We start from the raw sequence: 228142 nt of genomic DNA on the forward strand, positions 1-228142 counted from the left end.
TATCCGGTCTCGAATACAACACCGCCCATTGGGCGGTACTTATGCTGGGAGTAGGTCAAGTTGTACCCAAACGTGAACTGTCTGGTCTGGGTTAACAAGATGTCGTCTTTATATTGACTTAATTACCATCAATGTCAAACCGTCAAAAGTCCATAAGGATGCAACCTTGCAAATAAATTCCCATAGACGCTAGTGCTAAATGCCCATACTTCAAAATTCTTTTGAAAATACTCAGAACTATCACAGGTATTCAAGCTGCACAGAAAAATGATGATCAACATGTCATCTTTCGTTTTCTTTTCATTTTTTGGTGGGTTGACCATTGACTTTTCAAAATATTCTCAACGAAAGAAGACGACCCCCTATTTTCCCCAAAGCTGAAAAGTAGCCAACTTGAAAAACGATCCCTCCACAACATGGCAAAATAGCGCCACTTTCGAGCCCAATAGCATCGAAAATGCTCAGAATTGGAAGCCCCAAATCTGGGCCAGAGGTTCAATACCATATCTCTTCAATTTCCCAATTTTACGGCGCTCAGAACTCTCTAATATAGAATATTTTGAGGGTATAACTTTTATTCATGAGTTTGGCGGATGGATTTAGGCCTATTTACCGGTGTGCACCCATAAGCAATGGCACGGTACTGAACAAAAGCTTCATTATCCCAACGTATTATAAGCACATGGACACCAGAATCAAAAGGCTCTTTTAATGCAAGGGGGCGCCCTTTTTACAGTCTGTATCGATTTTTTTTATACTTGGGGTCGTTTTGTAATATTCTTTTTTGTTGCTATAAATGCCGTTTTTAGTCTGTACACCAATATTTTTTTTTTTTTTGTCGAACTAAAAAACTACTGGGCACCTCTCGCTCAAGTAACGACTATTCAGAAATTCCTCATAAGTCCAGCCATACTCTTTATACTCTCCATACAGTGATAATGTGTACGGAATTATGAAATTTATGACAAATGATATTGAAAACAGGTGCATTTTGTATACGTGCAAGTTGAGTGTAAACATTTCGTCTCTAACGTAATCGTTCCAACAAAAATGTCTTAAAATTGTTTTCTTAATTGTTTTCACCCTTCATTTACTTCATAATTTTCATGTTTTTCGAGGTTAAAGTGTTTTCTTGATGTAAGGAATAAATTTAAGTTCAGGAGATAGTCGTCACCACTCTCATTTTTTATTGCATATTTTGAATGTTCGTCCACTTTAACTAGAGGAGCGTTCCTCCTTCCTTCCCCCTTTGACTAGGGTCATTGTCCATTATAAATGAACATTTATTCCAGCAATTCTAAAACGGTGAGTGGGTTGTGCCCGGTCACCTAAAAGGTCGATCGGCCGATCACTGAATAAAGAAGAGTAATAAATATTAATTAAGACTGGAAAATGAAAAGACAAGAAATAATTTAAAAGAAGATATATTCCAATAACTAACTAAAATGGTGATCAGGTTTTGCCCGATAACATCACTTAATAACAAGTCTTTAGATAATTCATTGAAATAAGAAACGAAATGGATTTAGTATTGATTTGAAATGGGTAATTCACCTGTTTCGTTCTTTAAATCTGCAGACCAAATAATATCTACTCTTCGCAAAATCAAATCAACCAAGAAGTTGTAATTGAATATAGAATTTAATTTTATTTTGTTTTCATTCCCCCTGTTTAAGACTTGTTCAGTTCATAAAACACATGTGCCTAATCTTCCATACGTTAGTTTCAAAAAATTTCAAATCGATTAAAAGCGAAACCGTCATGAAACAGTTTCATTATCCCAGTTCATGTTCATTTCTTTGTTTGGTCTAATATCAAATAACGCAGTGATATCAATTATGAATCATAAACTACAATCATAAATTGGGTACTCGCAATATTGGTACTATTTGAAAATACACCAGTTGACTAATCCTAAGTATTGTGATGTATTCACTGAAGATGCATTATGTTCGGCTTTGTTCTCAAAAATGTTTTCGACATAAATTTAAAGTCTGACGTTGTATTGTGCTGTACAGTAAAATAGAATATGTTAAAGAAAGAGGAGCATGTCTACAACAAGAGATGACATTTCCCGCATCAACAAGGTGACAAGTCATTCATTTTTTTACACAAAAAAATCACAGTCAAATAAACGACATAATCCTTACTCGCGTTTTCAAATCCAGGGCGTTAAGTCATCGTTTTTCAGCCGTCGATGGGCACAGATACTCGCGAATATCTGGAGAGGGTTCATGAAGCAGTCACTGTTTGGTGGATGTTAGCCAATGAGCGAAAATTATATCGTTGGTTTTGGCCGAGGTGATGAACAAGGCACTTGCCAACACCATGACATTGACGAAGTTGCTGTTTTGTGGAAATTAGCCGATGAGAAAAAAACACCGATATGGATGTTGGGCTATACAGGTGTAATCCGATGGGCACAGACATGAGCAATTACAAAGCTTCCAAAGCTTCCAAAGTAAGGACATTGATATATGATAAACAGTGGATGTTTTGTGAACGTTAGCCGATGAGTGAAAAGTGATGTGGATGTCAGCAGATGGACAGTTAGCCGATGAGCAAGATACGTACGGTACACGCAAACACATCAGGAGGTATATATGGACGTTTGCCGATTAGCGAAAAAGTGCTGTAGATGTTAGCCGATTGGAAAAGGTAAGATACTTGCGAACATTGGGAGGTACATGAAACAGTCGTTGTTTAGTGTACGTTTGCCGACGAGCACATGTAATGAACAACCAGGTACTTGCCAACATCTTTACAAGGGTCTCCTCCAAAGAAGTCGTTGTCGGCAAGGAAGGCGCATTGAGGTCTTCCCTGACACGCTTGCTGCACCTTCGTCAGTGACGTGGTCGGATTGCCGCATGGTACAACATTTTCGCGTGGACAATCAATGGTGCCACTTACGCGTCCGTAGAGGGCCCACTTCACGTCGATGGTTTCCACGTCACAACTGATGTTAAACGGGGAATACTCACAGACGAGTTTCTTCAGTAATGCTTCAAAGAAAAAAAATCATGAAATACGAGAAAAATAGAAATCAGGAACCAAGACAAAAACATACAAAAGGATCATACTAGACAAACGGAACATTGTTGTTCAAGGCACTGGTAACGGATACGCATTATGAATGGTGGGGGCGAGCAAATATTGAAATGAATCTTTGTAATTTTACTGGATGAAAGATCGGCCCGTAGCTGATGGGTTTTTTTTGCTGGGGGGGGGGGGGGGGGAGTCAAGCTGCTACTTTGGCAATTCTGCTCAACCCACCCTTATTATTATTGATTGAAATGCAGTTTAGGCCGAATAAGAAAAACATGTTTCTCGTCCGGGTTTTTGAAAAAAAAGGAGGAAGCGGGGCTTTTTATTTTTTATTTTTTTAAAATTTCCTGCAACTGTTGGTGTTTCCACTGTTCAAAGACACTTTTAAAAATGAAAGACAAGTTGACAAGAGAACTGAACATATTTACAGTGTCATATAGAGTTATATTGGTCTCTAATTAACAGTTTTAGATGCATTTGACTTTTTCGATTTTACTGCATTTTTCAAAAATAAAAAACAATAACAAATCCAGGCTGCCTCCAAAAAGGAAGCGGGCGGGGACGAGAAACATGTTTTGTTTTCCTTACTTCGCCTTAGGTCAAATTTTTTTTGTTCAAGTAGAGAACGAAATACAATCATGACATTTTTATAAAGCTAAGTTTGGTTGGCTGACTCAGCAACTGCTGAGACTTTAAAATCCATTTATTTATTTGTTACCATCAAACCAAACCGTACTTAAGTTACCGATGATTGATGCAATCCACTTATTCTAAAAGGATGAATAGTTATGCCAACGATGATGATGAATGATGATTGTTATCTCCTCGTGCATGGTAGCCCAGACAAATGGTGCTCAATATTTGCACACAACAATGCCATCGGGTCGTTTGTTTTTAATTAAAAATAAAAGGCTTCCTATGAGTTTGATTAATTTTGTGGACGAAAACAAATTATATTTTAATGGAATTTGAATGATGCAAATGTTAAGCCTAAACTTACTGGAAAACCTGTAATAAAATGCTTCCGTTTTCTAGTTTATCTCTGCACTTTTGATATAGCCCCAGACTAGGTCAAGTGGCTGGTTCCCAGGAATCATACTGTTCCCTGAGGATTTCATCCCTTGCAGAGATTTAAAGAAGTTATGTTTGTCTTGATTTTTAGGCTTCCGTTGATATTTTGATTTCACCTAACATTGATCTCAAGTGCGGATCCGGGGGGCCAAGGGGGCCAGGATCCCCCCGGAACCCATTTTTTTATAAGTTTTTTTTTAGTGACGGAGTCGCTATAAAGGCAGGCACTGCGTACACCACCATCTTTTCCTCGAGAAACTTGGTCAAAGTGGTCAGAAATTGCCTCAGATCACACAACACAGCATTTAGGATCAAACAAATGTTCGCGACCCTTTTTTTTTGGGGGGGGGGGACAAATGTTTACTTTGTCCCCCAAAATTGTGTTCTGAATCCGTCGTTGATTGATCTTCGTTACCCCAGAAGTACACTACCTAACATAATGATCACGGTTATTAATGACAGTTGTCGTTTGATTATAAGCACATTCCGGCGTTACTTTGAACCATTGATTTTATACCTTCTGGGGTAGGTTGCCTCCTTCCCGGGCAACGCTTCCGTATCTCTTGCATGACTTGCTTCATCCAGTGCTCCGGGTTATCAGGATCAGGTTCCGGTGGGGGGCCGGAGTAACACACCCTCTGCTGGCTCTCCACACCAACCAACAGCACTTTGGAATCAAAACAAACCAACGATAATTGCTCTGTGAACGTGGATTTTTTTTCAACAGCTAAATGAAGTGATTTTTCTACCCATGATGTTGTAAACTATGGATTTTCCCGGCCAATTTCGCCAAAAAATAGCATTCACATCATTATGATCATCATGATAATGACCCATTTGAAGCAAACCTGTTGTCGTTCCCGTGGCTCGTATTAGGTTTCAGACGTTCAAATTCGTTTTCAGACCTGTCATTTTCACGTTTAACACATCGTAAGATGAAGTTTTGTCAGTGATCATTCAATTTAGCAGTCGGTTTGGTTGAGGGTTATTTGCATGAGCTCATGTTTCCATTTTCATTCCCGCGCATTCTAGTTAGTACTTGGTGCATTCAAAAGTATAGAAAAACGAAGGAAGGTTTGAGATGAATGATCTGTTTAGTTAATTGAATGTTGCTCTGAACGCGCATTCAAATTCGTGCGAAAATTGGCGATTCGTCATTAAAACTGCTGCCAAATCTATTAAATCTATTGACCGGTAAAATCTATAACAAAAATGTATTTTCCCCTTAAGAAGCAAATATTTAATGAAGAATTATTGAACGTATCCATGCTATGTATGTTTATTAAAAGAACCCTTTTTTACAGCTGTCCACAGAATGCCATTTGGAAGCAATTCAGCTCAGTGAGAACCATGATATTTTAATAATTTATTATTTTTTACCGCTAGATTTTGTTTGGTACTTGACAAGAAAAATTAAGTCTTTTTTTTCTAAAATGGTGACGGTGATTTTTGTCTGTTTTCCTTGGCATTGTTCGTTCATTCGTGGAGGTATGAAATAGTTTATTGATTTTAAAGAGTATTTATTAATGCGTATAGCACGGTGAATGATCAGCTGAATATGTGATGTTTGTATTAAAATTAAAATGACGTGCGAATAGAGTATGAAAATTACGTGAGATTTTCACAGTTACTAGTCAGTACATGTCCTTTAGTCCTAAGTTCTTTTTTATTACTAACACGCGCTTTTGACGAACCCTGCAGCCCATAATTAAACGGGCTTTGAGAACTAGCATATATGATGCATGCTCCAGCGGCTTTCTTCAGACTAATATGAGTCCTCTATACAATTACTTTCAGACATGCCGTGTCAAGTACAATTCAATTTAGCGCGATATACTACGGCGTGAGCAAGGCGGTGGTTTCAAACGTCGAACTCAATTACAAACGCCTAGTCGAATGCGAATACATCCAACATGGCAGACCAACAGTCACAGCAAAGAGAAACGTGATTGTATGCTTAAAATTAGCATAAAGAAAACGAATTTGCTTCAGCATGTACTCCCTAATCATTAATATATTCCCGGAGGAAAGCTATAATGGTGTGCCTTATTGTAGTCCTTTCGCTGTCAAGGCCAAAGCAATACCGGTGTGCTTTATTGTAGTCATTCCGTTGTCAAGACCGTCACGCGTCTTCCTCATCTGCGTATGGATTAACCCTTGCGGATACATTCCCACCAGTGCTAAATCCCAATGCTTCATAATTCTTTTTAAAATACTCAGAACTCTCACAGGTGTTCAGGCTGCACAGTAAAATGGTGATCAACATGTCATCTTTCATTTTCTTTTCCATTATTGGTGGGTTGAACATTGACTTTTCTAGCAGTACTCACCCAAAGAAGGCCACCCCTAAACGAATGATGTTTCTCAAAGTGGAAAAACAGCCATCTTGAAAAAAATACCTCCACAATATGGCTAAATAGCGCCACTTTCGGGCTCAATTGTATCCAAAATGCTAAGAATTGGAAGCCCCAACAGTCATGTGGTTGCTAGGGCGAAGCTTCTAGCGTTGTTAAGCAAAGCTAATCCGATTACGTGCTTAAGAGCAGTGAAATCCTTGCACCCCAAAAAACATGGCTTTTGAACATGTGTTTCTCAGAAAATATGCTCAGTATGATTGAATTGTTAAATTACAACGGCAGACATTCTAAACTTCATGTCAGTGAAAAAAAATCTCGGTCATCGATGCCGAAACGTCAATACTGGTTACTGGTAAAGCTGACCTTCAAGTCTGGAAGAAATTGTTCGAAAACTTCCCCAAATGCATGTATTAATCTCTATTTCTAGGAATCTCTCCAAGTTGTTATTTCACGAGTAGTTCACCACTTAGGCCTAAATCATCTAAGAATGTTCCGAATTTCAGCTTAATCGGTTGTTACAAACGCTGGTATACCAATTAGAATATTGTTGATGTACCCTAACGTGGCGCGGCCCCTAACGTGGCGCACTTTGATTTTTCGCCTGTAGCGCCTAGCTAGAGCAAAAGTTTTAACTGAAATTTCACAGAAAGTGAAATTTCATCAAGTTCTAAACACTCCCGCTTATAAATCGCGAGTTTATTTACTCATTACAAAGTTGGAAGAAAAATTTATTTTGGCGTGATTTTCCGATTTTATTTTCAAGTGCAAAATGAACCCTTTGTAAATACCCCGAAAAATAAGAAAATAATTTTTTTAACAAACATCTGGATGGGTATGTAAGTAGAGATAATAATTATTTATCAGAATTTATCAAGTTTACAGAATTTCTTAAATGTTAATTTGGAATTTTCCGAGATTTATTTAAGTGCGCCACGTTAGGGAACACTCCGCCAATTTGTGCCCAATTTCCGGACGCCACCGTTTTGGAATTTCGGATTAAATTGTATGAAACCAAAATTGTTCACAGAGGTTAAATAGCAAGCATTAATAAGGTAAAAGTACCAGTATTTCACTGCATGAATTTGAGGTTTGTCAACAAAGAGGTTTGGCAACACTACACGAGGAAAGTTGGGTAAGCTTCGAAGTGCGCCACGTTAGGGAACACGACTATATATACATATTTAAAAAAAAAAAAATTTATACGTTAACTTTAATGACTGGATGTTGTTTAAAATTGTCCTATGTCAATTTTTCGGTATACTTATGTATACTATGTGAGTACATTTGTTTACTGTTTGTATTTTACCTGTTAGGCCTATCTAGAGATCCCTTTAAAAAGTGATTTGTTTCGCTTTTGGGAAATCCTCGGGTCTGTTTGTTTTTAATGTTTACATCTTGTTTGCCCGATAACAAATAAATTAATAAATAAATGAATAGAACCATCTCCATGAAAAATTTCGACGAGGATTTTTCAGCAAAGCGCCGTAGGCGCTACTGGTGACCGAGTATAGTAGATTAGCATATTCATTAGCGTCATTCGGCGTGTTTTGGCGTTGGTCTCGCTATCGACCAATGGAAGCCGGCAAAGGAGGCTTTTCTCCAAATTTATACTGTATACCACAATGAAAAGGAACCTTATTAATATTTGTGAGTCTTGAAAAGATTGACAATATAATATTAGTATTCTAATATATATTAGTATTTAATGTCATATCTTGTTTTTTAACTCGGTAGGCCTTTAACTTTTTTTAAATGTATTTTTTTAAATGTAAATCACGTGCAATTCAGCTGTGGCTGCTATTCGTGATTTGTTAATAAACCATGTTGAATGAATGAATGAATGAATGACAGATATTGCAAACGCTAGTCTACCAACTTTCAAAAGTGCACGTAGCCAGGCCTATATTTCCAATTTCAACGAAAAGTAATGAACACATCACGACGATTTTTAGCACATACTTGGATCATTAGGAGGGAAGTAAACCCTGAAAGTTGCATGAAAATACGGTCTTCCAAACTGGAGAAATTAATTTTTAGAGATTTCGCCCGCCAACGTGAACATGTAGTTTCATTCAAAATGAAGTGTTACGTAACCTTTAGAAATCGCCCTTAGCAACCACATGACTGCCAAGTCCGGGCCTGAGGTGTATTGCCATATCTCTTCAATTCCTCAATTCCATGCATGGCTCTCAAACTCTTTTAAATTGAACAAAACATTTAGTGAATATCTTTTATTCATGAGCTCAGCAACGGACGGAGTTTTGGCCTGTTACAGGGTTGCATACATTATGAGTCACTGATCTCTATTGTACTAGACTGATAGAGGTCAGTGGTATGAGTCTTGAAACGTTTAAACGTAGGCTAAGTCACCATATTGGTTGATGCGTTGTTTGCTGATTATTTAAGTACTCGATCGCACACACGTTGGCGAGCATGCCGCATTTCTAATTATGAACGATGTTCACGGCAGTAGCACGGCGCGGTTTCAAACGTCGTGCTACTGCCGTGTCGAATAAAATTTTAAGTTGGCCGGCCATACAACTTTGAATTGAAATTATATTCGACACGGCAGTAGCACGACGTTTGAAACAGCACCGTGCTACCGCCGTGCTAAATGCAAAAGCACGGCGGACCCTGTCGAGCTAAAGTCTTCTGCCGAGCCGAAATCAACTGCCGAGTCAAATTGGTTTCAAACGTCGTGCTTGTGCCATGTCGAATAAGATAATTCAGGTTTATTTCTATTCGACACGGCATAAGCTCGACGTCTGAAACAGGCCTTAGAATATAAAAGTCAAGCTTACCTGCCATTGCTGATAGCATCAGAACCACAGCTGCGGCTCCGCCCATCCTCCCGGCCAGATGCAGTGAATTCTGAGCAAAATCAGTTTGGTTGGTGGTACTTATCAGCGTCTCACAAAAGCCTTTTTCTGTAATCAAACCCTAGCTCTATGATCAAACCAAACCAACCCGCATTAGCAGCTACACACGTAAATCACTAAACAGCATGACGTTATTAACAGCCAATCAGGAAAGAGCCAGCAATGAATAAACGAGAACCCTCGAAAGTGATCCTATGTTTATACGTTGTATGCAAACCACACACGGTCGCGTCACAGACTACGCAGCCGCAAACCATTCAACAGATTGACGACATCCCATCCAATCAGATGTAAACCTGAACTTGAAATGAGGATCGAAAAGTTTAGGATTGGTTAACGTTCACAGCATGAGCGATATAGTTATGCTGGAAGTAAGTCAAGTTGTAGCCAATGTCAACTATCTGGTCTGGGTTTGCATGATGTCGTCTTTATATTGAATTAATTACTGCGTGCGAACGAAAACTTCAGCTTGTAGTGAGCAGATCTATATGGGGGGGGGGGGGGGAAAGCGTTGTATCTAGGGGAAGAAGACGCTATGACTGATGATACTGTTATCCCTTGTTGTTTGACCATCGATTCCACTTAAAGGGAATATACATCATTGGCTTTTGCTGTAATGTTCAGAAATGAACTATTTGAGGGGTTAGTATAATAGACCAAATATTGTTACACTCACATGTTTGAAGTTTTGTGTTCGAAAATGCTGGAAAAACCAAGAAAAACAAAACTGTTCAAGTAGTCTGGTTCCCTGACTCCACTAAATATAAAATGGATCAATTTACAGATGCCGGAAAATCGTAAGGTAAGGGTACTAGCTGGCCTGCACCCGTTCATGAGCATGTAACCAATAGCAAACAAAATTTGGACTGAATTAATGGTAAATTTGGAGCAGTAATTGAAAAATAGTTAGGCCGACCACCGCTGGAAATTTTTACAAAAATACCATTTCGTTGAAAATGACTTCACACCAGGTGCCATAATTTTACAGGATGCTTTAGACTGTCATTTACCAACATCCTATTAAGGTATTTTGCAAAAACTTGGTAGTTTTATTTTTTGATGTTTGCAAATGTTGTATTTTCCCTTTAATGAATCAATCTGTTCTCACATACTATTCCAGAGTCCGTGCAACCACATTAGATGTAAGTTTTTGAAAGGTCTATTTTGTCACCAGAGGATTGTGTAGCACCAGATGTGAGTACAAAGATTACAGCAAAGTGAAACACAATTATTTATGAGGAAATGTATTTCTTTGAAAGGTCCCCACCAGTATAAGTATGAAAGTATTTTTTTCATTGATTCTTGGTGATAGAATGATTCATCTACTGGTTTTCTTTTGGGGATTGGGTTTCAGTTTTATTCTCTGAATCGGTAGCGTGCAATTTTGTTTTGATATTGTGATTGTGCAATTTCTGCGTGTATTGCAATTTAAAAAATAATTACATAGAGAGAAGACATCATGTAATTTCCAATTGTTTGATTTAATGAAGTTTATCTATCCATCTAAATAGTATCAATCTAGGTAAGCAGTTATTCTTGTTGATATTTATCATACCTAATTCAGCCTGCGGGCTGCTTTTATCTGTGTTTTAATAAACCACAGATAATATTAATACATTTGCAATAGTAATTATATGAAATTACAGATAATTGGTTATTAGGAGACATTCCCATAGACTTGTGCACACATTTTTTTCCAACTTTGATGTCCTTTAACCCCAATTTGACCTTGTCCTAACCCCACGACTGTTTGTAGTTTTTATATATTGGACCAAGAGCAATCGATGTAGTATGTGCGACATTAAGACTTTCCCTCAAAATAGAAGCTAAGGCATGAGAGAGATAATGAAATGTCTCCCTAAATCCACGTCTCCCAAAGGTATACCTTGTGGTCCTTTTGTGTTTAATTATTGGATTTGGCATTGTCGAACTAGTATAGCTATCTGAAATTGCCAAAAAGAACGAAAAAAATATTCCTCTCTTTTAAGTGACAAAGTAGTTTGTATACAAGATGACTTTAGTTTCAGTACTTCATCTAGATATTTGACCTGAGGTTTTTTGGCTTTCGCATCACCCTCTCTATATATTTTTAGGAGGGTTGTCGAATGATTACCCAATATGTTTTAATCAAAGTGATTACTTTTTAGTACACTTTCCTCCATATTTTAATTCTTATTTCACGCTCTCTATCCTAGAATCTTGACAAGAGAAAACTTATAGTTTCATAGTATTCCGACACTGTACACAAGAAGTTTGATTGGTCACAAGGACGGATCCGGGGGAGGGGGCCAACGGGGGCCACCCCCCCCCCAACGAACCCCTACTTATTTTTAAGTGACGTCGCAATAAAGGCAGGCACTGCGTATACACACACCATCTATTCCTCAAAAAAATTGTCAAAGTGGTCAGGAATTGCAACAGATCGCACCACAAAGCATCTAGAATCCTTTTTTTTCGGGCACCTTAAGCGGGCCCCGAACTCCACGCCGTCTTTTTTTTTTACCCATTTTTTGGGGGACCCAAATTTGTTTGGCCTCCCAAAATCGTGTTCTGGATCCGCCCTTGATTGGGCATGCCCAAAATTCATATCAAAACTGTCATGGCACTCATTTTAAGGGTTCAACACATATAAGTGAGCACGCACATTAGTGTTTAAAACAAACAATTTACAGTGAACCATGAAGAAACGGTGTCAGTCTGGGTATATCTCTTTCATCAGTAAATACTTTGCTGCATAGTTTTTGAGACGCGGAATATATCCGTGGTAACCACGGTATACTTGTTGGATCACACCACCAACAAAACAGTACACATGCCCATTACACACTTTAAATTTGTAACTTTGGAATCTTATCTGATTCCTGATAATTTCACATAATTATCTAGGCCTACAACCAGTTTAAAAGCGGACATTAATAATCAAGAAAAATATGATAAGACAATTAGAATTATCATACAGCTGCAATGAATTATTTCAATGCTAGTCAAAGTTTTAACGGACACGATGTTTTCATGCAATGCCAAAATGGCCGGGTTAAAAAAAAGCCCGGAAATTCTCCCTAAATAGCCAATAAACTGAAAACAAATTGGTAAGTAAAATATTATGTACATAGACCATGCATGAGCGCTGATTAAGGCTCGCGTAATTCTACATATAGGTTCACTTTTAAGAACCGAGCAATCAAGGTGTGGTTCCAGCGATGGGGGCCACGTAATAAGTATGCCCAGAATTTCCCAAGTTACAATTTCACCTTACAATAAATGAAGGTGTACGGTATAATCGAGATCACCGGCCCTCTCTGACGTGTGCTCCGTCACCAGCACTGAATGTCTTCTTGGCCAAAGACCTGCCGGCATTTGGATACGATCCCTGGTCGTGCCGTGATGATGGATCCCCGCCGACGCCCGGCCTCCCATGCACGGGCTTTGTTGTCTCGCTTCCCAAATTGGTCGGCACGAAATGGACCCTCGACGACTTGTCTTTGCTAGCATCAGTGTCAATCTTACCAGCCGCATCTCGGGATGACTTTTGTGACTTTCTGCTTCTGCCGGCATCGCCTTTGAGATGACCCCCACTGCTCTGGTCGACAGCAGAGGCAGCAAACGCCTCCTTCACCTCGTTGGGTTGCCTTTGCTGTCGTCTCCTACCATCTTCCTTCCCGCCATGCTGAGTGTCACCCACAACGACAAATACATTATTGGGCGAATTGACACCAAATCGCCTGCCTCTTGAAGTGGGACCCGCTTCTGATCCTCCGATTTTACTCTGCCTCTGCGGGTTTCTCGAAGGTTTCCCTCCGTGGGGAGGTCCTACAGCCCCCGGGCAGCACGTGCACGCACACCCCATACAACCACGGCAGGAACAGGGGCGACTGGCTCGCCAGCAGAGATGCTTACTCGGAGTCGTGCAGCACCGGCCCATCTCGCAGCATCGCGCCCGTCTAGTCGCACCGCAGAGCCACGGGATGTAACCCGGCCGCCAACAACACCAGTACAGAAGGAACGGGATCGTCAGTGCTGCCGTGCAGGCCAGGGAGATGAGAAGTGGCGTCCAGTCAATGTCGTACGTCACTATATGAGAAACAATTAAGAAAATGAAGAACTTGAAGTTCGAAATAAAGGACTGCAAATTCGGAACAGTCAACCAGGCCCGGATTACCTAATAGGCACAGTAGGCACTGGGCCTACGAAAAATTTGGAGGCCTTCGAAAACTTGGGGGAGGGCCTACGAAAAGACCGCAGTGTGCCATAAAACACATAGGCCTACCCACACGCACACAACCTTACACAGGCATAGAAGTGGGGTACTTCCTTTGTTCTCGTGTACTAAAATTTTGCAATGTCGCACACTAATTTCAAAATGCCCTTATATTAACCAGAATTAATTTCCTGGGCTGAAATTAGGACTTAATTTCCCTTTTCTAAAACTCTTCCATTTGCGACAGATCGACCCACCTTGGAAATTCCTAGTTTTTTTAGTAAAATCCATATATCTATTTCGTGAAAAAAAACTTGTGGGGTACCAAAACGGTACCCCTGAAGTCGGTGGGCATTCCTTGTGGGGTACCTCCCATTGTTCCGGTACCCCATAAGGCAGTGTTTATACGTTCACCCACACGCGCAGAGAAAAGTTTCACCAACTGACGCTGTACAGCATGTATGCATTGGCCCTACGTATAAAATGTACGTGTAAAGTCTGTCGTTCTGAAGCACGGTGCCAACCATGGGCGTCGATCGGTGGGGAACGGACTGATGTCGTTCCCCAACGATTTTCGTCCCTGAATAAAAACCTACATTTGATTCTATAGCTCAGAACAGCTGATTTAATGGCTCCTAACTCGAAACAGATGTTTAAATGATGATATATGATGATATTTTCAGGGTCCCTTAAGCGAGCCCCGAACCCCGCGCCGTTTAGGCTTCGCACTCGCACAATCAGTACTGATCAAGATACACACCCTCGAGAATTGGTGCCAACAGGCTGTTAGAGCTGGGACCTATACCAGTTTGTCCTGGATTGATTTGTACAGCCCCCCCCCCCAAACAAAAGTGTGTTCTGGATCCGTCCTTATACCCCCACTCCCAATAGGCCTAATCTATTTTCCGGTTCTTATTACATGATTTTCCTAGTGTATCCAACTGTAGGCGTTGATTACTCATAACATGGTTTTGGGGGACATTCCTCATTTTGCCACATTAGGTCACAAATATGCCCCCTCGAGATGAAAATAAAACAGCCCTCAAACGGACATGAAAGCATTATGATCGCGTAAAAAAAAAAAAAATCTCCTCTCTTGGAATGTAAAAGTGCCCCTCAAAAACACAAATACCCCTCGCGCATTAACAAGATTGTGAACCTTCTCGAGATGGAAAACTATCCCTCGAAAACACGAATGACCCCTCTCGCAATAAAAAAAAGTTGTGCCCCTCTCAAAATGGAAAACTGGCCTGTAAAGAAATAATAGTGCTCCTCACGCTTTTAAAATGTAATGCAAACATAAAGTGTATATCAATGTTGGTAGTAAATTTTGCTCTGGGTAACATGTATTCCTTGCAATGTGAACGAAAATAGTTACACAATTTCAAAAAAAAGTGCCTTTTTTTCTGAGCAAATGCCTTTTTTTGGTGATGCCCCCAGTTTTAAAAACGTTCCGCCGCCGATTTGCGTATTACATGTGCAGGTGTTAGTAAAATGTATACTCGCTTGTTATAAGTACACAATATGACCCAAATTTAGATCGTTCAGTCGCCAAAGGTTCATGGATTTGCTTTGTTTCATCTCAAAGGCCTTTTCATGCCGTAGACTTGAGTCAAGGCGTATGCCAACCCGGACACGAAAAAAGACCATGCGAGTGGCAGGCTCGTTGGCTCCGTGCGCCGTCATCAGGGTCGTAATTCCCGGGGTGGGGTGTGTTGGGGGTATATACCCCCATACATTTTGACCGGGGATGGGCTATTGAATCACCCCCGACTTTTTTGCGATGAGAAAAAAATGAGGATTTTGAGGTATTTTCCGAACGTTCCAGCAACTAAATGTATTCAATAGCACTGGAAAGTGGAGAAACAAAGTACAAAAGCTTTTAAAAATGTAAGCGCGGGTATACATAATTGATAAAGAGCGTCCCAGCATAATGTGGTGTCCAGCCCCCCCCCCCCTTCGAATGTCCACGGCCGGGCAATTCGGGCGTTTCATGTGCCACCAAGAGTTTGCCACGGAGAGTTCATTTTTCTAGTGCATTGTGGGAGATGGTCGACAAATTCGCAGCGCGGGACATTTGAAATTGTTAGTTTTTTCCTGTCAGTAGTTTCGTAAGCGTATGATTCGAGTTTAAATTTGCCTTTTTCTTTTCTTTGTATCACAATGGTGTTTTTAGTAAGGCGGCAGAACGCTATACCCAAATTTAAAGCCAATTAGCTAAAGTTGTTTAATGACACTCATTCAAATGGGCCTTGTTTTGTCGACCGTAATTTGAAAAATTGACTCTCCATGGCTAACTCTTGGTGGCGCACTGCATTGTGAATCGCCCGAATTTTATGATTTTGGTCATCCCCCATCCCCCCCCCCCCCCCCACTCGCTGGCACATATTTACGCCACTGGACGTCATTGCACTCGCGTGGTCACGATTCTAATCATGCCACTGGCTGACGTTAATGTGACATTGTATTATAATGGCATCATTCCCTAGACTTAGCGTAAGTACAAGGAAGGATGAATTTTCCCAAGGATGAATTTTAGCCAAGCGATTTGAATTAGACTCAGACAAACAAAATTCCCTCGTTAATATTTGTAAACGGGTCAGTAGTTTGATATAAATATAATGAGGTAGGGGAAACTTGCTAGAATTTCTCTCAATCAGCGCGACATGTCAGTGCCGGCCGCAAGACGCGCGACGCGAAACAATTGATGCGACAGAATAAGGACGAGCTTGGTAAGGTTAATTGCTCGTAGTGACTCTGAATAGTCATCTGCTCGGTACATAAGAAGATTGGAGAAAAGAGTTACGTAACAGCATTCATGTGTATAGCGCGATGCTGATGCATCTTTCGTGCAGCTATGAAACACAAAGTAACTCTCCTACGGCAGAAATAAAGATTACGTTTTAAACGCAAAGAGAAAAGCACTTACTGAAACAGCTTGCTCGTTAAGCTGTCTGACAGTGGACCCAGGGCTAGGGGTTCGAAACCCGCTTGGTGTCGTTTTTTGGTTTTCGATGCCCACGGTTCAGTCATTTAAGAGTATTAATTTCCCGTCGTCATTTACCAACAGCAGTTAGCTCGGTCGGTCGGTAAGCTGACTCACAAGTTGGGACTGTCTGCGAAGTCCAGGTTGGCATCTGCGTATAGGTACGGGGTTCTTTTGCTGACTCGGCAGCAAGGCTTAGGGTGCCACCTCGTTTCCTCCCTTTATGGTGCCTGACTTTCGAGTTACATGGATGGACAGGGAAGGAGGTGTGGTGGGCCGGGTACCGAGACCCAGAAGAGTTCTATATGGAAGTCGGTAAGGGGCTCATTGAGTTAGGGTCATAAGTCCGACTCCTGAAGACTTGGCCATCGCCACATAACTTTTTGTTTTATTTTCTTTCTTTTCTATCGGAGGACAACTGCAAGAATGATAACTTTGTTATATAAGAGCTTGTACTGCAATCGTTCGAAATTAATCTTTAAAATTGCTCGAAAATACAAAATTCAATCCAGCTATAATTTTTTTACTTCATTGTCGCAAAACTGCATGTACATGCTCAGTACCTTTGCGCATACCTTGTTCAAGGCCTGTTCCCTGATCCCAGACAGCGAGCGCTAAGCCCTGAAGGCGTGGGGTCCGGGGATGCTTAAGAGCCCTGGGAAATTTTTGGATTGCAGATGCTCTGTAGCGCAAATATCAAAATTGTAGCTTGACTCTTTTAAAATTGCTCGAAAATACAAAATTCCATCCAGCTATGATTTTTTTATTTCATTGTCGCAAAACTGCATGTACATGCTCAGTACCTTTGTGCGTACCTTGTTTAGGCCTGTGTACCTTTGTGCGTACCTTGTTTAGGCCTGTTCCCTGATCCCAGACAGCAGGGAAGGGGGTCTTTAAATCCTATAGTAGAATGTTTTGTATGCGAGCGCGAAGCCCTGAAGGCGTGGGGTCCGGGGATGCCTAAGAGCCCTGGGAAAGTTTTGGATTGCAGATGCTCTGTGGCGCAAATATCAAAACTGTAGCTTGACTCTCTATCGAAATATGCCCTCGTTATTTTGAGTCGTCACTAATAAGAATCAGCTCAATTCGTAACTGTGCGAGCGAGCACGTGCTTGTGTTTTGCACAGCTGTAGCTGTCAACCTCCGTATGTGAAGCGAATTCGCGCGGCAGCTTGTGCCGACATGACAGAATGTACAATCTTTTGCCATGGGTTTCAGAACCTGATTTTAGCTTCGCGGAGTTTTAAGCAGCAGTGTTTATTATTTACATTCTCCACTTTGTTCTTATTCCCTCTTCCTTTCCTCTTGCTTCTCCATTCTTCGGAACACTGGTTCCTAGGGCCTACGAAACACTTAATCCGGGCCCACAGTCAACCTAAGAGAGGCATTACAAAAAGAGACGGGGACACGCCCAAATTTTGTCCTGTGCCCGCCCGCTCCCTTTGTTCCCTAGCTCAGATTTTGGAAGACAAAAAAAAGGTGGTTTTTTTTTTTATATATTCGAGTTATCTAGATATAAAAGACACACAATATATACGAAGAAAACTCTTTTTCTTACCTGGGCAGGAAGAGGGCGCTATTTCGTTGACTTGATCGCTGTAGTCCTCGTCACCGCAGTTGGACACGCCCTGTCGGTCACATGACAGAGCCTTCGAGATACACCTATTGGTCAACTGGCAAAGAAGGCGTGGCTCTGATTCTTCAGTGCTTCTGCAAAATGAATCTGCAAACAAAATTAAAACATTGAAAATTACCATGCGTAGAAGCAGATCGGTTATTTGCTATTTTTTTTGGAGGGAACAGAAAAACTTGGAAATTATTTTAAATTGATTTAAAAAAAACCCTTTTTTACCGTTACTGAATGAAGAGTATACCGCCTTGAAGTCGACCACACTCAGGTTACCGCTTGCGTATATTTGCATAGTCAGCGCTGATTGGCTGGAAGTAAGCAACGGGAGGCGTTGGCTTCCACACGTTGTGTCACGAAGTACGGGTGACGTCATATCAGGGCCGTCGTAGAATGTCACACTGGCGTGTTCGCACGACGGGTCATCAAAATATCTGGCGATACGAATGGAGTTCAGCTTAGAAACTTGTAATGGCGATACATTAACAACAATACAAAAACATTGCATACGGGTTTATGGCTTCTGACTGTCGACTTGTGAACAATACATGAACAAAATAGGAAACGTGATTAATTGGGCATTATTTTTGATAATTCAGAGCACATCTTCCGATTTCAGCAATTATTGATCTGGTTGTTAAGGTAAATCTGATTCCGTTTTGCTAGCGGAGCAGACAACATGATTGGTGTGTTAGTCCCGCCACTTTACAACGTTTGGCCTGAATTTTTTCCAGAATGCCAGGCGAAGACACCGCAGCGTTTGAGTAACCTCATTTCGTGGCTTCCTCGCGCGTAAACTCCGTTATACGGGGAAGCTACTCGAACGCACCGCAGTGCTATATGTAAGAAAATGTGGAACGCTTGGCAGAGCATAAGAATGCAATCGTTTTAAAGTCGACAGGGGGCTACAATCCTCTGTATAAAAAGTTATTGAAACACCATAAGGTACATGTTTATAGGATTAGAGTCCCAGTCAGTGACAAGCGACTCCACTTTCACCATTTTGGTGAAAATGTGAAAGTCTTAGTTTGAACATCAACATTGTTAAGAAAGGCCTGTGGTGTACAATCCATTCTGCAAAGGATTGTAGCTCATGTTTGAGCTTCTTTTTTTTTACAGTGGTATCGATTTTATTCTGAGACCAAAACTGCATTTCTTTTACCTGCGGGACACATCGAACCACCTGAAGTCAAGCATCACCCTCTGAAATGGTTGCTTGGCCTCGATGACGTATACGCACATAATGCTGACGTTGAAGATGTCCTGTGACTTGCTTGCGTCATGAGATGATAGGATCTTGCCATATTGATCCGTGCCGCTCCCAAGGGTCATGCAAGAGCCGTCGGTTGGTTCAATCACGGTCTCTGTTATATCAAATGGTTGACAAAACAAGATTAGAACAGATAGGCCTACGCGAATCAAACAATGATTAGATAAATGAAATTCGTGTTTTCATTAGTAGTCGACTTATGACTTACTTTGGCGTAACTTCATCATCGTAAAAGATCAAATAAAAAAGCACCTGCTACGATCATAATTGATCGTAATGCACAATCCTCAATACATCCATAATCAGCTTGATTTATGTCTGATAAAACATTTGTAATCGACCCACCTTCTTCCAGCGACGTTCTGCTGCTGCGATCAGCTTTCGGATTGACGCGTCGACACCCTAAAGTCTTCCCCAGACACACTAGAAATACTATCAAATGTACCGTGAAAGATGTCCTGTTGAGAATCATGATGAGCTTTAGCTAGTCAGCTATCGTTCGTGGATTTCCACTGCTTGATCAGGCTTATCTCGATTGAATTGATCACTTTGCATACAATTACGTTCTCCCGTAATAATTTTGCTTCATACAACCCAATCCTCCGCTGAACAACTGATAAAATAGTCCCCCATGCAGACCTTAGTACAATGTATATATACCAGCCTTTTGAGTCCGGTGAACATTTTTTCCGCTTAGGTCTCTGTTACCCTGGCAACGCACAGAAGCAGCCAAATCATGTTTGCATGGGTCCTATATTTGACGACAGGTATATAAAGCTTTTTGACATGGACATTGCATAGACCGCTTGCATCTGACGTCAGACCTGAGAGCAGCGGGTCTTTGTTCCTCTGTGATATGCATGCGTAGACGCATTGTACTTTCATTGTCACTGTATTTAAATGACAAAACCTGCGCTCAATGAGGGCGCACCATGCAAGGAGTCTTTTCTCCTTGATAGCATGGTATATGGATGACAAACAATCGCACAATTTATGCACAAACCCATCGGGCAGTGCCAAAAAAAACCTGTTTTTCTTAATAATAGATATCAAAATGAATTGAGTATTTCAAATATGGATGCACAGGTCTGTCACTGATACAAAAATGCTACAGAAGCAGGAATGTAATTGGTTGTGCGAGCCTGTGATAATTGTGATCTTGATTCTGATTGGTCAATAAGAATGACACTCTATTTCTTCCAGTTCCAAGCAGACGGTTTAATCTTTAATTGTTTGTCCAATGAGGGATATCTCCGAATTTCTCCGTTGCCATGCATTACTGTCAAGTTCAAATTTATATCTAGTATTAATTCACTAAGGAAACAATACCCAACGAGATTTGAAATAGTTTGAAATTTGTAAAGTAATTACTCCATAGCACGAACATTACATCCGATTAAAGACAAACATTGTGTTCCTGCATTACTCAGTGTGTGGAGGGATGGTCGTTCCCTAAAAGTTTCAGCAACTCAACAAGTGAATAAATAAGAGGCAGTTGCCAAAGTTCGTCTCCATGACGATAACCTGTAGCTAGCCCTAGAGGCGAGCAGCCCCACCGGGCACAATAATTCAATCATTTCAGACATGTCATATTTCCTGGGCTGACGAAATGTGAGCGGTTGCCATAACAACCCAAGCATGGTTGGGTTTTGGGTATTTTTTACGCAACGTCTTTTATGACCATGGTGGTTCAGTTAGATCAAGTCGCGTTATCACGTTATTGTTCACGTTATCTATGTTGATATATTAAAACTCAAAGTTCATTCCGGGTCGGGAGCTTTGATTTGCTGTGTACCTCCCAGTCGTGTACCCTCAGACGGAATACAAATACTAGATTTTGCCCATGGAGCATTTTCGGCTGCGGATTTTAGTATTTCAAGATGGAGATTTTCACAGTGTGTCTCGTTCTCGTGGTAGTGTTGGCGTTGGCGTACGTGGCAGCGAACCTGGCCGCGCCGGACGGGCTACCCCTGCACGGCGTGTACGCTGTGCCTAGCCGGTGGTACACGCTCAAGTACCTGGTCGCAAAATGCATGCTGAGGTGGAGCAAAGGCAGGAAACGCACCATCAAAAAGAGGACGATGGACTACCACATGTTGCAGGACAAGATGAGGGATATCGGCGAGATGGAGTTTTACAATGGAATTGAGAAGGTAAGCTCAAGTTTCATACAGTATATTTTTCATGGAAAAATAAGTTACCACTCATGTACAAAAACATTGTGGTCCTAATTTTATGCAATATTAAGTAATTTTTAAGTTCGTTTTTGAGACATTTGGTTATAAATAGGAGCGGGATAATGTCTTTTTACCAGATCATTCGATCTGAACCCAAAATAAGTCATTCTTATTTACTTTTGCATTTTTATACTTGATGGTGCTTTCGTACGCTGCCTAAACATGTCACATACATCCACAAATCTAAACATGCATGCCATTGATTCAAACATGTGAAAAAGTGGGTATTATTCAAGTGTTAGAAATGTATTCAAATCTAAACACAATGCTATAGTGTAGTATACCAATGAGCCTACATGACATGTTTCTGCATACACAGGGTCAGAATTGCCTGTACTTCAACGGCAGCGATCGGGGCGGTGCAACTCGCCTAGCCGTCCGGGTCTCTGTGCTGCCCAACGACCGCCGAGAGGTCTGCTTCCTTCTCCGGATACCGGGAGTAGGCGACCTGGTGCTCCCAAGCCATCCCGACTGCATCACAGACAATGTACGCCCTGGGGAAGGGTTCAGCGGGGCGGGGGTGACCTGTACGCCCATCGAACCTTCACGGACTTGGAGGATCGTGTTCAACGGTCTTTGCAGGTACACACTCTAAAAAAAATCCCTGGTCAGATTTGAACCGGAATCGTGGTTATTTTTTGGTCTAATACATTTCAGGGTCAAAAAGACAGTTTTCCGGATCAAAACGACACTTTGCTGGTTCATTTTCCGTGCATTTGACGTTAAAGACGGGGCAGATTTCAGTTTTAGATTATGCCCTTGCAGTGCCTTTTTTGTATTGAATAGGATTATTTAATAATAAAAATCAAACCCAGTAATGCAACAATCACTAAACACAGTTGTAAAACCTGTTGGTAAATTTGTAGTATGTAGCTTTCCATTTGACCGTATTTCAATACCAGACCACATCAAATTCGATATACACCCGATCTTTGGATCTGATGCAATTAATTAATGCAGCGTCATTCATGGTTCACCTGTGATATATAACCCACATGTGGAGACATATAATATAGGGGTCCTGCTTCCAAGACAATTCTATGAACAAAATCGTGGTCTCTGATGGGAGTACATTTTAGCTACAATGTCACTTTCATTGCTGTCTTTTGTTTTGATTGACCTTTCGTACATCTTTTCATTTTGTAAATGAAATGTTTTTATTAAACACAAAACAATTCATGAATTCAATACTAGGCGATCTGATTATTATCTTGATGCGGCCAAATGGTAAAATATTTTATGAAGTTCAACAACCCGAGTTTGAAGTTTGAACCCTCGTCAACTGTTGATATATCAACCAATTCTAGTCGAGATAAATGATAATTATTTATATAGCATTCACATCGTTTATTGACACTGCTGGGTTGAAATTCGAGGTGAGTGTTTAAAAGCTTCGAGTGGAAATGCGTTTATTTTTCACCGAGCAAACTTGATATCTGGATAACCTTTGACAAGGAATATTTTGGGTGGATGCCTCTGATAATTTAGTCGTGTTCTATACTATTTCTTCCTTCTGGGCTGTATTTTATCCACAAGACGGGAATTTCTCAAAGTTGAACATTTTTGGTTTGATTTTGTTTGTTTTTGTTTGGTTTGGGATGGGATGGGATGGGTTGGGTTGGGTTTGGTTGGGTTGGGTCGGGTCGAATTTGGATTGGGTTTGGGTTGGGTTAGGTTAGTTGGGATGGGTTGGGTTGGGTTGGTTTTTTTTCTTTGGGGGGTGGATGTACAACAGGAAAAGGTTTGAGATTGAGTTGAGTTGATATCGATGATCTTTTTCCCCTCATGCCAGGGTTGGTATTAGGAATGAATGGAGTGCAGACGACCAAAGACCAGTAGTCCATCTCCGCTGTAGTCTGTTGTAAGTAGATGTGCACCCAGAAATCACTAGCATGGACGTAGATATTCTTTCTTCTCCTCCACAGTCCAACGAAGCATAAAAAAAAGAAGCATGAACTTGGTTTGAGCCTGGTCACCCTACACCTCCCCACCCAACCCCCTCCCCCGCTTAATTCAATAGTCTGGTTCCCTTAACAAACGATCACCTTATCGTTCTAGACGACCGTTGATCAGTAACCGTCACATTCAAAAATAGACTTGGAAAAGCCCTATCCTCATCCGAGTGCATACTCGAGGCGCATACAGTTACTGTGCACAATGCCATGCTTTTGATTCATTTTTTAAATGCGAACCTTGTTTTCGATAAACTAAAATTTTCCATGACCGATAACAAGCATGAGAAGTGCTGTGTTGATAAATACACCACTTGCAACTTGATAAAGTAGTTGTTGCTACGAAAGCTTTGCAAACTGTAATTTTATATAGTCATTCAAAGTGCTACCTTACTTTTCCATTTGATTCTGCCTGACTAACACGACTGCCCATCACTGTTACTCCTGATACAACCGAGCTATCGCTAAAGTACCCGAGGTCAACAATAATAAACATTTGTTACACATTCTGTCTATTCATACAGGTGGAGTGCGTTTTCAACATTCTACGACTTTGCATCTGACACCAATCTCGGCCTAGCTGCAGATGCCATCGCCAGAGAACAATGGACGCCGCAGTTTGTCACCAAAATACAACAGTAAAATATAATTTCCTCAACAATTATTAATGGACATGCATATAAGTTCATAAAGTAATGTATTGTTTCTGTATCACTGCCATTTGTGCTTTCATCATTTAGGTACAAAATGGCAATGATCAATAAATGTATTATAATTAATATTTATCCATTTCAGAACGCAACGGGTCCACTATGCCCAGTTTGGCATGATACACGGGGTGGTCCAAGTCGGTGACCAGGAAGAAAGGTCACTGCTCATGCGCGGTGTTAAGGAGCGTCTGATTGGTAAATAAGTCTATACTTTTCCTAATTTGCATACATAAATCATTTTCATGGTATTTGAAAGTTAGAATTCGGGATTTGTGAATATCAAGGGAAAAGGTTTAGTTAACAGGGTATCAGTACTGGATGACTGAAGTACCACAATGGATCGTAAAAAAATATAAACAAAAGCCCACTTTTTAAACATTAATTTCTTTCGTTTCAGGTGGCAAGCAGTTGAGTGATATCCATACTCAAATTTCCAACTACATCGTGTTGGAGGTAGGCCTTGTTGCTTCAAGAATGTGAATTCATTTTCCTCTTTATCCGGGTTTCCTTCTCATTTTTTCCTCTCAAGTAATAATCAATACTATTTTTTTGAAGAAGGAAAACAAATAAACGAGATCTTTATGATTACTGTTGACGTCTTTACTTTATTTATCTTATTTGATTTTCCCCCTTTTATTTTGTTTCACAGAATGGGAAATGTCTATATGCCAACGCTTCCTGCATCCCTGGATATCTGTCCAAGTAAGTCCTTTTTGTGTTTACTCCCCGGTGTCATATGAAATCTGGACTCCTATGAAATCTGGTCTCTTTTACTTTATATGGACTCAAACTCTAACCCATGACTTTTCTTGTTTTCATTTTGCATACCGACGCATGCGCAATTCAACCAGTGAGTCTTTATTTCATAGAGTCTAAATTTCACATTACACTATAGTCTTTAGCAGAATGTTAAATTCCGTTTATAGCTTGGAACGATTTATTAACAGACCTAACAATTGACGTTTGCGCATTGAGCATTTTCAGCGCCATTTTATGAATGAATGTGTTTTTTTTATTTTGATTAAAGTGCCACCTGTGGGTTTATGATGAAGGCGGTTGGTGACGTCATCTCAGCATCGTCCGTGGACCTCCCATTAGCTGTTCTCTTGGAAAATGCAAATGATATACCAAAGAAGTTTGCATTCAGCTTACAACCCGAAAGTAAGTTGGTTGTGCAGACTGCACGCAGGTGTCACAGTTATTGGCTAATTGTACGTTATCGATACTTTTCTTCTAATCCACACTTTGCTTTGTCTCAGATTAGGCCTATGTCTTAGTCGATGAAAGCTGTTCCATAAATGTCGGCTAACGAGGACATGAGATTGTTTTCAACAATGTGTAAACCTTTTCATTTTGTGAACAGCTGGAGAGAGGCTAGACGTTCAGGTGAACATCGAAGATACGTTGGACTTCAACATGGGGAACGACTGGAGCGTGCGTCTAGCTGAAGGAATGAGCCAATTTACTGTCAATGGAGTGAAGGGGTGGGGCGTTTGCCAGACCCTCACAAGGTGTGTTTTCTGTGAAAGAATACGAAACCAAACTATGCCACAAGTAGCATAACAAATCACCTGTCTACGGAACCTCAAAGAAAACGAATGCCACGATGTGAAACGATTGGCGGCTGATATCAATGCACAACACCTGAAAGATATATGAAGAATCAGTTGTTTGATTTCTAAAAGGAATCTCTATAGCTAACCTTGTTGCACCACAAAAGTCATTGGATCCAACTAACGAGGCACAGCATCATAAGCGGGATCTTAAAATTTTCCAAAAAGGTTGGGGAGGGAGAGGAATGGGCTGTCTTCCTTGAAGTTTCAATATAGTATATAGGCGGTTTTTTGCGGCCCTATTGGTAGGGGGGGGGCGGACAGCCCACTGCCCTCTCTAAATCCGCCACTGCTCGAGACAATATAGTTTCAATAAAGTTTAATCAATTTACGCTTATCTTCCTGTTGGCAGGTTCCAAACGGGTAGGCTGGTTCCCGCAACAACACCCGTTCCTAAGCTATACAGGGAGCCAGGTAAGAACATTATACCGACGCAGGTAAAGGTCTAGATTCGATTTCGTTTAACCGGTTTTTTTTTCAGGTATAGTTACAGCACTACGTATTTTACGTTACGAGTTGATGTTACCTGCAACAAAATGAGTCGAAAGTTTCAAGATATTCTTTTGAGAAACATGCCTTTTTTAAGTAGCTTGGTCTAAAAAAAGTAATAGGAATACCCAACTTTTCCATCCATAAAATAAAAGCAGACGTTAGGTTGACAAACTGAATAGGACCGGATCACGGTTGTGGGAGGCCTTGGGCACAAGGAATGTGAGAGGTCCCACGCAAAACAAAAGGCTTTCCCCAGATGATCCTCACGTATTGTTGCGCGAATCTCTGTGTTGATGAGCCTCAAATTCATCCAGTTAAATATTGGTACAGTTACTTCTATGACTTGTTGTGGCGGGTAATTCAAGGTCCGAAATTATTCAGCAAAAGATCGGGAATGGGATTGCCTATTAACGTGGTGCAATGCATTACGGCAGCTTTTGCTCAGATAATGGGGCAAATAATCTGTACAATGGCTAGCACAATTATGTCGCCATTAAAGGGGGCCTCCATTAATAGTGTACCGTGACAGCGTCTTCGGATAGGCCTAGTCTCAAGAACAGTATTTGGTATTCTCCAAATCTTACGTTTCCAGTCTCACAATACATTGTCCTTAAAAGCTACCGTTTAATACTTTCCCTGGAAGCAAAAGCATTTTCATTGTGTTATGGCAGATATCGCAAGCATGGTAGACTCCAAGCCACTGGCTGTGCCGCTGACTGCGAGTTCCTGCCAGGCGTCTTCCCTGACCGGCGGCAAGGGCTCCCAGCTTGCAAAGCTGGTGGCTCTGCAGAACCAGCTATCGGTAGAGGTGAGCAAAATAAATAGGAAACTTAGTAATAATAGGTATAAATGCTACAGTCGATTGCTTGTTTGATTATGCACTGTTCGTTTTTGGGTGAATTTTGGGAATAATATTCTGCCTTAGTAAAACAATGCGGGAAATAGATTCGTTGTTAGTTTTTTCAATAGAAGTACAACAGTTTTTCACTTTTGACTACACACCGAACGAAATAAAAATGCATGAGAGGGCGAATCTATTTATGCACAAAAGAATCCCAAAATACAACTTTTTTGAAAGAGTCGCAGACGCCCGAAGTGGCAAAACAACTAGCACACTTCGTTGAAATAATACTTACACTTAATGGTTATGAGAAATAAAAGTTGACTTTGTTGAGGGGCGCGGAGTGTAAATCTTTATAAACATCAAGTATTTCATCTGTGTTTTCATTATCCATTGCAGTATGAAGTTCCGTCAGGTTTCTGCATCACAACGGCTGCCTTTGAGGCGCATCTACAGGTAATTGAATTGATAATTGATTGATAGACTTGAAATATGTCGCTGAACGAAGAATGGATCTTATTCATTGTGTTATACCTACTATTGCATTACACACAAGTGAGTTTCAGGACGACGCTTACACGTTTCTGACATCAGTTGTATTCCCAATAGTGTTCATATTATGCAAGGTTTTCGATAAGCTCTGACAGCTAATTTTACTCATGTACATTGTTTTTATTCCCACCAATAACTAAATTCTTGACATTCTGATTTGGAAACGCGTGGGTGTGTTATAACTAAACTTGTACTTAAAAGGAAATTGAAAAAAAATGAGTAGGAAAAAGTCCAAAATAAAACTAATTTCAAAAGCAGGAGAAGGTTAATTAGGGTTGGTGCAAGAAACTTTCCTTTCCTGGCGATTATTACCAATGGCGGCGCTGGGTGAACGGATGTTTACAGGAATAATCAGTCCTTGGCATGCCTACACTCACCTCGTCTCAGCGTACGAGCTTCAACAAAATTCGCATTGTTTTATCTCCCATTGCTTTATTTGTTCCCCTTGTTGCCAGGACAACAAGGACTTACGGAAAGCTCTGCAGGAATTGCATGATGTTTCTTGCACCGTTAGAGAGGGCGACCTCGTGACAATATGCGACAGGTAATTGCAGATCATGAGCACCGTCGCTGCCAACTGGCGCCGTTCAACATTGCTCTTCTATTTAACGGAAGCAATTCCTCAATAGTAGGAGGTGCTCTTTAAAATCACCCAGATTATGAGGATATTATGATTATTTTGATTTTCAGGAAAATTATTGAAAGAAAATGTTAGATCAAGTTTAATAGAATGCTAAAGAAAATACTTCACTCGATATCGGAAAGTCTTGATAAAATGACTCCCACATAATGGGTACGTTCTTAATATTCCCTTCCAAAATAGAACCGCCCTTGACAGTGGTCATTTTTTTCGGGGACTGAGCGCGATCTGGTTAGGACTTGCACATTACTTTCCCAAGTCGACCTTTTGATTGATTAATCGTAAGCACGTATATTGAGGATGTAGAGTAAAATGAATCATAATTATAGATTGGACACTGTTGAAGTCTACGGGAATTACTACAGTGATGAAAATACGAATGCAGCCCTCATGGCCTATTATCATGCATGAATTCATAAAGGAATTTCGTGGCTTTTTTTTACATCCGAAAGTACTGCTGCCCAGATTGCCAACACGCCTATCTCAGATGACTTAAAGGGTGAAGTCGCTGGAAAGGTTGCCGATGTATTTGGCGATGCAGAAGGCTCCAAGATGTACGCCGTTCGCTCATCAGCTGTCGGTAAGACTAAGCAAATTCATCACACGCATATGAATAAATCTGGGGTGCGTTCCACTCACGCGGTCGGTGCTAATGTTTTCCAACGTTGACATTTTTTGCGTACCGACTATTTGTCACCAACGTTGGCGAACGCTCGCAACAAAGATGACTGGTCTTCCTGAGTCGTTCACTATGTTTTCCAAAATGGCTGAAACACTTAAAAACGAATTAATCCTGTCTGAGATGAAATGTACCGCGCTTTGCAGTAAGTTATATAAATACTGAATATATATTTACTTCCAGAAAAAAATCATTTATTGAGAATTAAACCTGCCATCCTTGCTTGCGACCGGCTCGGGACTTGGTCGCCGCCCTCCACTCTTCCCTATCCAGCATTAGGGTCGTCAGCTGCCCTATGCCACTGAGACCAACATCCCGCCGTAGCGTGTTGATGTACGTGGCTATCCAAACAGTGAAAAATATAGCATTAAGGGCACCACAATTTTGACAACAGATTGTCGAGGTTGGCATGTGTGTCCAAACAGAGACATAAGCCTCATTAACATTAGCTGTTGGAGCAGTTGTAGAATGAGCTACATAGAAACAACTATTTTGAAAGAGTAGAATCTCCTACAGATCCCTTCAGTAGAAGGTTCAAATCCAGTTGTTGGTCTATGTTGACTGTTGTGTCCTTGGGCAAGCCAAATCACCCCCACTTACCTTTCTCCACCCAGGAGAATGAATGGGTACCGGCATTAGCTGGGGAGTAACCTGCAATGGACCGGTATCCCATCCAGGGGAAATAGAAATATTCTCAGTCGTTTCATGCCAAGGAAACTGGAGATAAGAGCCAGCCTGATGGGCCATATTGGCTTGTGACACTGAGACTTTTTTCTTATCTGTGGATATATATTTTTAAACTCTCTCCCATCGTTGATTTACAGGTGAAGACACTTCACTGACGTCAGCTGCTGGACAGATGGAGACATTCCTTGGAATAAACGGCATGGAACGGGTGAGAGGTCATTTGGGCAACTTAATAATACAGGGTATAACTGGTGCTCTGATTTCGCATCAACAAGATGCCGCATTTGGCTGGACCAAATTTTCGGAAACTGGAAGCTTTGTCTTAACAATGAATTCACTTTTTTGAGTTTTTGAAAAATCTGATGAAGCAAAAGAACTTGATATGTCAATACGGATCTCTGGAATAGAAATTGGTTTATGGTCACGGTGTCTGACTCATATGCAATGGTACATGGTTCAAACCCTGACGGTTATATGGTGCTTGTGTTCTTAGGCAAGCCAGGAATATAGATGGGTAGAGACCAGATTGGGCTGATCTCGATGACATGAGCACAACATTGAGGCCAACAACTCAATATGACACGAAAAATATTCATGATTAAACTTTATTTGTCTACAGATATTTGAGGCGGTACAGAAATGCTGGGCGTCTAATTTCTCATTCCAAGCGGTCCAGTATAGAAGGTAATATATATTGCTTGCTTCCGTTCAAGCATAAAAATGATCTCAATCATTACTATCATAATTCAATGATATAGTCATGGCAACATTCACTGCTCTTTGTAAACTTCATAGAAGCTGATTAGCAAGAAGTACTTCCCAAGTAAACATTTTGTGTTGTAAAAGCAACCAACAATCTACATCTTGGGGTCTAATTCTGTCTGGAAATGAAACAGGGGATCCGGGATTCTGGGTCGGGTCTGATCCAGGACTTTCAATAGTGCATGTTCCTTTCTCTGTAATGTGTCGCTATCACGCTTTTGCAGGCAATACGGTCAATCAGTGGACTCGGCCATGGCAGTCGTTATCCAAGAAATCGTCCCCGCAGAAAGCGCAGGTAATTAAAGATGGTATGACTTAAAAGTGTTTAACTATTGAGCGAGCGGAAAGGGTTATCCTCTCGACAGTAGGTTTTCTTCTGAATTTCAAGTTTGCGGAAAAGATGCTTTAAGAAAAAAAAACATTTTTGAAAACATGCAACCTTGTGGTATTTGAGTAAATGTTCATCACTAAAGTTTTAAAAATAAGTAGCTAATTATGCAAGTTCAATTGCAAAAAGGATGTTTGTCATACCAGATTGTAAGTACATGTAATCACTTCTCCCTCTTTGTGAACATTCCGGTAATTTGGGTTTTCGCACGCGCGAAATTTATTGAGAAAAATATTTCTATACGTCTTTTTGTTCAGGTGTTGCCTTCAGCCGTGATCCGATGACCGGTGACCCAACCAGGATCGTCATAAATGCAAACTATGGGCTTGGAGAGGTAAAGTGCGCCCTCGTTTGTGGCACTTTGTCTTAATCATAGAGGAGTCCGTTCGGTGCAAAGCTCACAAGAAAATGCCACCTTTTCATTATTTTTTTTTAGAATGAAGAGGACATTTGAAATATCTGCAAATTGGGCAGTGGTTAACGCTTTCGGCTGAAAATCTGTATTTGGTTCCCGGAACCGAATTTTCTTTGTCAGATATTTTCCAGAAACACTCCAGCGAACCATGCTTATTGTGGAGTAGCCTTTAAGAAACATTGGCAGCCCTCATCAAAGGGACAAGTCATTCATTTTTAAGACTTGTCTTAACAGACCATACAAGGAGAAAGCTTAAAAATGTTGAGACCAAAGTTACGTTCCAAAATGACCATTGAAATCGTTGGCAATGTTTGTTAACTTTTTCAAATTGGTTATAGTCGGTAGTGTCGGGCATGGCCGAAGCAGACACGATTACTCTACACGTTGACGGCAAGAGGAACCTGACTATAGTGGAGAAGAAGATAGGACGCAAGGAGGAAGCAATATCGGTAGCAGGTAGGGAACCAGATTATAGTAAATTCATGGAAGAATACAATGTAGTAAACTGTATATACTTTACATTTCACGTGGAACTCTGCCTCAGTGAATGCAAAGTAGGACTACGCTTAATCTTATACAAGACTAAGTATTTTCAGCATTTTGATGAATTTTGACAGATGGAGGCGGAACCCAGACAACCAACCAGACTGAGACCAAGGCAGCAAGTTGTTCCGTGTCGGACGAACTGTGCCTCAAATTGGGAAGGATTGCACTCATGGTAAGCAATAGTAGATTCCATTTTCCCCGTCATTCCATTTCAGGCGTCATAGACAACCTTTACACAAATCACGTTGTTATTTATGTGAAAATTACGGACCTGGATTAGAATTGGTGTTTTTTCCTATTACCCGATACTCAGTTCTAAAGTATTCCAAATATTTGAAGATTTGTTCTATTTCTTTACAAATCTTTTTCCTACAGTTGGACGAGTGTTTCTCCGACGCTCGGGACATCGAATGGGCTGCAGTTGGTGATGCGATATATTTACTGCAGGTGCCTATTACATCTTTTTTCTGGCTTTTGCCATCATTTTATAGACCTTTCGTTTGTTTACAAACAGCGCCATTGTGTATGGGCGGCCAAAGTTTGCAGAAAGTTTACACTTTGTTGGCATTAAAGGTAGATTATAGACCATTATCCAAAAAGTAACCGACAAAATTATTGTTAAAAAGCTTACTTGGTTTAACCCTAAAAGGGCCGGGTTATTTTTACCATCTCTCAGCCGGGGGGGGGGGAATTCCGCCCCCCCCCCCTAAGATCTCGGCCATCGAGTGATGAAAAATTTTGAAACTCAGTACATGCATAGAGCAACTCTTCCTAAACATACCCAAGAAATTTCATGACTATAGGTCAAAGGATTTTGGAATTATGGCTAATTAATTATTCATGTGTACGAATGGCAATTCTGCTCTACATGACGTATATGGGAAAATTCAGTTTTCACGGCGCGTAGCTCCGGAAATTTTTTCGCTACGCGGCAACCCGTGGTCCGATTTTTATGTTTTTGGTATCAAAAGATGCTATCTTTGAGGCTATCGCGGAAAATGTTGGGGGGGGGGGATTCCACCCCCCCCCCCCCCTCCCGGCCCTTTAGGGTTAAGATAGAAATGACACTAAACTCCCTGTGAAATTATTCCTTCTGGCATGCTGTCATTTGGAAGAAAATAATAAAAAGAAGGTCATTCCCAAAGATACGTCAAGGGACACATTTTTGGTAATTTCTTCACGTAGCAACAATCAGCTGAATGAGAATCATGTCCCGAATGCTGATTTTAGGATTGTGCCATGACTCAGCAACTTTTGAATAATGAAATCGAGATCCGCCATATTGTGTTTTCTCTGAATATACAACATTCACAACAGAGATGAAACTGCGTCAGGTTAGTTGTTGAACACCCGTCTTTAGATTTTGAGCACTTTTGTTTCTTCAAACGAAAACAAAGTGCACCAATGACAAATGGCCTACTCTACCTACTCTAATCGGAAATGGGTTAGCGAAGTTGTGAATTGCTCAACCATAAAATCCCCCACTAAAAAAATGGGTCTTATTGTGGTCATCCTTTTTTTTTTTAAGGCCCGAGCTATAACAACCCTGGACGTGCCAACTCGGTACGAGTTGCTCCATGAGTTTGACACTGGTCTCCCGGTGGACAATATATGGATGAGTACTGCGAATATACAGTAAGTTGCCGAGCACCAGCTGCCGAAGAAAAAAAAAAACTTCCATATTTAAAGGGCAGACAGTCTGTTTCATTGTTCACATTAATAAATCCCAGCATGCATGCAGTTAATCGATTACAAGAACAACAACGTCCAATATTTAAAGCGAAATATTGAACTGGAACACCAAGATGTACGCGATGAGTGCTAGAATTCGGCGTCATTGGTTGACAGCTAATCTGTCGTTAAGCCATGTGTTTGTCCATACTGCCATATGGACTTGGTCTCAAGCCCCAGACAACAGCAGTAACGTTTATTGTGAATAATAATGTCGAATATGCCTATTTCTAAAAAAACGATCCTCCCTTTTTCCATATTACTTAATAACAAATAGGATGCTGTGTTAATTAGCGTGATGCATCCGTGTGCAGGAGAAGTAGGTCGATCAAACTATAGGGGAGGTGGCACAGCTAAGACGCATAGCAAGCAATGAGATCAAGGAGCATGAGGCAGTTGCTTGTCCTCATGGTGACTGCTCTATGTTCCGACACCCCTATGTTCCGACAACCTAGATTGTGTTACTCCCGGTTAGGGTTAGGGTTAGGGTTAGGGTTAGGAATAGGATATGTGTGCAGTCGGAACATAGGGGTGTCGGAAACATACAGGTGTAACCGTCCTCATGTACATGTGTGCTTTTAAATTTGCAGTATTGTCACGCAGTATTGTCACGTAGCTTGATTACTGTGTGTCTTTATGAAATGCGGACGCATGTTAATTCCCTGTATCGTTTTGGTTTGTCTCTCTATACAGGGAGATGTGTCCCGGTGCAGTATCGCCGCTCACTCTCAACAACTTCTTTGTCGACTGTGATGTCTTAGACCAGGTCAGATATGTCTTGAGATCTTTGTTTTAATTTTAAGATGTACAGTAGAAATTGGAAAAAAAACATGTTTGGATTAACTTTGTGAACTGTACAAAATATATAAGGTTCTCAGAAAAGACCTGATAATTCGATGTGTGGTAAGTATGCTCTGACCGTCACATACATCAAATCAACACTTTTTCTTCTCAGATCTGTTTCTTTTTCCACTTTACCTTCCGAGACAACAATATCTCCCTCAACCCCAGCCAGATGCGACTCGTGAACTAATGTCTTAAGCTGTCATTTTCATATACACTCTAAAAAAAAAAAATAAGAAAATCCATGGTCAGATTGACCAGCAATGCGGTTATAGTTTTGCCTGACCCTATTCCGGGTCAAAGTAACACTTTTGCGGGTCAAAATGAAATTATCGATCAAAGAGTCCTCATAAAATGACCCAGTAAAGTGACATTTTTGACCCGGGAAAGGGTTAGGGCAAATGAAACCCGGATTCTGGGTCAATCTGATTAGAGACTTTCTATTTAGAGTGTAATTACTGTGTTTTCTTTTGCTGTAATAAAGGTTTCAAGTATGACACTCCAACGACCCATATCACTGCCAGCAATGCGCAGTGTGTTAGTGGGCTACAACCACGCATTCATCAGCTTGACCGTAAGTTGTTGATATACTCCTTGTACGAACTCCCCATGATGCGCCTCAGAAAGGGAAGCTGCGTCTCACAAATCAAAGACTCTTTTGCGATCTTATCAATTTATGGGTGCGGTCGTTTAGCTCACCCGGGTCGACACGGGTAAAGGCAGATGGGTCAGCCACGACAGCCGGGTTAATTGGACGCTCAACCGCGGGCCATCACGATCCTCACGTGACGCCCTTAGCCGTGGCCGTAGCCACTGACAACGCCCGTTTCGGACTGGGTGTTACTTTGAGATTTACTGCTGTTTAGTCAATTGTAAAACTCAAAAAGTAGGGCTGAAATTATAGCCTCAAAAGCAGGCGCGGTTCTACGGGGGGGGGGGGGGGGGGGGGGAGGGCTAGGGGGGGGGGGAGGCTGTAGCCCCCCCCCCAAAAAAAGTTGTCTAGCCCCCCAAAATAAATTCCGTTAAAAAAAAATGCATTAGCAAAAAGAATGATTGTGATGTACATGCGAACGGTCTCCCCCTAAAGAAGAAATAGCCGTGACAAGGGTGCATTAGTTAATATAGTGTGAATGATTTTAGGATTTTATTGGCGCTCCCCATTGAAAATATGGCATGAGCCCCCCCCCCCCCCCCCCCCCACCACTTATTGATTTTCGGAGGCGTAAGTGTCTGGAAAAAATAACCGGTCTACATTTCAGCACGCCTCCCTGAAAAATTCTCGATCCACCGTGCTAGCCCCCCCCCCCCCCCCCCAAAAATATTGGTTCTAGAACCGCGCCTGCTCAAAAGTCGCAATGAACTCAATAAATGATTACCTTTAGACTTCAATAAGGTCAACTTTTAAGTCCACTTGAGATTTCCGCTGTCTGGCCGCCATATTTGTCCGTTTCTAGGAATGAACAACGCATGCGTGACATACTTCCACCACTGACTCTGCTCCACAAGCAGGGTCTGTGGTGGCTGACCCGGGTGAGCCCCGAGAATGACGTCAGAGCTAATCGATCATGCAACCGTCAACTTACTCTTGTTAAAAAAAAAATGCTTGCAGCCGAATTTCATTTTACCAAATATTGATATGTTATTTTGTCTTCATTTTAGAATCTGGTGTCGATGTTTGTGAGGATGTCGCCAATGGCGGATAACAAGCTAGGCGGAATGCTATTTGGAAAGGTTAGAGAGAATCATCGGAAAACATTCATCCAAATTATCTGATGCATACATGTACATGCTACAAACAAAATACGGGTTTTTCTTAAATGCAAGTTACGGCAAGAGTGCCATTCAACCTTATTATTGATTGTTGATCATTGAATTTCCGGTAGATCCTACAGGAATTTACTTCAGAAAGTGATAACTGGTGATGTCGTTTCATTCCTGATCGATATGAGCAAAACATTCGTCGTTCTGGTATCTCTTCTTAGTTTTAAATGAGCTGTTATAGGTGTAAAGTTAATTAAAGTAACAAAATACACAGGTATTCAATTCAATTCCATGCTGGTTTATTTAAAAGATACCATCAAATAAAATTTGGTTAACATTAGCTGAAAAATTAATAAAATTTAAAAAGGTCACAAAATATTACAAAGTTGTTCAAGTTATTTTTTCCGATTCCGATCGCTACAAACCAGTCTAAAATAAAACAGTCAAAATACTCAATGGTTACTCAAGTTAATATACATGTAGAAAAGTACTGGAAGGATCATTTTTGTTTATATTGTGTTGTCCTCCAACGTAGGCTTTTGACGTAGACTGTGTACGTGAAGCCAAGGAGCTGAATGAGCCTCTACTGCCGTTGTGGCGTATGCATCTAAATAGACTCCTGTTTCTACAGGTAAGGTGGCAGTTTGCATTGTGGCATAATACGTTTCTCGACTTGTGATTTTGGGCCCCGAAGTCGGGAGAACTTGGCTTAATTTGGAGCGGGTTAATTGGTAGAGAACAATGAATCGTGTTATAATGTGAGGCGGGACACCAGGAGTATCCTAATTTATATTTGAAAATGAGAGATTTCTAAATTATTCTGGAGGCTCGGAAAGCCGAAGCACCTTACATAAATCATTAAAATCATGGAAAAAAGAGTTAAAGACAGTCACCTGGATCGTCGACGTCCACAATGAAAAAAAATATACCGTCCTATTATTAATTAATTCTTAATTCCCACAAAGGCAAATAGTTGGATGCATGTAGGAAAATTATTTAAGAACAAGTCCAAATCACATGACAGTTATGCAGTAACTCGTGTTTCGAATTTTTCCGTGTTGTAGATTTTTCATGCTTATAGTAACTCCATTAAATTGGCCCTCTTGCTGTCACTCTTTGAAAACTTGCAATATGTAGCAAGGTTAGCCTTAATCATCGCCATATTTTCCGTCTTTTCGCCGCAGAATGTTTTGTTCAATCGGCCGAAACTGGAGCGGGAATTTGCCAAGGCAGTGACCCATCTGACGAAGCGATGGGAAACCGCACAAGAGCAGTACGATGACATCTGCAGATACCCGAACGATCGGAGCGAGGTAAGAGCGAAAAAAAAAAAACATATCGAAATCCAATGGTGGAACGGGTTATGATAGGACTACCCCAGTTCAGAAGTGACAGTCGGTCAATTAGTGAGACTGGTAATAAGGACTTTAGGCTGGTCTTCTGAAGCAACTTGGCAAAAGATCAGTGGGGAAATATGAAGCTATTCGCACTACGACGGTGTTTTAAGCAGCACGTCATTTCTTTAGACCTATAATATGATTCTCAATCAAAATCCACAACAAAACAAAACAAGAGAGGGTCTCCCGTGACTCGTGGCCATTTGCTTTAACGATAGTGGCCAAATTACCGCGCATTTCGATTTCTTTTTTCCAATACAAGAAATACTTAATGCGTATAGAATTTTATTTTGAAAGGAAAAAAAGGTATACCTTGAATATAGATTTGTAATGGGGGGGGGGGGGGTCAGGTTGGCGTAGCGGTACTTTCCTCGCCTTCCACCGCTGTGACCCGGGTTCGAATCGCGCCTGGGTCAATATGTGGATTGGGTTTTCAGTCCCTACCTGATTCCGTGGGTTTTCCCCTGGGTCAATATGTGGATTGGGTTTTCAGTCCCTACCTTATTCCGTGGGTTTTCCCCAAAATATTCTTCTGGGGTTTTCCTCTCACTGTCTTCTCTCCACAGGTTTCTTCAGGCTTGCGAGCTACAGTGCCTAAGGCACTTTTGAGGAATCCTTGGTTTCATTACCAGAAATGATTATTAATATATAATAATAATATAACGTGACACGGTCCGACACACACATTTAGAATGTTAGTGTATATAAATCGTTCTCCTGCTTTCTCCATAGAGCAAGGAAGATTGAACACAATGTATTTCAAATAACTTAGTAAGTACCTTTGGTATCGATAATCTTTTGAAAATGTGTCATTGACTGTGAATATTCCCTGTGTCCTGCTTGCAGATCCTCGAGTACCACGGGATGGAGACGCACAAGTCGGCCATTATGCAGCAAGTCGTGGGCTCGTTGATTTCCAGCTATACGGACAGTAAGCGTGGACCATCATGGTCCAGCTTTTTAATTTCGTATAGAACCCTTGCAGTGTGCGCCCTCAATGCGGGCAGTCGTTATTTAGATTCGGTACCAAGGAAAGTACAAACTGTATACTATTACAGAGGAACAAAAGAACTGCCTTAATGACGTCAGATTACAAGGGGTCAATTTGTTATCGGATCTAGAAATCGGGCGAACGGCGCTCTTAGTGTTTAACATAGGCCTAGTTCAAGACGTCCGGCCCAACTAAGTCATGTTATTCTAGACAACAATTTCTACTAAGGGGCTGATTAAACAAATTGGGATGGGACCCCTACCCCCCCCCCTTAACCCCCCCCTTACAACCCCCCCCCCCCCTTACAAACCCCCCCCCCCCCCTTCACCAGATCCGTCATCGGCAAGTACGTCCAAGCTTTACCAAATAAAGTATAGGGGCCTAGTCTTTAAATGTTTCATTTGGTGTTAATAAACCAATTGTTGTTGTTTTTTCAGAGAAACTTCTTCCAAACCACCTTGCACTGTTGCTGTCCTCGTGCCCGGATGTTGAAAGTGCCAAGGTTCCGTTGGCCATGGAGGTGCGTACACAAAGGGATCGATCAAGAAAACAACCGAAAAAGATTGAGATGTTATCAAGATTCTTATGAATTGAATTACAGTTGAAAGCAGCCAGCACACATTGACAGGAAAACTTACCTCTTTGCAACTATCTCGAGCTGTTTTAAAATTGCATTCTTTTGTAGAAAGTTGCCAGGGCCATCTTGAAGGAAGGCAAGAGCGAATCCTTTCAGACAATGACTCCAGTTGATGCTCTGGAATGGCTACAGTCGCCCTCTAGCGGCGAAGCAGGGAGAGACTTCGCTGACTTTCTTCAGCGTCACGGTCACAGATGTGTGAGAGAGGTAATGTGGTAAAATCCAATAATAAACTTTTCCCCATTCCTTCAACCAACCATTCTGTCCTTAAACAGCTTACTGCCAAACTGAAAGTTTAATAATTCCTTTTTAAATTTTCCCATTGAAACACGCAACTTTTAGAATTCCTAGTAACTTATTTGACGTCTACGTTTGTGAATACAATTCCAAATAAAAACGAGATAACTAATGCTGTTCCTGACAAAAACGAATCAGCTAACCCAGCCAAATGACTGTAGTTCCCTCTTTCATTTCTTTAGGTGGAGTTGCGAGACAAATCCTGGAGTATGGAACCACTCCAAGTCATACCATCATTGCAGGTATATCGATAATCGGGTTTGACTACTTAATAATCGGTAACCATAATTCCTTGAATGAAAAAAAGAAACGATGCGCTAGGCCAAAAAAAAAAAAATTGGTCTCTGGTCACACCAAAGTTCCGGAATTAACGCGGGGACGCGGCTTTTTTTTTTTTTTGCTTTTTTTTCTTTTTTTTTCTTCAAGCTTGGATTGTACAGAAGGTGGGGTACTATTTTGCTTTTTTTGGTGTCCTCATGTACATTGGTGTCCTCCATAATTTGCCTTGGTGATCTCGATCATTTGCCTTGGTGCAATTTCCCATTCCTTGGTGCTCTTTGGTAAAAAAATTTGAGGAGGTGCGGCAATAAAGGGCGATGTTGGAGCTACCGCGGAACATTTTGGAAAAAAAAAAAAGATTGACGCGCATGATTAAAATCGACGCGCGCGCTGACCAGAGACCGACTAATTTTTTTTTTTGGCCTGACATTGACTTTGTTTGTTGAATCAATGTTGTTTATTAGTAATTGGCTGACTACAAGACGATGCACGAATGGTTATATCAAAATGTACCCGGTTTTGTAGCACTCGTTCTGGTACTCGTACTCGAGTTATTTCGTACTCGAGTTTTTTTTCGTACTCGTATTATTGGTGCATATGCTCGCAAAAAAAAAACAACCTATACTCGTATTCGTAAAATTACTCGTACTCAATGCAAAACACTCTTTCTCGTGCTCATGAAAATGTTCTGCTGCAAAATATTTTTTTTTAGGTTTATGCAGGAAAACAATTTTCTTCTGTTTGGCAGGCGGTCGCATAGTTTTGTATGCCGAGTCTGACAGCCAAATGTCCCTGAGAACAATAGTATGTACCTTGATACTGCTTGTAGTCATGGACAAGTACTCGTATGGCTGGTATTGTTTTTGTTGTACATTTCCACAGGCAATTCTGGCGTCTGATTCCCACTCGTCGTCTGAGAAGAAACAGGTGCTGAGCGCGGCCGAAGCGATGGACGGTCTAGGACTAGCAATTCCTGCGCTTCGCAGGTAGGCCTGAAAGGTGCAAACTAAGGTTAAACCGGTATCGGATTATGTCTGAATAATCTGTACAAACACCTGTAATCCGGTGTTTCGAGTTACCGTCACCAGCAGAAGAAGTTAAGCCAAGGAGCTCTAACAATCTTATTATAACCAGGCCCGGATTAAGTGTTTCGTAGGCCCTGGGCACCAGTGTTCCGAAGAATGGAGAAGCAAAAGGAAAGGAAGAGGGAATAAGAACAAAGTGGAGAATGTAAATAATAAACTACTGCTGCTTAAAACTCCGCGAAGCTAACCCCCATGGCAAAAGATTGTACATTCTGTCATGTCGGCACAACTTAATGCTGCCGCGCGATGTCGCTTCATGGGGGTTGACAGCTACTGCTGTGCAAAACACAAGCACGTGCTCGCTCGCACAGCTACGAATTGAGCTGATTCTTACTAGTGACGACTCAAAATAACGAGGGCATATTTCGATAGAGAGTCAAGCTACAATTTTGATATTTGCGCCACAGAGCATCTGCAATCCAAAAATGTCCCAGGGCTCTTAGGCATCCCCGGACCCCACGCCTGCAGGGCTTAGCGCTCGCTGTCTAGGATCAGGGAACAGGCCTTGAACAAGGTATGCGCAAAGGTACTGAGCATGTACATGCAGTTTTGCGACAATGAAATAAAAAAATTATAGCTGGATGGAATTTTGTATTTTCGAGCAATTTTAAAGATTAATTTCGAACGATTGCAGTATACAAGCTCTTATATAACAAATGTATCATTCTTGCAGTTGTCCTCCGATAGAAAAGAAAGAAAATAAAACAAAAAGTTATGTGGCGATGGCCAAGTCTTCAGGAGTCGGACTTATGACCCTAACTCAATGAGCCCCTTACCGACTTCCATATAGAACTCTTCTGGGTCTCGGTACCCGGCCCACCACACCTCCTTCCCTGTCCATCCATGTAACTCGAAAGTCAGGCACCATAAAGGGAGGAAACGAGGTGGCACCCTAAGCCTTGCTGCCGAGTCAGCAAAAGAACCCCGTACCTATACGCAGATGCCAACCTGGACTTCGCAGACAGTCCCAACTTGTGAGTCAGCTTACCGACCGACCGAGCTAACTGCTGTTGGTAAATGACGACGGCAAATTAATACTCTTAAATGACAGAACCGCGGGCATAGAAAACCAAAAAATGACCAAGCGGGTTCGAACCCCTAACCCTGGATCCGCTGTCAGACAGCTTAACGAGTAAGCTGTTTCAGTAAGTGCTTTTCTCTTTGCATTTAAAACATAATCATTATTTCCGCAGTGGTAGAGTTACTTTGTGTTTCATAGCTGCACAAAAGATGCATCAGCATCGCGCTATACACATGAATGCTGTTACGTAACTCTTTTCTACAATCATTCTTATGTACCGAGCAGATGACTATTCAGAGTCACTACGAGCAATTAACCTTACCAAGCTCGTCCTTATTCTGTCTCATCAATTGTTTTGCGTCGCGCGTCTTTCGGCCGGCACTGACATGTCGGACTGATTGAGAGAAATTCTAGGAAGTTTCCCCTACCTCATTATATTTATATCAAACTACTGACCCGTTTACAAATATTTACCAGGGAATTTTGAATTTGTTTGTCTGATTCTAATTCAGATCCCTTAGCTAAAATTCATCCTTGGGAAAATACTTACGCCAAGTCTAGTGAATGATGACATTATAATACAATGTCGCATTAACGTCAGCCGGTGCATGATCAGAATCGTGACCACGCGAGTGCAATGACGTCCAGTGGTGTAAATCTGTGCCGGCGAGTGGGGGGGGGGGGGGAGGATGGGGGATGACCATGCTTCAGAACAACAGACTTTACACGTACATTTTATACGTAGGGCCAATGCGTACATGCAGCACAGCGTCAGTTGGTGAAATCGAGAATTCTGAGAGAGACCCTAAAACATTTTTAAAAACTTTTCTCTGCGCGTGTGGGTGTGTGTGGGTAGGCCTATAGGCCTATGTGTTTTATGGCACACTGCGGTATTTTCGTAGGTCCTCCGCCAAGTTTTCGTAGCCCCCAAATTTTTCGTAGGCCCCCATTTTTTCGTAGGCCCTAGGCACAGTGCCTACTGTGCCTATTGGGTAATCCAGGCCTGATTATAACTGGAAACGCCATAGCTAAGAGGACGCCATTAACTGCAAACGTTCTGTGATGGACATAAGTCTACATTGGATTTCCTCACCAGTGTTAAACAGATATGATACTAAAAGTATATTTCTTTTTTCAATTATTTGATATTTTTTCAACTTAAAGATGGTTTTAGCCCTTGGTATTAGACTTAGCTCTGTCCTAGTTTTTTTTTTCTTATGAAGCTCGTACCATCCTTTGCTGATTATAGTCCAAATAATTCGGCAGTACCGGCTACCGTTTCAGGTTCAACCGGCCAGCCGACCACGCAGGCACGGTAAGACGTTACATGTATACTGGAAAAAGTCACGCACGAATCTCATTATTTTAAATCAGTGTTTTTCCGACTTCGATTGACAGGAAAGTTCTTGTTTCTTACCTCTTGCCGAAAGCCAGGGAGGGCGTGGCTGCTCGGGAAGCCAGTAAGGTAAGGGGAAACATTCATGTATCTGACCAGGAATCAGGGTCAGATTTGACCTGACACTCCTCTGGGTCCAAATGACAAATTGTCGTTTAAAACGACAAGTTTCTTTACAAAATATAGAGCACGAAAATGACAAATTGTTGTGTCAAAATTTTGACCAAAAAAAAGTGTCAGGTCAAATCCGACCGGGATCGTGTCTGATTCGGGACTTCTAATTCACTAGACTATCGAGGATCACGGACTTCGAGTTTTGTAACAAAAACTACATGACAATTATAGAATCGAGAAAAGCAGGACCTTTTTGAGATGAACATACTGTTTTGACAAACTAACAACATTTCGTTGTTGGCGTTTACAGTCGATGTTCATCAAGATCAACCACCGCTTGAAAGAAGCCTGTTGGAGACTTGCAACCTGATGGTCAGAGAGGTATGGTTTTATCTTTAGATCTTATTGTCAAAAAATGTACATTATCAATTTAAAAGAAATAAAAAGGCACACGCATCAATAAAGCCAGCAAATTCCTTTTAATATTTGACTCAAATAGCCTGTTCGTATTAGACCTTTACATAGGGTTAAACGCATCATGCATTTATTATTTTTCACGAAAAAATACCAAAAAAGGCGTTGTAGTCTCAAAATTTCATGAAGCCACGCAGAGAAAGTGAAATTGACAATGATTTTAGATTCAAATTTTTCAAACACAACATACTGATTTTTTTTGTACTGTGTTCGGCTTCTTGTGCAGGGCCGACTTCCTGACGAGGATCTGCTGTTTTTCTTCACTCTCGACGAAATCGGCAGGTTCCTGCGAGACCGCTCACCAGCGCTGATTTCACGGTAAGGGAGACCAACAAGGCACCATAAGAAGAGTAAACAAAAGTCAGAAGAAGAGTAATGAAGACTATTTTTAAATCGCTGTTACGCATTCCCTTTTCCCTCTACGGATATGTGATATCTGAAAACAGAGAGGGACAAAGAGGAAAAAAGCGCACCCCATATAGCGGCAAATGAGGTCCCCGCTTCTCGAATTGGCCTTTGTAAAGTTTTGGTTCTAGACCCGCCCTTGCAATCTCCGATTTGATTGACCATTGTTTTACATATATTTGATTTCATAAATTGCAGATGGCAGATAGGTTTATTGCTTCTGTAGACCCTTTTATTTTACATTTGTTTTATACTGTTTTCCCTGCCAATTTTGATGTGGCCTGCGTAGCTGAATACCGAAATGCCTGCTTGAAATGTAGCTTAATGTCACGTGCTCATAGTCTCATGCATATCTTTTAACTGCAGGAAGAATTTCAAAGTGATATTCGTTGCAATTTGTTTCTATAGAAACGTCTAATGTTTTAGGCACAAATGTGGTTTTTTTTTCATTGGCATGGTCGGGTTCAAAGGGCACAGCGAAGGCGCCGTTTGTTGCCAGAGATGAATGAAATGAGGTTCGAGCTGGTGTTTGCTGGTCGACCAACGCCGGTGAGTGTCGAGGGCAAACAAAATATACAGGGTGGATAAAAAAGGAAACCGAGATATTATTGCTAATTGGAACAGAATAGGGCACATGTGAATCAAAGGGAGATATCCTCTGTTAGGGTTGAATCTCCTCTTTAAAATGACACTCTGATCATGTCATTACATTCACGGTTGACTGAGCAGTGACCAATTTTATAAACGGGTCTATTTAGAGAGTTGCGCGACTTTTCATGGCGAAATCTCTTTTTTCCCCACCTGCCTTGATTGGCAACCATACAGCCTTTCACTCTGTGACAAAATTAATGACACATAAACCACAATGAACAGTGGCGCAAGTCTCGAAATAGACCCTTTCATCCAACTGGTCACTGCTCAGTCAACCGTGAATGGTAATGACATGATCAGGGTGTCATTTTCAAGAGGAGATTCAACCCTAACAGAGGATATCTCCTTTGATTCACATTTTTTTTATCCACCCTGTATATTATTTTGCTCGTGTCAACTCAAACATTTTCAACTTTCTCCTACATCAGATTTCCCATATATGATACGTAAACCCGTGTTTCCATCTACAGCAACGATAACATTCCCTTATATCATTCATGAAGTTTTGATACATTTACAATGAGACTCTTCACTAAGGGCGTAAACGCAACACTTTCAAGTTAAACTATGCAATTTACAAAAAAAAACCACACACACACACAAAAACATGCCCCCAATATCCAACAAAAGCCTTAGAAACGGCAGTCGGATATCACCATGAAATATTAAGTCTGTCGTTTCCACCAACTTAAATATGATGACATGCAGTTGTTGAAAATTGTCGTCCAAATTTGATTAAAGATGATTCTGTCCAGCGTTCTTTATATTATTTGAAAATAAAGCCGTTTCAGCTCTGTGACAAGTAGTGATCATGGAGACGCAAGTTCAGAACAAACTAGTTAGATATACTTTTTTTAAACTAAATTTGATTGAAATTAAAACTAGTCAATTCCATTTTGATTTTCTGATGTAAAAAAAGTTAGCATAGGCCCAACTGTTCATGGCCCTCACGGGTCATATTGTATACTGGTTCCCGGTCCCATAAAATATACATTCGAAGTCGGAATGATGATGGAGGGACTGGGAACCAGCCTAGAGTCATTGTCATGGCGCCCTCTTCAGACCATGCATAAGAGCATGGTTTGTTTGAATGGTACCCGCGCTCTCGCGTCACTCGCAGCTTGCTAGATATTCTGCCGCAAAGTTCACTGACCGGTACACCTGATAGCAAATGATGACGTTATCACGCAAGGATGACAAAACTCCCGTGCCTATTCCGAAAGTCAATCCGTCGTTATAGCAGAAAATAATTTTCATAATTGCCACTTCTCCACGAATCTTCCAGCTGCTTCGTGTCGCCTGTCTTTCCGAAAAAATTAATTGAAATTATCATTTTGTGATTGGCAACGCAAGGGCGGAATTGAGTGGAGAAGTACGCTGATGCTGGACTTCTGCTGAAGATAAGATTGGTAATTTCCCTCTGGAGCAGATAATTGACAGTTATTATGACACCACCTCCGGAATAAAAATCCTTCGTGGCTTCTTGATATTCATCAGCGGAATAAAAGAAATTGAACGATGATATCAGTGGTACTGTGGTTATCATGATTCCAAAGGACTGCTTACACAAGACAATTCGGAGCTTACTTAAGCAAAGTGAAACGGCTGATTCATAAGAATTCGGCCCATACTGATGATGTCCCCTACGCTTGGCATAAACGTGGCTTTGATGTGTTAGGGACAGGAAAAATGACACTAATTCTCCAACGCTCTCTGCAGAGAATAGAACTTTGGGACAAAACACCGAAACGTCTTCAATCGGTAAAACTGCTTAATCTTCCCGGAGTGTCTGCTGGCAAATAATCTACCTGATGAGTTACCATCTTGGTTCCTTTGTTTCAGCATGATAATGAAGTTTTTAAAAAACAGCTACTTTGTGCAAGAAATGTAGCATGTCTGCCAACACGTTGATGGTAACATCCATTGGTGGACGAGCAGTCCTGCAAGCTATTACCAAGTCAGCAGCTGACAAACTCATCTTAATGATGCAAATTGCTGGTGGAATTCACTGCATCATGTGACAAACTTGGAATTTTGTGACAGTTTGAAATTGTGACTTTTGTTTACTTTAATTGCCCAGTCGCGAGGTTCACAGTTTGTTTTCAAAAAAAAATATTGCCAGCATCATCAACATAATTACACCAAGTCTTTGTGCGGTACTATACATTGTTTTACCACACGCATTCTTTGTAGGCCTAAACGTCGAGGGGAGCTACATAATTCAGAACAATCTAACTTGGATGGAAGTTTGAGATTTGAACAACTTTGAGTATAGACAAGGAACATGGATCGGTCTTCTCTGGGCGGTACAACAGCCGCTCCGGCGAGTATTGTGAGTTCGAGTGACGGAGTTCTGCTGGTGATCTACGCGTTCATCGGCGGCATAGGCATGGTGGGTAACGGTCTGGTCTGCTTGATCTTCACCGTCAGACGCCAAGCCTTCGGCTCCGTCACCAATCTCCTTATATTAAACCAATCCATGATAGACCTGGTCGACTCGGTGCTGTTTCTTATTCTACGATTTGGTCCCCAGTTTTCTAGTCTTTCGGGCGCCAACGGCAGCGTCTGGAGCGAACTGGTCTGCCGGCTGTGGTTCTCCGAGTACATCATGTGGTCGCTCTTTATCGCATCGACTGTTAACCTACTCTTCGTGACGCTGGAGCGATACTTCGCCATCTGCCATGCCGTGCGTCACCGGTCTCTCTTCACCGTTCGGCGCGCAAACATCGGCCGCGGCTTGGTGTGGTTGATAGGCTTCAGCTACCAGTCCTACTGGGCGGTGTTACATCGTGTGACTGCTGACGGTGAGTGCTACGCGGTCTGGCCCAGCCTTACCGTCCAAGCCTTCCTTGGCACTGTGTTCTTCTGCTGTGAGTACCTCATCCCCCTCAGCATCATGACGTTCAGTTACATCAGCATCATCGTCATGCTTCGCAACAGATCAAGACGCACCAACGCCAACACATTCCAGAGGACCAAACGTAACGTTACCCTAACCCTGTGCTTCGTGTCGGTGTCATACACTGTGTGCTGGACGCCGACCGAATTCTCCTACCTCATGTACAACATGGGCCACGAGTACGACTTCAGCAGCTCCACGCACTACATCTTCACCGTGTTAGTCCTGCTCAATATGTGCATCAATCCTCTCATCTATCTAATCAAGTACAAGCGTTTCCAAGTGGAACTGAAAAAGATCTTTTTCCGTCGATGTTGCGGGTATAATCGGGTGGACTCCCTCCCTGGCCCGACCGGCACTGCACTGTCCGTTGTGGCCGTAGCATCCGGGGGACCGTGGGGCGTGGCGCCACTGTAATAACAAACGCATATGTGACACTATCTTCCCAATTATGTGATGTCTTTGAACCAAAATTGACATCAAAGACTTGCCCTTAGAGATATCACTGAAGTAGTTACATCAGAAAAACAAACTATACCAATTATATATAACAATAGAAGAAGGATTTGACAACACAATGACGTAATATGACTTAAGGGTGCTGGCAAATGTCGCTTTTTTCAATCGGATTGACTATGGAGAGACCATCCGTAGACATCATCATGTACCGAACATTAAGGTTACGAGAAGGAATGTTGGAGGCCCAACGCAACATACAAGACTAACGCTTACTTCCCTCTCATACTGTCGCCAAGCGTCTTATATATGAGCCTCAAATTAATCCAGTTATTTAATGTTATTACTGTATATACAATTTGGAAACCTTGCAATGAAGAATTTTAGTGTCATGAAGTTTAGTCCGATATTCAAAAAAGGTGGTATCAGAAAATTGGCCACACATTCGGGCAGTGGCGCAACTGAACAAAAAAATCCTACAATTTCTAGCAAGTGACCTACCGTGAGCTGCACTTCGTTCACAAGACTTTGTGAAACGGATTAGCCCCGAACCCCGCCAGCAACCTTGGATAGAGTGCGATGGGGGACGAGCGAAGGTAGGCCCGTGCCTTAATCCGCTACTGTACATTAATTTGGTACCGTTGTTAATGAACAAACTTTAGTTTAGCCCCTGAGGAATGGGTTAAATTAAGACTTACATGATATAATAAAACCGAGAGATTGAAGGTACAAACGTTCTTGGCGAACTCGACCATTCATCGCGTGTAACAACGATAGTCTGCTCACGTTATCCTCTGAAATTTGAAGATATTTCTATCCTTCCTTACCCCCCTAAACTGTCGCAAATCGTGATAAGATAACAATAGATGAGAACATTACTGAGTCGGCATGAACAACATAGCTAATAATCACGTGTCACATCACGTGCGAAGCGAGATAAACTGCAAGTATTGAGAAATCTTCGGCCCCGAGAAAAGTCTGATCGCCGCCCCACCTACCTTTCCACCACCATCATCATATTGAAAACAAAAAAGGAACACGTCTTTTGCTCTGAATGAAAGTGGTATTTTTCCCCTCATATATCCGCTTCTTGGTGTTTTTGTTGGGTAGATGTCGGAGGAAGAGGACGTTAGAGCAGAATTCAAACTGGAAGGTGAGTCACGCCATGACCATCGATTTCGTGAAAATATGCAATAGATGTTGTCAAATCATTGAGGCAAAATTATAACAAAGGTCTGAAAAATCTAACTACGTTTATTGTCAGAAAACTTTGGAATTAAAATTAAAGCTCCTTTAATGTTATTTATGTCCTTTCGGGAAATGTCTATCGTTTGTCGTGCTTCAAACTTTAAGAAAAACATTTATTATCATAATTATTTAAAATAAGCTACATAAATATGATGGATAACGGTTGATCACAGACATTTTGCGGGTGAAATGATTCCCTTGTGCATGTAGTTACTGGATATAATGATTTCTCTTTGGTGGCAGGAACACCCATCAGCCAAGGAATTGTGAAGAGCACAGCGAGGGTTGTGACTTGCCTCCGAGATGCCAATAGCATCAAGGTAATAATACTGATGATAAGGGTGTGGCCCAAGAACAGTGGAGTAACTTGGGTTCAGTTTGCGAGGGCGGGCACACTTAGGGGCGTCATTTCTAGAGGGGAACTGAATGCATTTTTTAACAATAAAACGCTTATTTTTGCATTCCCAAAATTCTTGGGAAAGGCATCAACCAGGGGAGGCGCGTCCCCATTGTAGCTACGCCACTGCCTAAGATGGTACAACAAAGTTATGACGTTATGTATGGGTGTTACAGGTGTTAGAATGCTTGAGATGGGTCCACATCAGTGTTATAGACATGTTCCTAATTTACCATCACAGGCTTCATTAGATTTTCGAGTTGGACTGAAGTGCTAAAGGCAGTATAACCTGGTAATTCCGTATCAGATATAACATTTAAAACACGATTCAATTATAAAGATAGTTGTTAGTGGCGTAAACTAAGGTTGGTGGGGGGCAGCTCAAGGCCTGCGCCCCCTTTCAGAACTCGAAGAAGGCAAAAGATAGCTTTGTATTGCTTGAGACTATGACCGAACACATTGTGTTCCCCCCTCCAGAAAATAAATCCCCCTTCTTAACCTCTCCGTTGCAACTGGGATCCCAGTCTACGCTACTGGTTGTAGGAATAGTATTATCTGGCTTAAGTTATCTCGAAAAATTTCCCACATCATCCAGCATGAGGGCCATATAAATACCAATGCTTTATCTAAGAATTCTTGTCGACGTGGCCTGATCTGATCCTGTGCTTTCTCATATAGAAAGGAGACATCCTGATCACCCGTATCACGGATATCGGCTGGAGCCCATACTTCCCCCTCATCGGAGGACTGGTCACCGAGATAGGGGGCGTCCTCTCCCATGGTATGTAGCGAGAATGGGCGCGATCGCGCAAGAAACATTTTAAATGCATTTGATGGATGGGGTTTACTTGGGAACGCAACAACGCCTGTAGGGTTTCGGTTGACGTAGTTGTGTCATTAATATAATAATAAAAACATCCAGGACCTCCATCCACTAGGACATTTTTAGTTCGATGGATACCAGAAGGCGTCCCATTTCAATTCAAACTGTATTGATATAGTTAATTCACTTTTGATACAAAGGTGCATGTGAAAAAGGCACGGAAGGAAATTAGGAGGAATCGTTTGATTGAACTTTATTGGTGCGCCTAAATAAAGTAAAGGGCGTTCCTTCAGCTGTGGCGCGCCTTGCATTGTTGGTTCATTTGTGCCCCTCATACAGAACTATCGCTGATCATTCACGGCGACCCCTTCAATGGCGAAGGCATTGTGCTTGCTGTTGGACAGAGCAGCAGCCCCATGCCGGATTATCCGAACAATAGCTAGCACAACGTGCTTTCGCCATTGAAGGGGGCCTCCTTGCTCGGAATGGTTTGTAGTCATGAACATAACAACGCTTCCTTTACCTAAACTAGGGCCGATGATCACTAATACGTGTATTTCGTTTTAAACATATCACTGATTAATTGTCCTTGACAGGTGCCGTGGTGGCCCGGGAGTATGGTATCCCGTGTGTCGTGAATGTGCAGCGGGCAACAAGTGTTTTCAAGTCAGGTATCAATATAATGAAATATCAAACCATTATGATCATGAAGGGCTAGGGCCACGCGTGCTATTCCGTATTAGACTTTGACCATTTAGTATGAAAAACGGGAGACCTTCCTGAATTTATATCGATCAGTTTGGCATCAGTTTTGACAGATGTCCACGGTTGGTTACAATGGCATCTGAAATAACTACATTTACATTTTACATGTATTTGCTCCACGTATCCTTTTTTTTTAATAGGGCGGCATTGCGTCAGCCCGTGAAAACATCTTTTCATAGCACATGCGTTTTCATCGGTCTGGGAACAAGATAAGGAGATATCACAAGTTCCTGGATGTCTGCGCTAACCTGCACAACCAAAAAACCTTATGTTATAAACTCATAATTAAAAAAAAATAATTTGGTAAACATTTCAAGTTTGATATCTCAGGCGGTTTTCGATGGTAGAAGCCAGACTTCGTTTCATTTTACTTCTATTTTCTGCAATCTCACTGCTTTATGAATTAGATCCAAATGTATGATGATTGCTGGTTTGTTTGTTTTTTATTTCAGACGATATAGTCGTCATGAACGGCGGGCAGGGAACAGTGGAGAAAATAGGAACGCCGAATGCTGCATCTTGAGAAACGCCTCCAATGTCAGCTAAGAGTAGCTTGGACCACATCAGCACTCCTACTTGAAAATTCACGCATAACTAAGACAATTATGGAACTTTTACAAAAACGTGTTTATTTTACCGTGACACAGTGATTTAAAACAAAGGCAAAGTAATGACAAGTTTAGGTAATAGGAAATTAAATTAAAAGCAATACGAAAATGTGCAAGTTTGTCTGTGAAATGCGACATTCCATTCATATTATAAACTTTATAAAATGAACCAAAAATTATATTACAAGTATTTATAGTTGTCTCAGCTTTTTCCATTTTCTGATAATGAAACAACTATAATCTGGTTAGCTGAAGTAACAAAGGGTTATTCAGTTTCAACCTTGAGAGTAAGCATATAATGTCATTGAGGTTTATACTGAGTTTGATTTAAGTCAAACAATGTTACACCGCCTAGTTGTGTCGTCTGATAAACGTTTTTCATTGGAGGTAGCAGTAGCACCAGTCCTTCTGATTTAAGGCGTGTGATCGCACCCCCACACCATCGCACACCTAAAAGCTTCCCGTGAAGTGTGAATAATTGCACTCCTGAATTTCCCTGGACCACAGATCACACACCTAGAAAACCACACGCCTAGAAAAAAACACACACCTAGAAAAATCCTGGTGTGCCTTTTCCACACGCCTGTGATTTTCAAATCAGAAGGACTGTAGCACACGCTAAGTGCATAACTATGGTTTATGATTGATTACCAATTACAATAAGCGAGATCCAGTCTGATCTTGGTTTTGGAAACTTATCAAATGGGATAATGTGTTTAAAAATTGACAAAGACCATCTTAAAAATCATATTATATTCCTTTCCATCTTTTTAAGCCTTCTGATTCAAAAACAAATCATAAAGTGGCAGGGTTATGTTCTCAGTTATGAAGGCTAACTATTCTTTTAGCATCACATGTAAGTTGGGGTTGCTCATAATAATAAAACTTTTTCATAAACTGGCTGATGATTTAGATTAACCAAGAAAAACAAAATTCTGCAATACCTTGACTGCATAATTTGAATTTAAAACCATGTATGCACTTCAATTTTGGTGGTTGTAATTGGATCTGAATCAGCCATTTTTCGGTTATAAAGTTAATAAATAATTTGACATCCAGATGTTTTCTGTGGTATCTTGGTTTTGTTACTGGATAGTACTGGCTAAAACTGCACAGGGGCATTATTTAAAAAAAGAAAAGAATACAGAACAAAGAAAGGGAATATCTCCAAAATCTAGAAGGACAGAAAACTTCTCTAAACTTGTCATAACTTTACGACATGACTGACTACATAATGTGCTAATACAACTCACTGTTAAAAGTATTAAAAAAGTCAAGCTCATCTCCTCCCACGGCCACGCCCTCTTGCTCGACCACGCCCTCCTCTGCCACGCCCACCTCTACCTCGACCAACAGCTGAAACGTGGAGGAAAAGTTGGAATATTAGCAAGAAGTTCAATTGAAAAAACAGCAATATATGTCACTTGAAAAAACTTGTTTGTTAGAAGGATAAGAATGGAGTCACTCGTTCATTTTGCAAAATCCTCACTCTTCAGTGATTTCACTAAAACTGGAAACACACAAAAACACGGAAGGCATAACACAGTGATAACTGCCCTTCTTTGCACCACCAATGAACTTCTTTATGGGTGAACTTGACATCTTATACCCTTAACGACTATGGCACCTTATAAGGCAAACAAGATCATGTTTTTCTTAATGTTACTGTAAAGTTCCCTTTTTTGTGCCAACAAACAAGTTTCATGCTCATATTTCACAAGAAAAACATAATTTAATATCTCAAAGTCTTCAGTTCATAGCATTTTTAATTGCATTTTATTTACCAAAGGCAAAACTTTGTAGATGTTGTCATTCAATAGAAAAGTGACAAATTGGACAAACCACTTTGAAACTGGCATTCTATTTGAAAAACGGAGTTAATATTTCTTACAAATTGTGTCATTTCCAAGTTCAATTTCTAGCTAATGAAAATTCTGATGGAACTGCTTGACAGAAAAATGAAGTCAACCCATTTTTAACTTGCATCATCTACAGAACATTACAAAACGCATGCAAAACACAATTTCACACCAAAATGGCTAGAAATGGCATGAAGCGTGTATCTCCAGCAGAGACATATTTGAACTGGAATATCCTTGGCTCTGGATTTTGTAGAGTCACTAATTGACCAACTTCCCACAAACATACCTGCTTCCTTCTTCTTAGCTTTGGCCTTGGGTGTGTTGTCAATCAGCAGCGTGTCTAGCGGAAGACTCTCTGGGAGGATGAAGTAGCGGATGTTGTTGCCTCGTATGCTCAAGGAGTCCAGTTGAACAGGGTCCCTGTTCTTAATCGTCATCTTCACTGACTTCAGATGTGTGTTCATGCTGACGTCAACCCCTGAAAGTGGTCATAAAATTTACAGTAATTTTTTTTTATCACAAAGCTTCTTGTTAAGATTCGATTCATCTAACAAGTAACATGCTTGATTTCTTGCTTTAGATATTGGTTAGGCATCAAGGTATGGATTTCTCTGATGCCAACAGACCTGCATCATGTTTATGTCACGCTTTCGTTACGTGTGCATTTTCTTATGGGAGCTTGTAGCTCTTGTCCCCCTGGCTCTCATAGGAAAGTGCACATGTAAACAAAGTGTGATGTCATGATGATCCCGGTCTGTGAGTTGCAATGCCAAATTTTTGAATTTACTTTTATTCAACATTACTCAACAAAATATAGGCTATGCAACCAAACACCAAGAAGTGTTGATAAAGATGTATATTTGTGGAAACCAGTTCTAGCTTCATAACACAACCGGACCAAACGTTTCTGCCTTGTTATTTGAAGCAAAGGGATTGCCGTTGTCTTTGCAGAATTTGACGCTAGTTAAAGAAATGTGTAAAATATTCAAACTACCTGTGACTGTTCCGTGTACTTGTGTACCATTCTTCAATTCGATGGTTACCGTCTCATGACTAAGTTTCATCAAAAACCTGTGAATTTGGTAGGGTATGGAAGGAAAGTTACAAATTGATTATTCAATTGGCAATGTATCAAAGGAAATTTATGTAATAAAACAGATAGGCCCTAATTCAACAAAGACCATTTTTTTTTATTGATTTAACAAGCAGACAAGTAGGCTAAACAACATTTATTTGGGAGATTTGCTGCAACCTGACGCCCCTTTTTTCTTCATATATCATCTCAATGAAAGTCGACTACTGCAAAAATGTTGATAAGACATGAATCTGGGACTGAAAAACATTTCCATTATTCCAATTTTGATGGAAATAGGGCCTACTGTCTAAATTTTCTCGACTCTCCACTGCTCGAAGTCCAACTACTGAACTAGACTTTGTAGCCTACACAATTTTGTAAGTGGCGCCATCATGGTCATGTCAAGTTGCAACTTTCTTCCTTTATTTGAATTAAAACTTATATAACAAGACACAACATTAAAAGCATGCATGATATTTCAATTCCAACATTGTCCAGATTAAAGCAACAACATTGTAATTATTTTGATTTTTTTCACGTAATTGGTTAAGTAACGTTAACGAACAAATATGTAACTCACCTCACTAGCTTCATCTTCACTGAGCAGCGATGCTGGTATGCCTTGCTTTCAGACTTTTACGAATAGTATCCGCTAAACGGCAGTAATATCACACAATTCTTTCAACAAGATTTAGGTTTACGATTGATCATATTAAACGAAAGTTTGAGTTATTTGCTTCTCAAACAAAACGTCCAACTTACGCGGCGGCGTGTTTTGATCACTGGTACTATCAGTCACCGATCCAGCGATCCTGTTCAAATGTAGTGCATTTACTGCTCAGGCTGTCGGCGATCAGTGAATGAATTTCACAACCTCGTTCTCTAAACTCGGTTCGTACTGCACCAAACCATGGGAGATGTATAAACTGAGCTGAACAATTAAATTATTCATGATTTCGGTTTCGTTGAAAGGTTTACATAATAGTTTGCCTTTGTTTATTCATTTTTTAAAAACAATAATTCACTTTTTTAAACTTCATACGCCAAATATGCGAATAACTGTAATTAGTATTCTTTCTCAGCCCTTAAAAAAGCGCGACTCTGCAAAATACATGCACATGTATTATGATTTTTTTATACTATTTAAAACTGAGAATTTTCAAACCCTTAGAAAAAAAATGCGGTTCTTTGGGGTTTTTTTTTTTTTTTGGGGGGGGGGGGGGCATATGGCCCCCATGCAGTAGCGTAGCCAGGAATTTTTCAGTGGGGGGGGGGGGGGGGCCGCTGGGGGGGGGCTGGAACATTTCATGGGGGGCGTCATGTAGATCAATGAAAATTTTTTTAGAAACTCAAAATCTCAGTGGGGGGGGGGGGACTGGGGGGGGGCGACCCCCCCCCCCCCCCCCCGAGGCTACGCCACTGATGTCCCCCCCCCCCCCTTTTGATCCCAGAATTAAAGTTCGTGCTCTTGAAAAAAATGGATCTTTTTTGTCCAAATGAACACTCAATTTGTGTGTTTTAACGAGAGAAAAAAAAACTTTATTCCGATTTTGGGCGCCTGCAACCCTTTGAAAGGGCTTTATGTGCACAAAATGAACCCGCCCTGCTGGGGTCAAATTATTGTCTGGCAGCCAATCATTCGATTTTTGGGAAGAAACAATTCGATAACTGAACGAAGGCAGATCAAATAATTCACATTTTGCAAAGAAATAATTTAACAACTAAACATAGGCGGATTTGTCCGTTCGAATGTCTTATTCAAAGGTAAATAAATTTGTATTGCTAGGAAACACATATTATGTAGCATGATATGCGACAGAGGAATCCCCCCTCTTTTGTATTGGTCATTGGGTTACCAGAACCTCAAGAATTCTTTTGAGATATGTAGGGGGAATGTGTTAGGTAACAATAGTCTAGGTGTGCATAGGGTATAGGGAGATGGGGGGGGGGGTACCCCTGTCACAAATCGTGCTGGGTATAAGGAAAGTAGCAATTGAAATATATTTATTTTTTAATTTGAAACTCGAAAATAGCATGGGAAATGAATCCCGGGGGTTTCAGGCTGTTTGAGATTGCCACAAACACTAACACGATTATTTTTTTTTATCCCAGATGGAAATTTTGCAATTGTCTATTTTAGAACTTTTTTTCTGCTTGGAGTATTAAAACAAGAGGCAGTAAAGAGTAAGGCCAAATAAAAAAACAAACATGTTTAGCGTCCCCGCCCGCTTCCTTTTTGGAGGCCCCCTCCTTTTTTTTCTTAAACCGAAAAAAATGATAAATTTTTAACAGTGACATCATTTTGGCATCTCTGTCTATTGTATTTAGCCCACATAAAGCTAGTATGTCATTTCCTGAGTTCAACGGCGGCCATTTAAAAATAAACTGTCGGCAATCATAAAAATCAGCCCGGTTGGACGGCCCATTTTTGAGGAAAAATAAAAAGGGCCTCCCGCTTCCTTTTTTTCAAAAAGGCAGGACGCTCAACATGTTTTTTTTATTTGTCCTAACTGCTTTAGAAAATAAACTACACAACAATAAAACATGATTTCAAATAGGTGCCATCTATTTCACTGAGTAATACATTAGTAACAATGGTTATCGTTGCATTACCCAATGTAACAATAAAGAATACATTCGTAATTTTGCTCTAATAGTATGGTGGATTGTTGTAATTCGAATAGTTTGATTGACAACTGGTAAATCCAGTGTTTCTGACATCTTCTACTTTTAAAATGCAAAAAAAAATGTGAGACTAATTTTTTAATTTTTTTTTATTGTATTAATATAATATACATATTACTTTTCGTATAAACAGAATGGACATCTTTTTTCCAACATAAGAATTTTTTTCACATCCTTTTAAACACTTGTTGGAACAATATGTAGCAGTCTATAGGCTAATGTTTAAGTTACAGTTGAATTTTTGTTCAAAGATCACCAACATTAAGGGTTTCATATTGCTCACAGGCATTATGTCAAAGGTCGCGATCACAGAAAATCAACATGATTTACGGATAAAATGTTGAACAACTAGTGGTGGGACAAATCAGAGATTTCAAAATCCGGTGATCCTAATTTTTTTTCAAACCACATAATGCTTTCTGATTTCATCAGAACTTCCCATCCAATTCACAGTCATGCAACCCAAAAGTGAGGAGTGAGGTGCCACATGTAATGCCCTCCCAATGATTGGGTATAGTTTGCAGGTTCAATGACCACTGGGCTATTATACAGAAACACTACAGAGCTTAATGTTGAAAAATGGGTGGAAACTCTGATACGTCAAATTGGCAGGCTATTCACATACCAAGTAGCAAGTGAATGTAATAACAATCAGAGACCATGAAGCAAAAGTGGGGATGTTCCAGTTGTTGTCTTTAGCCTGTGGTAAAATCAAAGGTAGGCTTGATGTTTTTTTATGGTAAAGGTTTCCAAAATCAAAACGAAATAGTGGAATTTAAAATTTAAAAAAATCCAGATTTAAATCCCATCACTATGAAAACCCCTTTCGGATGTGTAAAGCTTGAGTAAAGCTCCTTTGTAGAGTGCATCTGCTTAAATGCATATCACAATTTGCTGTTTGATATCAGGTCAGAAAAAAACATGTGTGACTGCAATCAAGACTTCTGAGGACCCAAATTCTGTGACCCAAATTCTTCAAAGAAAGGCCTACAATTATTAAGGTACAGTTGTGTAAATGCTCATAGTGTACTTTTCAAAGATCTTTCCAATTATGATCATTTTCTTAGAAGCGCATTTTTGAGCCAAAAGGGTGCATCCTTGACAAAACTGTTCCCTTTAATGGGTTAAGCTAAGATGAATAATCGAAGGCCAGAGAAAGTTCAGCCAATTGAAGGTCATAGGTCAGTTCATCAGGGGTAAGGTCATCAGAGGTCAGGTCACCAGAGGTCGGGTCACCAGAGGTCAGGTCATCAGAGGTCAGGGTTGAGCTGTCGGTCACTGAGCGTGATCTTCTCTCCAGGTTTGAAAGCAGGCATGCCGAGATACGGGCAGCTGGAACAACGGAAGGCATCACCGAGATAGCACTGTGAGAAAATAGGAAAATAGCACACCGCACTGAAATGCCTAGTCTTTAGCCAAGGCTGGAATTCCCTAATACAGTCCCTGACAAGTGTGGTACAAGGCTGCCATGATGAAAGAGGTCGCTATCAACAAGATGAATCAAATTGGGAATTTTGGCAGCGCTAACTGGAAAAATTCCATGCACACCTCACACACCCTTATTCTAGCTAATGCAGCCGCATGAGACATGCTCGGAATTTCCTGGGTAGCACTGTCAAAGTTCCCAATACTGAATAGGAATCATTTTGTGGATAGGGACCTCTACTAGAGCACGTCTTTACTGCACTGGTCAAGGACATGCCCATCTGTATTAGGGAAATTTAAAAACAAATATAGTCTGGGACCAAGACTATGAAATACAATTCAATGGACTTGGAAGGTTAAATGTGGAGATTTGCAGACTGTCAAAGGAACCTTGACAGGGTTTTTACCTCGGACCTCAGAAGCTGTTTGAACTGACAGTCTGCATTTTTTTAAACCTTTCTTTTGATGTAAGTATTTTAAAAAGTTGAGATTTGGTCTGCCACTTGGTACATGTCCATATAATTTAGTGCAAATTTGAAACAAGTCTCAAACTGTCAAAATGCTCATAAAGTGCAATTTTTACACTGAAAGACAAAAGGCAGTCTGGAAACAATAGTATATAGTAAAAAAGTAAATAACTGATTTGCCTCTAAGGCATGAGAAACAGATACGTGGATTCCTACCATCAAAGTAACTTGTCTTTTAAAAAAATCCAGTTAAACCTGTTTGTCCCTATACTGCCCCAATTCGCCCTGCTTATCACTCCTTGCACTGACTGAAACCGCCCAAGCACTTTATAGTTTTATCAATTCTTCAGGGAATTAATACAGTGTAATACAATGCCATCCGAATGCTAACTGAATGGGCAGATGGGGAAATATTTGGGGGAATTGTGCCTTTGATGATACAAACATGGCAACTGACGACCAGAGTATCCCATGAGGAAGATATTTGGCTATCGGGTCATCGCAGATATGTCATTTGAAAAAATATCGGTAAAATAACAAGCAATTTCCAAATTGTTCAAAATGGCTGCCATCCCTTGTTAATTTCTAATTATACTTTTTCAAAGGACAAATCTATGATGGTCCTATAGCCAAATATCTTTCTCATGACATACTCTGACTGTGTGCAAAATACCATGCTTGTATCATCAAAGGCACAACCTCATCACCTATCTGCCATACTAAATAGGTTAATGTGGCTTACACTTCCACAGGACGAGGTGACCGACTTTGTAGCAACCTTTGCTGTCCCTTCTTCCAACTCCTCTGCAAACCCGCATGTACTACACAGACATAATAAATGCATGGACATTAGCATAAATAGAGGACTGAATAATCAGAAACAAGACTGGCAAACCTAATAAAGCTGGTCCATCAACACACAACATTCAACGCCACTGATTAACGATGGCTATTCACTGGAAGTCTTTTCATGCATGTGATCTACAAGATGGGCCAGATTTATTCACTGGTATTACAGGGTAATCCTATATGATAGCACTGCCCGGCTCTCTCCAGTCCACCAGCCTACAACCAAAGTCACAAATAACAGTCAGTCAATCAGTAAGTCAGTCAGTGAGACAGGAAGTACAATGACGACACAAAGCTTGCTCTCCCGGACCAGCAAAAATATAACTTAACAACTAAAAAAAAAACTATAAAAAACCCTCCCCTTCAAACAAAGGGATAATGTAGGGCTGTCCCGAATATGCCGAATATTGGATCATCAACCAAATATTCAAATAGCTTTCTGCCAGTTTGAAAATTTGAAAACACAAAAATCATTATTGTCAGGTGCCACTTTTTTGTCAACACCGGTTCATTGTTCACATCCTTTTAGAAGGTTAAAACCCTTTTACAGTTATAAATACTGGTACTTACTGCGAAGTACCCCAGCACCCAATATAGATCACCACATGCAATATTTACTTGCGCACTCCTTGCGCAAGTTTTTACTGGTGCAGCAAGCAGTCACAAGTGTTCAAGAAGCTTTGCTTGGATTGGGTTAAATTGCTCTACAACAAAAGCCCACATTTTTGATAAGGATAACTCGGGGTAACGTCAGAACACTTACCAGTTTTTGCATGCCTTCTTCTTTTCAGAGTTTGGACCACATTCAGCTGGTTTAAAACACAAATTTGAATCGGGTTGTTTGGAAAATCTTTTACAAATAATTTAAGAGCAATAATAAGCAAACAGGCTTAATTACAAATGTACTTTTGTGTGTGGAAATTGTTTAAAAATGTAGAACGTTAAAAAACACTGCGGGGTAGATAATTTTTTTAAAAGGCAGCCCCAGAATTATGGCATAAGTTGCCTGCCGACATTCAACATTCTCAGTCCAGCGACATTTTTAAGCCTAAATATCTTTTTAAACTGACTTTTAACTAATTTCATTGCTCATTACCAGTGTATTTTTATTTTATTGACTTGATAGACAATTTACATGTTCTTACTTTTTTTTAATCCCTTTTTTAACATTGAATTTTAATTTGTTTTAATTCTTGGTATTCAAATGTTAATTTCTGTGGTACATTATGTTATTTGATTATTGTTATGAAGACCAAGCAATACAAAATTTACTCTTTTTTTTTTTATCTATTACGTACTTCCAAGGGATCTGTTTCAAAGTTTAAAGTAGATTCTGAAAAACAAATCCTGCATGTTAATACCCACATGTAGCAAGGATGTTTAGTTCATTTTTACCAACACACAGTAAACAAATAAATCAATCCATTAGATTTTTGACGATTTGAAAAACGCTGAATAATTAACGGCACTTACCTTTCAGTGAGCTGGGGTCAGGTTTGGTGAAATCTTCCTCTTCAAGTAATTTATCAGAGTCAATTAATTCCTGTTCAAAGAATAGATTACAAGTCTTGAGTGAAGTCTAGACAGCTAGGGGATGTGTTCATCTGCATGAGGCAATATCAAAGTCTATGGTGCAATTTGAGAAAGTTTTATCTAAAATTATTTATCCTTCTCTGGATTTTGCTCCAACTTTCTCCTGGTGCCAAGTTATTTTAACATTTACATGTAAATCTGGCCAGTCTTTCTGACACTAGTCTCAAGCTCAAGGCTCATCAGCTACAGTACACCCACTCTATTCTTGAATCTCTTGAAGCAAGTTCGTAACAACTTGTGCAGTGCATTGCGAAAGCGTATGTCCAAGAAATAGCAAGAACAGAAGCAGAGCAGCACACAGAGTACTGGTGTGATAAGAGCCAGATCCAATACAACTTGTACATTTGTAGAGCGATCAAAAATATCAAAGTCCCATGCACCAATCAATATGAACACGACTGAATAAAGCAAGGCGTATATCACGAACATGACAAACATATTCACAGTAACATTGATTTTAGCCCGTCTATAAAATGCTCCATGGACTGCCCCTTTGTCTTTGGCTGTGGTGTGAAGTTTCCAGAAGATTTGTGTGTAAAAGAAACCGACTGCGACTACTGACAGAAACATGAATAATGCAGTTATGACAAGTCGCAAAACATGAAATGAAGTTCCTGTCTGGCAGCTACCACTGACTGGTTCGTAACTGGTCATTATCACATTGTAGGACATGGTTACAACTGTGTCAATCCATACAAAAGTGATCCCTATTCGGGCATGACGGTTGCTGAAGCGCGCTCGATGCCAGACAGGATGCAGGGTTGCTAGGTAACGGTCAATGGAGGACAACACCAGACTCAGCAAGGCGATGTTGTAAGCACTCTCCATGAGGAAACGAGAAAGCCAGACTCGGCAGAAGATCTTGGAGGCTAGAGTTGGCGGGAGGTGGCTTGGACTTGGCACCAGGAGATTCAGAGCATGGAGGATAACCACCACCAGCTGGGCAAAGTTCTGATTGAACATGATCAGTGTGGTGGGATTGCTGAGGCCGGTGCCCTGCGATACGTATACCAAGCACCCAAGCCCTTGCCCAATAGCGGTGATCAAGTCAAGAAGAAGGCAGATCACAAATAGGACCGGCCTTTGCTGGACCCTGAACATGACCAGGGCTAGATCTAAGTGACCATCATCATCACTTAGGTCAGTCACGGGCTCAAGGATCAGTGTGGTATTCTCTGATGGCTCCATCTAAATTGTCAAGAAGGTCAAACTTCAGTTGAACATAAGATAATTTACATGTATGACCTTTGCCGTATTTATCCCAACAACACAGATGTGCCCAATCAAATTTCCTGTACATCAAACAGCTCCAAATATGTTTTTCTGGGGGGCAGTTTTTGAGTATTCAACACCATTACATTCCACTTGGTGTTGATCGTTCTGTTTTCTGCAGCGGACTGAGCAGTTCTCTACCGATGAAGGCAAATATAAATGATGATGGCTCACAATTATAATCATGGAGAATAACCACCGCCAGATTGACAGTGACATACAATAAAACCAAACAAACACAGCGTCAAATCTGATCATTCCCAAACAGAGGACTCAGTCGACTCGATCATAATTAACTACCTGTAAGATGTACATGTATCTTCTGTTAATGGTAAATGCAAACAGCACACCAATTACCATATAGCTATTAGTTCATTGTTCAAACATATTTTAAAAAAACCTAGAGAGGGGGTGGACAAGTAAGAATTATTAACTTGCAAAATTACAAAATTATAACCTTCCTTCACCATATATGGATGTTTGTTTTAACTTGACTTTCACTACACAAACATTTTTTTCTGAAATATACATGTAAAATATACTATTTTATTCATGTACAGCATTCTTAGGGAAAAAAAAACAACCTTTTTTTATCATGTACTATTCAGGTAGAGTGTGCCTTTCTTATATTCCGATGTGCAAATCTTAACTCATTTTTTTTTAAATGTACTGTATTCTGATATGTATGATGGTAAATGTTTTTGTAAGTTTGGATTTCTGATTTTGTGTTTTTAATTTGTACGCATTGTGACAATTTAGCCTCTGGCTACAAACACAAGGATTAATAAACCAGAATAATAATAATAATAATAATAATATGACAATCCAAAAAAATAGCTGGCATAACGTTTCAGTCCTAGGTCCTAGGACTCCTGTTAGGCCTGTTAAAGTTTTGGATGTATATATCAGGTCAATCTAGTCAGTAAGCAGTTTGCAACAGTTTGATTCATTTTCATGGAATATATCTACATACAGCGATATCTGTTGATTGAAGGTTGAACACGACTCATTGGTTGGAAGTCTATACAGGCTTACATACATGTACGTATACATACATCCATGCCTTGTTTACTTCTTTTTTTTTTCATTTGCGGATGAGTTTGTGCGCACTTGCCGCCACCCGTTCACGACTTTGTTGCAACATCAAGATTGACAATCAAGAATAACAAATGAGTAGAGTAATGAACGTCAAGGTAATTGGCTACTTATTGCATCTCATCTCTTGACAACGAGGCGTCGCCAGTTAATCTTTTTGCAATATGGGTTGGTGAGCTGCACACTGCCAGTCACAATATCATACAATTTACAGTCATGACAGTGGCGTACATACACATGACTCGTGTCCTAATAATGCCATGGTTAAATTCTCTTAATGCCTTACAGGAAACTGGTCTGAGTGGTCCATCTCTCTCCAACACTACGCTTGACAGGGACAGTTGGGCCCAACTCATCAAGTCATCATGAAAATGAATGAATGAAGAAGAAGAAGACGGGAAACCGGTACCCGATTTAAAGAAACCCAACCCCAAAATTCAAATCTCGGAAGTTGCTGTTCAAATTATTTAAAAAGGTTTGCATGTTAATACAACCACATCAGTGCATCATTATAGCACGATAGAAGTGTGTACTGTGAGTATACATGTAGCTGTACGGTGTAAACTGCAACTTTCGTGAGCTTTATAAATGTGAAATATGCTGTGTTTCACATGTTGCCTGGTTTTCATTTTGAAAATTCCGCACAAATGACATTCAAAAGCTTTCTTTTTCATTGTCTGAGAAGTTACCAAGTAATTTATAAAGTTAGTTACGGGTAGCCGAACCCATAATCTGGAACCAGTTCCTGACATCAACGGTCAGGTACTCATTTCAAACGTCTAGGTCACATCGATCAACATGATGTCTTACATTTACGGAGAAAAAGTTTTTAAAACCCTGTTTGTGGCTCATGTGGCAGCGGTTTTTGGCCTTGTCTATATGTACCGGAGGATGTATTTCAAGCATCAAATTTTGAGCCAAATTGGCAAAACAACACTTGCGCCACACAAAATGTATTCAATTCAATGAGAGATATCACTTATCAAGCCCCACATACACTACATGTAGCTTCAGGATTATCATGACTATAAACATAGTGATCCTAGCACATACGCGCATTTGAAGAATGTTTTATGCAAGACTGGAATGACAACTAGCGCTCCAAACGGCTCGACTTTTTGAGGACCCAAATTTTTTTGCGGAGTAGTTTCATGAAAATGGCAAACTTCAAAGGTACAGTTGTACCAATGCTCGTACATGTACTCTACTGTTTAATGAGCTTTCCAATCCTATTCTACTTTTTAAGGATATTTTCAAGTGTGATCATTTCATGGTAAATGCGTTTTCAAACCCAAATGGGTGCATTCTCTCAAAGTGCTCCTTCAATTTTGTCAATTAATAACGGAATAATAAATGTGCTGGGCTGGTCTTTAAAACAACCACGTTTAAAACCAGCAAGAGGCCTGGACGCGATAATGGCCCAGAATAGGAATTCAGAACTACCTGAGACAGTTTACAATGTACCCATTCCTATTAGTCAAGAGCCCATCATGTGGGTTGTTTTAAACTGCCATTAAAACACCGCTGTATGAGGCATGGACGCCAATTATGACCCTCTCATTTACATTTACATTAACATTTATTTCATTTTTCGGGATACATTTGTTGCAACAAACAACAACATTAAATACTCAGAAATACACATGAACATTTTAGACAAAACATACACAGTATACTATTTAACCAGCTCCCGCTGGATTACCCAAAAGAAACATGGTTTCTAGATCTGTCGAGGGGCTCTCCTTCAGCTCCAGCCATTATGCGCATTAGACTCGGGCCATTATCCACGTCCACTGCCGTCCAGGCCTCTAGCCAGTTTTATAGGTACTTGTTTAAGACTAGCCAAGCACATCTTTATTCCCTTAGTAGCACTCACATCTGTTAATCAGCTAAGTCTTTCTGGGACTAGTCTCCAGCTCAAGGCTCATCAGCTACACCCACTCTAGTCTTGAATCTCTTGAAGCAAGTTCGCAACAACTTTAGCAATGCATTGCGAAAGCGTACATTCACATAGTAGCTCGTAAAAAAGTTGATCAACACACAGAGTATGGGTAGAATAAGAACTACCCCCGATAAAACCTGTGCATTGGTAGAACCATCAGTATCAGAGTTCCAGATAGCCATCAATACAAACAAGAGAGAATATAACAAGACATGAGCAACGAACATGACAAACATGTTCACGGTAAGATTGGTTTTAGCCCGTCTATAAACTGCTCCATGGACTGCTCCTTTGTCTTTGGCTGTGGTGTGCAGTTTCCTGAAGATGTTTGCGTAACAGTAACCGACTACAACTAAAGGCACAAACAGTGATGGTACAGATAAGACAAGTAGCAGAACCTGTTGTGAAGTTGCTGTCTGGCAGCTACCACTGACTGGATCGTAACTGGTCATTATCACAGTGTGGGACGTGGTAACAAATGCTGCAATCCAGAAGATAGCGATCCCTATTCGGGCATGATGGTTGCTGAAGCGCGCTCGATGCCAGACAGGATGCAGGGTTGCTAGGTAACGGTCAAAGCAGGACAACACCAGACTCAGCAAGGTGACCTTGTAAGCACTCTCCAAGAGGAAACGAGAAAGCCAGACCCGGCAGAAGATCTTGGAGGCTAGAGTTGGCGGGAGGTGGCTTGGACTTGGCACCAGGAGATTCAGAGCATGGAGGATAACCACCACCAGCTGGGCAAAGTTCTGATTGAACATGATCAGTGTGGTGGGATTGCTGAGGCCGGTGCCCTGAGACACGTATACCAAGCACCCAAGGCCTTGCCCAATAGCGGTGATCACGTCAAGAAGAAGGCAGATCACAAATAGGACCGGCCTTTGATGGACCCTGAATATGAACAGGGCTAGATCCAAATGACCCTCCTCATCATTTGGGTCAGTCACGGGCTTCAGGATCAGTGTTTCATTCTCTGATGGCTCCATCGCAATTAGGGTCAAATTACAGTCAAACATCAAACTCTTTGCAATTATTCACCATATTTATCCTAACAAAAATGGATGTGCTCAATCAAACTTCTTATTGTAACTTCAGTCTATGACACAGAAGGATAGAAACCTCTGCATGGGCCAGCTCCAAATTCCTTTTGTTCACACAGGTTTTGTCTTAAATCCTTTGCCATCATTCTGGTGCTGATCATTCTGTTTTCTGCATCACAATGAGTAGTTTTACATCTTGACAGTCCAATATAAATGATGGCACCCAATTATAATCACGCACGATTGACAGTGACGTACAGTATAAACACACAAACGCAGCGTCGAGTCTGTTTATTCCTAAACAGAGGACTCAGTCATAATTACGGCTGTGACTACACGGATCTCCTCAAACTAGACTGCCCGTATGTCTTCTTTAATGCTCAACTATTAACACAAACAACACACCTACATTCAGTTTCTCATCAAGTCATTGTTCAAACATAATAAAAAAAAAATTAAAAAAAAACCTGAAAACATTTCATAAAACCTGAAAAGGACTCATATTGGTTGGAAATTTACTAATTGGGGACTTGAGTCAGTGTGCACTTGCCATCCACGGCCATTCAGCGCTTTGCTGCAACATCGAGACTGATAATCAAAAATAAAATTTGAGTAGAGTAATGGACATTGAGGTAATTGGCTATTTATTGCATCTCATCTCTTGACAACGAGGCGTCGCCAGTTAATCTTTTTGCAATATAGGTTGGTGAGCTGCACACTGCCAGTCACAATATCATGCAATTTACACGTACAGTGGCGTACATACACATGACACTCGCCCTAATAGTGCCATGGTTGAAGGTATAGGCTAACAGCTCGGTCCAAAATTGGGCCGCCAGTATCAAATAATTGAAAGGAGCAATTCTTACTTTGGCAAGATATGCACAGCTAGAGTTGGAAAATGTGTGATAGGTTTGCAGTATGAGCGGCGGCTGTTTTTGGGTGTTATCACTTTTAATTTTTGTTTTCAAAATGGCCGCCAATATGCTTGTTATACCGGATTAATAATATGTGGTAACCAGCATGTTTTGGCCGCCATTTTTTTTAAAAAGTGATAGCACCCAAAAAGCTGCCACCGCTGCAATGCTATCACATATTCTCCAACTACAGGGGTGCATACCTTGCCAAAAATCACAATGAGCATTATTCCCCTCATTTGATACCAACCAAACCCCCAGGCTAATGGCCTAGTAGTAAACGTTTGCATTTGTTGCAATTCTGTGAAGTGAACTGAATTGGGGGCTAGTGTTTTTAGAATCGCTCCACTGACTTGTTTAAACATTTCTAGTCCACATGTGCTAGAAAAATGAGAGAACAAAAGTGTTTCTTTTTCAACCACCAAGTGCAGCTTGCTGAATTTGTTTTGCATAAAAACTATAGGTCACAGGCTGAGCCTATAGGTGCCAGCAGAGTCATCGCAAAAAATTGACGTAAATGTGCTGTGAAGCCGAGCTGGCTGGCACCTGTTAATGGATGTAGTATTTGAAAAAAAGGTCATTTTTCTGAAGATAGCTTAGCAAAATTCAAATTCCTCTTTTCTTGAAAATGACAGCACACCAGGTGCTAGGTTTCACAGGATGTTTGGTACCATCATTTACTTACAACCAAGTGCATGTAATTTGATAATTTCATTTTTGGAGTTTTAAAAATGTCGTCTACTGCCTTAAAATACTGTTCATGCCCTTAATTTTGTTATAAATATCAATCTTACCACGTCATCATCGGCCATGTCAAACGCAGACAGCGTCCACACCTTCTTGGCTTCTGCTTTTGGCTTCTCTGAAGAAAAAAAGATGGTTGAATTTCATTATTCATTCAAAACAATAATTCATAATGAAAATGTACACATTAATTCAGTTTATATTAAAGGTTTATATGTGTACGTAACTAGGCACAGACTCTGTAAAAAAGACGATTTGTTAGCTGGTGGGCAATTCCACGGTAACGGAAGGACGTTTTCACTCATTAAACAAAATTTCAAATGTGTGTATCACAGACACTGTTCATAGTTACAGCAAACAAATGTCACAATTGTATTGCTATAATGCTACTTTCATTTTCCACACTTTTGGGGGGCATGAATGCCTCCCGTTTATGAATTATGAATATTAATGAGGTCGGTAACGGAAGGACGGTAAAACGGACAAGGGTTTTCTAACTTACTCGCGTTTTGCGTAAACTCTGTGAATTTTATGGGGCAATTATATTTCAAAGGTAAGAAATGGAATCCCTGAAGCTTTATCTATACTATGCCGCCTTTCATTTGACTTTAAGTTTTTCGGTAATATAATTACGACGTTTTAAGCAGATTATGATTTGGTAACGGAAGGACGGTAACGGAAGGACAAAAGGTTTACTCAATTATAGCATGAACAAAATGTGAATTTACACTAATTATACAAATGAAACAAATTGCTGAAATGTGTAACTGAATGTGAAATCAACAATATGCAGACCTGGCATAAATAATTATACCCAAGAAACTATTGAGATAAAGATAGAAGCCTGCTAATTAATGATAACAAAAGAAAAACGAAAACCACCCAAAACACATAATTCACGAACACAAGACAACTACAGAAATGGACTTCAAACCCATCACCTCAATCCTTAAAAGTTTAAATACACAGTTTTTGAGCACTTGAGTATATTGGTTACATGTTCACCAACAACTTTTAATAATAATACCGGTAGGTTCAGTGGTTTACCTAAAGGGTGGGGGGGGGGGGGGGCGACCAGCCTACATGTACATTTAAGGTAAAAACATCTACCGGTAGAACTGATTGCTTCAGTTAGGTGTTGCTTTTAATTGAACTCTAAAATCAATGTTTGAAATCAAATTACAATGATTTAGAGTAGTAACAATTAATTTATAAGCATCCAAACTGAAATTGTTAACTTGGGCATAATTTGTCAAAGATTGCACCTCACATGTCTTACACATGTAAATTGAATGAAAGTGCCTCAAAGTACCGGTACTTTCTGCCATCTCATTTTTGACTTAACTTGCTTCTGGAATGGCTTCACAGAATTCGTATCTTTCTCTATTGTCCATGAATGCTCATGGCAGCAACTTTATGATTTGATTTTCTGCAACAACTCCATACATGTACAAGTACTGGTACATCAGCATATATGTACATGTACATTGTACATGTTGTACATGCCTGTGCCTTCCTTTGTAATAAACACCTTGCCCTGCTTATCCCGCTTTTGTGAAGGTGGTCACATGAATGTCCTTTCAATGCTCATTATACATGCATGTATTTGCAGTGGTTTTCATTTTTCAAACATGAGCGCAAATGTCGTAACATTTGATAAAAATACGATTTGTCCTTCCGTTACCGTCCTTCCGTTACCAATTTGGTAACGGAAGGACGTGATTTAATTAATTGTAATTAAAAAACGAGAAGTACAGCAGTGTCAGTTTTAATGTCATATTGAAGGCCTACCTAAACTTGCTTTGCACAATAACTTTCAATGCATTCATACTGCAAGTTTTAAAAATAAATTAAAAATATGTATTTTTTCGGTAACGGAAGGACATTTTCGAAGGCTGAAATATTAGAAGTCACTGAAGCGAAGCAAATTACGCAAAAAGTTCAAAACAAGTTTTAGTCGGTTTTTCAAGACCAATACTTTCTCATGACAGAAACTGATGGCATTAGTACATATTTTTGGGTGTGTTTTGGTAGAATACTTTCATATCACTATTAATCACATTTTTAGGATTAAAACAGGATTATTACATAATCCTATTTTTTGGTACCGAAATGTATAAAAAATAAAATTCCGACTTCAAATCTTGAAAATATAGACTTTTAGCTTTCATTTGATGCCAAATATGTTTAAGTCACATGTATTTGAATTTTTTGGTGTCATGTCCACTTTGGTGTGGAATTGCCCTCGTGTTAATTCAACAAGTGTGGCTTTAGCATGAATACATTTTTCTTCAAAGATATAGAGATAAATGTAAGGCACACAAAAGAGAAGTGTGTTTATGGTAACCCGACCTTCTTGGACTTTTCAGGCCAAATAGCCGGCGTCAAACTTTTCATTGCCACATTTGGCCAAACATTTCAAATGAAATATATTTTCAAATTAAAAAAACTTTGCAAGTTTTTTTGTGTGATATTGGTCATTTAAACAATAAAACAGGTTAGTAAACAAAGTAAGTATAAACGATCGACAGACAAACATCAACAAAATTACAAAATAAAATTATTTTCCTACCTACCTACCTGGATAACTTTTAGGGTGTTACCATAAAACGCACAATTTTTCTGGGCCTACGTGTTGATGGAACAAGTACTGTATCCATTTACTTCCTTTAAGGATATTTTTTCAATTTGGTATGGAGGAGGTATGTGTAGGGAAAATAAAAACTTACAACAGTCTAAAAATTGTTCTGGGACAACTACAGTTAGAACTCTACTGTTATATTTGCACAGATCCAAAATATAATACGGTAATGTGATACGGCAGTGGAAAATGTCAATCTGTTTTTCAGGCTGTAACAAAATTCAAGAAACACACCTGTGGTTGCCATCTTCTTTGCAAACAGAGGTAACGCAACTGTTGATCCGACTTCAAATGCTGGATTGCTGCAACACAGCTCAATCACGCTGTCCGTACCATTGTCCGTGCTTTGTGAGGTAGGATTTAACAGGGGTGTTTTAGGCTGTGGGTGTTAAGGTAGAAATTATTAAATAAAGAAGTCTAACATATTATTATTGATAAATGGAAATACTTTAACCCCCAACCTACTACGGATGCCCCTTGCGTATTATCTTGCAAACAAACATGAACCATAATTTCATATTAACCTCCTTGATGTCCACAAACCCAGCCACCTTGAGAACAGACACGAGTTTCTCCCTCGTCCTGCCTGGTCCATTCTCTGTCAAATTAAAAAAATGTTTATAGTGAACACATGTTATGACTAATATTTTCAAATCTCTCACAATCAGGTTTAGTTGTTAATTAGAATTAGGGCCTTTATATTAATTTATGGTGTAAAATTGGCACAATGTAATAGTATACAAATATTGTGTGGCTCAGAGTGGAATGGGAGGAATATTATCGCAAGGTAAAATCTGCAGATTTTATTTCATGAGGTGAAGCCGAGTGAAAGGAAAAGTCCAGATTTTACCGAGCAATAATATTCCTCCCATTTCATAATTTAAAGCCACTCAATATTTGTTTTTATAACTGACATATAGATTTTTGTCATTTGATTTACAGTTAAAATGAACTTCTATTTCAATTCAAAATTGGTGGGAAATGTATTTCTCTCTTCCAAACCACCCCTTCACAAAATGTTTGAACCCAACTCTGGCTCTTGGGAACAATAATAATAATGCACCTGTATGGATGGTCTGCTCTCTGATGTACAGCCTCCCACTGGGCTTTAGTATTCTAGCCACCTCAGCAAAGTGGTCCATGGTGTGTATGACAGAGGGAGGGTTGACAGCTCCTAGCAAAGCCACATCAAATGTTGACTTTTTATGCGCAGCTGGAGTGAAATAGAAAAACATCTCTTACAAAATATAAATAAAATCATGAATACGAAATGGCAGCTACTGTTTGAAAGCATTCATGAGACTATACTCTCCTGGGTTTTTTTAAATTATTTTTTATGTTGCAACCCAAAAAATAGATTGTATTTTTATATACAAAAGATATTAAATTGTGAATGAGACATCAAACCAAAAAATGAAAGCACATTTAGGTTTTGGATATTTACTTTACAAACTTCGAATTATTTGCATTCCATTCGAATTACTTGAATTATTTATAGGGCACAAATGCAAACCAAAATGAAACCGTAGTTTCAGGATGTTGAAAATGTCCCCAATAGAAAAAACTATCAAGTATCTTTTTTCCATTTAAACAAAACGTTCATACTGAAAATTTGTAAGGAGAAAAAAATCAAACATGCTGAAGAACACGTGAGTGTTTTAAAGGGGAAAAAGCTACTTTCTTCTATGTTGGACCTTTTCAACACTCTGAAATTGGGTTGCATTTTGGCTTGCATTTTGGCCAATAATGCACAAAAAGTTGCTCGACAATGTTGCCTCAAACTATGCGATTTTAGAATAAGCAGCTCTTTATCTCACCAAGGACTAGTCTATCAATGTTCTCCACTTGCATTTTGCCACTCTGCCCAAGCCCAGCGCCCAACCCCTCCACCGCTGCCTTGATGCCTTCAGGGGCCTGTCCTTCGCCCCATGTCAGGAGAATTCGTTGCCCACTACTGAGGATAGACTCCATGACGAATTTGACGGCTACCAATATTAGCTGTTGAAAAACATGATATTTGAATTAAAGACAATATAAAGAGTAATATCACAACAAATTGAAATACTGACTGTTATTCAACTAAGATCACAATGAATTTGTTTTAATTGCTTTTTGCTTAAGTTGAATAGGGACCTAGGCCTAATGAGGTGTTTCACAGTAATATGTGCCATCTTGCCGACGTGTACGCATCGTCAATGGAAAACTTTGGTGCTTCCATTCATCATGCGGTCATTCCACAATGCGCCTGCGTCTAGCAATGCATGTTCTTTTTGCTCTGTTAGTGTTAACAAGATGACGCGATGGTAGTCCGAGTAACTTTGACGCAACTTATCGCCTTTTTAACATTCTGACCAAGTTACTCGGACTAGCGCGATGGCGGGTAGTACCGTGAAACACCTTGTTGAGTTTGACCAGAAACAGAGATTTTTACAGCGAAATAATAAAGTTTGGCGGTGGATATTATTATTTGGCCAGCATTTATTTCATGGAGGCTTCCTCAGACTGATTGATTGGCTGATTGGCTGATATGTAATTATGTCAAACACCTATTGGCTGCGTCAGCTTTCTTTTATAGTAAGTCGACCTCCAGCATGCAAACATATTATTAAAATTTTATCTAGGCCTAGTAGTTTTTCAGTAGTACATGTAGTTGTACTAGGCCTACTCAAGTCTCAATAGTATTTAGGTCTAAGTAGGCCTAGCACTTTTTTTGTTAAGAAAGCTAGCCTAAAATAATATGATGATATATAAGCAAAACAGAGAAAGCCTTCTTGAAAATAAACGCAAACATGGTAAAACTTGTAAGTTGTAACTAAAAGAAAACCGGTGTCGGCCAAATAACCACTAGGGCTTATTATAATCGCAGTGGCTATCGTTACGGCAGCCATAACGCATTTCCCATTTTCTATTGTTACGGCCTACTGCAACTTTTAAAAACATGAGAAGAAAATATAAAATTAGAAGGAAAAAAGTGAATTTGAACGTTATGATAATATGAAATTCTGACTTTATTTCCCTTTTAAAAAAAATCCTCCAAAGCCTTAGGTTAGAAAAGGAAAAAAATTCGAGTGCAAAACTGAGATGCGAACCCGCAACATACAACCATGACAACATTGCCATGTACCCAAAATCCTACCCTTTTTCGACTGAGCTGTCGCACTGCTCGCTAAAACGTGGGAAAACAAATAATTCGTCGGTCGCACCACGAACCGGCGTATCTCGATTTTTGGCCAAATTGAGTTTTTGTCATTAACGTTATTATTTTATCAAAGTGCTCATTCTCAGAAAGTTTTGTTCCGATCGGAGTTCTAATTAACTAAGAACGCTAATTAGATTGTGCGGCGTTTCTCTAAAAAATGAAAAATGCTGCACCACGAAGTGGCGTATCCCGATACGCCGCTTTACACGCTAATTCACATAGTGCTATGACGTCACAAAGCAGCGTCGACATGAAAAATTGGAATTAAGCGTTTCACGAACCGACGTATCTCTGTATCTGGCACACGGCCACTATTACGCGCGTTGTATAACATAGGAAAAACATGATAAAAATCTGTTTCACGAAGTGACGAATAACTTTGGAGCAGAATTTCTCAAAAACTTAGCAACTCAGATGCACACGGATTGCATACAATAAAGTTCAATCTATAATTTACTAGCAAAAACGAAACAGCTTGAATTCTTACACAGAGAGTATATGGAATGAACCTACAAAATAATGACCAACTTTAAATCGGTTTTTCTCGAAACACAAAAAAATGCGATACGTCGGTTCGTGGTGCAACCGACGAATTATATACCTGCGTGCGTATCAAAAAAGTATCGTAGAGGGCGCAAAACAACGGCTGCCGTAACGATAGCCACTTCGTATTATAATTCACTAAAATGAGTGACAAAAATTGTCACAAACATGACAAACAAAAGTCATGTCATGACACATTGACAGTCGTAAGAGTATCACGCACCAGTACAGTGACAGGAGAATATTTAGAACAAATTTCTTTCCGGTGTGTTTGGTTTGATGATTAAAATGCTACGTACTTCAAAGACCACGAAATTACTTTATTGTTTTTGTGCGTACGTGACTGAACACATTTTCCGCAACCTCATCGTACGCGTACGTACACTGGTGTACTCTGCGTACGATAAGAATTCCCCTGCGTACATGTACATATGTACATGATGTACATGTCGGTGATGGTTGATTAGACACCAGACCAATTGCCGGGGGTATCAGACTATGAGCCAACAGCCAATCAGCGCACAGGATTGCCTTAAGAAAGCGCAAAGATGATTGGCCAACGTACAGTACACGAAATTGAAACAGTGCTTGTGAAGTTGTGTAGCTGAAAATCTCTACAGAAAGTCTAGTATTTTTCACAGTGTAAAATTCTTTTTTTGCAGTTTTTTTTGGACGAGTACATGCCAGAATGGCTGATGTAGAGATGATGGAGTATGTCGACGATGTGTATGAAATGGATTGCCCGAAATTTGTCGATTTTAGCGTGCCTCAAGTCGTGGACGACAACGCCGATGAGTGGTTCAGTAAGTAAAGTGCATGCAAAAATTTATGCACTGCTGAAAACGAAACATACAATTTTTACAATACTGAATACAGCCTTACAGTTACAGGTTACTCCGGCTTTCATTAAAAGGCCCTTAATATACATGATATATGTAGTGTAATATGTGGAGTAATTGCAGAATACCCCGCCACTCGGAAATACACCCCTAAAATCACTGGCTACGAGGTTGGAATCACTCATTTCACTGCAAAAGAAACAATTCAAGTCCATTGCCAGCTACGCGGATACTGAGTGGGGGTCCATTATTTGAGAACGAAGCAACACAAAATGAATGGGAGTTGCTGAAAAAAATTCTAAGTCCAAACCAACAACCCTGTTGGCGGCTACTAGTACGAGGCTACGGAGTGGGAGTCCCCTTGAATATGCTTGAGAACGAAGCAACACAAAAGGAATGGGAGTTGCTGAAAAAATTCTAAGTCCAAACCAACTACCCTGTTGGCGGCTACGCGGTCACGAAGTGGGAGTGCAATGGAGCATGACGCATAGTACATACAAGTTAATCTGAGAATGTTTATTGAGGTCAATCAGCCGTGACCTCGTAGCCGGCTACGAGGTGGATAGATCGAGTGGCGGGGTATTCTGCAATTGTGCCTAATATGTTGGCACAATTGCACTCAAGTTGCAGCAATTTAGCCCAGGCCTAATCTACTGGCATGCTGCTGCTGGCCTGGGGTAGCCCCATAAATGTGGCCTATTTACTGGACTGCCTCCATAAACATAGGCCACACATCCACATGTACAATAATCGTGTCGACGGAGCCAAATTTTGATTTTCACATTTAGGCTTAGTTTGTAGGTTTTTTTTGCTTTAGAAGCATACTCACCCTCTTTATAGGCTAATCAGAAAGTGCTGCCTTTTTCAGATGTATATTTTTCGTGAAATTTCCAGATTCATTTTTACACGTTTGCGTATCAAAATTTCAACATGAAATTTCACAAAAATTAGACATCTGAAAAAGGCAGCACTTTCTGATTAGCCTGTAAAGAGGGTGAGTATGCTTCTAAAGCAAAAAAACCCTACAAACTAAGCCTAAATGTGAAAATCAAAATTTGGCTCCGTCGACACGATTTTTGTACATGTGGATGTGTGGCCTATGTTTACGGAGGCAGTCCAGTAAATAGGCCACATTTATGGGGCTACTGCTGGGGCAAATGGGCATATGATGGGGGAGGTTGTTCAGGAATTTAGATCTCATTATTTATTTTCATTTTATTTCTTTACTATTTTTTTTAATTATTAAAGCCTTGCACTCATATGTGCATTGCAAAATGTTTATTGAAGGTAAGTGTGCAGAAATAGGATTGCGTAGCTAGTTAGTTTGGGGGTCTGACGATAAATGGTTTTTTAATTTCTATTTTACTGGAAATAAGTGGAAAATAATAATTATAAATGCTGAATGAAAATCATGAAAATAGCAGACTAAACTTGCTAAGACTTAGGTTACACTTACAATGTGACTTAAATTGCTGTACATTTTTACGCAGGATAAACTGATAGAACATGTAGGATAGGAATAATTGCAGAATACCCAGCATTGCCCAGCCACTCGGAAATACACCCCTAAAATCTCTGGCTACGCAGTTGGAATCACTGGAAAAGAAACAATTCAAGTCCATTGTCAGCTACGCGGATACTGAGTGGGGGTCCATTATTTGAGAACTAAGCAACACAAAAAGGAATGGGAGTCGCTGAATTTTTTTTAAGTCCAAACCAACAACCCTGTTGCCGGCTACGCGGATACGGAGTGGGAGTCCCCTTGAATATGCTTGAGAACGAAGCAACACAAAAGGAATGGGAGTTGCTGAACACATTTTAAGTCCAAACCAACTACCCTTTTGGCGGCTACACGGATACTTGAACTTGACTTTATTTCATCTCATAATTTACATGAGTACAAGGTGATAGGCAGATAATAAATACAATTAATAGAGATGCGGAATCCATAAGAAGCTTAGCTTGTGGGTATGGACCCCACAAGATACGGAGTGGGAGTGCAGTGGAGCATGACGCATAGTACATACAAGTAGCGCTGAGAAGGTTTATTGAGGGCAATCAACCGTGACTCCATAGCCGGCTACGAGGTGCATAGATTGAGTGGCGGGGTATTCTGCAAATGTGCCAACTGATAGTGTGTGTTTTGAATGCCGAAGCCCAAAGGTGCTACAATATATTTGGAGCTTCGCGTCATGAAATGGATATTTCAACTGTGACCTCATAAAATTATTCTAACCATTGCACTCATAAACATTCATTATGATTATTTGTATAATATTGATAGTGGATATATTGCCGGAGGTAATGCTGGCATGCTAACATTTACTAAAGGTTTGCCGTCTCCGGCAAAATATCCACTGCCTATAATATTAATATAATAATATAGTCTTATAGATTTGCAATGTTTTTTTTTTTTGTAATGCCGTAATGATAGCAGTTGAAAAATTAAAATCGTATTACAGCTGTTAAGTGTTTAAAACGATAGCCACTACGTTAAATATAATCCTACTGCTACATGTACTTTTGTAATGTTAGAATAGAACTAATTTTCTTTTTGATTTGTGCTTGTTAAGGATTTTTTGTAAAGGGAAGAAAAGTCTGAGAATCATTTGGTTTCAATCTGAGGCATGCCCCCTGTCTGCACAGTGGTAGACAAGATGAAAACAATTTAATTATGCATTTTATGTTGTCAGAACATTTGGGACTTACTGTGAACAGTGTATGAGAGTCCCAAAATTAATGTCTTGAAAACATGCAATGCAAGAAAATAAACTGGCACCTGAAACAACCATTTCAACACCACAAGTACTGCATCAATCAACTGTGCCAAAAGAAACACCTGGCATGCCAGATACTAGTCTCTATTTGTACACATTTCTCCATAGTCAGCCACCAGACTAATGACAATGAATGAATAGATCAGGCTTAATCTCAAACAGTTGGGATATGGTTGGATCAATCAAGTCTTTAGTGTTATTTTGAAATCACTTGCCTTCCCTCTCATGTGCAAAATATTGAAGAAAAATCTCCTATAGACTTAAAAATTGAATTGAGTCTTCAAACTTGGTTGGTGAAATACTGAGGACCTTTTCTCTACCCATTGAAAATTTTGGACATTTTTGCTGGCTAAAGAGAGAGTAAAGTTGACCTGATTTCATTTTGCATGTTTTTGAGCACTTAGCCTTGGGCCCCAGTCTGCATTTTATGGTGGGGAGCAGCGGGAGCAGCGGGAGCAGGTTTCTTATTAGTTTCTGATACAAAATGTGACAGCACCCAACTGCTAATTTCCCTTTGTCATGTTTGTAACATTAAAAAACAAAATGTTTACATATTTAATTTTAAACTTCCTTTCTTTGCATGGTGCAGACTTTGACCACGAGAATGGAGTCCCTCTCACTTTTGATGATAAAGCCGTCAGCCCCACAGCCCAAGAAACTCCAACGTCGCCTCTCCCTCAAGTCCCCCAAGAATCACACAGTGTTGTCGGACATTCAGAAACAGATACTACACTGCAGGAGTCATCAGCTCCTGAGATTACAACCTCAGAAAAGCAGAAATATGCTTCACCAAGCGACGATGTTTCATCTGCTGAATCTGAGACTTGTGAGATGTCAACTGATAGCATGGAAGACAAGCCAGCAGGTAGTTTGACAAATACAAAATCCTCAAGATTTTAGTAATTGTGAAAGTTTATTACAACTCAAAATCTTAAAACATGTACATGAACAATTACATATATACCTGTAGTAAATTGTATTTGTTGATTCAGAAAAAACACACCTGAACTTCCTGCATTTTCTGACAGCTTACAACAGTTTACTTAGGTTGTTGCACTTGGGTAGAACTGCTCTACTGTCACAACTATATGAACTAGAGATTAATTTTCTAATTCTTTTCTGTATGTTCATTTCCACATGACGTTTGGATAATTTGATAACCAGACCTTGGTCTTGTATTTAGACATATTTACATGTATTACTAAGCTGCGAGTTACAAGTTACAAATTAAGACAAAAATCTGTTTCCATTTTTCTCAATTCAAAAGTCCTTCATTGAGGTAAATAATATTTACTTGCCAAATTTTGTTGGGCTTTTCAAAATCTTTTTTTTTACATAACTTTTTTTGCCATTTTCAACTACATGTACTTTCCCACTTCTTACCCTCCATGACAGTTCCTGAGAGTGCTGTCTGCAACGTAACAGACGATGAAGCAACAGTGCAGGAATCCTCAGATGCAGAGCAAACACAAGCCCTGCCCTCATCTTGCGTAGATTCATCTACAGCTGAGATGTCAACCGACAGCCTAGAAGACAAGCCACAGAAACCCCAGATGCAAGAATCACCGAAACCTCGCAAGCGGTACGGCAACCTTGTCACCAGCTTTGCCAGGAGAGATGAAGACACAACCACTGCAAGCAGCGATCACAGCAAACTGGAACAGAAAAAGTATGTGCCATCCCTGGATTGGCTTTCATATAGTTCTCCTTCTCTTAGGCAAAAAAAAAAAAAGTCGGTCTCTGGTCAGCGCGCGCGTCAATTTTAATCAACCTTTTTTTTTTCCAAAATGTTCCGCGGTAGCTCCAACAGCACCTCCTCAATTTTTTTTACCAAAGAGCACCAAGGAATGGGAAATTGCACCAAGGCAAATGATCGAAAGCACCAAGGCAAATTATGGAGGACAATGTACATGAGAACACAAAAAAAAGCAAAATAGTACCCCACTTTGTACAATCCAAGCTTTAAAAAAAAAAAGAAATAAGCCGCGTCGCCGCATCAATTCCGGAACTTTGGCCTGACCAGAGACCGAGTATTTTTTTTTTTGGCCTTACTGCTGATTTTTTTATTTTTTTTCAGGCATGTAGCTTTTCCTTGGAACAGCTGATTTCCTTCTTAATGTCCAATGTTTGCCTCTGCAAATTGAAATGCTGGATTGTTTTATGCATCTCAGAAAGTCTTTGTTTATTGGGATGCCTAAGTTACATATTCTGTTTTTGGTGTTGAGATCAAAAGTTGACACATGACTTGGATCAAATTACCGAATCAGATGAAGTTTGACTTTAACTTTCAAGTCTTATTCATATTTTAAAAGTAACAGGGAACACTTTCAGGAGTCCAAAATATTGAAGATTTTTTTTAAATCTTTTTTTCCTCTAAAATGGTTTAATTTAGGCCTCGTTCCCGACAACGATCTGTTGAAGTTGTCTCAAGACCAACACGCAAATCACCGAGGCTGCACAGCCGACGCTCCGCTGAACCGACGAGACTAAAGCGCCCCAGTATCGCCTCCCAAGCCATCAAGAGGCGCTCTGCCAACTCGGCACTGGGCCATCCGCGCAGCAGGGTGTTGTCCACAGACCAGCCAATTAGCAAGCGGCGTAAGATTGGCAGTGAGGTTACCCCGGCCGGCCGGCCAGATGCAAAGAAATCCTGCCCCAAGTTGAAAGCAAAGATCAACCTGACGATGCCGACCACTCCCACATTACTAAAGTAAGTATATCATTACATCTTTGCTTTGCTCTTTCTTGTCTTTTGTTTGGGGAATGTCTTTCAAGAGTGGATCGGGGTGTGGACAAAGCCAGCCTTGGTAGGGCCAATGATTTTCCGCGATCGCGGAAAACGGACGGAATTCGCGGAATCTGCTCCTCGAAACGGAAAACGGAATTTGAATCTGAACAAAATAACTTCTGCAATTTCATTGATAAAAAACACAATTTCATAAAATGTATCAAATACAAAACGAATTGGTGTTGATTGATTGAACAGACGAGCCATATAACAAATGAGCGATGTTTATATCACGATGTTGGTGGGACAAAAACGTTGAAGATCAGAGCAATAAATGTTACGAGATCATTACCGTAGTACGCGTAGTCATGGGAGTGACAGTCCTGACGCACGCCGTAGCTGTCGGCCAGCGCACGGCCACGGGTGAAAATCATCACACTCGCGGCATGCTCTCGCGGCTCTCTTTTGCTCCATCAGCAGTTTTATTTTCCTCTGTGCAATCAATCAACCATTCGTATAACATCTAACTTTGGCTCTATTGAAATGCATGTCGTGCTTAGGTCCAAAAATCTACTGTAAACTATCCTATTTTTGTCGCTAACGTTAGCCCGAAAACAAAATGGCAGACATGAATTTCGCTTCGGCCAGCTGATGTGTGTGATGTCATGGGATTGGCCTGTACGGCTATTGCATGTTTCTCACGTGTGTGGCAGTGGCAGTGCAGTATACGACTTGACTGTGGCGAAGTTAAATACTACGTCTGTACATTGATCGGCCGTTGATAAAATAGCAATCTTTTTGGGGGCAATTTTCCCGCGCTCCAACCAAACGACTATTTCATTATCGTCTTGGAATTATTTTCTGTGTACATGGTATAGGCCTAATGTATATAAACTGCCAATTTTTGTATTGAATAAATGTGAAACGGAATTTTTCAGCCTGAAACGGAATTTAGGATTTTTGCAAACGGAATTTGCACTTTTCTGAAACGGAAAATCATTGGCCCTACCTTGGCCTCTCCTCAAAATATGTGTAAATTTTTGCAGACGCAATTTCGCCAAGCCCAACACCCAGCTGAAGACCACCGAGCAGATGGAGCTGGACAGGATTGCCCAGTTCCAACACAAGCTGGCCGCCATCCGCAAGAAGTCGGCCCTGTCCTACAAGGCTGTCAAGGAGTCTGTGCCGGTCGCACCGGTCCATGCTGCCGTCCAGCCGACCAGACCCGAGGAGTTCAAATTTGAGACGGACGCTAGGCTCAAGAGCCACACAATGGAGACTAGGAAAGACACCAAGAACAAGGACTTTGTGGGCAATCTGCGGAAATATGTGCCATCTCCAGTAAGTAATGGAAATTACAAGATACATGTAGATTGTTCATTCAATTCATTATAAGCAGGTGTCAATAGTATTTCACTGCTAAAAGTGGTTTTCCCAAAATTAGGGGGGAAGCCGTATTTCAAGAAAATAAAATTCTAGGGACTAAGACAAGAAAGCATTTCTTGAAACAAGAATTGTTTCCTTGAATATACCTGAAAATCAGTGGGGTAAAATATGTTGCGTTGTTTTCTAATGGGTGCTTTCTATTTGTGTGGATGATATCCCAGCCTGTCCCCACCTTTGTCCCATAAAATGCACTATGGTAAACTAAGCATGGCACTGTTATGGCTTGGGAATACGGGATATTGTATAAATTTAGGGTCCAAAGTGTGACATTTTTCCTGTCCCTGTTACCTTGGTACTTTGTAATTTGCCATTCAAGTACCGGTATCATTAAGAGTGACTTCAAACCATAATTATTTGTTGGTTAATTTGCTATTCATAATCACTCTTGGAGGATGACTGCATAAAGGAGTGCATCAGAATGATAAAATCACAGATGTCAGATGTGACAGGGACAGGAAAAAAGTGGACCGCAAATTTAAGGAATGACCCATATTTTATTACCCGGGTGACAAGGAAATATTGAAGAGACTTGGGCTGATAAGAATGACTTCATTTCAATACACTAACTATTTCCCTCCTCAGTCCAAACCACATGGCATCACCAAGCCCAGGCCGTTCAACTTTTCAGACAACCGGAAGCGAACCCATGAGGAATCCTTCTCTGGAGAGAAGAAGGGCTACGAGTTCAAACCGACTGCACTAGCTGTCAGCCAGTTCCATACCAAGACCCCAGACCGATTCCGATCCAAGCCCCTCTCTGAGCAAAACAAAGGTAACAAGAAGGTTTTCGAAATGTTGACTTTGTTTCCAGGTTCAGCTGCATCTCTTGCTATTGACAAGCCTTCAATTGCAAAAGCAAACGGAAATACTCTAATGAGGACTCTGTGCACAAGTACCCCCTCAACGGTTACAAAGGGAGAGTTGGGGGAGACCACTGGGAGGGACAGTCGAACGCATTGCTGCTGACTGACGCTCACGCAAAGACGCTGTGGTTTACCGACAATCAAAATATGAATTAGGTGGGTGTACTTAGCGCCATATGCCCACAAACCAGAATGCTGTTACAAATTGGACTTATCGGGTACCGGGAACAAAGGGCAACAGTAGGGACAATGGTACCCCGCAAGTCTGTCTTTAGAAATTGAAGTAATACCTAACGCTATGTGTTTTGAGATTTTTAAGGGGACAGAGGAGAACAAAAGAAGGGGATTAGGGTCGAACAATAGTGGTACCCCATAAACCCCATATGCTAAGTGTGCGTGCGCATGTAGTGTGTCCCTCCCACTGGGGCTGTTGAAAGTGGTCACACAGCGCCCTCTACCGCTCGTGCACGGAGTCCAATAAGAAAAGTTCCGGATATGTGATTGGCATGAATTGATTCTGAATTGTCCCTGTTTTGCAGGACCTGAGCCTGCTCATGATCGGCCCAAGAAGGCCAAACTAACCCAGCCCATGACTCCTGCCTTGGAGTCACGGAATCGACACAGACCAGTCACAGCCATCAGCCAGGCACAGCGGGAAGAACAGGAGCTGGCTGACATGAAAAAGTACGTTGGTAGATACTGAATTGAAATTGAAACCAAAAGTGATTTCAAATTATGTGTTGTACTTGTTAATGTTATACATTTGATTAAAACGTTAAAGGGTTCATGAAATTTACACTGAAGGATATTTGTAGCAAATATCCATTCCTCTGAAATGGATAAAAACTAAAAGACATCCCTTTTTGCTAAAAATGCTTGCAAAGTTCTGGTGACTTTATACTGAAGCAGATGTGAAACTGACTTTTCTGCCTTGAGTGACATCACAGTTTTGCTGTAAATATTCCATGATTTCAAATTTGCTTATTGCGTTTTCACAAAAGCTTTTGATTCTCAATGGCAACTTTGTTCCTCCATAGTTACAAGTTCAAGGCCAGGCCCGTGGATCCCCGCGTTATGAGTAACATCGCCGTCGGTGTGAAGACGGTCCATCACAAGGAGCCTACCAAACCCATCGGCTTTGACTTGGAGATTGAGAAACGACTGCTGGAGAGAGAGGCTAACAAGGTGCAGACTGAGGAGCGTTATGAGTTCAGAGCAAGACCCCTGCCGGCTAAGATCCTAGCTGGCCCTGTGGTGAGTACGATCATAATGTGAAGTCGGCTCATAAACTGTAGCAACAATTAACCCTTACCCTGCCAGACGCAACACAGTGCATCACGTCTGAACGTCTGTGGCACCTTGATGTATTGGGCCATTGACATCAATGCGTTAACAGCCAATTCTGAGACAATGAGAGCTAGTCCCATTAAAAAGTGCCACAGTTGCATTCTGCTACACTCGGTGACCACAGACTCTGAGGCAGTTTGGTCTTGAGATATTTGACAAGTGTTGACAAGATCACTTTGACAAGTGTTGCATGTCGTTTAACAGGTTTCTAGTCAAAACACCCAATTCTTTGATTGACTCAGAACTTTATGGGAAAGCCAAATATATTTGACTTGGGGTTTGATGTCACAATTTTTATGTTGGTGTAAAATTGTGTCTCTGGGGGCTATTTCTCAGAATCAATTTTTGACATTTTGTGAGGTGTAAAAATCCTTTTATATTGACTAGTTGTGACATTCTATTGCAGGGTATTGCCGAGGCTAAAGCTGCAGCCGTCACTATTCCCAAGTCGCCGGCGTTTGCTCTCAAGGAACGAGTCAAGGTCTACAAAGAGAAAGAACGGGAGAAGGAAAAAGACTCGGAGGTAGGTGGATGTCAGACGAGGTATTAGATGACTTGTATAGTAACATTTGATGATAATGCTTTAGTCTGGTTCTTTTAGGTCGGGTAGCCGTCAAATTAAAAAAGAACGTGCCGCAGCAAAGCTCAGCCCTCATAGAGTGCCTACTTTTGGCACAGTGTCCGTGCTAGACATGTAATACAGATACTGAGTAATACGTCTGTTTTGTGTTTTTGTATTATTTGTTATGGACTGATACTCACAAAGGCTATTTTGATGTCCTGAGCGGCCTCCCCCAGTATTCTTGAATGGGTGAAGTAGCACCTTTGGCACTTGCAGTCATGGCTGTGCCCGCTATACTGCTGTGCTTTAAGCCACTTGAGATCATTTACAATAACCTAGTTGAGTACCTACAGATTTAATGACAGAATCCTTACTCAAAGTGAAGATAAGGCCGGTATCAAATACCCTGTGAAATTAGTCTGTCTGAAACGGTATCGTTTGGAAGAAAACTAACACTGAATGCGGTTTCAAAATTGGGTGCCCAGACAATCAGTTTTTTTTACATGCATGAGTAAAGGAATCCAGTTACAAGACCAAAACAATTGGGCATGTGTTATCTCTGATTTCCCAAAATGTATAGTTAGTAGCCACTTAGTTGAAACATCTGCTTAAGATTGTGAGCAATTCTGTTGAAAAAAATTCAAACGGAAAAATGCACAAAAAAATCAAATGATTCTATGTTCCTTTAATTCTTTAATACCCCATGCAGGAGTTTCTTACTTCTCACAACCATTTTCATTTTCAATTTGTTCCCTTCCACTCAGCATGATAGCTCACACATCATCAAGGCCAGGCCCATCCTCCATGCCGGGGTGCCCTTCATGCCCAACATCCAGCACAAGAAGACCGAGCCAGAACCCTTCTCCTTTGATGAGAAGATCCAGGAGTCCAAGGCTCGCAAGGAGGCCAAGATACAGGAGACATTACGAGAGGAAGAAAGAGTAAGCACACAATTAAAAAACCCAAGGTGTAAATGAGAAACTCACTCTGTATTAATTACTAAAGCACAGAGTAGAAATTTTGTATGGCTTTTGTACGGCTATTTGCATATCTGCGTTTGTATTCTATACAGGTGCGTTATCGAAGCTGATACGCCCAAAACCAAAATGCTCAATCAGTTAATGAGCGTTTCATTTTGCTCTGCGCAAACAACACAAACCCCTGTGCGTATCCCCTGCAGATAATTTTTGCCGTGATGTTTTTTAAATGTCATGACTCGCTGAAGTTGTTTGTGTATGTTGTACTTGCGCATTGCATATAGAGCAGGGGTGTGAAATCTCAGCCTTAAAGCTGATTTCAGCTTTTTTTGTTTTGGATGTCGGCTTTTTTCCCTCACTTGGTGTGTACAAAAGTATAGGAGATTTCCAAAGTTCAGGTTTTTTACACCTTTTTCAGCTGTTTTCAGCTATTTTTATCAGTAGTCACTCACACCCCTGATAGAGTACACTTTCAAAATTCACTCCATCTAATTTCATTATCGTTATGTTCTACAAACACGCACATGATTCCCAAATGTCTGCACACAGGACGACTTCAAAGTATCCCCGTGCGTATGAATGAGGAGTTAGCGCTCTAATAATTTAATAAAGCTCTATGCTCTGTACACATCTTTTTATAGAATCTCAAAAGAAACGAAAAATGACTTCTCAAAAGTGCCGAAAATATGTACAAACTACTGAGCCATTTAAGTAATTGAAAAACTGCACATGCGCATTGAGATGTGACTTTTTCAGTTTGTGATAAATATAAATGTTCACAAGTCTGTTGGTCAATTTCAACTGAATCTGCAATGTGCAGTTGTTCATGTAATCCAAAACAAGATGGATTTGTGAAATCATGTCATTCGATTGTAACAGGTTTTGAACTTGCTTGCCATTTCAGAAACTGAAGTCAGTGTTTTGTTTTGCTTTTGTAAAAACAGTTCTATGTATTTTGAAAAGTGATCTCAACTTATACATCAATCTGATTTTGAAAGTATAGTTGTGGTTTTGTTTGCTATTACTGGGACGCTCCCAGTCTGTGTTATCTGTAAATCTCTAAACACATCACTTAAGGTGAGTGAATTGTGAGAAATACCAAAGCAAGCTTCAGAGTGTCCCAGTAATGTGTGGAAGCTGCCACAGTAATCACAGATCACAATAAGTGGGCAACTTGGAACAATCTATACTATTCTTAATTGTTCTTGTATTATGCAGGCTCGTCAGTTCCGTGCCCAGCCGTTACCAGATCTGACCTGGTGCAGTGGTGTCCCTGATAAGAAGGTGAAACCTCCCACCCAGATGGCCCCCTTTAGCGTGGCCGAGAAGGGTGCCAAGCAGGCTGAAGAGTGGAGCAAGAAGGTACAGTAGCTCTCCATATTAAAGGTGTATGACCCAAAACCCAGGACTCAGACTCAAGTCCATTTTTTGGTCTCAAATTCTGTCGCTCGTACTCGACTTGAGTCATGTCCCCAAAAGAGTTGGACTTGGACCCAACAATTATATCTTGGACTTGAAACACTGGAGTCACGTTCTCCTTACCAACAAACCTTTTCCTTGAAAATAGTGAAATGAAAATTCAACGTGTAAAAATATGAAGTACACATATTCCTTTACTGTGTCTTTGCTGGAAAAAACAACAATTTGAAGCACAATGTTCAGTTGTATATTGGCTTCAAAATGGATGTATGCTTGTATAAAAAAATAATAAAGAGAGACCAGGTTAAATCTTTTCTTCACATAGAGAGTTTATTATTTAGTTTGCTTGCTGGCCTTTGAGCAAAATCTATTGGCTTCAAAGTCAGGCCCTCACAATTAATTTTTTTCTTGATCTTAGCAATTATTTAACTGTATTTTTAATTCCTTTTTCAACTCAGATGGAGGAAGAAATCCGAGATTGCAAGCGTATGGCCAATGCCTTCAAAGCTAAGCCAGCCAACATCCTGTATGAGGAACCGTTTGTGCCGGAGAAGTCTACCAAGCCAATGACAGGTAGGTGGATGGAGAGTTTCATGTCACCAAGTCACAATATTGTTTGATATTTAAATTGTCTTCAACATGCAGCAGTCGTCAAAGTGAGAAGCCTGCTCAGTGTAAATAGATGCAGCGGGTCAAAAATCTCAAAGTCACACTACCTTGGAATGCCAGGGGACATGCCTGCTACAGGGGACAACTTTGGCATATTTCAAGGGGACTTGCCCCCATTGTCTAAGAACTGACAGTTTATGGCCCAAGATCCTACAGACTATATACACCTGTTGCATCTGGCAGGTTAAGGGTTAATGTGTGTATAATAATGTTTAGCTTTGTGTTCTATCCACTTCACCAGACATTTCCAACTTCTCCCTGAACACGGAGCGGCGGGCCGACGACCGCAAGGGTTACGAGCAGGCCAAGTATGAGCGTCAGCTGGCCCAAGACACGGCCCAGGCCCAGAGGGAGGCGGAGAAGGAGGAGGAGTTGCGACAGCAGATCAGCAAGCAGCGGGCCGACTCCATCCACAAGGCCAAGCCGGTCAGGCACTACAAGGCCGTGGAGGTGCTTCCCAGCACCAAGCCCCTGACCCAGCCCAAGACCCCCAAATTCTCAGACAGGACACGGAGAAGCTCCCATACGTCGTAAAAGTGGCCTTAGGACAGACTAGACCGATTTATTCTACCCCGCCTACTGCACATGGGCAACATCACATGTCTGCCATCAATGCCAAACTGCATGTTCAAGCTGCGCGCATCATATGCACAGGTACGTGTACACCTGTCATACATGTACATGTACACCTGTCATGTACATGTACACCTGCCATGTACATGTACACCTGTCATGTGCATGTACACCCGTCATGTACATGTACACCCGTCATGTACATGTACACCTGTCATGTGCATGTACACCTGTCATGTGCATGTACACCTGTCATGTACATGTACACCCGTCATGTACATGTACACCTATCAAGTACTTGTACACCTGTCATATTTTTGTCTACTCATTAGACGCTTAACCACAACTGTGAATGGTTCAAACATCGTGGGGCGGGGTTCAATGGATCAATCTATTGTTAGTCAAGTCCATCACTTGTCATTCATAGGACTTCCAATCTCAAGTCAATTGACTAGCTATTCAAGTGAATTGTTACAAAGGCATTTCTTTGTCGCCATTTTCCATCTGTCAATGTTATAGGTGACCCTTATTGTGATTTGACTTGTGATTGTCTTGTGGATGACTTGTCTGCAACCCTGTCGTTGGAGTTGCTTTAATCACAAGTCGGTGTGGTTTTTATATATGGCATCTGTTTTAAATAATTTTAGTTTTTAAATGAAGTAGTTTTCCTGTGAATAATTTGGATAATACTAGTTGCTGGAAATTTGGATGCACCATTATAAGCTGGGTGACCATAACTTCATAAGGTTACGTCGGTAATGGCTGGCGCATTGTGCCTGCCTATTTTTTTTCTCGAAATAACAATTATCATTCAGTTCTTTGTTGTAGTTGGCATAATACAGCCTCCATTTTGAGGGATACCCTAGGAGCTTACGCTGATTGGTTTATGTGTTCTTGGCCCTTAGAGGGCGCCCTTTCTCTTCCCATCAGCAGAATCAGCATCGCAGAAACAAGGTTTCTGCATGCTCGTATTATGCCAACTGTGAAAGGGGGGATGAGTATGTCATATGCCAACAAGTTTCTTGGCATCTTATATTCTCCCAATCCAGGATGTGCGTTTGATACCCACTTATGACTTTGTTGTAATGAGATGGATTGCGAGATCTTAGTGTCTTGATTGTTTGTTTTGTTAATGTGGAAATGGCAACTGTTATGTCTTAATATTCTTTTGCAGAATTGGCTGATGTGTTACTGTCCATATCTTAAAAACTAACGCCCTGAAAACTTTTGTGAAATATTTGTAACTTTTGGCTCTAAATTTTAGCTGTGGTGGCCTCCTGACCTAAGATTTGTCTAAATCTTTTGTTCTACACCAAAAAATCCACGTACAAATATCAATTTTGATATATTTTTAATCCCTAGTAATTGACATGTTTGGTTGAAACATACTTTGTTAACATTCAAGCATTTTTGTTTTTGTTACTTAACACATGTACCATATAGCACTAATTATTTTCTCTAATCTTGTAAATATACAAAAGGTCTTTTTCCTTTTTGTAAATCAGCTTTTTGAATACATGTAACATAATAAGCTGCTTTTTGTCTGTAACGCGTACAGCGAATTGCAGTATTGCACAGTTATTGAGAGTAAGGATTTCAGCTTAAACATTTTCAAAACAGGAAGATTTAACAAAAAAAAATGCAATGCATTAACAAATAGTTTATCACAAGCAAAAAAATGGAATTGAGATCTGTTATGATTTGCTGGCTTGTAGAAGAACAGATACTTCCAAAAGCATACATTGGAGCTTAGTATAGCCAAATGCACCCAGGTTTTATGAACTGAGAAATGATACTGTAAAGTTAATTTTTTACGGAGTCCAAATTTTGTACAGGCACAGATCTGATTATTGCAAAGTGGTATTCCTTTAAGCATTCTCTAACATTCTTACAGCATTTAGCCATTGTCGTGTTGAAATTTATCACAATTTGGGTTCCTTGTATGCCAGGCCCCATGCAGCTTGATGGCACCAGCGAAGTTTGTTTTGTGATGCGTGATTGGATTTTTTCGGGGGGGGGGGATTCAAAGTCTCTTCCCACAGTTTAACAAAATACAATTATTTAACTTGGCTGTAGGGTCATACAATTAACAGTTTGGTGATGGGAGAATCTAGTGAAATTGAAAACAATTTTTAAAACAACCAAAGACAAAAAAATGCAGAACCAGCTAGAATTATACTAATTTTGAAGGTTCAAGTTGTCTTGACGTTTGAAGCTCCGTCGAATATTCTTATTTTTCCCCCCTCCATTGTAATTGTGGTCGTGGTATTTCGTAGTAAGTAGATATTTGTACAGTATGTTTGTATTATACTGGTAGTGTTTCTATTGATGTTTTTGCCATTGTTTTAGTGTACACAGACATGATTTTAAACTTTGATGATTTTTGATAATGTTGTGGCGGAATGGTTTGTAAGACAGAATATTTGTCCCGGAAAAAGTGTTAATAATAAACACAATGTACCTAACACAATATTCAAAACTGTATTTTGAGCTATCCCAGTTTATTGTGTTGTTACTTTCTTTGAACAGAGCGTACATGCACATACATGTACATGTCATTCTCTTTGCGAAAAATGTGTCATTCCTAAAAAAAATCTCCGTGCTATACAATTGTTGTTTTTTTCTCCAATTATTATTTTCGTAGCAATATAAAGTTATTCGCTTTTGAAGGAGACATAGAACGAAAAAGATCCACATATGTTTAGTTATTGAACTATTTCTTCACAAAATTCGAATAATTGGCTGCCAGACAATAATTCGATTCGGCTCTCGCAGGGTGGGTTCATCTGTGCGCAAAATGAGAGTCCTAGAGGGCCGGATGATGCAGATGCCAAAATCGGAATATAGTAGTTGTTTAGTTAAAACAAAACTTACAACTTGAACATTCGTTAAGAAACATACAAATCCATATTGTGAAGAGCATGGGGTATGAACTTGAACCAAATCTCAACAGTTATGTACAGTTCATAATAGCTGATGTCAGTGTCAGTAGATATGGAATTGTACAAACTAAAAAAGTCGAAATCAAAAATGACACTCAGAGGGCATACTTTTATCATCACAGAGCAAGACAGAAATTAACGTTGGCATTGTGACGTAAACAGAACAAAAGATCTGCTGGGATATGCAAATGCATTATAAATAGAACGCAATGAGTTCTGTGTCCATCATAGCTCTATGGTGTCCATGCACCGACAACAATCACGTCAACAATCGCAGACGCGCTACTTCAACGCGTACGTGGGAACAAACGTTCCCACGATGCCCTTGTCAAACTTAAACTAACAATAGAAACACCGCTCATTGGACACAAGTTTTTACTCGTATACTACGCAAAGCGGTTTGGATGCTTTTAGGTCTAATACACAAACTCAAATTGGAAGACGTAGATACGTAGACGTAGATACGTAGACGTAGATACCGTAGATACCGTAGATACCGAGAAAAAATGACTACCTTAGCTTAACGTCAAGGAGCATGGAAAACGAGTTTAACACGCTCGCGTCCACGACTTACCGGATCAGCTACCCGCTTCGTGCCTCGATCCTACCACCCATCAAGTACCACCAGGTACCAGCCATCCAGCTACGGGACGAACCCAAGCTATTACCCCGGGAGTTCCCCATCTCACCGGCCGGTCCCAGCCGTGGGTGGGAGAAAGGCACGGGGCAGGTGCTGCTACCCGATATCAAGTAAGCCGCAAACAATATCATTACTGACCGCTGATAGATATGACACGGCCAATGACCGTGTTTTCTCTGCAGTGTGGAACAAGACAGTGTGGACCAAAAATACCAATCTCTCTGACGGATTCACTATCCTGACACTGACTGAAAGTGACTTGTCGGTTAGTCGGAGCCAACCTATTAGGTTCGTTGTCCACGGTTTTCGGGGCCTGGGTTCGAATCCCCGCGGTGTCTTTTTTGTTCCAACGCACACATTCAGTTATTTACATTAAGACATTTAATTTTCCGTCGTAAAGTACCTAAAGTAACTCAGCGCAATCGGTAAGCTCTACAGTTGGGACTGTTCGCGAAGTCCAGATTAGCATCTTCGTTTCCTCCGTTTTATTGTGCCGGACCCAGGGAAGAAGATTTGGTGGGCTGGGGAAAACCCGAGGTCCCAAAAAGTCATACTGGAAGTCGGTAATGGGTTCACTGAGTTGAATTCACACGTCTGCTTGATCAACACCCATAATGTTTTGTTTTAGCTTTAGCCCCCATGTGTTTTTTTTTATTGACGAGGTTTGAAATTAATGTCCGCTCGGCAAGACTACTGCCAATAATTCCCGATTGTAGATGTGGTAAACATTTTGTGAGAGGTTGGAGGCCCCGGACCCGGTGGGCCCTGCATTAATCTGCTATACTAGCTTGGTAGGGCCAGCTTTTTGAGTCGTTGGATTATTAGGTTTCTTAATTTGAACATCACGTCTTGTGCACTGAAACTTGTTCTTTCTTTATTAAGGATATTTATGCCAACAAGGAAAGGTGACATAAATATTACTGACATTAATTACAAGTCTTGGGTAAACGAAAATCACGTGATTGAATTGATGGGAACAAATATTTTTTGTAAATTTCTTTCCAGGTAAAGATGGTATAATTTCCTTTAAATTTTTTTTTAATATGATGTTTTTAATTATTATATATTAACTATTGAATTGTTGTACTTAATAGATCATTCACAGATAAGCCAATCGTCCGAGACCCACCGCCTCACAAAATAACCAGCAACCTGCCAGCTAAGCTCCAGCAACCACCGCTCCAGCAGTCCACGGCAGACCAGCAGCGGCAACTCGCCGACCCTCTCCAGGGGCTCAGCGAGCCGCTGGCCCCGGTGGTGCCTCGGTGTGCGGACGGTTACCCGGAGGAGGTCACAGAAGGCTGGGTGGAGGAACTGTGCCGGTCCTACCACTGGAAGACCTCGAGCAAAGAAGCGGCGAAAGAAGGGTGCTTACGGGTCCCCGAAGTAAGACTTTAAGTCATGTTGCATCTTATTAGTCTTGCACAAAAGTAATTTTCTATCGTGAGACCTCCGGTTCAGAGCAGAGCCCCGCCCCTCCCTCGTCATCTTTTGACAAGGCAACTTCCTTTTAAGTTAGCTGTTGTGAAAACGACTTTTTTTTACCCCTTTGTCTCTTTTTTTTTTGGAAGCTCAAACCACCGAGTACCACCATGGAGCCTCCCTCTGATTTCTTTGTGTACCGGCCTATGAGGTACGACTCCCACCAGTTGCCCTGGCAACGGGTGGCGCCCGTGTGGGACCGTCTTCAAGAGCGCCCTCACGTGGGAGACAATGTCAGCAGTCGGCAAATCGGCACGCAAACATCTCCCAACCAGATGGCGATACCAACTGCCAAGTGAGTTGGGAAAATCATCGTCCCTTACTTCATGCTAATAGTACCCAAATGCACTGTCAAGCATCTATATTCGATTCTGAGTACTTGTACCGTTCGAGAACACGTTTTGTTGTGCCATATCGATTACTTGCACTTCTGATTACTGGAACGTTTTTTATGCATCATTTTAAAACATCATTGTCATTTACAGCGCTTTTGATGTGCATGTGTTTGTGGGCAGGAGTAAGTAATTCGGATCCCGTGTTTTTTATAAGAAAGTAATGTGCAACGACATATTTTAATTATCTCTTTGCAAGCGATGTTCAACTGCATTTTCTGCCCATGTTACTTTACAGGAAAGCGCTTCCGAAGAAGAAAGAGAACATTTCACTAGACGAGAGGATCAAGCAGTTGGTCAGAGAAAACAAACTGTCCAGCATGTTGTAAGTCATTCATTAAATATTCCGAAATTCGTTAGAAATGTTTCCTGAAAGGTTGCAGATAATGGCCAACTTTCGGCCTCTGTCGTATTCAAGATAAACGTCTTGTTCATTATTTTGAACAGTGAATAAGATTTGAAGGTTTGCATTGTAAAATAAATCGGAAATTTGCGATGACACCACGTGACCGAATTATATTTTGTGAGTTTTGTGTGGTTCTAAAATGAACCTGTGTGCAGTCTGCGTCTAGAAATAGTATGCTCTGTCACCAGCAATGACAACTGTCTCTTCAATTACGCTAGAAAACAACTTTTGAAGGAGCCTTTTCGAAACCTTTTCTCCATTGTTAGCGTGCGGACCTGCCCTGGTTACGTTGGTTACGTTCCCAGGTCACCCCTCAACGTTTCCATGGAAGCGAGCCTCGTTCCTGATCTGCGCACCATGACAACCATGAAGTCGAGTTACAGGTTGGATGAAAATTGAGAAAAAAACTTAAAATCCCATTTGATTATTATTATTTTTTTGCCACAAAGTATCTAGTGTAGGCCATCTCTATCTTTATTTTTTTGCTGGTCCAGGAGGGGCCACCCTATATAGTCCTCTTTGTAACTGACTGACCGACTTCCCGACTGACTCCCCGAATAACTTACTCCCCAAATGACTGGCTGACTCCCTGACTATCACTTGTTGTGACTCTAATTTTTGGCTGTTGAAGAGATCCGGGCAGTGCTGTTGTATAGGATTACCCAATAATGTACCAAATCGGCCTATTGTGCACCATTCTGCACTATATCAAATGAATTGAATTCTTGAGAACTCTGGGACCAGCTTTACTATGCGTAAGCCTCCCTTGTCTTCAGTTTTTGTTTCTACTTTTTGGAGTAATGCAATTATTTTATGGGTTTTTTTTATTCACAGGCCGTTTGCCACCAAGGAATACAGCATGAAGGAGTTTGCGCACAAGGGCCCTCTGTCGCGCACCGTCACGCTAACCTATCCATACAACCCGTATAACAAAGTGGAGAATCGCGCTGAAGAAATCGAACATAAATGGTAGACGTAGAATGGCAAAAATGGATGGGTGGTCCTACATTGAAACACAATGAAAAGAAGACAACTCTTTGCAAAATCAATAGAGATTCATACACTTCACGCTAAATCATTTCAATAGTATAGGCCTATACAGACTTTAAACACGAAAGATTTAAACCTACAACTGAGTTATGAAAACTGTTGTCCAAGCATAATGCAAAATTTTCCTTCGTTATAGTTTCAAGCAAGGGCGGATCAAGAACCATTTTTTTCGGGGGGGGGGAAAGAGGGCTCGAGTACCTTTTATCAAAATGGTGAAGGCGATCATATGGTATCTGAAAGATGGTTTGCGAGGTTTTAATTTATTTTTTGAATATTCAAGACAAACAAGGGTGTCTTCACTCCGATTAAAACAGAAAATAAATCGTGGTCGCCGCACCCCTCCCCCCGCCTCGGATCCGCCAATTGTTCAAGGCTGGTCAATACTTATGCAAATCGAATTTGTGTTCTCGAGTGTTTAGGCCTACTTCGCTGCGACACGTGGCGGCGAATTTCGCTGCGAAAAAAAGCAAACTTTTTAACGGCGTAGCTTAATCCTTTGGGAGTAAAATCGATTGCTATAATTAAACAAACTGAATGAACTTTGACAATAACTGACAATATGTGTTTTTTCTTTGCATCAAATCTTATTGATATACCGTGAATTCAGCCACTGCATGACCTTTTGCAATTAAAGAAATGTCAATGAAAGTTGCTTACAGAAAATGAAGGAAACATGTCTAAGAAATCCAATGTGTTGCTTAGGCCAAACAAAATAAGTCTCCGGTTTCTGGTATGCGCGCGCGTCGCCGTAGCCATGCGCGTCGGCAAAATGAAAAAGTTTTTTTTTTTCAATAAAAGATGATGTCTCAAAACCGCCAAACTCACTGGTTTGACTGGAATCCTGCTACTGCACAATTTTAACGTGTTTTTAGATGGGGTTATGATCGAGAATAAGGTTTATGTGGCCTCTCTGGACTCCCATATATTTGCACTAAGTTTAGTTGGGCACCATTTGCAGTCATCAGCCGACATTTTAAAAAAGTCAGGTAAAAAAAAAAAAAGCCGCGTCGCCGCACCACTTTTTGGACAAGCTCCATACCAGAAACCGGAGACTTATTTTTTTGGGCCTTATTGGCATCTCATAGTTCTAGCACAATTTCTGAATTGGTCAGACTTAACTTTTACACGAATTGTATAACCATTAGTCTTTAACATGCATTAAGAAAACTACAACTCACTAAATAAATCATGAAAAATTAGTAAACAAATTTGGGGGAAAAAACAAGAAAATCATATTTTATCTAATTTAACAAACAGCTCACTGGCTGCAACTAAATGGCATTTTTTCCTTGCATGCAATGGAAAACTTTAAGTTAGTACTTTCCCGGCACCTGTTTCTTGAGTTCTTTAACTACGGGAACGCGCAGTGGGTGTGACCGCTGTGGCCAGGGTCCGGCGGCCCAAAGTTCTCCACTGCCCCGGCGGCCGAGCATATGCTCCTCCAGGCGGCGTGGTTGGAATCACTGTAGACCTGCAGGTCCACCGCCGTGCCTCGGTAGTGGCGAGATGTTCTGGAGTGGCAGGCCCCGGTGATGGCATTGACCTGCGTGTAAAAGAAGAAACGGGGAAATTGGACTCCAAAAACAAACAAAATTGAGTGGTAAGCAAACAACCAACCAACTAAAAAAGACGCGTCCATTTCAGCAGTGAAAAATAACTGAAACCAGGTAATGATACATCTGCATGCATGTACTAGTGAATAACTTAACAGCAGTAAATGTGAATGTTTTCAAATTGGCATTTTCCATATAACAGTAGTTCTCATGACAATCTGCACGTTTGCTTTCTTTGTCCATTTCGGGCAGTTTATGTCAGCAAGATGTTTGTTTTTGGTTTAAATGTACATCTGCAATTTATCACAAGCAACATAATATCAGGGTGGGTTTCAAAATCTGCCCTAATTACTCGCTCTGATGACTTTCAAATTCCTCTCATCAACTTAATTAACAACGAACCCTTCCAAAGTGTTAAGCCGTCTCACCCCTCCCCATCAAATGACATCCTTAAATCCAAGGCTATGAGGTCTGACCTTAATGTTATGCCCGGCGTTTGCTACATCCAGTAGATACTGCAACACCTTGGCGCTCAGACACACCGATCCCCCGGGCGCAGAACCCTCCGAACAGGAGTAGCTATCAGAAACAAAGAAGAGATCCATCACTTCCAAATCAATTCCCGTGCTATTCCAGCTTGACCCCAAAAATAGATTTATTTTATCAATTGCTTATTTCCTAGCAATATAATTCACTTTTGAATGTGACATCGAACGAAAAAGAGCCACCAACGTTAGTTATTCAATTAGTTCTTAGGCCCAAAAAAAAAGTCTCCGGTTTCTGGTATGCGCGCGCGTCGCCGTAGCCATGCGCGTCGGCAAAATGAAAAAGTTTTTTTTTTCAATACAAGATGATGTCTCAAAACCGCCAAACTCACTGGTTCGACTGGAATTCTGCTGCTGCACAATTTTAACTTTTTTTTTAGATTAGATGGGGTTATGATCGAGAATAAGCTTTATGTGGCCTCTTTGGACTCCCATATATTTGCACTAAGTTTAGTCGGGCACCATTTGCAGTCATCAGCCGACATTTGAAGCCAAAAAAAAAAAAAAAAAAAGGTAAAAAAAAAAAAGCCGCGTCGCCGCACCACTTTTGGGGCAAGCTCCATACCAGACTAACCGGAGACTTTTTTTTTTTGGCCTTAGCAAAATGTAAATTGTTAGCTGCCAGACAATATTATGTGACTCTTCCATTGCGGGTTCGTGAAAGCCTTTTTTTCAGAGGGTTGCAGATGTCCAAAATCGGACAAAAATAGGGTTTTGTTGCAAAAATAAAACAAAAAAATTGAAAATTCGTCAGGGAAAAAATATATTTTTTTTTTAAGAGCACAGGCTAAGAAGTTGGAAGTTTTGAGGAATATTGACAAAACGATTTTGTCTGAAGTCTGAAGTTCATATAAAAAATGAATATGATCAACTTTCAAAGCATGCGTCACTCCACTCTCTCAGTTAGAGGGGCACTAGGTCCTGAAATCCCCGAACATTTCATATGTTTTGGATTGTTTACTTAGCCTATTTCAAACATCTGGTTGAAAGGAAACCAACCTAATGTCTTACCGTTCCTGAGAAAAGACGAAAAAAACCGCTTGTTTACATCGGACATGAAGGAGCACGAATACGTTTTTCGTGTCGTTCTCAGTGTACGCTATACACGTTATACACGTTGTGTGTCTTGGGAACAGCGATGACCAATCATCAATGCAAAAAATATGGCTTCTTCAACGTCCGCAAAAGGCGAACACTTTACGAATGAAATCACAACTAGCATCCAAACAGCTCGAATTTATGGGTCGCAAAAGTGGACCCTGAAATTCGTTTTCGCTCGCATAATACAGGAATACAAAAACGCCCAGTATTTAAAGGATAGGTGTGCGGATGTTTATATTCTACTTTTAAATCTTCTTTCCGATTAACATCGATCTCGTTCAAAGCGCGTTTTGTAGCCCAATTGGGCTGTTCCAGGACCTAGTGTCCCTTATTAGTAAGAAAAGCCTTGTCCCTCATCACAGAGATCAACAAAACTGTCGAGCATGCTACGGTATTTCCACTGGTAGGTACTTTACCTTGATATCTTAGATTCTTGGCCGTTGCAGGTGTCCCGTATGTTAGATGCTGCATCCGCTCCGTCATTTGCCCCTTGGGTGTTCAGGTACTTGTTGTTGGCAAGCAGCGTGATTCTGCTGTGGCTCTGCACCTGACAGGCCAGCGACTTCACAGTCTGACTGCAACTGCCTGAAGCTAAAAATATGCCAATTTGATGACGATTGCAAACACTTTAGTTTGAGACGAATTAAATAGATAAGAAGTGGGAAGTATGGTACGCTTTTGGAAATTTCTTGCTCAGGGCTGGCTGCACCTAACTTCGCAGGTGAACAAAACGTGCGATTAATAAAACGGCAAACATTCATTTTGCCGTTACTCAAAAAAATAACACAGTTGCGCTTTAAAGTAAGAACTAAGATGTGAGCCAGGATTTTTTCTAGAGGGGGGGGGGGGGCAAAACATTTTTTTCCCAAAACAATTCTTGTATTTCTCAACATATTCTCGATTTATCAGTTTTAGAGGGTGGCAGGGACATTTTGCCGGAAACAGAATTATAAGTTGCTCTACTTTACCTGAGCAGGTATCGGTGGGTTTCTTGAAGCAGCATTTGATGCCGGCGCTTTTGGTGGGACAGAGGTTGGAGATGTATGTGTTGCCCGGGCACTGGGATGTGGAGATACAGTGTCCAACTTGCCCGTATAGCCAGTGGTTATAGTCGACGCATTCGATATCGCTGTCCGCTATAGTATGGATATTAAAAAAAAAAAAAAAAAAAGACCAATCAAATGGAATTGAGGGTTGCGAAAAAATTCACGTACATTACATTTGCTTAATTTAACCGTAATCGACCAGCCACAATTTCTTTTCTGTCTGAAATGGGGTGAGTTGAAAGACTCGGTTTGTTTCGCTTTATCTTTGCATATCACAATATGAAACAGATAACTTACAGAAGCACATCAACAAAGTAAAGTAAAAAAATATATATAGTCAAGAGCAAATGGAAACAAAAGACAAAACAAAAGCTAAAATAATTAACAATATACCAATATAATCACAACATAAAAACTGGAAACATATAAACAGAAAATGATCATAGCAAAACATAAATATAAACAGAATTCAAAAACAAATAAACAATGTCTTTTCCCGCAGATGGCAAAAGAATCACCATATACATGCATAGACATGCTCAAATTACATCAGAGGAAAAACGAAACTGAAATACCAAAGGAAAGGATCCGAAGAAGTGTGGGAAAAACCAGTTGCACGTACTTGAGGACGTTAAAATGAAAGGTTACAAAGAAAATCAAATCAAAAACCAAATCACAAAGATTAGAGGCAAAAAAAATTACACAAAATAGATTAACATAAAAACAAGCAAAAACAACACTACAAAGGAAACAAGACATGAAAGTTAAAGAAAACATAACACGACATAATCAATCCAGAACCAATTTATAAAGATTGAAACCAAACAAATTGAACAACCTTATTATGAACATAAGACAAGCAAAACAACACTACAAAGGAGTTAAGGCAAGAAAGTCACAGAAAACATAACACCACATAATAACAACTTGAAGCAAAGTTGAACAAACATACACACTCCAATTAAACAACTCACACAGAAATGGAAAAAAAAATTCTACAAAAAAGGAAGTTTGTACAGGAAGTTTGATCAATAATCAAAAACTAAATGATCGTTGTCAATGTGACAGAGAGCCTGGCTTTATCTCTGCTTCTTCTAGGGTCAGAAAACTCTTCAGACTTTTCGTGAATTGGTAAACAATGTCGACTTCCTGGGGTTGCTATATTTTTGCTTTACTCCGTTTCTTGGTCTACATCAGAAATATAGACAAAATCGAACAATTTTTTTTTGGGGGGGGCCGCAATTGATTTTTTTTCACCACATGCACTACTGGAAATATAGTGGAATAAGCACATTTTTAGTGAAATAGATTCAAAGATTCTAAGCCTTCAAATTAGGCTATATTATACGCTTTTCTATTTAACAAAAAATGTAAACCTGGCTTAATTTAAAAAAAAAAAAAAAAACACTGCTGAAAATCGTTGTTTTTTTTACAGCATCCCATATTAATGATCATTTATAAAGATAGAAAGGAGTCGTTTTTCTGATTATTTCGCTTTCCTTAAATTCTTGAAGAAAAAATTCAGAAAAAAATGCAAGTCGGGAAAAAAACTGATCAAACGCTGTGAGCAAACAATTGTGTGTAAAGCTTATTGAGATCGTTATACCTGTGAAGCAGCACTTAACTCCAGCAGGCTGGGTTGGGCACAAGTTGGAGATGTATTTGCCCCCCGGGCACGAGGTTGTTGAGATACACTCGCCCACACAGCCGTAGTCTGGATGGACGTGGTGAGAGCACAGAGGATCCGTGTAGGCTAGGGATTAAACAAAATCGACGGTTATAATTACTTTGATAATTACTTTGATTTTATAATTACATTCTATTTTTACGGGGTCAAACTCGAAAAGTACGGGGAATTGTCTTTGAATAATTTCATTGTGATTTTTCAATTGCAAAGCAACAAATTGAAACTGAACAAATTGGGATTGTTCGTTAACATTTCAGAAATTAGTTCCACTCAAGTAAAGTTTCCAAATTTCCCACCCAAGCCACTAAAAATAAAAAGACAAGAAATATCGATCAAGAATCACAATCTTACCCATTGAAGAAGTGAAACAATTTAGCAGGGCCACTAACACCAACGCAATGCGAGCCATGTTGATGCTGCATGGATAAAACACAAACACACTCAACATGCGCAACAAGGTTGTCTTTACGAACTAATTCTGAGCTGAATACGATTACAGTTTAATATTGTTTCATCGTTTGTCTCATTTTTATATCTCGAGTCTAATCCCAATAATTAAATAAAATAATTTTAATTGTTTTCGTTTTTAAAACAAAACGAAAAAAAAGGTACAACAGTCATGATCAATTAATGTGATTGACACGATGCTATCATAGTGATAAAATAGGATTAAAGGGAAAATACAACATTTGCAAACATCAAAAAATATAACTACCAAATCATTTTGAAATACCTTGCTGGACTGTTAGTGAATGACAGTGTAAAGCATCCTGCAAAATCATGGCACCTGGTATACTGTCATTTTCAAGAAAAGTGGTATTTTTGTATCAATTTCCAACGCTGGTCGGCCGACCAGCGTTGGAAAAAAACTGGTTTTTTTTCAAATACTGGCCCAAATTGACCATCGCACTTGTTTGCAATCGATTACACACCTATGAACGGGTACAAGCCAGCTAGACTGGTTCCCTGACCTTACAATTCCCCAATGTATGTAAACTGCTCTGTTTCTTCTAATATGGAGTCAGGGAACCAGACTTCAGGAAAATGACTGTTTTTCTTGGTTTTTATAGCATTTTCGAACCCAAAACCTAAAAAAAGTCAGTGTAACTATATTTGCTATATATTTCCAACCCCCCAATTCCATCCATTTCTGAAAATTACAGCAAAAGCAATGATGTATATTCCCTTTAAACGCAGTTTACACAGGTAAATGGACGTGCGGTTATCTCGAACATTTTTTGTAAGATCCCTGATGTGGTTTTTTACGATGACGTCATCGGTGGAAAGTCCAATAATGGCAGTTTTACTGGAGTACAGCAAGTACAATAACTTATATTAGCTTCCTGTCATTCTCGATTCCACCACTGATGGGAGGAAAGGCAGCATTTGGCCCATAAAAATTATTTAACCTAACACACCCCACCTGCCACTTTTTAAATTGTCTATCTCTCTTGTTGTGTTCAGTTCTGCTTTCTGACGTGTTATAGTTCTCCCCACACGAGCATTGTTCTAACTCTATAACAGATTTCTATCTCGTGTTCTGAATTATTAACAAGTATTATTGAACGAAATAATATTTATATATTTTGATTTCCTGGTCCTCCCAAGTTTTAAATTGGTTGTAAACTATAAGGCAATTTTATGAATAAGGAAATAAACATTGTGTTTGGAAGGTATTAAAACACTCCGTTTAAGAAAGGACATTATTTTAGTTCTGAAAATCTGGATGGGTGATTTCGCCTCGGGTAATTATCAGCATCCAGACTCCAACAAGTCTTAAACAGAGTGTTTAATACCGACCAAGCACATATTTATTCCCATTCATAGATACCCTTTTCAGTAAAAAAAACCCAAATCTTTTCGGTCTAAAAATCAAAACAAGTCAAAAACCAGTCGATGCCAACCATTTTGTTCAACAATTTTACTTCATGTTTTATGAAACACCCCTCTGACTAAAAGGGACCATAATATGGATTGTCCCTCTACAACTCCTTACCTTATAAGGAGATTGGCGTGCACGTCGCGCGTACTGCGTGATGATCACGAAATCGCAGCTGGGCTGGACTGTAGTGTGAATTTTGGAGTATGAAATACTGATTTACTTGTATTTTATTGCGCATGCCTACGTGAGGAATGTGAACGTTGAACTACCTCCGCCAAAAATACTAGAACTTTTAACGAATATTTCAACATTATTTTAGTTCTAAAAGTCTGAATTGAAAATAGCCATGTGACTCCTCCCCCCCCCCCCTCCGAACAGCACCTAGCCTTTCGCGAAGTCCATCGTGGCTTAACTTGCCGGCATCAGACGAAGTGGCGAGGCCCAAACTTAAAATTTGAAGCTTTATTGAACGATATAGACGAATATAAAACTGTGGCACTAAGTTGGCGGCACCTCAAAGCCTTTTGTGTCCACACACAGATGCACTGTCCGTGGATTGGATGGCTGGATCCGCCACTCAGATGTTGACGTCACGACGGAGGGCGGAGTTACTTGGAACAGTCCATTTTTTGGCGGGTATAGGCAGCTTGCTGTAGCGCAGTTGGCCACTTTTAGACCGCTGCGACAGAAACGTTCGATCTGCTTTCTTGGAAGCAAAAAAGCAGAAAAGTGGATTTGTCCAAAACGTTCGATTTGCTTTTCTGCTATCAAAAAAGACGATTGGCCACTTTTAGACCACTGTGCCGTAAACGTTCGATCTGCTTTCTTCGATAGAAGAAAAGCAGAAAAGTGGACTTTTTGGACCGCCATGCCATTGTATGGAAAAAAAAAGTAAAATCTGCTTTCCTGGTAGCAGGAAAGCAGAAAAGTAGAAAAATTCTTTTTACAAAAACGATCGATCCGCTTTTCTGCTATTTTGATAGCAGAAAACTGAGCAGATGAGCAAAGTTTCCGACCGTACGTTTACATGTACGAACCGTGCGCCGTCAAAAATGATATCACCGTACACGGACGGCCATGTTGGGCCGTCCACTGGAGTACTGGCCCAGCTTGCGCCATGCGGAAAATCACGCTGAGCTATAATGTGTCAGCGGAAAAACACGTGTAAGCGTCGGCGGATACACTTCTTTCTTGAACTGTCCAATTCGCAATAACTCTGAAATGGCTTCATTATTTTTCATCTATTCTTTATCTACATGGCAATGTCTTTAATTTGTCCTGGAAAACTGGAGAAATATTTTTAAAATTGGATTGATTCACGCAGGGTTTGCAGAATTTTCGGGGAAAATTTTCTCTTTTAATTTTTTTTCAGAATAATTTTTTTAATTTGGACAACCTCAGCTCATAACATGATTGTAAAATTCATATTTATTGTTCTCAGAAATGTTCACGTTTGTAGGTAATCTGTAACATGTGGAAATCACGTGATATTTTTTCGGCTGATCAACGGGTGCGGAACGGCGCACGTAATTTTTATTCCTAGGAGGGTTAGGGGCAATGTCATGAATAATTCATGTTTATCCATGAGAACGGACAATGACATCAACAGCATTGTTGTTAGTTACCCGACTAGTTACAATACATTAAAGCATTTTAAAGAACGGTTGTCGTCGAGCTACCACACAGTAGCCTAGTGGATAGCGAGATGAGCTATGGATACAAAGATCCCTGGTTCGAATCCACGTCGTCGCTGCTCATTTTCATCAGTTATTTTTCTTCTCCAAATTTATCACTGAAATATTTTTAAATTACGGGGAAAATAGAACGAGAACCTAAGTCTTGCTATGATTCAAAGTAAAAACTGAATTATTCATGACATTGCCCCTAACCCTCCTAGGAAAAAAAATTACGCGAACAGCGCTGTGTCGTGTGTACGATTTCAGAATCTTCTGGTACTGATCCTGAACGCATGCGGGAAAAAAACTAAGTGGTGCAGAAGTGCATTGGCATGAACGTACATGCTCTCGAAATAGCACTCAATAACCTCGAATTAGGGGTGAGTGATTTGTTATTTAATCAGCACTCCGAGTACTTGTGTTGCGACAGCACTGGCATTGGAGTTGCGGTAGTGAACCGGTACATAGAAGTCAGACAAGTAAGCCTGCATATAGATGGTTGACTATATGCATGCACAATAATGTTTGGTTATGATAAATTCACTAATTCAGCCAGAAAAAATACACTTTTCAGAGTTTCAAATGCTGAAATCACTTATCCAAAATCACTTGATCTAAGGTATAAGCAACAAACTTACTATCAGTATCCAGACAGAACTCCTGTAATCCTCAAAAAAGCCAAATTCTGGACACAAAGCGACCAAAAAATCAAACTTTCAGTCCCAGCAGCAGTGGAAGTGGAAATAGGGAGTGTTCTGACAACCGAACTACTCGTATATGGAAGGACGTTATCGCTCCGCGATGAAATGACTTAACTTTCAACTAGAATCAACTAATAATACAGTTACTCCTAAAATTACTCAAAATGAGCCAATAATCAATGACATCAAGCCAAACGTCCAATCAAATAGGCATGCAGCATTCCCGGCGGTGGCACATAAGGGAACTATTTGAAGGGCTGCGAATGTAAACTTATGCATTTGTTAATGCATGTAAATATTAAGCATTGTTAAGACCGGTTCATACTATTATTATTATTTCATTCTAGATCACACCACCCAACTGGGCATAGAGGAGTCAAAGGCAACATTAATTCAGAGACATGCACGCGAAAGCGGAAGCGAAGCGAACTCCCCTTTCATTGTGACGTTCGCCATTTCCCAAACAAAATCGCTCGGCGTGACGTATGAACCCGCTTTATACAAGCATGGGTCTAGTCTTGGCTCAAGACGTCTGTGAACCAAGAACAATAGTTGAATTGTTGTTTAGCGAACTTGCATAATTTTTGTTTTACTTTCTCGCAATAAACGTCTTCGTTATTTCGGGGACGGGGCCATTTTATGTAAATAAGACCTTCTGTATAAATTCGAACAAACCTGTTTATAGCTCTTGGATTCTAACGCCGGCTAAATTTATGCCCTCCATTTAAAAATGAAATAGATACATGCCCACTTTTAAATAATCAGAAACAGTTTTGTATAACGAAATTTGGTTTTGATGTCAGCGATCAGCGAAAAGAAGAGAAAAGAAACCAAACCAGACAGCCTATATCATATCGAAGTTTTACTTCCTGTTAACCAGTAGTGAAACAAATGACTTTCTCTCTTGTCTTTATTTGTTATACACTGTTCAAATATTCGTGACTCGAATTGACTCGAGCTAAATATTTGACTTGACTCGACTCAACTCGAGTCACGTCTTTAAATAGACTCGACTCGAGTCACAAAAAACAGTGACTCGTTACAACTCTGATGTATTTTCCGTGGTTGACCTTTTCCATTTTAATGTACTTATTTTGTTTAATCATTTATATCGAGGTGTACTGAGTGTACCGCTCGTACTTGCAGCAGCGTGTTTCCCCGAAACGTCCTGCCGCAGCAATCGGGTCGTTGCCCGCTACACAGTACAGTCACGCGCGCTAACTGCGCGTTAGATGACCATCGTGATTTTTAAGAATCATCGACTTAAAAAAACAGTTTACATTAATTGAGACAAGGTTGTTCGTCATGGAGGGTCACTTTCAATAGCTTTCGTTGCGCAAATTAAAATGATTCAGGCCCAAAATACACAACACTGCATGTTTCTATAGAGCGAGCGCAGTGCGGTATCCCGCAATACACATAGGATTATGTGATAGGAGTATTTAAAACATAGGCGTGTCCTAGTGTAGGTAATTTGAATATTTGTTTCATTATTTATTTCAGAAAACCATCATATATACATCTGTGTGGTTGCGAAGGCCTAAGCGTAGTCTGAGTATCACCTGTTAGCCACGGAGCCAAGTCTCTTGTATAACGTCTGTATGTCAAAGCATGCAGATTTATGCGATTCGCGCCTCAGCCAATCGGAGCCGACTTTACTAAATCGCGACGTCCTTTCATTCCAAAATCAGGACTAAAGGTGTGATTGGTCAATTCGAATACAACAACAGCCGGGCGTGTATCGCGTAATATAATACAGAGCGCGTGACCACAGCCTTTGTTGCTAGGGTATTTTTTATCCTATGACCCGCCTATTGATGAAAATCAGGTCAAGATGCGGTTGTCTTCAGTGGCGGCGGAACCGGGGGCCAGGGGTCCATTGCCCCTCCCCCTCACTTTTTCCCCTGGGAGGGGGGGGGGGGCATGGCCCACCGCTTTATGTTGACCCCACAATAGTGTACTCTTGGAAAAGGGCATCCCTGTTGATAAATGATTATGGAAGGGAAAAAATAGAACCAGAACCTAAGTGTTTTTCCAAGGAAAAACTGAATTATGCATGACTTGGCCCCATCCCTCCTAGGAAAAAAAATATACGCGTACGGTGACGGTGACTCAGCATCATATCGATTTCCTAGGGAATCAATCAGCGATCGAGAAATGGTTCGATGGCTCGCCCGCCGGTTGTAAACATTTGCGACGCCCTGATTCGGGGCGAAAAGGTGCGACTACTGCGGCAAATGGGAACTGCCGTTTTGTTCAAATTTATACAGACGGTCCTATTTACATAAAATGTCCACGCCCCCATTGCTACGAAATGACCAAGACGTTAGTGAGAGAACGTAAAAAATCAATTATGCGAGGGCGCTACAGAACATTGCAACTATCGCTCTTGATCACTGACGTCTTGGGACAAGACTAGCACAAAGTGACGGTGCTTTGCCCCCCCCCCCCCACTCTAAAAAGTGATCCGCCACCGGTTGTCTTGCATAATTAATCTGCTCAAATGTAATAGACTATCCTAAGCCTTGCCGTTGTTACACACAGTTAATCCAATTACGTACTTAATTGGACGCTATAACTGAGCAGTGAAATTCATGCCCCCCCCAAAAAAAATGGCTTTTGTAACGTTTTGTTTCTCAGAAAAAAATGCTCAGTATGATTGACATGTTAAATTATAACGAAAAAAGAAATTTTCGACGAGGATTTTTTGCCGACCAAACTCACGTGCATGGTTTTCAGGTTGACCGATTTGGGGGCAATAATGACGAAGCGCATGTTAGCATATTCATTAGCGTGACTCGGCGCGAATTTGCGTAAGTTTTGGTATCGACCAATGAAAGCCTGCAAAAAGGGCAATATTTGTTAATTAATAACTCGTGAAGGAGGCATTTTTGCAATTTATTACTGCACACCGTAATGGATAGGAACCTTATTAATACTCGTGAGGCTTGAAAAGATTTACGGATATTGCAAACACCAGTGTTGCAACTTTTAAAACTTTAAGGCCTATTTTTCCCAATTTCAACGAAAAGTGCTGAACATATCAAATCGATTTTAAGCACATAGTTGGATCATTATAAGGGAAACAAAACCTGAAAGTTGCATGAAGATACGGTCTTCCAAACGACGAAATCGAACATAAATAGTAGACGCAGAATGGTCAAAAGTGATCGGGTGGTCCTACGTAGAAACACAATTGAACAGAAGGACAACTCTTTACGAAATCAATAGAGATTCATACACTTTCACGCTAAATCAAGTTTCATGTCAATAGGACGGACTTTAAAAGCGAAAGATTTGAACCTATAACTGAGTTAAGGAAACTTTCTTTCGTTTTAGTTTCAAGCAAGGGCGGATCCCGAACCAGTATTATGGAGGGGGGGGGGGGGAAGAAGGCTCGAGTATTTTTTTCAAAGAGTATAGCATCTGCAACATGGCATGCGAGGGAGATACGCAACGTTTTAACTTTTTAAACATTTAAGACAAAAAGGTGTCGTCACTCCTCCGATTCAAACAAAAAAATAGTTGGAGGGATGCCCCCTGTCGACCCCCCCCCCCTTCCCCCAGGCCCGGATTAAGTGTTTCGTAGGCCCTAGGCATCAGTGTTCCGAAGGATGGAGAAGGAAGGGGAAAGACAGAGGGAATAAGAACAAAGTGGAGAATGTAAATACACTCGCTGCTCCAAACTCCGCGAAGCTAAAATCCGGTTCTTAACCCCATGTCAAAAGATTGTACATTCTGTCATGTCGGCACAAGCTGCCGCGCGAAGTCGCTTCATATACGGGGGTTGACAGCTACAGCTGTGCATATAAAAAATATATATAAAAATATAAAAAAATCCACTATAGGTTTAAAGACCCCCCCCCCTGCAATCTGGGATCAGGGAACAGGCCTGAACAAGGTATGCGCAAAGGTACTGGGCATGTACATGCAGATTTGCGACAATGAAATGAAAACATTATAGCTGGATTTAATTGTTATTTTCGAGCAATTTTAAAAAATTAATTTCGAACAATTACAGTACAAGCTCTCAATATAACAAATTAATCATTCTTGCAATTGTCCTCCGATAGAAAAGAAAGAAAATGAAACAAAAAGTTATGTGGCGATGGCCAAGTCTTCAGGAGTCGGACTTATGACCCTAACTCAATGAGCCCCTTACCGACTTCCATATAGAACTCTTCTGGGTCTCGGTACCCGGCCCACCACACCTCCTTCCCTGTCCATCCATGTAACTCGAAAGTCAGGCACCATAAAGGGAGGAAACGAGGTGGCACCCTAAGCCTTGCTGCCGAGTCAGCAAAAGAACCCCGTACCTATACGCAGATGCCAACCTGGACTTCGCAGACAGTCCCAACTTGTGAGTCAGCTTACCGACCGACCGAGCTAACTGCTGTTGGTAAATGACAACGGGAAATTAATACTCTTAAATAACAGAACCGCGGGCATCGAAAACCAAAAAATGACACCAAGCGGGTTCGAACCCCTAACCCTGGGTCCGCTGTCAGACAGCTTAACAACTAGGCTGTTTCAGTAGGTGCTTTTCTCTTTGCGTTTAAAACATTATCTTTATTTCCGCCGTGGGAGAGTTACTTTGTTTTCCATAGCTGCACGAAAGATGCGACAGCATCGTGCTATACACATGAATGCTGTTACGTAACTCTTTTCTACAATCATTCTTATAAACTGAGCAGATGACTATTCAGAGTCACTATACAAGCAATTAACCTTACCATTGCAAGCTCGTCTTTGTATATTCTGTCTCGCCAATTATTGTTTCGCTTCGCGCGTCTTTCAGCCGGCACTGACATGTCGCTATGATTGATTTTTATGAGGGAATTTTGTTTGTCTGATTCTGATTCAGCTCCCTTAGCTAACTTGGGAAAATTCATCATTTCAAATGTCCTGCGCTGCGAATTTGTCGACCATCTCCCACAATGCAATAGGAAAAATGAACTCTGCGTGGCAAACTCTCGGTGGCACATGAAACGCCCGAATTGCCCGGCCGTGGACATTCGAAGGGGGGGGGGGGGGCGGGGCTGGACACCACATTACACTTGGACGCTTTTTGTCAATTATGTATACTCGCGCTTACATTTTTAACATACCTCAAAATCCTCATTTTTCATCACAAAAAAGTGGGGGATGTTTCAATAGCCCATCCCCGCGGTCAAAAAGTGTGCGTGTACAAACACTGCCTTGTGAGGTACCGGAACAATGGGAGGTACCCCACAAGGAATGCCCACCGACTTGCGGGGTATACCGTTTTGGTACCCCACAAGTCTTTCACGAAATAGATATATGGATTTTACTCAAAAACTAGGAATTTCCAAGGTGGGTTGATCCGTCGCAAATGGAAGAGTTTAAAAAAAGGGATATGTAGTCCGAATTTCAGCCCAGGAAATCATCTATAGTTAAAATAAGAGCATTTTGACATAAGTGTGCGACGTTGCAAAATTTTAGTACACGAGAACAAAGGAAGTACCCCACTTCTATGCCTATGTAAGCGTGGGTGTGGGTGTGTGTGGGTAGGCCTATGTGTTTCATGGTACACTGCGGTATTTTCGTATAGGCCCTCCCCCAAGTTTTCGTAGGCCCCCAAGTTTTCGTAGGCCCTATCCGGTTCGTTAGTGTGACGTCACCTCCAGCACTTTCTGCACGATTGGAACCGGAAGTTAACGCAGCTCGAGTGTTTGTAGCTGTCACGCCCCAACTATCGCATCGGTCCCAACTATAGTTGGGACTGTCCCAACTATAGTACGGCAGTTGGGTCGGCCCAACTATAGTCTCGAATGTCGGACACTTCGCCCCATTTCCACGTCGCCCCATGTCACTTCGCCCCTAACCACTTCGCCCCATCCCACTTCGCCCCATTCCCACATCGCCCCATCCCCACTTCGCCCCATTTCCACTTCGCCCCATTCCCACTTCGCCCCATCCCCACTTCGCCCCATCCCCACTTCGCCCCAGCCGTTACACGTAAAAAAAATCTCATCTATTTTTTTGGCTTAAAAAACAATTTCAACAGATTCACTAATTGCTAACCAACGGAAAGAATTAGCCCATCACCAAATGAACAATTCATAACCAACCTTTCAAGCTAGGCTCTCCCCTACCAAGAAAAAAGCTTGAAGTAAAAGATCCAACTTTGTTCCCAACCAGGCTATACCAACCCGTCTCCCACTTATCTGAGAACGACAATACCTTTGACATCCTAATTTCACTCTTGGAGGAACCAATCTCATCTAAATGAAGTTGTAAGTGTCACATATCAGACAAATTTTGACGGAACATTTTCCTCAAGGCAGTGAGTTCCTTTTAACTCACTGACCCATACCTACGGATTCTTTTGAATCCAGCCGCTTCCAGCGGCTGATGATTCACAAGCCAATAGGAGAGGCGTCTCTGAATGGGATAGAGCCATCATTTCTCTCATCTGTGTCTCGAGCACCTCATCAGAGAGTTTGTATTTTTCCTAAGTTTCTAGAATTGGGAGCATTTATTATCTGGGGTCTTTGGCAGTTTATTTGGTCTGCACCCCTAGCCTTCACCTTTTTCATACTACATGGGGCGAAGTGGGGATGGGGCGAAGTGGGGATGGGGCGAAGCGGGGATGGGGCGAAGTGGGGATGGGGCGAAGCGGAGATGGGGCGATGTGGGGATGGGGCGAAGTGGGGATGGGGCGAAGTGGTTACGGGCGAAGTGACATGGGGCGACGTGGAAATGGGGCGAAGCGTCCGACACCCGTTAGGACTGGAGTTGCGCCGGATGCTTCATGCTTGATAGATCTTGTTGGATTAAATGTTCGCAAGGCTGGCCGGTCACGTGGTACTGCCTAGTTGGATGAGTTGTCCAGCTGCTGGGTTTTATTATCCAGCAACATTTTGCAAAATTCAAAGATTGCCATGGCCGGCCAACTATAGATGGGCCCCACCCATAGCTAATGTCAAAGGTCCCAAGTCGGACATGTAAGCAGAGCTGTATAGAGAATGTTTTATAGTCGTACATCAATGTAAACTATAGTTGGGACTGCCAAATAAAAATATTGCGGTGGCCCAACTACAGATGGTCCCCACCCATAGATCATTTCATTGGTCCCCAGTAAAGTCAGATGTGTATTAGAGTTGTAGGGAATGTTTTATAATCGTACAACAATGTACACTATAGTTGGGACCGCAAAATAAAAAGATTGGGGTGGCCCAACTATAGATTCGCCCCATCAATAGCTAATTTCAGTGGTCCCCAGTAAAGTCAGACGTGTATCAGAGCTGTAGGGAACGTTTTATGGTTGTACATCAATGTAAACTATAGTTGGGACACCGCAAAATAAAAAGATCGGAGTGGCCCAACTATAGATGGGCCAGCCCAACAATGGAACTTACAGTTGGGACCGTCCCAACTATAGTTGGGACAGGCCCAACTATAGTTGGGCCAGCCCAACTGTGGAACTACAGTTGGGACAGGCCCAACTATAGTTGGGACAGGCCCAACTATAGTTGGGACCAATGCGATAGTTGGGGCGTGACATAGCCAATGGGCGCTAGTAATCAGTGGTGCGCGTGCGTGTATGACGTTTTTACTAACGAACCAGATAGGCACAGTGCCTACTGTGCCTATTGGGTAATCCTGGCCTGCCTTCCCCTCCCGCCCCAGATCTGCCAATTCTTCAAGGCTGGTCAATACTCGACGACGCAAACGCGAATTTGTGGCCTCAGGTCTTTACGCTAATAGCAAATGCTTCATCGTAACTTCATCAATTGGGAGTAAACTCGATTGCAATAATTAAACAAACTGAAATGCACTTTGACAATACCTGACAATATGTGGGGGTTTTTTCATCCAATCTTATTGATATCCCGTGAATTCAGCCACTGCATGACCTTTTGCAATTAAAGAAATGTCAACGAAAGTTGCATACTGAAAATGAAGGAAACACAATAAAGAAATATAATATGTTGCTTATTAGCATCTCATAGTTCTAGCACAATTTCTGAATTGGTCAGACTTAACTTTTACACGAATTGTATAACAATTAGACTTTAACATGAATTAAGAAAATTACAACTCACTAAATAAATCATGAAAAATTAATAAACAATTTTGGAAAAAATAAGGAAATCATATATTATCTAATTTAACAAACAGCTCACTGGCTGCAACTAAATGGCGTCTTTTCATTGCATGCAGTGGAAACATAAAGTTAGTACTTTCCCGGCACTGTTTCTTGAGTTCTTTAACTATAGAACGCGCAGTGGGTGTGAGTGCTGTGGCCGGCGTTCCCCGGCCCCAGGTTCTCCGCTGCCCCAGCGGCCGAGCATTTGCTCATCCAGGCGGCGTAGTTAGAACCACTGAAGATCTGCAGGTCCACCGCCGTGCCTCGGTAGTGGCGAGATGTAGTGGAGTGGCAGGCACCGGTGATGGCATTGACCTGCGTGTAAATAAGAAACGGTGAAATTTGACCCCCCAAAAACAAAATTGATTGGTAAGCAAATTAACCAACCGACCAAAAGAGACGCGTCCATTTCAGCAGTGAAAAAAAACCCCTGAAAGCCGGTAATGATCCATCTCCATGTTTATATAAACACGGCCTTAAGGGGTACCAAAGGGCAACAATAGGGGCAATGGTACCCTACAAGTCGGTCTTTAAAAATCTCAGTATACCCCATATGTAAAACGCTATGGATTTCAACTTAGGAACAAAGGAGATTAAAGGAAGGGAAGCCAAGTGGACAATAGTGTACCCAAAACACGGTTGGGTGTACCGGGGTGGGTTGCAGAATCGGCCCTAATTATTCGTTTTTATAATAATTCAAATATTCCTCTCATTAAACAACGAACCCTTCCCAAGTGTCCAGCCCAAAATGATATTCCTAAATCCAAGGCTATGAGGTCTGACCTGAAAGTTATACCCGGCGTTTGCTACATCCAGTAGGTACTGCAATGCCTTGGCGCTCAGACACACCGAACCACCGGGCGCACAACCAGACGAACAGCAGTAGCTATCAGAGACAAAGAATGGATCCATCACTTCCAAATCTATTACCGTGCTATTTGAGCTTGACCCCGAAAAATAGATTTATTTTATCAATTGCTTATTTCCTAGCAATATTTAAGTTTATATTTTTTAAGAGCACGGCTACAAATCTTTAAAATATCGAAATAAGAAGTTGGGAGTTTTGAGGAATATTGACAAAGCAATTGTGTCTGAAGTTCACTTAAAAACTCCAGGTCAACAAAACTGTCTCGCATGTACGGTATTTCCAAAGGTACTTTACCTTGATAGTTTAGCTGGTTTGCCGTTGCAGGTGTCCCGTATGTTGGATGCTGCATCCGCTCCGTCATCTGCCCCTAGGGGGTTCAGGTGCTTGTTGTTGGCAAGCAGCGTGATTCTGCTGTGGCTCTGCACCTGACAGGCCAGCGACTTCACAGTCTGACTGCAACTGCCTGAAGCTGAAATATGCCAATTTGATGACGATTGCAAAAAACCTTTAGTTTTAGACGAATTGAATAGATAAGAAGTGAGAAGTATGGTACGCTGTTGGAAGTTTCGTGCTCAGGTTTGGCTGCGCCTAAATTGGCAGTTGAACAAAACGTGCGATTAATAAAATGGCAAACATTCATTTTGCCGGTATTCAAATAAAATAATGCAGCTGTGTTTTAAAGTAAGAACTAAGATGTGAATGAAGACCGATAAAAAAGAAGTGGGTCTATTCTGTTTACGAAACATTTTCCAAGAGAACGTAGACTACGTTCTCTTGGAAAATGTTTCCTTTCGGAAACAGAATTATAAGTTGCTCTACTTTACCTGAGCAGGTATCGGTGGGTTTCTTGAAGCAGCATTTGATGCCGGCGCTTTTGGTGGGACAGAGGTTGGAGATGTATGTGTTGCCCGGGCACTGGGATGTGGAGATACAGTGTCCAACTTTCCCGTATTGCCAGTGGTTATAGTCGGCGCATTCAATATCGCTGTCCGCTATAGTATGGATATTTAAAAAAGAACAGAAAAAAAGACCAATCAAATGGAATTGAGAATTGCGAAAAAATTCACGTACATTAAGATTGCTTAATTTAACCGTAATAGACCAGCCACATTTTCTTTTCTGTCTGAAATGGGGTGAGTTGAAAGACTCGGTTTATTTCGCTTCATCTTTGCATATCACAACATGACCCGACGGATAACAAACAGAAGCACATCAACAAAGTAAAGTAAAAAAATATATATATAGTCAAAAGCAAATGGAAACAAAATACAAAACAAAAGCTAAAACAATTAACAATATACCAATATAATCACAACATAAAAACTGGAAACTTATAAACAGAAAACATCACAGCAAAACATAAATATAAACTGAATTCAAAAACAAACAAACAATGACTTTTCCGCAGATGGCAAAAGAATTACCAAAAATACATGCATAGACATGCTCAAATTACATCAGAGGAAAAAGGAAACTAAAATACCAAAGGAAAGGATCCGAAGAAGTGTGGGAAAAACCAGTTGCACGTACTTGAGGACGTTAAAATGAAAGGTTACGAAGAAAATCAAATCAAAAACCAAATCACAAAGGTTGGAGCCAAATTTTTTTTAACAAAATCGATTAACATAAAAACAAGCCAAAACAACACTACAAAGGAAACAAGGCAAGAAAGTTAAAGAAAACATAGCACTACATAATCAATCCCGAACCAATTTATAAAGATTGGAGCCAAAAATATTGAACAACATTATTATTAACATAAAACAAGCAAATACAAAGGCGTTAAGGCAAGAAAGTCACAGAAAACATAACACGACATAATAACAACTTGAAGCAAAGTTAAACAAACATACACACTCCAATTAAACAACTCACACAGAAATGGAAAAAAAATCTACAAAAACAAATAGTGGACTGAAAATTTGTATTCAGTAAAAAAATATGTGCATAAATTCACAAAATGTACAGGAAGTTTGATCAATAATCGAAAACTAAATGATCGTTGTCAATGTGACAGAGAGCACTGTTTTGTGTGTAACAAGACGCAAAAGCATGATCGCTTTATCTCTGCTTCTTCTAGGGTAAGAAAACTCTTCAGACTTTTCGTGAATAAGTAAACAATGTCGACTTTCTTGGGTTGCTATATTTTTGCTTTACTCCGTTTCTTGGTCTACATCAGAAATACGGACTTTTTGGGGGGCGCAATTGGGTTTTTTTTTTCAACACATGCACTACTGGAAATGTCGTGGAATAGGAACATTTTTTAGTGAAATAGATTCAAAGATTCTAAGCCTACAAATTAGGCTATATTATACGCTTTTCTATCTAACAAACAATGTAAACCTGGCTTAATTAAAAAAAAAGAAAAAAAAGAAACAGTGCTGAAAATCGTTGTCTTTTTTTAAAGCATCCCATATTATTTATCATTTCTAAAGATAGAAAGGAGTCGTTTTCCTGATTATTTTGCTTTCCTTAAATTCTTGAAGAAAAAAAAATCAGAAAAAAATGCAAGTCGGGAAGAAACTGATCAAACGCTGTGAGCAAACAATTGTGTGTAAAGCTTATTGAGATCGTTATACCTGTGAAGCAGCACTTAACTCCAGCAGGCTGGGTTGGGCACAAGTTGGAGATGTATTTGCCCCCCGGGCACGAGGTTGTTGAGATACACTCGCCCACACAGCCGTAGGTTTGATGGTCGTAGTTAGAGCACTGAGGATCCGTGTAGGCTAGGGTAAACAAAAAACAACAAAAAACCGATTATAATTACTTTGATCGCAACATTCCATTTTTACGGGTTCAAACTCGAAAAAACACGAGGAAATGTCTTTCAATAGTGTGATTTTTCGAAATATTGCAAAGTAACACATTTGAGCTGAACGAATTCGGATTGTTCGTTAACATTTCAGAAATTAGTTCCACACAAACTAAAGTTTCTAAATTACCCACCCAAGCCACCAAAAATAAAAAGACAAGAAATATCGATCAAGAATCACACTGCTCTTACCCTTCAAAGAAGTGAAACAATTTAGCAGGGCCACTAACACCAACGCAATGCGAGCCATGTTGATGCTGCATGGAACAAAACCAAAATACTCAAACAAGCAGGATACGGTTGTATTTATGAACCAGTTTTGGGTTGAATTTACGATTAAAGTACAATTGTTTTATCGCCTCATATTATATCTCGAGTATTATCACTATTTAATTCAAAAACATCCTGTGACTCCAACAGATGTGGCGGTAGTATTGAATTACCGTAATATTATAGGTACAAGGTTAACAGTAACGTTAGATTAATGAGATTGGCACGATGCAGTCATAGTTTATAAGAGCCGATTAAACGCAGTTATCAGGTTAATGGACGTGCGGTTATCTCGAACAGTTTTTGTAAGATCCCTGATGTGGTTGTTTACGATGACGTCAATTGTCGAAAGTTCAATCATGGTAGATATAGTGTGGTAGCAATTATTAATTGTCTCTCTTGTTGTGTTCGTGTTCGTGTTCAGGGGTTCTGTTACTTGTTACTTTTCTGACGTGTTCAAGTTCTCCCCACACAAGCATTGGTCTAACTCTCAAACAGATTGCTATCTCGTGTTCCGAATTGTTAACAAGGATTACTGAACGAAATAATATTTATATATTTTGATTTCCTGGTACTCCCAAGTTTTAAATTGATTGTAACCTATATATGCAATTTTATGAATGTGTAACCCGTGGTTCACATTTCAAAATAACAGGAACCAAATCTTATATTAATTTAACTCCCTTTTGAAAAAGAACTCTTGACTTCACACAATTCAGGATTTACGTACACAATGAAATATGTTTTATTGCCAGAAATAACGTGGTCTCAAGCAATGGCAATACAAATGAAAAATGCAGTGAGGTTAAATATAATTCACAGAAAACACAGGATCCTGTAAAATTTAAAATACAAAGCTAGAGCTCAGAAAAAAGGGCGCCAAAACTATAAAAATGATTAAACTCGCGATTTCGTCCATCCGCGGTAGTTTGGGAGTCCATACATGGCGTAGAAGAGCTTGAAGACGATGGAAGAACGATGTGACAATGTAGACTAGTTGATGAAAGGTTCAGTTGAAGATGAAGTAGAAATGACGACTCTCGTCATTTGTCGGTACAGTAAAACAAAGGGATACTTGCGAGGTCTTGACAGATGATGTGGCTGTGTCTAGGGCAGTGCTAGTGGCTGTGTCTAGGGTAGAGCTGGGTTTTCTTGGAAGACTTGGTCACTCGGATATCGAGGATCTTGGGTGGAGCTGGGTTGCTCGGACGTCTTGGCTTTGAACGTCAAGGGTAGTGACGGGTCTCCGACTCACTGGAGCACGTAAAAGGGTGTCAGGCGGGCAGATCGGGGAACATTCAGACGGTCCCGTCTAGGTCTCCCTTGAAGTGACACAGCTGGTCCAGTCTTCTTGGTCTAAAACAGAGAGTTACAGGGTGGTCCATGCCACATTACTAATATTATCTAACACTACGAAGTCAGACCAAAATGGCTGACTTTTCTACATGTAAATAACACACTTCCGTAATCACGCATCATGTGCGAAACTTTAAATTAAATGTTAACCTACATGTTAATTAACATGTACAGAAAAGCTCTTAATCATCATGATCATAGAAAAAATATCAAAGAAATCAACTTGTTGCCTAGTACTTCTTAGACAATAATCTAAAGTATTCACTTTGAACGACTTTAAAACCAGGCACGGTCAAAGGATTACTTTTCTCAGTCTCGTACATGAGACACAAATAAAAAATAAAGAACTCCAACTCTTAATCGAACTGTTTATGTACAGGAAACTAACTTCCAAAACTTGATCATGAGATAACCACCAATGTAAATCTCTAAGTTTCGATCCATAAAAAAATAATATGCAAACACCAAAAACTAAGAACCTACAATTTAGATTACACAAATCTTTTCTTGTGTAACCCAAAACTCTATCACAAGACATCAGTTTGTGTCTTTGAGTTTGGGTAGATCAAATCACAAGAAAATAGTCAAATATTCGTAAAGTACTTCAACAAGTACCGTAAGTCGCAACCGTGGAATAGAACTTTAACAAAAATAGCCAATCAGTCCAGACTGTAGGACTATAGTCAGTTTACCACAGAAACATCACGGGTACGATGGGTGGTAAATCCTCACTTCATAAAATACAAAATCTGTTCACAATGCTGAAGAAAATCTGGAGCATTACTCATTCTTGGTTTGACCTCAAACCACTACATGTAACTTCAAAGATAAAATAGAAAATACACAGATCCAATTTACTACACAATTTGCTAAAACACTTGTCTAAAGGTAGCAATAAAAGATGCAAAACTCTCCAATTGAATATCCTTTTAGAGTCTCTCAGTATACAAAATGGTAAGTCTCTCTCTCATGAATTTGTCTAGCCTTACTAAAATTCGTAAAGTCCAGACTTCAAAGAAAAATCAATTTAAGCGATTCTCTTCACAACTTACAAAAAGTCACAGTGAAAAGGTAATGACTATGATAATCTAAACATGATAAATAATTACTCAACTTACCTAAAACAGAGAGCCAACATTCGTGCAAAAAGGAGGGAAACTTGGAATCAGGATCCCCCAATCGAACAACAAAATGATGCAAAATGGCTGGTGAAAATGGCAGGCATGCAGTCAGCACGGTGGCAGAATCAGGAATGCCAAGCTCTGCTAAAATTTTGGGGCAGCTAGCACCAAGACCATGCCCTGATCACATGACTAGCCAGGCTCTCATTGGTCCAACTTCAAATTGTCACACAAGACTCTAATACTGATTGGTCATTTAGTAACCAGGCAGATGAACACTCAGCAGAGTTTGTGGTTTTCACAGCTTCTGCAAGGTGTGATCAACAACCAGGGATTAAGTGTCCCTACATCCTGCTTAGCTCCTGGAAGAGTACACAACTGGTACACCAGTCAGTAATAAAAGGCAGAGGACACAAAAGACATCCTCTATTCTTCCAGGAAGTGGGCAAGATCAAAGACAGGCTTTAACAAAAGTAGGAAAAGATCAAAGGTCTACTGGAACACAAGTCACCAGTAGAAAAGATGAAACATCATAAAAGATTAGAAAAGGGGAAATTATGCAAATAGTAAACACAGTCATATAAAATAATACTATAACCCAAGACCTCTTTTTGGGTCAGGGTTACAAATGTATTATATTGACCACTGTTTTAAATTATAGCTATAATTCTTGTTTATTTCATAAGTTATTCACAAACGGGACCAGGCTCTGTATAAGCTTAGGCTTTTTTTCCTGGTTCCCCCATCTGTCACCATTTATGTTTAATTGATCAAAGTCTTGTACATGTATTAGCATTCTATTAATTTTAGTTATTGTTGTAGTAAATAATCTGTTGCATTTGCATGATATTAATTTGTGACAAATGGCAATAAAACAATACAATACAATTTAATATTCATAATAATCATGAAGGTGATTAGGAAGTGGTAATCTGATGTTGAATTATTATGGTAACTATACTTTACTTTGACAATATGAACATGGAAACAAATTTATTTTGTTCAAACCAAAACAACTTCTCACATGAATACGTGTTATAATGTACGTAATTGTCACGTTTACAGAAAAAGCGACCCCACACTGTACATTTTCACTGGACAGCCTATATGTTGCCGTCCGTTGTTCGGTTTTTAAATGTTTTTCCTTTTTGCTTGTTCTGTCAAAAGGGCCACTTTATATTTTACTGAATGGAGTTATTAACACAGATGGTAAATCTCTAGTTTTTTACGTAGATTTTGATGTTGCTATTATTAATTAAATGTTTTTTAATGTTTAACGGAACGGGACGGGTCGGCTCCTGCCAAAGTGGGGGCGGGGCGTGTGAATTCCACCTAGGGGTGAGGGTGTGTAACTCTCGAAATAGCACTCAATATCTCGAATTAATCAGCACTCAGCGTAACATGTGTTGCGACAGTAAGAGTTGCAGTAGTGAACCGGTACAGAAAACCAAGTCAGAGAAATAAGCCTGCATTCATGATATGGTTCCGAGTTGTTTGTCTATAATTATGCACAATAATGTTTGGTTAAAAATTCACTAATTCAGCTAGAAAAAAATACACTTCTTAGAGTCTCGATTGCTGAAATAAATCCAATATCACTTGATCTAAAGGTATAAACAACAAACTTACTATCAGTATCCAGACAGAACGCCTGTAATCCTCAAAAAGCCAAATTCTGGACACAAAGCGGCCACAAAAAGCAAGCTTTCAGACCCAGCAGCAGAGGAAGTGGAAATAGGGAGTGTTCTGACAACCAAACTACTCGTATATGGAGTGACGTTATCGCTCCGCGATGAATGACTGAACTTCAACTAGAATCAACTTATAATAAATTAGCTCCTGAAATTACTCGAAATGAGCCAATAATCAATGATATCAACCCAAACGTCCAATCAAATAGGCATGCGGCATTCCCGGCGATGGCACATGAGGGAACTATTTGAAGGGCTGCGAATGTAAATTTATGCAAAAAGCATTCTTATTCTTAAGGCCGGTTCATTAGCATACTATTATTATTATTTTATTCATGTCGTTGGAAAGAAAGTCACACCACCACACTGAATACGTGTACATGTATACGGCTAGGGAGTCAATTAAGGCTATATTATTATGATCCAAGGACGTGACTTCCAAATAATACTTCACGCGAAAACCAGAAGCGAAGCGAATTTCATGTGATTAAATGAAATAAAAATTTTCCTGTGATGTTTGCCATTTCTCAAACAAAATCGCTCGGCGTGAAGTATGAACCCGCTTTCACAGTGAACCGTTATTAAAGGGATTTGCCCAATAGCACATCATCACAGGCATGTGTCATGCACAATGACATTAATTCAAGGGGAAAAAAACTTTGTTCGCCTACATCTGTCCTGTTTAAGAACCCTTTAGGCCATGCGCCCTCGAATGGTGTAACCCATAGAGCTATATTAAGTCAATATAGCTCTATGGTTTAACCCCACTTTTTTCCCAAGGCGGTGTGAAACACGCATGTGTCAATTTGCATATTTTTGCATAATTGGTCATTTCTGTCCCATAATTCTGAGACCGGGAAAACTTATAACAATACTTGGTCAGTGGCCAACACTTTACAATAAATTGAAAAGGTCTGTCTTTTTCAATTAGTTGGAGTAAATATAATGTCTTTCACATTCACAAAAATAATAACTTAAAGGGAATATACATCATTTGCTTTTGCTGTAAAATTCAGAAATGGATGGATTTGGGGTGTTGGTAATATTATAGCAAATATTGTTACACTGACTGTTTTGACGTTTTGGGTTCGTAGATGCTATAAAAATCAAGAAAACTACAATCATTTTCCTGTAGTCTGGTTCCCTGACTCCAATTAAGATGTAACTGAGCAATTTAAAGACATTGGGGAATTGTAGGGTCAGGGAACCAGTGTAGCTGGCTTGTACTCGTTCACAGGTGTGTAATTGATTGCAAACAAATGCGGACTAACTAAATATGGTCAGTTGGGGCCAGTATTTAAAAACAACAACCAGTGTTTGCCAACGCTGGTCAGTCGACTCGTTGGAAATTGATACAAAAATAACACTTTTCTTGAAAATGACAGTATACCTGGTGCCATGATTTTACAGGATGCCTTAGACTATCATTAACTAGAGGTCCAGCAAGGTATTTCGAAATAATTTGGTAGTTTTATTTTTTTATGGTTGCAAATGTTGTATTTTCCCTTTAAATGTAGACCAGTCGCAATAGTTCGTCTTTGTAAAATCCCAAGCAAGCAGTCGAGCATGGCCTGTATTCGACTTAAAACAAGAGGGGACCGGGGTAGCATGAATTTAGGTTTCATGAAATACGGACTCATTGGTGGTATTGCGCATGCTCATGCATAGATAATTAGGAGAGGGACCGGTCACGTGAGAGGGTTTAACCAATAAAAGGGAAAAAGAGTCCGATTTTCATACGAGTCCGATTTTTATAGGACACCGGTACAAATATCCTTGAGGGGAGAACATATCTGGTCCGGCCAGACACTCATTCCTAGGATATTCCATCACCCTGGATCATGGTTTTGCACACAAAGAACTTGCCTCTCTCTTTTGATATCAGACTGATGCAACAAAACGAGGTTTAAGTGCATGGGGAAAACTGACAGCTGATTAAGCTGTGCTTCAGGTCTTAGTTTATCATCTAACCGTGAATTTAAAAAAGATAATCTAACAGTGCAGGCAGAGACTGGGAAAATAATTTAAATTGAAATACTCGTCTAAGTTGCATATTAAGTGGGATGCTTACTTTTTGATGACTTAAGTCGATTTTAAATCGGGCTCAAGAGATTGTCAAATAACGCATATCCACCAACTAGAAACCGAGTGCAAATGCTGGTGCCCAAAGCAAGGCGTGTGGTATCCAAGTCGGGCATTTCATTGTGTTCAAAACGACCATCAGCGTAATATTGCTCAACAACTCACAATACTGCTCGTCTACAAACAAATGCTTTACTTTACTACATTGCCTCCGATCAGTTTAATCGATTGAAACAAATTGCAACAAATCTTTACAACAAATATCAATAACGAAGCAACACAAATTCCATTTATGATATAACTTGCACTGCATAATGTCATTTCCCATAACAATATAATACACTATATACAAAATTCACCCAAAAATTTACAATGACCCTTTTTGTCGTGAAGTAAGCAAACTGAAAATACATGTACGATGTTGAATTTCATTTCAAAAATGTGTGCGTGAAATAAACAAAAGTCTTAGTTTCGGGTACGCACAACAATATTGTCACACACACAAAATATTTAGATCAACTGTTCTGTCGGGAGTGTGAAATTGTTGGAGTACATTGTGTAGTTGTCACGAGTCCATGGAGAAGTTGGACCTTTTGCAAAATAATTTGCGCTGTGTGCAAAGGTGCTCTAGTCGAATTAACCTACATGTATGCTACCTCATCACAGCTATATTCGGTCAAACTTCATTCGTCAAACTTCAAAATTATAGTTAACAATAGTTCTGGCGCAAATTTGAGGTGAATGGTCTTTTCTCCCCAATGTTTAGGCCCAGAATAATTGTACATGTGATATGCATAAGTAAGACTCGTGTAAATTAAAAGTGATTTGAGGCTTTGGATACATGGTAAAAACTTTATATCTTGGGAAAAGTTTGCGAATACAGGATGTGAAATGGCCAAGCTGTGGTATATCCCTTGCGTATGAAACTCATCATAAACTATAGATCGTTTGCAATGTAGCCATGCTTGAGGTACAACAGGGGTACGTATGAGTACTAGCGTGTATTGTTAATGAATTAACATAACAAAACACACCTCAAACTTTAAGATGGCTGCTGTATGCAATCCATCTGTAGGCCAAACTACGTACGTAAAGGACACGAAATGGCTGAAAACGCGCTTCTGGAAAGGCGGTTTGAATCTTAATAAGAAAGAGTGTGGCTTCTATAGAGAGAACAAAGGTGTCACTTGATTTTTAATTTATACCCGAATACCCGATGATGACGTCATAGGGTATCTTTTTATGGGTCAGTCACTTAATACGTGAGGTATCCGCAAACTTTTCCCAAGTTTTCATAGAAATTAAAAAGTAAAGTGTAGGTCCGCTCCAAACATGGCTTCTCGTGATAACTCGACAGTTGATAACAGGACGACCTCTTGTGGCACTTCGCCGCCAGTCTCTAGGTGGAGAACTAACGGTAGCAGTCACTGGCAACGTTGCGGCTGTACTGAGGGAACGTATCGCGGTATCGGCTACTGCTCAGACAAATCAGAAAATTGAGGGAACATTGAGAAAAAAGTATATATCGACTTTTTGGCTTCTTGTCGATTCACATACTAGAGAATAAATGGTAAAGAATATCCAAGTTTTTAAAGGTCACAGCTCCGAAAAAAAGCTTATAACAGGTTATGAAATGTATTTCAGTTCATGTCCAAGCGAGTCTTACGTTCAAGTAAAAAATAGCTCCAACTTTGCATATAATGTCCCAATCAATGGCCACGTTTACACAAAACAATACATGTACATTGTACAATGTATTAATATTCATGGGCAGGCGTCTTTTTACTCAAATGTATGCAATATGTCTATAAGCTTTGAGGATTTTATCCTTTTTTTTTTCATTTGGTTAAAGAGGTTGTGGAATGCTCGAAAATATTTCCGTCATTTTTTGGGTATACGTAGCCTAAGGTGTGACGAAATAAAAACGACTATTGTGTCTGTCATGAAATGAGTACAAAAGGTACTTTTGAGAGCTATTTTTACGACAGAAACAATAGTCGTTTTTATTTCATCACACCTTAGGCTACATATACCCGAAAAATGACGGAAATGTCTTCGAGCATTCCACAACCTCTTTAATTGGAAATATTCGTACATGTACTTACAAGATATTGGCTGGCACTGGTCGTTGTCCGTATTGGTCTAACTTTGGTTCTTGTCTGAATGTGTACTGCAGCAAATTAAGAACGGGGGGAAAGAGAAATGTTGCGGAAAAGGTCCATACACAGTCCGAGACAGAGACGCTACCTCGTCGAATCAACAATGCAATCATTTGCATAAACAGATAAACTTGTGGCCAAATGATTGACCAACAACTGACTTCGAACAAATTGTATTGATCGCAAATACCTTGACATTATTATGTTGTAATTATGATGTCATTAAGAGAAAGTGGTAGACTTAACGTCGACAAAATAATGTATATTTTATTGGCGTATGGGCCCTATTATCATAAAGGTAATCAATTTTCCTGAAAATTGCCTAACGATTTCATGTCAGAAACGTTGCAAAGTGCAAACAGGACTGGTAACAAATAACCTGTAAAAATATTCCGAATGAAATGGTATGGTTTAGAAAAAAATTTATCAGACCTGGTTTCGACATCGGGTGCCCAACTTATTTACGTGCGTTATAGCAACGGAATCCAGTTTAATACGACGACCAAAAATTGTGCATTTATCTGTTTTCTCAAAACGTAGTTGTCACCGAGCTAATCTTCAACTTCTTGGAGCAATCTTGTTGCTTCAAACGAAAAATAAATATCACAGAAAGCAAATGATCCTATGTGCCATTAAGCACAGCCTCGCCCCTCAATGACACTGACCTTCCAGGACGCTGTGATGCTTGGTTTCATGTACCGTACAGCATAGCCTGAAAACCTCAGATCGCCTGCAATAACGGATAAACACACACCATAAGGCTACATAATAATGGCACATGGCAAAACACGATTTTGTCACTGCATTTATGAGGAGTGTTGAGGGCGCTATTAATATCATTAGAAATGCATTGTCGTTTGTACAGTATGATCATATTAGATCCGTTCCGAGTGTACTTTGACTAAAATAAATCCTTAATAAAATCTATCTTGATGTCGTCTCTCCATTGAATTTCTTTATTTCGACGCATCTTTGGAATTGTATATTTGCGCAACGGCTTGTTGCAAAGTTGAGCTCTTTTATCTGCACAATCATGTGCCTAATGCGTCGGAACGATGGCACCAACTTGTTCAGCTCTAGCTCTTCAAGTCAAGATCAAGAAAAGAGTTAATTTAATTTGTTAACTTTTCAGGTTACCTTTCTTTTCAAATGTCGGTAGCTGCTGGATCTCTTTGGCCTCCGACCTGTTAATTTTTAATGATCTGTGGAAATGATAGAAATAGGTAAATATTATTCCCCAAAAAAAGTTCAATTGAAACGCACAGGGGTCAACTACGTTAATGCTCAGCAAGTTTCTTGGACAACACCGTGTACATGTACACGTATATTAAAGTAGAATTTCAAAATCCAATGTGAAAACACAATTTATAACTCTACATTATTTACTGCCCGTCCTTGTCAAGAAACTGCACTGATATTTCATTAAAATTATCGACACTTTTCATCTTTATGAAGAAATCTTACGTTCTGTGTTATTTTTGTCTTAATCATTCATGTCAAGTTTTCATATATATACATGTATCTTTAAAGTCAAATTAAACCTATAGCATATTAAATTGTATGCTTGTACAATCATTCGAATAGGACCAATTCACATAGGATTCGACGGTCACACAGGGTAGTGACATGCTGCTATCCTTTCAGTTAATTTGATGCATTACTAGGTTATATGCAACTTTTTTGAACTTTTAATCTTACCCAATGTCATCCTTGAATGTTTCGCGGAGTTTTCTCCCTGTGTCAGTGATATTCTGCAGTAGGGAATGATAAAATCCAAACCAAAATCTACATGAAAATCTAAAATTAATCATCAAGTGGTTCATACAGGTCCAGACTGTTAAATTAAACACCTGTATACTCTGGGCACTGTCACCTCTGAGATGCAGGTGCAGACTGTTAAATTCAGCACCTATACTCTGGGCACTTTGTATGACCTCTGAGGTACTTCATACACGTCTGGACTGTTCAATTAAAGACCTGTACTCTGGGCACTGTTATGTCACCTGTGAGGTGCAGGTGCAGACTGTATTAAACACCTGTACTCTGGGCACTGTGACCTGTGAGGTGAGTGTTTCACACAGGTCCGGACTGTTCAATTAAACACCTGTACTCTGGGCACTGTAACCTCTCGGCAGGGCCTGCTTAAGGTGCACTTTTCACATCCTCCCTCCTGATTGATAATCCGACTCCGCCCTCCACTCTCTCACACGTCATGCATCATGCATGCCAGCTGGCCACGGAGCTTGAGAGAAATTATTCATGCATTGCTTTGAACTGTATAGCAGAGATTATAATAGTCTGACCTCAAACAGTTTCATACTGGTCTATTGTGTGCACCTATATGATGCATGAAGTAAAAGGGTGTCGCCGTACGTCAGTGAATATACAGGGGCAACGTGCGTGATTTGTCACCGTGAAGAATATGCAATAACTCAACTACGCATGCAGACCTAATGTCCGATTATTTTGTTTGAATGAGCTTTTTGCGACGTGTGCCCGGTTCCTGGAAGTATCGACACACAACTTGCCGTCCAAATAGAGAATGCTGAAAAAATATCTGTACATGTACATGAAGGCCTACTTCCATTCATCAATCTATCAATTTAGCTGTGTCATTCATTGTGTCATTCACCGGAGAATGCGCTAGACCTCCCCGGCGCGACCCCAGCCGACTGGAGCACTTGATCCGGCAAAGTCTAGACGCTTAATGGTCCCCCACGCGGCCACTACTACAATGCGAAAAGGTTACATGGGTTCACGTCTATTTTGCTTTTCCAGATCATAAAACCACGGGTATTTAGGCTATTTGTTACAACCTATGTTACGTGTACTGCATGGCTGCACATCTTGCAAAGTTTTACCATTGCATTTTTTTAGGGTAAAGTTTTTCGTTTTCAGCGCAGAATTAAACAACACAAATTTCTAAATCGTAAGATTTCCTCTCGATGCCGGCCTGTTATTGCAGTGACTCACAATTGCGTTAATTTTCTTGTACTGACCATGACTGAGTTACAGGCAAAACACTGAATTTCAACTGCCGGTTTCAGATAAGGTTACTTTGAATGATTTTCCTTATCAAAATTTGAGCACCCTGATTTAAGCAGGTCTTTGATTCCTCATACAAATGTAGCTCAACGTTAAATTGCCAAGTAGCTATCTCAAAAACGATTTTAAAAAGCCATAAGGCCGTTTCACACTGTTATCATCTCAAACCTATGCCTACACATGTTGCATTTAGCAGGGGTCCACCTCGATATGAACCGGGTCCCAACGAACCGTCGGCAAGGTGTATCGTTCACGCATAATACTATGGGTTGTGCAATGTACACGGGTTGATTGTAAATTTTTGATTTTAATTTAGTACAGCATTACAGAGTTGGAGGAATAGCCTGGCCCAGCGCCGGACCCAGAAAAGGGGTTCCAGAAATCTCCGTGTTACACCCAGGTCCAAAAAGGAGATGTGGAAAGTGTGAAAGACCACATGGCATGATCAGGGCGAGCCTACTTGACTGAATGGAGAGGAAAATTTCACTGGAGTCGAACCCACGACCACCGGACAATCCGTTCAGGGTACGAGTCCACGGGTCTACGTTTTACGTCAAGTTATGGACACCTGCTGTGCTGATTCTAATGTGGACACCCATGTACATTGTAATTACGTAAACTGGACCTTTGATACCGTTTGTTTACTTTGCCATTTCAAATATTGATTGGGTGCCGTGCACGGGCATGGTTATTTTCACAGGACGCTCGCTGCCAATCAAAATGAACTGCAAACTATAAAGGAACTCTAAACAACGAAGGACATGAGGAATTTGTAAGATGACAATTTGCCTGGTATTTTCGTCTTGGAGATTTCTAAGCCTATCATTGTTCAGTTGCATTGTCAAGAATTTGAAATTTAACTGAAGACCTTAGAATTCTTCTTGATGCAGGTACTTCTATTTTGTTGGCATTATTTTTCTCTGCCTAGATTGTTAATTGGCCTCGCCGATACAATTCGTATTACATTACGTGGTAGTCATTATCACTTCAATGAAACACTAACGTCTTACTGTCTTAATGTAAAAGGTCTTCACCGAAAAAAAATACGATTAATTAATCGTCCGACGTGCAGGGGTCAAATTTCAAGTTGGACTGGTTATAAGCAAACTGGACATGTACTCAATTGATCACTTTCTCTTAACCTCGTTCCCTGGTTTTCATACACGCAAGGCAATCAATCAAATTTGAAGTCTAACCATTACAATTTTCTGGTTTACATTAATAATAAGCTTGAAAGGACTGTGACTGTCACTAAGGAATCACAAATCGTAAATCATAACTCGATGGCGTGACGAGATGGGAGACATGCCCTGCCCGCTCGAGCCCCCCCCCCCCCCCCCCCCCGCTCACAATTTTTGGGTAGACAAATATGAGCTTTTAGGTATTATTAAGACCCCATCGAGTTTCGCCCCATAAGCTCCACCCCCCTCCGCCATTTGAAATCTACACGAGTTACACGTGTCATATATTATAGGATTTTCTGAAGATGATTCTGATATTCTTTGATTCCAAATGTTTTGTAAACCTACCGCTCCGGCATATCGGGTTGTGCTGGGCTTGAAGTAGGTGACTGTAGCATTCCGGAAGTCATCTAGAGGAAGGAAAGTGGGAAATTGATTTAAGTAAATAGTCGTAAATATTTTGCTCCGAGATATGATAATATCTGCCACACATTTGTCAGTCGGCCTTAATGTATTTTTCCTACTTTGTCTGTTTCGTTTCTGTTTGTATTACGAACAACTGTCCGGTTTGCCACCCAAGTGAGATACTGTTGAACTTGCAAAGTAGAATTTTGACATATCTTGCTACTGGAAACACCTGATGAATCTTTTATTATGACAAGGTTTGTTTTCCATCGAATCAGCCTCAACAATCTAAGTCTCATAGATTCACTATCTATTTGCCACCCTGGCATGAATTCCAATGAACAAATTTTTCATATGAAAGAAAACAGGTTACCGTTGTATGATTGGATATATCTGAGATGGTTGGGTTCTGAATACGTTCGACTACACTAAATTATGATCACAAGGAAGCTTTAGTGACCATACGATATTCTGCGTTTCCGTGATAAATATCACAGAAAGTCATAATGAGACGAATCACGGACACGTGGATGGTCACTTGAGGCCTCCTTGAGATGTCTTCAAGAGAGACAAACAATTTAGAGGAGAGTTTTCCTGGAGATTTTGGTCAATTCCTGGCCCCGCACTCACCTGGACCGCAGGTGCTCGTGGTTCGGCAATGCTCGTCCGGTAGTCTGTGGGCCGCTGTGTCCATGTCCATCCGGCGGAACGTGGGTAGCTTTGGGTGGTACAAGCCCTCTTTGACTGCGGCTAGTTGAACCCGACGCACGGACGGGTAGTTGTTCACATAGTAAGGGACTCCCACTTCAACGGATTCCGGCATTCTGGCGGCGATTTCCTTGTTAAGTCGTCAGTTCCCAAACAGTTTCACAGAAGTGTCGCAAATGTACCGGCTGTGCATGCAGTGTTTCAGCTGGTTTTAGTGGTGAGTGCACGTCGGCCACACAAACACGCATTAACCAGATAAGCCTTATACCCATCCTATTGAGCGTTGGCCCGGCAACAGGGACGCCTCGGGCGCGCGTCAAGTTACGCAACGTCACAATAGACCGACTCGTTGGTTCACTGCGCACAACAATGTCGATCGGTAGGTTGCCTGAAGTTTTGTTTACGTTTTGATTGTTAATCCCACTAGCACTTCTCAGTTCAAGGCTTGAGAATGCACGAGAACTCCCGAGACTTCGTGAGCAGATCATCATTTCTCCACTTAAGATAATTAATCCATTAACCTAACTTCTTTCCTGTGCTGTTTCGAGTTGCACCTCGAAATTTAGATTTTTTTTAAAGCTGTTTTGGTAAGTACGCCGAAACAGTTAGTTCTTGTTTTTGTTAAAGAAATCATTTTTTTTTCGGATCTTCTTTTTTGGCAAAGTTGTGGAAAAACCTTCGTTTTTGTTTTAATTTTTTCTTTTCCGCTTAGAATAAGAATTAGTTGGTATCTAAATAAAGTTTTTGCAAAATATAAGCGAATGAGAAGATGCAAAATGTTAAAGCGACATTACGGCCTGGAATGCGCCAAATTGGGCTTCAAAATTATTTTCATTACGATATTAATTGGAAAGAACATTTAAAGGTGGAATACAAACGTCCGCACAACCATCCTTTAAAAACTGGGCCTTTTTGTGTTATTCTTGCGAGAATTAGAACCATACAAGAAAGAGTTTCGGGGGTTAAAATTTTGCTTCCTAAAAATCGAGCTGTTTAGTAGGCATAACAATCTGCAAGATGGACAGGGCATAGGATTACACGACGCGACGTACGCCACGACAACTTGCAACACGCACCACGCGCGCGTGGCCAGAGTGTGCACAAAAGCAATGGAGAGGGGGCGTGAAATTGTAGTTTGGTTCCCAGACCAAAAGATTCTGACTATTCCTGATGAATGTTAGGTCCGGTAGCCTCCGGTAATACATTGTATTACAATTTACGTCACGTGACTAAAACAGGAGGAATTCCTCCTTTTTCCGAAAATTTCCGAAGTTTGCCGAAGTCGTCTCGTCGACAATCGGATAGCGCTGGAGTATTTCCGAGTATACAATATAGGTTTAATTAACTGCTAATTGCTGGTTGATTTAATTTTGAATGAGGTGATAATTAATATTCATTGCTTTTATTTAGAGAACTTGAAATTCGACGACGATTTTGTGAATCAAATATACTTGGATCGTATGGGCAAACTTTTTGCTGCGTCATGTACAAATTTTGAATTTGACGACCGTTACCGAGATTTTCCAAAACTCGGTCTTCATTCGGCTCCGCCTTCTAACAGTGCTATTTGGGTGCCTAATTTTGAAGATTCCAGATCAACATTAGTCAATGTTATCTTACAGAAACATTAAACTGTATTATCATAACTGTATGATATTACGAAGCAAGTGATTTATTTAAAAATTTGATCAGAACATTAAAAGCTACAGGCGATAAAGCGAAATCGGAAACGAAGCCGAGCTTTGAAAAAGGGTCATCAATGTCGTCATGTTTATTTTAAGCCACGGAGGCTGCCTGACCTAGGATTCATCAGGAATAGTCAGAATCTTTTGGTCTGGGAACCAGACTAGTGAAATTGGCGTTGCCTGTTGAAGAGGCGACGCAGTGTGTCGTAAAAAGTACAACATAATAACCCGACAGAGCATGTATGCACGAAGTGGAAATGTAAGAAAAATGCAATACGGGGGCGCATCCATCAACGGAGCCCACGTAACGTATAATGATGATGATGATGAAAATGAAAAAGATAATGATAATGAGTATAATGAGAATGATGAGTAGGTCAATAAGTGTTGTTTATACCACTATAATAACAACCCTAAATTGCCTCAACTCCAACTTAATTGATCTATTTGAGTTTTTTTGTTTTTTCTTCAGTATCTTTTCAAACAGATCGTACTTACAAAATGCGCCCTAATGACAGTACTGCGACTATAATGCATGGGTGGTATTATTTTTGCATCGGGATACCGCTGGTTCCAAGAGAATTACACGGTTTCTCAGTTTGTGACCTGAGCATTATATTTCTGCTTGATGCCAACGGTTCCGTCGTGGCGCAATCAAATCGCAGGTCGATCTGAGGCCGGCTTAATATATAGTTGCCATGGTTGGTCACCAGCGTCCGTATAAGGACTATATATAACCTTGTCTCGGCATGCGGACTTGGAATACATCCGCCTGATACAAACGAAGTGGCACCTTTTGAAAGCAATCATGACTCGTTCCAGTTTCCCGTTGGGTATTGGACACGATGCAGTAATCGCAATCCGATTGTTTCTTCTTCTCGTCTTTATGCATCTTTGTCACTGCATTTCCGGAGAATTGAAAGGTATGTTACCACTGCTTTTGTTCATTTACCATTCAAATGGATTTCACCTCAAGCGAATTGTGGAAGAAAACTACAGGTTTACCCAGCCAAATTCGTCACGTTTGACATTTAAAGTTATATTGATGAGTTCGTTTGGCGATTTTTGTTTTAAATCGGTCGTCCGATGTTCGTTTTCATATTCAATCACGTAGATTCGTGTTCAGACAGGCAATTGTTTTTCGGCAACATTTTCAATATAGAATTTGCGTCATTTATTTTAGAAACGCAGATTCTTCGTTCCATTTCGCCAGAGTGCATATAAAATGGCGATTCTAAGGTTTTCTTTCATTTCCGTTGACTTCAATTCCGAGTTACTTGAGGTTTCACAACGTTCATGAGAGAGATATGCGTGCAAACTACGCAACCAATTGTTGCCATCTGCATGTCGATGATCATGGATATTCCCGTGTTGTTTTATCTGATCATTTGTATCATCTAAATTGTTTCCAGATCCTAGTAAATCATTTTTTGGGCAATCCTTGCGTCCACATCCTTTGTCTATTCTGTTGTGATCGTTTTCTCATGTTCTCAGACTTTACAGTGTATCCTTTAGTTCCCATTTAGTTTTGTGGAATCCAGGTACTAATTTAGAATTCTACAGTCATAGATTACATTGCACATAAAACGAAATATCTCAACGCAAATTTGTGAAGTGAACTTTAAAGACATTGAAGCCCAACACGGAACCGACACGTGGAGACCGTGTTTTGGACAAAATAATTGTGAATAAAGCGATGGCGTCACTGTATGAAAAAGTACAAATTCTTGCTCCACTGGGCCGTAGCGATCACTCCACTGTTGTTTGGACGAACCTCGAATGTATCTACCGGCCCAAAATACGACTACTATACACACGACACGCCCTTTCATTTGACAGAATTAACCACAACTTAGCAATTGGACTGCTCGAGTTGGATGTTAACCCATCATGTGTCGATTGGATCTCAGACTTCTTAGAGACAAGGCAACAGTGTGTCCGTTATAAATCCACTCTCTCTGATAGGATTACTCTTACTGCAGGAGTCATCCAAGATGTCTTTTTTTTGTTACGTTCTTTATAGCGCTTTCTCTCATTGGCAAGAATGCACTTCAAAGTAGCACTTACCAGGGCCATTCAGCCTACATGGCTAATAATGCTATCGACGGAGATCTAACCACGTTCCAAAGTACAGGTAGGCCTAAGCTTGAAAAAAATGAGAGAAAACATAATTCACTATAAAAAAAATAGCAATTTTTCTTTGGCACCCCCCCCCCCTCCCCCGCGTGAGTCCAAACGGTGGGATTGGGGATGGGGAGAAAAAATCGGAGTGGCCGGGCGGCAATATCAGCATTTTGATGTCAGTGTTAAAATTTTACTTTAAAATCCCCGCCCTTTCGAATTTTCGCGCCGTCTGAAAAAAATATTTGAGTTTTATCAAATAGTTAGGCCTAACAGTACGATCTAGGCCTAGGCCTATGAAGCTGTTCAAGCAGAATTCACTATTCTACGGAACATATCATTTTCCCCTGGTAAACCCTTGTAGGCCTAGTAGACTGATTTCTTTTCCTTTTTTGTTTTTTAAAGAAGACAACTCAATAGTTTTGTTTTGTATATTGGAGGACCATAGGCCTACATGAATTTATCAAGTTGTGGTGTTTTTTCCATTTATTTTTGTTACATTCCTCCCTTAGACGTCGTTGGTAATAGCCATCCATGGTGGATAGTGGACCTAGGCTCGGAGTACACTGTGGCTCGCATCACCGTCACCAACCGCCACACACCGGGTAAAGACATGGCCAATTCCACGGCACTTCTTAACAGTTTTAGTAGAAATATTCTAAGGAGTGGATGCTCATAAGGGCGCGGATGCTTATAATATTACATTTTTTCCTCCAAAATATAGAGAGAGGAACTAAACTGCAATAATGCAAATGAGAGAGGAACTAAACTGCAATAATGCAAATGAGCCATTTTTTTTTCAAAACCAGGTTGAAGTTTTGAACTTTTTCAAGCTTGCAAAAATGACATTTCGTTTGTAAACTTGTGTGAAAAAAAAAGAAGTATAAGCCATTTACCGTGTGTCTTTTATGAACATTATTAATGCGGTACCCGATTTACGATTTGGCCACTTAAGTCTACTTCATTTTTCCGTTCCCATTTTGTAGAAGTAGGTGGAGTATTCATCGTTAATACGTTGGCGAGAGCGGGCCTACACGATGACTCCGAGTACGAGCTGAACCAACCGTGCGGCGTACCGGTTACCACAGCGGAATCAACGCCGGCATCAGTGCACGAATTCTGGTGCGACCCACCGGTCACGGCGCGATACGTCTCCCTGGACAAAATAGTCACTAACACTGAACATAAACTGCTGAATGTTGCTGAGGTGGAAGTCGATACTGTCGATGTGATGGAACAATCGACAAAGGTCAATGGAGACTTTGCCGAGTGCAGTAAGTCTATCACCAGGGCAGTCCACAACTTTATTTTAACCCTTCGCTGGTTCACGAGCGCTCTGCATATCTGCTTACCGTTTTAGCTTACGTCAGCTTCTTTTTTCACGTAAATGAGGGGTTTTGGCTGATGCGCATGCGTGAATGTCCTGTAATTAAGTGATTCTGTGCTTACCGGGTTAATTTTTGCGTAGTGCTGGTATCACAGAATGGTGATCACGAGCGCGCCATTCTGTGGGCGGCAGTCATGAAAATGGGCCCTGGTCTAGGAAATAGTTCATGAAGGAAATAACCAACATGCATCCATGTTTAATACTATGTGGCTTTCTATCTTGTTGCCCGAAACCGACCATTTTCACCATTTTAAAAGCCAAAGTCAGTCTTTCCTTTCTGGTTTTTCTCTTTCCCATAATAGAACCTGCTTGGAAGACACCAGCTACCTTCACGTTGCTGTATGAAGGAGGCTCCATCGCCAATGGTGACCCGCTGACAACCAAGGCGGCCCGGTCTCCGATGCACTGCGCCCTGTACTGCCTCATCGAGGCCGACTGCGTCTCCTTCGACTACGCAGCATCGGGAGGACAGTGTCGTCTTTACGGCCTGAATCCGGCACAGATCGTCATCATCCCGAACGACGATGTCGCAATTTTCTTGTGTGGGCTGCATGGGTGATTTCTGTGCAGCCATTCACTGAGAATCATTGGCAATTATCCTGAAAAGTACATATAGGCCTACCTGATGATTTAATGAGAAACATTTATCAAAGTGAAGATTATAAAAGGACTGGTATCGAGAAAATATTCCGCCTTAAAGGGGATTAGGCCTACGGTCTGAAACTCCAAACATTTCACGTATTGGATTGTTTACTTATCCTATTTCAAAGGTCTGCCTGAAACCTAATGTCTCATACCGTTCCTGAGAAAAGACGGAAAAAAAACCCGGTGGGCATGTTGTGGTATAGGCATGCGTATTTCAAGCCGTGTCTATTCAATATACCGCACACGTTGTGTGCGTCACATAATACACACATCACCAATACACAAATGTCGTTTCTCACAAGTCTGCAGACCCCCCCCCCCCCCCCGAACTACTGATATAGACGCTTGAAGGTTTTAGAAGTAGGCCTACCCCTACCCACCGATCCATAATAATTGACCATTAAACAAGTAGATGGCCATTCCAAGTCGATTTATAGCAGGGCTGATTAGGACAAGCTCATTAAAGGCAGTAAGTGCCCCCCAAAAGTTTTTAAAATAAATAATAAATAAGTGCCATAATGACAACAACCTTTTAAAAGAGCTAGTCTTGTTCAAAGACTGGATTTGACAATTTTGACAAGGCGAGTTCACTAGTCTTAGTAGCCGTTGAATTGGTACTGTTGCATTCAGTATCGATTGTCTCTCTATACCGACCTCACCATACTGACACGGTAATACACTGCAACGTTGCGTTCCATTACAAAGCTGTACACTCGGTGAGGGAGCGAAAGACTAGACAAACATTTAAATAGACCTTTATCATGCTGCCACCATTTTGGTCATGTTCCCTGTATCTGATAACAGTACTGAATGATTTTTTTTTGTGCAAAAGGAACCAGACTATTTTTCCTTCAAGCCTCTCTTTGGTTACGTTGATTTGAATGGGAAAAATTCAAGATGGCTGCAACACAATAATGGTCTATTCAACTAATGCTATACTCTGGGAAATGCAATCTTGGAGAAAATAAGATAAAACAGACAGCTTCTTTTTCAAAGAATTATTGTTCGATACAAAATGAAACCCTTTTTAAAATCCGGAATTTCTCATCGAGTATTTACAATTATATTTTAATTTTTTCAGTATTCTGCAGAAAAGTAAAGCAGCTCTTAAAACTTCTTTTAATTTATTAAAATTGAATGCTCCTAGTGTACTTTTTTTCTCCACAATTTTTAAATGAAATTATAGAAACACCCTTTCCAAAGTGCGCGAAAAGTAAATTGACTAAACAAGCAATTATATTTCGCACATGAGCACAAACTAAATGGCGCCCATGAACGGACGTACGTGCGCACGGCATGCGCAATCCTGGGCGCGGGAAAATGAAAAACCAAAAGATAATCTGCAGAGGGTTTGAGGGATGCCGAGGTCCCAGCAATGTAGGGTCTATGGTATATGTTTAAATTTGTATTTGTTCAAAAGTACCCCTTAACATACCAATTTCTTTTGTTCTACATAAAATAGGTTTAAAAACTCAGGAATTCCAGATTTCAAAAGACATGCATTCTTTATAAAAATCCAGAAATCAGGAAAAAGTTCTGTCACAAAAAAATCAGAAAACCGAAAACAAACATCTGGAAAAAGAATTTCATGTAATCAGGAACAATCCTGACAACAAAATTCCTGAAATCCAGTAAAAATCATGACAAAAGTATCCTGAAATCTGGGAAAACTCCCGACAAATCTCACGCCAGTTCCATGTTGCACATCAAATCAGTCATCAATGCCTGAGTTTATGTCCATTCCAGCAGTAAGCCTAGCTATTGCTACACTCAAGTCCCAGGTCAGATTACCCGCCGACTACCCAATACAGGTTGTATTTGATCCAGGGTTAAAAAAAAACAACCTTTTCTGGGTCAACATGACACTTTCAGGGTCAAAAAATGACAATTTTCTTGGTCAAAATGACACTTGTAATGGTCAAAATGACATTTTCTCAGGGTCGAAATGACCTTTTTCTGTGTCACACTTTCACTAAAGTTTCCGCGTCAAAAATGACCAGGACATGATTCAGAGAAGGTTAAGTTTGACCGGGATATGCCTAAGTGCCATTTTGACCCTGAAAAGCATCAGGTCAAATGACCCAGATTCCGGGTACAATCTGATCCGGGACTTTTTTAGAGTGCTATGTACAGTATAGTATATACTTGCACAATACCTCAGTCGAAAGGGCTTTTGGTTGGAAATAGTGCAACGAACCCGCAACCGCGGTGAAGATGTTGAAACATTTTTCATATGTATTTTAAAATGGTTGAAATTGTAATTTTTAAAGTTTGTAATTTAAATTTGAAATTGTATTTCTGTGTAAATGTTTTTCTCCAATCATTATCTTTCATATTTAACTACAACATCAAGAAAAAAGAATAGTCTGGTTCCCAGACCTAAAGATTCTGACTATTTCTGGCAGTCATTACATTTTGTTAGTAGTCAGATTTTTTTGGTCTGTTAACCAGATTACAAAAAGGATCGCTGAAACAGCATTCCAAACAGAATGATTTGGAAAGTTTGACCACCACACTAACAAACTTTTTAAAATCGGGAACTTTTATCTTCTTCAAAAAATTGTAAATGTGTTATCATTGTTAACATTTTAAAAATAGAAGTACATTTCTGAAAAAGGTTTGACTCAACTGCACTTCAATGCTGCGAGAAAAAGGTTTGTAGGCTCCGCCCCCTTAATACAAGTCGAGCTATCATTGGTTGAGCAAAACACTATGGGCGGTACTACACTCCAATATGATCGGCTGATTGGCTCGTGCATTTTGTACACAAAACAAATATCGTAGCTGTTAGTTGCACGATTTAAGGTATTAGGAGTACATTGAATAACCACTTCTGCAGCAGTGGAAATGATTTTTTTTATATTGTATTTTTAGCTCAATGTTCTTGAAATTTAGGCCGTGCGTTCTATATATTTTTAGGAATAATCTTTGAAACGGAGTAGTATCTTTGTATCAAGTTGTGTTTACTGTGGCATATAAGATAAGCCAGGAAAAAAGAACATCATTATAAAATGGCTACATCCCTGTAAACATGCATGTATTATTTCCCGATATTTATTTATAAGAATTTAAAAAGAAAGAAAAAAAAATGACACAGTGAGCCTGACATTGCACAAGTATAACGTCAAACAGCAACAGACAGCAAGTGGTCAGGACTTTTACTGTCGAACCTCATAAAAAAAAAATTCAGCATATCGTGATTTCTTTTCTAAAGAGCAAACAAAATAAAATCAATAAATAATTATCTGTGGTAAGTTGCAAACAGGTTTATCGGCAAAGGACTCCATGCACGAATGTAGGTGGCGCTTTTTTTTATACACTTCTTCGATCCCAGTGCACGGCCACCGCGTGCTTGAACAGGTTGACGCCCGGATGACACAAAGATGCACCACGAACTTAGCCACAGCGTCTTCGCAATGCGTTCGAAGGTCCCTCCCATTGGTCTAACCTTATCTCTTCCTTTGTAAAATGCGATGAGGGCGCGTACTTGCGCGCGGATCGGATATCATAGGCCGATTGTTTCGGGTGTTCCTTGCACGGTTCTGTACTACTTTCCCATAATCTTTCTAGAATGAAATCACCAGCGTTGCTTTCAAGAGGGAACTTCATTATGGGAACATTCTTGGGAAGTAGTTCAGAGGACTGCAAGTAGTACTTGATACAGTGGGTCCATTGCGTATAAACCTCCTGCAATTTACCCCAGATACTTAGCGAGATCGGCCTTAACTGGTAAACATCATGCGTAGATACATGCACCGCTGGGTTTTGGAATCAGAAATCTACAAAGTAAATTGATTTCAACTGGCCTACACTTTAACAAGGGTTTTGTTTATCTTCATTTCAACTGGGGAAAAATGTAACTTTTAATAAAATACAGGGCCAGAGTAAGGCAGGTGCAATCAAGCAACCTAAGAGGTAATTTGAATTATGTACAGAAATCTAAGGATGTGTCCTGTCACCACAAACACGAGAATTTTCCATTTTGCAGTAGGGGCAAAACCAAAATTTAAGGGGTTATAGATTTGTTGTTTTTTTTACAGGTGAATCTCAATCTGTAAGTCCTGATCTACCTTAGCCCAATTGTTTGTTCTATGAAACATCTTTAAAACCTACTTTTATCCCGTTTTATTCGTTGACTGTTCATTCACTGTAAAACAACATCGGGATTTTTTAAATGTCATTTTCTCAAAATTTACTTTTACAACTTCAATTTAGCTGGTAGTCTATACTTCCAGGACTAAACCTAGTAACCACCTCATGTTCTATACCGTTAGAAAACTGTTGTTTTGCAGAAACCAGAAATAAAACCATCTCAATTCCTTACAAGGTGACGGGTCATATATGGTTAGCTTCAATGGTGGTTTTGCAAAGTGCTTGTCATGGGTTCGAGTCCAACCGGAGTAAGATCAAGAATGTTTCTTTTGCAAATTCTCAGACAGCACAGTGCTTTAAGAGTAAAATCATTAAGGCAAACCAAATATTGAAATTTACATTTCACTGAGATAATTACATCATAAAGGCTATGTTACTCCAATAATACTGTATCTTAAAAAGTAAACAAAAAATATGCAGCACGCAAGAATAACAAGATTTTTTCTGGGATGTTAACAAAATGATTCAGTGCAAAACTTTTGTCAGTACAGTAAATTTCAGTATGTTATAAACTGAACTATTTTGAAATGACTAGGATCCCTATTACTGAAATAAGTTTGATTAAGCATACAGCAAAGAGTTTTCACAAAAAATGCAATTTTCCCTTCTATTTAAAAATCTGGATAATCGCTCACTACATGTTTTCGCTGTGATTAGATGCATAAAAACAAGCTTTATAACTTGGCTCTTTGAAAGAACACACACCTGTTTCACTGTTGATTATTTTGTTGTTGTTGTTGTTGTTTATTTCAGGCCATTAGCAAACGCAAGTACACGCTTCATTTGTTTGGCATTGGCGTGGCTCGGGTGTTGCTGTAAGAATGCTGTGATGTTTTTGATGAGATCCCCGATGACTATGGGTAGATGCTCATGGTACTGGTTGGTGGTCTTGTCGTCTGAGAGAACCAGCAAGGCCTCGTCGATATATCTGGAAGGAAAGAAAACATAGCTTACGGTGAATAGGCCAATCAATGTATCCCAGGCACTGCGCATGTGGACAACAACACGTGCGCCTCGTCATGCCACATAGCAGTGATCTAGACATGCACGTAATGCACAAGGGCGCACACAGAATTTTGTCGGACATTCATCATGGCCGCATGCAAAAATAATCACATATAAGGTGTTTGCTTACAAAATTATTAGAGTTCGAACGGGGAACCCTGCCTTTGGAACCATACCAGCTGGAACCCTGCCAATAGAACCATGCCAGCTGGAACCCTGACAATGGAACCATGCCAGCTGGAACCCTGCCAGCTGGAACCCTGCCAGCTGGAACCCTGCCAGCTGAAACCCTGCCAGCTGCAACCCTGCCAGCTGGAACCCTGCCAGCTGGAACCAAGCCAGCTGGAACCCTGCCAGCTGGAACCCTGCCAGCTGGAACCCTGCCAGCTGAAACCCTGCCAGCTGGAACCCTGCCAGCTGGAACCCTGCCAGCTGGAACCCTGCCAGCTGGAACCCTGCCAGCTGGAACCCTGCCAGCTGGAACCCTGCCAGCTGGAACCCTGCCAGCTGGAACCCTGCCAGCTGAAACCCTGCCAGCTGAAACCTTGCCAGCTGGAACCTTGCCAGCTGGAACCCTAAGTGGGCGCCATCTAGGGATGTAGGAACTCACCTGAGTTTGAGCTTGGTGTTACTGCCGATGTCATGAGAGAGCTGCTGGATGAGAGACAGCAGGACGGGCTGGTCCAGGGGGCAAGATTCGCCGAACAGCTGATCAGGGTTGACGGAATTGCATACAAAGAGAACAGCACGAAGGTCTGAGGCACTCAGGGCCTGTTGGAGTAAGGGGAAGAATACTATTTAGTGTTACCTATTGGACATTCAAAAATATGCCCCTCACATCACTTTTTACACCCATGGCTCCATGGTCGTACTTTAAACTACAGTACACCTTTGAATAGGGTCCAAATCTATGCAACTATTTCCTGTGTGGTTCTTGTCAGAGGGGCTGCTGTTTGGCTAAGATATTCAGGGTCAATAGTTCAACCAACTTTAAAGGGGCACTCACAATGTTATTAGGCTGTTTGAATGAGGAACTTATGAAATATGATATTGCTTGGACTAGTTCTGCTTGGCATTACAATTTACATTTATCGACTCTTAACCAGTCCCACGCAAATACGCATCTCCTGATATTTTGGCCGAGTAACCAACTTAGTACATGTAAGTAAAGTATGCTACAAATTCATTACTATTAGCAACGTCTGCCTTTTGCTAAGCAATATTTCCTAGTTAGCAATACTTGTATTTTTGCTAAGTGATATATTCTGATTAGTGTTTTCTACTAAGCGATAATCTTGTCTGCGATATATTCTGATTAGTGTTTTCTACTAAGTGATAATCTTGTCTGCTTAGCAGCATCATGGAATTGGCTCAGGCCTTGGTCACACAGTAAGCAAAGACTTACACTCTGGAAGGCCTGTATGATCTGACCCTGCTGCAGCAAGTGAGTGATCTGCCCCTGGATCTGTCTGATGTCAGGCGCCTGGGGGACTGGGGTGGGTGCCTGGGACCGCACCACGGCCGCAATGCTGCTCTCCACGTTGCTCTGGTGGTCACGCAAGGCTGCTTGCAGCTCCTCCTTCAACAGTTTGCGCACTTTGCTTAGGATATCTTGCTCCATTCTGACAACAAAATGAGTTTTTTTCTGGTTACTTAAACTATCATACTAGAATGCGTTTTGCGGATGACATATTACTGTAGTCATATCCATCATGACTCCACACAAGAAAACACATCAGTGGTGAAATATCACAAGCTTTCAATTCTGGTTGGACTTTTATCAACTTTGCCAAGAAGTTCCCAACTTTCTGCAGTTTGCATCTCTTAATTGCCAAAATCCGGTTTGCAATTCTGTAAGCTCTGTCTTTTCCACAAATGGGCAGTTCCAGTGTTATGTAATGTCCGTAACAGAGCTTTTAAGAGCTCAGTGAATAAACTTGTCAATGTATTTTCCAAATCTTATACATCCATCATCTGGTAGTGGTCAAGGAGATTACAGACTAGGAGTTTTGGATAATTGCTCTGAATCATTAATTAGATATCATGGTTAATTGGCTCTGTCATGGACATTGCACTTCCTATCATAACACTGGAATTGTCCTAACACAAAAAATCAAAGGTCTTACCAATGTTCTACCAAATTAAGAAACTTTATGAGTTCCATGAAACATTACATATTCACACACGTATCTCTGTCTGCCAAACACAAAAGACCCCAAGTGAAAACAAAAATAAAGAAAGTCTGCACAAAAACACTGAGTGTAAGGGGTTACCGGTAATCTCAAAGAAGAAAACCACAGGAAATTTCAATTCCATATAACTTTATGAGAATTTCTTTAAACTGTTTAAAAAAAATGTACTTTGTAATCCAGTGCGTATTTCAGTTGCCTCCATGTCACCGATGAGAATTGCATCGAGTGACCTTGCCCTTGAAATGGAGTTTGCATGACACCTCCGCATGAAAAATTTATATAAAAAATCTTTTGTGCCGAATCAGCAACAATATTAGAGAATAGATGATAATGCATATTCTTAAAAAGTTACTTGGAACATGCATTTTTTTTGGGGGGGGGTCTAAAATGACTGCATACTTCTCATTGGATTTCTGTAGTTGTTTATCCATCTCTGTCTGCACGCTGTTCAAGACGCTGTCTTTGAGGGCTTGTGAGCTAGCCTTGAACTCCTCTACTAGGGACAGCAGCTCAGCTAGGATAGGGTCTCTGGATTCCCGATCCTTCTGTCTCAGCTTGTTGAGATGGGACTCCAACTGGTGAGTGTCTGCAAAGAGAAGGCATTCTTAAAGATCAACTGTCCGTGTTCTCCAACCGATTCCACTTTTTTCTCCAAATGATTTTCAACTTGTATTTTGGGAGTCCGCAACCCTCTGAATTTTTTTTTTTTTAAGGGGTAGCCTTTACACACGCTGCAGATCTGCTCCATGGGAACACTAGTTTCAAGTCCTTTCATTGTCGAATCTGATGGGAGGCAGGGATCAGACTTCCCTATGGGAACTAAATTCTTGTCAGGTTGATGATTTTTTCGTTCAATGTCTCATTCTAAAGAAGGGAATAACATTTGTATTGCTGGGAAAAAGCAAAAGTTTCAAAACAGAACTTTTTTTGTGGATAAAACTTGAAATTCCAAGAACAGTACGTTCTTAAGTCAGAGTTGTACTATGTCCACAATAAGTCAAATCACAAAGTAAAGAAGGATTAACAATGATGAAGGCGTCCTTTTTTTAATTTTGGAATTTTGGACAAAAGCTTTTGAAGCTGCCACATTCGAAAAGTCAACATTGAGCTGAACAACTTGACTAAATAATTTATTGAGCAATACGACTTTACTTGGGATTTTTTTTATTTTGGAGTGGGAAGGTGCTAAGATGAAAGTTGAAACCGTATTCAAGAGAATGTTATATGATGCAGTATTCCCTACTTATGAAAATGCATTGAACACTGCAAAGAAAATGCTACTTAATCTTACAGGTACAGCAGAATAAGTTTTTTTTTTGGGGGGGGGGGGGGATTGCAGGAACCAGCCTACCCTATGAGGACTGAATTATCAGCCTCGACTCCATGGGCGCGTGTGCATTCCTTCACTAACCCCTGGCCGTGATGAACATGTAAACGATGCTGACTGGCTATTCAGAGCGTACTGCGTGCGTATTTTGAAGACTGCACGCCCTACAATGCTCTCGCGTGCTATGCACGTCACTTCACATACGAACATTACTTTTCAAAACTGCGCAATGCCTGTACGATATAGATTATGGCAGCCTCGTTTCCCCCCCCCCCAAAAAAAAAATGTATCTTCAGTTGTAAAGGGACGAAAGAGGTACATACATTTAATACAAATCCTTGCTAAATAACGCGACATCGAAACCTCATGTTTATAAGGATTGATTCTTAAAAAAAACCTTTCAAAATTTTAAACATGGCGTCGCACATTAGATACATCGACTGCAGTCCTAATTTAATAACATTGCAAAGAAAATGCTACTTAATCTTACAGGTACAGCAGAATGAGGGTTTTTTCAGGGGGAGGATTGCAGGAACCAGCCTATCCTGCGAGGACTGAATTACTGATTTGCTGCAAATGATTTTGTAAAGTAATTATTTCATAACTAGTAGTAGACTAATTCAGTTTTCCGTCGATATCTCTTTTCAAAAGTCAATGTGCATTGTTACAAAAATGGCAATTTAAAAATCAAAAATCGATTTTCTGGGATGTGAAAAACAGAAGTAGCACAGACAGTACAAATTAACAAAATGTAATACTGCCTTCATGACTAGGCTGTGCAACACTGAGCAATACACAAAACAGTTGGAAAATGTCCGAAGGAAGTTACTTCAGTAACAATTGAAATCCTGAAGTCCCAACAATCGGACAGAATGCCAAGATTCTAAATGACGAGAGTGTGTCCCACTTACATTGCCTGGTTCCAGCCTCAAAGGCTGTGTTGACTTGCATGAAAAGTGACTGGCAGGACGTTTCAAAGGCCGGCACCACGCTGGTTCTGAAGGCCTCTCTGTATGTGGTCTGGATCGTACTGCTCAGTGCATTGGCAGCTGATTGCCCTATTGCCTCAGTCGTACCCTGCAAATATCATGTATTTGTGAACAACACTCAGATCAACAAGATGGTACACAAGAAACACTAAGTTTTCTTCAGTGTGGGCTCTGTGCACAAGTACCCCCTCAACGGTAAGAAAGGGCGAGTTAGGAGAGACATCTGAACGTATTGCCAACGATACCTGAATCTCAAGCAAAGACGCTATGACTTTGTGCACATTCACAATCCAATTAGCCATGCGTACTTCGCGCTATATGCGTGTGAATCAGTACACGCACGCAGTGTGTCACCCCACCTGAGCTGTCAAAAATTGTCAAAAAGCCTTCCCTTGTTCACGCATTAGGCCAAAAAGTGGAGACAGAAGAAAAAAGTGCATTAAAAAATCTGAGAGTGAACCTTTTGCCCATCATTGTTCCTCATTTTCACAGCACTTTACCTTGAGTGGCTTTCAGCCTTGTAAGGATTGACTTCCAATAGGAAATACACGCAATGTTGTATGTTGAACCTGCCTTTTGCTTGACCACTTTGCTAGCAATAGTTACAATGTGTTTCCCATCACAACTTTAATACGTCATCATGGATCGTAAGGAAGTTGCTTTGAATCAGTTACAGCAGCCATCCTAGGTCAAGATGCATCACACATCATAAACTAAGTTTATGATGGATTGCAGGGATTGTGAAACACAGGTCACACAGAGCTGCATAAAACCAGACAGACTGCTAGGCAGACACGGTGAGGGAAGGGAAGGGAGAGATCCTCCTACCTTGGACCTGACCAGCTTGCCAATGTTCTCTCTCATCAGCTGATCTGTGGCAGTCAGTTTCTGTGAGACTACAGTGCTAAGCTGCTCACTCATTGGCCCAATCAGCTTCCCGATTTCTAAGGAAGAGAATTTAGAACAAATGTGACAAATGTGAAAATTGCAATAATTCAAAAATGTGGAGAAACAGATATTATATGAACAAAGAAAAAACAAGACTTGAGAATCTCTTGATGTGACCCACTTGCATGATCTGCAGTGTTGTCAACAAAGGGTTTGATTGGGAAGGCCACCATGATACTGTGACCCATTCAAGTTTTGCCACCCTGCTCGAATTTTATTTCGCCGCTATTTTTTACATCATCTACTTCACAGTTCAGCCATTACAGAGGACTACTTCACAGTTCATCCATAACAGAGGACTATGAAATAAGTAAAACTTAAGTACAACACAAATACTTTAACACGTCGGCAACCTCTGTTAGTGCCCGGCTGAGGTATGAACCTGAATCGAAAGAGTGCCCTCTGTGAAGTTGCACCTTCGGAACCTGTGTCGCAAAATTTGTTTTTCTATGTCATCCTGCTAACTTTATACTCTTTGTAGAAAACTGAATCAGGCAATGACAAACAAATGGGCAAAGGAGATCTCTTTGTACCTGGTACAACCTTGTTCTCAATCTCAGTGCGCACCGTCTTATCCAGACGACTGGTGACGGATTTGTTCAGATTCTGCGAGACGCACTCCAAGAGCCGCTCCTGCTTCTGCTTGTCCAGTGACTGCCTCTCCTGCAAGGCAGTGTTTAACCTTTGACCTGCGATGTCAAAGGTCGCTAAGGAAAAACCACATCACTGTGACTTCTAGTCTAGAATTATTTTTTCTCTTCAGGCGTCTAGTCCATAGACTATGTAATAGACTAGGGGAAGTGGGAAGCTGGACTACACGATTTTTTCTCCTTTTCCTGAGTTTTTTAATTAATATTTTCACACATCAATGGGTAAAGGAGACCGAGTGCCATTCATTGTTGCCTAGGAGTTGGGGTTCCAAAAGGATACGTTCCTGCTCGGACTGTTTGGCCATGGTGGCTTCCATCTTGGTGCAGAAGCTCTTGTCCAGTTTGTCAATGCGGGACCTCATGGACTGGATGATGCTGTTAGCCTGCTGGGACTTGGCAATGTCCTGCTTCATCTGCTTGAGTTCCTGCTGCTGGGACTGCAGCAGGCTCAGCACCTGCTGCAAGGTGCTGCTGATCTGGAGGGGAGAGATGAGTGGAAGGAAGTGTTATACTGCTGGTGTGCGCTGCAGCGATGATGGTCTGTGCTGTACGTTCTGCTTAGCATGTTCAGCTAGGAATTTCAGCTAGGAATTCAAACTCATTCCCAGGGCTACTTTCAACCTGGTAGTTGGTAGATACGTGCGCTATATAAGACTCTGATATTATTATTATTATTATTATTAACCTTCATGCCAACAGTAGCCCCTGGGATGGTAACTTGCTTCCTGTGTCTCAATTTGATCTCGCAATAGCAAGAAATGGATTTGTATTGTGCACTTGGTGATTGTAATTTTAGACGTGAATTACGATAGCTCACTGTCCAATCCTCATAACAAACAATTCTCCCTCGTCTATTTTGCTTTTTATCATATTTAGTATATCAGATGTTGAATGGGTCAAATGAAATATTTGATTGTCACATGAAATTGTGAAAAATAATACAAGTTTTTCAATCTAATGCCATGTCAAGTTGAATCAGTCTGTACTCTAGACATCACATTCAAAAACAAATATGACTGGCAGTATTGATCACCTGACTATTCTGCAACTTATTACCATATCCAAGATTTTTGGATATGTTAATTATCAAGTACCAGGGAGAGAGAGCAGCTAATGGTAGTGTACTGCTCGATGCTATAAGGTTGGTAGGCATTGGCCCAGACAGTGGGATAAATCAAACCTACCTCTGGTATATCCACTCTAGCCTCGCCCTCAGTCGGCAGTGATTTCCTGGGTCGTGGGGAGGTCCGGCTGTATTTATCTCGTCGCTGCTTCTTGGTTTTACTCCTGGCTCCTGAGGGAGAAGTCGAGTCGGCTGGCTCCACATCAGAGCTGGTCGTGTTGAGGAGAAATAAGAAGTGAGTTGATTTTTCCAATTGAGAAAAGCAAGCTTCTTCAAGAACATCATGAACAATATATCCAACCATGGGTCCTCTACACAAGGATAAACAACTCATCTGATCTTGTGTACAAAATGTACGGAATGGTTTGTCTAGGGGCGCAATATGCCGCGTCCGCACATAGAACAACGAATAGAACATGTAGAACAATGCGCGCGCACCATGATCGCGTCCTGACAGAAATTTGACCAACGAAAGACTGCAGTCATGCGCCGAGTCTTGCGCACTTGCACGCACGACGTGCAAGTGCCGTATCATGTCTCTAACCAGAAATTTGAAACAGTCGTTTATCCTTGTGTAGAGGATCCGTGATCCAACTGAGAACACCATGACTAATCGCAAAAACTTGGCCCAGCCAAGGTTACCACGCCCAATTGAGAAAACTATACCAATCAAGAACCTTGACTGCCCAAGAAACCAGCCGACAGTTTAAATCAAAACAATTGCTGACTTCCCTGACGTAGGACATGTGTTTTTTTCTCTCATACCCTAGAGAATGTCTGGCATTCTCAGCATCACCTCAAGTGACATGTGTCCCTCTGGACCTGATCATAAATCACCAATTATAAATTGTGGTCAGTCAATGTCTTTGACCAATGGTGCTTGCAATGCTCAAAACAATGCACCTTAATTAACTGTTGCGCACAACTTCTCAGGGGAGAAAAAACTGCAAATAGGCTGGCGGCCACTGTTGATCTCCACGAGTAACAACCTGGAAGCTCCAGTACATAGCTTCATATGTCAAAGATTAATGCTTAACTTCATATCAAGCCATAAAATATTCCAATAAGAGCTTGCTTGCGTGTACTGACGACCATGAGAAGTGATTAAAATACAGGCATGCCAGTTTCATCAAATTTGTTGTTAAAATTTAAAAAAAATTAAAATATAAAACTAGTTGAGCGACCTCACCTGTGCTCACTGCATGACTCCTGCCCCTGGACCTCCAGCAGCTGCTGAGGCACCGGGGCCATGGCTCCCCCACCCAGGTGCTCACGGCTGTCATCCCCAGACTGGGGGGCTTCAGGTGTCTCACCCTCCTCCCCGGGGGTTGGGGTGGGCGTTCCCCTACCCTGAGGGGCTTCCTCAGAGTCTTGGCCTCTGCAATGGGAAACTTTCTGAGTTTAGCCCAAGACAATGTGAAGTGATCTTAAACAGACTTTAAAGATACAGGAACAAAAACTTTATCTGTTTCACAAATTTTAAGAAAAGGAAAATAAATTCTTGGGGAAAAAAGTGTCTTCACCTGGCCAGTAAAAGCAATGCACAGCAGAAGAAAATGATAAATGCTCGGACAAACTGATCGAAAAAGTTGGACAAAGTGCCATATTGCTGCAGTAACTTAGAATATACACAATGTAATTGACTGAGTACTTCTGTTTTTGTTCTGATTGATATATTTAACCCTAACCCTGCCAGATGCAACACAGTGCATCAGGTGGATAAGTCTGGTGCACTTTGATGCACTCAGCTATCAACACCAGTGCACAAACGGCCACTGATGAGACAATGAGAGCTATTCCCATTGAGCAGCCTGTTGCAGTCGGTGACCACAGACTCTGAGGCATTTTGGCCTTGGGATTTTTGGCCTGATGGATCTCGCTACACTGGGCAGGCTTGTCATTTTGACAAGTGTTGCACAGTGCTGCGCTTAGCTTGGTTTCTAGCTAAAATACCCTGGATGGTAAGGGTAAATGGTCACCCTCTGGTAGAGACCACACTTGAAGGTAAAAGTACAGTGGAACGCCGCTATAACAAGCATCGCGGGATCCACAGAAAATGTTTCGTAATAGCGATCATTGGGTACCCCTTTTTTAGGCAATAGTAAAGTGGCGTTTCTCAAATCCCTTGGCCGCACGAGGAGTTGTCACGAAACTCTGAAACGGGTTGCTTTCCATTCTACTCCTTGGGGAAATAATAGCTACCTATCACTCTTCAACAATCAACAAGATGTAACCATGGTTGATTAACATTCAGGGATTAAAAGTGGCACAAATAGCATTTCATATAACCGGTAGATTTTTTTTTAATCTGTTGACTATTTTCAACAGCAGCAATGTTCGGCACATTTTGTATATTACAACCGGAAGCAAAGGATGATGTTCAGTATAGCTGAATGTTTATTAAAGCGGTGTTCGGTATAGTGTTCCACTGTATTGGATATGGTAAGCTATATTTCTTGACCATCAAAGTATTATTGCTTGCCCTGTAAAACAAACACATCTCAAAAACACAAACTTGATATGAAGGGGGTTTATTGAAGTCCTTTGGTTTATCTCCTTGTGTACAGTAAACTGATAAATCAGTTTGAAATAGCAGCTACTGAAAACAACAAGTTGACATATCAGCTCAACTTAAATTGTGCTTCACTTAAATGTTGTTTGATTAAGCAATTAATTTGTCTGCCTCACCCAGTCTTCTCTTGCTTGGGGCTGATGACAACCACCTCCCTCCCTAGTGCTGCTTCCATGTTATCCTCCTCGTCCATTTTTCCAGTGGGTAATTGTGTCTCCTGTACTGGCTCCATGGAGGAGTTTTCTGCCTTCTTGACAGCAGTGTCCTTGACTTGATCCAGGTCAAGAGGGATGGCATCTGCAATGACAGGAATGGGTGGCATCTCCTCAACCTCTTCCTCCGGAAGATCCTCGTCATCCTCATCTCTCCCGTTGTCGTCTTCAGCTTCTTGTTCTTGATCTTGCTCCTCCTGCTCCTGTTCAAGACGTCCTCGCAAGATCTGTGCCACCTCTGCGCTTGAGTCTGAGATCCGCTTCTCTTTCATGCGAGCATTCTCCAAGAGCTCTGCCAGGTCTTCTGTGCTTGCCGCGGATCGGGCAATCATCTCGGGGGATGCTAGGTCCGTTGGAGTCGGGGGTGGGGACTTGGGTCCTTCATCCTCTGAACCGTAATCCTCCTCAGCGGCAGGGTCTTCCTGAGGTAAGGCGATTGGTGAGGGCCTCCGGGGTGACTTTGGGGTGTTGGGGAGGCTGGATGCAGGGGTGAGTGTCATCGGGGTAGGGGTGGTATTCTCCAGGGAATTGTGGGAGCTGAGGAGGTCATCGCCGCCACCGGAGGTGTTCATGGCAGAGACCTGAGTGAAGCTGCTGGCACTGGAGTTGCTCTCCCGCAGATGCTCGGCCAGGGTCTTGGCACTGCTGCTCTTGATGGCATCCGGGGTCATCAGGTAGGGCTGGGAGTTGGAATGGTTGGTGGACTCAGAGGTGAAGGAGCTGGTCAAGGAGCCAGCAGTCAGGGAGCTTGTGTGTTGGACGGCAGGGGACCTGTCCACATCCGTCCGGACGGATCGATCGGTGTCGTTCATGCTCATGTCTGACAGGCCATCCTGTAGAGCTACATTTAGAGATGTTTAGAAGTTATTGTTATTAATTGAACACTGAGAATTATATTAGAAAGAGAATTATGTTGAAGGTTTTTTTACTGAAAAAAAATCATAGCTTTGGTTCTCCAATTTGCACAGTATTAAAAATATTACTGTTAACTGTTATTTTTGGGAGTGCCCTCTATCAAAATGACACAAGGTTAATATGTCAACATGTCTTTTTTCTGGATGGTGTGTCCTCCCTTTCAGCCTGACATGAGTTAGGAAGTGGTGATCAAGATTTTGACAAGAATAACTATTTCTGGGGTAGATATTTGATCCCACACCTACCATATTCATCCTGTGAGGCAGAGCTAACTGAACCGGCCGTGTTGCCATGCTCTACTGAGGGGTTGGGCTGAAAGCGAACTTGTAGGTCCAGCACCGACCTGTAACAAATACCAAACAAATTCCTGTCAAGAATTCTTACAAGTAGAACGTCAAACCAAGCAATTGACTTGAGCAGGGCTTCATCCTGCTACCTACTGATTACGGTACTGGTGCTCTACCACCTGGGATATCTAGCCCTAAGTTTGCAGTCCTCAATTATGTTAAAGTCTTTGTTCAAAAGATGCCAGTAAGAAGCCATAACCCTAACGTTTATTTCTTTGTTCAACTTCTAATAATTATTTATTCCGGGTTTATGGCTACAGTTTATTTCACTGGTTAGTGATGAAACCTGGCTCATGTGCATTTTAACATCCTGGAACTAAGGATTCTGCGCTTACGGGGTTAGCACTAAAGCTTTTATCTCAGAGTGGAGATCGTAAGCACGAAATTCAGTGGTATGTCATGAAATTGGGTCCTGTAAATGAAACGACCTAAAGGACTTTAATATTCTTGTGACGGGGCTGCAGAAACGCAAGTACTGTCATCAATGATAACGTACCTTGAGTTGATGCAGAACATTTTGACGGCCACGCCGGTACTTGCCATGTGACTTGGTTCCACGTCACCACCCACCATTTCAAGCATCTCACCTGAACAAACAATACACGACTCGTTATTAGGCAAACATGCCTTTTAAAAATTGGAATAGTTTTTTTCATTTCGCCAATTTTGTTTGTGATGATTGAATGGAGCATAGAGCAAGGAATCATGCATATTTTGTGCCTGGATAAGTTTCATTCGCGCTGCGAAAGTTATCTAGACTGTCCATCAAAAGTGATAAAAACTTGCTTTACTAAATGTAAAAGTATACTTAAGGTGAATGATTCTTATGTTCAATGTTGCAGTTAGTCACGACGGTCGCAGCTGGCCAGCACTGGCCATATATCGCGTTGCACACACGGCACTTTTATTCAGTGTGCATACCTGCAACGACCCACATGCTGTGACCGATGACCGGAAGTTTTGCAGAAACATGTTGCTGTTTCGTTTCAAGTATGCCCGGTAAAACCTCGTTATAAATACATTTAAACCAAAAATACATACACAGAAGAGAGAGATTCTGGTCTCGGAATTACTGCACAGAAATTCTTTCTCCATTGATGTTTGTTTGGTATTTTTTACGATCTAAATTCCACCAGTTACACTATGTGTATGTATTATGTAGGGCGTAGTCACTGGTTCCGGTCCAACCACCAGAATTATCATGGCTTTGATAAGAAGGCAGTGGGAACCAGTGAATAGCTATGGCACAGGCCTGAGCAGCTGGCCGGACGCTGCGGCATGCACGAAACTCATACAGCTGCTCAGCTTCAATGTCGTGCATGTGCATTTTAGGACAAAATAAATTAAGGTGAAGTAGGGATGAGCGCAAGCGATATTTTGAGTACTACAAAGCACAAGCTTGACCTGCAGCCAACGAGGTCACAATAATCTCCCCCCCCCCCCCAAATTTTTACATCAGTTTCACATCTATCTCGAGAAGTCTGAAATCCGCGGATTGATGAAGGATTCCAATGCCTGAAAAGGGGCCTTTTAGGGTCAAGCCCCACCCACCTGAGTTAAGCTCCTCCCCGTCTTCTCCCTCCTCCAGGAGGGGCTTCAGACGGCACTTGCCCGCATCCACAATGGCAAAGCTGAGGGCAGGCTGGGTCAGAAGGAAGTCCGTGATGGAGCTCATGTGGGCCTGACCTTCAGCGTGGTCCTGATGTACCTGTAGGACATACAGCACCTGTTGGAAAGGAAGGGGGGGGGGTTGGAGGAGTTAACGGGATATGTTCAATCTGCCATGTCAGCAAAAGCGTGACATCTTTGAAAAATGTACGCAAATATATTTGGGTTTCGCAAATGACACCTTTTTGAGAACTTTTCCAGTCTTGGGCCAGTTTCCACAGAGCTGTTTTGCAGAAAATATCGCTTAGCAGATTACCTTACTTAGCAAAACTCAGCTAAGAGCCAGTCACAGGGAATTCATTCATATGATGGTTGGACTGGAAGCCTATTTCGGCTTTCCAAATCATTCAACTAGTGCAAACGTCTGTCCCCAGCAGCGCCATGGAACTTGGCGTCAATTTTGAATGGTTTTCGTGTAGAACAGGGTATCTTCAACTGGCACAATTATGAGAATATTACTGTTCATAGATCAAACAGATTGGTTCTTAGTGTGCACTCCCACAAATACATGTTTCCTCACAACACCAGTGGCCTACGATCCTAACCAGAAACAGGGCTTATCTTCATGGAGTTCCTAATTAGAAAATGTTGCTGAGGAATGGGGGGGGGGGCTAAGTAAAAATCTGCTTAGAACCTGCAATAATAAATAAACATGACATAGCAATAAGGCTAGTAACCTGGTTTTACTAAGCAGATATTTTCTATGCTAAGCAATTTTTGATAATGAGCAGCTCCAGATAAGATGTTGGACTCCGTGCACGAATAGTAGACAGTACTTTTTGACTACTTTCAAGAGCTCCAGTGGCAGGGACACAACGCGTACACATACTGGTTCATGTGTGTATAGACGAGTCTGAGCACGTGCTTACTGCTCACGCACAAGATCCCCTCCCATTGCAAACCGTTGTGCATGCCTTGGTACAAAGCAACTGCCCCATGATGGATTATCTGAACAAAGCCAGCACAATGCTTTCGCCATAGAATGGAGCCTGTGTGATAGAAGTGATAGTATACCAGGATGTCTATGGCGTGAAGACTGCACAACTTGTTTCATTCTAAATGAGCAACACCCACAGCGTCTTCCCGTGAGTGTCAGGCGTTGTTAGCAATGCATTTGAATGTCCGTCCATGTAGTCTCCCCCTCTCTCCAACTGTAACCATTGATGGGGTAATTGTGTACAGAGTTCATAAAAATGTTGAGAATGCAGTATGTAAGACCCACTTTTGAGTATGCATGTCCTGTTAGGCATTCTGGATTGACAAAGGAACAAGGGGAATCGCTCGAAAAATTACAAAAAAGAGCATTTTGCACAATCCTTTCCATTGATGTTTGGGAGCACGTTCCCTATGACCTTATGTCGAATAGGATACAAATCCCCTCTCTCCAGCAAAGACGTGATCATCTCTGTTTAAAGATTGGTAAAAACCTTCTCTCATCTCATAAATACCGTGACTGGCTCCTACCCAAAAGATCAAACAATCTCCGCAATACCAACACCGATACAAGAACCAACCGATACAAGAATAGTGCAATCCAATTCTTAACCAACCTTCTTAATAACAACTAAGCTCTACGTCTCACACCCTGGTGTGATATTTATCCTCATTTATTAACTTTTTTTCGTAATCTGAGCAATCCATTTCTCCATGTTTGTTTTCCCAACTGTTTTTAAAGGGAATATACAACATTTGCAAACATCGAAAAATAAAACTACCAAGTTTTTGCGAAATACCTTAATAGGATGTTGGTAAATGACAGTCTAAAGCATCCTGTAAAATTATGGCACCTGGTATACTGTCATTTTCAAGAAAAGTGTTATTTTTGTATCAATTTCCAACGCTGATCGGCCGATCAGCGTTGGAAACAACTGGCTTTTTTTCAAATACTGGCCCCAATTGACCATCGCACTTGTTTACAATCGATTACAAACCTATGAACGGGTACGAGCCAGCTAGACTGGTTCCCTAACCTTACAATTCCCCAATGTATGTAAACTGCTCTGTTTCTTCTAATATGGAGTCAGGGAACCAGACTACAGGAAAATGATCGTTTTTCTTGGTTTTTATAGCATTTTCGAACCCAAAACCTCCAAAAAGTCAGTGTAACTATATTTGCTTTATATTTCCAACCCCCCAATTCCAACCATTTCTGAAAATTACAGCAAAAGCAAATGATGTATATTCCCTTTAATCAACTGTTTTTAGTCAATTTTTTTTTTTTTTAATTTATTTCATTTTGTACCTTCATTCTTGTTGTTTCATGCATTATTTTTTAACTCTCATTATGATGTTTTCCCGTCTTGTAATTATTTATATTGTAATGCATACAGTTTTAATACCTCTGTCTATTTTTAAAATGTTTTCAATGTAGACCTGCCCACAATTCAGCCTTCGGGCTGCGACAGGAGAGTGAAATAAACCATGTAATAATAATAATAATAATAATAATGCCATGCTAAACACTGACCTTTCTGGTGATGTCAGTGACAATCAGGAAACTTGCTGATAGATCAAGCTTGATTTTCAGGAGGGGTTCAGGGAGGAGGCCTGGTTGGGTGAAGCTGAGTTTCTGCAGGCATGTCCAGGTAACAGTACACCACATCCTGATCTCTCGGTTGGCGCAGGCTCCAGTGATTAGGAACCTCCAAAATGGAAGACTGCGGAGCCGGAAAAAAAAGAAACTAACAATTAAAAATGAGGCTTAATAGTGATGAATTCTTTTTTTCAAGAGAAACTCCAGTCTACTGGACAACACAAAGCATGAAATACTGAACAATCATAAAATAAAGATAAAATTTTAACATTCAACCTCAAAAAATGATGGCTAATTTGCAGCAGGTTGTGTGCATTCTTGCAAGCATTACTACTGCAAATTATTTCACTCTCTGCCAGAAAGACCAGAATAACTAATGTATTTCAAATTGAAATGTTAGTAGCAATGCTACAGTCAAACATCATTGTCATAGTCATTGTTACCATCACTGATAACATTAAAACGTCCGGCATGACTTACTCTGGTACTTTATAATTGTGACTGTCACAAAAGATTTTGTGATTGCCACCGTCATTGTGACTGTCATTGCAATTACTGAAAGCCTTAGGCATGACTTACTGTGGGTCTTGGTACTTGTGATTGTCACAGAAGATTAAGGCCGAGAGTGGTCTGCCCTCATGGGACAAAATCGATGTAACGGTCATCTTTATTTTGGTTATTACTGTCACTTTCATTGTAACCATTATTGTTATTATTAATATTTGCAACTTGAAAAAAAGTCAAGTCTGTCATGAACCAATGTTGCCCACCAGGCCTGCGTTTATCTTGGGTTTCTGTGGCTTGACACGACAGAAAATATTTCTGTTTCCCCTGGATGGGATGCTAGTCTATCGCAGGTTACTCCCAAGCTAATGCCGGTACCCATTTATACTCCTGGGTGAAGAAGCAAGTGGGGTGAAGTGCTTGTCCAAGGACATAACATGTGACCAGGAGACAGATTCAGAACCCCTGACCCTCTGATCATGAGTCACAAACCCTCACCACTAGGCCACACTCCTCTTTATTAATAACCATAGGCATGACTTACTCTGGATCCTGGTACTTGTGATTGTCACAGAAGATTAAAGCAGAGAGTGGCCTGCCCTCATGAGGGGAGAATCTGTGCAGCCTGGAAGGGGCCTGATCTGGTGCATTCATGTCCATCTGCCAAAACTTCACTGTCCCGTCTTCACTGGCTGTGGCTAAGACTTGACCATCGGGGGCGACAGACAGGTCGGTGATGGGCTGAGGAGAGAGGCAAAGAGATTGGAGTCCATCACAAAGCAAATCATAATTCACGTAGTATCACAGGTACACTAATGAAGGAACGCCTTAGACATGAAAAGCTTGTGACTCGACTCCAGACTGGATGACTTGTGATTTACTTGACTATAAGATGTTTGGCTTAAGAATTCCGCAGGGGCAATTGCTAGGACAAATACAACTTTTCATTCTACTGCATGTATGAATAGCTTTCAGAATGATCAACACTTTACATGTCTTCGAAAAAAATACAAACAAACAAAAATGGAACCCAATTTCTGAAACTGTTGTACGAAGGAAGATTTCAACTGACTGGAACCCGCCAGCTGACCCAAGTAAGCTCAGCGGTCCAATGAATGTGGTCATTGGGTCAAATCTAACCCAAGCATGCTGGTGAATGTTTCTCAAGGTAAATCTGTAATCTGTAAAGTGCCAAACCCTATAAGTTTAAATCTCCTTAATGCAAAATTCCTTTAAAAAAAACACATCTTTTTGAGTCATTGATTTCAGTAACCACAGCTATGTCAGAATTAATCTGGCCAGCTGACCTCAGTAATCTCGATGGTCAAGCAGTTACAAAGATGGTTGCAAAAGTAAGCAGCAGATTGTTGTTCAAGTCCTATCCTAGCAAGCTTGTCAGGTTATTTTTTTTTTGGGGGGGGAGGGGGTTTCTCGCAAGCCCTAGGATAGCACAAAGTATACATTGCAACTAAAATTGTGTTGGTGAAGGTAACACCCAATATCTAAATCTATCCCTCCAGAAAACAATTGAATCTGTGGTTTACCTTAGTGTGTCCGCTGTAAATTCGGATAACGCCGTCAGTAACATTGTCTGCATTCACTGAATTACCAAACAGCTCAATTACGACGTCCAAGTCCCAAAACTCTGCCTAGAAAAGAAAAAGAAAAATCAAATGTTATCTTAAGTACTAGGGAAAGTAACCTCAAAAACAATAACTGTGCTAGAATGGTAAGAAATAAAAGCAATGTGTGACACTCGGTCAACTGAAGTAACTTAATGTTACTTTCGAAAAAAAAAAACATCAGAATTTTTTTTAAAAAGGTCATATGTTGGTTACAAAAATATGTGACTTGCGAGTCAGGAGTCTTTATCAAAAAATCCACGTCATGATGGTCTGAGTCTTTTGCTGGAGTGACTTGAGTCGAGTCTGAGTCACTATAATTGCGACTTGAGATGGACTTGAGTCCCGAGTCCTAGCCTCGAGTCCTACAATACTGTAAGTTATCTTACCCTTTCTTCATGCGTAACGGCCAGAAGTCGGCTGTTCTCATCACTGGCTGAGCTGGTGTCGCTAGCCGAGGGGTCATCAGGCAGGTACGGACACCAGACTAGTCGATGATAGTCGGTGGGGTGGGTGGTGGCCGGCCGGGTCACCTTCAACTTGGGGGAGGGCCTTGGGAAGTCCGGTCAAGGAAAGGTGACTTGACTTCTTTGATGAGACAGTGGAAACTCTTTTTTCTTTTATTTATTTTAAGTTGTCTATTTAGACGACTTAGAATTCAGATACTCTATTTAGTTCACTGGGGTGACATTGCCCAATACAGTCCACATGAAGGGTTTGTATCCAAATAAACAGAAAATAAAAATTGCACCAAAACAGGAAGGGTTTACAGAAATCTTAAACCCTTTCTCACAATTCAAAATTTCGGGAACGCCTTTCACACTAGTGAGAACCCAGCATGTCTTCTACACGGGTCAAGTGATCTACACGGGTAAAATGCAGAATCTACAGCTGACCCATGCATGCACCAGTGTCAGTGTAAAGGGAATGCCATGCCTAGCTGTGTTCAAAGGGACCCAGTTACACTCATGGTTGACCCATGTTGATTTCAACATGGGAAGATGGGATGATAGTATGATAGGCATTTTCTGAATGTAAACCCTTTCAATGCAAAATCTGTGAGACTTATAAAGGATACATAATCTTGCCGTCAATGTCGTTAATCTGCCAGACTGTCAAGTTGCCCAGTCGGTCGATGCAACCCAGAACGTTGGACTGATGATGGGCAAACGCGACGTCTGTGATGATATCCTCAAAGCCCTTCAACAGCGCCCTCACAGAGGTGTGCTTGTTCAGGATGCGCAGCCCATACCCACTCTGAACTGAAAAATCAAAGATAATTTGTATGAATATCCTGGGGTTGAATATTGGGATTTTTGAGCCTTTGAGAAAGATTGTACTAGGGTCAAAACCAGGGATGTATAAATTTGACAAGGAATTTTTGCCTTGAAATTTGAGGTATAAAGGAAAGTATACAGAAACGAATGGTGCCAATATTTATAGCTCAAAAACTCATCACTACTTGCCTATAATGTGCTTTTACCCTCAGTTCTGCATGCTGTGTCCTAGCCCACAGCACAGAAATCAAATCAAATGTTTCCAAAATATAAATTGCAATATGTGACTTGCAGACCATTCAAAACATATTTTTATGTGGTTTTATACAAAACTGATCACATATTAAGAGAATAACTCCTATTCACAACCAGACAATGGTGATAAGTATAGTTTTAAAGTGATACATCATGGAGATTATTTCAGAGTTTGAACAATTTATTCTGAACCAAGCCTGCTCTGTCCATGGTTAGCATGCAGTTAAAGTCGACAAGCGAAAGTTATTGACACAATCTTCATCAAGTACACAACACCTGTTTGATTTCCAATTCATTTCCCTGTCCCACTAGTTTGTGTTCACAGATACTTACTTTTCAGGACATACACCAGGTAGGTTTGGTTGACAGCCACTAGGTTGCCCACATAGTACTTGTGTTCCCAGTCGTACTTCACCACTGGTGTGGTCTTTACCTGCAATTTATATTTTTGAATTTTATAATACGCCAAAAAAAAAGAAGGTTGTGTTGCACTTGCCCTCACCTGACTGACCCAAAAATCTGGACATCTCCGCTGGTTTTTTCTTATTTTGTTTCAATTGAAAAAAGTTAAATAAATTTGCCCTTTCTGTTTCTTTGTGATGCCATAATTTTGTATTTCATTACAAAACGTACACAGGGGCCTTCCTAATTGGTAGTATAGTTCAAATGTACCGTATTTTGTCCATGTAACTGAGGCCAAGGCCTGGGGCGTGTGGTGTAATGTACTACATACATCAGACGTCCAAAACAAGGAGAACAGGTTGGATTTTTGTTTGGAATGAAACATACAAGACAGTTGAAATTTATTAATAATAAAAAGTGAATTTGTTGAAGAGCACTTGGAATGCAATTTGAATTTAGTGAAAATCTCTGACACTCTGAATCTGACAGTCCAAGATTCATAATCCTTGATCGTTTTGTCGCAGCCTTTTTTGGTTACCTAACATCATCTCATACACCCACCTTGCTACTGCCTGGAGCTGAGCTGTCTCTCTTTGAAGCTTCACTAGGGATGACACTGACCTCCTGGCCATACACCGGTATCGATCCACTCCGGTCATCCCCAACCAGTTCACTGCATTATCAATGAAAAAAACACTAATGGTTATACCTGTAAGCACCTGTACAACATTGTATTACAGTGTGTTTAATTCCTGATGAATCCATAAAACCAAAGACTGTTTGGGTGGTTTTGGGAGCTTACAGGGAATAACAGGCACAGTGATTTGGGGCAGTACATGGACCAATGGGCTAATTGGCGCAAGAATAAGTGAAGTCACATATGCTTTAATGGTACATAGGATGATTTGCCGTTCTGCCTTTTTTTCATTTAAAGCAACAAAACTGCTCAAATTCTTAGGTAGAATGCAAAAGAACCTGTTTAAGTGGCAGCTAAGTGGCTACTGTACACTTTGAGAAAAAAGAGAAAACATGCACAAGTTTTGGGGTCTCGTAACCAGATTTCGTTAATAACGCACGTACAGAAATGTGCCCGCTGGCACATTTTTTAAAATCTCCTCTAATGATTGTTTTTTTTATCAAAGTAACTAGATTTCATTGCTAAGGCACATACAAAAGTGTGCCCGGGGGAACACTTTTTTAAAACCTCCTCTAAAGATTGTTTCTTTCTATATTTGGCAGAGAAAATCACAAGGTACTTGGTACAATTCCTATCTCCTCCTGAACAAGGTTTTCCTCATTAAATCAGTACTGTGTTTCTGGTAACAATGTTTCTACGTGCCTTTAATTCATGACTACTCACATGGTTTGTCGGACAGTATCTGTTAGATTCATCGGTGTTCCCGAGTCACCTCCGGCCTGAATAAAATCCTTTGAAAAAGAAAGTAAATACAGTCAAAAAGTGTACTAAGAATGCAGGGAATACCAGCAGAACTGACAAGCACTGAAATAGTTAAGCACAAAAAATATCTGCTTAGCAAAAAAAAAAAGGTTACCAACCAAAATGCCATGCAATGTATATTGCATTGTGACTGGTGCTCAGCTAATTTTGCTGAGTGTATAAATGTGATTAGCAGCTCCACACATGGCCTAGTTTCATGGTGCTGTTTAACAGATGGCAGAAAAGTTGTGCTTACTGTAGCAGGAAACTTGACTGACCTTATTTAAGCACTATTTCACGGTGTGATGTGCTAACGGTTGCGCGCACATGGAGATTTATAATGTTACGTTATTGACGAGTTAAAAAGTGAATTTTTCCTCTGGGGTTAAGTGTGCTTTTGCTGTGCTTACTGCTAATGGTCACCATTAATAGACAGAGGTTCTGTTAGCAGAAAATCGTGCGCTTAGCAGTGACATGAAATCTGGCCCTGGTCTGTTTGGACACAGTTCCTTCAGTACTGTATGCACCATTTGACCATGTGCTCGGTGTCTTTTCTAGCATCTTCAGATGTTACACATATGAAAGATAATTATCACAAAGGTGCAACTCTGGCAGAACAGACAATAATTCAATTCTATAATTATGTCAGTGACAGACCAATAAACATGATATCTAATCAATGACTCAGAGAAATGATCCAAAACTCCTAGTCTGTAATCACCTTGACCATTACTAGATGATGGATGTATAAGATTTGAAAATTAAATTTTCAGGTACACATGTATTCACTGAGCTCCTAAACAAACAAAAACATAATCGGATTTCATTTGTAATGTCTGTGACGCCGATTTGCCCGAAGCTAATGTACAAATACTCATCAAACATCTTGAATGTTATCAGAGCACATAATAAATTGCAACAAAAATGAAACATGAAAGAATAATGAGTAACTCTCTTTAATTATTCAAAAAGGTTTGGGCATATTTGAGAAATGTTACGATATTACCAATTAGCAATCAAGTCACATACCTTTGGTGATGCACTGTCAGCACCAAGATTGCTGTTGAACGGAAGAAAGTCAGTAAAACCATTAATACACCATTATTTGATCAAATAAACCACAAAAGAAACTGATTACATACAAACACACCTAACAGTTATAAAGTTGAACAAAGAAATTGACAGAAGCGAGATTCTATCAGCGACCTCTGGATTACTCTATCGATTGATGTATCCAGCTACGTGTTGGCCTTTTTCCACGTTGTCAATGTCTTTGTTCAATGACGCAAGCCAGAAGCCATAAACTCCTATAAGTGCTACTTATACCTTTTTGTTGAAACCACCCTTAATTAAGTGAACTTAACCAATTCTGGCAAGAGAAAAACCAAGACTTTTAATGGATCAAACTTTATGTTAAAATGTTCAACGTCTTTGTCAAAGGGGTGATTAAAAACAATGGAATTTTTAAAGTATCACCTTGATTTATCAAGGCACTATATCTTTTTGTTCAATACTCACTTTGCACCATTCCCTTCCATGCTGTGATGAGTAGCACTACCAGCATGTGAACTATATGCTGAAAGGTCAAACCAAATATCAAAGCTTAGTTCAATAATTCTTTCATCTTCTCTTGTAATAAATTTCAGAGTGCAGTCTGTCTGACAATATTTGAAACCTCAAGATATAAGGATTTTGTCCCAGTTTCAAATTTCAATGCAATTTTGTCCTTTCTGACATTTTTTTTTACTCTCAGAATTTTCATGCGACGTACACTTTTTATAGGCCTTCAGTTTTTTTTACAGTAAATTTTGACTATAAAATAGTTAATCTCAAAAGTTTTATGGTGACAATAACGATGCTACAACTTTCGATGTGACAATCTCACCGATATTCAAGTAGTTTAGGACACCTCTTATGTTTTAAAGGTTCTGTTCATAAAAACCCTGCCCTCTTTTCACAAAATTATGCTACTTAGATGATTCCAAACATACGAAGTGACTTTTCCTGCTTTATATAATAGCTAAATGTTTAGCTATTAAATCCCAAATATAAAGTGGTTTGTAAGTAAGAATTGAGGCTTTGCATGGTGGAGATACTAAATAATGAAAGGTTTGCGGAAACACCATGTGCGACTAATTTCTCAACTAAGAGAATGGTTCTGAACAGAACCAGAGGTATAAACTTGACGTTCCGGTCAGTATGCTCTGACCAGATTCTGACCGTCTTCACTCTCCTGAAGACGGTCAGAGCATACTGACTGGAACGTCGAGTTTATACCTCTGGTTCTTTTCAGAACCATTCTCTTAGTTGAGAAATTATTCGCACATGGTGTTTCCGCAAACCTTTCATTAAGTGGTTTGTCGTTCTCTCCCTAATCATGTAGTTTAGGACCCTGTTCCAAGAGAAAGATAAGACACTTTTAGTTTGGGAACTTTAACCACAATAGTTAGTTACCAGCAGGAAAAGGAACTTTATATGTTTTAGTTCGCTAAAGTACCATATTGAATATCAGCAGGCTTGAATTGTAGAAAGAGGGCAGGGTCTTACTTTTAAATGGAAAAAAGTATGGGGTAAAATGGTGACAGCGCCTGATCTGCTGTGACTCGCACGTCTCTAAGTAAGTGCTAAAGCAGGTAAGAAAGTCACATTTTCTTCCAAAGTAGGCCTAGACATTGCTAGCTCAGCTAGGGGCCAACTAATCAAAATACCAAACACCTACATTAATCTCAATAAAAGACTACTTGGGGCTGCAATGGTCATTTTGAAAAAAATTGACAGTCATTTGCAACTGCCAAAAGTTACTTTTGAATGGAACAAGTTAAAAAAAAAAAGTAACCTAAGCCTCAAGATTTATACCGTTCTCGTGCTTGAATGGAACAGGGTTCTAAACTACCAAGTACATGATAACCATCTCACCATTCACACATACATTTATTTCGTTACAGAATATTGCAACCTGACGCCACATTTTCATCATATATAGTATCTCAATGAAGGTCAGTCGGCAAGATTACCATATGCGAAGTTCACTAATTTTCCTCTGTATTGACTAACAAGCCCCCAGAAAGCAATTTCATGTCATCAAAGTCAATTTGAGCAGTGAGAAAATACAAGCATTTTCTTAGAAAACACTTAGAGTTTTTCAGTCCACTCTCATAGGGTTTGAGTGAACTTCGTATATGAAATCTTTCCGGTCAGTCATTGAAAAAATGTTGCATTAAATATCATCGACTGATCGAGTCAACATAATTGACACAGATAACGCTTGCAACGCACGCGCATTGTCCAACGCAAATTGAATGCGAGTGCGTCAAAACATATCCTTGTCGTTTTAGGTGGACATGGTGGACTGACGATAAAGCCTTTTAAAAAGGACATGAAATAAATCTGGGACTGAGAAACATTTTCAATTTTGTTAGAAAAGTGACCTTTGGATACTACATTCTTTCCATTAAACTTGTTCATCAATCATTGATTTCCAACCCGACCGCAAATCACCTTGGCCTTGCTGCATTTGCGCAGGTTTCCCCAAATTTAGCAGCTCTTTCAAAATCTGTGAAGCATCAGCATGATCACTGTGATGACTGCCGCTCCTTGAGCCACTTGAACTGTTGAAAGAGTGATCCATGTAGTCTCAATTTCGCTATTTTGTTATGCGATTATAACTCAACAAGACAACAGTCTCAAGATTGTCATTAACTTTCGTGCCGCGCACTTCGCGCATGCCGCATGCACTTCGCAAGAATTGGACTGCGCATGTACTTTGCCCTTTGAACTTACAGGTCAAATCACTTTCAATTAAACTGACCATTTCCCCCAACAATTAACTGTGAAAAATGTAGCTGAAGTATCCATGTCCTTACCTGTATTCACACTTTCTTTTTTTGTCTACGTAAAAATTTTCCGGGAAATTATTCTCTATTGCGATAGTTAGGGGAATTCCAGTATCCCAGAATGCCTCAAAATCCAAGATGGCTGCGCCCATGGCGCTTTTTCGGAGATGTGTTTAAACAAAAAAACAATATTTTCCTCTTGTTTTCTGCTTTGGAATTTCCGACTGCCGTATGGTTGTTAAGCGTGTAGTTGTACACGACAAAATCAAAATAAACCGTGCAACCTTTAAGGTTAAAATTACCTAATTGAATTGTCGTTCACATTGAACGTTACGCGTTGAGCACGGTTAGTGACTCGGCGCAAGAGGGCGCTGTTTCCTATAGCGCCAAACTGAAACTTTATTGGGTTTTTGGGTGTTGGCAGGGTTAGTGTGATTTTGCTTTTCAGTAATTAATCGCGCTACTGTTGGGTAATTAGATGGAAAGAATGTTACATCCTGACGCCAGTTTTTCAACGTATAGTTTCTCAAAGAAGTTCATTCATTGCAAAACTGTTGAAAAGACATGAATCTGGGACAGTGAGAAACATTTGTTGGACATGTTGGAAAATACATGTACTTTTGAGTTTGAAAATGCACTGGATAGTGGATGGACTCTGCATTAGAAAAAGAAGGGTTTTTTATGTATATTCTGAATGATGCCTGATCATGGCCAGTCATTGCAAATTGTTGCATTTAATATAATTAATATCCTGAGTCTGAGCATAGAGTGTGAATTCCTGATTAGCTTGTTAAGCTGGACATGCTGGAGTTACTCAAGCTAAGTCTGAGGAAGGAAAACGGACATGAACATTGTCATTGACAGATTTTAGTTATTAATAACAACATGAATTTGCAAATTTTTTTTTTTGGGGGGGGGGGGGGGTTTGGAGGAATCACTCAATTCTACATGCCACAATCATTTGACAATCACAACCAATGTGCAAAACCACCGTAGTCATGGAAGTGGTGTCGGATATATTACCTGGCATAGTGAATGTTGTCAATGTCATGATATCAAATCGGAAAGAATTCCATACATGGACATCACTAATTTTTCCCTGCTGTGACCTATCGGCCATCAGAATTTAACATGTCCTAATTAAAAAGTCAAATTTAGCAGGGAAAATATTGAAGCATTGACTGAGAAAACTCTTAGAATTTTTCAGACCAGTCTCGTAGGGTTTGTGCACAGAGTGATGTCCAGTCTTTCCATCATATTGTCTGTTTAGACTCTCAGTAACTTCAGACCCTACCAATACCTAGTCCACTGCCTGGACTGTTCTCGTGCGATCAATCGAGAGTGCGCCCCCACATGCGCCTGACCCAAGCCACTGCACGTGCATACAGCAGACTCTCACACCCGTTTTTTTTTCTCCAGGCGAGTGTTTGTGGAGAGGGCGCCCTACTGGGTCTGTGACCAAAAACAAAAAACAAAACAAAAAGTCCAGAATCTGGACTAACCAATACCTGATATTCGTACTATTTCTTTTGTAAATGTTTATTTTACCTTGAACGGTCCTGCTTTTTTCCCTTTCTTAAGCCAGCAGCATTGTACAGCATTACCTTAGCAAATATCGGCAAGAGCTGAGAAAATGGAAGAATCTATCCTCCATCTCGGAAAATCTACCATCTTGGGATTAAAAAAAAGGGGCCTCCTTTTTTCGAAAAGTCAGGAGGCGTAACTAGTTAGAGTTTTATTTGGCCTAATGGCCCAAAAAATGTATGTCATGATTTTGGGAAAAGAGCAGGCTTGGAATTTGCCCATTTTGCTTTCCTACAGTGCTTTGTGTCTGTTATGCAAAATCCAAGCAGAATTGCAACAATGTCATACACCTGCCAAATAAACTATATGTGCAGGTTACACAAATATAAAATGAAATATGTAATCAAAGTGACATGCCAAGCATTCACCAATTATTTTCAGCTACTGCTTGTGAAAGACAACCAGTTCTGCGATGAGTAAGATACTGCTTAGAGACTGATGAACGGTGTCTATAGTTCCAACAAGCCCCAGCAGATGAGGCACGTGACGGCACAGCCCCTGTCCGAGCAAGGCTGGGGACGCTGCCAGGCAGGGTTCCATGGCGTTGATATTGGAGTGGAGGAGACGACGGGAAGAAGCAACCAGAAGAGAAAACGGTCCAAGACAATGGGTCTGGAGTCATCAGCTGGTAAGAATCTCTTGCAGCGCGCATCATAAAGCACAACGGGGTCCCGGACCTAGAAGTTTTATGATGACGTGTTGACCATCGTTTGACTAGCAGCATTCACACATTGCTATTAGTGCACAGGCGTATGTTATATCATGAATCAACCACTAGTGGACTAATGGTCCGAACTTGCTCTGAAATTTAATGTCATTTGTATTTAGACATTGTCACCCTTGCTTACAGAATTTGTTGACTTTCACCATCCTAAAAGAGACCCTCCATTTTTCACTGTATGTTTATCAGTTGACATATGCATGGTTTAATAATGTGTAAGTTACACAGGGAAAAACGTTATGACACTTTGGTGGCTGCTTTACAATGACCTCACAGGGAACTATAGATCATTCCGAGCACGCTTTCACTGTACATTCACTTCAATGGTGAAGAATTGTGCTAGCTATCTGGCTATTGTACAAAGCATCGATCTGCAGCATGAAGGATTATCTGAGCAATAGCTGGCAATACATGTAGTTCAATTCCAACGAACAGAACTTTGAAATTAGGCCTAATCCTCTTCACTTGCTTTTGATCATACCCCCTCAGACAATGAACAATGTTCTCTAGACATTGACTGGAGCTCCAGCAGTGACAGTCCCTCAGATACAGAGCCCCTCCTGCATCAGAAAACACCCCAAAACGCCCCCAGGAAATCCCTCAAAAGGAAGAAAAGCTGTGGGGAGTCAAGACGTAGGATCAACCGGTGGTCTGTGAAGGGCAAAGCCTCTTTTGAGGGTGATGATGTTGACATCACTGATGAGGAGGACAAACATGAAATAGCAGTTGAAGGAAGCTGGGTGATGATGCCTTCTTCAGCAGCTAAGAAGCTTGAGTCCTCCCCAGAAGACAAGAAGGTATCATCAAGATATTAAGAAGTCTTCTCATTAAATATCCAGCAGCCGGTTTCACAAAACTTTACGCAATGGCAGAGCTCCACTTGTGCAACAATTTATTGAGTAAGTTGCGCAACATTTCATGCTGCATTACATTTCAGTTGTGACAATTTCACGAAAGTTTCATAGTGCCTAAGTCCGCAACCTGTGCAACAAATTATGGCGTAACTTGCACAATCATTTTTGCTGGCATAAGTTGTGGTGTAGCAACTGAAAATGAACTATTTTACCAACAAATCGTGATTGTCGTGGAGCCTGTTAATGACAACTTATCAAGGTTGATGCAAGACACTCACAGCTTTGTGTTTGAAGTATTAAGTGTTTAGTGAGTTAATCTTTGACCACGACTCTTTGAGCATTTCGCTCATAAGTTTTCTGAATCCTGCAAAATCCACCACTGTGTGGATAAGTTATGGTACATTCCTTGTGTGAAGGGTAACGGGGAAAGGTTATATTTGGGACCCCAAAGACACCCACCCACTCTTAGAAACTTGATTTTTCTTTTTTAATATAGTTTTTTTTTTTTTACATTTAACCAACACCTGTGTCTTGATGTCTACTTACTGAGGCTGGAATAATATAATTTTTAATAAACCATCATGACAAAAAGAAACTGGACGGTACAATTTACAGTTTTAAAGAAAAATTTATTGAAGAAATTATGAAGTTGTAAGCTACCCACTACAACATTAAATTTATGTCGATCTTTTTAATCTGTAGACACAGCTGGACATTTCTGACTACGATTCCCCATCAGAGGATCAAGTCACCACCACGTCAAGCTCTCAGCAGGTAGGAATTAACTTCCCTTTTGCAGTTTTTATCAAAACACTGAAACTTTCAGATTGCTTAGAGCCACTTTCATGGGTCACTATTAAATAAACACAAATGAAAAGAAATTAATTGAGTTTCCGTTAAGATTCATTGGTCCCAGAGTGCACAAACTTCTGTTAAAACAAATTCAGAATGGTTATTCACCGGAAGTCTTTTCATGCATCTGGTCTACATAATGGGATGGATTTTCAATTAGCCCATTCATTTGCATTATGTGGTAATCCTATATGACAGCACTGCCCAGTTCTCTTCACTAGGATGGCCCTTTTGGACCAGCAAAGGTATAAATAAAGTGGATAAAGTTATTGTTTTTCAATTATTTCCAGGCCTCCAGTTCCCTGCACATCTCGGACCAGTCCCCTACCCCTCAGCCGTCCCCCGATGCAAGCCCATCTAAGGAGAGCCCTCGGACTGGCACCGAGCTGCTGAAGAAACTCAAACTCCCTGCAAAGACTCCTGACAAGAAAGATGATGCAAGGGGGCCGGGTGGGGGTGGCGACTCGGCCAAGAAGAAAAGAAGGTTTATTAGGTAATATGTACTATCGTTAGCAGCCCAGGCAGGGAGCTAGACAGAAAGGTTTCAGAGTCTAAAACTGGCTTTTGCTCATTACTGACATAAGCATTGTATTCTCAGTGTTGTGCAGCCGAGTAAACATATTCTCAAGCCTGCATGGGTGGGACTGGAACCCTTGACTCTCTTCGTATTTGTGCAGATGAATAACCATTCAACAAACGAGCTGGCCGGGGTCGGTTGCCCAATTTAAACCTGATATAGCAGTATTTACCACAATGAATGAATGGTATGATAAAATCTTACAAGTCTAAACATTAACCCATTAGTACCTATACTACTTGGTATATTCACTGAAGAATCCTTAAAACCAAGTTGGTTTTGGGGTGCTACAGGGAGTAAAATGTAAGGTAGTTTGGTGCTATATAGGGGCTGTGGGTTAAGTAATATTTCTGGGTCTGCTTTTTGGAAGTATTTTGGGTTTCAGACAATTTGTGTACAATTCACAGAAATTGTCTGGATTTTTTTCTTCTTGTTTTATTTTATACTTTGTGCAGGATCTCAGAAGGGAGGGGGGGGGGTTGCTGACATAGGCCACAGAGCCGCTTATCCCTTATGTAACAATTATAGGAACCAACAGTTTAGCATCTTTTTATCAGTATGTATGTCAACATTTCATTTCAAATTAAACAGGAATGCGTTAAGTTCTGAGATGCTTTATTCATCCTCAATGAAAACGTATCATTCGTAACATCAATTAAAAGGCATGCAACGTTTCCTCAGATTTTTTTCTTCTCATGAATACCATTACAAATTGAAACACACTGTACAAAGTCTTGTGTGATTTGGAATTTCCTTCGTTGTTTCTAAATTCCCAGCTGCATGCCTGAACAATGTGTAGTTTCATTAAAGTGTAGGAAAGACTGCAAAAAACTTTTTAGCCAATTACTGAATAGACCTATCCATTAGGCCCCGCCCCCTACGCCTGTGGGCAACACCTCGTGTGCCTCTCCAGTGCCACAATGCACGTTCCTGCCATACACATCATACGCGTGTGCACGCATGGCGGAGTTTCATGCACATATGTTAGACATAAATCATGGCTGTGATTGGTCAAGATGCCATTAGCCTATTTGAAATATGACGGAAACAATAGGAGTGTGCTGTTTTATTTGGGTAACGTCTTTTATATGATCAGTCTATTGTGATCCCAGGTGGGATTGAATAAAGCAATCTTTAATTTTTTGAAATTGTCTGTTTATTCTGAAGGGGTGGACTGGCAGAGGGATTACAGAGAGTCATCAACAGAGAGAAATCATCCACAGCATTCTGGGGGCATCGTACTGCGGACACCACAACACCTCGTAAGATAGCATGCAGAATATTGTAGTATTCCCAAGATTGATATATATTTGGAATGTTGGAAACAAAATACTTAACTGCGATTACGCTGGGTCTTATGATAACTGGAATTTTGCATTAAATGCCTAGAAAACCGGCATTCTGGAATTGTGTAATTTTTCAGGCCACAGATATGGACTTGAAGTTTCAGATTGCATCAACGAAGTTACTTGAGTTTGTTTTACCAGACGAATGGTTCTGATCCACTGTCATGCTTGGAACAATTACATTTTAACTTACAACAATTACATTATAACTTACATTTTGCAATCTAAGCCACAAAATGCATCCTTAACAGCAAATGAGCAAATGAAAAAGCATCAGTTTTCTAGGAGACAATCTTGAATTTGTTTCTTAAAGTTTCAAAAAATATAAGAGACGAAGACTTGAAGATGTGCATGATTGTCAATAATGACTCTGTAAGGATTTTGAAACTGCACCATATATATGTATGACTTTCTATTTTCTTTGGGAGTTGTGTGTGATTCTAAGAAACCGGATAATTCAATGTTTTGAACAGTGATGTGTTTCTCCAGAAGATGAAACTGAATAACAGTCGACTGGTTTGCTCAAAACATCACAATTCACTGAAGAAATAATCCAACATGTTTCCACAGATAAATGCTGTACTCATGTTTAGAGGCACATCCCAAAAATCTCAAGTAGATATCATTTTTGTTTTCCAGAGAGCTTGACGCTGGACTTGCTTGTCCTATCCGTTGAGGAGGCGAGAGGGTTATATGTGACGCGATGCCAGATGCGCACTTTGACCTCTGATGATGAGGTCACCGAGGAGATGTTTGTTCTGTTTACTCAAGCCAACGGGAGGCAGCTGAAGCTTGCTGTGGGGTCAAGGGTCAGAGTTCACCCTCCATGGTAGGTAGTCTGGTTTTCAGACCCAAAGATTCTGCCTACAATTAATACGTCAGATAGGCGCCCATTTTCAAAAATATATGAGGTTTCCTGAATACGTAGTCATTGACACCTGCATTTGTTCGTAATAGCTCTAGACTCCATCATGCTATTGGAGGCACTGTTATCAAAGCAGAGGACGTCGTGGACATTTCCAACAATAGGTGGCTCTCTTAATTGCGACTTATTTGCTTACAGACACACTATTTTCCCCACCCCTGCGCTAGCGATGCCTGTACTGAGAGACATTAAATGGGAGTGTCTCTCTTTTGTTATAATTTTAAGGCAAAAGTTGACTCTACCCAACTACAAGGAGCCTGTGATTCTCTGCACATATTTCTGCCAGTCGCTGGATGGTTCAGATGAATCAAATGCACCAACTCAGCCTTCAGTTCCAAACAAAACAGCTGGGATGTCTTCAGACAAGGTATATGGACAAAATGTCTGACTTTGTGTGTGTGTGTGGCATTTCAGTGTAAATGATTTTTAAAGGTTTTTTTATTGTATCATCATACCAGCACAACAACGGGGACTTTTCTCACTCGGTCAGTTTCGACGATCGCATGACAGTTCATTTTCTTTTCTTCAAGCATTCTGATGGACTCATGATTTCAGGAATTCCATCCAGGTTCAAAGTCAAAAAATTTGGAGCAATGTTCTTTCTTTTTCAAAAACGATTTTGTAACAAACTCGCTCGATAAAATGACAGAACGAAAGTGATGTACGCATGTGAGGTGTGTAAACCGAACAATAGGTGCATTGTTAATGCAACCACAGACCCAGTTAAAATTAATGACGTCCTGGAAATATCCTAGCGTTGATTTACGAAGCCGCTGATGTGGTTTATGCAGCTTTTTATTTTTCTTTTGAGCAAGTAATCCACCATTGTACAGAAGCAAGTAGGCATCAGGTGGTCACTTTTCCTGGTGGCTTGTGGTCGTTGTGTACAGATTTCAGACTCCGTATGGAAGCAACATGAGTGGTCGTTGGTCGCTTTAAGCAGGTGGTCATTATATACAGCATTTAAATAACAGGATTTTTCAATGGAGATTTTTAAATGGTTGTTTTGGACAGGTGGTGGTTGTATACAGGGGGTCGCTAAGTCGGGTTAATTGTAGTTTTACTGTTGGTATTTTTGTCAGAACGTTTTACTAGAAAATCTGTGATGGGCCTTTGATGTTGACTACTGGTATTCTCAGGTCAATGAGGATATATATCTGTGGAAAATAGAAATACCAGTTTAGAAATGTGGGGAAAATACCATCTGTGAAATAAGACCCAAAGTGTGGGAAATTCATAGAAATAGTAAGGAAATCCCGGTGTAAAGTATCCAGTGCAGAAGCCATTGTGCCAACCCAGGGTCATAGGATACGGAGTCACTGCGTAACAATCTTAACAACTTATCCTACCACTGTTTACATTTTCTTAATTTTTTCTTTTTTAATTTGAGCACTTGAATTTCATTGCATTTCCCCTTGTTGAATCTTTGAATAAAGTGCTGGGGCGGTATAAGGAGTAACAAGCAGGGCAGTTTGGGATGGTTTTCGGGACTGATTTTGACACCCATTTTTTATCTCTAAGACCAAATTTGCTTGATTTGGATGTCTTACTTTGAAAAATTTGACTTTAAAGGTAGGGTAGATCATTTGTCATTTGTGCATTATTTTCGTTTGAAGCAACACAGAAGTGCCCAAAATCTAAAGACGGGAGCTTAACAACTAACCTGATGAAGTTTTAGCTCAGTCAATGCTGTTTATGTCAAGAAAACAATATTCTAGGATCTTGATTTCAATTCAAAAGTTTCATGTTCTGAATTGCTCCCTAATTCAGCATTTGGAGCATGTTCTTATTCGGCCCATTGCAGCTACGCGATGTCACGCACTGAACTGACGAGTTATAGCAACGGCGTACGCGCGAGCATCGTGTCAACGCTTGCGCACATCCGTTCATGCGTATTCGCCGAATTACAAAAATGTGTCACTTGATGCATCTTTAAAACTGGCCTTCTGTTATTGTTTTCTTCAAAATGACAGCATGCCAGAAAGAAGAATTTCATGCTAGGGAGTTTCATGCCATTACTATCTATAAACCAAGTAAGCTTTCAGCAATAATTTTGTCAGTTAATTTTTGGATAGCTACAAATGATCTGCTCTACCTTTAATAACTGTCAAGCTCTTTGATGTGATTTTTTATTTTCAAAACTGATTTTTACGTCCATTTCGTCCCAGCAACTGAAACCCATACAACTCTTCAACCCCCTCCAACCACACGCCAAGACTGAATCTACTCTGCAGTCGGTACTTCCAGATACTACGGAGGCCCCTTATGGCCATGTGTCAGATTCGTTCCTGGATAGTATAGCACAGAGCGGGGGATATACGACAGCTGGGATGTGTGTGAGAGCCAGGATTCACAGGGTGCACTGTCGTGGGATTAATGCTGAACCTATGTCACTGAACAGGTAACCAGACATTGGTGCCTTTATTTTCTGCAAAGGGTTTTGATCAATTAATTGAATCAATGGCAGGAGAGTGTTTAGGTTCATTTGTAGTAAGTGTAAGGTTAAACAAATTTAATTGACTGGACTGGGTTTTTAATCTTTGACTTCGTTAACACAACACTGTCAGTATTTTTTTAATTTGAGCAAATTATTCATTAGCATCATGAAGTACTGTTCCACTAAATGGAAATTTTCCCTTTCCCTTCCCCCCCCCCCATTATTCTTTTTATAAAGCAAAATCGTTACTCCATCTGCAAAAACATTTGTCTATCGGCAAAAGTGCCACCTACTGTCTGTTAGTGTCCAAGATCATAAAAGCATCCTCGGTAGTCAGATGATATCCAACCCCCAGCTACCCCCTCCCCATCCCCCAACCATATCTTCCAGCGTTGAGGGTCTGTCAGCAAATTTATTTTCGCATCTTTATTAAATTTCAAAAATTGAAAGGGCAACAACCTAATATTGATTTACATCACCCGACGCAAATTCCATCTTATGAATAGTATTCAAATTTGTTTGGCGATGCCCCTGCTCAAAGCTGTGTGCACAAAGTCATGTTGTTCCACACATGGAGCTCTCACAGGTTGCCACCAAGTCCTATCTACTGTTCATGCCAAGATTCATAGGGGATTCCACTACTGTCTGGGATTCCAGTAACTGCAGTAGGTGTAATCAGAATAAAAGAAAGTATCAGAAAGGTAAGAACCATTTTCTGTTTTGATACAGGAAGCAAGAAGAAACCAGCAAACCTGCTCAGGAACCATCATTAAGGGTAGCTCAGTGGGTCCTCCTATTGCAAGACAACCATGGAATATTCTGTGAACTTCATGTGACCCTTGGAAACACTGGAGAGGAGGAGGAAGAAGTTTGGAGGCGGAGCCTGAGAGGAGGGGAGGGGAAGATGATGGTGTTTGCAGGACTCAAAGTCATGAGACGAGTCAATCGAACAAGGTAATGTTGGATGGTCAAATATCACCAGTATCAGAAATGACTTTATATATTTACAAAGCAGCGATACTTGATATTTGGTTTTGCCTGTCACAAATTGTTTATCCATTATTGTGAGATGAAATTTGAATGCTTGTTCTTGTAGGACTATCTAACCCACTATCTTCGGCTTACCCATGTCGAAGTCTTGACCAACGTTTTTGCTGGATTGAGTGGACTATTTGAGTCAGATGTAGAGCAAGTTATGCACTTCGTGAAGTTCGCATCAGAAAAATGTAACTTTGATTACTGTAGAATTTCTCCATAACAAACACGATTGGGTCCACAAAAGATTGATTGGTGTGGACTCCGTGCACAAGTACCCCCTCAACGGTTGAAAAGGGAGAGTTGGGGAGACCATAGGGAGGGGCGTTTGAATGTCCAATGCTCCAGCATGGCTTTGTGCATATTTAGAATAAACTTAGTCATGCGTACTTTGCACCATTAGTGCATTCAAGTACGTGCACACAGTGTGTCCTCACGCTGGGGCTTTCAAAGTGGTCAAGGTGCCATTTAATATTTGTGCACGGAGCCCATAGCAGGCCTTTACAAAGTAATTTGCAATTGACCTATCGCAGTAGAACCGCGTTAGAATCACGTCAACGCAGCTTGTGAAATATTGTCCAATTACATGATATACAAATGGACGCGGAACGCGCTAAATCTGAGACAGTCAAAACTTAGTGTACAAAAACTCCATAGGGTTGTCTAAGGGGCGTGGCTAACTCGCAAACGGCGATAGGTCAATTCTTGCACTGAGTCCTAAGAACCCATCAAATATTCTCTGTTTTTATTGGTCCAGGTCTCCGGGTCTATTCTCTCTGATTGATTCCCTTTGGTCACCTTGTGAACATCCCATCAGCCAATCAGAGACGGAATCTCAGGTAATCTCTGGCTTGAAAAATTATCATTTGCTCATAGCAATGCCCTATACGAGAATGCTGGTGACAGCTAATCTCCTTAACAACATATTGAAAAAGAAATACATGCATGTATTTCAGATGGTCAAAGGAAAGTGTTTACCCAGTTCTATCTTGTAAATGATCAGTCGACTACTGCGCCTTGCACAATTGACAAAGAGAGGGTCTGGATACCATCTGACCTTTTGGGTGCTGTTGAAAGTGGACGATCTTTGACACTAGAGGACATAGGTGGTGCTATTTGTTTCAGCACATTTGTCGACAGATGCATGATTTCGCCAACAGGACGACAAGTTTGCCTACAACAATACGCCTTTTCGGAGTTCCAACTGCGCATTCATAACCTGTGACAACGCGCATTGTTTGTCTCAAATGGCCTTTGACATCATCGCGCCACTGACTTTACAAAAAGGCTGTTTGTGCATTGTGGGTACTGTCAAAGGGCATTTAAGACAAACAATGTGCGTTGTCACAGGTTACGAATGCGCGCAGTTGGAACTCCGAAAAGGCTTATTAATTGGGGGGATGTCTTCACTGAACACAGTGTGCCTAACTAAGCCATTCCTTTAACTCCCTATCGCTTGATTACCAGTCTCAAGGACTTGCATCACCACAGAGCTTCTGCTACATCCTGGGAGTGCAGACACTCAGGAAGACCCTCAGAGAAGAGGTGCCAGACAGGGTGAGAATACCCTACCGAGAACCAGTGATACACACATTGAGAGAAGTGCAACAGGTAGGTGCATATAATGTTATGAGGATCCAAAATAAAATCATTAAAACAATGTGTTTTAATCAGTACAGTGGTAAGCCCTCAAATAGTAACATGTTTTTTAGCTGGTAATGATAACCTGTTTTCTTTGTTTTTTTATAATTATGAAGTTGACCAGAGCAGACTTTAATCACTTCACGCTTGGATTATTATGACATTGACTGGACCCAGGTGCGGGATTGTTTTTCACGAACCTCGATGCCAGACGGGTTCAGGCCGTCATCTGCGGGTAGCACACCCTGATATTTCCGGCCTCGCTCGCTGCGAGCGGGTCGCAAGACAGATATTTCTGGCCTCGCTCGTTGTGTGTTTATGCGTCCATTCCGAATACCACAAAACCTTTGCGTGTATGCACGTCATCCAATGTGAACTGGTAAAATCTGTGACCTCAGGAATACCATACCAATGCTCAACCAACTGAGCTATCCAATCAGATCCAGCATTATATTAATGAGATGGAATCTGGATATCAGCTGGCCTGGTGTGATTATTACATTTGTTATGTAAAACTTTGCCGTAAATTGATTTTTTGTTTGGAATTTGTTTAGCTGTCTGAAACATCAACTCAGCGAGTGACTTTCTACGCCAAAGTGATTCACGGCCATCCAGAGACAGATGTTCACAATGTGATGCAGTCGCAGCTACAACAGCCAGCCGGCGGCAACTCAGTCTGGCACCTGTTCCTAACGGACCACTCGCTCAATGCTGAATCAACAGCAGAGGAGGAATACGAGTCGGGGATTGAGACAGGAATGGCCAGAAGAGGTGATTCAGCTGGTGCTGGTTGCAGTGGTTGGAGTCAAGGTGCAAGACCTGTTCACGTTCATGTCCGGGCCTCCTGCTATCTGATGGAGTCTGTGGAGGAAAGTTTGGCGAATCCTGGTAGTCTGGTGCTACTCAAGGATGTGTGCTTGGACCAGGGTTAGTCAGTTCATACAGTTGAAGTTTACTATATGTAACATAAAAGCTAACCACCACATTTTTAGGGGTTGGGGGTTGGGAGGAATTGTATGTTGTGCCACAGCATAGTGAACTTGTTCTATTTTTGTATACATTTTGCTGGATACGGTGGATCCAGGATTTTCTAAACGGGTGTCTGTCCCTACGTTAGGGTACAAAAGCATTTTTGCTTCACCAAAACCTAAATGTTGTCCTTTGTGTAATAATTTGATGTTATGCTTAACCTGTAATATTTCAAATTATTTAATCTGTAATATTTCAACTTATTTAACCTGTACATATGGATTCCTTTGGGGAACTAACCCAACGGGCCGGTTTTTACGTGCAACCTCTATGAGAGAATGCGGCGAAAAAATCATTAAAAACGGGCCTTTTTTCACATCTGTCGCCACCACTTCATTATTCGACAGGGTATACCTTAGATCTCACTACAGTGTGACCCTAACAATATACTCTGTCAGAAAATGAAACAAAAACTGAATAAAACACTGATTTTCACTCGCGAAATGATGTTAAACGCTGCATTTTTAGTCAAAAATCTCCCTGTTTTTGTGTGTAAACCACGGGTTCAGCCAAGAACTGGTCCATTAACATCATCACAGCGTTAAATAGCCCCACCTGGGAGCTTAGATCTCTCGAGTCATTTTTCTTCGTCTCATCAGCTTTCCAACAATATAACCCTTATTGTGATTGGTTAAGGTTTAGGCTCGCTTGTATTCATTTACTAAAGAATTGTTCATCTAAACTCCAATAAAATTTGCCGTTGCTCAATGGCTCAGCGCGTAGGGTCTGTTTATTGTACACGTGCTATGCAGTGCTAGTGTATACACACAGAGCCCAGGAGCTCTTATCTCTATGTGTCCAAGGTCATCTGGCTGTGCGCATTTGGCCGGTTTACATGGGGTCTTTTTGACCACAAAGGATTTGATATGATATTTCAACTTATTTAACCTGTAATATTTCAACTTAGTGTAAACACTGAACATTTCCTTTTCCAAGGACAGCATTGAAATAAATGTACTATTCAATCAATCAAAATCAATCAATCAATATTGAAGTTAAAAATTTTGTTTTGGAGGGGGGGGGGGGAATGAGGCATTGCAGTCCAGTTGCGGGTTCAGGTTTTCTCAAAGGGGACGGCTGGGATGTTGCAGTTAGACTTGAAGACTTGAAGCAATCAAGATTTATAAAAAAATCGGGATATTTTTATTATGTTAATTATCAACGCTTGTCAGTGGGAAGGGGGAGGGTGGGATGGTTAGCCACCCCTACCACCCCTGGATCTTCTCTTTAAAATGTTGAACCATGAACGACAGGTGAAATATGAGTACACTGTAAACCAGTAATTCTCCACAGGTGGTTCTCTGTATGCTGACGCCTATACCACAATACAGAGAGTTGCAAGTGAGAACAACAAGTCAAGCGACTTGGAGATGATTGAAACTGTCCACCTGAAAGATGACATCATCATCAGCAGGCTGTCACATGCTCCCATTCCACCAATCCCAGCCCTGGATCTTCACAGTGAGGAGAACACTATGGTTTCTGTGACAGGTATGAAGCAAGCTTTCAGTAAATGAATTTAAACAATCAGGGGTAGATCTGAGTTGAGAAATGGAATTTGACCTATGTGAGAAATAATGAGTGAGAAACTTTCTTCGCACTTTACTGAAATGGAATCTACCATTTTAAGCTATTGCAAAAGAATAAAAGTGACACTTGCATTTTGCAGTGTGGGTCATCATTTGGTTGTCAAGATAATGATCATTAGCCTATCAGTGAGAGGAATGAAATTTTTGAATGTTGCGGCAAAAATGTTAGCATTGGAATCTGTCGTTTTATGATTTGTTTTTCGGTTTTGTTTTCTCTTGGCCAGGAGTGGTGACGGGAGTTGATGAGGCGTCAGCTTACAGCTGGCCAGCATGCGACACCTGTGGTAATAACAGACTGGAAGCAGAGACTAGCAGGTACATCAGTTAGGTAGTTTGATCAGAACTTCAAAATCGTGATGGATGGCAATTTTTTTTACGCACAAGCAAAAAAAACTTGTAAGTGATTTTTTTTATTAACATGCATTTCTGCGAAATAGCCTTCAGGGATTAATTATTTTGAACCATTTTCCGTTTCTAATAGTGGTTCCCAGTTGCATTGTGGGACGTGTCAAAGGTCAGTGACGTCACCCATAACTCGGATGCATCTGGAGCTGTTTTTCCATTGTCCTTCGCTGGATAACGAGGAAGCCGTTGTCAAAGTTCAGGTGAGATGACCGCAACTGTAGGCCTCACTATTTCAGCTAACAAAGATTTTTTATGAGCTTTTGTCAAAATTTAATCAGGTTGGTAGAGTGCCGGAACGGCAATCCATCGGTCCTAAGTTCAAGCCCCGCTTCAGTCATTTTCTTTGTTCAACTTTAAATTATTAAAATGCACCCAGTCAGTTTGCCTTTGTGGTTGAATCAAGTCTGATTTGTACTGAAATAGACCATATCAAATAGATCCTCCGTGTTACAACAAATACCATCTACTTTTCCTGCAAGGAGTCAATATGAATCTGACAGGGCTTTCGGAATTGGCCCTTAAAGTGTAGTGATATTGATCATTCAAAACAATTTGGGTACAAAATATGATGACAAAGTTAATGGCAAAGTAATGGAGAGTTGAAATTTGCTTTTGATTTCAGTTGCTGCAGTCCAGCATTGAACAGGTCCTGCCCACACTCAGCAGTCAGGAAGAAGGCTACGACCTGCAGTGCATCATGGGAGTCCACATTGGACCAATCAGCTGCTTTCTGAAGACCGTTGCTAGGCAACCTGGTGAGCCAGTCACCTTTGACCTTGAGGAAGTGTCCCTCGGGGCCGGGACTTGATTCATTGATGAGAATCAGGAAGATTGGTTTGGTTTTAATGTTAAGAATCTGTAATAGAGATCACTCTTGTTGACTGGGGTTTGTGGCCTAGTGGTTAGGTTTCCTGACTCGTGATCAGAGGGTCAGGGGTTCGAATTCTGATGCTGGCCACCGGCCTATTTTGTGTCCTTGGGCAAGCCACTTCACCCCAATTGCTTTTCTACCCCCAGGACCATAAATGGGTACCGGCATTAGCTGGGGAGTAACCTGTGATGGACTGGCATCCCATCCAGGGGGAATAGAAATATTCTCAGTCGTTTCCTGCCAAGGAAACGGGAGATAAACGCAGGCATGATGGGCTTTATTGGCTCGAGACAGATTTTACTTTTTTACTTCAGATGATCACCGAACAGAAGTTATGCAGTCTTTAACAATTTGAAATATTAACTGCCCTTTCCTATACTTGAGTACGATTTGTTTTTGAAGCCAGACAGTCACTGTTCAAACGTGTTCAACAGAGTTCAGAAGAGGACCCTCCCCCTTTCAAAAAAACACATTCTACAATGAAGCAAGCTATACAAATTTTACAGTTTTATTTTCTTTACGAGCACATATCAGAGAAAAATAGAAGACCTTCAATCCACACAATTAACCTAAGAAAAACCTCAAATACTTTGAGGTATTTCTACCGTTAGTTGAATAGGGCATATAGAGCAAATTTAAATGAGGATGTTGTATCAATGACATTTGGGGTAAAAATGGAAGTGAATCAAATGTTATTGATGTAAGTTTACATGTTGCTACAATTCTAAAATTAGTTTTTAAAGATTGGAGTAAAGTTACTTCATTGCTTCAATAAACGCGGTATTTCTCAAGTCTTAGTGCACAGAAATATATCATTGTTGCAGCATCCTGATTCGTTTAAAATGCAGTTGACTCTCGTCAGTGGCGTAGCCAGGAATTTTTCAGTGGGGGGGCGCTGGGGGGCTGGAACATTTCATGGGGGGGGCGTCATGTAGGGGCGTCAATCGCTTCTCAAAAGTGGGGGGGGGGACATACCTTGATCAGAACTGATGTGAAGCGCGAAGCCCTTACGGCGTGGGGGTTCGAGGCCCGCTTAAGGGCCCCGAAAAAAATTGGATTGTAGATGTTCTGTGGTGTGATCTGAAGCAATTTCTTACCACTTTCCTCCATGCTTTAACTAATATTTTCTTAGCAAAAGATAATTATTTGAACATCGTTTTCGAGGTTGGAGTCATTGAATCAGCTATCGGTATTCTGAGCTATAGGCGTGGGGTTCGGGGCACGCTTAAGGGCCCCGAAAAAAATTGGATTCTCGATGCTCTGTGGTGTGATCTGAGGCAATTTCTTACCACTTTAACCAATAATTATCTTAGCACAAAAGATAATAATTTAAACATAATTTTCGAGGTTTTCTCAGCTAAAGGCATAAGAAAATTTTTTGAACATTGTTTTCGAGGTTGGAGTCATTGAATCAGCTACCAGAATTCTGAGCTATAGGCGTGGGGTTCGGGGCCCGCTTAAAGGGAATATACATCATTTGCTTTTGCTGTAATTTTCAGAAATGGATGGAATTGGGGGGTTGGAAATATATAGCAAATATAGTTACACTGACTTTTTTGAGGTTTTGGGTTAGAAAATGCTATAAAAACCAAGAAAAACAATCATTTTCCTGTAGTCTGGTTCCCTGACTCCATTTAAGAAGAAACAGAGCAGTTTACATACATTGGGGAATTGTAAGGTCAGGGAACCAGTCTAGCTGGCTTGTACCCGTTCATAGGTGTGTAATCGATTGCAAACAAGTGCGATGGTCAACTGGGGCCAGTATTTGAAAAAAAAGGCAGTTTTTTCCAACGCTGGTCGGCCGATCAGCGTTGGAAATTGATACAAAAATACCACTTTTCTTGAGAATGACAGTATACCAGGTGCCATGATTTTACAGGATGCTTTACACTGTCATTCACTAACAGTCAAGCAAGGTATTTCAAAATGATTTGGTAGTTTTATTTTTTGATGTTTGCAAATGTTGTATTTTCCCTTTAAGGGCCCCGAAAAATTTTGGATTCTAAATGCTCTGTGGTGCTATCTGAGGCAATTTCTGACCACTTTAACCAATATTTTCTAAGCAAAAGATACATTGTAGTACATAATAGGGACCTGTAAATGAGACACGAGTTCAAAAATCTGGGGGGGGGGACATTTGATATTGTGTCCCCCACCCTTCAAAAGTGGGGGGGGGGGGACCCAGTCCCCCTGTCCCCCCAGGATTGACGCCCATGGCGTCATGTAGATCAATGATAATTTTTTTAGAAACTCAAAATCTCAGGGGGGGGGGGGGGCACGACTGGGGGGCGACAAGGTTTCATGGGGGGGGGGGGGGCTGTCGCCACGCGTGGCCGATCGGATTCGCGTGATATCGTTGACTGAAACTGTGTGACCCACGGACCACCTGTCTATAATACGTGTTCCGTGGTGTGAGCGAGCAGTGCAGTGGGTGTTAATACGCATTTTAGATTATCATTATGCGCTATGTCACGCCGGTTGTCAGCTTACTGGTCCGCGGTCGCCGGTCGAAGGGTCGTTTCTCAGTGGTCATCATGTGGATCATTCGCGACTATTTAGATTTAGATCAATGATAATTTTTTTTAAAACTCAAAATCTCAGTGGGGGGGGGGGGGGGGCGACTGGGGGGGCGACAAGGTTTCATGGGGGGGCGGTCGCCCCCCCCCCACGCCCCCCCGGTGGCTACGCCACTGACTCTCGTGAATACAGACCTTGTTAATACAAATTTTGGTTATAGTGAACATAAGGCCTGTGACTGTGCATTTATGTGCACAATGAATGGGACTGATGCTCCTCTTAATACAAAATTCTGATATAACAAACATATTGGCTATAAAAAGTCCAGCTGATTTTATATTCAGAGTCGACTGTATTATGGCCTGTTGACAGTTTGTTGTTGCCTATGGTCTTGTAAACCACACTGACTGACTGACTGTCAATTATTAGACTTGATCAAGTCTCACTTTGGCCCCAATTTTTAGGAATAGGATTACCCCGCAATGTCAATATGTTGGCTAATCCGTTTTAGTGTGAAATGTGGACTTGATGTAATACAGACTCATTAGTTGTGGTGCACATGCCTCAACGAACATAATAAGGACACAGTCAGGTCATGTGTGAGTCTTAGATTCCATATAAGGTAAAAAAAACCCAGATTTCTTAGGAGTACAAATTTCATATGACACCGGCCCATTGTTTAGGCCACATGCATGCAAACATTTGCCAGTGAATCACCATTCTGAACTGATTGTGCACTCTGGGTACGGCTGTACTATGAGGCTTGCATTGTCTTATTATTTTCTGAAAGTTTGTTTTTTAAAGTAAGTTAGACTGATACTGAAAATGAAATGATCGCTGTGTGACGGCATTTTCGCTGGGATGGTGTTGTTCTAAGGCAGTCCCTTGTCTTGTTTTGAAACTGGACATGGGAACTGGACAAGAGCAGTTGCACTTTCAATGACAGAGTTAAACATTACATAACTGATAGTGATACCGATAAGCTTCCTGCATCTCTGTTCAATTTCTGCAGGTGTTTTCCCTGTCCGCATTTTGGATGTAAAATTACTCAACACTGCTACCTGTGACTCACGTATATACCATATTTTTTAGTTGTTAAGTTAAGAGTGTTTACTGTGAATGATTCTATGGTGTATTTTTCATGATACTGTTTCCTTATATTGTGGCAGAATACACTCTTCTTCCTGGTCAGAATTGTGGTTTTTTTTTCATATTTTATTAAGAGTTCTCTTTTTGTGGTTCAAGCACTTCTTTCTAAAAGCAATTAAAGCTACTGTAGAATGACTTGTTTGTTTTTTTGGTTTGTTTTTGCAATAATGTAGATTTTACTCTGAAAGTAATTGTATTCAAATGAGGCATGTGAGTTCTTTCAATTGTACTTGTTCCTTTTTTTTCAAGTGAGGGACTCTCCTAAGTGTTCAAAGTTACAGCTGCCTTTCGGTCAGTTTAAACTCTCACTTGGGTACTACTACAGTGGCATAACTAAGGGGGTGTGTGGGGGGGGGTGTTACATGACCCTTCTCCCCCCCCCCCCCCCCCCCCCCCCCCCAGCAGATGTCCATACTTCGCGAGTCAAAAAAAACGAATCCCAATTGTCGGGACTATTGTTTTAGGCAAGTTCTGTATGTTGCACTTTCAAAAACTAGGATATTAAAGCCCAATGCGTAAGCTTTCTTTTAGTACAAGAATCATTCAAATCACTCATGTACTTTTCAAGTTACGGAATTTTAAACACAACCACCGTTTAAAAGTTCTGTCCGATCCACGGATCACTAAAAAGTGTGCGTTTCTTTCAGCAAGACGAAAACAATTCACACACATCCCTATATGTGATTTGTTACTTCTTCTTTTTTCCGTGGACAGAACCTTAAAACGGTGGTTGTGTTTAAAATTCCGTAACTTGAAAAGTACATGAGTGATTTGAATGATTCTTGTACCAAAAGAAAGCTTATGAATTGGGCTTTCGTATCCTAGATTTTGAAAGTGCTACATGCAGAACTTAAACACAATAGTCCCGACATTTGGGTTTCGTTTTTTTGACTCGCCCTGTAGTTACGCCGAATTCAGTTTAAGTCAGTTAAGTCAGTTTAACCTAGAGCTGATTTAGCACTTATCATAATGAACTGAAGTTGTTTCTGACTAATGTCCAGCCCACGGGTCTTGTTAAGCTGAAATGTGAGAAAATATGGAATTTATTCCTAGGCACTTTCAAATATTGTTTTGCTGCTAACGGAATATAAATCAAAAAAGTGATTAAAACTGCTGCAAAACTGCTTACCGACTGGATCGACCTGAATATGTACACATCAAAGAAGTGCGATAACGTTACGTTTCGACCCTTAGGCCAAAACAAAAAAGTCTCCGGTTTCTGGTATGCGCGCGCGTCGCCGTAGCCATGCGCATCGGCAAAATGAAAAAGTTTTTTTTTTCAATGAAAGATGATGTCTCAAAACCGCCAAACTCACTGGTTTGACTGGAATCCTGCTGCCGCACAATTTTAACGTGTTTTTAGATGGGGTTATGATCGAGAATAAGCTTTATTTGGCCTCTCTGGACTCCCATATATTTGCACTAAGTTTAGTCGGGCACCATTTGCAGTCATCAGCCGACATTTGAAGCCGAAAAAAAAAACAGGTAAAAAAAAAAAAAGCCGCGTCGCCGCACCACTTTTGGGGCAAGCTCCATACCAGAAACCGGAGACCTTTTTTTGGCCTTAGCAAGATCAGTCTGAACAATCCTGATAGGTTGGGTCGAAACGTCATCGGGTTATTGAACTTTTTTGATAGATGTATAGTTCAGGTAGTATTCTTACCCAATTTATTCAAAAAAAGAAGGAAAAAACAAGGAAATTTCGACATTTCGTCTATCTTAAGTACCAGGCTTTAAACAATTGTATCAATTTGTCAACGACTAACAGACAAATATATCTTCAGGAAAACCTACGCCTCTCATATCAGAATGTTTTCACTTGATTAGATTTTTCAGACTGGAGTTTCGTATTTTCATTGCTGCAAGTTGATCATAGGATATACATGTGCACCGGGGTTTTTTTCTTAGCGAAACGAACTCAGTTTTGACAGAAATTTATACAAATTCATGCGCCTGTTTTTTATTAAGAGGGAACTTTCATCAGAACCCATAAGTTTGCCCCCATCCAAAAGTAAAATGTCCTAAGCTAGACCTTGGAGAAAATATCGGCAAAATCCCAACGCAACATCACTGAAACTGAATTTGTAGTTTCTTTCTCTCTCTCTCTTTTTGTGTGTTAAAAAAATAGGACATGTAATCGGTCTTTCCCTAAACGGTGACAATTTTTCATCAACGTCAGTAAACGACGTATTTGAAAACCGAAATCCTGAGGTGTATCGAGGATGAGTTTGAGATTTATTCTCGTTGTGTAGTCGAGGTCCCCCGCCCTACAAATAATCAGCCACATTTGACGTAATCGCAATGTGCTTCCTATCCCCGGCCGTTTCCGTATTTGTTCCCACCGATACAGGAAATAACACTCTCACTTTCACCTTCTATTTTAATTAACACGCAACTTCTGTATTTATTTTTCTTTCTCAAAGTAAAAAAAAAAAATCATGCGGGGTTGGTTTTCCGAGATGCTTTTCCCCTGACGGTTCAAGGTTTAGCTTTTTTGTAATCGCAAGTTTTTGAAGTTAATTTGAGTTTGGCATCCAGGATGTGATCGGGGAGGGGGGGGGGGCTAGATTTGGCTGGAAAAAAAGTGTTTCGTGATTGGGTTCACCCCGTCATGGTGTATACCTGGAGATATTATCCACTGGAATATTTGTGTTTGATTGGTTGGTGAGACCTATGCATGAGCATGATGATATGGCCTTCAAAACTAAATTAGCTTCATGGGCTGATTTATAATTGTGCAATTGTCTCATTAAAAAAATGTTCTTGAGATATATCGGTTTATAGGTCAAGTGCTTTAAATTAGGGAATAACTGAACACTGGTGGTGTGGGTGTGTTTTTAGGTGGAGATGATAAAACTCAGTCAAATATTTGGACAAAGTGACCCATGACTTGATTCCTCCAAATGAAAGAACGATGTAAATATGATGGGTCAGTAATATTTGACATGACATGACGTTTTTGTGCGGGATTTTTGTCGACCTATTAGGCATATAACTAAGCCAACATATCTTGCAAAAGAAGGCTACGTCACATATACATGTATGCATGTTGACATTGCTGTAGCCCTCCGAACACTGCAGTCAAGGTTTACGAGGACTATCCCGACTTTTAAGTTTTGGTATCAAATTTAGACTAGTGAGTTAGAAATTATTCTGTTCCGCCTATACATGTATTAAACTTATAAGTCGCAGGCCTATCAAAACTGTTTCCATGTGGCATTCCTGATGATAAGAGTCGTTCTACTTTCAGTTTCCCAGGCACTACACGAATTTTTGTTCAGGCTTTTCCGGCATCCCCAATCATCCCGTGACCAACTATCGAACTTGTTTGTCAGATTTTTATTTGTTCGTGATGGAGTCACATGATTTTCCCGGCTTCCCCAGGTCGGACCAAGGTGACCTCGAGCCGAAAAGGAACAAACAACTCCAACAACTGAATCAAAAGGACCGGGAAATGCGGGGGTGGAAGCTATCAAATGGCATTCCCGAGTCACATGACGATTGCTAGTGCACTGCAGCTATTGTTACCACAGAGGGAATTCCCGCTTTGACGAGCAAGAAGGTCATCCCTTGTTACTATGCAAAGCAACCTCGTCTCCATGGTGTTGAGCAGTACGCACCCACTAGATGCTTTCTTTACTATTGTCGCGAGGTCTGACGGTAGACCCTGGGAATAAGGTTGTATGCTAAGTGACGGGACTACTTTTTGTATGCATACCAGAGCTATAGAAAAAAACTGTGAGTCATGTGACGAGGAGTGTTGAATAGATTTACCGCCGGCGGGTCATGTAAGAGGGCACGTAGGCGAAAATGAAAATGAAAGATACAAAAGCAAAAGCGCACAGAGTGGGTCACATGCTTCGAATTATGCTGGCAGCTTAGTGATCGATTGATGAAATGGTACAATGGGGTTTGGCAGTAGTGTGGGCATGTACTGACAAGTATAGGGGATACCCTTCGATACACGTGTTTGACTATACGTGGCGTCCGTGGCAGCACAAGTTAATGGAGAAAATCAATGAATTTCCATAAGACCGGCATTTGTTTTATTTGTTTTACCATTTCTCACCAAACCAGTTGTATAACTTGTATGTAAATTAATATGATAAGTATGAGTTCATTTATAGGTAGTCCTCAACCACAAAGCTCACAATCTTTCACCCAACCATTTCGAATGTCAAGTTGACACTGAGAGTTGGGAACTTTCTGGAAAACCAATAACACATGTATACGAAGTGATACGTGATTATGGATTTGTATTTTGCGCTGGGATTACTCGTTTTTGTATCAGAAATAATATTTCAGAAATTTCATTTCAGAAATTGCATTGGTAGTACTTAATAGGGACGTAATTCCTTCTTTTTCCAATTTTTTATCATGGCAAGATATATAGCCACCACCTCCTACAATCGTTTTTTAGCCAGAAGTTTACATCGATTCCACGTCATCTTCACTACCATCATATCACCACATTGTCAAAATCGACACCATCACCACCATTACAATCACCACAATTTATGGATGATCTTTCTTTTTGTTATTCCTTCAAGTTCATAATCATAAGTTCATAATTATGTCATCAACTCACAAAAAGAAAAACCGGTACTATAAGTGCAACCAAATCAGTTCTTCAGCACAACCATCGAATTTAGCCACCATAATGTTGAGTGAAGGAAGAAAGTTTAGAAACTAAATCCCAGTTACACTAGACGAATTGAGACCAAGATGGCTGATACAAAACCTGTCTTTTTGTTGAGACCCTATTACATTCATTTTGTGTACGTGCACGGGCACAGGATTTCCCTGGTAATAAATGATCAACGTATGGCAACCTTTGGATCTTGACTTAATACCGCGATAAGGCAGCGATGACTGTTCAAACAACGATTCCGATATTCCGATAAACACTTCAAGCCATCAAGGTTGGGGGTTGGGGCCATCTTTTATTGCACGCAACTTGTCTGCTGAATCTGCATATAACTGAATGCAGTATGCACAATGTACAAAGCTCTTTCAGAGGATCCTGCGCGTTCAAGCTCTTGACTGATTTGCATACAACAGTTCTGAGCGAGATATACCCCTGTTGTTTTCGCTCAACTCTCCCCACTTGGACAAAGAACGGGAAAAGGAACAATGATATTTTCGATATTTTAGAAGTTGCCTCCTGACAAACAGCATTTCAAAAACAAAGTTGTTGAACTTTGATTCGTACCAACAATATATTTTTTTATGTTGACAGAGGGGTAGGCCTTTCTAGAAAACTCCTTATTTGGTAAACCACTTGCCGAAATAAAATTCCACCTTGCGCCTGTAGATTTTTCAACTTTGACTCAGAAACCATGACATAGATAAACTAACAAAATTAACAAACTTTTATTTCGTGCATTTCATCTCAAATTTGACAGATTAATTTTTGAACTACCTTGGAATTATATTAAAAAAATAACTTTCTTTCAAGCATTTCATGTCAATTTCTCCAGATTTTTAACTTAGAATTATATTTTGCTTTTAATATCCCCCTTTTTTGAGAATTCATAAAAGTTGCAACTTCAAAACAAAGTTGTTTACTTCGCGAAGAAATCTGCCAAGTAACTGAGTTTGGAAGTTTACCAACTTGACTGAAGTAAGGAGGGAATTGAGGAATTAAAGTGACCCACACGGAAATTGGGTGATACACTGGCACCCATTATCAAACTTCCTTCCAGGCGTGGGCGGCAGTGACAGGCACCACAGAGGAAGGTGGCACCAGGAAGAGAAGATAGTTGGTACTGTCACAGTACTTCCTCACACGTGTACTTCATATTGACCCGGTGAACATGAACTTGGCAGTGGTGATGTACGCGTTCAGGCCTGGGCTACCCACGCAAAATTTGCCTGTTGGGTCAACGTGACCCAGCCGCCACCCACCCACCAGCGGCGGCGGAACGGGTTTGAAACTGGGGGGGGGGGGGGGGGCATCACCAAAAAGGGGCACTTGCAAACCCGTGCTGAAATGTCGACACGTTTTTTTCACCGGACACTTTGCCTCCGTAAAATCAAATAGTGGGTGGGGGGGGGGGGGGGGGGGGGGGGGGGCTGGTACCATCTGGTACAACCAATGATTATATGCTAAATATGCATTATGTGCCCTTTTTCAGGCCGTATTGTATGGGTTTTGGGACTTGGTTTTCATATTACTTGTTTATATCAAAATCAAAAATATCTGTACAATTATTGGGATATCGTTACTTCTAAGAAATAGTAAGATACTTTAAGGGCATTTTTGTTGTATCTTGAGGGGGCACTTTACTGTTCGAGGGGGCACATTTATGGCCGCAAAAGGGGCACTTGGGAAAAACTGGGGAGGGGGGGGGGCAAACGCCCCCAAGGGGTTGGGTGTGGGAGGGGAAGCTGTGCATGGCTTCACGTAGCCGTGAAGCCATGCACAGCCCCTTCCCCAGGCCTTGAACCACACTGCGTTTCTCTTCCAGGACAGCATCTTCATCCACAGCCGTCTGTGCATGATTGTTGGGAAAGTAGTCTTGTTTTTCAGGACTTGATGTGTTACAGGTGATTATTGTATGGATCTTTCAAGATCGCCGAATGCAACTTTCAAGTAACATTGCATCAGCCGAAGCATGTTTTTTTGCTGATTTTCTTGAAGGTGCGTTTTCCCCCAAGGAAATGATTATGTTAACAAGGAATGAGTATAAATGATTTTTTTTTCCGTGGAATATTGTATGGGTCACAAAATAAGCTGATATGTTTCAGTATTTGGCAAATGTTTGTTCCCATCTCGTCTTCCAGTACTAATAATGAATGCACTGTCCTAAATTGCACGTATTTTGTTAAAGTTTAAAGCATAGAGCTATACATGTATTTAAATTTCATATAAACCCTAACTTATGATTTGAAGATAGATAATGATCACCTTTATCAACCATACCCGAATTTATCCGTACATGTTTGCACATAGCAGTGGCGTATCCAGCGGGTGAGGGGAGGGAAACTTATAAACACCAACCCCTCCCCCCCCCCGGGTTGACATATCCCTCTCTTTTTTTTTATAAAAGCGCCATCACCAAACAAGTGCAACACGTATAGTACTACCTATCCCCGTTTTTAACCAATTTCACGAACAAACAAAAATTAGGGCAACTTTTTTAGAAAAAAGAAATTCCCATTTTGCTCACCCCGGATCCAAAGCATGCCCATAATATTGCACACTATGAGCCGGTTTATCCTTTTATTTTTATTTTTTAGTATTATATAGCCGAACGTTCATTTTTCTATTCTGCCTTTAGTCTAAAAATCACCTTACTATCCACAAAACACTTAAACGTGTCCTTCAAATAAATGTTTTGTGTTATTCTTCTTTATGAACATGGTCTTTTGTGGCTGGTCTACCTGGGAAACAAATCATAATATTGGTTTCGAGCCCCCCCCCCCCTTCCAAAATCATAAAATGTGTCATATGATAAACATTCTGCCCAAATGAATTATCTCTTCCGAAATTTTAAATACATTGTAATCAGTCGTCGAATACGGAACCCACCCATGGAGAACACAACACATGTAAGTGATCCCCCTAATAAGATAAATATGAGGTTACATGGTAATATACAGCACACCCCCCCCCCCCCCCACCCCCACACACACACACTTCTCAAATTAAACAGTGTATGGTTCTCTACACTAAACAGCTAGGTGAAGTATAGGGACGAGCAGTTAAGGTGGTTCACACAAGATATCAAATTTCTCCCAACACAATATTGAGAATTGACTGATGCAATTGGGAATTGGATGATGTCATCATTAAATAAAGAGATTAGTTAAACTGTTGTCTGGAACTCCATCAAAGATGGCGGCTCTAGATGACACAGCACTTCAAATGAGGAGTCGGATTGGTTTGCTGCATGCAATTCAGTTATTAAATACCAAGAATAAATCACACTTGATAAGGAATATTGTTTTACAGATTTGCAAATTTTATTTCAAGTACACTATTTTGGTTCAGAAAAAAAAATCATTAGCAATTATAAGACGCAATATAAGTGTTAACATGCAGGTGCAGTAGGTTTTTGTATCATAACATGTTGGAGTACATTCAGTGTTCACTGTATTAGCATACAACAAAGATGTATTCTTTCACCAGTTTTCAACACCTTCCCCCCCCCCCCCAAAAAAGCGACTGAAAAAAGTCTTAAGTTGTTAACTGAATTCCATCCAATGTCAGTTGAGTGAACTGTACCACCGTTATAGATCTATGCATCTTTGTAAAAACCGGTTGTAACTGGTTCAATCTGAAGTGGTCAATGCACATGTTTCTGAATGCATGTACACCGACAGCTGGGAAAGTGTGAATTTAATACAAAGCCTGCAACATGTACATGGACCTGAATGTTCGGGAGGACACTTCTTTTTGACCGAAACCAGTTAAAATCGGTTAATTTTTCTCCATAAGAATGACTGAAGGATAAGTTGAAAACACACAAAACAAACTTTCAGCCAGCAAATATTGGTAGGCTTATATTTGTTACATTCTCCACTAAACTGTTTGCATCATTATTCAGGATAAAAGTACATGTACATGTGAATCAGTACCTATGATGTAAATCAAAGCATTTTTAACAAAATTCTAGTGTGCTTAATAAAGCATTTCATTTTTTTCTTCACATTTTTACTTTTTTTGTAATGCAGATACTGAGCAGAGCACAGCTGGATTTTGAAATGCAAATAGTGGCTGCAATAAGAATAGTTATTTTTTCATTCATCTAAGTTTAAAGGAACTTACTTTAAAATCACAATTTTCTGATCAAACTTGTAATGAATTATACATTATTTCGCTGTTTTGGAATGGAGATACTGCTCATTTACATGTAATGCAAAGTACACCTTAGCCTAGTACAGCTGGATTTATTTGAAAGCAAATTAGTGTTTGCATTACACACAAGTTATATTACAAATTCCAGATCAAACATGTATGAATTATGAACCAAAAATGAAGTCCTTTCACCGAGGAAAAATTTCATTAAAAGTTAAGACATTTTAAAAAATCTATTGAATAAGATCAATTGATTTTTCTTGTACATGTACATACATGTATAAATATTTTTATGTCATGGTCGAATGAAACCAGTTATTATGCAATCTAAACCAAGCCAAATGTTGATTTACAATTTTTTAAGAAAATAGATCAGCCAAACATTGTGTACCTTTTTTAATACACTTAATAAGAGAAAGCAGTTCATAAATTTGCGGTAAACTTTACATATTTAATAACCTAAAAATTGTCCTAAAATCTCCTTCATATCGTAACGCCACAATCTTTGAAGTACTTGAAGTACTTCATAAGGAACCTTGACAAAAAGTAGAAACTACTTCTACAGAGTTCAAATGAGATCAACCTTCTCAATAAATTTCCACTAAACCCAAAATTGTCAACAAATACAAAGCTACATATGTATCTCTCAGACATGTCAGAAACCGTTATGCTGGGTTTGGTTACCCTGAACTTGGGTATTTCTACCATGCAAGAATGAAGTTCCGGGGAAATTGGTTTTTTTGGTGTTTGACATTCAATGCATGTAGCTTTTAGAACATTGGTCCTCAAAGTCTCTGTTGGTCTACAAGTCAAGTTAATGCAGGAACATTTCACAACAGATACATTGATACAGCTTTGTACACTTAAAAAAGAACTAAATCTTGCAGTATCACTAACAAGTGTTTGTCCACAGCATCTCATGCAAAAACCAAAGTAACTCCCACCAACACATAACCAACATGAAATTGCGGCCTGCATATGACAAAACGACGCATCACTCAACCGTGGGGAGGGGCGGAATCCACTCCCTGGTCTGGGACCTCTACCGGTACCGGCCTCAGGCTCATATTCACATGTTGGCCAGGCTGGGGGGAGCAGACTTTCCCACATTCGTGAACAGGCTCTTCAGGACGGTCAGTTCTTTCGTCAGCAGCTCCACCCTCTTGTTCAATCGATCGTTCTCTGTTGTTAGTTCTTTGACTTTGCCCTGAAGCTCATACGACTTGGCTTTGCTCTTCTCTCGGCTTCGGCGTACAGCGATATTGTTCTTGACCCGCTTCTGCCTGTATTCTTCAGAATCTTTGTCAGGGATGGGACGCACTCTCCTGCTGGAACTTGACTTGCTGGTCAACTTCCGGCCACGCTGAGATGGGGTCTGCGAGATGGGGCTGGATGGTCTTGAGGGGCCGCTTGTGTAGGTGCTAGCGTCGTCGTCGTCGTAGTCGTACTCCTCCTCTTGGTAGTACTCAGCTGGTTCGACTTGCTCAGATGGCTCGACTTTCACCTGCAAGGCAGCAGCTCCCTCCTGACAGTCTTGGTGATGGGACATGAACTGTGGATGTGATGAGGGCATCGAGTCAGGGAGGTTAGCAACTGTGACGGATGGGGATGAAGTGTGCTGTAGGGTGTGCCTGGATGTGGACTGGGATGTCTCCGCCTCTTCTGGCCGGATCAAGGGAGGCAGCTCGGTTGGAATAGTGGACTTTGGCGGAGAGGATGGCAGCAAGTCCGACAGCTGGATGAAGCCGTCCGTGGGAGAAGTCGAGGGGTTAATGTAGGCGTTCAAGTCAATCGAGTTTTCGTTCTGGAAGAGGCCGGTGTAATCGGCGAGTCCCCCAAAATTCATCGAATCTTCGTTACCGAAAAGGAACACTTCGTCTGGCTTGTTGAGCTCTTTCTCGGTATAATATTCAGAGTCATACATACAGAAGTTACCCGGCGAATCCATTATGGCTGCTGTTGCAGAACTTCCACATGGTTGGGTAAAATTGGCTTGAATAGTTTTAAGTTGTACTGTCAACCTGAACAGACAACCTTTGATGTTTGACGACTCTGGTGGAGACTGAGTATTGATGATCAGTTTCCGCCCGGGATCAGCTGAAGGAATGAACCGAAGTCACAAAATTCACCTTTTTTGTGGTAGGAAAAATCCTTCACCTACTCTCTTTTACACGACGTCGTCACGTTGCAATGGCGCAGAGTAACATATGCGCAGCATGATCTCTACCTTCGTCATATGACGATGAGACGAATCACTACGTGTCCATTGAATATTATTACGCCGGGTAGTCCCCAAAACGTTTGATTGTTTGCGACGTTTTAAAGAAAACTTTACGAAAACGTAATTACACTCACATACTGCTTGACTACTTAAGAAAGAAAATTAGACAAACTTCAGCCTTAAATGCTATTTTCCCCCTCAACAGATGTTAGCACTACATGTACCAGCGGACTGACACATCAATGGGATGGATGGGTGCAGTTTTTCTATTATTAGACATTACGTTTTTGTCGTGGATTTGATTGGTTGCATGTTTCACGTGGCATATATTCCCCGTTCCCAACGACATGCCCAAAAATAGTCATGACATTGCGCAATCTTGAATCAGAACTCAGTGTCCCTGGCGAAAATTGCAATACTCGCAATTAGAGCTGATCGAAACGTTTGGTCAGTGATGTAAATAAACAAGATTTATAAATTTGTAAAATAAATATTGGAGTCTTTAACGTCAACTTTAACCACAGACATGTACGCGTGACGTGATCGTTGAGACGCGGTTAATATTATATAAAACAAGTTATTAAAAAGAAACGTTTGCTTTTTTTTCGATGATCGGGGTTTTTTTTGTCCTAGAAAAAAAGGCGAACAAGGGTTTTTATGAGCAAAGCGCATGCAGGCCTCGTCAATGAGATTGCTCATGAAATAATCCTATAAAGTTCTCTACCAACCCCGGCTCTCCACTTTTATTTATTGACGTTTTCAACCTTATAAAAATACGCTTTTATGTGGGGATTTGCACGTTAACGCATAAAAAAAAAAAAAACAATACACCTGCATGAATTATTGTCGGGCCCGAAAAAAATTAAATTGAATTTTGTAAACAAAACATATAGGCGGTTTTGTTTGTTCGGTGTCGCATTCAAAAGTAATTTTGTATTGCTAGATAGAAAGCAATTTAATCACAAAATCTGTTTTCCGCTTGAAGGTAAAAGTCGAGCAATGGGCGGGGAGCGCTACTGAAATGAAAAATGTACGATTATTTAAAGAAAAAAAAAATAAATAAATAAACGAGTGAGGCATCCAATCTAAAACCCAAGACGCAGACATGCATGCTTTGTTTAACAATTTTTTGTTATCCATAAAGTTGTTCTCCTGTGCCATTCTCAAGTTTCGCCCTGAAAAAAATGGATCGTTCATATTGTCTGACGGTACGAAAATGCAGTGGTTAATTTCTGAATGGACATTAAACGAGAAATGAGTCCAGCCACGGAGCGCTAGAAAGGCGCAAAAGAAACCAAAACGGTTGCAGACGCCAAATATAATAGTAGGACATTTTTTTGTGGGGGGGGGGGGTAAAATAAACCCCACAAATCAAAAATCGTGAGGAAAAACTGAATTGCAAGCTGAAGAGCATGAGTGGCAAACATTTTACTCAGTGTAGCAGTAGGATACTTGGGTTTCGCGAAAGCTGAAATGAAATGGAGGAAATGTAACATAACATGAAATATTGGAATGTAATGGTAGGCCTACTCATTATATAAGCGGTTTGCGCTCAGAGATCATTTTACTTGAGACATTTTTCATGATACAGAAAGCAGTGTAATTTCTATGCTACTGTATAAATAAATATCAGCAAAAATACATTTATCGTATTGTTTTTATTCCAGTCCGGGAGTTATGATATTTTCTAAGCAAAACTATATTTCCAGGATATATCTGCGGCCCGAGCTGCTTCGCTGGACCATAATGCACGCGTACCGTGGGTATTTCCAAGGTATTTCGTAATAGCGGATTTCTCATCGAGGAAAAAGTCCCAAACGCGAAACACTAGCGAAGCGTAACGTCATCTTTTTGTAAATAGACAGACTCCCATTTATTTACGTTTACAGTGCTGTGTGCGTTGATTGAAAACGCTCTGTAAGTATGCGCGAATCCAGACCAGCCTAGACCCTATCATTAGCTGGTACCATGCAGATCAAATGCAAATTACATCATGCTCTGTCGTTGGTTACCAATCACACGAAAGCTTCAGAAAAATAATAATGGAGGCGTTTAGGTGATACTCGGTGTGTTTTCGCTGCCGTTCAGCGACCAAAAAAATCAACTTTTTAAAGCTCTAGCAACTGAGATCAATGCTAGGATCGTCCTCCGGAATTCATAGCACATTCCTTATCTACCCGTTGAAGGTAAGAATGCCATTAAAGTTCGAAAAAGGGTCGCTGAGTGATTCACACCCACCCCATTGAAATGTGTTTCTTGTTTACGTTCAGTGCCCGTTAACGTTGGTTCAACTGGCTGATGCGATTGGGCAATATGATTGCGTAATCACCGCTGCTGCTCATGCCAAGTGAGGCGGCCATTGCAACCTTAACCGGCCAAGTTGAATCATCATTGCTGATATTCGTTGCTATTTTTTGGTCTTTGTAAGTTAAGTGGTATAGAACGCACCAGGAATATAATGGCTGAGGACGGTTTATAAAAAGGAAGCCTCAGCTGAATTTCCATTTTAAGTCAAAGTGCAAAAGTTGCACTTGCATATACATGCAGTTTGTTGGACTGGTGTTTTTAGCTTGAATTTGAAGCAGAAATTCTGAAAAATCAAGTCAGACAAGAATGTTTCTTAAGCCATTACCCGTGGTAGGTTAAACTTAACTGCAATTTATATTTAATACCAGTTGATTTAATTTATTCTTCAGTAATTCAAAAGATCGTACATTAACTTGGGGGAAGAGCTCACTTCAGTTTGTAACAACAGTTTACCTGGTCCATAATTTGATCAAAGCCTTCCTGTACCTCAGCTTTCAAACTTTGAATATTTCCCATTGGATTTGCTGTGAATTTCACATGAATAAAACTGTTTAGCGAATTGTTAGTGTTGTGCAACAATGACTTAAAAAAAACTAAAGCCTAGCCAAAACAATTGCATTTCACATGAATTAAACTTTTGTGTGAATTTAAGTGATGTGTGATTAATGAATGGGAAATTTTTTTTCCCAAAAATGTTCCAAAATGGATTAATCGGATGAACAGATGTCCATCAACACTAAGTCTAAGGGATGTTTATAATTATGTGTGTGAGTGACTGACTGGTTGCCCAAGCTCCTGGAAGGGGAGTGAAGGTATCCAGAAAATGGTTAGAATATTTCTTTGAAAATTTAGTTTCTTCCTATTTAACATCCTTGGGTCCGTGAAAACCTCTTCACACATAGCAAGTTTACTTGAAATGACTGCAATCAAGATTCCGGAACAGTACTAGAACATCCCAAATTCAGAACATTTTGACATGTGTTTGCTTTTGAATTGCACATTGTCCTGCAGTTATTTCTTTGCTTGTGTTGGTGGATTTCTTTCATCTAATTTTGCTTGACATATTCGGAGAGTAGGCCTAGACCTTGTCTTCAGCAGAAAGAGAACAGAGTCTACCGTCAACAAAGTTGAAAAATCAATCCCATTGTTTTGCAAAGCAGATCTTTTTCCATGCATGATAGTTTCCCTATTTAATAGGATTATCATTTCCCCCTCATTTCATGTGCTATATTGTTTCCTCCATTGTCATCATACTGTTCTTTAGATGTTACCCTTTTTGGGGTTTGCAGGACACTTTTGCCTATTTTGTTTCTAAGGGTCAAATATCATGCTTGGTCTTCACAGAAGACTCCTCACATGGAGTCACCTGCAAGCTTCATGTATTCACTCTACTATGCAAGGCTTTAAATCATAGTTTACAGAATTTGTGTTAATTCTTCCATTTATTTGTGTAGGGGCAAACTATGGAAAGCAGTAACGGTAACAACAACAACAAAGAGATGCCATCTGACAACCGTAAACCTGGGGGCGGCAAGCAGACCACTGCCGGTCGCTCCTTGAAGAAGTACCTGCATGACAAGGAAAGCGATGAGTACAAGACTCGCCGGCAGCGCAACAACGTTGCCGTGCGCAAGAGTCGGGACCGCAGCCGCAAGAAGGCGGAGGAGACACAGGAGCGGGTGCAGCAGTTAAAGGAGGAGAACCAGCAGCTGGAGAGCAAGGTCATGCTGCTGTCCAAAGAGCTGAGTCTGCTCAAGGATCTCTTCCTGGCTCACGCTAGGGAAGTACCAGATCCCAGCACCACCTTCGGTCTGTACACAGCCGGCCCGGATGTCGCCAGCCGTCTGCAGAACCAGGAGGTCAATTCGGAGCAGCCGGGCATGGAGTCAGCCATTAACCAGCTGACTCAGGCGTCATCTGATCATACCTACGTTGTGACAGTTAACCAGGAGGGGGTGAAAACGGAGGCGTGATCCATGGCCCCCGTGTCTCTGATATCACTTTGGAGACATTTGTGTAAATAATAGTTGAAGAGAAAGAAATAAGAAAAAAACAAAATATCTCGTAAAATTTTGTTATACCCCCTCCTTAAAGACAGACCGCCACAGTGCATTGCCATTGATAGCAAATCCTTTTATAGTTAGCTGACAAGTCTTTCGAGTTGATTTAAAAAACAAAACCAGTGTTAACAAAGAAACTATAATGTAGTTTGAATTTCTGGCGAATGAAAAGTGTGTATATTAGCTTCTTAAAAACCTATTTCTGGCTACTGTACGTAATGTTATGTTTGATGCCGTGTTTCAGATTTATGTGTGAACTAAACTATCATGGTTGCTCTCCAATGTTTTCTTGGTTTTTCATCAAAGAGATCCTAATTTTATAATTTTATTCACAAAAGTTTCTGCTTGTAAAGTTATATGCCATAAATCCACATCTATTCCTCCAACGAGCAGCTTGTATAATGATAACTTTTCCATTAGAAAGCTATAAAAAGGAATGGGTTCTACTAGTACTATGCACAATTTGTAGAAGACGTTATCTCAAGATAAAATTGAAAGAGCGTGTTCAAAGAATAAGAAACTAAGACTGGGCAAGCTTGGTAGAGCTGGTCCCAGAACACACAAAATTCTCTTCAATTGATTCAGAATGGCTATTCACTGGAAGTCTTTTCATGCATCTGGTCCGCAGAATGGGCCCAGTCTAGCCCATTCATTGGCATTATGGGGTAATCATATAGGATGGCACTGCCCGGCAGTAGTGCTATCGTAGAGATAGGTATGAAGATAGAGACAAAGAGATGGGTACAAAGAGGACTCTAGGGCTGGCCCTCTGGGACCAGCCCCCCAAAAAACCTAGTAATATCTGATTTACATGTTCATTCATACTTGTACTTTACTTTGGTGTTGTGTTGGCACATCTCTTGGTCTTGACTAGTGCTACAACTGACTTCCACCACAGTGAGCAGCTTTTAAGGACTCATTCTTGCAGTTACATTTTGTTGGTGCTTTGTCCTTTCGTAGTTCATGTAGGATGCGGAATGTGTTTCAAGTCCAATTGATAACTGGATCCTGTTGTTGGAAACCTTTTGCTTTGTATTAAAGGTTTGAACTTGGACCAGTAACTGTTGTCCATTCATCAGTCTTCAGCTCAGCTGACGTGGAAAAATAAGATAATTAGTTATCCCACTAGTGTGAGTGGAACACAGAATAATATAGCACGTCTCTATGTTTCCTATGTCACTTGGCATATATGGAACACACAGGTACTACATTTTCCGTATTCCACGAGCGCGAGTGGCATAATGAATTTATCTTCAAGCAAACAAGCGGTATACATGTGCCTGCAGTAGGAATAGAGCATACATCAGAATAGCGCGATACGCGCAGTGTGACATGGATCCTGGTATATGGGATAATATCACACTATTGTTGCCTTAGATCAACCAGTCAAGATCGGGGACTCAAGTTTGCTTGAAGATAAATAAGGATTCCTGATTTCATAAAAAAAATAATGTACATATAACAAGCCTGGTTTTCTTGATATTCAAGAGCAGAACTGAAATAGACATTAATTGACATAAAATGAGCAGTGTAGATAACGGTTTTGATAACCCGAAACCTGGAACTTTTCATGCGCAAACCTACTGTAACACAGTGTTCAACAGCTGCATGCAAGTTCATCTTGCATGCATACGCATTGAAGTCATACTTTGTGTGAGGATTTTGCAAAAGAAGAGAACTTTAGTCCAGGGATGCAGTCCAGTCCATCACAAGTCCCTGCGAGTCCATCACAAATCTTTCAGTCCCAGTTCAAATCACTAGCTATTCAAATGAGCTTTGACAAAGACATGCCTCTGTTATTGTTCATGCACTGTGACTGGACTTGTGATGGACTCGACTACATCCCTGAATTATAGTCAGAGGGTGTTATTGTTTATATGTTTTTTCCAGTATATTTAATCCAAAGACGACACACTGACAATAAATGTAAAAAACAAAATCGTAAACACCCTCAACTTGAATAGGGCCAATCAGTCACATTCTCTCATTTTTGTAGTGAATATGGCCAGTCCATTGGAAATTAAGTGTTTTATGTTTAAACTCCAATAGAATATATCTACTGAGCAGTGAGCACCCCAGAACACAAATGATTTGGTTAATTTGAACTTTGGGGTTTCTTTTTTGCCCTTTTTTTTAACATTGCCAATAGCATGGTAGAATAATGCTACAAAAATATAACCTGCCTTTTTATTGAGAATTTTTTTTTTTTTTGGCAAAAAAAATAACTTGGTTGTTTTTTTTCATAACCCTGTGTTTTTACTTGCAAAAGCCTGTGTATAATTTTCCTTTGGGTATTGATGGCTATACCTTGTAATGACTAGGGTGTCCATATTAACAAAAATCAAAAGATCACGTTGGATTTTTAACATGTTACCATAGTCATTGTTGGCAAAGAATTGTGTACAATAACAATAAATAAGTGAATTGCAGAAAAAAACAACAGTTGAGTCAGTCCTGATTAATCATTGCTTGGATTAATTTACTTAGAAATTTTTGTTTGATAAGCTGCAAGGCACATGAAGCCATCACTGTTGTATGTCGTGTTTGTCAGTCAGGTGATGGGCTTGAGTTTGACCTTACATAACCGGGTAATGTCACTATTCAAATATGTGTGCTGCTAAATGTTGAAATATCAAACTCTGCTTAAAAAAACGAACTTTAAAACAGTTTCATAGCGCTATGGAATGGCCTTGTAGGAGAGGGTGAAATATTCTGATATTTCCCCGCTTACCCCCAACCCCCCGACATGGGGTGGCCCACATTTTCGGCCATTTCCTGGACATGTGCAAAGAGAAGGGAGGGGGAACAAATGGGAGTCACGCCCCCCTCATAAAGTGTTGTTTACGCGTACATGTACATGTAGGATATCGATAGAGCTGTACAGTCTACCTGTATAGCGCCCTCAAGGGAACAAGTGATTCAGCACATGGACTTTGCTATTGAAGACCGTACCGGCATAATCAAAGATAAATTTACCAAGTTTCGAAGTAACTTCTCGTCCAGTATTTCGTCTTGACATGCCAGTATGAGGGTGCAAGGGAAAGTTGCCTTGATCACGGGAGCTGCTGAGGGGTTTGGAAGAGCATTTGCCGAAGAATTGTTGAAGAAGGGTGCCAAGGTAAAGAAGTTGACAAGGCGCACCGCAGCTGTGGCCAATTTTAATTTACTGGACTGGGGCCTCCGTAAATAAAGGCCACACTTGGTTGGAGTTGGAACATGTAGGCCCTACCCAAAAATGTAGGACTTTGTCAAGTTTTTATTTTCACATTTAGACTTTGTTAGTTTGTTTGTAGTTTATTTATGCTTTAGAAGCACAAGAATTTTTGCTGAATTTTTGACGCTGATTTTTTCTTCATAATCATCTCAGTGAAGGTCAGTCATTGCAAAAATGATGATATAAAGACATGAATCTGGGACTGAGAAACATTTCCATTTTTGTTAGGAAATAGGCCCTACTTGTAAAATTTTCTTGACTCTCCGTAAACTTTGTACACAACCACCGAAGTAGCGTCAGGTTGCAGCATTCTTTCCGAAGCATACTCGCCCTCTTTAACATGTTTAAAGCGAAAGAAAATTATTCCTCCCTTTTTCATACGTCTATTTTTGGTGTAATTTCGTGTTGGGATTTAGATAGGCAGTGTATATTTTGCCGGAGACGGCAAACCTTTAGTAAACGTTAGTTTGCCGGATATGCACTGAACATGCGCAGTTACTGTTTTTTTGTACTTAACACATTTTCCGGTGACAAGTTTTAGTCTGGCTCCATACCAAAATTATCGTTGTTACCTCGTATTCACAAGATGGGATTCAGACCATTTTATAATTTTGAACTTTATTTCCCTTTTAAAAAAAATCCTCCAGAGCCACAAATCTGAAAAAGAAAATGTAATACTCTGCAAAAAATGTTTGAGACATGTTAAAATAATAAAAGAAGAATATTCTTATTTATTAATTGGGGATGAGAAAAAAAAACTTTAAAATGTGGTGCGGTCGGAATCGAACGCGAGTCATCCCGCTTAATAGAGCCTTTGCTTAACCATTACACCAAACGTGCTTCACAACTATTGGTGGGAATTTAATACATCTTATAATTCAGCCCTGTTGATATGGATTGCCGCCGGCAAACATTTAGTAATCGTTAGTTTGCCGTCATTACCTCCGGCAAAATATATATCCACTATCATTTAGATACGCTAACGACTAACATGTGCAAAATGAACCTGGAAATTACACAAAATATGGATGTCTGAAAAAGGGGGGAATACTTTTATTTCGCTTTAAAGAGGGCGAGTGTGCTTCTAAAGCATAAATAAACTACAAACAAAGTCTAAATGTGAAAATAAAAACTTGACAAAGTTCTACATATTTGGGTACATGTTCCAAGTGTGGCCTTTATTTACGGAGGTAGTCCAGTAAATTGGCCACATTTATGGGGCTATCCATACCATACATTCACGCCACTGGTGAGACACTTTCATTTTCACTAGTGGAAGGAAAAAAATACAAAACGTGATTTGTGGACAATTTAATTTTCTTGGTTGTGAAGAATCGGCACTCATTTCTGGTTTGGAAGCACACTTACCTGGTTTACCGTTCCTATGGGAACTAATTCAAGCAATAATGTGAACTTTCATGGTATTAAATTTTCACAGGGGAAATTAGGAAAAATTTGATTATTTATGTCTCCCCTTACCTTAAATTGCATGGCAACTCTTGGAGTTTGAAATTTGAGTAATGTGTACATGTGCAGTTGGGATTAGATGGTTCCATGATGCAGTTCGACTCAAACTGAACACGTAAAAATTGCAGTGTCGTCATGCCACCATGTTTTACCCTAATGCTCACATTATCTCTTTGATCATCATCATGTGTTGTCATGGCAAATAATATGGCATCAAGATACTACCTTCTTTCCCAAAACTAATATCTCACATTTTTTAGGGGATTGGAATAGCAGATGTTAATCATCAGAAGGGACAGGAGACTACTCGACGTTTCACCTCGCAGTATGGCAGCAACAAGGCCGTCTTTCTTCCATGTGATGTCACATCGGACCAACAGCTGGAAGGTGAACCATCATGAGTCGGGTCAAACGTACATCACAAGTCCTTTCACAAGTCCAGTTACAAGTAACCGGGAATGACGAACAACAAATAAATGCTTTTGTCACAGTTCGCCAGAATAGCTGGGGCTGACTTGTGATCGTCTTGTGAGAACTGGACTGCAGCTATGATTACAAGTCTAGAATCTGGTAGAAAGGGTGATGGCTTTGGACACAAAAGTATCAACGATTTGGACAGAAAAGTATCAAGGCTGCCTCGTCCCTTTTAAATTTTTTGTTTTTACTTGGCCTTACTGCCCTGTTTAATCATGATCATTCCAGTTTGGTTTTCAACACCCTGTTTCGTTCTTTCTTTAGACGCTTTCAAGAAAACAAGAGAGAAGTATGGCCAGCTGGACATTGTGTGTAACAATGCAGGCGTAGGGGACGAAAAGAAATGGAGACAAATGATCAACATTAACTTGGTGAGAATTCTGAACCTTTTCAATTCAATTCAATCAACATTTATTTCCATAATGCTTCAACTTTTATGAAACAATGTAACAAAGTGAAGTAATAAATAATTTTATTAAGATTATACATATAGATCTTATAGGTAATAAAGAAAGGACAATAAATCAATGGGAAATTATGGAGGCATCTTCCAAAGCCAGGGGCTTATATGCAGACGGGGCCGTATCCTAAGTCCGACGCCTCATAGGTCCGACGTTGGAAAAATGAGGCGTTTAATTTGTCAGACTAGCTATGAGGCGTCGGAGCTATGAGGCGTCGGACTTATGAGGCGTCGGACTTATGAGGCGTCGGACTTATGAGGCGTCGGACTTATGAGGCGTCAGACCTATGAGGCGTCGGACCTATGAGGCGTCTGACTTATGAGGCGTCAGACCTATGAGGCGTCGGACTTATGGGCCTTTATTTGGTTAGGGGATGCGATTTTGTCGGACTAATGAGGCGTCAGACCTATGAGGCGTTGGACTTATGAGCGGACCCCATGGAGATGCCATTGCAGATGCAATGAATCTGAATCATTTGAAGAATTGTGGCCAATATCACAAAAAGCTTGGAATGAGCTGAGCTGAGAACTGCTCGAACATGCTATAATGCCCTTAATTAATAAAGGAGGCATTTTGTCCCATAACAGTGAAATAATGACATCATATGAAGTGTCAAACCAGCTGAATCTTGTTCACAGCAATGTGGTCTAATGGTTTGGCTGTTCGACCCATGTGCCATGGTACATGGGTTCGAATCCTGGTGGAGAACGTGCTGCTTGTGTCCTTAGGCAAGACACTTTACTACAATTGCCTCTCTCCACCCAGGAGTGCAAATGGGTACCTATTACGGTAGAGGCCTGATTGTGAAGGGCTTTGAGACCTACCTCAAGTGGAAAGTGCTATATCAGCACCACACTACATAGTATTATTACGTTAACTCTACCATATTTTGGGCCCATTTATCTACAGACTGCTGTTGTTCACGGTACCTACTTGGCCAGGAAGTACATGAGCAAACTGAACGGTGGATCTGGGGGCGTTGTCGTCAATGTTTCCTCAATGGCAGGTAAGTTGAATATGCAGTGGCTGCATTACTAAATTGACTACCCGCTTAGACCTTTCAGAATTCAATGGGCAGTATACCTTGATTGCCTATGTACTAGGTCATACGTTGGAGCAAACGAGGGCTTGGTAACATTGCTATCCAAATTATTGAAGCAGTTGAGTAACTTTACTTAAGGTAATGTAGATCATTTGTCATTTGTGCATTTTTCTTATCATTTGAAGCAACGAGTGCTCAAAATCTAAAGACAGGTGCTTAACAACTTACTTGATGAATTTTTAGCTCGGTGAATGCTTTATATCTGGAGAAAACAATGTTCTAGGATCTCAATTTCAATTCAAAAGTTTTGAATTGCGCACGAAATCAGCATCCGGATCATGTTCTTAATTAGCTGATTGCAGCTACACGATGTCAGGCACTGAACCGACTAAGAATAGCAACCACGCGTTTACTTGTGATTTGCCCAATTCTTGGATTCACCCAAACTACAAACCAACTCTGTGGAAATGGCCTTCTTTTATTTTTGACTTCAAAATGACAGTATGCCAGAAGGAATAATTTCACAGGGTGTTGACTGTTGACTACCTTTACTATCTTTAAACCAAATGGTCTTCTTTACCTTGAATGTGTTGTCTGATTGGCAGGTTTGATTCTTGGTCCCCTGTGCCCGGTGTACACAGCCACCAAGCATGGCGTTGTGGGATTCACAAGAACTATGGCTGTAAGTACAGACATTTGCCCACAATTTGGATAAAAAAATAGCTGTTCAGATATTTCATTGTTTATCAAATATTCAAATATGTGGTATAACACAGCCCTACCACTCACATCACTCAGAACAATTGATAACTTTCCTGATTTCTGGAAACTTTACTGAAAAAGAATGCTTCACCGAGTCGTCTGTCCTTATTTTTCTTTTCTTTTTCAAACAGTCATTTGATCCGGCCTTCACAGCAGATGACATCCGCATCAATACCCTATGCCCCTCCTTCTCTGACACGGCCATTGTTGGCAAGACAGATGCCCCTGAATTCATCAGCTCTAACGTGATGAAACAGGTCACAGGAACTATCAAGTTGTTGCCGTAAGCCATGAATAATGATCAACTACAAATGATTGACAATGCAGTGTTGTTGTGGTCAAGTGCATATTATTAATAATGTGGTGCTTATATAGCACTTGAAACCGAAGGACGTCACAATTATTACCGCTGTTTGTCAGGCCATGAGACTAGTTTCCTGCAGCAGCTTGAGATTTCACCGACTTCCTACTTGTCTATTTGCAGGGTTTCCACGGTTGCAGAGGGCTTCATGAGACTAGTGGAGGAGGATACTCACGATAAGGTCATGCGGGTCACCCACGAAAGAGGCATCGACTTCCATCCATTCAAAAAGACCCCTCCAGTGCCTAGCAAGATGTGAACCCTCATCACCAAACCCCAAAGAGATGGTCTCATGATCAAGAAAAGTCTTGGATTAACCAAATTACACCAATTTTTGAACACAAATAAAGTTAAGTACAAAGGATCATTTGCATTTCATGCATTTTGTTTGTTTGTTGAAAGCAACAAAACTGTTCAAAATATTAAGTAAGTGGGTGCATAACAACTAACTGTTGATGTTTCAGCGCACTGGATACTATGCACAATATTTTGGTCTCGTAAGTGGGAGTGTGTGTGGCCTAGTGGTTAGGGTTCGTGACTCATGATCAGAGGGTCAGGGGTTCGAATCCAGCTGCTGGCCATATGTTGTGTCCTTGGGCAAGCCACTTCACCCCACTTGCCTCTCTTTACCCAGGAGTATAAATGGGTACCAGCATTAGCTGGGGAGTAACCTGCGATGGACCAGCATCCCGTCCAGGGGGAATAGAAATATTCTCAGTCGTTTCATGCTTCTGAAACCGGAGATAAACGCCGGCCTGATGGGCCACATTGGCTCGTGACAGACTTTACCTTCACCAAGTGGGCTGTGCTACTAGCACTTCCATTTTAAAAGATGCGGGCTCAATATATTTTAATACCTCCTCTTGTGTACAATCCCTTTGATTTTTTCTTCTAAACTTTTTTCTTTAAATCAGTGGGTTCATGTACAGGTGATTACCAATGTTCCTACATGGCTTTAAAGGCATTGCAAACACATGAGCACTGCTGCTTCTACACTTTTAGGGAGCAATGATTTGATTGAATATTCGAGTAGTTGGTATATATTTAGCACAAATCCTAGACAATTCAGGTTATTTAACATGCGGTTGGGCTTTTACTTAAGCTCATGCACTGGACTCGTATTTAAAACTCTAAATTTGAAAGAAAATACTTGAGTTGCTTGATAAATTTAGTCTTGATTGTAGAGAAACTTTTTCATCTAGTTATCATCTAGTAATAGAAATGTTTCTTGCAAACTGAAATGTGCATCAATGAAAGAGATAAGTGTGTAATGTTTCACTTAAAGGGAATCTCGAGATATACAAATCTACAAGTATAAAGTGCATCATGAATTTCAAAATATTTCATACTTTTGTGATGTGTTGATAATTTCTGTCATACTTTGATGGGAAAGAATTGTAAAGGTTTTTATAAATGTAGTTATATTTTGTATAATTTGATGTTTTCATAGAGCAAAATAACTTAAAATATAATAAATGTAACCAACAAAAATGAGTGCCATACTGTCCAACATTGTTGCCATAAATGGCCAAAATTAACTAGGTTACTTGCTTTTTTGTTGTAAATCTCAGAGAAACAAGTGCATCAGGTTTTATAATAATAAATATAAAGTAATAATTATTTTAATGTAACCAATTTTGATTTCAGTCTTAAAAATTAAAGATTGATTCTTTTTAAAAATGATGTTGTAAATGTGGCAGGGCCAAGTTTCACTTGAAGTTTGCAATGTATTTTTTTTTTTTTTTTTTTTTTTTCGTTTTAGTATAGGAGTAGCCCCCTGAATAACTCCAGCCTCTTACCCTTTCATAATAGTGTGTACCCCTGATAAACTTCCCCCCTTCCCTAGTAACATGACCCCTTAGGCCACAGGCCCCTCACTCAGTTGAGACCAGCGGGAATAGAGACGGGACTATACAAACGCCCTGCCCTGTGTGTTTTTGTTGATCTGCTGGAGATATAGGTGACTTTTGATATAATGAAATTGTGCTTTTATGTGCTTAATCATTAAATGTATTAAGTTTTTCGAAGTTTTGAAAGGTGTTTTGTAATGTTCACAGCTCTGTCAAGTTTTATACAGTTCGTGAACAGCCTTAAGGAATTATCACTCAAGTTGTGAGATTGAATTTAGAAATTGCTTGAGGAATGTTTGCTTGTATTGTTTAATTTGATGGATCACGAACCCTGAGTTTTGGGGTTTTTTAAAGAAAATGTCGATGTCACAAGGTTGAATTGTTGACTTAATTTTCTTGCTTCATTGTGGATGATAGCATTTTACTTTATTTTAGGGCAAAGGGGAAGTATTGGTTATTCATATTCCATCCAGTGCCGCTTTTGTGCGGCGCCTTTTAGCTGTCGAGCGCCCCAACTGCAGTAAATCAAATTCACTTGTACACAAATTCGCTGGGCCACCAATCAAATAACACCAAATGGCGCCGTGGAAAAGCATAGGGCAGATATAGGGCGCGCAGTAAGAAGATTCGTGGATCGGTTCCCATCTACGTGTTTTGTCTGCCGTGTCGGCCGCCCCTATAATATTAGTCTTGGGTTCAAGACCTTCCTGTTGTTTATTCCTCGATCACATCACTCCCGCAAACGATCGCTGATAGAGGGCGCTATCTCGAGATAGCGCCCTCTATCAGCGATCGTTTGCGAGAGTGATGTGATCGAGGAATAAACAACAGGAAGGTCTTGGACCCAAGACTACTATAATATTAGCACGGCACTGTGAATCTTCGGTAATCCTTACTTTTAGGACACCTCTACTTTGTACCAGTTCTGATCAAAACTGACTTTTGCAGATGACTGTCCAGTACAAATGTGACTTTTGCAGGCTAGAGCAGTCTTTTTACTTCAGATAAACTCATTTCAGTTGTAATTTTGAAAGCACTTTCAAAGAAAATGTGACTTTCCTACCTTTTTTGCACTATTGCAGTTCGCCATCTTCATGATCTTGCTTTTTAAATATATTTTCTGTTTGTCATCGTCGTCTTTTACCCCTCATAAATCAAAGCCCTGCCCTCTCTCTACAAAATGAAACCTGCTGATATCCAAGAGGTGTCATTGCCAAATGTTCAAATGTGCCAAGAAATATCAGAATGTCACTTTTGATTGTCATTTAGTCAGCTGTTTTGGTGAGTCTTTTAACCTTATATAGGAAAGGGGTCCTAAAGGTAAGGATTACCGAATCTTCTTATCTGTCCACGCCGGTGCGCGAATTGCAGACTTGACTTAAAGTCTAAGCCTATTTGAGGAGGTACGTGCCCCACTTAGTCGAGTGTTTGCAGTACATCTGATAAAAATAATATATTACGTAAAGTCGCGAATAAACACCAGATTTCAATGTATAGTACCAGTAATATTACACCAACATGGCGCTGTGTCTAGTTCTCTTTATTACGTCGTTGGCGATTGTGAGTCCAGTCGCCCATGCCGAGCAATTAAGTCTGAAATCGTCTTGGCTTCGCACGGATGGCACGGATGCTTCGTGGACAGGATACGAGGAGGGCGATACGGCCATTCTGCACTGTGTGGGTCGGGAAACGTCTCTCAACCGCCCATTTGACTCGATTGAGATACACTGGCTAAGCTGGCCCGGTCATGATGATGATGACTGGGTTACCGTTGCTGATCATGAGAACATCGTTTACTTCGACGGACGGGACCGGTTTTCCCGACCGAATCTCACCGTCAACGGCCAGAATGAGACCGTATACCGCATGGCCATCAGCCCGATTGACCGGTACGACGGCGGGACGCCGCGTTTCGGCTGTCACTTCGGTTTTTCATCAGTGAGTGGGAGAACTGCACGGTCAATAGACGTCAGCTGGAATCCGCCCTCAGCGACATGCTCTGGCTCCATTCTCCCCGATTCCAAAGCCAAGAAAGGCGATGATGTGTCGCGCTACTGCAACGTCACTGATGTCGACACACTGTCCCGTGGGTCGGTCACTTTGTGGAATGGCGACGTCAGACTCGCCGTAGATGAAACCAAGACTCCTCAAACTCCTTACGAACACGAATACGGCTTCAACTACACAAACACGGTGACTGATGATACTGCACACTTCGTGTACACGTGCCGCTATAGTGCCACCGGTGGTTTTGAGGAGTACGAGTCCAACTGCACCTTCAACCAGCCTCTTTGTGTTGTGGATGATTTGGCTGATCTCTGTCCATCGAGTGCTACTGACCCTAGAGGATTCAAGATGTCATCCGTCTATATAGGCCTACTCGTGATGGTATCGTCTCGAATCATTGTCATCTGAACTTCGCCGATTGCAGCAAGTTCCACAAATCATGTACATAATTGTGTAGCAAGTTAGCGACCTAGTTTACAAGGGAACAGGAACGTCTTCTGGATCATCTTCTTAATTCTTCAACTCTGATTGAGACTTGAAGCATCGATCGGCAAATCTCAAAGTCAGCAGGACAGTCATCACGAGCCACAGAACAGTCTTAGCTGACTGCCGGTACATGTACTATTTTTGCTGGCCACATTATCAGCCACCCCCTAACATTGTCTTTTTAATTGCTATTTTCTAGCCATACCAAAGTTTTTCACTTGTAAATGGCACATTGAACGAAGCAAATCCGCCTACGTTTGGTTTTCCCATTGTTTTCGCCGAAACGGATTTTCGCGGCGTTTTCAACTTTTCGTCCCTCTTGTAATCAGCGAATCATTAATTTTGATTGCACAATATACACATTCTTTGTTTAGTACACAGTGTAGTTTTAATAGTTTTCCAATAGATATAATATATAGTTGCTCAATAGTTATGCAGTAATTCCATATGAATATATATAAGACTCCGTTATTAAGACTCCGTTATTATGTGCTTTATTGTATTGTACAGGGTACGTGTCCAAAAATGTCCCTCTGTAGGATGTACAGAATTATCGTAATTAATGAAGAAAATTTCAAATTCAATTATAGAATTGATGAGCTCCGACATTTTTCTTTATTGTGTGAAGTTTTTGTTGGATTCGATTCAGTGGTTTTGAAACAAAGACCATTAATGTAACACCAGTCCATTTTGCTTCATTCCAAGTTTGACAGTACATACCTTACGTGTCCAAAAAGTCCAACTTTTGATCCTAAATAACTCTGTTGTTTTTCAATGGAATTAAACCAAAATTTTAGATCATAAACAAGGTATGGAAAATTTTATAGAGCGAGTTTCATCAGCTTTGTGATCAGATTTATACGCCATACGAAAACAATACTCACGTTCAGAACCTGCCGCTTTCGACTTGACGTCCTCCAATGTAGATGCAGCGCTGGAGGACGGGGCTGAAGCCACGTTCTGAATATTGAAGCTTCTGGATGAATGCAGGATCACTCCTGATGTCCTTGCAAATGATCCAGGACGATCGAGGAGGTGTGCAATGACATCAGGGGTGGTTCTGTATTCCTTCAGAAGCTTCCGGTCGCAGCACGTGGCTAAAGCCCTGCCTCCAGTGCTGTATCGACATTGGAGGACGTCAAGTCGAAAGTGGTATTCTGAAAGTGAGTGAGTAAACTGATGAAACTCGCTCCATAATATTTGTCATGCCTCGTTTACGTGATCTGAATTGTTGGTTTAATTCCATTGGAAAACAACAGAGTTATTAAATCAAAAGTAGGACTTTTTTTGACACGAAGGGTATAGGTCGCAATAGACTGTGTGGGCATACCATGGGTAAAGAAATGTAAAATAAATAAATAAATAAATAACCATGCATGCATGGGATTAGGGTTACGTGCGAGCGAGCAAACGACATTACTGCATTTTTTAGCCGTGGACTTGAGCCATTTTGTTCCTCCATTTAAAAGACACATTTAAAAAAAAGATGTAAAATAAATTGCTTCATCATATTTATTGTTTCTGAACATCAAAACCTACGCACTTTGAAGGATATTATTAATATGCTCTGTCATTAATACGAAGACGAAAACAGAAATGGATTGTCCTGGTTCAGGAGCCAGCTTTATTACTAGCCGGGTTTAGACACTTCTCGACGGTGTTGAAGGTATTTATGAACACAGATTTAATGATAACCTATTCAGTGGGTGGATGCAAGCAAAATTATTTTATTTAACACAAACAATCGCATTCGTGTTAAACTCATGTCTTTCAAGACGAAGATTATAAGGAATTGCAAAATGCAAACTGCTGGGAAAAAATGTTTGTAGCTTTGAGTTGTTTGTGATATATAGCAAAAACTTCTTGATCAACACAGTACTGAACATTATCTGCACTTAAACATGGTCACCATTTTTATCACAATTATCTTTGCAATTTTTGTTAACGTCATTACTTCATTGTCAATAATTGTTTGTATTATGCTGTTAACGAGGTTATCATAACAAAAAGATGACAGTTATATTATGAGTATCAATTTGACCAGCTGTAATAAAACATTTCCTGTAGAAATGTGCTGAATAATGGGCCTATTGTTCAGTATTGTTTGCATTGAACATTTCAAGGGTAGACCCAGCTTTGCCTCCTTCAAGTAAATTTTCAACTAATTTCATAATAAAATAGAAGTACGTTTTAATTGGATTTTGGTTAAATTAATCAGTTCGCTCTTAGAGACTCATTCCTAGACTTCGAGTTTCATCCCGAAAAGTAGATACTAAATAATATTAATAATGATGAACATTTCATAATAGCGAGCTCAAGATTAAACTTCTCTCAGACTGGTAAAACAAGAGCCTCTTTCCAGTGCATAGAAAAAGTACCAGTTTCCAGTGACAAGTTATAACTAAACTTACTGATTACCGGCAAAAAAGTGTGTTGACACCATAGAGCTATATTAAGTAATTTAATATAGCTCTATGGTTGACACATTGCTTTAGCAAGACGGTTGGCATTGGATGCAATGGGCATGATTTTGTGGACACTTTATCCATTATCTTTTCAACATCGTCAGATGCAAATTCCCTGAATTTAGAGAAAGAAGGCAAGACATTTTGTTCAGTCCCCAGGGTTCCGTTGGATAAAAATAATGTCTCCTTAATCATTCTATGCCGCACTGAATTTTACGCTAACACTTCAAATATCGTGAACAAAATGCGAAATTATCGTTTCTTCTGGTAATGGAATTATTAATAAAAAATATTCAAATTTCGCATAAATGGTATTCAAAATCAAGTGTATGGTATTATATGTGTTTTTTAACGTTTTGTGTTAATTTTGGCGCGATTACTATTAATAAATGCAGCAATTTTTGCGCATAAGTATTTGCTTTATATTCTCGAGGTAGCCCCAACCCAGCCTTGAAAAATGAACCAGCCTAGGCCTGTTGGCTGCTGCAAATTTGGAAGGGGGGCCTGGTGGGTGCTAGTCTGTTTACGTGTTATCAGAATCCGGGGTATAAGTTACGCGTGGGACTTGACTAAAGGCTACGATATAAGTAGATGCGAGCAGCTCAATGTCGAGTTCAACCATTGAACGCAGGGATATTGAGGTGCGGATATCCGTTTGCAGCGCATACACACTGATATGGTATAGCCACAAGTATACAGAATTACACCGTTATCATGGCGCTTTTTCGAGTTCTCTTTATTATGTCGTTGGCGATTGTGAGTCCAGTCGCCCATGCCCAGGAAATCGGAATTTCTATATATTCGTCTTGGCGTCGCCTGGATGGCACTCCTGCTTGGGGAGGATACGAGGAGGGTGATACGGCCATTCTGCGCTGTGTGGGTCGGGAAACATCTCACAACCGCCCGTTTGACACGATTGAGATACACTGGCTAAGGCCCGGCCATGATGACTGGGTTACCATCGCTGATCATGAGAACATCGTTTTCTTCGACGGACGGAACCGGTTTTCCGGACCGAATCTCACCGTCAACAACCGGAACGAGACCGTATACCGGATGGCCATCAGCCCGATTGACCGGTACGACGGCGGGAAGCCGCCGCGGTTCGGCTGCCAATTCGGCGTTGACGCTCAAGGCATTAAGTTCAAACGAAGAACCGCACGGTCAATAGACGTCAGCTGGAATCCGCCCTCAGCGACATGCTCTGGCTCCATTCTCCCCGATTCCAAAGCCAAGAAAGGCGATGATGTGTGGTACTACTGCAACGTCACTGATGTCGACACACTGTCCCATGGGTCGGTCACTTTGTGGAATGGCGACGTCAGACTCGCCGTAGATGAAACCAAGACTCCTCAAACTCCTTACGAACACGAATACGGCTTCAACTACACAAACACGGTGACTGATGATACTGCACACTTCGTGTACACGTGCCGCTATAGTGCCACCGGTGGTTTTGAGGAGTACGAGTCCAACTGCACCTTCAACCAGCCTCTTTGTGTTGTGGATGATTTGGCTGATATCTGTCCATCGAGTGCTACTGACCCTAGAGGATTCAAGATGTCATCCGTCTATATAGGCCTACTCGTGATGGTATCGTCTCGAATCATTGTCATCTGAACTTCGCCGATTGCAGCAAGTTCCACAAATCATGTACATAATTGTGTATCAAGTTAGCGACCTAGTTTACAAGGGAACAGGAACGTCTTCTGGATCATCTTCTTAATTCTTCAACTCTGATTGAGACTTGAAGCATCGATCGGCAAATCTCAAAGTCAGCAGGACAGTCATCACGAGCCACAGAACAGTCTTAGCTGACTGCCGGTACATGTACTATTTTTGCTGGCCACATTATCAGCCACCCCCTAACATTGTCTTTTTAATTGCTATTTTCTAGCCATACCAAAGTTTTTCACTTGTAAATGGCACATTGAACGAAGCAAATCCGCCTACGTTTGGTTTTCCCATTGTTTTCGCCGAAACGGATTTTCGCGGCGTTTTCAACTTTTCGTCCCTCTTGTAATCAGCGAATCATTAATTTTGATTGCACAATATACACATTCTTTGTTTAGTACACAGTGTAGTTTTAATAGTTTTCCAATAGATATAATATATAGTTGCTCAATAGTTATGCAGTAATTCCATATGAATATATATATAAGACTCCGTTATTAAGACTCCGTTATTATGTGCTTTATTGTATTGTACAGGGTACGTGTCCAAAAATGTCCCTCTGTAGGATGTACAGAATTATCGTAATTAATGAAGAAAATTTCAAATTCAATTATAGAATTGATGAGCTCCGACATTTTTCTTTATTGTGTGAAGTTTTTGTTGGATTCGATTCAGTGGTTTTGAAACAAAGACCATTAATGTAACACCAGTCCATTTTGCTTCATTCCAAGTTTGACAGTACATACCTTACGTGTCCAAAAAGTCCAACTTTTGATCCTAAATAACTCTGTTGTTTTTCAATGGAATTAAACCAAAATTTTAGATCATAAACAAGGTATGGCAAATTTTATAGAGCGAGTTTCATCAGCTTTGTGATCAGATTTATACGCCATACGAAAACAATACTCACGTTCAGAACCTGCCGCTTTCGACTTGACGTCCTCCAATGTAGATGCAGCGCTGGAGGACGGGGCTGAAGCCACGTTCTGAATATTGAAGCTTCTGGATGAATGCAGGATCACTCCTGATGTCCTTGTAAATGATCCAGGACGATCGAGGAGGTGTGCAATGACATCAGGGGTGGTTCTGTATTCCTTCAGAAGCTTCCGGTCGCAGCACGTGGCTAAAGCCCTGCCTCCAGTGCTGTATCGACATTGGAGGACGTCAAGTCGAAAGTGGTATTCTGAAAGTGAGTGAGTAAACTGATGAAACTCGCTCCATAATATTTGTCATGCCTCGTTTACGTGATCTGAATTGTTGGTTTAATTCCATTGGAAAACAACAGAGTTATTAAATCAAAAGTAGGACTTTTTTTGACACGAAGGGTATAGGTCGCAATAGACTGTGTGGGCATACCATGGGTAAAGAAATGTAAAATAAATAAATAAATAAATAACCATGCATGCATGGGATTAGGGTTACGTGCGAGCGAGCAAACGACATTACTGCATTTTTTAGCCGTGGACTTGAGCCATTTTGTTCCTCCATTTAAAAGACACATTTAAAAAAAAGATGTAAAATAAATTGCTTCATCATATTTATTGTTTCTGAACATCAAAACCTACGCACTTTGAAGGATATTATTAATATGCTCTGTCATTAATACGAAGACGAAAACAGAAATGGATTGTCCTGGTTCAGGAGCCAGCTTTATTACTAGCCGGGTTTAGACACTTCTCGACGGTGTTGAAGGTATTTATGAACACAGATTTAATGATAACCTATTCAGTGGGTGGATGCAAGCAAAATTATTTTATTTAACACAAACAATCGCATTCGTGTTAAACTCATGTCTTTCAAGACGAAGATTATAAGGAATTGCAAAATGCAAACTGCTGGGAAAAAATGTTTGTAGCTTTGAGTTGTTTGTGATATATAGCAAAAACTTCTTGATCAACACAGTACTGAACATTATCTGCACTTAAACATGGTCACCATTTTTATCACAATTATCTTTGCAATTTTTGTTAACGTCATTACTTCATTGTCAATAATTGTTTGTATTATGCTGTTAACGAGGTTATCATAACAAAAAGATGACAGTTATATTATGAGTATCAATTTGACCAGCTGTAATAAAACATTTCCTGTAGAAATGTGCTGAATAATGGGCCTATTGTTCAGTATTGTTTGCATTGAACATTTCAAGGGTAGACCCAGCTTTGCCTCCTTCAAGTAAATTTTCAACTAATTTCATAATAAAATAGAAGTACGTTTTAATTGGATTTTGGTTAAATTAATCAGTTCGCTCTTAGAGACTCATTCCTAGACTTCGAGTTTCATCCCGAGAAGTAGATACTAAATAATATTAATAATGATGAACATTTCATAATAGCGAGCTCAAGATTAAACTTCTCTCAGACTGGTAAAACAAGAGCCTCTTTCCAGTGCATAGAAAAAGTACCAGTTTCCAGTGACAAGTTATAACTAAACTTACTGATTACCGGCAAAAAAAGTGTGTTGACACCATAGAGCTATATTAAGTAATTTAATATAGCTCTATGGTTGACACATTGCTTTAGCAAGACGGTTGGCATTGGATGCAATGGGCATGATTTTGTGGACACTTTATCCATTATCTTTTCAACATCGTCAGATGCAAATTCCCTGAATTTAGAGAAAGAAGGCAAGACATTTTGTTCAGTCCCCAGGGTTCCGTTGGATAAAAATAATGTCTCCTTAATCATTCTATGCCGCACTGAATTTTACGCTAACACTTCAAATATCGTGAACAAAATGCGAAATTATCGTTTCTTCTGGTAATGGAATTATTAATAAAAAATATTCAAATTTCGCATAAATGGTATTCAAAATCAAGTGTATGGTATTATATGTGTTTTTTAACGTTTTGTGTTAATTTTGGCGCGATTACTATTAATAAATGCAGCAATTTTTGCGCATAAGTATTTGCTTTATATTCTCGAGGTAGCCCCAACCCAGCCTTGAAAAATGAACCAGCCTAGGCCTGTTGGCTGCTGCAAATTTGGAAGGGGGGCCTGGTGGGTGCTAGTCTGTTTACGTGTTATCAGAATCCGGGGTATAAGTTACGCGTGGGACTTGACTAAAGGCTACGATATAAGTAGATGCGAGCAGCTCAATGTCGAGTTCAACCATTGAACGCAGGGATATTGAGGTGCGGTTATCCGTTTGCAGCGCATACACACTGATATGGTATAGCCACAAGTATACAGAATTACACCGTTATCATGGCGCTTTTTCGAGTTCTCTTTATTATGTCGTTGGCGATTGTGAGTCCAGTCGCCCATGCCCAGGAAATCGGAATTTCTATATATTCGTCTTGGCGTCGCCTGGATGGCACTCCTGCTTGGGGAGGATACGATTACGTGGAGGGTGATACGGCCATTCTGCGCTGTGTGGGTCGGGAAACATCTCACAACCGCGCATTTGACTCGATTGAGATACACTGGCTAAGGCCCGGCCATGATGACTGGGTTACCATCGCTGATCATGAGAACATCGTTTTCGGCGACGGACGGGACCGGTTTTCCCGACCGAATCTCACCGTCAACGGCCAGAACGAGACCGTATACCGGATGGCCATCAGCCCGATTGACCGGTACGACGGCGGGACGCCGCGTTTCGGCTGTCACTTCGGCGTTGACATTCAAGGCATTAAGTTCAATCGAAGATCCGCACGGTCAATAGACGTCAGCTGGAATCCGCCCTCAGCGACATGCTCTGGCTCCATTCTCCCCGATTCCAAAGCCAAGAAAGGCGATGATGTGTCGCGCTACTGCAACGTCACTGATGTCGACAGACTGTCCCGTGGGTCGGTCACTTTGTGGAATGGCGACGTCAGACTCCGAGTCGCCGTAGATGAAACCAAGACTCCTCTTACTCCTCACGGATACGAATACGGCATCAACTACACAAACTCGGTGACTGATGATACTGCACACTTCGTGTACACGTGCCGCTATAGTGCCACCGGTGGTTTTGAGGAGTACGAGTCCAACTGCACCTTCAACCAGCCTCTTTGTGTTGTGGATGATTTGGCTGATCTCTGTCCATCGAGTGCTACTGACCCTAGACGATTCATGATGTCATCCGTCTACATAGGCATACTCGTGATGGTATCGTCCCGAATCATTGTCATCTGAATTTCGCCGATTGCAGCAAGTTTCAAAAGTCATGAACATATTGTGTAGCAAGTTAGCGACTTAGTTTACAAGGGAACAGGAACGTCTTCTGGATCATCTTCTTACTTCTCTTACTCTGATTGAGACTTGAAGCATCGATCGGCAAATCTCAAAGTCAGCAGTACAGTCATCACGAGCCACATAACAGTCTTAGCTGACTGCCGGTACATGTACTATTTTTGCTGGCCACATTATCAGCCACCCCCTAACATTGTCTTTTTAATTGCTATTTTCTAGCCATACCAAAGTTATTCACTTGTAATAACAAATTGAACGAAACAAATTCGCCTACGTTTGGTTACATGGGAATTTCCCATTGTTTTTCGCCCAAGGGTTTTTGCGGTTTTTTTTTACTTGTCGTCCCTCCTGTAATCAGCGAATTATTAGCCTTAATTTTTGATTGCACAATATACATATTCTTTGTGTTCACTTAATTCACCTATTATAGTAAAACCTTTTTAGCAAGGATGTTTAGTACACAATGTAGTTGTAATGGTTTTCAAATAATGTGACACTGAGGAAATCACGATCAACAGGATGGTGTACATTCAGTGCCTGGTTCGTTTAATGGTGTTACCACACAAAACCCTGAAAAGATAATTATACAAAGTCCTTTGTAAATATTTTACTTCGTGAGAAAGGACAAAGAATTCACAAATAAGAACTTCATGATAAAACTAGAGATATAAAGTTAAACTTAAACTAGGGAAAATATGCTTTTAACTGTTAACGAATAGTTAAGTTAATGTTGATTCAAAGAATGTACAAGGCAAGTGATTGCTCTAAAGACCATCAATGAATCTACTTATTCACTAGTCAGAGTAAAGTTTACGAATACTCAAGCTAACTTCAGAGTTTATCAGAAAATGTTCATTTAGTCTAAATAATAAAAATTAAAAGAATAAGGAACTTTAAAATAAGAACACTTATGAAAACAAAATAAATGAATTCTTACCCCAGTCATGCCAGTCGAGTCATCCAAGAAATCTTGAGGCAACTAAGTACATATGTAGAAGACAGCAGGAGAACACTGTGTGTGGTGTGGACAGTACCAGTGCTAGTGGTGGAATGACTCAAGTGTGTGCTTCACCTTAAGGGTCAAGCGAGGGCGCTGCGCATGAGAAATATGTAAATGAGCTGTCACATACATGTACTCCCCTGCTCTAGGTTGGCGTCCCGACAACCTTAACTAATAAAAGATTAATACAAACAAAACAAAGTGCAATTTACTACATGTATCTACAAAAAAATCATCTTGGCTAAAGCCCCCCCCCCCCCCCGTAGAACCACGCCTGTGTGACGCAGCTGCTTTGTTTTCTCCAGTGCAACCTCATCTTTGGTAGTGGGCTCCGGCCGGTGCATCTTCCACTACTGAAGAGGATTGAGGGGCCTGGTCATAGCTAGGGGTGGTGCTCCCCTGTTTTGTGAAAGCAGCGGATGGATTCTCTGGCTTAGGTTGACCTGTTGGCATCTCTGGGGTCACATCCGCCTGTTTCTCCATTATGACGACCACCTCCTCCGCCTCCTCGTCCGCCTCCTCATCCTCGTCGGTTACGGCTGGCAAAACTGGATCATCATACTGATGACATCCAGCATGTGGCGGTTCACCCTCCTCCAGCATCATGGCTCTACTCAGTGTTCTAGAGGTCTCCCCGATTTCGGGTCCTTCCCTTCCATTCTCAGTAGCTATTGCAGCTCGGCTTTGGGTTTGCTGTCTGCTGCGGTCAGATTTGCCGCCTCATCAGGTTCAGTTGTCCGCCGTTGGTTTTGCCTTGTCACTCGGTCGTGATTTTCTCAGTGTCACAAATAGATATAATAGTTGCTCATTAGTTATGCATTAATTCCATGTGTTTTATTGTATTGTACAGGGTACGTATTGTACAGGGTACGTGTCCCAAAAAAAGTCCCTCTGTAGGATGTACAGAATTCTCGTAATTTATGAAGAAAATTTCAAATTCAATTATGGAAATGATGTTTCCATAACATGTTTCAAAACCACTGAACCGAATCCAACAAAAACTTCACACAAGAAAGGAAAATGTTTTGGCTCATGAATTCTATAATTGGATTTGAAATTTTCTTCATAAATTACGAGAATTCTGTATATCGTCCAGAGGGACTTTTTTGGGACACACTGAATTTGTAATTGTACGTGTATGCAGTCATTTGTAATGTATGCAGGACCTCAGTAGAGACCAGTTTAAAACTATATGGACATCCTGGCAAGGGCGGATCCAGAACACAATTTTTTGGGGGGGGGGTGCAAAATAATTGTGGTCCCCCAAAAAGTGGGTCTAAAAATGACGGCTTCGGATTCGCTCAAGGGCCCCGAAAAATGTTTAGATTCTAGACGCTCTGTGGTGCGATCTGAGGCAATTTCTGACCACTTTAACCAAATTGTTTTCAGGAAAAGAAGGGGGTGTACTCAGTGCCTGTCTTTATTTGGACTCGTCTAAGACAAAAAAATGGGTTCGCTTGGGGGGGGGGGGGAGGGGCATGGCCCCCGTCCCCCCCCCCCCCCCCCCGGATCCGCACTTGTAGCCTGTGTAAATAAATGTAATAATGTAACAGGTTTTCGCGGGGTTTTCGCCCCTCCCGTAATCAGCGAATCATTAGGCTAAATTTTGTGATTGCACGATGTATATACACATTCTTTGTCTGCACTTAATTCACCTTAGTAAAACCTTTTTAGCAATGAATTTTAATACACATTGTAGTTGTAATAGTTTTCCAAAAGTTCTAATAGTTGCTCAATAGTTATGCATTAAATACATGTTCTTTTAGTTTATTGTATTGTATTTGTAATTGTATACAGTCATTTTAATGTATGCAGGGCCTCAATAGATTGTATGGGCATACCCTGGGTAAAGAAATGTAAATGAATAAATAAATAAAAACTAAATAAATAACCATGCATGCATGGGATTAGGGTTACGTGCGAGCGAGCAAACGACATTACTGCATTTTTCAGCCTTGGACTTAAGCCATTTTGTTCCTCCATTTAAAATACACATTAAAAAAAAAGATGTAAAATAAATTGCTTCATTAAATTTTTTGTTTCTGAACATCAAAACCTACGCACTTTGAAGGATATTATTAATATGCTCTGTCATTAATACGAAGATGAAAGCAGAAATGGATTGTCCTGGTTCAGGAGCCATCTTTATTACTAGCCGAGTTGAGACACTTCTCGACGGTGTTGAAGGTATTTATGAACACAGATTTAATGATAACCTATTCAGTGGGTGGATGCAAGCCAAATTATTTTATTTAACACAAACAATCGCATTTGTATTAAACTCATGTCTTTCAAGACCAAGATTATAAGGAATTGCAATATGCAAACTGCTGGGAAAAAAATGTTTGTAGCTTTGAGTTGTTTGTGATATATAGCAAAAACTTCTTGATCAACACAGTACTGAACATTATCTGCACTTAAACATGGTCACCATTTTTATCACAATTATCTTTGAATTTTTGTTAACGTCATTACTTCATTGTCAATAATTGTTTGTATTATGCTGTTAACGAGGTTATCATAACACAAAATGACAGTTATATTATGAGTATCAATTTGACCAGCCGTAATAAAACATTTCCTGTAGAAATGTGCTGAATAATGGGCCTATTGTTCAGTATTGTATGCATTAAACATTTCAAGGGTAGACCCAGCTTTGCCTCCTTCAAGTAAATTTTCAACTAATTTCATAATAAAATAGAAGTACGTTTTAATTGGATTTTGGTTAAATTAATCAGTTCGCTCTTAAAGACTCATTCCTAGACTTCGAGTTTCATCCCGAAAAGTAGATACTAAATAATATTAATAATGATGAACATTTCTTAATAGCGAGCTCAAGATTAAACTTCTCTCAGACTGGTAAAACAAGAGCCTCTTTCCAGTGCATAGAAAAAGTACCAGTTTCCAGTGACAAGTTATAACTAAACTTACTGATTACCGGCAAAAATAGTGTGTTGACACCATAGAGCTATATTAAGTAATTTAATATAGCTCTATGGTTGACACATTGCTTTAGCAAGACGGTTGGCATTGGATGCAATGGGCATGATTTTGTGGACACTTTATCCATTATCTTTTCAACATCGTCAGATGCAAATTCCCTGAATTTAGAGAAAGAAGGCAAGACATTTTGTTCAGTCCCCAGGGTTCCGTTGGATAAAAATAATGTCTCCTTAATCATTCTATGCCGCACTGAATTTTACGCTAACACTTCAAATATCGTGAACAAAATGCGAAATTATCGTTTCTTCTGGTAATGGAATTATTAATAAAAAATATTCAAATTTC

The 228142-nt window shown here is 40.6% G+C and overlaps 17 protein-coding genes across 25 annotated transcripts; 8 read left to right on the plus strand and 9 right to left on the minus strand.

Annotated features, from left to right (window-relative positions):
• Positions 1-2683: 2683 nt before the first annotated feature.
• Positions 2684-9446, minus strand: LOC119738452 (D-galactoside-specific lectin-like). Its single transcript, XM_038213349.1, has 3 exons — positions 9275-9446; positions 4634-4783; positions 2684-3002 (listed from the first exon to the last, which is right to left on the minus strand). The coding sequence occupies exons 1-3, from the start codon at positions 9318-9320 to the stop codon at positions 2704-2706; spliced, it is 495 nt and encodes a 164-aa protein (XP_038069277.1). The 5' UTR covers positions 9321-9446; the 3' UTR covers positions 2684-2703.
• Positions 9447-11841: 2395 nt separating this feature from the next.
• Positions 11842-19905, minus strand: LOC119736589. The gene is made up of 5 exons (XM_038210605.1): positions 19779-19905; positions 19326-19527; positions 18389-18597; positions 18095-18259; positions 11842-13423 (listed from the first exon to the last, which is right to left on the minus strand). The coding sequence occupies exons 1-5, from the start codon at positions 19903-19905 to the stop codon at positions 12639-12641; spliced, it is 1488 nt and encodes a 495-aa protein (XP_038066533.1). The 3' UTR covers positions 11842-12638.
• A 1284-nt stretch (positions 19906-21189) lies between these two features.
• LOC119737774 (uncharacterized phosphotransferase YvkC-like) lies at positions 21190-53359 on the plus strand. Its single transcript, XM_038212369.1, is given in 42 exon segments — positions 21190-21586; positions 21990-22252; positions 23463-23531; positions 24147-24260; positions 24418-24527; positions 24730-24785; positions 24982-25034; positions 25360-25493; positions 25696-25843; positions 26298-26359; positions 27109-27245; positions 27678-27734; positions 28286-28374; positions 28923-29050; positions 29974-30044; positions 30456-30520; positions 30823-30893; positions 31244-31320; positions 31740-31857; positions 32019-32119; positions 32323-32394; positions 33476-33582; positions 34372-34444; positions 35006-35095; positions 36181-36252; positions 36818-36913; positions 37467-37595; positions 38526-38610; positions 39108-39190; positions 39356-39514; positions 39787-39846; positions 40766-40869; positions 43388-43454; positions 43810-43858; positions 43861-43880; positions 44200-44291; positions 44849-44927; positions 49495-49537; positions 49876-49952; positions 50708-50810; positions 51449-51523; positions 52070-53359. Coding segments are annotated over 42 exon segments (4002 nt in total). The 5' UTR covers positions 21190-21313; the 3' UTR covers positions 52141-53359.
• LOC119737775 (neuropeptide Y receptor type 6-like) lies at positions 45987-48371 on the plus strand. Its single transcript, XM_038212370.1, has one exon. It carries the CDS (start codon positions 47314-47316, stop codon positions 48343-48345), a length of 1032 nt encoding a protein of 343 aa, XP_038068298.1. The 5' UTR covers positions 45987-47313; the 3' UTR covers positions 48346-48371.
• On the minus strand, positions 52226-55972 carry LOC119737776 (small nuclear ribonucleoprotein Sm D1-like). Its single transcript, XM_038212371.1, has 4 exons — positions 55743-55972; positions 55082-55158; positions 54374-54565; positions 52226-53581 (listed from the first exon to the last, which is right to left on the minus strand). The coding sequence occupies exons 1-4, from the start codon at positions 55754-55756 to the stop codon at positions 53505-53507; spliced, it is 360 nt and encodes a 119-aa protein (XP_038068299.1). The 5' UTR covers positions 55757-55972; the 3' UTR covers positions 52226-53504.
• Positions 55973-57706: 1734 nt separating this feature from the next.
• On the minus strand, positions 57707-75959 carry LOC119738807 (anamorsin homolog). 3 transcript variants are annotated; one of them, XM_038213769.1, is made up of 10 exons: positions 75874-75959; positions 73650-73830; positions 72896-73045; positions 72357-72430; positions 72067-72211; positions 69242-69309; positions 62062-62131; positions 61352-61397; positions 60482-60560; positions 57707-59211 (listed from the first exon to the last, which is right to left on the minus strand). In XM_038213769.1, the coding sequence occupies exons 2-10, from the start codon at positions 73801-73803 to the stop codon at positions 59098-59100; spliced, it is 900 nt and encodes a 299-aa protein (XP_038069697.1). In that variant the 5' UTR covers positions 73804-73830; positions 75874-75959; the 3' UTR covers positions 57707-59097. The 3 variants fall into 3 exon arrangements, with proteins under 3 accessions (XP_038069697.1, XP_038069696.1, XP_038069695.1); XM_038213768.1 differs by having other exon boundaries at positions 73650-73831; positions 75804-75954; XM_038213767.1 differs by having other exon boundaries at positions 75798-75954.
• A 163-nt stretch (positions 75960-76122) lies between these two features.
• On the plus strand, positions 76123-92258 carry LOC119738808 (targeting protein for Xklp2 homolog). The gene is made up of 13 exons (XM_038213770.1): positions 76123-76377; positions 79780-80055; positions 80586-80859; positions 81583-81900; positions 82965-83259; positions 83947-84136; positions 84767-84911; positions 85265-85481; positions 85981-86097; positions 86901-87077; positions 88332-88475; positions 88991-89105; positions 89443-92258. Exons 1-13 carry the CDS (start codon positions 76263-76265, stop codon positions 89733-89735), a joined length of 2676 nt encoding a protein of 891 aa, XP_038069698.1. The 5' UTR covers positions 76123-76262; the 3' UTR covers positions 89736-92258.
• A 713-nt stretch (positions 92259-92971) lies between these two features.
• On the plus strand, positions 92972-97114 carry LOC119736979 (spermatogenesis-associated protein 48-like). The gene is made up of 6 exons (XM_038211026.1): positions 92972-93466; positions 94451-94742; positions 94928-95133; positions 95469-95555; positions 95903-96019; positions 96471-97114. Exons 1-6 carry the CDS (start codon positions 93252-93254, stop codon positions 96607-96609), a joined length of 1056 nt encoding a protein of 351 aa, XP_038066954.1. The 5' UTR covers positions 92972-93251; the 3' UTR covers positions 96610-97114.
• A 580-nt stretch (positions 97115-97694) lies between these two features.
• Positions 97695-106921, minus strand: LOC119737365. The gene is made up of 7 exons (XM_038211669.1): positions 106815-106921; positions 102970-103034; positions 102538-102684; positions 100854-101021; positions 100302-100476; positions 98716-98818; positions 97695-98229 (listed from the first exon to the last, which is right to left on the minus strand). The coding sequence occupies exons 2-7, from the start codon at positions 103025-103027 to the stop codon at positions 98038-98040; spliced, it is 843 nt and encodes a 280-aa protein (XP_038067597.1). The 5' UTR covers positions 103028-103034; positions 106815-106921; the 3' UTR covers positions 97695-98037.
• Positions 106922-114679: 7758 nt separating this feature from the next.
• LOC119737366 lies at positions 114680-123232 on the minus strand. 2 transcript variants are annotated; one of them, XM_038211670.1, is made up of 8 exons: positions 121415-122062; positions 120020-120296; positions 118863-118927; positions 118438-118584; positions 116683-116850; positions 116153-116327; positions 115774-115876; positions 114680-115305 (listed from the first exon to the last, which is right to left on the minus strand). In XM_038211670.1, the coding sequence occupies exons 3-8, from the start codon at positions 118918-118920 to the stop codon at positions 115111-115113; spliced, it is 846 nt and encodes a 281-aa protein (XP_038067598.1). In that variant the 5' UTR covers positions 118921-118927; positions 120020-120296; positions 121415-122062; the 3' UTR covers positions 114680-115110. The 2 variants fall into 2 exon arrangements, with proteins under 2 accessions (XP_038067598.1, XP_038067600.1); XM_038211672.1 differs by lacking the exons at positions 120020-120296; positions 121415-122062 and adding an exon at positions 123047-123232.
• Positions 123233-125378: 2146 nt separating this feature from the next.
• LOC119737367 (testis, prostate and placenta-expressed protein-like) lies at positions 125379-132969 on the minus strand. The gene is made up of 7 exons (XM_038211673.1): positions 132611-132969; positions 131924-131985; positions 129048-129100; positions 128487-128551; positions 128015-128079; positions 127296-127360; positions 125379-126665 (listed from the first exon to the last, which is right to left on the minus strand). Exons 1-7 carry the CDS (start codon positions 132801-132803, stop codon positions 126602-126604), a joined length of 567 nt encoding a protein of 188 aa, XP_038067601.1. The 5' UTR covers positions 132804-132969; the 3' UTR covers positions 125379-126601.
• A 1816-nt stretch (positions 132970-134785) lies between these two features.
• Positions 134786-143084, plus strand: LOC119737370. Its single transcript, XM_038211681.1, has 5 exons — positions 134786-135296; positions 136397-136507; positions 137007-137099; positions 137481-137768; positions 138184-143084. Exons 1-5 carry the CDS (start codon positions 135182-135184, stop codon positions 138438-138440), a joined length of 864 nt encoding a protein of 287 aa, XP_038067609.1. The 5' UTR covers positions 134786-135181; the 3' UTR covers positions 138441-143084.
• LOC119737368 (enhancer of mRNA-decapping protein 4-like) lies at positions 141565-168635 on the minus strand. Of its 2 annotated transcripts, none has more exons than XM_038211675.1 (25): positions 168521-168635; positions 166176-166233; positions 165687-165717; positions 164580-164647; positions 163781-163892; positions 163151-163250; positions 162364-162547; positions 161675-161837; positions 161208-161312; positions 160208-160404; positions 159094-159283; positions 156510-156684; positions 155455-155545; positions 154857-154954; positions 153601-154537; positions 152102-152290; positions 150974-151121; positions 150070-150265; positions 149673-149828; positions 149020-149135; positions 148114-148279; positions 146275-146461; positions 145089-145305; positions 144294-144454; positions 141565-143606 (listed from the first exon to the last, which is right to left on the minus strand). In XM_038211675.1, exons 2-25 carry the CDS (start codon positions 166193-166195, stop codon positions 143423-143425), a joined length of 4191 nt encoding a protein of 1396 aa, XP_038067603.1. In that variant the 5' UTR covers positions 166196-166233; positions 168521-168635; the 3' UTR covers positions 141565-143422. The 2 variants fall into 2 exon arrangements, with proteins under 2 accessions (XP_038067603.1, XP_038067602.1); XM_038211674.1 differs by lacking the exon at positions 168521-168635 and adding an exon at positions 168156-168399.
• Positions 168636-168644: 9 nt separating this feature from the next.
• LOC119737369 (DNA repair-scaffolding protein-like) lies at positions 168645-185168 on the plus strand. 4 transcript variants are annotated; one of them, XM_038211676.1, is made up of 17 exons: positions 168645-168915; positions 170456-170702; positions 171285-171592; positions 172352-172423; positions 172792-172994; positions 174246-174340; positions 175064-175253; positions 175575-175716; positions 177518-177750; positions 178516-178740; positions 179579-179660; positions 180289-180432; positions 181017-181389; positions 182785-182982; positions 183305-183395; positions 183562-183685; positions 184108-185168. In XM_038211676.1, the coding sequence occupies exons 2-17, from the start codon at positions 170513-170515 to the stop codon at positions 184291-184293; spliced, it is 2856 nt and encodes a 951-aa protein (XP_038067604.1). In that variant the 5' UTR covers positions 168645-168915; positions 170456-170512; the 3' UTR covers positions 184294-185168. The 4 variants fall into 4 exon arrangements, with proteins under 4 accessions (XP_038067604.1, XP_038067605.1, XP_038067606.1 ...); XM_038211677.1 differs by having other exon boundaries at positions 168645-168836; XM_038211678.1 differs by lacking the exon at positions 168645-168915 and adding an exon at positions 168937-168960.
• Positions 185169-195968: 10800 nt separating this feature from the next.
• LOC119736380 (CCAAT/enhancer-binding protein beta-like) lies at positions 195969-199045 on the minus strand. The gene has a single exon (XM_038210394.1). It carries the CDS (start codon positions 198771-198773, stop codon positions 197895-197897), a length of 879 nt encoding a protein of 292 aa, XP_038066322.1. The 5' UTR covers positions 198774-199045; the 3' UTR covers positions 195969-197894.
• Positions 199046-201053: 2008 nt separating this feature from the next.
• On the plus strand, positions 201054-205853 carry LOC119736381 (CCAAT/enhancer-binding protein gamma-like). Of its 2 annotated transcripts, none has more exons than XM_038210395.1 (2): positions 201054-201232; positions 202808-205853. In XM_038210395.1, the coding sequence occupies exons 1-2, from the start codon at positions 201179-201181 to the stop codon at positions 203324-203326; spliced, it is 573 nt and encodes a 190-aa protein (XP_038066323.1). In that variant the 5' UTR covers positions 201054-201178; the 3' UTR covers positions 203327-205853. The 2 variants fall into 2 exon arrangements, with proteins under 2 accessions (XP_038066323.1, XP_038066324.1); XM_038210396.1 differs by lacking the exon at positions 201054-201232 and adding an exon at positions 201270-201683.
• Positions 205854-206333: 480 nt separating this feature from the next.
• LOC119736383 (15-hydroxyprostaglandin dehydrogenase [NAD(+)]-like) lies at positions 206334-212909 on the plus strand. The gene is made up of 7 exons (XM_038210397.1): positions 206334-206531; positions 208355-208481; positions 208833-208939; positions 209939-210035; positions 210677-210753; positions 210965-211116; positions 211318-212909. Exons 1-7 carry the CDS (start codon positions 206439-206441, stop codon positions 211451-211453), a joined length of 789 nt encoding a protein of 262 aa, XP_038066325.1. The 5' UTR covers positions 206334-206438; the 3' UTR covers positions 211454-212909.
• The last annotated feature ends 15233 nt before the right edge of the window (positions 212910-228142 follow it).

This window comes from Patiria miniata, unplaced genomic scaffold, assembly GCF_015706575.1.
Source record: "Patiria miniata isolate m_02_andy unplaced genomic scaffold, ASM1570657v1 HiC_scaffold_3, whole genome shotgun sequence".
Taxonomy (NCBI): domain Eukaryota; kingdom Metazoa; phylum Echinodermata; class Asteroidea; order Valvatida; family Asterinidae; genus Patiria; species Patiria miniata.

Coding starts and splice junctions, on each gene's coding strand:
- LOC119738452 (XM_038213349.1), bottom strand. CDS start 9,320: ATGGGCGGAGCCGCAGCTGTGGTTCTGATGCTATCAGCAATGGCAG. Junction 4,784..9,274: donor GATGCTATCAGCAATGGCAG/GTAAGCTTGACT, acceptor TTGATTCCAAAG/TGCTGTTGGTTGGTGTGGAG. Junction 3,003..4,633: donor GAGGCAACCTACCCCAGAAG/GTATAAAATCAA, acceptor TTTTCTTTGAAG/CATTACTGAAGAAACTCGTC.
- LOC119736589 (XM_038210605.1), bottom strand. CDS start 19,905: ATGATTCTCAACAGGACATCTTTCACGGTACATTTGATAGTATTTCTA. Junction 18,260..18,388: donor ATACTCTTCATTCAGTAACG/GTAAAAAAGGGT, acceptor TTTTGTTTGCAG/ATTCATTTTGCAGAAGCACT. Junction 13,424..18,094: donor AGCGCCCTCTTCCTGCCCAG/GTAAGAAAAAGA, acceptor TTTCTCATATAG/TGACGTACGACATTGACTGG.
- LOC119737775 (XM_038212370.1), top strand. CDS start 47,314: ATGGATCGGTCTTCTCTGGGCGGTACAACAGCCGCTCCGGCGAGTATT.
- LOC119737776 (XM_038212371.1), bottom strand. Junction 54,566..55,081: donor AGTACACGGAACAGTCACAG/GTAGTTTGAATA, acceptor GACCACTTTCAG/GGGTTGACGTCAGCATGAAC. Junction 53,582..54,373: donor AGCTAAGAAGAAGGAAGCAG/GTATGTTTGTGG, acceptor TCCACGTTTCAG/CTGTTGGTCGAGGTAGAGGT.
- LOC119738807 (XM_038213769.1), bottom strand. CDS start 73,803: ATGGAGTCTATCCTCAGTAGTGGGCAACGAATTCTCCTGACATGGGGC. Junction 72,431..72,895: donor AGAGCAGACCATCCATACAG/GTGCATTATTAT, acceptor TTAATTTGACAG/AGAATGGACCAGGCAGGACG. Junction 72,212..72,356: donor GGTTTGTGGACATCAAGGAG/GTTAATATGAAA, acceptor TAACACCCACAG/CCTAAAACACCCCTGTTAAA.
- LOC119738808 (XM_038213770.1), top strand. CDS start 76,263: ATGGCTGATGTAGAGATGATGGAGTATGTCGACGATGTGTATGAAATG. Junction 83,260..83,946: donor GGAAATATGTGCCATCTCCA/GTAAGTAATGGA, acceptor TTCCCTCCTCAG/TCCAAACCACATGGCATCAC. Junction 87,078..88,331: donor CATTACGAGAGGAAGAAAGA/GTAAGCACACAA, acceptor TGTATTATGCAG/GCTCGTCAGTTCCGTGCCCA.
- LOC119736979 (XM_038211026.1), top strand. CDS start 93,252: ATGGAAAACGAGTTTAACACGCTCGCGTCCACGACTTACCGGATCAGC. Junction 94,743..94,927: donor GGTGCTTACGGGTCCCCGAA/GTAAGACTTTAA, acceptor TTTTTTTGGAAG/CTCAAACCACCGAGTACCAC. Junction 96,020..96,470: donor ACCATGAAGTCGAGTTACAG/GTTGGATGAAAA, acceptor TTTTATTCACAG/GCCGTTTGCCACCAAGGAAT.
- LOC119737365 (XM_038211669.1), bottom strand. CDS start 103,027: ATGGCTCGCATTGCGTTGGTGTTAGTGGCCCTGCTAAATTGTTTCACT. Junction 102,685..102,969: donor TTGTTTCACTTCTTCAATGG/GTAAGATTGTGA, acceptor TTTAATCCCTAG/CCTACACGGATCCTCTGTGC. Junction 100,477..100,853: donor ACCCACCGATACCTGCTCAG/GTAAAGTAGAGC, acceptor GCATATTTTTAG/CTTCAGGCAGTTGCAGTCAG.
- LOC119737366 (XM_038211672.1), bottom strand. CDS start 118,920: ATGGCTCGCATTGCGTTGGTGTTAGTGGCCCTGCTAAATTGTTTCACT. Junction 116,851..118,437: donor AGTTAAGTGCTGCTTCACAG/GTATAACGATCT, acceptor TCCATACTATAG/CGGACAGCGATATTGAATGC. Junction 115,877..116,152: donor AAACCAGCTAAACTATCAAG/GTAAAGTACCTT, acceptor TGTCTCTGATAG/CTACTGCTGTTCGTCTGGTT.
- LOC119737367 (XM_038211673.1), bottom strand. CDS start 132,803: ATGCCGGAATCCGTTGAAGTGGGAGTCCCTTACTATGTGAACAACTAC. Junction 129,101..131,923: donor CAACCCGATATGCCGGAGCG/GTAGGTTTACAA, acceptor TCCCTACTGCAG/AATATCACTGACACAGGGAG. Junction 126,666..127,295: donor CCAGTGCCAGCCAATATCTT/GTAAGTACATGT, acceptor TTGTCTGAGCAG/TAGCCGATACCGCGATACGT.
- LOC119737370 (XM_038211681.1), top strand. CDS start 135,182: ATGACTCGTTCCAGTTTCCCGTTGGGTATTGGACACGATGCAGTAATC. Junction 135,297..136,396: donor CATTTCCGGAGAATTGAAAG/GTATGTTACCAC, acceptor CGTTCTTTATAG/CGCTTTCTCTCATTGGCAAG. Junction 137,100..137,480: donor CACCAACCGCCACACACCGG/GTAAAGACATGG, acceptor CCCATTTTGTAG/AAGTAGGTGGAGTATTCATC.
- LOC119737368 (XM_038211674.1), bottom strand. CDS start 168,285: ATGGATCACTCTTTCAACAGTTCAAGTGGCTCAAGGAGCGGCAGTCAT. Junction 165,718..166,175: donor ATGGAAGGGAATGGTGCAAA/GTGAGTATTGAA, acceptor TCCGTTCAACAG/CAATCTTGGTGCTGACAGTG. Junction 164,648..165,686: donor CTGACAGTGCATCACCAAAG/GTATGTGACTTG, acceptor TCTTTTTCAAAG/GATTTTATTCAGGCCGGAGG.
- LOC119737369 (XM_038211676.1), top strand. CDS start 170,513: ATGAACGGTGTCTATAGTTCCAACAAGCCCCAGCAGATGAGGCACGTG. Junction 180,433..181,016: donor CATTGAGAGAAGTGCAACAG/GTAGGTGCATAT, acceptor GAATTTGTTTAG/CTGTCTGAAACATCAACTCA. Junction 181,390..182,784: donor GGATGTGTGCTTGGACCAGG/GTTAGTCAGTTC, acceptor AATTCTCCACAG/GTGGTTCTCTGTATGCTGAC.
- LOC119736380 (XM_038210394.1), bottom strand. CDS start 198,773: ATGGATTCGCCGGGTAACTTCTGTATGTATGACTCTGAATATTATACC.
- LOC119736381 (XM_038210395.1), top strand. CDS start 201,179: ATGCTAGGATCGTCCTCCGGAATTCATAGCACATTCCTTATCTACCCG. Junction 201,233..202,807: donor TCCTTATCTACCCGTTGAAG/GTAAGAATGCCA, acceptor TTATTTGTGTAG/GGGCAAACTATGGAAAGCAG.
- LOC119736383 (XM_038210397.1), top strand. CDS start 206,439: ATGAGGGTGCAAGGGAAAGTTGCCTTGATCACGGGAGCTGCTGAGGGG. Junction 206,532..208,354: donor TGTTGAAGAAGGGTGCCAAG/GTAAAGAAGTTG, acceptor CACATTTTTTAG/GGGATTGGAATAGCAGATGT. Junction 211,117..211,317: donor GGAACTATCAAGTTGTTGCC/GTAAGCCATGAA, acceptor GTCTATTTGCAG/GGTTTCCACGGTTGCAGAGG.